Source organism: Peromyscus californicus, unplaced genomic scaffold (assembly GCF_007827085.1).
Source record: "Peromyscus californicus insignis strain IS unplaced genomic scaffold, ASM782708v3 Scaffold_8__1_contigs__length_139910024, whole genome shotgun sequence".
Taxonomy (NCBI): Eukaryota; Metazoa; Chordata; class Mammalia; order Rodentia; family Cricetidae; genus Peromyscus; species Peromyscus californicus.
Window position 1 is genome coordinate 96,993,593 of NW_026294606.1, and position 259,595 is coordinate 97,253,187.

General features: G+C 42.6%; 1 protein-coding gene across 2 annotated transcripts; it reads left to right on the top strand.

The window, feature by feature from the left end:
• The first annotated feature begins 78,220 nt into the window (after positions 1-78,220).
• Positions 78,221-227,926, top strand: Adamts18 (ADAM metallopeptidase with thrombospondin type 1 motif 18). Of its 2 annotated transcripts, XM_052728758.1 has the most exons (23): positions 78,221-80,330; positions 80,421-80,508; positions 83,710-84,023; positions 145,204-145,486; positions 147,558-147,751; positions 147,972-148,055; positions 149,873-150,032; positions 151,837-151,942; positions 156,226-156,363; positions 159,016-159,169; positions 168,949-169,044; positions 172,022-172,170; positions 178,893-179,065; positions 184,431-184,561; positions 185,749-185,872; positions 186,430-186,674; positions 210,292-210,433; positions 211,528-211,654; positions 214,782-214,986; positions 217,711-217,893; positions 219,094-219,297; positions 220,991-221,138; positions 225,980-227,926. In XM_052728758.1, the coding sequence occupies exons 1-23, from the start codon at positions 80,241-80,243 to the stop codon at positions 226,093-226,095; spliced, it is 3,654 nt and encodes a 1,217-aa protein (XP_052584718.1). In that variant the 5' UTR covers positions 78,221-80,240; the 3' UTR covers positions 226,096-227,926. The 2 variants fall into 2 exon arrangements, with proteins under 2 accessions (XP_052584718.1, XP_052584719.1); XM_052728759.1 differs by lacking the exons at positions 78,221-80,330; positions 80,421-80,508 and having other exon boundaries at positions 83,910-84,023; positions 145,204-145,490.
• The last annotated feature ends 31,669 nt before the right edge of the window (positions 227,927-259,595 follow it).

A 259,595-nucleotide genomic window follows, 5' to 3' on the forward strand; every position in this document is an offset into this window, starting at 1 on the left:
GATTTATTTATTTATTATGTACACAGAAGAGGGTGCCTGATCTCATTACAGATGGTTGTGAGCCAACATGTGGGTGCTGGGATTTGAACTCAGGACCTCTGGAAGAGCAGTCAGTGCTCTTAACCTCTGAGCCATCTCTCCAGCCCTGGAAATAACAACTTCTAGTCTTTTGTTTTTCTCTTTTTATCCCAGAAGTGCTTTTTCTAGACTGGGTTTTTCTGAACTTCATACCACGGACATTGTGGATTAGATAATTTTTTGTTGTAAGGAACTGTCTGGACACTATAGAATGCTTAACAACATCCCAGGCCTCTACTCACTAGATAACAGTAGCATCCATCTCATCCATCTCTGAATTGTGAAACCAAGATGTCCTTAGACAGCCCCACACATCCCCACAAATCCAGAATCACCCTTGACTGGGAACTGCTGCTTTAAGCTCTTATTTCCTTGCTATTTTGAGTTGGCAGAGACATCATCAGAACCCCATTTGTTTGAATTCTTGGCAAGCTGAACTTTTATATTTAGAGTTTATGAATGAATTCTCTTTCTCTGGCATTTGCCCAGGAAAGGGAAGGCAATACACTCCAGAAATGGAAAGTGCATCTGCCCTATCACCTGAGAGCCCCCAGCCTATAGGCTTCTAGTATGTCCTTGGCAGGTGAGGTTATTGCTGACTCATTTGGTTGATTTTTTTTTTTTTTAATCACAATGACTGGCTTGTATACATGTGTGGTACAAGTGAGAAGCAATACTCTGACTTTTTACATATTTTTTTTTTTTTAGTGAGCCAGAATTTTTTTCTTTTGCAATTTAATTCAGTTCTACATATCAGCCACAGATTCCTTTGTTCTCCCCCCTCTGGCCCCCCTCACCTTCCCCCCAGCCCACCCCCCATTCCCACCTCCTCCAGGGCAAAGCCTCCCCCTCGGACTGAGATCAACCTGGTAGACTCAGTCCCAGTAGGTCCAGTCCCCTCCTCCCAGGCCGAGCCAAGTGATCCTGCATAGGCCCCAGGTTTCAAACAGCCAACTCATGCAATGAGCACAGGACCCGGTCCCACTGCCTGGATGCCTCCCAAACATTTGTAAAAACCACAGCAGTTCTCCTGACCTTTCAGGAACTGTATTTCTTTTCCTATAGCTCAGGGATAAAACACACATCTTCGATATGTCTGGCTCAAGGCCTGTTGTACATGTAGACAAGGCATATGAAAGCTACACAAACTCTAAGGCATTTCACTAATGATCTCTTGTCTTGTGTTGTGGAATAATCTTTCTGTACACTGTAAAGATGTGTTGCTCTCATTGGTTTAATAAAAAGCTAAATGTCCAATATCTAGGAAGGAAGAGGTTAGGTGGAACTTGTAGACAGGGAGAGAGTGCTGGGATGAAGGAGAGTGGAGTCATGAGGAGATTTGGGGAGAAGGAAGATGAACATGCCATGTTGAAGAAGGGTACTAGGCCACATGATAGAATGTAGATAAGAAATATGGATTAATTTAAGTTGTAATAGCTAGTTAGTAACAAGCCTAAACTATGACTGAGCATTTATAATTAATAATGTGGTTATTTGGGAGCTGGCTGGCAGGACAAAAAATTATGCCCACAAATGGCACCCAACGTCTGGCCATGTACATACACATAAGCCCTGAAAAAGCTTTTTGAAAGTTTGGAACACAGAGGCAAATGCAGCTTTCTGGTGATCAAGGTCTCTTGGATAGCCTCAGCATACAGAGACTGTCTGTGGACTGGAGCAGCCACCAGATCCATGTGTCAGTGCCATGTGATAAGCTGAACCACACTGGCAGCTGACATAGCAGTTTAAGATTCATCTCATGTGATCAGAGAACATTACAGATGCTCAGTAAAGACAGATCCAGATAGATTAAAACCTCTTACAGTATGTTTAAAAATGCACATAGGCTTAAGAGAGAGGGTATAGACAGTCACAGAAAAAATGGTTTAAAATAGAGTCTTTAAAGAGAGAAGTGAAAAAATAATAAAAAAGAATAAGTCACATAGAGATGAGAAATACACAAGGAGTCTGGATCTTGTATGGTGTTGTATTGACTTTAAATTTTTTGATTGTGGATGAACAAAAAATAGCTGCTGAGAGACACTAGATTATAGAAACTGCTAGACTAAACCAGCCTATATATTTTTAAAATGTCTTAACTTCAAAATGTAAGTCAAAATGCATTACATTTGGGGAGAGGTTATGCTTTTATTTCCACAGACAACAAAAGACTGTGTATTCATTCGAGGAAAAGAGGATCAGGTTTGATCAGGGAAGACCCCCTGCAAATCTTGGCTACAGATGTAAAGAAATAAACCTAGAAAAAATACAAGACACATGATAGATATTTTACCTGCTCAAACATAAAACAACAACAAAAAAATCATCTTTGTCTGACTTGTGTACAATGCACAATCTATACTTGTATTAATGCAAATCTGTGTATTACCTTTGAAAGTTTATGTGTTTCCAGAGCCAGGGGACCAGACACCAATAAAAATGAATGGTCCAGGTGATCCAGCATTTCAGAACACTTCTGTTGCAGTTTCCTCAGAGTTCTGAATCCAGAACAGCTTCAAGACTACTGGCTGAGATGATTCAGCCTCATAGACTACTCCAGTCAGGACTTGAACATTATCCTGATTTTCTCAGGGTCCCCCAAAGATGCCTGCACCACCAGACAGCAGGAAGCAGTCTAGAAAAAACAGCACTCCCATTCCCAAGAGATGGGGTGGTGATTTTTTGTCATTTGATGGTTTATGGATATTTGTCATCATTTGGGAGGGTTGGTTAAAGGTTGTTATTGGTCATGGTCAGAATAAAAAGCTAAATAAAGGAGTTAGATTTAAAGATCTCCTTTTGAAAGAAAAAAGAGGGATGGATATAGTATAAAAATGATGAGACAAAAGGATAGATTATTGAATCTACTTTAATCCAAAAAGCAACTATTAATCTCAAAATATTTTACATTGGTATGGATTTTGGTTTATTGATACAAATTTAAAGTTTTTTTTATACTGTATGTATGTTTCTACTCTTGTTTGGGGTGTTGTACTTATGCAACTCATTTAAAAATGTAATTTATAATTAAGAAAAGCAGCTTAGTAGTTAGTCATCTATAATAAAACTTCTAATCATATTAGATATGTTTTCAAGGTTAGACAGATATATATATATGGTCTTCAAACACTTTGAAGACCTACAGAATATAACATTTTAAAATGTTTTTTATAAAATAAGACTTTTCACAACAGTGAGACACATCTATTTCCAACAGCACCAATTAACTTCCAAAAAAAAAAAAAAAAAAGGATGGCCAGGAAGTGGTGGCACATGTCTTTAATTCCAGCACTTGGGAGGCAGATCCAGGCAGATCTTTGTGAGTTCAAGACCAGCCTGGTCTACAGAGTGAGATACAGGACAGGCACCAAAACTACACAGAGAAACCCTGTCTCGAAAAAAATGATGGGCATCAAAAAACCTGTGTATGGAGTTTATTTTCTTTGTTGCAAAAGCTGTCAATTTGGGCAAGAAACTGCCCTCGCCTCAACTGTTGACATAATACTGTTTAAACTGGACAAACAGAACATTAAAGAAAATGATTGCAGAACTTTGCCAAGACAAGACAGGACAGTCCTTCAAATCAGATACACTAGGCCTGTAGGCCAGAGATGGATGCCCCAATGTTGCAGAGGAACTCTGAGTGACTGTTCAGGCAGCCAGATGTCCCTGTCATTAGATAATATTACATCCTTCTGGGGTCTTTGAAGCAGTTAAAGACTAAGTAGTTAGTCTTTACTTAGTAATGATAAAAAGCAAATTAGGTATAAAACTTTAGACTCACAAAGGTAAGGTAGATAATAGAGTATTTTCTATAAATTTGTCAAATACAAATGGATTAAATATTGTAACTGTAATTCTTACTTGATAACTGTTTTTGTTGTGTATAGTTTTACAGTGTTGAAATTAAAATCTTCCTTTTTAATTAGACAAAAAGGGGGAAATGTTGTGGAGTAATCTTTTTGTACACTGTGAAGATGTGTCGCTCTTATTGGTTTAATAAAAAGCTAAATGTCCAATAGCTAGGAAGGAAAAGGTTAGGTGGAACTTGCAGACAGAGAGAGAGTGCTGGGATGAAGGAGAGTAGAGTCACGAGGAGACACAGAGAAAAGGAAGATGAACATGCCATGTTAAAGAAAGGTACTGAGCCATGTGGTAAAATGTAGATAAGAAATGTGGGTTAAGTTGTAAGGACCAGTTAGTAACAAGCCTAAGATATTAGCTGAGCATTTATAATTAATAATATGACTCTGTGTGATTTTTTGGGAGCTGGCTAGTGGAACAGAAAATTATGCCTACAGTCTTGCATTATAAAATTAGGCTGTTAAAGTCAAAGGCATAATGACAAAGAACTCATCAATGTTTTTTAGCACTTTTCACAAGGCCACAAAGAAACTGTCCGTGTGCCAAAATGGATCCTATACTTTCACTGCTGTGGCTCAGAAATGAACATGCTAACCTGCACATCTAAGATTGATAAAGACAGAACTTGTATGACAATGTTGAAACATAGGGGGAAAAATGGTAAAACCAGTATTGATGAGGCACTCCTATAACCCCACAGTTTAAAAGGATGAGGCAGGAGGATTATAACTTTGAGGTGAGCCAGGAGGATTGTGACTTTGAGGTCATCCAGGAAGATTGTGACTTTGAGGTCAGCCAGGAAGATTGTGACTTTGAGGTCAGCCTAGACACTTTAGTGTATTCAAGTCAGATGGGCTACAGAGTAGGACCCTGTCTCTAAATAAAAGGAGTAAAACCTGAATCTGGATGTGAAAACTCAGCACCAGGGATCTATATATAACTTTTATAAGACTTTAAGTGAGTAAATTGGCTGGGAGGGTCTTATTCCAGCCCTCAGTATTAGAAAAATACATTTGGCATGTCACCTGAGAGCCCCCAGTCAGCCCCCTATGGGCTTCCAGTACATCCTTGGTAGGTGAAGTCATTGCTAATTTATTTTTTTGATTTTCCTTACAAAGACCAGCTCGTGTGCATGTGTGGTGCATGTACTTGAGTGTTCATAGATGGGGGGCAGGGTGTCTTCCTCTGTTGTTCTTCTATCCACCTTCCTTTGAAACAGGGTCTCTCATTGCATCATTTCAGCTAGGCTAACCTGTCTCTACCCCCAGTGCTGAGATTACAGATCAGGGATTTGAACTCAGGTCCTCATGCTTGCATAGCAAGTTCTCTTCCTATGGAGCTATTGCCTCAGTCCAATGACCAGCATTTAAAAGACTATATAAGGGATATCACCATCACTTGAAAGGTTACAAAAGGGCAAATGGCATGAAACTTGGGGTATGTGCAATTGAGACTTAATATCTAGGTTTATCACCCCCAAATATGGTCTTCATTATGTACTCTTAAAATAATTAAAGGTAAATTAGATCAATTTTCCATTTATCAATTTGTTTATATCTTACTATTTTGAATTGGAGGGTAGTAAGTCCTTGAAAAATCAGTTGGCAGAGAGCTGAGAGCCCACAAATAAAACCATGAAATAATTAATAAATATAGAAGAGGACCACAGTGAACCTTTTTTCCAACTGATTTTAGAAAATTGAAGTAAATTGGTCAAAGCTAACTGTGGGAAGATTCGCCACGTAACTTGGAAGAAGTTTAAGAAGTTGGCTCAGAGGAAGCACGTCATTTTCAGGTTCGTGTGCCTTTAAGAGAACTGGTCAGCCAAACTCAAAGCAACAAGGATGCTAATTAACTCTGATTAGAGAATTTACTTCCAGGACTTTGTAGAGGTTTAGATAATTATAATGTTGTAGAGAACAAATTACTTATTATCTCTTTGAGGCATTCTCTCTTGGCAAGATCCCTTTGATCATGGGGACATACACACATAGGCGATCGTGTATTAGTTTTACATATGAAAGTCTTGAGTTCCTTTAATCCTTATGGGACAGCAAGATTTATCAGTGGAAAACAGATCTGAACTCTCCTGACCTTCCCTCAACACAAAAATCTTTAATTCGGGTATAACGACAGGCTGGAAAGAGCAAATGCTTTTAACTAACGTCAACACGCTCTGGCAGTCTTTGTAATTAATCAGGGCAGAAAATTCGCAGACAAGGGAGTAACATAGGCTGTTGCAAGTCATATTCCTGTGGACTCAGCAATAGCATACACTTTTTCTTCACTCCACTTGGCGTTTGAAAAGGACCATCATTTGAAAATGACAACTGCAATTGTTGGAAATCACTGGAAACTTACTCAGCCTTTGAAGACCCAGCAACGCGTATTGTCACAAGCAAGGAATGGTAATGTGCTTGGGCTTCTGTTAGTTATCCTGAATCATTCCACTCCTAGAAACCACAAAGTCTAGCCATCTCACGGTGGCAGAGCCTGTCTCCATTAAATCTATGTATTATTTTATAACAAGGGAGTAGAAAAGGATGAATATAAATTGAAAATGCAAGTGTGGGAGGTGGAACCTAAGCGTGTATAATTTTATGAATGCATCATGGTGGAGGTGACTTCATAGTCCCAGCACGTGAGACAAAACTCCCCATTGTAGTGAGAAGCCGTTAGGATATTATTGGTTAGAAGAGTCTGGGTACTTGTATAATTTTGTCAGGAATGGGTAAATGCATTACAAGCAACATCTTGGAAATAAAAAGTGGATGGCATGCTAAAATGATTGGGAACAGGTAAGAATAAATCTCCTAGTTGTAATAAGGAATTTGTTTTTAAATACCTTTCATTACACCAAACGGGAAAGATGACGATGATACATGGCGAGGCATTAGCTGAAAGGGGTCCAGATACTGAACTGGGGGAAGTTATTCAGGCATTCAGAGCCTCTGGCTCTTTCTTCCTTTGTAAAACATCATTTCTAGACCCCAAAGCCTGCCCAGCAGGTTTATTTAGGGATTATATGAAATCGTTCTCATAAAGAGTCAGACTATGGCAGGTACTTAATAAATGCTGGAGGCGGTGAAGTTATTTTACAGCTAGAGGAAGCACACAGATGTGAGACAAGGGAGGAGGAGATGAGCTGGAAATTCTCAGAAGTGACTCTCAGGAAAGGAAACGTCTCTAAGTTTCTATAGAAAGTGGTGACATTTAAGACATTTAAGACAAATGGTCAGGCATGGCCACAAACCAACATGGATAAAAGTCACATCCCTGAGTTTGAAAGTCAGATGCAACTGTGCCAGGCTTTAACCCTCTGATTGCTGGACATGTGGAAGCATTGTTGGATATAGCTGGGGCTGCTAGAGGCTTCGAAGGACAAGAGAAAACTTTAGGAGCAGGGACTTTTTGTTTGTTTGTTTGTTTTTAGGAAGCCATTTGTTTTCCATCACAAAAGAAACACTTCAGTACTTAAATAAGGATAGCAATACTTAAGCCTATCAATCATATCAGGAGAGAATATACTGGTGAAAATACTGCTGCTCAGCTGCTGGGATCATGAGATGTGTTGGGTTAGCATGCATTGGGTCCTGACAAAGCCTGAACTCCGTACAGAAAACATCACTGTCTACTCCAGTGGAACTGTTTGGGTTTCTGTAATTGTGTGGACTGAATACAGATAAAGAAATGCAGCCCAGAAAAGGTCTGACTTGGTAATGAAGCAGGTCATAACAGAGTCAGATCTGACTTCCATCTAGCAGGAGCATCACCTATAAGGATTATAGTTCATCATATGCAAACATTGCAAGAATCAGGTGAGGATGCTGATGGGCATTCAGGTAGTTGTACCAGAGTGATGAAGGGCATCCATCCCTCACAGTATGAACCACAGCAGTGAGAAGGAAATCAAAGTACATTGACTATAGTGATTAGGAGCATCTAATCTAGGAACACAGACAACAATGATGACAGACAACCAGGAACATGGACCACAGTGATCAGGGGATTCAAGATACACAGACCACAGTGATAAGGATTAACAGTTCAGTGTAAGAGTATACGGGAAACTTTTAGAACAAAGCAATGCTCCACGCCATGATTAAAGAGACACTTAATAGCATGAATGAGGTCATCTAACCCTGCTGTTTGCTGTGTATGAAGTGTGCTGTATGAGGGAATTTGTGGTGGTATTGTGTTCCCCAAAATATTGTGTATCCTAATAAACTTATCTGGGGTCAGAGAACAGAAAAGCCACAATATTAAACATAGAGGTTAGGCAGTGGTAGCACACGCCTTTAATCCTAGCATTCCAGAGACAAAAATCCCTCTGGATCTCTGTGAGTTCAAGGCCGCATTGGAAACAACCAGGCATGGTGACTCACGCCTTTAATCCCAGAAAGCAGCCTTTAATCCCAGGGAGTGGTGGTAGAAAGCAGAAAGGTTTATAAGGCGTTGAGGACCAGAAACTAGAAGCATTTGCCTGGTTAAGCATTTGGCTGGTTAAGCTTTCAGGCTTTCTAGCAGCAGTTCAGCTGAGATTCACTCTGGATGAGGACTCAGAGGCTTCCAGTCTGAGGAAACAGGACCAGCTGAGGAACTGGCAAGGTGAGATAGCTGTGGCTTGTTCTGTCTCTCTGATCTACCAGCATTGGCCCCAATACCTAACTCGGGTTTGATCTTATTAATAAGAACTGTTAAGATTCATACTACAGAATTCATCTAAAATACAGGAATACTGAATGAGGAACTTGGAGAGTCACATTATAAAGGACAGAGTGTGTGCTACACAGAGAGTGCTCAGAGAATATGGACTGCCCAATTCATTATCCAAGCTCTCAAAGAATTGCAGAATTTGGAGCACTTGATGATTTTGTTTTTTATTAGTGATCAATTAGAAAAGTCTGTGCAATTATTTGCAAGTCTGGAAAAATTCCAAATCCTCAACATTTCTGATTCCAAACGTTTTGGATAAGGGATGCTTAATCTATAATAGTGTTCACAATGTTTATTTTCTCCCCTCGTCTATGCCCTCTCTGCCTCTTTCTTTCTTCTCCTTTCTTTCTTCCTCTATCCCAGCCATGTCATTTTCTACTTGACAATTCTTTGCTGGTCTCCTGGTTTACCAGTGCTAATCATAGCTATTGTGTAAGTGGCCATTGTATGTCAACGTGTCTAGTCTCTGGGGTCTCTTAGTGAGGGACCCTTGAGATGGTCTGTCCTTTGACTTTGTGAAGGATTGGTCTCTGGGGACAGAATTTTCCTATACAGTAGACTTTGAAAGAAAGCTGTTATTAATTAGCCCAATGTATTCTTGGCTGGAGAAATGTTATAACCATTTATTTAGTAGAAAAACAAACATAAATCTCCAGATAGGCACTCAGTATTAATCAGACAAGTGGAATTTCAAGCTTTCTTCTCCATGTTTAGTCTTTGTTGCTGCGGGAGGCTGGGCAGCGTTTGTGGAAAGAGCATCACCTTTTGGGGGAAGCAGACACTGGTTTGAATAATAACACTACTTGTGAGCTGTGTGGCAGGGAGCTGTTAACCTTAAATTCTTGGGACAGTCTGATGTTTGGAAATGAGGCATTCAAGAGGGATGCGACATAGCCTCAAAGGAGTTCTCATTCTGGAATAAATTGAGATGTTTCGATCCCCTGGTAAGGTCAGAATTTTATCTTGGGCTCCAACTAATCAGGAAATATGTGACACTGGAAATCTGTTTTCATTTTTGTCTATCTTATTATTTAGCAAATAGAGGAATACAAGGGACAGTCCTTGGGTAACTGCTTGGCTAGTTGGTCAGTGCATGGTATTCTAGACATGTTTTAGAAATATGTTCTAGATATAATCCTGTTGCTGTGGCAAAATATAATAACCAAAAGCCACTTAGAGGAGAATGGAGTTTATTTCAGCTCATAATTACAGGTGCATCATCATGGTGAAATCAAGGCAGTGACTTAAAACAGCTAGTCTCATCATATCCACAGTCAAAGAGAGAGAGAAGTTAATACATTCATGCTCACTTAGCTGCTTTGTGTGTTCAGCTCAATTTCCCCGCTCTTACACAGCTCAGGACCCCATGTGTAGGGAAGCCCGCTTACAGGGGCCTCAGTGTTTCCATATCAATTAACTCAATTAAAAAACTTTCCCAGAGACATGCCACAGACTACCAAATGTGGACAGTTCCTCATGGGGACTCTCTTTTCAGGTGGCTAGAACTAAAAAATCCAGAAAATCTTCCCTGTTGGGATCAAAGGATACCATTCATCTGTGTTTTCAAGGCGTGGATACCTAGATGTGTTCAATGGCTATCGAGATTCAGAGCTGAACCAGCTCTGGTGGTGGTACAGACCTGTCACCCTAGTTTCTTAGAAGCTGAGGCAAGATTACAATGTCAAGGCCTGCCTGGGCTACAAAGTAAGTTCAAGGCTAGTCTGGGCAACTTAGCAAGACTCTGACTCGAAATGAGAGGGCTAGAGCTGTAGCTCATGGTTAGAGTGAGTTTTCTAACCTATAGGAGGCCCTAGGCAGGTTTCATCTCTAACATCACAAATCCGTTATCTGCTTACTGGAAAGGGATGGCCCTGGATTTTATCTTCCCTTACCATTGGAGAATATCTTTTTCCTGAAACATGTGATAGTTAGGACCATTTTTTTTGCCTTGTGGGTGGGGTTGAACATTTATATACCTGAGTCATGCATGAGACTCAGGTCATCTTAGCTCTCAGATGCAAAAGCCTCTTTGCAGCAGGCACACAGCAGTGCCTCATGGCAGCAGCCTGGCTCATGGAACAGGGCATGGAGCTTAGACTTAGATAGACCTAGGTCAATGTCTCTGGTATAATGCTATATATTTGGATACCCTTTGCAGGCTTTTTATTATCAAGTCTTCACAACATTTAAAGTGAGTTTCTGTGAGAAAGGAAGTAACATGTAATTCCTAGCCTGTGTTAACCATATACAAATGATGACTCATTCCACTCCCCTCTTCCTTTATATACTAGCTGGGGTTCTCTAGAGGAACAGAACCAACAGAATGGTCTGGTTAGTTCAACAATAGCTATTTTTACACTGGAGATTCCAAGAACCTCATAGCTGTGCAGTCTGGGGGGCTAGATGCCTCTGTAGCTCCAGACTGGCATGGCAGGCTTGGAAGATTCCTGAAGAATTGCTTGTCTTCAATCTACATCTGAAACCACAAAGAAACTGGGTTCTCATATTGGTGAAGGAATGCTGCAGCAGCAGAGGCAACAACAGTATAGATGAACTCGCCAATAAGAATTAATGCCAACAGGCAAAAGCAAAAGTTCTTTCGTGAACCTCCTTTGACCAGGTGTCACTGGAGGGCATAGCCCACACTGTTGGAGAGTCTTCCCACTACAGATAACTTACTCAAGAAAATCCCTTATACTTCTGCCTAGTGGCTTACCATTTAGTTAATTCCAGATATGGTCAAGTTGATAGCCAGGATTAAACATGGTGACTGTCTTAGTTAGAGTTGTTATTGCTGTGATGAAACACAATGACCAAAGCAACTTAGGAAAGAAAGGGTTCATCTGGCTTATACTTCTATATCACTGTTCATCATCAAAGCAAGTCAGGACAGGAACATCTACAGGGCAGTAACCTAGAGGCAGGAGCTGATGTCGAGGCCATAGAGGAGTTCTGCCTACTTTCTTGCTCCTTATGGTATAGCCTGCTGTCTTATAGAACCCAGAACTACCAGTCCATGGTTAGTGTCTTAGCTAGGGTTTTTATTTCTGTGAAGAGACACTATGACCATGGCAACTCTTATAAAGAAAAATATTTAATTGGGATGCCTCACTTACAGTTTCAGAGGTTCAGTCCACTTATCATCATGGTAGGGAGCACGGTGGCAGGCAGGGAGAAGTGGTGCTGGAGCTGAGAATCCTTACATCTTCATAGACAGGCAACAGGAAGTCAATTGACTGTCACACTGAGTGAAACGAGAAAAAGACCTCAAAGTCTGCCCCCAGAATGACACACTTCCTCCAACAAGGCCACACCTCCTAATAGTGCCACTCCCTTTGGGAGCTGTTTTCTTTCAGACCACCACAGTTGCTCTGGGCCCTTCCACCTCAATCATTAATTAAGAAAATGCCCTAAGAGCTTGCCTGCAGCCAGATCTTATGGAGGTATTTTCTCATTTGAGGCTCCCACCTCTCTGATGACTCTAGCTTGTGTCAGGTTAACAAAAAACTAGCCAGCACAATGATCTTCTTATTCAATTCTGTCCAGACTCATCAGAAGGGAAGGAGAGTCAATAGACAGAATGATGAAGTCAACAAGGACCTGCTCCTGCATTCTGTGTTGCTGGTTTTCAGGTGATTCTTGTAGTTAATTTTTACTTTTCACTTTTTAGTAGACAGTAGACAGAGAGAATGGAACACAGAAAGGGGGCAGGGCAAGATACAGTCCGAAGAACACATTGCCAGTGACGTGCATCCTCCAAAGACCCCACCTTCTACTCAGCATCTCCCAATGTTGCTATCAGATTTTGAATCCGTCAAGGGATTGATATACTAATCAGGTCAAAGTCTTCCTGGTGTAATTGTCTCTAGAAATGTCCCAAATGGACATACCCCAAGATTTGCTTTATTGATTTCTCAGGCTGCTCTCAATCCAATCAAACTTACAATGAAATTAGCCCTGACAGCCAGTTCCCAGAAAAGTACTACATTAGGGAGGGAACCTCATGGAGCCAATACTAGATTTCTAGTTTTCTTTGTGGATTTAAGTACAATATGAAAGTCAAAACCTTTGGCCATAGAACTTAATGAAGAAAACTGAGGTTGAGCAATATAAATTCTTAGAGTATCACCATATAATGTGTGAGTATTTTTTAATTTTTCATTTAGTTAAAAATCAATGTGTACCTACTTACTTGAACACTCTACTTAACTACCAGGGTGGTTGTGCATTTAAGGTGCAAGATGCCTTAAATAGTTCTCAAAAGAAAATACAGAACAATTTAAGATGTTTATCTTAGCCTAATTAGGGGAAAGCCAAGAAATACTGTGGAAATCAGCAGCCCTTGCTTTAGAATCTGAGTTTCTATACCTTTTGTACCACCAAAATTTACTTCATGGAGAGAATAGAAGAATCTAATGGAATCATAGGATTCATGAACTTTCCATCATCTCAGCATCCCCATCCCTGAGTGTCAGGACATGTTAGTCCAAGCCTCTGGCTCTCAGGATAGTATCCAAGTGTATAACCATTCTATTACATCCCTTATCTGTCCTCCATCACTCTTCATCCTCTTGCTCTCTCAAGACAGTGTGTCAATGCTGTTGTCTGACAAATGATTCGTTATTTATATGGTAACTTTAAAACCTTACCCTTCTAGCAGGGAATGGTGGCACACACCTATGATCACAGAAAGGAAGTGGCTGAGGCAGAGGCAGAAGGACAGCAAGTTCCAGGCCAGTATAGGCTACATAATGAGACTCTGTCTCTAAAATGCTTGATTAATAGAGGACCAGGGAGATGGTATAGTGAGTAAAGGCCCAAAGGATGTACTTTTAAGGAATGAGGCACTGAAAGTCACATCCTTAGCTGTTTGGACCCTTCCTGCTTTCCACATCATCTCTCATGTCTCCTCTATTTGTCCTTTCAGCTACACCCACTGGAAAATTCTAGTATGTTCTTTCTCAGTACTAGGACTCTGCACCTGTGTTAACTTTGTCTGGGTGCCTGCTTCTTCCAGATTATCTTTGGCTTACTCCAATTTGTCCTTAATGATTTTCTCAATTCATTTTGGTTTAAAAGCTTTCTGGAGCCTTCCATATGGGATGAATATTTCTCCTCCAGGCTCTGTTAACATGTTGTTTCTACCACTATGTAAAATTGATTCAACACACTTGAGGGAAATTGTTTATTTTTCTTTGTAAATTCCATGAATGGGACTCTGTCCTCAGAACAGAACCCTGGGAATTCTTATTGGATAAGATACTAAAAAATATCGTGTTATATAACTCTAGAGTTTAGACTTCATAGACACATGATCTTTGACAAATTATTCAATGTCTATAAAGCTGCTTCTTTGCTTTGAAACTAGTGATGGTATTACCATATCTATGAGTGTATTGTGCAGAATAAGAAAAGGTCATTGACATAAGAAACTGACAGTCACTACTCATAAATATTGAAGACATGAAGTGGGCAGTAACCATTTTAAAGGTAGTCTGTCTCATTCTCTACAAGGAAACAAAACAAGATCCTCAAAGGTGAGTACTATAGAAGCTAAACAACAGCCCTATGAAAAATAAGTTCCCGCTTATTACACTTGTTAATTCTCACAGTGACTTTGCACAATTCCAGTTAATATCCATATTCTATACATGATTAGAATTGTGGTAATGTGTGCCAGTCCCAGGCTCACCAACACTGTAGACTAAGAATTTGAATTTGATTGACTAGTTTACTATCTTACAATCGAGTAATTGTCATTCCTCCGAAGAGCTTTTCTCTTCGCCTGTAAATTCACATGATGATATACCCTATGAAAAATGATGGGGTAGCACTATCCCTGTAGACACTTATACATTGACTGAACTAACTGGAACTCTGGCTTGCTTGTGTTCTAATGGTCCACAGCCAGGAATCATGCCAAGAGTTGGGAGGAGAAGGAATACAGGCTTCCACTTCTTGCTTCATATAGTATCTGGTTGTACTTGGTAAAGTTATTGGTCTCCCAGGATTCATTGTCCACATCTGCAAAGTGAGGATATGAAAGTCTATCTCATTCAGATGTTTCATGTTTGTAGAGTATAGCACGTTGCAAGCATTTAACACCACCATTGAAAGAAAATTCTCTTGGAATGTGCTGATGTGCTTCACACTCTCCCTGAGAGTGACAGAAACCCTGAAGCCCCTGAACCACCATCCCCCTTTCCCACTCACCTTCAGCAGGTCAGTGGGAGCTTTTGGAGTCCACAACAGCAGCCTTCCCACCCCAGCGCTCTTCCACAGCATGGTGACAAATGAAGCTTCACTTGGGTATTGCTCTCTTACATGTGCTTTCCCGCATGCCCTCCCACCACATTCTCTCCAGCTATGGAGTAGAAATAGTTTGGGTTTCTGTGGAGCACAGTGGGACCCCCGTGGGAGAAAGGATGCTGAGCATATTTGGCCTCTCTGGTCTCCTATATCTCTCCATTCTTCTTGTAGATATTGGATATTGAACTGAACAATGTACCCTCTACATATCAAAAACTTTGCTAAGCATTTCATGTGTTTCATTTATCAGGGTCTCCAAACAAGCATTTATCAAAGTTTTGTATGTGGATGTTCACTCAATAGTTGTATGAAGTAAAAGAGCACAGTTATATCATATTGTGTTTCAGAGAGGCTAAGAGACATGATGAAAGTACAACGAATTGTGAAGAAACACTCCCTGGGCGCCTATCTTTGTACACTCTTAACAAAGATGGCATATGAATGCACAGTATCTAGGGATGACATAGACCAACCAGAGTGTGTGGGTGTCAAGAGTCATTCTACAAGTGTGTCTCATGTTGGCTCCTGAAAATGTCCTCTGCATATATGCTCACTTGCTTATCAGGTACATATTGAACTTCTGTATGCTCAGGTCCTGTGCTTATCTGTACAATAGTAACCAACACAGACTGTTTCATGTCAACACACAAGTTGAATATGAGTGATGAAGTACAATATGCACATGCTAGGTGTTACTGAGATGAGTGGGAATAACTGTATGGGAAAGCCTTGAGAAGAGATGACATTTATACATAGACTCTGAAGGACAAAGATGTAACCATGTAAAGAACCAGTCTGTGGGGCTAGGAACCAAGGGCTGTAAAGCTAGAAAGATCTGGCTTTGAGGGAGTACAAGGAGGCCATATGCCTGAGTGCAGTGAATGAAGGAGAGGATATGCATGAAGATGGTGTTGCTGTCTTGAGACGTGGTCTCACTCTGTAGCTTCACTTAGCCTGGAACTTCCTTTGTAGCTCACACTGAACTACATCTGTGATTCCTCTGCTTCAGTTTCCCAAGGGCTGAGATTACAGATGTGTATCACATCTGGCTTTAACTCTTATTTTACTATAGTAGTTGCAGGATAATTTTGTCACAAGTTTTATGTTGTATCATCAGTGAAGCTTATAGTTTGAATTTTATCCCTTCCCCAAAGATGTGACCAAACCATAACCCTTGTAAGGTACCTGTGGATGTGATCTTTTTGGGGAAAGGGTTTCTGAAGATATAGTGCAGATGGCATCTGAAGTGAGGTGATTCCTACCCTGAATCCAATGAGACTGATATTACAAAAAGAAGAGAAGTCACATAGATGGACAGGTGCGAGGAAGACCACGTGAAGACACAGCAGAGGAGAGCCAAGTGTGATGGGGTGGCAGAGAAACTAGGATGGGCATGGTCCTGTCAACACCTCATTTTAACTTCCGGCCTCCGGGATGGGAAGAGTTTCCATTTGTTTTAAGTCACCTCCTCTTTTGTAGGGTGTCAGGACTGTCCTGGGAAGTAACCATGATAAATCATTATTTGCATTTGTGATAAACATTCACAACTGGTCGTGATCTATCCACTGTTCTAGGATTTTATGTTAGCTTTTTTGTTGCTGTGATGGTTTGAAAGAAAATGATCCCCAAAGGGAGTGGCACTATTAGGAGGTGTGGCCTTGTTAGAGAAAGTGTGTCACTGTAGGGGCAGGCTTTGAGGTCTCTTTTCTCAGGTTTCATTCAGTGTGACAGTCAGTTGACTTCCTGTTGCCTCTGAGTCAAGATGTAGGACTCTCAAATCCAGTACCACATCTGCCTGCACACCACCATGCTCCCCTCCATGACTATAATGGACTGAACCTCTGAAACTGTAAGTGAACCATCCCCATGAAATGTTTTCTTTATGAGTTGCCACGGCTGTGGTGTTTCCTCAGAGCAATAGAAACCCTAACTAAGACAGTTGCTGTGACAAGTTTCTGAGAGAAAAAAAAATTAAGACCAAAGATTCCATTTGACTCATGGCTACAGAGGTCTCTATGTATATTTTCAGCTGTCTCCATTGCCAGGAGCCTATGGTGAGGCTGACCATTGTGGAGGCAGGAGTATGTCATATGTCATAGAGGATGGTCATATTACCTCATGGCAGCTGGAAAGACAAGAGAGAGGGAAAGAGAGGGAGAGAGAGAGAGAGAGAGAGAGAGAGAGAGAGAGAGAGAGAGAGAGAGAGAGAGAGAGAGAGAGAGAAGAGAATAAGAAGGATGACAGGATGAGACAAGATGTATCTTTTGATGTCATGTTCCTAAGGGAGAAACCTCCATGAACTACATCCTATAGCCTAATGATGCTATTGAATTAGGAATCAATTAATGGATTTCTCTGTTGAATCACTGAGTCACAGTTCTCATGATTCAGTCTCACTCAGAGTACCACTTCTGAATGCTGCTCCATTGGTAATGAAGCCTTCATTCAACATGTGAGCATTTGAAGAAGAGATATTCTTTATACCTAAACCATAATAGGACTCATGGTAAATTTCCTCAAAGTGTATTTATCAGAAAGCATAACTCCTGGAAGAATGAAGCCATGCTACCCTAGTAGCTACATAAGCAATGAGCAGGCCTATATTTTCAGCCTGGCCTTAATCCCCAAAGTAGCATGAACTGAGGAATCTGTGAGATCACCTTGATACAGTGCAAAGTATTCCCACTACCCAGACTGACTAGTGCCACGTCTCCCTTCGTTCCAGAGGAACGAGTGACCTGGGTCACTCAAGGGTCCAAGGGGGAAATAGATTCCCTCAGACTTCATCCTCTCTGTGGGAAGATTTGGATTACTCCAGCATGGAGTTCACATAATTAAGGGAAAAACATTTCATTTGCCCCTGAGTACTCCATTGCTTGAACAAGTGTTCCTTGTTAACTAAACAAGGGTATTTCCCCCCTCTCTTCACCCCGAGTGGTAATTGCCTCTTCTTACTAACACAAAGTTTTCTGCTTAAGGAGCTGAAAGGGGATGTGTTTTGAGAACAGTGATGAATTCTCCGGTGGCAGGAGACAGATGGACTCTCCCAGGAGTAGCCGTGATGGAAATAGGTTCAGACCCACTTGGGTCCCAGTTCTGTGACCTGCATGAGTGTATTCCATTCCCTGGAATTGATGAGAGCATTAATTCCTCCATCGTAGAGCTGTTGTCAACTTTTCGTGACATAATGTGGGTACAGCTCTCAAAAGTACCTACTGTTCTGAAGCCAAATAGTATCCCTCAAGTGTAGGGCCAGCTATGGGCTTGTCTCAGTGTGACAAAGGATCTGGCAGAGCCGTTTAAGGGGAGGGGGTTGATTTGGTTTCAGGGGTTTGAAGGGTGTAGTCCACCATGGCAAAGAAATGGCTGGAACTGCTTTGTTGCTAGTGGTGGGAGCTTGATGCATAGCTTCCTTACATCCTGGAGAATCAGAAAGCAGAGAGAATGGGGCTAGGAGCAGGGATAGGCTAGTACCCTCAGAGGCCTCTTCTGAGTGACTCATACTACCAGCTAGACCCCACTGACTCCAAAAACAGAGCACAGAGCACCAGCTGTGGACCAAGTGTTCAAAGAGATGAACCCATGGGGAAACATTGAAATCTAAGCCACAGCCTGAGGAATGATTGTGTGCATGCCGATGAGATTGGCTTGGTAGCCATCCCAGACAGTTCCTACGTGGCACAGCCCAAAGACACACCAGGTGTCTAAACAAGCTTAGTGCACCATATTGGGGTGTCTAGACCATATGTGAGTGCCAGAAGACAGAGGAAGGTATTTTGGGGGGTCTCTTTGTCCATCTCCTACTTACCCAGGAATCCTTCTGTGCTGGGGGATGAGATTTGACTCAGCTTACAAGGTACAAAGTTGTCTCCCAAGGCTTTGTGAATGTCACAAGAGCAACAAAGGACTTGACAGCTCCTGGCACAGGAAGTTAACATGGGCTCAACTGTGTGTCAGCTTCCCTTGCATTCTAGCTCACAGGACAGTGCAAAGTGGTCGATCTGTCATAGACAGAGGAAAATACTATGTCTTTTCCCTAAATCCTGTTATTAGCTTATTTTTTTAACTTGAATTTAATCTTTTTTTGTGCAAAACTGTATCTATTTATTCCTTGTCTTATTTATTTTATTTATTTATTTATTTTTCTATTAGCTTGATAGAGTATAAATTCTTATCCTAATAGTGAAGTGTTTCATTGAGGCTTGCCCAGTAATTGAGTAAAGCCAAAAATTATTATAAGACACAGTCATCCTAGGGTCCCCCCTGCTATATAGCCTCCCTGGTTCTGTGGGTTGCAGTCTGATTGTTCTTTGCTTTATATCTAGAATCCACTTATGAGTGAGTACATACCATGTTTGTCCTTCTGGGTTTGGGTTACCTCACTCAGGATGATATTTTCTAGTTCCATCCATTTGCCTGTAAATTTCATGCTGTCATTGTTTTTCTCTGCTGAGTAGTACTCCATTGTGTATATATACCACATTTTCTTAATCCATTCTTCAGTTGATGGGCATCTAGGTTGTTTCCGGGTTCTAGCTATTACAAATAGTGCTGCTATGAACATAGTTGAGCATATATCTTTGTGGTATGATTGAGCATTCTTTGAGTTTATGCCCAAGAGTGGTATGGCTGGGTCTTGAGGTAGATTGATTCCCAATTTTCTGAGAAACCGTCATACTGATTTCCACAGTGGTTGTACCAGTTGGCATCCCCACCAACAGTGGAGGAGTGTTCCCTTTGCTCCGCATCCTCTCCAACATTGACTGTCATTAGTGTTTTTATCTTAGCCATTCTGACAAGTGTAAGGTGGTATCTCAGAGTCATTTTGATTTGCATTTCTCTGATGATTGAGGATGTTGAGCATTTCTTTAAATGTCTTTCAGCCATTTGAGATTCTTCTTTTGAGAATTCTCTGTTTAGCTCTTTAGCCCATTTTTTAAATTGTATTGTTCAGTATTTTGATGTCTAGTTTCTTGAGTTCTTTATAAACTTTGGACATCAGTCCTCTGTCAGATGTGGGGTTGGTGAAGGTCTTTTCCCATTCTGTAGGCTGTCTTTTTGTCTTTTTGACCGTGTCTTTTGCCCTACAAAAGCTTCTCAGTTTCAAGAGTTACCATTTATTAATTGTTGTGCCCAGTGTCTGTGCTACTGGTGTTATATTTAGGAAGTGATCTCCTGTGCCAATGCATTAAAAAATGGCAATCTTACCAAAAGCAATCTACAGATTCAGTGCAATCCCCATTACAATCCCAACACAATTCTTCACAGACGTGGAAAGAAAAATACTCAACTTCATATGGAAAAACAAAAGACCCAGTATAGCTAAAAGAATCCTGTATAATAAAGCAACCTCTGGAGGCATCACCATCCCTGACATCAAGCTCTACTATAGAGCTATAGTAATAAAAACAGCTTGGTACTGGTATAAAAACTGACATAGAGACCAATGGAATCGAATTGAAGACCCTGACATTAATCCACGCACATATGAACATCTGATTTTTGACAAAGAAGCCAAAACTATACAATGGAAAAAAGAAAGTATCTTCAACAAATGGTGCTGGTATAACTGGATGTCAATATGTAAAAGATTACAAATATATCCATATCTGTCACCATGCACAAAACTCAAGTCCAAGTGGATCAAAGACCTTAACATAAATCCAGTTACACTAAACTTAATAGAAGAGAAAGCAGAAAGTACTCTTGAACTCATTGGATTTAATTCTTTAGCACATTTATTTATCTATATGTGTGGTAGAGGGTGTGCATTTTTGGTCAGAGGACATCTGTGGAAGTCAGTGCTTCTCCCTTTACCGTGTATGTTGCAGGGATAAAACTGAGATTGACAGACTTGTTGACAAGCATCCTCATCTACTGGGCCATATTGCCAGTCCTTATTAACATGTATCAATTATATATATTACTGGAATTTAGCATGATATTTCAGTATATTCATATAGAGTGGATCACATCTCATCTCTACCCATCTCTGTTCCCCACCGTATTCAGCTCAACATTTCTTAATCATCTTTGTTTAGTTGATGTTTGAGACAGGCCCTCACTTTATAGCCCTGGCTGTCCTGGAACTCACTATTTAGAGCAGACCAACCTTGAGCTCACAGAGATTCACTTTCCTCTGCTTCCTGAGCACTGAGATTAAAGATATGCACTACTGTGTCTGGCCAGATCAATATTTCTGAACTTCCACACATGAAAGATAGCATACAGCAGCAGTATTTCTGTAGATGGCATATTTCGCTTAACATAATGTCCTCCATTTCCACTCATTTGTTAGCAATGACAAGATCTCATTCTTCTTTATCACTGAATAATATTCCACTACATGCATGTTCTACTGTTTTGATTTTTTTTTATTTTCCATCCCTGCCACAGTGTCCCCTCCCTCCTCTCCTCCCAGTCCTTCCTTCCACTCTCCTTCTGTTCTCACCCCCCAATTCACCCCCCCTCTGTTTCTGTTCAAGAAAGGGCAGGTCTCCTATGGATATCAACAAAACATGGCATATCAAGTTGCAGTAAGACTAAGCACCTTCCCATGTATTAAGGCTGGACAAGGCAACCCAGAATGAGAAGTAGGTTCCCAAAAGTCACTAAAAGACTTGGAGACAGCCTCTGTTGCCATTGTTAGGACTCCCACAAGAGGACCAAGCCACACAACTGTAACATATATTCAGATGCCTAGGTCTCAGGCAGGCTCCCTGGTTGTTGGTTCAGTCTCTGTAAGCCCCTATGAGCCCAGTGGGTTTTTTTTGTGGTGTTCTTGACTCTCTGACTCCTACAATTCTTTCTCCCCCCTCTTCTGAAGGATTCTCAGAACTCTGCCTAATGTTTGGCTGTGGGTCTGCATCTGTTTCCATCAGTTGCTGCATGAAGCCTCTTTGATGACAGTTGGGCTAGGTATCAATCTATGGGTATAGCAGAGTATCGTTAGGCATCATTACATTGATATTTTTCCCTCCAGTCGTGTTTGGTTCTATTCTAGGTCTCTGGGCCATTCTTTTCTTAAATCTGTTCATACACTGATGAGCACTGACATTTAGTAGATTTTGTAAATGGCACCTTGTAGACGTAGGCATATAGACACCTCCTTGGTAAGGTTTCTCTTAGTTTGCATATATATTCAGAACTTGGGTAGCTGTATTGAGTGGTAGATGTGTTTTTAGCTGATTTTTACTTTTGCTTTTTGAGAGTCCTGCCCACAATAATTCACAGTGGCTGTACTAATTCACACTGCCACCAACAGTGTCATGACAGTTCTTTTGGGGAGGTGCTACGTCTACCTAAGAGCCCAGAACAAAAGGAACCCATGCCTGTGCTCTCAAGACATGCAGAAATGAGTAAGACCATGAAAAACCATCTCCACAAAGCTACTGATGTCTGTTTCTTGTTAAAATTAAAGTGGTAGCAGTCACTTAGAAGGCACTCCGTGTTGCTTTTCTCTCCCCTCCCCTTTCCCTGTTCTCTTCTGCTTTTAATTCAGAGACAAGGCTCTGGTAGAAAGAACACAGCCTTGGAACTTGGTCCAGCTAACATGTCTGCTAGCTTAGCCTTGGACTACTTATAATTTGTTTAGAAATGTTGGGCAAATGACTTCGTATCCTTGAGCCGAAACTTTCTCATTCATGAAACAGGGATACAGCTACATGCATCACAGTGGGGCAATGAGTTTGGCATGTGTAATGGTTATGTTTCTCCTAGCTGTGGCCACATCTCCAAAAAGAAGCAACTTAAGGCAGAAAAGGGTTATGCTAATTCCAGCTTCAGGGAATAGAGGCCATCGTAGTGGGAATGGCATGGTGGAGGGTGGCACCATCCGGGACAGTGAAAGCTTGTGCCAGGACTTGCTCGCATACTGATGGATGAGGGAATGGAGATGAAGCTTGGGCTGGATGAAAGGGTCCTGGCTATAACCCAAGGCCCACTCCCCAGTGGTCAACTTCTGCCAGGTCTCACCTCTTAAGGGTTCAACAACCTCCACAAAGAGTGCCACCCTCTGTGGCACTTAAGCATTCCAATGTGAGCCTACAGGGTGCATTTCACATTCAAACCATAACAACACATAGCAGGTCTCAAGACTGGTGTCGATGTTTATAATGGTCACACGACTGTGTTCTTGCCCACATTGGTCAAGAGAGGAGCATCCATGTCTCCACAGAGATTGTGTGAGGGTAGAAGCTAGGCCAAAGGTAAGGGACAGGTTTTGAGCAAGGTGGCCGAGTCAGGACTCTGCTCTCCCAAACTTTCCCTCCAGGTTTCCTCAAGAAAGAGTTGCCTAATAGACTGGCCACCTAGGCACGAGCCTATTCCTCTTGAGCTGGAAGAAGGCCATTTCTTTGACTTTGCTGTAGACCTTGTATCCTACAGCTTGTGTATATTCCTTTGTGCTTCCCACTCACACCTCCACTAATCTAATGTGCAATGCCCTCCACGCTCCTGGCTCCTCCTCCCTGGCCCACTTTCTGCATCGTCTTTCCTTCCCAGGGCCGGCATCTCAGGGTTTCTTCCATAGCTGCTGCCTTTCTGGTATGTGAAGCCATCATTCACTGTCCACACCTTCTCTTCTACCCTCCTTCCCAGCAAGTCTTGGTCTTTCCTCACTTCACTTCCAAGTGGGCCTCGGCCAGCTTTGGAGAAGGACAATCAGACTTACTCTTTCACGCTTCGTGTTCAGAACAGGGTTGCTGAATTCCTCCCCTGGGTCTCGCTTCTGCTTTGTTCCTGCCTATTAAAGTTCTCAGGCAGGAAGAGCATTACTAAGCCTTGGCTCCTGGAAGAGTCCAAAGTCAAGAGGAGCTGGAAAGCTGATGACTGCCCAGGGCTCCAGTTCCACCTATTGTGATGAACAGACCTGTCCCTTGTGTATAATAACATCTGTTTCCTTAGATTCCATACCAATATCTAGGTCAGGGGATGAGTTTGGAGAAAACGATGTAGCACCTTGGGTTGCAATCTCTGTTCTCATATTGGGCTATTGTATAGAGTTGTGTTTCTTTTTACGATGGCTTCTGAGGACTCATTGTAATAGAGACAGAAAGTGCTGTTTCACCCAAACAAAGCTAAGTATCATTTATCTTGACTGTATACCCATCCACCCACCTAAATATCTCTTGTAGCTATTCATTTACCAGTTTATCCTTTATTTATCCTGTTTGTCAGTCTATTTTATATTGCAACAAAATATTTGAGGTTTTCTACTTTACAAAGAAAAGAGGATCCTTCAATTTACAGTTCTCTAGCTCCAGGAACATGATGCCCGGGCTCTGGGAGAAAATGCACTTGATGCCAAGTCTCACAACTTGAGTTCAATCCCTGGAAGGGAAGAACTAACCCCTTCACATTGGCCTCTGATTCCACATCCATGTTGCGACATACGTGCACATGCACACACACTCACACATTAAAAGATTATTTAAAAAATATCCTGATGCCAGAATCCTGGAGAGGGTCTCCTGACTTGTTTTTAAATGGAAGAAAAACAGAAAGAAAACCAGAAGCATGCAGAAGCACGTGAGTTATACCAGCAACATGCAGAAGTGCATGTGTGCCTCATTTTCAAACAACCTGCCTGACCAAGACTTATTTTTTTCTGTCATCTAATTACTTCCCATGAAACCCAACCTCTGAAGGTTCCACCCCACCCAACAGTACCATGTTGGAGGCCCAGCTTCCAGAGCAAGATCTCTTGGAGGGCACACTCAACTCACATCTAAACCATATTACCTTTTTTTCCTTCTTACTCTCTCATCTCTCTCTATCTCCCCTTCTTTCTTCTCCCTTTCCATATCCCTGCTCTCTCCCACTCTCTCACTGCCCTGTTCTCTCTATCACCTCTCTCCCTGCTTCTGTCCACCCCTCCTTCTTTTGCTATATTAGGCATTCCCCTCTTTATATTAGGTGTTGGATTTCAGACTACCTAAATATTGTCAATTAAATCTGTAAGTTTCAGAATGAACGTTTTTATATTCTGTTTTGAGTTTTCTTTCTTTCTTTTGACAGATTGTATGGTCCAAAGTTGTATGGATATTAACTCGTTTCCAGCTTCTAAACAATTTTGGTATCCGTGGCAGCTGCTCTTCTGTTACTTGTGTGGAGAGTCTGCCTGTGGGTTTCAGAGCATTACTCATTGACTATCCATCCAGGGTAGAAAAAGTCACACTTAGAACCTCCATCATTCATTGACTATCCATCCAGGGTAGAAAAAGTTGCAACTCTTAGGACTGGGAGCTTTTATTTTCCACTCAAGGAGGAAAGTTTATTTTTTAAATTAATTTTAAGAAAGGAAAACGCACAGAGAGCTTAGGAGCCAGGTGTTTACCCGCTCTTGTCAATGAATGTTTGGACAAAGGATGGACTTCATGTCATCTGTGTTCCGAGCAGAAGGGGGAGGCACAAAGAAAGATGAGCAGGGACAGCAGACATGCAGCAATGAATGCAAGATCTCACTGCAAAAAGAGCACAAGAGGGCCGGAGGTGGCTCAGCGGTCAAAAGCACATGCTGCCCTTGCCGAGGACCAAGTTCTGTCCCTAGCACCCAGCTCAGGCAGTTCACAAGTGCCTGTAACTCCAGGGGATCTGATTCCCTCTTCTGCACCCCATGGGCACCAGCACTCACACATGTATACACACACACACACACACACACACACACACACACACACACACGCACACACACCCATAATTTTAAAAATAATTATTTTTCTTTTAAGGACAAATAGAGAAAACAGGAGGTTTGTATGCTGCTGCTCCCACTGTAACAGAATGCCTGACAGAAGGAGGTTTAGACAGGGAAGGTTTACTTTGACTCATCTTTTCAGTCCATCACAAGGAAGTCACAAGGCTACAACTGTTAAACTTTGGCATGTCAGAAAACAGAGAGAACCAGAAGTAGAGTAGGCTGTAACAGTGAAAGCTTACCTCTGTGGCCCACCTGTGTGTACCATGCTTCCTGTTCAAAGGTTCCAGGGTCTCCCAAAATAGCATCACCGTCTGGGGACCTGGTGTTCAGGCACATGCGTCAGTGGCAGGCATTCCATATTCAAACTGTAACAACCATGCTCGTAGGCCTGAAGGGGTCACATATGGCAGAGCAGGGCCAGATAGCATTCTAGGTCTTTGGGCAAGGCAGAGAGTTTGTATTCTGAGAAGGGCCTCTTGGCAGGTTCAGAGCATCAACGCTGAACTGTAGGCTGATTGAGTCTTCTCTCTGGTGGCTCTGGCATGCTCTATCTTGGTGTGGACTTGAGTGAAGCAGTTACACAGGAGGACAATGAATGTCAGAGTCATACTGGGGGACTTCCTGAGGTGCTGCTAGCTGTCACGTAACTGTATGTGTTCATTCTTTATTATCGACGGACAGAACAAATACATAGTTTTCTTTGCCCGCAAATATGAAAGCAATGTGCTTTGGTCATTCTTTGAAATGTTTCTAGAAATTCTCCATTGGAGTTGCTGAAGGATGTTTGTTCAGGTTGGCCATTTTACCTTATCCCATACAAAGGGCAGATCTACCAAGGGATGAACTAATGAACAATAAAAGAGAAATACATTTGAATTAAGGTCTCACTCTGTAACCCAGGCTGAACTTGAACATGTGGCAATCCTTCTGTCTCAGCCTTTTAAGTGCTGTACTTATGAATGTGAGTCACCACACCTGGCATACAGGAGAACTGGTTATGGTCAGTCTTCATTCCAACCTACAGCATCGTCTGGGTGGTTTCTTCTAAAATTTTGGTGTGTGTGTGTGTGTGTGTGTGTGTGTGTGTGTGTACATGCACACGCGTGCATTAGATCCCCTGGAGCTGGAGTTACAGTTGGTTGTGAGCTGCCCAACATGGGTGCTGGGAACTGAACTCAGGTCCCCAGAAGGGCAGCAGGCAATCTTTGACCCATCTCTCCAGTCCCATCTGGGTGTCTTTCTGGAGAAGAGAGATTGTCTCTCTTGCTCTTTAGTCGTCCTGAGTTCTTATTTTGACCCTCTAGTCATTCTCCATTCTTTTATCATCCCTTTTAAAAATTGAAATCTATCTTTAGAGAGAAACTGTTGTTGGTACTTGCATTCTCGTGTAAATGTTAGTTACTGATTCTGCGGTCTTAGGCACCTTGATTGTATTGGTCATTGAGGATCAGAAAGCTTCATTCCCAAGGAATGTATGGGAGTGTGGGAAGGGTGGTCTTCAACCAGCTAGGAATGAAGGTCCTTTACTGGCTCTCCAAATTCACCTTCTCTGCCCTCTAGCGCTTCTTTGAGGCCAAGTTTTCTAACTTTCGAAACACACCAAAACTTTGAAGAACAAAATGAAAGAAACAGCATGACAGTATCAGTATTAAAAACCGAGAGCAAACTTCTTGCCCCAAGTGGTAACTATTTTTGGTGATACCCTTAATATAGCATACTACATTGGGACAGAAGGCATCATAGACAGAGACTCTCAAAAACAGCAAATTTTATTTTAAAGCCGTGAAAGGATACGTCTCTTTAAAATTCGTATTTATTTATTTTGTGTTGGGAAAGTTCATGTGCATGCCATGCTACACATGTGGAGGTCAGAGAATGATTTAAAAGAGTCAGTTCTCTCCTGCCATTGTAGGTTCTGGGGATTGAACTCAGATCATCAGGTTTGCCCGCAAGTGCCTTTACCCACCAACCTATGTCACCATCCCCAGCATATGTCTTCACTAACATAAATACAGCTGCAATAGCATGCAAAATAAGATCTGATCAAGTTAGTGAGTCATTGGTCACAGAGGCCCTTGCCATCCAACAGTTTATCCGAAAAGACTGGGTATGTAGCCTGAGTGACAGTGTGGACCTGACAGATTCCCCTTTTAAGAATCTGCCTTCTGCACATGAAGACAATGCCCACCCCCACCCACTGTCATGTTGGAACTTAAGTTCTTTTGAAGACAGATGTATCCAATTCAGACTGGCGTTCAAAGACTGTCAAATTCTCTGAAGAGTCAGGGGACCAGGTTTTTAATTCCTGGGTGGGCATGTTGGAGCTTCTCACCAGCTATGGGATGGCTGAGGACGGCAAACATTCCTGCTGTGGTTCCTGTAGTCATAAGTTCAGGGGGCATTTTAAGAGATGAAAGGAAAGATCAAGGTGGGGGGAGGAGCCCAGGAGACTCCAAGAAGGGTGCCCCTGCTCCCAGGAGCTCTGTGGGCTCAAAGATACTTCACTGATGATACTGAGAAACTGTTGGTCACAGCTGTCCTGAGGAGACAATGGCGAGTAAGGTATATTCTGCCGTTAAGTGGCTTGAAACTTAATCAAAGAGTCACATTCTAAACTCTGAATAGCGTGGAATACTCAAGCAGTAAAATGGTGGTTACAGAAGCAATGCGCAGGCAGTTGGTTTCTTGCTGGAAATACCCTCCTTGTCCTTTGAACTCTAACCTATCCTTGAAAGACACTTCAAGAGTCACAGAGGTGGGCATGGGTATGTGGCTCAGTCAGTAAAAAGCTTGCCTGTCATACACAAAGACCCCAAACCCACATAAAAATGCCAGGTATGGTGGCCTGTGCTTATCGTCGTACTACTGGAGAGGTAGCACGTGTGAGGAGCAATGTGTGGGATTTGAGGATTGCCTAGAGAGATGGCTAAAAGGGTAAAAAATACCTGCCACCAAGTGTGACAATCTGAGATGGATTCCCCAGGCCTCACATGGTAGAAGGAGAGAACAGAGTTTTCCTTTGATCTCCACATATGCACTGTGACACACACCACACACACACACACACACACACACACACACACACACACACACACACACACACACAGAAGGGGGATAAAAAAATGAAGTCACAGTTGGGTTGGTAAGATGGCTGAGAGCAGTGGTTCTCAACCTTCCTAATTCTGCAACCCTTTAATACAGTTCCTCATAGTGTAATAACCCCCAACTACAAAATTATTTGTGTTGCTACTTCATAACTGTAATTTTGCTACTGTTATGAATTATAATGTAAATATCCTATATGCAGGATATCTGATATGCAACCCAGGGGATCATGACCCATAGGTTGAGAACCACTGGGTAAATGCATTTGTTGTTGAACATGATAACGTGAGTTCAATCTCCAAGACTTACATGGAGACAAAGAATTCCTACAATTTGTCCTCTGACCTCCACACTCATGCTATGGCCCACTTTGGCACATACAAATTATAGATATAGATAGATAGATAGATAGATAGATAGATAGATAGATAGATAGATGATAGACAGACAGACAGACAGATAGATGGATAGATAGATATAATAAAAGGTCATAGTTGTTTTTACATATGTTTATGAAGGTGCACGTGTGTATGGAGGCTGGAGGAAACCCTCAGGAGCCACCTCTTAAGAAGTTCATCTACTTCCCTTAAGACTGTCTCTCATTGGCCTGAAGTTCATCAAGTAGGCTCCAATAGTTGCCCAGCAAGTCCAAGGAATCCTTGAGTAGTGGGGTGGTAAACACAGGCCACTCTGAGTCTTGAGTATTGAACTCAGGTCCTTGTACTTGAAAGGCAAGTTTTTTTACTGACTGAGCCACATGCCCATCCCTACCTCTATGGCTCTTGAAATTTTTTTTAACACAGGTGAAGTCCAACATTTAGCTCTAGGCACAAAAACCATTGACTCAAGGTTTTAGCCCTCTTTCCTCTCACCTTATAATCTAATCACATGAAGTTTTGGTGCAGCTTGTACTGTGGTTACTCACATGTTGCTTGTCACATGTGCTGTTCTTTCTGCTGAAAATACTCTCCTTGTCCATTAAGTATGAATGCCTTTATTGGACATGCATGTGTGTGTCGTTCTCTGCTTCAGATAAATCCTTGACAGTTGACAGTGGGTGTGGGAAGTAAACTTGGAGAAGGTCCCATGGTTTCTACACCCGGACACCAACACCCTTGTGTAATCTACCAGTCAGTGTGGGCATAACCTGTGACCTGCTTCCTGATGAAGGCTATGACAAAGGTGAGGGGGCTCTCCCCGAGATGAGGTTATAAAGGGCTCTGACAGCTGTCTGGCATCCTCTCTTTCCCTGATTCTTCTGGACTTCCCACCATGAAGAAGCAAGCCACCTGCTGGGTTTTGAGTTGCCAAAAAGCAACACAGTTAGTCTTCCTCTGACTCCAGGAATTCAACAATGCCAACAATCGCATGGCTCATGGGAAGTTTCAGAGGCAACCCCAGCTTTAGCCTATGCCTTCATTGGAGCCTTGTGAGAGACCCTGAAGCAAGGGGTCTAGTCCATCTGAGCCTGGATTCCTGATCCATGGAGGCTCTCTGATAATAAGTGTGTATGACCATTTGTTATGTAGCCATTGAGAACTAATATGTATGATGAGGAGGGAAGTTTCATTGTGGTTGAGGCAGGCCAACTGCTTCCTGGAGTGTTAGGTAAATTTTGAAGTATAGCCCTACTGTGATACTGGCACAGATTTGCTGCAGACAACTCGTTTTGTGGGACATGGGAAAGAAGTTTCTAGAAGGCAAAACTGAATCCAAATCTTTGTTCCAACCCTTACAATCCTCAATAGAAACGTTGTATGGAATCTTCTGGGATCAAAATAAAATGGAATCACCCACTTATTTTCCAGTAATGATTTCAAAGAACAACTGTTGTCCACATTGGCCAAGAGAGTCGAAACAAGGACTTGGCAAGCCAGAGACAAGATGTTCAGGAGGAGTGTCATAGAATTCATGAAGAAAAAGCTCTGTTTTCCACTAAGTGTGTTTTGGGGTCTGAAAAATATGAAGATAAATGAAGCAATTACTGGTGGCCTCTTCTCTTTCCGCTCTGGTTTGTGTCTGATATTTAGCCCAAGGGATCAATCACAAAGGGCTCCACTTGCTGGATCACATGCATCTGGCTTTAAAGGAAACCACAGCCTAGTGGATACTAAATATTTTCTTCCTTAATGTACTTTGGAACTTCCAGAACATATTGAGATTATTTCTGCAAATCATGTTTAACTAATATTTTAACATTATAATTAAGATTTATATAGACTGCTGGTGTTTGAATTTGCCTCCAAGTGATGCATCAGAGTCTAAAGTTGTGTTTTATAGACCCTGCAAACGCCGTGAGGGTTCTTCCAGCTGTGTGTGTGCTGCTCTTGTCTGTTTTGTATATTAGGGTTCTGGATAAGATTATATTTGAGAAGCATAAAATGAGGTAGCATGAAAAAATAATGATAGGGGCTAGGGAGATGGCTTAACAGGTCAGAGTACTTGCTGCACATGGATGAAGACCTGAGTTCAAATCCCCAGAACCCATGTGAAAATCTAGACCTGTGGGGAGATGGATACATGGGAATTTCTGTGGCTTGCTGGTCACCAGACAAGCTCCAGATACCATGAGAAACCTTGTCTCAAAAATTGATAGAACAACCCAGTCATCTTCAAAGAGGCTCCCACAGGAAGCTGATGCAGAAACACACAGCCAAACATTAGGCAGAAAGAGAGAGACAGAGACAGAGACAGACAGACAGACAGACAGACAGAGAGGGAGAGCCCAAATTGGAGATTTTTGTCAGGTCTCTTACCTTAGAGCCCCAGGAACCCCGTGGAAGAGGGGGAGGAAGAAATGTAGGGACCAGACAGGTTAAGGATACCAAGAGAACAAAGGAGAACACAGGGCTCATGGATGCTAACAGAGACTGAAGCAGCAATCGTGGAGCCTTCGTGGATCTGTGCTACATCCTCTGGATACATGTTATGGTTATTAGCTTGGTGTTCTTGTGGGACCCCTAACAGTGGGAGTGGGGGTGTCTCTGACTCTTTTGTCTGTTCTTGGGACCCTTTTCCTCCTACTGGGGTGCCTCACTCAGCCTTTATATGAGGGTTTGTGCCTAGTCTTACTGTATCTTGTTATGCCATGCTTTGTGGATAATCCTAGGAGGTCTGCTCTTTCCTAAAGGGAAATGGAGGAGGAGTGGATCTAGGGGAGAGAGGAAGTGGGGTGTGAGTGAATGGGAGAAATGGAAGGAGGGGAAACTGCAGTTGGGATGCATTGGGAAAAAAACATGAGAAAAAAAAGAAGAGCAGTAGAGCATGGAGATGGGAAGGTAGCTCCATGATTAAGAGCTCTTGCAGAGGACCTAAGTTCAGTTCCCAGCACCCACATGGGGGCTCACAACTGCCTGTAACTCCAGCTCCAGGAGACACAAAGACTCTGTCCCATGTGGGCACCTGAACTGATGTACACCTACTCACACACAGACACATAATGAAAAAAATCTAAGAAAATAAGAGTCTTAAGGCAGGATACTCAATGCCCTCCTCTGGCCTTTAAATGTTCATCTGCACATACATGTGTGCATATGCCACACACATCCAGAAGTGAAGGAAGAGGAAAGAATAAGAGAGGAGGAAGAGGAAGAAGATAAAAATTCAAGACATCTCCCAAAACACTGGCATGAAACACTGCCAAGGCTGTTGATCATCTAAATAAGCCATGTCACATTCAGCTCACTTCCCTATGTTAAAGTGTGTTTGTTGATCTAACTTCCCAGGTGCTTACCTTTTGCCAGGTATGCTGGTGGATTGATTTCAAACATCATTGTCATTTTCTCAATACAAATATATTCCCGGCTCCCAGCAGAGATGACTAAGACATCTTCATCCCTGTGCTGAAGGATCTGGGGATGGAGTGGGCAAGGTATAGTGATCACCATGCATGTTAAGGGACACTGTGGCAGGAACTTGCCCTGTCATATAAACCTTGAAAATCCTGTTGCTTTCAGAAGAGCCCAATCTGGAAGATGTGCAATCTACCTTAGCTAAGACAGATAGGCTGAAAGTCCTATGTTTAAAAAAAGCAAAAACCAAATACATTTTGTTAAAAATTGATCACAATTTTACTTGCACTTAATGTCAACAGAATTTGCGCATTAACATGCGTCTGTTTAATTTACATCTTGGTAGCTGAGATCTGTTATAGAGATACTCTGTGCTATAAATTATTGATGGCTTTATAATTCTCCTGACCATTATGTAAAAGTAGTTTTGTTCTTATACAGGTCAAGGGAAAACAGGCCTTGGTTGACTCACTTCTTCTGTCTGGGATACTTTCCCAGTTGCCATGGATCATATTCACCCATTGCAAAGCATAAATATCTGTTTTCCTATATGGATACTGTGACTGCTGAGGATTTCTAGGGAGGGAACCTACCACCCACACTGCACTTTCTTTCACTTCTCATCCCTCTAAGGGACAGTAGTGAATCAGAGAAGAGCTATATGGAAATCAGAGCTGAGATAGCCTATAAATCACACTGTCATCGTCTCTCCGAACTGTCGTTGATTTATGATACACTCTCATGCCTCATGTCCATGGCCACACCATTCTCATGATATGAAATCACATCCTCAAATCATGAGGGGCCACTTAAAGATCATATACAGGGAGAAATAGAAACAATACCAAATCAAAATTGGAGAATGCCGAGACATGTATGGGATGGAAATCCATCACCGGAAAATCTAGGTGTAGGGGATAAAAAGCAAAAGAGACAGACTTGTTTAGTTCATAGTAGATTTTCCAATTGAGTGGAGAAGGCAGGACAATTAAAGATGACATAATTGAATGCTCATCTTCAGAAGCACAGGTGCTCCCATGATCTCACTCTCATTCACTCTGAGCTGATTATTTCTAAGCAAAAGAAAGACTGAGGTTAGCTTCCATCAAAGCTGGGTGAAGGTTCCTCAGACATGTGGTAGAAAAGCATGGTCGGGGAAGGGATGAAGAGCATGATGAGGGAAGGGCGATGGAGGAAGTGGGGCTGACTAATGGTTCCTTCCCATTGCTAATGAGCTAGACATCAAAGTTCCGGGATGAATCTTGGCTTCTCACCCCAACTCCATGTCCATCCCAATTGAAGTTATAGAGCTGAGAGCCAACTACCACTATCCATTGACATACCCTGAGGACGTACTTCTCTAGTGAGGCAATATTTAAGCTCACTGAAATGGAGTGTCCATTTTAAAAGTCTACATGCCTTATATGTTCCATAAATCTGCCTGGAGTTATTTTCTAAAATATTTCCACATGTACACCATGATAAGAGCAGTTGACGTGACACAGAACTGTCCTTTTAGACAGTGAATTTTCTCTCCCTCCATGGCACTTCCAGATGAAAGCCCATTGAAGCTATATGGGGAGCAGGGTTGGCTTCCAGCAGCCTGTCTTCTCCAGCTTTGGCTGATCTCCGTGGTGATGGTTATTGGGAGATGATCCCTTGCTTCTGGTCCTCTCCCTCTTCATGTTCCACCACTTAACCAGTTCCATTTTCTCTAGTTACTTGTCATCACTTTGGTCTCAGAGAACAATTGCTGGGTCAGTCAGAGGTGAGCTCTGGTCTTAGTTTTGTCTCTTATGGAGTGATAACCGTACAGTCTCCTGTCTCAACACCAGCCTGGATCCCATTGTTACACCATCTGGGACTCAAGCAACAATCTTTGGATGTTATTTGTTGTCTGATTGACGGACAGGAAAAAAACAAACACTGAGCCATCACACATCTTTATTTTTAAAATTCACCCATGTTCTTTTGTAAAGGCAGCTTAGCAGCATCCTCAGGACTATATGCACTTTGGTGACATTAGCACAGATTATAGCCTGAGACATAGTGAGAAAGCCAAAACTAGTGGATGAGAATCCACAGGCAGACTGGAGGAGCAAGAACAGAGGCTCATACACACCCATAACTGATGTTCATCCTGGTCAGTGGTTCCACTCCTGACCAGAGGCATCTTTCCTGGATTCCTGCAATTGCATGGTTCACTCCTGAAATAGTTCATTCGCCACCATATGAGTTTATAATAAAGGTAGAGTACTGATATTAAAAACAGGTTAAATTCCACTCCATTCTTAGAAACATAGAGCATGTTTTGATTAAGAATAGAAACAACTGTGGCTCCAGGTAATTACTATCCTGGCAATTAGAAGAATGTCTTCTGCTGTTAGGTCACATATTTTCTAATACTGTGTCACCATAGGTTAACAGTGTGACTCTGTGAAAGATATTAAGCATCTCTCAGAGCGTGCTTTCTTTGCACAAATGGAAATAACTATAGTATCAAAAATGGGAGTCCTGTATAATAGTTCCAGAAGCTTAAATACAGGGGCTGGGAAGACAGCTCAGTGGATAAAGGGTTTGCTGTACAAGCCTAATGGCCTGAATTCAGGATCTAGAACCTGCATATATGTAGAAAGACAGAACTGACTCCACAGAGTTTTTACACACACACACACACACACACACACACACACACACACACACACACTCACACACACACACACGGGGTAGGGTATTAAATGAGACAGTAAATATAAAATGCTGAGCATAGTGAAGAGCACTGGCTACTCTTCCAGATGACTTCAGTTTACAGCACCCATATGCTGATTCACAACTGTCTATAACTCTACTTCCAGGGAATCCAATGCCCTCTCTTGGTTTCTGTGTGTATCAGGCACATACATGTAGGCAAAACACCCATACACATTAAAAAAACGCTGAGCACAATGATTGGCACAACCTGATAATACTTGTTGACCACTTAATATATTTAAACATGACTTCTGCTGTTCACAAGGCTCCCTGCCCTGTGTTTAGCGGAGAGGTCAACCCATAGACTTGTAGCCACTGAGTATGTACCTATCAAGGACAGTGGGTTGAGTTTGAAAGTAGAATAACTGGTTTCAGATCTCAGGTCCACCACTTCCACCAGCTGGCTTGCCTGTGCACAGTACCCGGTGTACAGATGCCTGCTACCTGCCTGCAATGAGAAGTAGGTGTTATATCCACATTTCCCCATCATCAGCCAAAATGGCTCAATCTCACCAATTTTCTAATTAGATGAAATTGCATGGATGGCATTAAACCCAAGTGGTAAGACAATGTTTCTAAATCATTCTAAATATATGAATGAACTTCCCTTTGAGACACAGTCATGGGATCTTCCTACTTTTATGTATACACATCAAGTAAAAATCTTTGTCCAACAGGGTGCCTGCTTTCTCTCTTTGTCTGAGTATAAGTTCACATTGCTGAGTAAAAACAGCCAGTGGGAGTGAAAACTCACAAATTATTGTAGATGTTTGTTCACCTGTCAGAAATTAGAAAATATGCTGCATGAAGATAGTAATGTAATGGCTCATAAGCTCTTTCAATAGTCTATATAAGCATTAAGTGACAGTCAGTGGAATGTAAGCACGGTGGCTCAGCGTTTGTATCCATTCCCTTAAAGTCTTGTGCGCCCACCGAACTATGGTGTATCCATGTTATCTACTCCACAAAGAGTTGGAAAATCATTAAGCTCACAAAAATTGCATTTGTCTCTTGTGTCTACACCCTTTCCTCCTTCTCCAACCTTGGCTCAACCATTCTTATCAGATCTTGTCTCATACCTCTGCCCGTCTCAGATTGGATGCAAGAAGGAGATTTGCAAATATATAAACAGTTGTGCCAGGTGACTTCTCACCTCAGGCTCCCCCGAAGCTGCCTCTATGCCCCACATTTCCTTGGCTTCCACTAAGTGCTGCAAAGGAAACAATGGTTGTCAGTCTCAGCCAAGCCAGGTCTTTCTGAGACACAGCTGAACAATCAATTACTGGGTGAGTATATCTGAATGTCCCTGGCTGCCTTCCACATGCCTGAAGACATCAAAGCTGCCCCGCCCTTCTCTCAGGCTGTTTCATCCTCTTGCCATTCAACTGGAGTCTCTGAAGGGAGCTCCTATCCTCGCCAGCCCCCAGTGGCTTCCTCCAGACTTCCCACAAGGACTCTGGAAAGAAAAGCAATTGTTCCCTTTTAAACCTGATCTGTGAAAGGGAAAGTACAGATAACTGTACTTGGCAACTTCGTGGCTGAAGGCAAGGGATGGGGAGATAGGAGACAGTCGGTTAAGTCATGGAAGTTATCACTTTGGGTACAAGAAGTGAGAAGCGGCTGTGTTAAGATACAGCACACAGGGCTAGGGACATAGCTCAACTGGTGGAGCGCTCCCCAGACAAGCATGAGGACTGGTCCCCAACAAAAAGTGAGGCAAGCAGGGCGATGCTGTGCTCATAACCCCAGCGTAGAAGTGTCCCTGGGGCTCACTGGCTAGCTAACCCAGCCCATTCGGTGAGTTCCCAGTCACTGTGAGAGACCTTTTACCAAAAAGTACAGTGATGTCTCCAGAGAAACAACACCTGAGATCCACCCCTCTGGCCTCTACCTACACCTGCATACACATGGACATGCAATTCTCTCTCTCTCTCTCTCTCTCTCTCTCTCTCTCTCTCTCTCTCTCTCTCTCTCTCTCTGTGTCTGTCTGTCTGTCTCTCTGTCTGTTTCTGTCTCTCTGTCTGTCCCCTCCCCTCTCTCTCCAGCAAACACACCTCAACTACTAGGACTGGACCTCCTACACAGACTCAGAAAACCAGACCCCCAAGCATACTCCTGTTACCATGGACCACACGTCCCCTCAGCTACAAAAGGCAAAAGTGCCAGTGGGTTAGAGATTTTATGGTAAGAAAAGTCAGGCTATCATCAGCAGAGGCAGTGTGCTGGCTCTGACAGCAAGCTGGGAAATAGCTTAAGAAACTGAAAAATTCTTGTCTGTGAAGATGTCCAGTTCTTTGGAGTGCTGGTTTGGATATTTATGTCCTCTTGAGAACCTGATGGCACAGTCTCAATGCCTGATAGGAAGGTGGTTGGCGGGCAGATCAGACAGTCGGTTGTAATGCTTCAGTTTTCAGTATTGTTTCTGAAGCAAATAGAGCCTCGGGGCTCAGAGATGCCCCGTGAAGACAGTATTTCCTAAAAGACAGGGATTTGCATGGCTGAAACTGAACACTGGGGCAGACCTGTATATAGAACTTATGAGGACAGCCCTCAAATCAAAGGTCCCTGTGCAATAAGGGAGCCAAACTAGAAAGTTCGCGTCTATAGAATAAGAAGTACAGTTGGACCTTAGATGTCCTCAGTGGAGGCTAAATGAAAAATTTCTACTTGTTAAATCCTGCAACAGTGTGTGTGTGTGTGTGTGTGGGGGGGGGGTTATTGTATTATTTTATTCTGGGCTCCAAGGAAATGTGATAATAACCACTATGGAGCAAGGTGCATCTAGAAGAATCTCAGTGACGTGGGTTTCTAACCTTGAGATTGTCTGATAACAGCTTGCAGAGATGACGTTTCTCTATGTGGACAAAATATTCTAAAATTCGATTTTTATAATGCTGGCAAAATCCTGCAAATCCATGCAGAGAAATATGGAATTGTATATTTAATTGTGTTGAATGACTTGTGGATTGTGTGTTAATAAAAGAATATACCAAAGCAGCCTATTAAAGGTGGGAGGAAGAATGGGAGAGAAGGAGGGAATCTTGGTGTGGGGATAAACCAGGGAACTTGGTCCCTGCCCTCAGGGAACTAAGTTTTGCAGGTAGCCATGTGTTTTTTTTTTTTCTTTTCTAAGTGGTCAAATAAAGAGAAGATTGGATGGAGAACCCATGGCAATAGGTCACTGTGGCAGACACTGGTAATCACTCCACTGTACAGATGTCTTTTTCTTCTCACAGTGCCCTGAGGTCAGAGGTTGTGCTTACAGCCAACTTTCCAACAGGTTTGGTCCTGTTCTGGCTAATGGGGTATGAGCTGAGGTAATGTGTACTTTCCAAGCCACATGTGTTACAAGAAACAGTTTTCTTTTCTACCACATTATGGACTGAAAAGTCAACTTCAATCTCATGAAGGGGCTATTACCTTGTAAATGGTTCTGTTATTGGCTAAATATGTGTGTTCTCTTCTAGCTTTGAGTCACCAGTGCAGTGGCATTGGGAGATGGGGCCTTTGACAGGTGAGTAGATCATGATGGTTTGAATACTCAAGAATGGAATTAGTGAGAACACAACAAAAAAGGTCTAAGCGCCAGGAAGCAGGTCCTCCCGAGACTTTGAATAACTCTTTGTTATCCACTGTGAGTCTATTTGTTGATTAATGGGTATAGTACTACAAATGTTCTTAGGATGTCTCCACATTGTAGAGAATTTTCTTGGAAACATTTTAAGCATTCTGGGTATCTTTGTTCATGTGATTTCTTAGGTGGGTCTGGGGTAGTTCTCAGTTTAGGGTTAATTATTCCCTACCGTTGGGGCAAGAGTTCTCTAGGGGTACTACCAAACACCCTATGAAGTATGGAAAAGTGTGAGTACCAGATACCATTCTCTTTGATCCTTTCGAATGGCTCTCTCTTATCTGTGATAGTTTTCTTACATGCATGCAGGAGGCATGACTAAAGTTCCACTAAGTAGGGCCGCCTGCTGACCTTTGAAGCTCCCTCTATACACAGCTCTTTCCTCTCTGGGATTCCACCCCACATACTGTAGTCACTCAGGTCACCTCAGATGTGGATGTTCAACTCTTCATTCAGTTTCCTAGGGTTACCTGTGTTCCTGACTGCCTTACATTCTGCAAATCCACCTGAAAAAGCAAACTGGGGTATAGTGGTGTTGTCATCTTCCTAACATCTCACTCATAATTTTATGTACAAAATCTTCGAAACCACTTTTTCCATATAGTTTGTCTCATTTTATTTGTTGACTTCTTTCAGACGACGACGACGATGATGATGATGATGATGATGATGATGATGGTGATGATGATGATGAGTATCTGTCTGTCTGTCTGTCTTGCTCATCTATTTTGTCTGCAGGAGACACTCTCCCTTCCTACCATCCTATTGAATTTTATCAATAGTCTTTGCAATAGTAAGCCATTCTCTATTTTACAGTAAAGAAGAAGTAAAGACTCAGACAGGCAACATGGTTCTCTGATCTCATGTAGTTTGTAGTGGTAGAGCTCAGATCCTACCTTACATGTTGTCTCTAGCAAGTACAAGAATGTCAGCGAGCCATGCCTGTGTGATTTCCTCAGCTCCATATTCCCTTAACTTAAATGATGTAGCAGGGAAGTAGGAGATGGAGGGAGATTAGAGTGGGAAACAGGACCAGTAATCAATCTTTGAAGCCATTGCAAGCAAGTTCCCTTGGTATGTAAAAATTAAGAAAGGCTAGAAATATAAACATATGTTCCAGATATCAGGACCACACCAGTAAGAGTCATTCATTCTTTTTTTTTCTTAGCAATCACTGTGCCAAATTGGAAGCATCGTTAAGACTCTTGTGTCTCTGCCAGTCTCAAAAACAAGCAAGCAAACAAAAACTGTTCAGCGGGAAGGATATATAAAGTTTTCAGTTACAAAGCATAAAATATTTTTTTAAAATAGAGAAAGGACTGCAGAGAAATGTACTCTGTTACTTTCTATTGATTCAGGGATGTGCTTCTGATAGGAATATTGATGTCTAGGCATGGATTCTCCACCACAGAGAAATCCATTCTCTGAAAGTCCATAACTATCCTTTTAGCTTTCATGTTCACTTTTCTTCTATAGATATACTCCATTCAATGCAGGGTGACTGGTAAGGTACAGAATATAGACCCTGGCATTAGAATCATAGTTTCCAAATCAGGCAATTGGTCCAGCTTTCAGTTCTGTATCCCAAGATGGATCATCTAAAAATCTTCTTGAGGTCCTCTTTAATGCAGAGCTAAAATTAAAAGATATTCTGTATTTGGGGACACAGAATTGAAAGGCAAGAATCAACATTATCTATGAGCATGAAAGCCCTGGGAAAGAGACACCTGCCAATAGGAAAGAGTGAGACAAGACACAGTAGAAACACCTGGCCAATAGGAAAGAGTGAGACAAGACACAGTAGAAACACCTGGCTAATAGGAAAGAGGCACAGTAGAAACACTACCAAGAATAAAGGGTAGGCTAAGGATGAAAGCCTAGCCCCCAAAAGGAAGGAGGTCTTCAGAGTTTAGTCATCTAGAATCCCCAGATCTGAGTCTTAGATTTTTTTTAATCAGAAGCCAGTATCTGAACCTCTCAAAAGCATAATCCAGTAAATCTTGGTTTGTGTTTAAATGGATATGACCTGAGGGTCTGTCACTTGTAACCAGAAGTACCTGATAAATACACAGAGAGTAAGCTGCCCAGTGTAAAGACCCTAAGTTAGTGGGGGAGCCAAGATAAGAATTCTCCTCATTGCATTTCAAGTCCCCAGGCAGGGAGAGAATTTAGGACTCTATCTCCAACTTGAAATGAGAAAAGACATCTCCATTTACAAAACACACCACTAACTATTATTATTTTCACAAATATCAAAATCATAATAGCTTAGTGCCAGGTGAAGAAAGTATTATTACAATCATTTAATATATTAATTTTTTTTAAATTTTGCTTCTACTTGGGAAGATGGAGTCATTATGCAGTCTAAGTTTACCTTAAACTCACTGTGCGACCCAGGCTGGCCTAAAAGTCATGGTAAAACCCCTGCCTAAGTCTCCAGAGTGCTAGGGTTACAGGTGTGAGCCACAGTGCCCTACTTAAAGGAATGGAGGCTTGGAGAAGGTGAGCAAGCCATATGAAACTCAGAACTGGTTTATATTGGGGGTTGAATGACTCTTTCACAGGTGTCACCTGAGACTCTTGGGAAACATTATGATACATCAACAGTAGTAAAACTACAGTTATGAAGTAGCAACAAAAACAATTTTATGGTTGGGGGTCACCACAACTAGAGAAACTGTATTAAGGGGTCACAGCATTAGGAAAGTTGAGAACCACTGTTCTATAAAATAGTAGGTGCCATTTACACACAGCTCTTGCTGGACCAGGAAATCACTCCATTGAGTGTAAACTAAATCCATGAGCATTTGTTTCAAACACACTTGACTTGACAGAATTCCAGTTACCATGAATAGAAAGTGTGGGGAGGGGGCCCAAAGGGTATGCATTTGGTGCAGTGCAAGCTTTGGTATCTGAATGGGTACCGCATCTACATGCCACCATATGGGACAGATTCCTGTTTGAACAAATGAAGTAATTTCCCTATGATGATTTTCTTCATTTGAATTTAAAAATCTTTTTTTTTTTTTTGCTGTTGTTCAAAAGTTAGTTGACCTTCAATTATCAGTGGGACCAGATCCAATAAACAAAATGACACAGACACTTCTGGCATTTGGTTCAGTGGCTTTTGGGTTTTCCCAGCAGTAGGGTTGAGCGCAGTGTTCCTAGGATGACTGAGGACTACTTGGTAGGGACTGCATGTTTAGACAGGGTGGGTCTGGGAAGTATTCACACAAGGCCCACCCTGGGGCTGGCCTGTGGGAACAGTAAACACAGGGAAGTCTCCTATGTCATAGGAAGGAAGAGGCTATCTTCCAGCTCTGTGGAAGAACAGAACTGTGTGGTCTCTAGTGGCTTGAGGCTGGTGTCATCTCATCCCTGAGGTCATTATCACACAGGTCTTTCTCACACAACAGATGGTCTCTGCCTTGGAATTGGCAAGCAGAGGCTTCTCTTGTCCCACTTGGCAAATACCTACAGGCTAGAGCTGATGGGATGAGAGTATGGTTGGAACTGGGAAAGAGTAGAACACTGCCTCCAACCTGCTTGGGCAGAGTCAGCAGTGGGAGAGCAGAGAGTAATGGATCCTTGCACTAGTTTTGCTACTTGCCAGACCTGCTCGTTGGGGAAGATCCTGTTTCTTCTCCGAGCTCCTAATATAGCAGCTACAGCTCACATAGACCTTAGGAATTATCAAATTAAGTCAAGCTATGACTCCCAATATGAAAGAGGCTGTCCAAGGAAGGAACCATTGTTTTGTGTCATAAAATTTTGGGGAGATTTGAGACACTCCATACTTCTTGACTTCAGGAAGGAAAAACATAAAAACAAGGCTATAGGATGAAGTTAGGTCATTTGTAAGAAATGGATTCAATGAGAGATTTTCATATTAAATCAATTAAGTCCATCTCAGGAAGACAAATATTTCATCTTCACTTGTAGGTCCTAGTGTTTACAGACACCAGTCACACTTGCATGGGTGATATAAATAGAAGTGAATACATTCAGGGGAACAAATAGGACAAACGGAAGGGTTGGATGTGGGAGAGGGCATATGGGGGATGTGCTCAAAGGACATTTAATACATTTGTTTGAAAATTGCCATATATAACCCTATCTAATAAAATAAAAATCATATAAAATAAAATGACACACAGAGCAAAGTAGGTCATAGGACGGGCACAACCATTGACACAAACATCAGAGTTCCCCAGCACTCTCCAGCCAGCTGGTGACCTGACAGCCCTTGGCTCTTCATTTTTAAGTCAGCTCACTGCCCCCCCCCCCCCCCGCCCTGATACAAATGCACAAAAGGAAATCTTTATATATCATTTGCCCCAGTAAGACTTTTTAAGTACTATATTATTTTCACTGCTTTATTTTTTCTTAATCACTGTCTAATTAGATACTTCTGCCTGCCAAAGGTTCTTGCCTGAAGCCTGCTCTTTCCCTAATGCTTGATAATCTCCCCTTTGAAAGAGAAAGAGGTAAAAGACACGCTTGGGCCGAGCCCCAACAGAACTTCCCCTGGATGGAATTAGCCAGTGAGAAAGTGAGTCTCTTCTGGACCATGTTCACTGCCTGAGATGGCATTGTTCTCTTGTTGGGACAGGGAAGGCCATCTCCAGAAACTGCTGGTGGTACTTGATCCTCATTTCCTGAGTAGGGATGGAGAGATGCAGACTTTCTCCCACCTAGCCAGGTACTAGGTTTTCTCCTGGATAGGCTGAAATCCAGCCTGTGGATTGAGGAGATGTCCTGGTAAGGGACAGGACCATGTGTTTTTATCACTGCTGGCCTCAGTATGACCTTCAAATGTTCTCTATGAAAATGAACTCCTCTCTAATCCATACTGGTCCTACTCTGCAGCTTTTGGAGAAACACAGAGGAGAATACTCAGATGCTAGATAGACAACTCAGTGAAGTGCTTGCCTCACAAACACAAGGTTCTACATTCAACCACCAGGACCCTCATCAATAAGGCAGGTGTGGTGGCAGATGTTCAGAATCCTAGCACTGGAAAATAGAGGCAGGCTTGCTGATTAGACAACCAAGTCTCCTTGGCTAGCTTTGGGTCATTGACAGACCGTGCCTCCAAAACTGGTGCTTAGGACCTGGATGCCCACCCCTCATACACGCACATGCATTGACATGTGTACCTTCTCATACATAAACACCTACTAAGGAAAGTAGGACTGAGCATAATACACTTACTCCTTGGGGTTTGGGTTGTATTTTGGTCCTGGGGCTTGAACCCAGAGGTTTTACATGCTGAGCAAGCATTGAACACCCCACCAGTGAGCCACATGCTCTGCTCTGTTTTTTACTGTTTGAGACAGAGTCACACTGAGTGGAGAGGCTGGCTTTGAGCTTATTCTGTAGCCCCTGATGGTCTATAAGTTGAGACCCATGCAGCTGGAATGACAGATGTGGGTCATCAGGCTATCAGATTATCTAGGCTTATCAACTGTTTCTGGAAGGCCAAACTTGTTATAAAGGGGTAAGGTTTACATTCATCTGTGACTACAGAAACCAAGTTGTTTCTGACCACACAAAGTATCCTTGAACAAGTCTCCATGGAAGAAGAAAAGGGGCATGTGAAAGAGATGTCGGGGAGAAAAGAAGAGCGAAGAAGCCACCGTCCCCAAATGAGGCACCACAGTAAGATCAAAGGCTTGGTAGGAAAATCTCTGTATTTTCTTTTTTAAAGTCGAGTTTAATATTCAGGGTTTGGTGGGCACCAAGGAGAGGCAGGTGGCTGTTAACAGTCACACAGCTGGAAGTGCCTGTCTTGTGAACAACAAGGAGCACTTGACCCCTTGGGGAGGAGCATGTGGCCCTTGGGGATGTGTCTTGTTTATCCTATAGGACTGTTGTTGCTGCCACACGGGTCATCCTTCAGATCTGAGAGTTTGAGGATCCTGATTACAGGGAACTGTCCTCCTCACTGCCACCATATCCTTTATCCTAGAGGAAATGGCAAGGGGCGGGAATTACCTAATTAACCACCAAACTGTGAGTGACATTTCCTCTAACCCTTGCTGTGATCAAAGGACACAGGTCAACTGAGCAAATCATCAGTGCTGCTACAAGTAAGACTCTGAGGCTCAAGGAGAGGGGGATAACCAGATTAGACTAAGTGGCTCCTGAGACAGTGAGCTCAGCCATCACCAGCCCTTCCTCCTCCTTTGGGCCCTTTGGATCTGTAGTTTCCATTTACCCTAAGAGTAATTCTGCCTTCCCTGCTTCTGTTATGGTCTCATCATCTGCCTTGGTTCCAGGGAACATCCAACTGCGTCAAGCTCATTGCTGAAAATATGCTTTCTAAAGATTCTCTCTCTCTCTCTCTCTCTCTCTCTCTCTCTCTCTCTCTCTCTCTCTCTCTTTTTCTCTTACTCTCTCGTGTATGTGTGTGTGTGTCCGTGTGTCTCTCTTTCCCTCTCTCTATGCTTGAACTATGTATATTTGGGGGGAAATGTGTTTGCTGGGGTTCCTGAATGGAACTTTGAATACGTTGTATGCATGTGGGATTCTCCCTGCCTGCCCTCCGCCCCCCCAACTCAAAAAACCCACATTATTTTGCAGAAGATACTGATTTTTGCATACTTCATTTATGGTGAGAATGCCTTCAGAAGATGGGAAAGAAGAGGTATACTCCAATTTGCCAAGTTAACCTGGGAGTCTGCTGTTCTGTGTGAAATTAAAATATTATAGTCAGTGGTGATATGCTGGAAGACTTGGGATGCTACAGTTTTTGTGCCCACTCCTTGTGTCCTCTGACTTGTGTTTATTGACAACCTACTGAGTGCCTCATCATATGCTAGGGATACCCATGGGAGTGGGCATCATGCAGAAGCCACAGGCTGTAATGGTCACCTTGGTTGGGATCTTAACCTGCACCAGAGAAGAATCCCCAGGTGACATGACTTTCAAGTTTGCTGCCAAGGACAAAGATGTACAGAGTCAGAGATTTCTGATGGACAGACATCTTTTCCAACAGCCATTTTAGGAGTTTATGTTTTTATTCCATAAGGGAAAAATTCGAGCAATTAATTCTCTATACTAAAAGCACCTTAGTATCTTTTTGCCTCTGGCCTATAGCAATTGAGAAATGCTTACTGTTAGGCTTGTGTGATGCATCCTTGCTAATGTGGTAGTCACGCTGTCATTCATTCCTCCACACTGACATTATATAGGAATTTTATCCAACCAGACTTGGTATCACAGGTCTGTAATCCCACAGCCACTTGTGAACCTAAGGCAGAAGGATCACAAATTCAAGGCCAGTCTAGGCTACTGAGTAAGTTCAAAGCCAGCCTGGAAAACACAGTGAGGCCATGTGTCAAAATAAAATGTTAAGAAAGCTAGGGTACTTGACTAGCATGCAAGATGAGGCTCTAGGTCCAGGTCCCAGCACTTCAAAAAAAATTTCATATTTAAATCTCTCTAAAGCATGTTACAGATGAGGTATAAGCAGATAAAAAAGTACTTGTAACAAATATTTATAATAAAAATATCACATGGGAAATGATAAAGGGCTATCAACATAAACCATTTCTTCATTTAAATTCTGAATTTTTGTGGTAAAAATACACATAAAGCATAAATTTTATCATTTTATGCTTTTAAAATATTCAGTTCAGTGTCATTAATTACATGTAAGCATAACTACCATCTATTTCTGCTTTTTCTTAAGGTTTCTTGTATTTTACACTTATTTATTTATTTTTTTAGTGAGAGGTAGAGAGAGAGGAGGTCAGCAGTTCATTTGTGGAAATCACTTCCCTCCTTCCACCACGTGGGTTTCAGGCATAGGACTTATGACATCATGCTTTTGTGTAAGCACCACTACCCATTAGCTCGCCACCATTTCTGAGACTTAGAAAAAAAAAAAAAAACCATCCAGAAACTCTAACAATTAAGCCCTTCACTTCCTGGGTCCTCTTAATATTCTTTTCCATTGCTTTATTTGTGGTAGAGATTCTATGTTAGTGGAGTCATGTAGTATTATCCTTTTGTTTCTAATTTACTTCTTCATGTCATAATATATTATAACTTCTTATTTTATGACTGAATGATGTAGTGTAGTATGGCTGTCACATCTTATTTACCTTTCTGTCTGTTAACAGATACTGGAGTGTTTCCATCTTTTTTCTCCTGTGAATAATGTTGCAAAAAGAGGTGTCCAGATTGCTCCTTTAGCTCCTGTTTGCAAGTCTTTTGTGCATGTACCTAGGTGTGGAAATGCTGATGATTAGATGATGAAATTTTGGGGGAACCTCTAGAATATTTTCCACAGCAGCTGTACCAACCAATATCACAGCCAGCAAAGTTTCAGTGTCTCCACACCCTCACCAACATTACTCCACTTTTAAAAATGTAGCCATCCTCGGAGATATGAGATGGTATATCTCACCATGCCTGGATTTGTATCTCTCTAGTGACTAACAATTTATGTGGCTATTAGCTATTTGTACATCTTAGTAGGAAGACTACCTATTTAAATCTTTTACCCAATTTTTGGAGGTCTAGGCAGTATCAATTTTATTCATCTATTTATTTTTACTTTTTAAGCATATATTAATTGTACAAAGTCATGGGCTTTATTATGATGTTTTCAATACATTATATATTGTATATCCCATTTTTGAATTGTATCATCTATCTTTTTGTTATTGATTTTCAATTTTATATATTTTTACCCAACATATCATTTGAAATATTTCTTTTCATTATGTTGGGTGCCCTTTCTTTTTCTAGAAAATATCTTTTTTATTTTTAAAAGAATTATTTATTTTATTTAATGTGTATGAGTATTTTACCTGCACATATGTCTGTGCACCATGAGCATTCAGTGCCCAAGGAGCCGTAAAAGGGTGTTGGATTGCTGGAATGTCCTGGAACTGGTGTTAGAGATGGTTGTGAACCACCATGTGACTATTGCGAATTGAACTAGGGTCCTTTGCAACAACAGCCAGTGCTTTTAACCACTGAACCACCAGTCTACCCTCTGGAAAATAGCTTTTGATGGATGAACAGTTTGAATATGGATGAAGTACTGTCTGTCTATTATTTTTCATGTTGCTGTAGCTTGAGCATTTGAGGTCACACCAAGAGCCTCTTTCTAAATCTCACTCATTTACCCTCACCCTCAGCAGGTATTTATTGTCTATGAATGTGTCAGGGAATGAAGAGAGTAAGGCAGAAAAAGCTTTTGTCCATGTGGAGTCTATTCTCTTGTTAAAAGAAGCAAGTAAAGGGCAGTGTCTATCATGAAAAGCACAGTCTCAGAATATAGTGTGATAAAGAATTACTAGGTTTAAAAATGGGGGAGGGGTGCCTTTCTTCAGAAGACCCCTTGAGAAATTGCTTATTTCAACTGGTAGCTGAGTGATGTCAAGGGTTAGTATTTTAAGGATGTAGAAGATTGTCATTGCCCAGGAAGCCATATGCCTCAAGCACTCTGATGGGACCAATGTGTGTACCCTCATCTCTTTTGTCTCTCTTGTATTTCATGATTAATCAGCAACATGGAATGGCTTAATGGCTGAACACCAGTGGGAGGAAAGGGAGAAGGGGGAAAAGAGATGTTATTTATATTCTTTATGTGTCAAAGTTATGGACTCTTTGGCCACGAAGAAGGGGTAATCAAGTGACATATTAATTTGACCAGTATTTTGACAAGCTGCCCTGGAATGTAGGCTCCCAGAGTTACTCAAGATCAATAAACACTGTTCCTCAAGGGGGAAGGCAGCAGGCACCCAAACAGCTATTCTAGAAAGGAATGCACAATATACATTCCTTTCCCCAGACCCAGGACTGGCTGCTGCAGTGGGATTTCTGGGTGGTAGAGAGGAAAGGAGAAGCCAATGCTTGGTCTTCGGGGGACTTGCCTGATAAATATCAGAATGACAAATTGTCTTTCACAATCCCTAGTGCTAGATGGCAAGGCACAGCAGAGGCTCAGAGTAGAAGTCACATTCCAGGATTGCGAGATGAGGGGAACCAAGCCCAATTCCCAGAGTCCTTCTGGACCCCAGACCAAACTTTCCTTCTTGGGAAAATACAACCCGAAAGCAAACACACCCCAAACACAAGGCAGTCTCCCTCAGAACAGCTCCCAGACAGTTGTGATTCTCAGAACAATCTCAGCTTCGAACAAACAAAGCATAGAGAAGACCTTTCCCTAGGGAGCAGAAATCATGTCTGTTTCCCTAGGAATTAGCCTTATTTGGCATGATTTTCTAATTGGAGCAGCACACAAAATATGTCTATTTGTGAGTTTAATAAGCCTTCATCTTTCTTAACATTATCACTCCATCTTGTCCCAAGGAGGGAGTTAAAAGTTCCATATTCCCTTCTTCAGCTCCTAAATGTCAATAGTGAGGTTGTGTTCCACAAGCAGGCTTCTATTTTGGTAGGGACTGATTGCTTGCTTGCTTGAACTACCGTTTCATTGGAGGTAGGGTCTTATTCCAAGGCTGGCTTGAAATTTGCTATGCAGAAAGACTGAACCTTGCTGTTTTATTTTAATTTGTTAAAAATTTTCTTTGTGACCCTCGGCCTCAGTGGTTAAACATTTTTGAATATTCTCACTCATTTCTGCTTTGTGATACCATCCATCAGACTTGGCACAGGTGGAAGTGTAAATAATTATTTTGTGATAGAAATATGTGATGAAGATTGAAAACTGTCCCATGTTGCACGTATGTTCACAAAAATTGAAGCTACTGACAGTGATATAATAAAGTTAATGTTACAATCAATCCTTTGATAAATGTATTAGGTGGCTACAACATCATAAAGAAAGAAAAAGGGAAAGGAAAATTGCCAGGTGCTACACTCCACTCGGGCCATTTCAGTAGGATGGATAAAATTAACAAACTAATTCACAGAATAATTTTTAAATTTAAATGAGAAAGTTAATAGAGCAAATGTTACAATTTAAGTATTGTCTAAATAGATACCAGTCACAAATGGAAGCTTGGTGAGATTAAAATAAAACCTTTCTTCAGAAGAAGCATATGTAAGATTATATGCATGCATATACAATACATGTAGTACATAATGCATAATGATGTATGGTGTGTTAATTAGCACATTTGTACATGCATACATAATAAATATTTTGAATGTACAATAAGAAGACTGAAAATATTCCTTTTTATCCAAGTCCAGCTTTCACTCAGAGAAATTAGTGCTAAGAAAATAATTCAAATAGATAACAATCATTTTTTTCCAAATTAAAAATTGTAATCTTTTTACAAAAATTAAAAATCATAAATTTATTAAACTTTCAGTGTGTGTGATGGTTTGAAAGAAATAGCCCTCAAAGGGGGTGGCACTATTAGGAGATGTGGCCTTGTTGGAGTAGGTGTGATCTTGTTGGAGGAAGTGTGTCACTGTGGAGGTAGGCCTGGAAATCTCATATATGCTAAAGCCACGCCCAGTGTCTCAGACTACTTCTTGTTGCTTGCACAAGATGTAGAACTCTTGGCTACCTCTACAGTCTGCCTGCATGCCACCATTCTGAACCATGATGATAATGGACTAACCCTCTGAAAATGTAAGCCACCCCAATTAATAGAGTTGCTGTGGTCATGGTGTCTCTTCACAGCAATAGAAACCCTAACACAGCAATAGAAACCCTAACTAAGACAGTGTGTTAAGCTTAGACAGCTGATACATTATACTTGTCTTAAATCTTGTGCTAAAACATACAGCAATACAGCCAGGCAACATTTCAATCCCAGGTTAAAATTTAAAAATATGCATGATCAAAGCAGGTAAAAGGTGAATGTCTTTAAACAATGCTGATTTGGATTTAGCCCTGAGTTTCATGAAGTATATATAAATCCAAAGACAGGAAGGTAAGTTTCCTTCTAAAATACAATAAATGAATTGGAAATGACCTAAGGAAGGGAAATGGAGAAGACAAAGGAAGGCCCCACTCAGGCGCTGTCCATTGTTTTCTTGGTCTGTTGTGAAGAGAATCCTGTGCTGTCTGCAGAGGCAGCAAGAAGATCAAATGAGCTTTTGAAGAGCAGAAACCACTCCTCTAGAAAGGGAAGAAGACTGTAACCATGTATCAAAGCAAAACTAGTCCTCCAGGGCTTGTGAAAACAGTTGTTGAAATCCGAAGATTCATTAGGGAAATTTTCTAGAACTTCGAATCTTGTTAGAAAAGAGGATGGATGCTGTTGGCTCAGCCACACTCCTGTGTCCTAAACATAGTGTGTTTTGTCAAGTCACTTGGGCCGCCCAAGTGGCTTCTTTCTTTGGAAACTTATCTCTGAAGAGCTGGGTGTTTACTTCATCAGAGACTATGTATGAAAGGGAGTTGATATTAACGAGGTTTGTGTCAAAATAACTTCACATCCTGTATTGATGGTGTCACTACGAGTCTGGTAGACCAGAGGCCAAATGCCTTTTAGTTTCAGAGAAGCATTTGATAATGTTTCTCTGATAGCCACACGAGCAGGATTATGACATGGGAACTAGATGGTGGGAAGACTGGATACAATCATAAATGTCTGAGGAACTCCGCCCAGCTATGCCTGATTAATGATGCCTTGTCTACTCAGTGGGAGGTCCCTAGCCATTGACATGGAGATCTTTCCCTGGCCCCATTCTGTTTGTCTTTTTTTTTTTTTTTTTAAATCAAGTCCTTCGGTTGAAAGTATGTATATCACATCTTCAGCGGCCATAAAGTGGAGGGGCATCGTTGATGCATAGTTGACAGAGCTTAGACACAATGGGACAAACAGGCAGGAACAAGGGACTGAAACTAGAGATCAGTCTTTTCTAGACAGAAGGTAGTTTTACTCGGGGGAGAGGGCTGCTAATAATAACTTCCAATCATTGCAACATGGGAGATATGAGACTCATTAAAAGAAAAAGAACAAAAGACCTGATTTTTTTAAAAAACACTATTTCCAGAATAAATATGCATTTTTGGAATGAGGAAGACCCTGAATTAAAAATCAGAGAGTACCTATCATAGGGTTGACAGTCCTGTGCCCCTTGACCTACAAGGACATCTAGAGTATTATGTCCTGATTCAAGCCTCACATATCAAGAGATTCTCTAAAATACTAGAGAGCAAGCAAATGAGGATTGATATAACCTTGAAGAAAAGAAAACCTATATTAAGCTGATTGAATCGGCCTCAGAAAGACAAATATCACATAGCCTCTCCTGTAGGGGCCTATGTGTTATAGATATATGTCAGATATGTACTGATAATGTAAAATCAGAAGCAAGGCTGTTTGGGGGAACACCGGAGACCAGTGGGAGTTGGGAAGGGTAAGGGTTATGTGGTTTTGCAGGAATTGTGTTCAAAGTATATTATACATACACATGAAATTGTCCTTATATAGCCATGTATATATTTTTAAAGAAGAAAAAGAAAAAGAAAGGAAATTATAAAAGAAAAGAAAAAATAGAACCAATGTCCAATGTATTCCCTAGCACCAAGCCACACTAGAAAGTTGACATTTGTTTCCATGAACCCAGAGGTATGGGTGCCATATGCATCCTTTTGTAAATGACAAGACTAAGGTTCAGCATTTAAGGAACTTGCCCCAAACTAAATGGCTAGACAAGGTCCAAATGACTGTAGGACTGTAAGTTCCTAAACTCAAGATCTACTCTGTCTTTCAGAGAAAGCCATCCAGATGTATTGTAGAGATACACATTGTCTTCACGTATTTCCAACACCACGTTATCCTATAGAATATTTAACTATGTGGGACTTGATAAATAAGAACTAAAGTCTTTGTGCAATTTTACAGGACCACCCATTTTTGCCTGATGTAAGGGAAGTGTGTAATGAGTCATAGCACAGAAATTTGCTCACATACATTATGGGTTCCCTTTCTCTGGAGCAGTTGAAGCAGAGGGGAGAAGAGCACTCATCCATGTCAAAGATTCAGCTTAAAGACCTGTGCCATCCCTGACATGAAGGAAAATAGAAATCTCTGAGTCTACAAATCAGGCCAACATGAAATTCAAGTGCATTGAGAAAGTGCTAATCTGCCAGCTTTGCAGCTTCCTCATTCTTGAGTCCTGCTGTTTAACTCCATGTCACATTCCAGATTGCTGGATCCCATTTCTGGCTTTGCTACTTGCTAGCTCTGTGATTCCCTGGATCTAACACCCAAACTCAGCAACACCATCTGTCCCTTGAGCAAAACAGGAGCAGAAAGAGTGCCTCACTGAGTGGCTGTGTCAGCATTAAATGCAGCATCCATTGAGACCACATTAAGCTCAGTTCCAAGCCTACAACCAAATTCTAATCAATGCGAATGGCTGGTAGTAATGCTATCATGGTCATACTCATGATAAACGGAAACACCCTTGTCTTCCATTCTTCAGTGTGTTGAGAAGGAATTGAGGCTGCTGCTCCCTGAGGAAATTTGAGCCTCAGACAGGCCAAGATTTCTGAGCAGTAGCCAATCACAAATTACCCTAGAATTCAGGAAGTCCATAACAGAATGACCAGCTGCTTTAGAGCAAAATGACACAGATTTGGGTTCCCCTTAATGTCCCTCAGGTCAAGGTATAAATCAAGGAGCAAAGAATCCATTCTTTTTCTTTTCTTTTCTTTCTTTCTTTTTTTTTTTTTTTGTCTTCTTATCGACCTTATGCTTCAATGTCATTTTACTCTTGGACTGAAGTAAGAGGTGTGTTCATTTTAGCCCATCATATTGCAAGTGTGTAACATGGAAACTGAGAGACCTCCTTACCCCTTTGTACTGACCCCCAAAGCACACCCCTTCCTCCTCTTAGTTAAAGGAACTTGGCTGAGTCATATGTAACCCTTCATGATGTTTTTATTTTCTGAACCACAGAAAATGTGTATTTCACTCTTTCGTATACTGAACACTTGTGTCGGGCGTTACTAGACACTGAGGTCAGGTAGGTAGACGCCAAGCTGCTGTCGTGGCTTGGACCTTGCTGTCTAAATAGATTCGCTCTTTTTGATTTCTTTAATCAATTAATTTATTTCTATTTTCTGTGCATGGGTGTTTACCTTCATGCATGTGGTGCCAGAAGAGAGAGTTGGGTCCCCCTGGAGTGGGAGTTATAGGGGACTGTGAGTCATCTGATGCAAGTTCCGGGGACCAAATTCAGGTTCAGGTTTTCTTGAAGAGCCGCAGGAGCTCTTAACTGCTGAGCCATCTCTCTAGCCCTTAACTCCGTCGATTCTCATCCTTGAGACTATTTGGACTAGCCTGAATTATGGCATAAGGAATCATGGAAAGGACTATGAGATCAAAATTGAGTGTATCTAGTTAGATCTTACATCACAGAGAGAACATGTCGTCGTGGCCTACTAGGAAGCATGTGACCCACATCTGCACCACCCAGGGACGCCACAGCATTGGCTTTAACATGGAGGGCACAGCAAATAACACTCCCAGAGTTTTTTTTTAAACACAATTTCTTTATTGATTCTTTGGGAATTTCACATCATGCACCCTATTTCTGCTCACCTCCAAGTCCCCCATATCCTCCCCTCACCTCTGCAGTGCCTCCCAAAAAAGAAAGCAAACAAACAAAAAACAAAGCAAAACAAAAACCCCTTTGATCCTCTTCCTTTGTCCTGGAGTCATTGGGAGCTACAGTGTGTCATACAGTGTACCCTTCTGTCCAATCAGCTGTAGTATGAATCTTAAAGAGTCTTATTAATAAAATCAAACCTGAGGCCAATTATTGGGGTGAATACCGGAAGATCAGAGAAGCAGAACAAGCCGCAGCTACCTCACCTCGCCATTTCCTCAGCTGATCCTGTTTCCTCAGACTGGATGCCTCTGAGTCCTCATCCAGAATGAATCTCAGCTGAACTGTGCTGCTCAAAAGCCTAAAAGCTTAACCAGCTAAAAGCTGCTAGTTTCTGGTCCTCACACTTTATATATCTTTCTGCTTTCTGCCCTCACTTCCTGAGATTAAAGGCTCACTTTCTGGGATTAAAGGCATGTGTCACCATGCCTGGCTGTTTCCAATGTGGCCTTGAACTCACAGAAATCCAGAGGGATTTCTGCCTCTGGCATGCTAGGATTAAAGGTGTGAGTGCCACCATTTTCTAACCTCTGTATCTAGTGACTGTTCTGTTCTCTGACCCCAGATAAGTTTATTAGTGTACACAATATTTTGGGGAACACAATACCACCCCAATCAGATTTACTTGCAAATGCTCCTTGTAATGAGTCATTGATCCGGTCAAGGCCTCTGCTTCTGGCACACCATCATCACCAGACTCCTCTTGGATATCCCTCAGCCACCCCAAGTCATGGAGATCCTTGGGGTGTTGTTCCACAGGACCAGTCCCTTCACAAGGTCCAGCAGGTAGATGTTAGGGTGGGCCAATCCAAGGCCCAGCTGTGGTCCTGGGTTAGCTGAGCTGGTTGGTAGGGCCCATTAGGCCACCCCCCGTCTGGCAAGGGGCAGAGCCAGCCCCCCTATACCCATGCCATCAGGGTCAGTTTTCCCTTGCCCATGGTGAGGGGTAGGGCTATCTCTCCCTAGTGTGTGTGTGGGAGGGGGCAGCTCTCCCATGAGGGTCAGAGCCAGCTCTCTTGCTGCATTGTCCAGCGGGGGACAGGACCAGCTTCCCCAGAGCCAATGAAGGGCGGGGCCAGCTCAGCATGGCCCTCTGATTTCATCACACATGGTTCCTATGGTCTCCTGAGGTGACACTGGCTACAGACATCAACCCAGACCTCATCTGCAGCAGGACTACAGACCAAGACATGGCCTTCAGCAGCAGCTCAGGCCTGGATGACATTCTGGATCCAAGTAGACGCACAGGCCACTCAAATCAGGGTGGCCCCTGGACACCAACAAGGCCACAGGTTTCAACCCCAACCCTGGGATTCTGTGTAACCTTTTGGCAATACAGGTGTCGGACTTCAGCATAGACCCCAGCTGCGGTAGGATCACAGACCTAGACGTGGTCCTCTGCTGCAGTTGAATCTGGATGTCACCCGTGTGCCAAGTGTCATTGCAGGCCACTCAGCTCAGCATAGCTCCAGCGGCAGCATGGTCCTTGGACACTAACATGGCCCCAGACCTTGGGCATCTGCACAGCCCTCGATTGTAGCAGGAGCCTCAGACATAACACAGACCTTCAGCTGCAGTAGGGCCATGGAGCCCAGATGTCACCATCGCATTGGGTAACAGCTCAGCCCTCTCAGATCTGTATGGCCCCCAGCTGCAGCATGGCCCTAGAACACCAACATGGACTCAGGTGGCTGAACTAACCCTGGGTATCCACACAGCCCTCAGTGGCAACAGGAGTCATGGGCGTTAACCCAGACCCTGGATGCTGTAGGGCTACAGACCCAGACATGGTCCTCAGCAGCAGTCTGGGTGTGCATGTCACCATGGCCCTAGGTGGCAACACAGGCCACCCAAATTGATATGGCCACAGTAGCAGTAGTGTGCCCTCAGACGCCAACACAGCCCCAAGTGGAACCCTAGATCCTGGGAACCTGCATAGCCTTCAGTGGCAACAGGAGCCATGAACAACAACTCAGCCCCTGGCTACAGTAGGGCCACAGACCCAGACATGGCCTTCAGCAGCCCAGGCCTGAATGACACCATCGCCCCAGGGTGGCAGCACAAGCCACCCAGACCAATGTGGCTCCAGTGGCCGCCCTCAAACACCAACAAGGCCACAGATTGCAGCCCGGACCCCGGGCTTCCGTGTGGCCTTTGACAGCAACATGGGCCATGGATGTCCACACAGACCCTGACTGTGTTAGGACCATGAACCCAGACATGGTCCTTAGCAGCAGCCTGGACCTGGATGTTGCTGTGGATATCGCTCTGTATAAATAAAATGCTGATTGGCCAGTAGCCAGGCAGAAAGTATAGGCGGGACAAGGAGAGAGGAGAATGCTGGGAACAGGAAGTCTGAGTCAGGAGATGCTGCTAGCCGCCGCCATAAGTACCAACATTGTAAGATACTGGTAAGCCACGAGCCACATGGCAAGGTATAGATTTATAGAAATGGGTTAATTTAAGATATAAGAACAGTTAGCAATAACCCTGCCACAGCCATACAGTTTGTAAATAATATAAGTCTCTGTGTGTTTGTTTACTTGGTTGGGTCTGAGCGGCTGCGGGACTGGCGGGTGAGAGAGATTTGTCCTGACCCTGGGCCAGGCAGGACTGGAGAAAACTTCAGCTACAGGATGTCATTATAGGCTCAGGTGGCAAGCAGGCTTCCCACATCAGCCTACTTCTCACCACCTTCATTTCTTCCATTCTGCCTCTTCCCACACTGCATGAACCATTCCGCTTCTCTTTCTCATTTCTCCACCACATATTTGCTCATCATAATGGGACCCATTGGCTGACCTGGGTGGTCTATGGGTGGCTAGCACCTGCCTGAGTGGAATTGCACCAGAGAGGTCATGGTTGTCTTCCTGCCAGCACAGGCCTTGGACTACTCTTAGATTTTTAAGAGGCAATTTACATATTTTGGTATTATGTCTAGAATTGATGGATTTGATCAATTTTCATTGTCTCTAGCAAATTTAATCTTTTCCTAGCATCAGATCATAGGAATAATTCAAAAACATTTCAATTAGGGGAGGAAAACGTCTCTCATAATGTTTGTCTTTTAGGAGTTATATATTTAATAATCAGAATCAGGCTTTTTTTTTCCAGACTAGACAAGTGGCTACCAGTTTGAAATCTTTTCTGAGTTGATTAATTGGACAGCAGAGGTCACTACCATGGGGACAGACTTGACTAGATATTTCCATTTAGGAGAAGCTAAACATTTGGTCTTGGCTGTAACGTGTTTCTTTTTCCCCTTACGTATGTTGAATCCACTATAGAATCCACATCCATTTTGTGAGTCTTTCCCTTCTTGCTAAGTAACTTCTTGCTTTTTTTTTAGATCCATAGCCCATGGATATGCAGGCCTGGGAGGACATGGTAAGGACAGGTGCTTGGTGTGACTCAGCAGCCTTTCAATATATCGCAGGATAGCATGTGGTCTGCCCATATAGACCAGAGTTTCCCAGGCAACTGAGTACTGCCTCATGGGACTTCCTTGGGACGTTGAAAGAAGACATTGAAGTGAGCATCTTGGAGCATGCTGTCTCCCAGCCATTGTTCTCTCCTTTGTGTTCTTCTCTGCAAGCTCCACTACTCCAACCCAAGGCTGCCAGATAAGGGAAATGAATTCCGTGTCAGCACTCCAGAGGGTTCCTGGGGGCACGGAGAACTTTTTAAAGTTTCAACAGCTCAGTGTTTTAGCTACTAACGCAGTCTCTTACAATAACAACACTTTAGTTCATGGAGTGAATCGAGTTACATACGTAAAGAATTCAAGTGCACCCAGATTTGTTAAAAGACACAAACATGCTCAGCTTGGGCATGCTCACATTGGATCCACACATTCTCTCATCCTGGTTTTTCCATTTATATTGTTTCTCTTATTCCTTAACCACAGTAAGAGTAATGATATTCAACACTTTGTTTTCTTTCAAATTTGGATCTTTGTATCTATTTTTTAACTCTATTTTTAGACAAAGAAGAGTGGTTGGCTAGAGAGAGATTTATAAAACTGCTTTTCATTTATGTTAAGAGAACAGACTAGAACCAGATAATATCTCTCTCTCTCTGTCTCTGTCTCTCTCTATCTCTGTCTCTGTCTCTCCTCTCTCTCTCTGTCTCTGTCTCTGTCTCTCTCTCTCTCTGTCTCTCTCTCTGTCTCTCTCTCTCGTGTGTGTGTGTGTGTGTGTGTGTGTGTGTGTGTGTGTGTGTGTGTGTGTGTGTGCTTGTTTGGACCTAGCGTGTTGTACATGCTAGGCAAGCATTCTGCTACTAAATTATACCAGCCCCAGACAGGTTTTTCTGTTAATCTCAGCTTCATCATCCACGATTCATGTGGCCTTGCCTAAGTGGTCTTGAGTTAGCTGATTTCTCCCTATACTTCAATTTACTTCTCTGTAAAATGGAGAGAACAACACAGTGAGGATTGAATGGCTAAAACACAAAATGTAAATGAGTTCCCAGCACAAAATAAGAACCTGTCTAATTCTAGCTGTTACTTATTCTTCTGTCCCTATGATGTTCAAAATTTCACTGTTCCTTCTTACTTCACAGAGCTAAAATGTCAGCAGCAGCATGTTTCAGAACAATGGTGTTTGATCTCTCAACAGCAAGATTTCTGGGCTATTCTTTGCTATTTAAGACTACAGAAGACATTTATTGTTTCTGTGACTTTTCCCAAGTCCAACTATTGGTTGTTAGGTGGGGACAACATTGGTGTTAATCTTCTTGTCATTCTTCATGATGTGAACTTTATAACAAGCTTAGTCTCTGCTCTTGGATGGTCAAGAAAAGTGGAATTCTTTGAATTAATCTTTAAAATTTACTTATTCCTATCCAAACATCTAATAAGGGCACCACTTACTTTTAAGTTTATTTTCTGATAGTAACCCTGACTCTTTTTCTTTCCTTTAAATTTTTTAAACTTTTTTTTCTTACTGAAGGGCTCTGTGTTGACAAAATGTTGATTAGGTTAAATTGAAAAAAATTAAACTTATTCTTTGGTAATTTCATACATGAATACAACATGTTAGGTCATGCCTACCTCCACTCCATCACCTGCTTTTCTTCTTCAGATCATCTAGGACTCTCTCCATATTCCCCTCCCATCTTTGTATTAGGAGGTGTGGCCTTGTTGGAGTAGGTGTGGCCATGTGGAGGAAGTATGTCACTGTGGTGGTGGGCTTTGAGGTCTCAAATGCTCAAGCTACACTCAGTGTCACCCACAGTCTCTTTCTACTGCCTGTGGATCAAGATATAGAACCCTTAGCTCCTTCTCTGCCTTCATGCTGCCATGGTTCTCGCCATGATGATAATGGACTAAACTCTGAAACTGTAAGTAAACCAGCTGCAGTTAAATGTTTTCCTTTGTAAGAGTTCCCATGGTCATGGTGTCTCTTCATAGCAATAGAAATCCAAACTAAGACAGCACTCTCAATTCATTTCCATGACTGGCTATGTTTTAATCCATACAGCTCTTTCAAGCTAATTTAATCAATGTTAATGCAAAGAGAAGGCTGCTTAGGCTGATGTCTTCATTGAGAGGTTTTTCTATAGCAGGAGGGGAGAGACTGTAAAGAGCTCTATAGAGATCAACAAAGAAAGAGGCCAATTGGCAGAGAAAGACTGGAAGCACTTTCTCACCTGGGCTTCATCTATGGAAGAGAGTGTGCTCCATCACTGTGTAACCATCTTATAGAAGGCCTTGAGCTTCCCTCACTAGCCCACTCCTAATTCTTGGGAGTGCTTTTCCTTGCTTAATCAGCTTTCTCTAATTCTATGCCAGACTTCATGCTGGACCACAAGAGCCTGGAATAGGGTACTGAACTCAGATCTGCAGTTCAGCACTAAGCATATTCTTCCTTTGCCTTTTCTCTCTTTCAGACACTGGCCAGAAGCCTAAACATGCTCTGAAACTCTGAGTCTCCTCCCTCGTTCTCTGCAGCCCCCTCCCCTCCCACAACACAGTGGCTTGCAGATCTCATTGATGAACATGCCCGCTTTCTCAGGCCCTGACTCTAATAGCTTCCTCTCTCCTTCATCTCCCCTCTTAGCAGCTACTAGGATTTACAGCTCGCCTGTCCTGTTTTCTTTCCTCTTTCTTCTGAGTCCATCTTTAAATTCTTTTATTGATGAGACTAAAAGCACAAAAGGGAATCCCAGGTTTTTACTTTTTCTTTTTGCAGTTTAGGGTTGCTCCCAGACTTTTAGAGATAGTTCCATTTCTTTGTCTCTTAAAACTGCTGGTGCTTTTCTTTAAAGTTTATTGTAAAAGTGCTCATGAGGTGGTAGTTCTGAGAGAGATGAGGCTCCTAAGGGACTGCAGACTTCTAAAAATGATGAGGTCAAACAGGGTGAGAAGCGCCAGATGGAGTAGCTGGCATATTTGATGCATGCAGTATTGGGTCATATAGGGTTACTCTCATGTTTCCTTGAGAATATGAAAACAACAAAGACCATTTACTCTGTCATTTCAAAACACATGCTATGTTTAAATCTTACCTCACTATTTCCCACTTTAGTGGACTGGAAGCTCAACACAAATGCACAAGCTTAACGGAAGACAGGCAGAGCTCAAGGCACCCCTCTCCTCCACCTCTGATGCCTAAGAAAAATTGAATTTCAGAAAAAAAATATCAGAAACGTAAGTTGATCTTGTGTATTCAACCAGTGATTTATTCAGTCACAATTCCCTTAGTGCCTACTATGATATGTAAGCACAGGATTATATGAGTGGCCCTGAGGAAAAGGCATGTCATTACCCATACGGTCAATACAGGAAGATATGGACCAATTATAGACGGAGGATAAAAAGTATGTTCAGAAGGCACAGCCGTATTTTGAACCCACATTCTGTTCTCCTCTTTTTTCTGTCTATTCCCTTCATCATCTTTCCTTTCGGTGTCTTTACACAGACTTCAGCCACGCTCCTGCTGTGCCACACTCACACAGGATGGAGCCCGTCCTGGCTGGACTCTGAGACCCAGCATCTTCTCTCTCTTCATTCCCATTGAAGCCTTCACTTCTGAGACTCGGAAGCTTGAGTCAGGCACATTTTAATATCTTCGGTCTGAAGTTGGAGTCTGAGAGCTTCCTCTAGATTTATTTCCCAAGTCTCAAGGGAGATTAGCGATCAACTTTCAAAAAGATTAGTTCTTGAGGCTTAACTACCCATCCTACCCCAAACCTCAGGCTTTTTTGGGACATTACCTCATTGAAGAGTATCCTGTTCCTCTAGCTGTGCTAGCTAGGTGATGGACTCATTCTCAACATGTTTGTCTCCATCCTCTGGACTTTCAGTAGAATCTTCTCAGTCCTTTCCATGTCTCTCTCTTTTTTTTAATTTTTATTTTTATTTTGCAATACAATTCAGTTCTACATATCAGCCACGGATTCCCTTGTTCTCCCCCTCCAGCCCCCCTCACCTTCCCCCCAGCCCCCCCCCCCCCATTCCCACCTCCTCCAGGGCAAAGCCTCCCCCGCAGACTGAGATCAACCTGGTAGACTCAGTCCAGGTAGGTCCTGTCCCCTCCTCCCAGGCCAAGCCAAGCGATCCTGCATAGGCCCCAAGTTTCAAACAGCCAAATCATGCAATGAGCACAGGACCCAGTCCCACTGCCTGGATGCCTCCCAAACAGATCAAGCCAATCAACTGTCTCACCCATTCGGAGGGCCTGATCCAGTTGGTGACCCCTCAGCCATTGGTTCATAGTTCATGTGTTTCCATTCGTTTGGCTATTTGTCCCTGTGCATTATCCAACCTTGGTCTCAACAATTCTCGCTCATATAAACCCTCCTCATTCTCGCTAATTGGACTCCCAGAGATCTACCCGGGCCTTTCCATGTCTCTTAATCTCCATGAACTTCGCCATCTTGGTCTCCTTGAACTCATTGCCTGTGACTGGGACACCTGTGATTCCTTGTTGTACCCTGTCCTTGCTTTTTAATCTTTTCCCTACTCTGCACTCATTGTGGGATTTTTTTCAAATGTTAATCTTCTCACCTTGTCCTAGCCCTTCTTCTGAGCATATTTCAATGGATGCTCAAAGATCTTATTACAAAGACAAGTCTTTTAAAACTAACTCCAAGTATTTACTGTTTATTTTGTCTCTTAGTTCACCATCCTTTAATGCCTGCATCTGGCTACGCCAGTCATTTTTTTTTTGAATGAACCAACTCTAGCCCAAAGCAGGGCCTTAATGTATGCTCCCTTTTCTTTGTCTAAAATGTCTCTATCCAAAGTTCTTCGTTGTAACTCCTCCACCAATTTATATCCCAACTCAGACATCATTTAGTTCATAAGAGTTCATCTTCCGTTTGCTATTATGTAAGAAACTTTGTTTGATTCAAAGGATTGTATTAATCAGTGCTTGTGCAGTTAGTCATTCATTTATTGAAATAATATCAGTTGTTTTTACTAGAAGGCAAGCTCCTGAGATGAAGTCTCTTTCTATTTGCTACGATGTTCTCCATTGCCTACTGTATAGCCTAGTATGTAGGAGTCATTCAGTAAATATTTGAAGGGATGCACCATGACAAGGCATTATAGGATCATTCCATACAGAAGCACACTTACGTTCCAGCTATTTGTGCTCATAAAACCCAATCTTTGTCTCTATATTATAACAGGGAAAATGGTGGCTGTGGTTGCCACTCCTCTTTCAGCCTCTTTACACAATACTGGGGCCACTGTCATAACCGAGGCCTTGGTAAGTGGCATATCAAAACTGCATTTCTGATGAGTTTCCTGTGGTGCTGCTGCTGGTGGGCAGACCACACTTTATGAGCTACTGTACCAGCCCATCTGTGCTTTAGGAAGACAGTTCCTAGTTTCACGTTCCCAGCCTTTTCAAGAAATCGTCCTTCCCTCCTTTTTCACAAAGACTGGCTTTGGGTGTGATGGGACTCGAACAGTTTTGTCTTTCCTGAAAGGACCATGGAAAGATTCTCTGTTTCGGCGCTGAGCAGTGCTTGGGGATTTAGTTTCCCCAAGTGATTGGCTGACTGGCAAGACTCTCCTCAGTTTCAACATGGACAAGTGCCTGCAACTGCAAATGAGAAGGAGAGGGAGGCTCAGGAGGCTTAGGTTTCAGACGTCTTTCAGTGCGGAATTAATTTTAAGGAGTCACACAACAATAAAGCATAAAATGAGTCCAGACACCATCATTCAGGGCAAGCTTACCCTCTGAAACTGGCATCATGCCAGCTTAGAGCCAGGTGCCTCTCTTGGATCTGAGTCAATTGCCCTGCGGCCACCTACAGAGCACTCAGGTAAGATCCTAAAGCCCATCACCTCTGTCTACCCTGCTTGATTACTATTTCAGGTCCCACCTAAGGACTCCCAGCTGGCTGGCCATGGGCCAGCATCTCAGGCACAACCTTACCATTATCCCCTGGGCTGTCCCAAGGATAGGTAGGACCATGGGGTGAATGAGGTCCGTTTGCCAAACTCCTTGGCTTAGGCTTCCCTTTGAAAGAGGTATTGTTGACCTGTGACTACAGAGTTTATAGTTTGAGATCCTAGGACCAGTGGTCACAGAAAGAAATAGGAATGCCAGAGAAGCAAAACTAAGATTTTAATACAAAAACAGGGGGCGGGGGTGGAGGGGAAATGGGGTGGAGTGGGAGAAGAGCCGGTGTACAGAGTGAGAGGCATTTGCAGCATGTCCCAGAAGAAGATGAGTTCTGTGGCTTTAGTACCACAATATGATGAACAGGTGGTAGCTGTTTGCCCTAAAGGATGTGTGTTTGAGTTAAACTAAAACATAGGGTTTGCGCTTGTCTTAGGAAACATATAAATATTTTTGCACTTATTTATTCATTTTGCATGTGTGGGTGCATGCCTGCCAGCCATAGTATGTGCATGGAGGTCAGAGAGCGGCTTGGAGGAGTCAGTTGTCTCTTTCAACCATGTGTACCCCCAGGACTGAACCCAGATCATCAGGTTTGGCAAGAGTGCAGCTCTTTAGTCCTAGTAAAGCATTTCTTATAACTTGTTTTTATTGTATCATCCGTGGTCCATAGCAACAGGTTTCATAACGATGCTTTCTTGTCATTATGAATATATGTCATCTACTTTGATCCTCTTCACTCCCTATCTTGTCTTCTTTCTTCTCCCTTCCCCCGCCCACCCGTCCTTTTCCTCTTCCTGCTTTTGCTTTCTCCTATCCCTACGTGAGGGAAAGAGCGATATTTGCCTTTTGGTGTTGGACTTATTTAACATGATGATCTCCACAACTGCATCCATTTTCTGGGAAGCAGCATCAGTTTGTTCTTCTTTTCTCTTTGTCCATTCATCTGTTGATGGACAGCTAGGCTGATACCTTAACTTGGCTATTGTGAACAGCGCTGCAGTCAGAGTAGATGTGCAGGTATCTCTGTGATTCATTGAGTTAGCAAATACTCACCAGTGGTTGAGCTGAGTCATGAGGACCTTTCATTTATAGTTTCATGAGGAACCTCCGTTTAGGTGTCCACAGTGGTTGGACAAATTTCTGGTTTTCTTTCTTTTTTTTTTTTTTTTTTTTTTTTTTTTTTTTTTGGTTTTTCGAGACAGGGTTTCTCTGTGTAGCTTTGCACCTTTCCTGGAACTCGCTTTGGAGACCAGGCTGGCCTTGAACTCACAGAGATCCACCTGCCTCTGTGGACAAATTTCTATTCCTGCCAATGGTATATGAGCGTTCTCTCCCTCCACACACCCTTGCTACTATTTATTATGTTTTCTTATTGTTGTCTTCAATGTTTAAAGGTACCTAAAGTGGGACCTAAACACTCAACTACAAGAAAGGCAATTGACCAGTTGTGTAGAGGCCCTTCCCACATCGGTGGCCTGGTCCAATCCCAGCAGACTGATCCCAGCCAAAGATTAAGTCCAGCCAACATACTAAGCAGAGCTTGTTCCTCAGAGATGCAAAGATCCCCAATGGCCACTGTTGGCATTGAGGCTTCTTCAGCGGTTTCCAGAACCTTCCTTTGACTGGAGAGTAGTCTTAAGTTGAGTCTTTGTGGGTCTGTTCAACAGCCCTCTTTCCTTCCTTCTCTTGGAGTCAACTTGCATCACAATCAAATGGGTTCTCTGTTTTCCTAATTCCCTCCCCATTTTTCTTGTATATAGCTCCCCTATGAGGTCCCCGAGGATTTGATCTAGCTCATAGGATTCTAGTAAAACTAGAAGCACTTCTGCATGCAGATATAGAAATGCTGGTGGGAAGGGGTGTGTGAACAGAATGAGCCTCTCTCTTCTGTCTCTCATTTGCAAAATCCACCAGAATTCTTTCCTCTTCTTTCTCAGAGCCCCTTCCTCCTCAACACCCTCTCCTTTTCCTCTTCTTTTTTGTCCTCCCCTCCTTCTTCTTCTTCTTCCTCCTCTCTTTCCTCTTCCTCTATTGCTGAAGATTTTCAGGAAGCCATCATTCTCCTGGAATAACTAGGCATCCTAGACCCCTATAATCATGGCCTCTGTATGTTTCCTGATTCTCTCCCACCTCAAGTGACAGCCATATATCTCTAAAACTGTTGACAACAGAGAAGCTAGTAGCCTACTATATTGATGGAGTCATTAATTGCAAAGAAAACAAAAGCTTGGAAATCTTTTCAGCAATGCTTTGATCAGATATTAAGATTACCAATTGCTTTTTTTTTTATTTTTTAGCTGCAGACAACTGTGTATGGAGATTTTGAATCAGAAGCATTAAGTCAGATGCTGTGCTGCCTTAGGAAGATTACTCAGTCTCTCTGAACTTCCATTCTATCCTATCTTTAAAAAAGGAAAGGTGAGGAAGAGAAGGTAAGTATGTTACAGAGCTACTGAAAATATCATAACAATAATGTTATATGCCAAAGGAGGAAACTGTTCACCTGCTTATCCTTGCTATTATTAGCACAAAAATAGTGGTAAGGAAGAAGGTGCAGTTCCAACTCTTAGCATAAGGTAAAACACACAAAAAGTAGTTCATAAATAGTTGCCAAGTGAGAAACTTTTAACTGGACTGAATACCTCTTAGGCATGGGCTTCTGCCCTGTGCAGTGTGGGATGCCAAGCATCTAACTGACCTCCTCACACTGGTCATTGTCCTGTATCCTCCATTTGAGAATTGCCTCCAGGTAAGAACCACCATTAAAAATGAAGTAGACACAGTTCTGGAGCTCAAGCTCTCAAAATTCAGTAAGACAGTCTTCCCACTTCACTTTTTTGGGTTTTTTTAAAAGATTATCTTATTTTCAAATGTGTGTGTGTGTGTGTGTGTGTGTGTGTGTGTGTGTGTGTGTGTATGTATGAGTGTAGGTACCTATGGAGGTCAGAAGATGTCACGAGATCCCCTGGAGGTGGAGTTACAGGCAGTTCCAAGCCACTGAACGTGGGTGCTGGGAATCCAACTCAAGCCATCTACGGAGAAGTTCACACTTAAGCACGGAGCCACTCTCTGCCCTGTTTTGATGGTTTTTGCTTGTTTGTTTGTTTGGTTTGGTTTAGTTGTCTACTTGTTATGGCAGAGAAAGGATGTCGATCCATGGGTGGTTTGAATATGTTCACATGGGAAAATTTGAACTCAGACTGATGCCAACCCAAGCTCTTCTCCAATCATTGACCTCGACAAATTTCTTTTGTAAATAGACTCTCTAGGTCAGCCAGAACCAGAGGTGAGAAACTGAGGCTTGGCACCCCCCAGCTCCACAGAAGAAAGAAGCCCTTTCACAATGACAACACTGAGGTGTGGTTTTGAGCCTAAGTGGGCATGATTTTTGCTTTCCATGAGGACACTAATGTCTTCTGAATGGCTTTCACTGGTAGAAACTGGGTAAGCAGAAAGAACATTGAGGCCCCTCAGTTGATTCTTCTGCTTTGCTGAGGAGTGAGGTGAGGAATGAACCATCTTTCAGACCTTCAGAGCATTTTAACAAGCCATTTGATTTACTCAGAGAGTCCTGGGTCAGAACAAAAGTGGAGCTAAATTGTTCTGCATAAAACGCAAAAGAGGAGCGGGAGGGGGCAATCATCTGGGCTTGAAAACCTTAAGGCACATGGTGGGTGGCCAAAGGACTTGAAAGGATATCTGATATTCCCTTTAAATCACTTCCCACCTGTGTGATATAAAACTTGTTCCATGGCAGCGATGGTTGTATGTGGCCTAGTGAATGCACTTAACGCCACCAAACTGGATGCTCTCAAATGGTTGGAATGGCAAGTTTTATGAGTTGTGTATTTTAGCACAATCATATAAAACCAGTTGGGGCCTCCCAACTTTAGTACAACTTCTACCCATACACATGCCTCCCTTGAGTGGTTTGGAGCAAAGAAAGCTGGCTCCATTGCAGATCTGGGTTGATGCAGTCAGAGGAGAGGTATTGTTAAAGGCTCAGTAGAAGCCAAGGGAAACATGGGAGTAAATCCTAGGAAGTCACCAGTCCTGGAGAGGATATTGGACTTGCTTTATAGGATATGTAGGACTTAGGGATAGTGTTGTGTTGACATTTGGAGGAACAATATGAGCTCAGCTGTCACCTGGCTGTTGTACAAGGAGTAAGATAGAATCAGAAGATGATGTTCTAGGCTCTAGATTACAATCTATGGGACGTCATCTGTATCTCCTACCTCTTTGTGGAGGTGATTTGTTAGCACTCAGTTACCCCTCTCCCATCTGTAACATGGATTATTTTTGCTCACAGCTTTGGGGGTTCAGTCTATCACAGTGGAAAAGGCATGGTGGCAGGAGTGGTTCCTGGCTGTATCCGTGGAAACTTGCTCATATCTTGGTGGAACAGGAAGCAGAGAAAGGATAGGAGGTGGGGCCTCAAGGCTTACTTCCAGTAGCCACTTCCTGTACCTAGGCCTCACCTTCCAAAAGCTCACTCACCTCAAAAATCAGTCCCACCTCCTAGGGATCTTGTGAACTGTGGGTGGGTGTAGAGTGTCTCAGTCTCTCTTGTTGGGATAAAGCACTCTGACAAAAACAGCTTAAGGGAGAATACAGTTATTTGGCTCATGACTCCAGGTTGCAGTGTGTAGTGGTTGGAATGGGAAATGTGCCTCCACCCCAATAGGTTCAGGTCTTTCAACACTTGGCATCCATAGTTGGTTGTGTCTTTGGGGAAGTGGTACAACCTTGTTGAATTACTTGACTTACACACTTACATGAAGTATTTGGAGGGTTTATCTGATGAGGTATTCTCAACATCAACTGAGGTAATAAAGACAGTCCCCTACAGGTATGTTCCACAGGCCTATCTAATCTAGCTAAACCCTCACAAAATCCTGTCCCAGGTGACTCCTCTACATTGAGTCCAGTCAACAATCAGATCTCAGCATTGCACTGAGCTGTTCTCCTTCCCTCTAGATCTTTCTATATTTTCAAAGGTTGCAAGAAGAACTTATGTTTGCTTTATCACCCTAAAAACAAATATATTTAAGTTAGATCATTACCATAGTCCCTCCACCTCAAACCGGCCTGCTTCATAGTATATGTAGCCATTTATCTGATTTGATTGTGAGGATTTTTTTTTTATTTTTGTGTATTTTTTTGTCTTCTTTATATGCTTTCAAACCAAGTAACAACTGTTTCGTAATTAAAAGCACTGTGCTCTGGGTTGTAAGTTTGTAAGATCTGTCATTTACCATGCAGTTAAGCCACTGAGCAGAGAGATATTTAGGCAGCTCTGAAGAAGTGTGTGTATTTTTTAGGTCGGGGGGCAGGGATAGGCACTTCAATTGTAATGATTTTCCTCTGTGTCATTTAGTAGGTTTCCAAGGCTTTTTCATTATGGTAAGGCTGGGCCATTTGACGTACCTGCTCTCTAATCAGCCCTGGCTGACTTCCAGTCAGCCTAGGCGGAAACTCACTGGGCACCGTGTTTAATTGGGGCCACCCACTGAGGAAATGCTCCCCCCCCTCTTTGTCCAGAGAAATGGAAGCTCCTCATGTCATATACATAAAAATCTCCCAGCACTGCAAGGCCCAGATAACTAGGCTCTGAAAGGCTGAGGCTTTCGTGTCGTAGTTCAGGGTTAGCTTTCTACACTTTTCCTTGATACTCTCAAAATGAGACACTCCAACCAACTGCAGGGGAAGATGGGTCTGGCAGTGGGGGAAGCAATGTTAAGGATTTGACTGCTGTCTGGAACCTTGAACTCCTTAAACTAATTCCTCATATAAGCTGTGTGGGCGCTAACCATCAGCTCTAAATATCTGGTTCTTGAAATGGGCCCTGCAGCCCTGTAGAATAGTCAGCCTTTAGTTAGTAACCACATAACCTTTAGAAAGAAAAGGTCTGGATAATGGATAGTAGTTCCCACACAATATGCTCTGCAAGATGGACACACCAAGTAGTTGGGTGGACAGGGTCTCAGAGAAGCCAGATCATAGGGAGAAACTGGGAATGCAGATGAGTCAATGGAACCTTTATCGTCGGCATGCTTAAGATTGGAAATGTCTGACTTGGATAGGAATCTGGGCTCTAGAAGCCTCCTCTCGTTGGCTGTACTTCTCAGGGTATAAATACAGCATTCTGGGAATAAAAGCTCCCTGTTCCACAGTGCCACTATGGTGGGCAGAGGAACGATGGAGGAGAGGGGGAAAAAAAGATAGTAGCAAGGCTACCACCTCGTAAGTACCTAACCTGACAACAAACTTACTGGTTGTGGTTGTATTAATCAGTTTAGTTGTCAACGAAGAGTAAACAACACAAAAGCTGATCCCTTTTGCTCTTTTATCTGTGTGAGACATTACTATTTATATTTTCACCATCTTGTAGATATGGACACAGACACTCATTGAGTTGTCCTTTCCATCTATTCTCCAACTAGTAGTCAAGGTCCTGTCTGTTTGACTCTAGAATGGTGGTGCTCACCCTGTGGATTCAAATGGCCTGTTCACAGGGGTTGCATATCAGATATTTACAATTAGTAACAGTAGCAAAATTAGAGTTATGAAGTAGCAATGAAAATAATTTTATGGTTGGGGTCACCACAACATGAGGAACTGTATTAGAGGGTCACAGCACTGAGAAGGTTGAGAAGCACTGCTCTAGAATGTCTGTGCATTCACTGGGAATCTAGAACTAATGCAAGTGGGGCAGCAGCAAGGTGGGTGGGGCCTGGGATTCTGTGTTTCCTTCTTGTACCAAGGGGATGCTAATGTTGCCAATGTCAGGACCACATAATGGAGATGCTGGACAATGATTGGTTCTCAACTGGCTACTCTTTAGGTTCAACTGAAGCCAGGGGTCCTTAAAAATAATCCCACTGTGTATTATAGTCATTAACTCATACCTCTGGGAGAGGCACTTGGCCAGGGTGCACCTAAGATGTGAACATCTGTTGTGGGGGTAGCTAAAGAAAGTCAGAGTTGGTCTCAAGGTATTCATAATAACACAGTTCACCTAGGAAGGGAAGGAAATAAAGACAAGTGTGTTTTAGAGAGTAGGGGAGGGAACAAAAATGAGGAAAATTTGGGGAATGAAGGAGGGAGTTAAAACAAATGAAGCAGTTGGATATGGCTCACAGGCAGGTGTGGAACCCATTGAGCTATGGAAATGGTCTTTTCAAGGGAGCCATAGCTGATGTTCTATTGTGCTTTCAGATGCTGTGATAAACACCATGATCAAAAGCAACTTGGGAAGGGAAGAGTTTATTTCATCTTACAGCTTAAGTCCACTATGGGGAACCAAGGCAGAGCTCAAGCAGGAACCTGGAGGCAGGAATTGAAGCAGAGGTCATGGAGGAATGATGATTATTGGCTTGTCCCCCTCACACACACCCCAGTGTATCTTGTAAAGCTCAGGCCCAACTGCTTAGGGATAGCACTACCTACAGTGGATTGGGCCCTCTTTCATCAATTAGCAATTTAAAAAATCCCTCACAGATGTGGCTACAGGCTAATCTGATGGAGGCAATTCCTCCATAGAGGTTCCTTCCTTCTTCCCAGGTGGTTTTGGTTGCGTCTCGTTGTGGCTGCAGCTAACTACAACAGTGGGTTGATTGGTTCTGTGCTGGATTCAGTGGGCTGGGTGCTTTCTCCTTCTGGTTTCCATGCAGTATATTATCAAGGCATGTACATACTTATCCTATTCTTGATGCTAGGAACAGAGATATCTGCTTTTAACACCTCGCAGCAGAGTTGAGCGGAGCCTGTGACTTCTCTTGCATTGTCTTGGTGACCTGACAGAGGTCATGCAGGAACTGATGACTGTGGGTACAGTCTTTCATCCAGCCTAGTCCAGTCAAAACAATCAGGGTAGTCTGCCTAGATGAGGCACCTCCACTGTTGAGTCCTACAGGATACCGACAAAAATGGCCAGTAATAAGATAACTATGATTACATGCAGAGAGACTTAGGCTGAGTTACTTAGAAGACAGATTTGGGGATTAATTGATCCCCTCCTTCATTTTACCTCCTGTACCCTAGAGTCTGGGATCCTGGGAAGTTTGGACATAGATGGAACATGCTTGATAGTGTGTACTCAGTGCCTGCAAAGTTTCAGGCACTTCAGATACATCAGTAATAAAAATGTCCTCAAAATGTCTGGAAATTTGTGTCTAGAGCACAGGAGAAATTTGAGCTGGGATAACAAGTCTGGGAGTTACCAGTTCAGGGGTGGTGTTACCAAAATTCCTTCTCTAGGAGAGACTTAAAATCTCCCCAAAACCTTCACTAAGGACCCAATGATAAACTGAGATGCAGTCCATCAAAGTTCACTGTGAGGAACCAGTAAGATTATTGGGTTTACAGAGCAGTGAGTAAGTGGTCACAGGCAGGAACAGAAGTGATCTAACAACAGACACACTGGAAGGTCTACACCCAGCATGAGTGATGGATTTCCCATGGCCATGTAGATGGGACCTCCTCCTTGGTCCTTCCTCACCTATATCCTCTAACCCTACTCCAAGATCCAGAGACCATGTGCAATTATGCCAGATTACACATATCTGGTTGGATGGGTGGCTGGATACTCAGGTGAGGGTCCCATGACCTTAACTGCTCCATTACTATGAGAGAATATCAACAGTCAACACGCCCAGCTATATGTTTGGAAATTAAGCCCAGGGAACTCCTGAAGGTGGCAGCAGTAGTGTGTCTCTTGGGATGGAGATTATCTTATGAAAAAAGAGAAGAGAATCGAGAAAGACACAAATCTATGGGCATCAATGTTTAAAAGACATAAAAGCAAAGAATTGATGAATACACATTAAATGTAACAAGAATAAAAAGAGGACAGTGCACTGGGCAACTGAGGATGGAACACTCTGAGGGGGGAGTAAGCAGTTTTTAGTTTCAAATGCTATACCTCTATTTTTCAATTATTTCACTTTTATATGTGGTGTGTGTGTGTGTGTGTGTGTGTGTGTGTGTGTGTGTGTGTGTGTGTGTGTGTGTATGTACTTACAACATCCTGTAGTTCCAGTTCCAAGGGATCTTCTGCACATACCAGTTGGAAGATCTCCTGGAAATGGAACTACAGGATGTTGTAAGCTGTGACCATTGTTGCTAAAAGTGGAACTAGGATCCTCTGAAAAAGGAACAAGTGTTTGTTGTTGGTTGTTTCTATTTATTGTCTCTTTTGCTCTTTGGGGGGCCCACCACCCAGCTCCCAATTAAATCACACACGGAGGCTAATTATTACTTATAAATGCTCAGCCTTAGCTTGGCTTGTTTCTTGCCAGCTTTTCTTAACCTAAATTAGCCCATTTACCTTTTCCTTTGGGCTTTTACCTTTCTCTATTTCTGTATACCTTTTCTTTCCATCTTACTCAGTGGCTTGCTGTGTAGCTGGGTGGCTGGGTGGCTGGGTGGCTGGCCTCTGAAGTCCTCCTCCTTCCTTTCTCGCTCTTTGATCTTTCTTCTTTTCCTCCCAGATTTCTCCTTCTATTTATTCTTTCTCCCGCCAGCCCCACTTATCCTTTCTCCTGCCTTGCTATTGGTCATTCAGCTCTATATTAGACCATCAGGTGTTTTAGACAGGCAAAGTAACACAGCTTCACAGAGTTAAACAAATGCAACATAAAAGAATGCAACACATCTTTGCATCATTAAACAAATGTACTACAGCATAAACAAATGTAACACATCTTAAAATAATATTCTACAACAAGTGTTGTTAGTCACTGTGCCCCGCTCCAGCACCTTCAAATGCTATTCCTCTTTAAAGAAGATAAATTGTACCAGGGGCTGGCTCACCCTCGCTATTTTATCTGACTCCATCTGTCTAGAATTTTTAATGGTTGCATTTGAACACTTTCTATTTCTCTATATTTATTCATTAATTTTAGGTTCTATTGCACTTTTATTTTAAGGAAATGTGACTGTGACTAGGAGCTCATTGCAGGTAGGAAAGAAGTGAAAGGTAGTACCTGTCTGCCTTGCCCAACCTTTCCAATGAGCCCTGAGGTAGTAGACACACATAAAAAGGATGCTGGTTATCCATCAAGATGGTTCAGTGGATAAAGGGGCTTGTCAACAAGTCTGGTGACCTGAGTTCAATCTCCATGATTCACATAGTGATTAGAGGGAGCAGATTCCTGCAAGTTGTCCTCTGATCTCCATACACATGTCCAACAGCCCCACCACTACCACTCAGTAAATGAATAAGTATAAAATTGGGTAGATCAATACCAGTGAAAGATTATATATAGCAGCTCTTCCCTGAGTCTACCTTTTGGGCCAATGATTTTTGTCCAACATGAAAGTATTACTATATATAGATAATTAAGTACTTTAATTATGATAAAAACAATGGGTTTCATTGTGACATTTTTATACATATTCACTGACCCATTTGCCCTCTCTTATTCCTCCTTGCTTGTCCCCTGAAAGTTCCACTTAAGCATTTAGTGTCATGTGTATGTGTGTGTGTATAAACTTAGATTCTAAATAAGAGACAAAATGTGTGATGTTTATCTCTCTCCCCAAAATACAATTTTCATGTCATATAGATTTAGTATGCATCCCATATAGATTAAACTAAAAGAAAGGAAATAATTAATTAATTAATTTGAGAGTATGAATCACTCTCTCCAAACCCGAAATCAAATCAAACAAACCGCAGGTATCACTCCTTACCACTCATCATATCACATTGTGCTACAGCAAGAATTCTGTTCCATTTTCCCATATTCTTCAGTGCTAGCCTTTCTCTGCATGTGTAAACAGAAAAGGGGGAATCCGGAAGCTTTAAATCCTATACAGTAGGAAGTGGCGCTGGCATCCAAACAGAAGTGGAAGTACAGTGGGTCCCAATTACTGTTTTGTAATATATTTAGTTACATCGGAAACCCAGACACACTTAATTGGACTATTCACAGTGATGCCAAGAATGTATAGTTACAACATTGTTCCAGGTGATTCTGATTAATGGTGGTTGCCAGTCCCCACTGCTCCAGGCCTGAGGCTCCGGGGGAGTTGATGTCTAAACTCCCCCTGGTGCATGATGGGTAAGAAGGAGAGAATGGTGCCTATACACAGAAGTTATTTGTCCTTCCTAGGTGGCTTGATATTTTCCAGAGCTTTTGAAAAGTACGTATTCTACTCTTCCACAAGCTCGGAACTTGGCCTTGAATTTATTTGTGGAAATAAGCAGCCCCGTTTTAATATTACCTCTTTAGCCTCTGGCAAACAAGGAACTTTCAATGGTAGAGCTTGGGAAAGGCCTAAAAATACAAGTAGGGAAGGAAGCATACCGCACGCAGAGTAAGACCCACAGCAACAAAAAAGGGAGCGGGGTGGGGTGGGGGAACTTTCTATACAGGTAACTGGAGAACCCTGGTTCAATGTCTGTATACTAAGAAAATAAAATGTAATGCCAAATTGAAGGTGAGCAAGATGCACTGGGAATCCCTAAGTCATGAGCATGAGTTGACTGGAGAGTAGGACCTAGCAGAAGACAGACCCCATGGCATCACTCATGGAAGGCAAGTGGTCTACCACCAAGTCACACCCTCTACCTTCTTCTTACTGTTTGAGATCAGGTCTTACTAAATTGCCCAGGCTGGCCTTGAACTTGCAACCCCTCAAATCAGCCTCCTAAGTAGCTGGGATTACAGGCCTACATGCCGAGGCCTGACTCCCTGAATTGTGTTGGATAACCCCTCGTTAGAAAATTAGTTGTTAGACCCTGAGGTTCTATCTCCCATACTGTTACTAATAGTTATTGTAAAAGGCTGCTGTAATCGGCTTGAATTGCATCCTTTATTTTGTGCTCCTTATCTTTCAGGATGATTTGATTATAGAGGAGGCAGAATCAGAAACTCTCTTCCCTCCCCACTGATTTTGAAGACAACTTTCCTACCTGTGCCCCATTTCTGAGATGTTGAATGGGAAGTAATCCTACCTCCCAGGTCTCCAAGGGAGTGTATCCATATCAGGGTGGAATGTTTTTTTTATGGGAGAGGGAAGAATTGTTATGTGTATACTCACATGTAGTGGTATGCTCATTGGTATGGGTGCATGTATGTACGGCACACATAAATGTTAGACAATCCCAGATGTCCTCCAGCTCTTTCCATTCTTCCCACCTTCTGTTTGGGATGGGGTTTCTCAATGGCCTGGAACTGTGGCACATCTTCTAGGCTAGCCGTCTAGTGTGCTTTGAGAGATCCTCCTGTCTCTACCTCCAATCTTCGAGTACACTATTACAAACATTCTATTACTTCACCTAGTATTTTATAGCGTTTGTGGGGATCTGAAATCAGGCCCCCACTCAAGTGCTCTACTAAACATCTGCCTAGTCTCCCATGTCCGGGTTTTCTTCTTCCTTTGTCTATTGGGCTGAAATACGTCTTGTTTTCACTTATCCTTTATCCTTTCCATTACTCGGAGATGGTGAGATTTTCCTCAAGAGATGAAAGTACAGGAAACGTGAGATACACAACTGCTCACTAAAACCTAACAAAGTGTTCGATGCAGCTTTTCAGAGGCTGGGGAGCAGTGTCCCTCACTGTGCCTGTGGGAGAGAACAAAATCAAGAGATGGCCAGCTCAGAAAGCTAACCATGATGAGAATGTTTCACTCTGTGGGAAGGATAATGCATCTTTATGGATCAGGGACAGCGACAAGTATAAGGAGAGAACAGAGTTTGCCTCATATTCCTTGACCCGGACAGCAGACGGTATATTACCAAAAAAATATTGCTTTGCAGGATAAGAAGGTTAAATTTATGTCACTAGAAATAAAACCAACTTTTTTTTAACCATTGATTTTAAAGCAAGGGTAATGAGAAAGAAATTAAATCTTTTTTTCTTTATGTCAAATGTTCCTGTTTCCCATTTCCTTGTCTCTAGCTCTTCCCCGTTTTCTTCTTCCACATATGAGGACCATCTGCGTGCCATGTTCTGGGCTAAGATTGAAAAAAAATCTGTTGGTTCATTATGAACTTTAATAGTTATTACAGTGTTTTAGATTTCAGTTTTAAAATAAGCTAAAAATTCCAAAGTCTTTTCAAATGACTTAGAAGTGCTCCAAAATATCCCTAGCTTCAAGGCTGAATCCTGGGCTGATGACCCTCTGTCACCATCTAGAGGTAGTGCGAACATATTGCAGGCCCAGTTCTTAGGAAATTGAATGTATAAAGTCATTCCAGAAGTTAAGGCTTTGCAAATGTTTGTATATCAACCCTGCAGGAGAGATTGGACACTATCATATGTAAATTAATACAATAGGAATTTTGATTGCTATATCTGCAGTGATATATGAAATAAGTCTCGGAAACTGAACTAAAATGTAGAAGACTGAGATCTATTGGATTGTAAGAACTGGAAAGACACTGAGGGAGATGAACCACCCCATTCGGTTCATAAGGAGGTTGAGGGCCTCAATGGATGAGCATTTAATGACTCCATGTTGATGGAGAGAAGACTAAGATTAGGAACTACACTGTTCATTCATGTGCTCACAGGGGCAAGCCCTCCCTCACCCTCAGTCTGAGAACATCTGCAAGTTTGACCTGTCTCTCCCTCCCTTCCTGCCCCCCCCCCCCCCCGCCGCCCCATGTTAGTTAAGATTGCCTGATGATTTGACAGGATCTAGAATAACCTGATAGATAAACCTCTGGGCATGTCTGTGTGGCAGTTAGCAATCTAGAGGATGGGCTAATAACTGAGGTGAAAAGACTCACTTTAAATGAGGTTGGCACCCATCCATGGGTTGAATCTGAGACTGAATAAAAAAGAGATAATGAGTTGAACACCAACATTCATCTCTTTGCTTCCTGACTGGACACAATGTAACCTGTTGCCTACCTTTCATGAAAGGATGAACTATATTCCCTCTAGCTATGAGCCTTGGATTCTAGCCTTGAACTTAACCACAAAAAGAGGTGGCCTGAAAGGATGTGAGTAACTTCTTGCAAACTCGTCAGAGTCTGCGGAAGAACACTCGCCAGGGGCACAGTTATTACCAGGTGATTGGGGACAGGCCAAGTGTCCGTCCAGTTTCCTTTGGTGCTCACTTGGTGCTGTTACTTACAACATTGTTGACCTCAGTCTCCCGTTTTGTTCAGTCTAATGGTTAGTGACATGGTGGGTGGGGTGATTGTTTACTGCATGCCTTTAATGTCTAATTTCTTTTAGTGTCCAGTTCTTTGGTGAAGTCACCTAATGCATTAAGTCACCCCTGTCACAGTCTGCTGGATGCACACCTCTGGGTCCTATACCTAATGGATCCTGGCTCAGCGTCATAGGCAGTTTTGATACATATGTAAGTTTTACATAACATATTATACAAAGTAATGGAAATATTCTGTTCTTTTAAATCGTAATTATGAAATGCTTAGAAAAATATACTAAGTTCTTAGGATACCCTTTAGATATAACATGATGATTCCTGTTTAACATATTTTAAGACAGGGGCCCTAGGAAACCCCTAGTGATTGCGGAACCCTGATTCTTCTCACTTTGAAACCATGCTTCATCCTTCCAGCAGATATGTGCACATTTGCCTCTACAGTCCAAGTTTATCATTTGCTGTTGCATTCAATGAACTAGACTATGCATATTGACCTATCACCTTTTCTCAGATGGACAAGGACCTCTTTTAAATGGTATTCAGGGGACTGAGCAGGGCTGTCTCCTTTTGCTACCATCCCTGGTCTAAGTTCTATCATTTTGCAGTCTGATGCTGGCGACAGTAACCTAGCTCTCTTCCCTCTACTTGCCTGGGTACCTCTGGTCTGTCTGCATGCTCAGCAGGCTTCCTATTGGCTGATATTTGGAACTAACATTGCCTACTACCTTCACACAACACACAGTCACAGAAATCTAATGCTTCCTGCATCCTGCACACGTGCATGCTTTACACATCTTCTGCCAACACTACAGGACCCTTCTCATCCAGCTTCCTGATGGTTTTGTCTCTGGTTTGTTTAATGCTTCCACCATGGCAAACACCTTTTCTGCTTCAAAAGCGCTTCATGTGTGCTGTAGCCTTTCTCTTAGAGGGTAAATCCTAGTCCTCTCTTTCTTGTAAAACTGACTTACTGCTTGGGGCTTCCCCCCAACCCCGTGGCATCTCTTAGAGATGTCTCATGTCTGACAAGTCCCCCATACCCCAACTAGAGTCTGTCTTGCTTAAGATCCTGTTCATACACTTTCATGGTATTTGTGATCACACGCTTCTATTATTGTTTTGCTGTAGCTGAGCTACCCAATTAAGATCTTTCTCACTGGCCTGTTAAAAAGTTTTTTTTTTTTCCTCACTGCAGACTGTAGCGATCAAAAGAATCAAATAAATGCATTGAGTAAATGAATAGCCATACAGAATAGGAGGCACCTCATGTCCATGGCAAGCTCTGTTTCTTAGGGCCAATATAGAGAGGTTTGGGTGTCTGGGGACAAGATTCAATTTGTAGAAGAGAAAGCCTGGAGAAGGCCACCTCAGAACAGGGGTTGGGGATTGTTTCAGATACTGGGGACAGTGACTAGCTATTCACTACAGTGAATTCAAGCTGTCCTAGATATCATGGTTACTGGTGGGATTCTGGGCAGTTGGGTGATCTAGAGTGCATCCAAGCTTCAGGTTGCACATCTCTTTATCAAAGGTTCAGGATTCCCACCTGGTCAGGGTAGGGCCGGGGATGCGGCAAAAGAGAAAACTGCAGAAAGTTTCCAGCGAACCCTGGGTTTCTTCGCCATCACCGAAAGACTTGTCCAGAAGTCACACCCCTTACCTGAACCTCCAGCTTCTCAGCTCATCTCTATGCCCCTAAGCTAGTATCTCAAGGCGGACCCTGAGCGCTGCCCTCCCTCTCCTAGCTGTGCGTCGGTCCCTCCCTTCCCCTGACTCCCACCCGGCCTCCCCGCCCCCTCCTTCCCCTCCCTCGGAGCCCAGGCCCAGGAATCCCACGCCCTTTGCAGTACAGGAGCTTGGACGAGCCCAGGGAAGCCTCGGGTCGCCAATCACCGAGCGGAGGAGAGGCGGGCGCTAGGCTCGGGCGCGCTGGGGGAGCCAGCTGGCGCTGCTCTGCGCGAGCCGCAGACAATCACCCCGACACCGACACGCGCGCAGCAGACCCGCGGGCATCACCGACAGAGCTTCCCTACCACGGGCGCTGCAGACCCGGCTCTGGGAGACCCCTGTACCCCGAAGCGTCGCAGGCTCTCGCGGTCGGATCAGGGAGGAGGCTCACAGGCTCCAGCGCTGCCATGTGAGCCGCAGCGGCGACTCGCACCTGGCGCCGCACCTGGGGCTCGGCGGCCCTCGGGGACAATGCGCGCCTCCAGCAGTCACCGCGTCCGCACCTGACCATGGAGTGCGCCCTCCTGTTCGCGTGCGCCCTCCGGGCCGCCGGTCCCGGGCCGCCATGGGGCCCCGCGGGACTACGGCGTCTGGCCAAGGCAGGTGCCACCACCGAGGGGCGCGCCGCACAGCCGGGATCTGGGAGCCGCGCTGTTCACACACGGGTGTCACCTTTTTCTCTCTTGCAGGCGCTCCAGCTGTGCTGCCTCTGCTGTGCTTCGGTGGCCGTCGCCTTAGCCAGTGACAGCAGCAGCGGTGGCAGCGGATTAAATGATGGTTCGTATTTGCGCTCGCTCTCTCTCTCTCTCTCTCTCTCTCTCTCTCTCTCTCTCTCTCTCTCTCTCTCTCTCTCTCTCTCTCTCTCTCTCCCTCTCTCTCTCCCACCATCCCTCAAGGGCTTCCCCCGCCCCTCACACTCTGTCCCCTTTGTGTTCAAGAGAAAGAAATGTTAGAAAAGGTGCACCTCCTAACCTGGCAGGTGTGTGCTGTCTGAAAAAAAAAAAAAAAAAGTTCCCTGGTTGGAGAGGGGAAACGTGGCAAGGTCTGTGAAGTTATCAGAAAAATCAATGCCGCGAGTCACATAGATGAGAAAACAATTTCCCTCCTTCACAGATGGCTTGTTAAGAAAAATAATCCACACTTAAGTAAGAAATTAGAAAGGAAGTGGGCACCGAGTAGGGAATTGATAAAAAGGCTCCTTCGTTTCCTTCCTCCCCTGAGAAAGCCACAGAAACTAACTCTAGTTGAGGCTGAGAGGGGGTGACCCCCGCCCCGTTTCCCCTCCTGCCGCTTTCCCATCGTCCTTCCCCTCTTTCTTCACTGACATTGTACCATGGACACCCAAAGATGCCTTTTGGTGGAAAGCGCTAGTACAAGGTGTTTTAAGTCCTTTTTTCTGTCTCTTAAGTCCCCCGGCTTCAAAGGTCCAGAGTACACTCGACCTTTTCTCATTTATTAACTTTGCGATACTCCCAGAGGGGGAAACCCTTGTTTCCAGCGTTTCCCACCAGCTGCAGAAGAACAATTCATGTTTGCTCCGGGCTCTTTAGCAAGACTTTACTGGCCAACATGGCTTTCTCTGGATTCTAAATTGTCATCTTTGTAGGCTTGAGTCCTCTTGTCCAGATGCAAGGAGGCATTCTGGGACTGGAAGGTGCGAGAATTAGGGACAAAGGCTTGCAGAGAATGAATGGGTAGTGAGAGGACAAGAGACCCAGCAGCACACTCTTGTGAAATTTACCTTTTGTCCACTCAGAGTCAGTCAGAAGTTTCTAAAACTTCTCTCCTATTCACCAGGATCTAATGGCCAGCACGCCCTTCTCTTCCAAGCATGGCCTATAAGGACTTATTTGTTTTGTTTTTGGAGACAGGTCTTATGTAGTCTAGCTACAGAGAAGATGACCTTGACCTTAGGATCCTCCTTCCCCCACCTCCCTAATGCTGGTTTCACAGGAATGTCCAACACACCTGGTTTATATAGTAATGAGGATTGAACCCAGAGCCTCAAGCATGTTTGTCAAGAACTCCACCCACTCAGCTACATTTCCCAGCCCCTGTTAGCACCTGAACTGACACAGCACATCATTCTTTACAAGGGACCTCTCACTGCCCCCTTTCCCAAACAGGACTGAATGTAACCAACAACCTTTATGCTCCTCTTTTGGAAACAAGCTTATAGCAGGTGTCTGGGGTGGGTAGGGGATAAGGGGTTGGGATGGCTGGCTAACACTCCCTGGTAAGTGCAGGTGGAGTTTCAGATGGCTGTGCACGAGGAGGTAAGAAACACTAACTGTAGAAACTGTCTGGAACATATGTCGGAAATGGCTATTATGTAGTCAGCTCTGACTCTGGTAGATGGAGAAAATAAGTTTTCTCTTTAAAAAAAGAAAGCAAGAAAGGCTGGCTTTAATCAAAGGCTACATACCTGCAGAGCAACATATCAGGAATTTTTGAGAACTAAAACGTGTCCTGCTCAATTTTAAGGGAAACACATTTTTCCTTTCATTTTCTGAAAAATATGGCAATGATAGGGTATTTCTAGTTTAAAAGAGAGAGAGTGAAAAGAGCCATAAAGAGTTGGTTACGCCTTAAAAAGTCACAAGTGGTCCAGAAAGAAACAGGGCACATTATTGTAAGATTGGGGTTTCTTTGCTAATGTCAGCCTAATTAGAATATTGCGTATTGATCCCTATACACTGTAAGACTTCCTGATTCCTTAGCGTCTCCTAAATGATGTTTCATTTCATTATTGTTGACTGTTCAGTGAAGGGAAATTTCTTCCTTTTTTTTTTTCTCTCTCTCTCTCTTTTTTTTTTCCTTTTCTCCTCTGGGAGCCAAGGACCCAAGTGACTCAAACATGCCTCTTAGTTGTTCGGAATCTTTCTAAACACTTTCCAAATTAGTTTCCCATTCTGTGCCTCGAAAGTGGAAACCCAGAACTTTTTTTTTTTTTTAAATGTGCACAGGGCATGCTCCACATCATCTTCTGGGACGATGCTTTTCAATTCCAATGTTTTGTGAAAGAAAGCAGTGTACTGACTTTGCTCTTTCCCACAGCAAATTATTTCCTAGCTGTCCAGCCCCCCACACACCCACCCCCAGATCATACAGCAATTAGTGCTGCTCAGGGGAGCCAGGGGGAAGGCATTTTTAAACATGCCTTTCCAGGTGTCCCTGATCCGCCACACCCCCTCCAACATGTCTGAGCAGTTTAAAACATCAGCCTCTATCTAGGATGCTTCTGAGGTTTGGAGGCGGGTTTCTGCCTAGGTTGTATTTTAGGCCTCAGATTAAACAGGAGAGTCCCCAGTGGAAGCTGCTTGAAACAGTAAAGGAGATCCAAGTGTTGGCATCCTGTTCTCATGTGTAGTAGCACTGGAAGAGAGAGTTGACTGCCCCTTGTTAATGAGCCCAGGAATCATCAGAAGCTGCACACTTTGTGAGTTATTTGCAGTTTGAACTCTGCCAGAAAAGTTTCCATCCCCAGTTCAACCTAAACAAAACTAACAATCTCCCAGAAGAAAAATTCCCACTTACTAACCTTTGTGGCTATATATTGATTAAATTTTGTCAATGATAATAGAAATAGTAAGAATAATAAACAATTACATACAGCTGCTCCATGGCTAATACATGAAGAGTCCCTGTATTTCTTTTCAGACAGAATATTGACCTTTCACCCAAATATCTTTGAAATTGATCAAAATTGCACTTAGCTTACAGGTTTGGGAGGGTTTTCTTAAATGCTAGACAAGGGCTTCACCACCGAGTCCCCTCCACAGCTGTAGCTGTATAGGAGTTTAGGTTGGCAGAGCCCGGTGGCACAGAATGCAGTGCACACGAGCCTCTCTGAATTTTCTTCGCTGTTAGGTGCATGGAACAAGGATTTTTTTTTGTGGGCTTTGGGGCAGCCTGCTGGAAATTGACCCTTTGGCATCGTGGGCCCTGGGTGCTGACAGCCTAATTTTTCCATTACAGATTACGTCTTTGTCACGCCAGTAGAAGTGGACTCGGGCGGGTCATATATCTCACACGACATTTTGCACAACAGGAAAAGGCGTTCGGCACCCGGTGCCAGCAGCTGCCTGCATTACCGCTTTTCAGCATTTGGACAGGATCTACACTTAGAGCTTACGCCCTCGGCGATCTTGGGCAGTCACTTTATAGTCCAGGTACTTGGAAAGGACGGTGCTTCAGAGACTCGGGAGCCTGAGGTGCAGCAGTGTTTGTATCAGGGATTTATCAGAAATGACAGTTCGTCCTCTGTTGCCGTGTCTACGTGTGCCGGCTTGGTAAGTCTGCCTCAGTCTAATGGAGCTCATGCTTTTCGTGTTTTGTGTAACTTGAATGAACAGATGTCTGCAGCATTAAGCTCTCTTCCAGCCAATTCCACACATTCACACTGTCAGCTTTGATACATATAATATTCTCAATTGAATTAATCTAATCTGCTCTCTGAAAAAAAAAAAAGAAAATATAATAGAACTTTAATGAGCATTTAGAGCATTCTTTTGATGTTTAATGGCCTGGACCCTTTCATTCTCCATGTTTGAGACGATCCCCAAGGAAATTAATTTGATGGATGCCATTCGCTTTGCAAAGTCTTGGGAGACCAGGAATTCTATAAATCTAACAGGCTACATGCGTCTCCATTGCTTCGAAAGGGGAAAACTGCATTTCAATCTAAAATTGCACTCAGTAGCCAGAGTTAACCTACCTTCAACTTGATGGAATGGGGGGGGGGTCTTTTGTTTTTCTTCTAAAAATCTCTTGGTGGTGCACTGCTTACAGAAGGCATCCTCCTAGAATATGGGGCGGTGTGTGTGGACTAGCAGGATAAATGCGGTACCCGGGGAGGCAGGCCTTTTTAAAGCACTTGGGACAAGCATGATTTCCTTTTTGTATAATCTTTCTATGTCAAACACCAGGCCAAGAATATCCATGTAAACGATACTCAGAATCCAATCAAATATACAAGGCAGTAAATGGCATCCTAGGTTTCATTTCATGTCACATTGAAAAAATATCTTCAGACTGACAGCAGAGTTGGTATTAGAGACACATGGTGATCATGCTGTGGCATGGCCAGAAGAAGGAACATGTGAGAAAACCCAATTGGGAGTTTTTTTGGGATGTACATGTGGGATGCAGCTTGGCTAAGCAAGAGGTGTGGTTTGGGGTGTGGACTGGGAGTGAATGAGGGCTCCCCTATTCTTCACTGGTTAAGATTTTTCAGTTACAACTTTTTACATAGTGTTGTCCTGAAATCCAGCCAAAACCATAACCACAGTCACTATATTCTTTAGTGTGTTTAAATTACAAAATAAAACAATGAGTTAGCAATTCCCAACTAATCTCGATTCATTTGAATGATGACTGGCTCATCAGTTTCCTACGCGTTATGACATGGTTACACACATACATGTGTGCTCACACATGCATGGACACATAGTTTTTGTTTTATTGTAATGAGTCTTCTACTGTTTTTGCACAGTTTCCTTGTGTTTCCCTCTCTCTGCCTGTTCCAGTTTCTGAAAGTCTTCAAAGATTACTCATTCCACCACAGAGCCTTAGACTATCTCATTCCAAACACTCATACAATTAACAGCAGTAAGCTCAGATTCCCATTGTCAAACCAGCACCAACTAGTAGGGTTCTCCTCGTACCTGAGTTTCCTCATCTCTAAAACGGGGACTATGGCCTATGAGTTGGCTCAGTAGGTAAAGAGGCTTGCCACCAAGCCTCGTCACCTGAGTTCAATCCCTGGGACACACTTAATGGAAGAAGAGAACCAACTCCTCTGACCTCTGCATGCCTACTGTGCCACACACAAACCCACACACATACACCATCTATACAAAATAAGTAAAAACTGAAAATGTAATAAAAATAGTAATAACTGGAGAGATTTTTACCCCAGGCCTATTGAGAGGAAATGATTCATGTGTGAAGTGCTCCTTTAGTCTCTAGTTTTTCTCATTTTTACAAAATGTAGCCTCCACATTCAGTACTCGGAATTCTGCTCTTTCTGGGTGGTCAGGATTCAGATCAGTTATCTCATGAATAGACATCAGGTGATCTTTCGGGAACAAATTATCATCTAAGGCAGGAGAATGAAATGGGTTAAAGTTTTCCCCCCTTCACAAGTGTGAAAGAAGCAACTGACATTGAGGTCTGTCCTGTGGAAGGCGCAGGTTGTCCTTACTTTTCAACAAGTCAGGTGTATGGACTTAGTTACCTTGACATCATTGGACCTTGGTTGGCTCTCATCAGCTAAGTGAGATGACTTCTGAGATCATTACAATCTCCAGGCATCAGATTCTGATGATCTAATTTATTGACCCTGGTAGAGCCTCTTAGGTAAGAGGCGGGGAACAATCAAATTTATTTATCCGAAGTTTGCTACCATCCCTTTCCCATTCCCCCACCAAACACCTGTGCAATTCTTAAACTCCACACAGTAAGAAACAAGATGAGAGAGGATGGAATGCTCACTGGCAAGTGGTGACTCTGATCCATATTAATTTTGTAACCTGTGTTGAATGGTAATATCTGCATAGAAATGTTAGAATGTACATATAGAAAAACACAAAGACTAAAGTTATAACTTGATTAACATTCACAAAGTTTATATCCATATTTGTGAGCCTAGATCAAACAGGACATTGTTAGTGCCCCAAGAAGGTCCTCAGTTGTTCCTGCCTTCTTTACTGTCCGCATGAGGTGACCATTTTGTCCTAACAAATTATGTGATTTATTTATGCTTATTGAAAATTGTTCCTTAAATAGAATCATAATGTACTTCCAGGTATGAGGATCCCATAATGGTTTGTTTGTTTGTTTGCTTGTTTTTGTTGTTGTTGTTCTCGTTCTGTGGGGCAGATACCTAAGAGTAAAGTTGCTGTATCCAGGTAGGCATAGGTGAAGCTTTAACAGGTGTTGTGAATCAGCTTTTCGAGATTGGCTGTGCCAATCTACACTTAATAATATGTGGGGAAGTTCTAGATGCTTCCTGTTCCCGCCAATACTTGACACTATCTGCCTTTTCCATCTTAGCCATTTTGCAGGTGTGAATCAGATGCCACATTGTAATTTACATCTTTCTGATGGTTAACGAGTGAAGCACCACCTTTAGGTGTATTGGCTATTTATATGTTTTCTTTAATGTTCTCTTTGCTGTATATAGACAAGATATAGAATACATGTTTTCAACTTAAATAGTGATGTGTGTTCCTTTCTCAGTGGATAGAAACAAGGGTTCTAAGCAGAACACCCTTACTAGCTCAGTACCCTCCTTACTGTGGCTATCAAATTCTGATATCATCTCTTTGGTTTTGAAAAAGCAAGTTATGTGAAATCCTTTAAAGGTACCACATTGAGAGGGCAGTGAGAGATGAGCATAAAGAGAATGGCCATGTCTTCCCTCTTCTAGCTACCTACAGATACTATGGAGTATTTTTGGTCAAGAGAGAGGCTCATAACTCCCCTAAGATTAATTGACAGCAGCAGTGATGGATTCTGACCCTTGTAGGTGATCCAAGGGTTCAGCAGATGGACTTGTGTCTCATAGGCTTGTTGGAGTGACTGGTCAGAAAGTTACCATGCCAGAGGATATGCCCATTCTTCATCAATTGATCCAGACACCGATAGGAGGTGAATGACACTGTGAAATGTGAAGCTTCATGGCAAGCTTCTGTCTGGGTTTTCTTTAAGACTAGATCTAGACTGTTGGCTTCGGGATCCCTTTAGATGGGTAGCCATATCCCAGTGTGCTTGCAGAATGTAATAGGAAAGTAATCAGTCACCTTTAAATGATCTGGCAAAGTGCCAGCAGGAAAGCGAGCTTCTACCTAGACTGTTAAGGAAACCTCAGAAGAAAACATGAAAGGTAGTAAGATTATAGTAGTAAAATACATATAGTCCTCTTGTAGGCAGGAAGGTAGGCATACACACTCCAGCTGGAATTTTTCTAGCAGGGGATTTCCCCGAATAATTCAAAATTACCCAGTGCTTAAAAGATTTCTAATACTTTCTTGGAATGTACAGCTACCATGCCAAGCCAACAGAATTCACTTTAAGGAGTTCATGGGGGTTGTTCCCTTACTTTCAATAATTCACAAAGCAGGAACAAGTGAATCTTGCCTGCCATTAAGTCTGCATGTGATTCTTGGATTTTAATCCTGAATGTTTGTTCTGGGTCACGCCTGCCCGTTCCACCTGGTGACGTTAAACTCGGTGAGTGTATTTTGGACTTGCAGCCTTTGTCCCAGACTCACGGGCTCACATATTAACCTAGTCCTCAGCTCCTTCTTCCACATATGTCCTTTCTACTCCCTGAAGGCCCCTGCCTCTACCCATTGCAGTGACGAGAAAGGTCGTGACAATGGCCAAGGCTGTTCACCTTGCTGTGAAACTGACCAACTCTGCACGTTCACTGTGTTCTTTAATTCCATTTTCTGTTAGATCGTATCTTTCTTCAAAGATTTTACTGTTTTAAAACATTCTACTTTAGGGCTCTTTTTAGTTTTAAAAAAAAGTTTTGGGGGGAGGCTGGAGAGGTGGGAGGAGGGAAGAAGGGGATCTGTGATTGGTATGTAAAATGAATAAAAAATTTTCTTAATTAAAAAAAGAAAAAAGTGACTTGGTAGAGTATGATGAGCTTTGTCTGACATGCTAAAATTTTGGATCCCTTTTTTTCCAACTCGAATTTGGCCCCAGAAATGTATAATTTTCTGAATGATTTTGGTGTATTTAGTATTTGAGAACTAGCTACTGTGAACACTTGTGTTTGGGGCTGTATGGGAAAGCTACATGAACTCATTGATTCTGTCATGGTAGACACCGTTCTGATCACAGACGGTAAAGCTGTGAATGAGGAGAACACACACACACCATTAACACACTGACAGAAGTGTCTAACCTTTTATTTAAAAACAAGATTTATGTTTATTTTATGTGTATTGAGTTTGAACCTGCACACACGTATGTACATGTGTGCATGCAGTGCCCAAAGAGGACAGAAGATCATGTCGGCTCCCCTAGAACAGGAGTTACAGGCAGTTGTGAGCCTCAATGTGGTGTTGGGAACCAAGCCCAGGTCTTCCGAAATAGTAGCAAGTATTCTTAACAGTTATCTATTGCTGAGCCATCTCTCCAGGCTAGTGTCTAATGTTTTTGACACTGTAATAGGACATTGTCATCTACAAAGTCCATGGTTGACATGTATCCAGTTTCTCTCTCTCTCTCTCTCTCTCTCTCTCTCTCTCTCTCCACAAACACACATACACACACACACACACACACACACACACACACACACACATACATACACACACACACACACACACACACACACACACACACACACACACACCAACCTAATATGTTAAGTAAGTTTAGGATTCATAGTTATGCTTGCTATAAATAGCCCATGGGCTGTGGATTAGACACACCTGCAAGAGAAACAGCACTAGGACTCTTAGACCTAAAAATTCCCATCTTAATCTGAACTAAGCTGTGGCTCAGCACAGTTCAGGAGCAAAGAGCCCACAAGCTAGAGCTTCAGGAAAGGGAGAGGCTGGGCAAGGTAGGCCCAGACACCACCCCTGAGCACTACCGCGTGCATGAGCACGTCAGTGAGTCAGAAAGTCCTACATCACCTGTAACTCTTTAATTCCCTTTAAACTTAGACTTTTTCCAGCATGTTTGGTCATGGTTTTTTTTCCCCCTTTTGAAGAACATCTCTGCGTAGGTTCATGGTGACAAGACCATAGTGCTATCCTCAATTCTGTATTGTATCCGAAGTGTGAAGAAAACCTCTAGGGTTAAGAGTTTCACCGCCACTAGGCTTAAAGAAAGTTAAGCACGCAGGCTTCCACAAATTTATTATGTAGCTGAGGATGACCTTGAACTTTTGATCCTTTTGCCCCCACTTCCTGAGTGCTGGAATACCAGAAGACACCATCATGTCTGGTTTTATGTAATGTTAGGGATTAAGCTCAGGGCCTTGTGCATGCTAGGCAGGTAGGTACTCTATCAATTGAGTGCTATATCCAGAGCCAATTCACCTCTCTTCACATGAACCCCGTGTGTGCCTGAGTGTGTGTGTGTGTGTGTGTGTGTGTGTGTGTGTGTGTGAGAGAGAGAGAGAGAGAGAGAGAGAGAGAGAGAGAGAGAGAGAGAGAGAGAGTGTCTCATGTGGCCCAGGCTGTGTGTAACTGTTACATCCTATGTAACTGACCATTTCATATCTTTTAATACACTAGCATGTATTTTCTATCTCTAAAAGAAGGAGTCAATACTGGCCTGACCAATCTAAACTGTTTTAAAACTGTACTTCTGGTTGATATCTTATACCAAGATTCCCTGTTTTGGTGTAAAGAATAACTGCTGGGCCTAAGGTCATTTTGCACTTATTGGTACCCGACCTCTCAGATAACCATGGTTTGTTCTGCCTAGAGAAATACACTTTTGCTTAATAAACTCAATCTAGACCAAGCTCTGTTCTTCACATGGCTACCAAGTGGAAACATAACCCACACACAAGCAGTCACTGACCTTGCGGGTCTGCTCAGCTCTATAGTGCATGGGTCTGCTGACTTGTGATAATCTCTGCAAAGACCAGCTGACCACAGGGAAGGCTGATTTGCTGTTGCCACTAAATCTTCTGTCTGGTGTTGGCTCATTGTCCTGGCTCCTCACTCTATCCGAGGCTCCCGGCACAGTGGGTACCACAGCCAGGGCGGGCTGAAGAATCCCTTCTAGCCTGGATTCCTGGTGCACCATCCAACTTTGTCGCTTGCTTTCCTTCCCTTTCTCTTTCCTTTGTCTGCTCCGTGGCTTGCTGCCCCGATGTCCCATTGTGTCTTTTCTTCAGTGGTGGCCTTTGCAGCCTGTGATTGCTGTGGTGACCATTCTCAGGAGAGCCTGGGTCCCTGCGAGGAGCTTTCGAAGCCATTGGATTTGAATAGGCGGTAGGGAGCTTTGATGTCTCCTTTTCAAAAGTATTTTATAACTCGGGAAGCTGTCACTGAGTTGTCTGTCGCTGGTCACTGCCTGCCGCCACGTCATCTTTAGAAAGCCAATTTCCATTCATAAAAGGCCTGAAGTTAAATGCCCTTAGCCTCTGGCTCTGCTGCTTTGTGGGGCCTTGTTAGCTAGCAGGCGTTGTTGAATTACATCTACCCCCTTGGAACGTCATGGTCACTTGAGAGGATCATGTGAAATTACAGATTAGGCTGGATTGTATTTACATGTTTTTTAATATAGGCTGGCTCAAATCAAAGATGTTTTCTTAGGCTATTATTCAATTCATCAAGGGTAAAAGGACCCTTTTATTTTCTTGGCTTCTCTCCTCTGTGCTCTCCTAAGACATGATTTGTGAAGAGAATTATTTGCTTTTAACAACGCTTTGAGCAAAAGGCCAAGCTAAATTAAAAAAAATTTTTCCAAAGATTAAAGTTCTTGCCAGAGAGTTGGACTCCAAAGTAGCCAAGGCAAGCCTGAAGGGTCTCTCAGGAAAGCTGGAAGGGCCCAGCCTTCCTCTCTGCTACCTGCCTTTCATAATATGGCCACTAAGTACCATTCCTTCTGGATCATTCTGTTGGCCGTATTTGACTCCAGGGTCCTTGGCTGGGCATCCTGGGTATCCCAGCATCCTGAGCTTGCTTCCTGAGGCCGCAGGTTTTTCATGTGTTCAGTGGAAATGGCCGCTGGCAGAGGGTGAGGGAGACTGGGGCTAAGTACTGAATTTGTCACACAGTAGCTGTTCCCTGCTTGATTGTTGACTTTGAACTAGGAGGTGGTCTGGGCAGGAAATGGCTATTGAACTCTTTTCCCCCTGTCCTGAAGCCTTTCCAGGCAGGCCTGTAAGAACAGGAAAAGACTTTCTTTGGTATTGGCAATCTTCTTGTGAAGGTTTAGGATTTTGTAGGGAAAGAAAACATTTTGTCAAGTAAGAAAATAATAGAAGAAAGAAGGCTGAGATGGGGGTTAGGAGGAGGAAGGGGATCAACACGTAGATCACAGGTTTCTCTCTTCAGACTCTGAGGAGCCGGCTCTTCCCTCCACTACCTGCACAGCCAGGTACATCACTCACCCACTGTGGGCTTGACTTCCTCACTGTAAGTTGAGGGTGTGGATAGGACCTCACTTGTGGGGCTTACAAATATTTGGTCACAAGAAACATCCTGTATGGATGTCCATGACAGTTCCCCCTGGATGATCAAGTTCCCTAACCTAAAAATCAGTTCTGTTAAGATCCTAAAATTTCTGAGTGCCATCATGATGTCACACTTCAGTACAAAAGTTGAAAGTTACCAGTCAGCACCCATTGGGGCCAATTTTGAGACTGTCTGCTTTATTCAACGTGAACACCCAGGTTATATACAGAGTCAGCAGGTTATTCAGAAGTAGGACCTGAACCATTGTATTTACTATTCCATGTCATTTTTAAGTGCCTGGTTAAAAGAGAGAGAGGGGAGGGGGAGGGGGGGGAAGGAGGAAGGGAGGGAGGGAGGGAGGGAGGGAGAGAGAGAGAGAGAGAGAGAGAGAGAGAGAGAGAGAGAGAGAGAAATTGTCACTTTAGATCTTAAATGCTAGTGTGTTGACTGGCACCTAAATATAGAAGCCTACTGCTTGCTGTGTCTTCCTTTCAACAGCCTGAGTGCAAGTGCTTTTCCGAATGAAATGTTTGCAATAATAATCATTATTATACAGCAATTATTAGAACAAGTGGTGTATGCTTTATCTGAACTGCTTGGGACTGCAGTGTTTAGGACATTTTGTCTCAAACTACATATATTGATATATATGATATACTATACTATATATATATATGTATATATGTATATATAAATTCTGTGTGTGTGTGTGTGTGTGTGTGTAGTATTAGTTACTTTTCTACTGCTGTGATAAAATTACCATAATCAACTCCACTTATAGGAGGAAAGGTTTTTTTGGACTCATGGTTCCAGAGAGACAAGCGCCTATCATAACAGAGAACCATGGCAGCAGGCACCACACACGGCAGCTGGAGCAGCTAAGAGCTCACATCTTGAACTGCAAGCAGAAAGGCTGAACTGGCCGGGCGGTGGTGGCGCACGCCTTTAATCCCAGCACTCGGGAGGCAGAGCCAGGCGGATCTCTGTGAGTTCGAGGCCAGCCTGGTCTCCAAAGCGAGTTCCAGGAAAGGCGCAAAGCTACACAGAGAAACCCTGTCTCGAAAAAGCAAAAAAAAAAAAAAAAAAAAAAAAAGAAAGGCTGAACTGGGAATGGCTTGAGGCTTTGAAAGTTCAAAGCCCACCCCCAGTGATGTGCTCCCTCCAGCTGGACCACACCTCCTAAACCTACCCAATAGCACCACCAATGGGGACTAAGTGTGCCCGAGACTATGAGGGATATCTCATTCAAACTACCATATATACATTTATACAATTACATGCGCTCTCGACACATATGTATAGACACATGTGTATGTGTATGCTTATGTATATAAATGTGCGTGTTTCTGGAATGGTTCAAATCCATCCTTTCTGTCCTTTTCCCGTTCATTTTTTTTCCCTAGCTTGCTTTCTTTTCCTCCATCCTTCCCCATCTCCATTCTCTCTTCCCATTTTTTCCCTCTTTTTCTATCTCCCTCCCTCTCTCCTTCTTTCCCACTAGAATTGCTAGCATTCAGCAAAGCTGAGCCTGAACCATCCAGCGATGTAATCACATCCTCCTCCATTATTCTCTCAACCAAACTTTCCTCTTCTTGGCTTCCTTCTGCAAACAGGGCCTCCTGAGTCCCAGGTGATTCAGATATTTCCTTGGGTTTCCTAACTTAGTCATTTCATCTGACTTATCCATCCCTAATGCCACAGATGTGTCATGGCTAAGAACAAGTGTGTGGGGTTCTAGGCTTTATTTGCCTTCACCTGTCTGTAAGACTTGAGGCGTCATTGAATTAATGGCTCTGCTCATCAGAACAAGAACAGAACAAAACTCCTCTTTTTTCTTGATATGTTCATGGGTGGATTAATGCAAAGAGGATCTAGGATGGTGCAGAGTGAACTAAGGACTTGACAGGTACCAGTTTTAAACTCTACATCGACTCTGTGTATTTGTACCCTGTATGTGCTATAAATTTATTGTGGGGGGGAGCGTTGTATTCATTGGCACTTGTATTGGGATATCCTTGTCATGGTAGTCACAGTTAGATTTTAAAAAAATGCCCGCCTTTGGAGTTTTGTTTTTTTTTTTTTTTGGTCATTTTCACCCCTCCCCAACTCCTCCAAGATCCACCTCTACTTCCTTCCCACCCGACCTAGTGTCCTCTTACATAGGCAGCAATCCAGGCCAATTTGTACTACCTCAATACTCTTAGGTGTGGGGCCATCCCTTGAATGTGAGCCAGCTACCGTGGATCACATACTTTGCAGCTCTCAGTTCTCCATCACCTGGCAGTTATCAGTTGCCAATAGCTTCTCAGCTAGAGGTTGGACTTCATGTTGACCTCTCTCCTCCACCTGGGTGTTTTGTCTGGCTTGAGCTTGCACAGGTCATGTTCATGCTGTCACAACTGTTGTGGGTTCATATATGTAACTGTCCTGTTGTGTCCAGAAAGCATCATTTCATTCCTCTGGCTCTTTCTACACTCTTCTTTGGAGATGATCCCCAAGCCCTGGTTAATATGCTTATATCTGTTCTGATTTTTTTGTCTTATTTTGTTTTTTGCTGTTGCTATAAAATATGCATGTATCAGCAAGTCTCTCAGTTGCATGCAGAACTGTATTTTAATTGAGAGGGGGGGGGGGGTAGGGCAGAAAGCTCCCTTCCTTGTGAAACGCTGTCCTATCAGATACAGGATATTAGTTATGGCCAGGGATTTATATTCTTTTATCGGCATGTGTCCCCAAGTGTCACTGTCACTGTCACCTTAATTGTCCAAGCTGCAAAGCTGCCGAGAACTCACTTCCTCTGGTTTTGCATGGGTCCAAGACAGTGGCTTCAAAGAGCTCCCACCAGCAGAACATATGTGCTGGAAAATTGCATGGTTTCCCACCATAGGCAATAAACAATTCAAGAGAAAATGGCGCTGATTAAATCTTGAAGTCCAAATATAAACAGGCCTAATGATAGTAGTACACATTAAGGCTTTCATGACCAAAAATATTTGTTTGGAGTTCATACACAACACTGTCTACAAACCCAGGAGTTTGGTTACATCAAGTTACTCCCAGGAAAGCTTGTTCCCACGGTTTTCTTAGCCTGTTGTAGAGCAGAATATACTCAAATGCTCTAATAGAGGTCTGGTGAGTGTTCTGCCTGGATAGTGTGGTCACCTCTCCTGAAGGGATGCCTTTGAAGTATCTAAGGATTTTACTTTCAGTAGAATTCCTTTGATTGCTTATTCATGCTACTCAACTTTGAAATATTTGATCTGCCCCTTTTACCAGTGTCAGTCAAGGGGGCATGTCTTCTAATATAAATTAGATGTGGACATCACTAATTTATGAGGAGCCAGCTATGTGTACACCCTCCTTTGAGGGACGGCACTTGAAAGAGATTGAGATAATACATGCATCTGCAAACCTTTTATTGCTCGATAGGAAGCTGAGACTGGAGAATTCCTGGAAGTTTGAGGGACAGATAACCTGGTGTAGGCAGCAATAAAAAACAAACAAACAAACAAACAAAAAACCAAGAGATCCTGTTTCAAGGTGGAAACTGAAGTCCAACATTTGAGGTTTTCCTCCGATGCTCACATTTTCAGGGCAAGGCCTTTCTCCTCAACATCTTTAACACAAAATAAAAACTTTAAAAGTCAAATGTTATCCAAAACAATCATTTCCTCAAAATCGCATTACCAGTGAGTGAGAGATCAAGCCGGGCTTCTAAATCTTCCAGCATTTTAACATGTCCTTCCGCCATCCTAAGCTGTTATACAAGCTATTTCTGAGATGCTGGCATGTCTGAAGGCTGTGGGATTTACCTAGACCAGAGATTTTCAGACTTGACTTTGCTTCAAGACTACCTGTGGAATCCGTAAAAAATACTCATGTCTTGGCCCCATCGTCAAACCTTCTGTTTCTGTGGGTCTGGATGGGTATCTGAACAGGAGCATCCATGATTTTCGAGCTGTCTGTACTAAAATCCACTGACTGGTCTGGGCTTCTTTTGTTAGTTATAAAAGGTAGTGGTACACGTGTCGTGTTGAACACCAGTTGGTTCGTATTTGTCTTACACACAAAAGGAAGTCGTTTACAAGAAGTGAATTCATCCTATGCCAATGAGTTTTACTGCAAAGCAATGGTTGCAAAACCCAGACCTCCTAAGAAGCTGCAGAGATGGGTATTCACATACTACAACATGAGAGGGCATGTAAGCAATATTTAACTTCAATCCTATCTTTGGCATGCATAAAACAGACCCCCAGACTTATCCACAATACAAAGAATGTGTGGTCATATCTGCTCACAGAGAAATCAACGTTGAGTTACTCTGCCTCCTGGAAATGGTAAAGTAAAATACAAAATGTGGATGAAGAACTGCAGGATCACGGGATGACCTTAGGACACTGCCCGCTCTGTTATAGAACCTGGCAAGCTGGCAGACACAAACCCCAGTTCTGGGGATCTGAACTCAAGTCTTTATGTTTTACACACTGAGCCATCTCCCAGCCCTGACATTTGATTTTAAAACAGACTCACAGGAACTTGCAGAAATATTGCATGGAGATGCTGTGGGGGAAAACTGGACAACCTGGGAATAGGAATATAGTTTACTTGTCTGTAAAGTGGCAACTTTGAAGAAAAAGAGGACTGTTATATTAAAGGGCAAAAGTCAGGAAGAACCCCCATATTCTTTTTTTTTTTTTTTTTTTTTTGGTTTTTCGAGACAGGGTTTCTCTGTGTAGCTTTGCACCTTTCCTGGAACTCACTTGGTAGCCCAGGCTGGCCTCGAACTCACAGAGATCCGCCTGGCTCTGCCTCCCGAGTGCTGGGATTAAAGGCGTGCGCCACCACCGCCCGGCTGAACCCCCATATTCTTGGCCTCTGTTGTACATGTTTCCTCTCCCAGTGGTGTGTTCTGTCACTGGATCTAGATGCTACAAGTATGAGCTTTTACAGATGTAAGGTTCCAAATCAGTTGAACTTTACTTGGGAGCATTCCAGGAAGGTCAAACGTTATCAAATAAGCCCTTGAAATCTGGGTCTAGTTGTGGGCAGACATCACTGGGGCTCAGAGAAAGAGGGGCCTAACACATGAGAGATTCTCACTTGCAGTTTCTGGGTATGAAAGGGGCCGTGTCACACGCAGAGTCAGCCTCCAGGATGAGTGTGGTCTTTGACTGATAAATGGCAAGCAAATAGAGGCTCATTTCTGTTCCCCAAAGGAGCTGAGTTCTGCCTACAGTCTGAAGAGCCCAGAAGTGGATTTCTTTACAGAACAAAAGAATGTAGGTGGGACCTCCTGCACTTGGACTGGTAGAACCTTGAGTTGGTGATAGGGTGTCTATAAGCTGCTTCTTTGCTATAATTTTTTGAGCAACAGTAGAATATAAATACAGAAGTCTCTGGGGCTTATTCTGGGGCAGGTGTTCAGGCACAAAGGAAATCCCTTCCCTTCTCAGGTTCATGGTCATCTTGGACCATCTGCCACCAAACTTGTGTAGCAGGTGAGATAGCACATATGATGGTTAGTCTAGAATGATTATCAGCCTGATGAAATTTAGGATCACCTAGAAAACAAACCTCTGGGTGTGCTGAGAGGGAGTTTCCAGACAGGATCAACTGAGAAGGGAAGACCCACCATCAAAGTGAGTGGCATCATCCATTGATGACCTAGAAACAAAAATTCTGGGGGGAAAACTGTGTGTCTGCCTGTGTTCTCCATCCTCCATCAATAGCAGACAGTCTAGCTTGATCAACCTTCTAACATGGACCCAAAATCAGTGACTCGCCAGTGATGTTTCTGGCTTTCAGTGCAGATTCAGGGCTGTGGAAGAGCCTGGCTTCACTGAGCAAGTTCTGAATTCTGTTTCTGTAATAAGTAGGTAACTATTGTTGGACTACTCAGTCCCTATAGTGTAAGGCAACCTAATGGTCCATTTTTATCATGTGTGCGTACATATGCACACATACTGTTGGTTCTGTTCCTTTAGAGAACTCCACTTAATACCATGGATCTAAAAGAAGCAGACTTATTTAAATTACCTGGGGGAACTGTGATAGTATAGATTCTCAATGGAATACTATTGGTGTTAGGATGGCTAATGCTTTCTTTAGAAAGGAATATCTATGCTTCATAGGGCACCCAGGGGCATTCCAGGTAATGGTGCTTTACCTATTAAGCACCATTACCAACCCCAATTGTGCCACCCTGAGTATCTCATAGCCAAGAAGCTCCTGTGGGTCATAGTTTGATACAACACTAACACACAATGGCTTTGTTAAGAAAATACAAATTTGTGTGGAATTGTATTTTTGGAGTGTGCATGCTATTAATTTCAGCAAGATTAATGTTTTCATGCAGTTTGAAAATCCATCACCCAAGATACTTGATACCAGAAATGTCTCTGATTTTGTAGGGTTTTTTATTTTTTATTTTTATTTTTTAGAATACTTGCATTGGCTTTACTGGCTAAGCACCTCTAGCCTGCAAATCCAAAACGCAAATTTGGCACATGTTTGAGCATCATGACCATGCTTTAAAAGTTTGGTTATGAAACCAGTACCAGGTCTGTGAATAGTGCAGTGCAATGGGGGTTAGGTTACTGCTGATACTGCTGACTACATAGATAATGCAGGGGATCTGCTGAGGATGTGTGGATAGTACAGGAAGATGAGGGAACTGATGAGATATGTGTATGGATAGCACAGGGAGGTAGGGAGTGGTGGATTGGTTGGCAGCAGAAAAAAAATCTGGGAAATTTTAATTGATGTGTATTTGTTTGTAAATTTCACATGATACCCCAGACTCCTGAAAACAATCAGGTCTTTAAAGTAACAGAAGGGTATTTATAATAAAAGTTATCTTTGTCTTCTTATGGGGAAGGGAGCCTAATCATATGAATGTAAATTTAAAATGTGGATTCTATTTATATATTGGTAGTTTTTCCAATATAAAATTAAACGTCCTCTGTATCCTCTTGACCAATGAGAATAGGACTTTGGGCAGTTCTAGAAATGGCACAGGAATAGTCTCCTTGTTCCTTGAGTGTGTTCCTCCCTGATATCCTTGTGAGGCTGAATTATAACTTTCTATCTATTGCATGTAAGTGGTACTTGTACGCAGTTGTTTCTTTTGAGATATCTGTGGGACTCGGTGGGACTCAGAGCTCTGCTTTAGCTGGAGTGCAGAAGATATGGAACCCAGTTCATGCTTGTGCAGACACACCTGCTGACTTAATTTTTAAAGCTGTATCATCCCATCCTTGCCAATGGTGATATGCCGATGCTTATGTAACTCACAGCATAGTCCAGTGGTGATATACTGACACTTATGTAACTCATAGCATAGTCCAGTGGTGATACACTGATGTTTATGTAACTCACAGCATAGTCTGAATTACTTCACTACTTTATAACTATACCGGGTAAGAAAAGTCAAGTTCTCTTTGACATTTCATTCCTGGTGGTCAATAGCTGACATTTCTCCCCCTACCCCTAGCACTTCCTTTATCCCATCCATCCATCCATCCATCCATCCATCCATCCATCCATCCATCTATCCATCCATCTCTAACCCAAAACATTAAATTGTAGCCATTATGTATTTAATAGATAGTAGGTAATCCTTGGAATTTCCCTTCATATTAAGATATGGGCTTATAAAATTATGTTATTCCTAAGTTCTACAGCATTTTAAATAAAGGTAGAGTAGTGGTGTCATGAATTTAAACTCAACAGGAGTGCAAAAAAGAATATTAAAATAAATAAAATGTCATAAGAAAAAGTAGGGCAGATGAAACGGCCTAGTAGGCAAAGGAGTCTGCAGCCAAGCCTGGTAACCTGAGTTTAATACCTGGGACCCATAGGGCAGAAGAGAATAATGGACTCCTACACATTGTCTTATGACCTCCACACTTCCTCTGTGGCATGTGCACACCTGCACACACACGTTGGGTGGAGGTGACATTTCCCACAGTGACCTGTCAGGTCAGATATTCTTGACTATAATGATTGGTTTGCAGAAACCAATGAAAACAGGATCTGAGGTGATAAAATGAAACTCTGGGACAACCTGTGGCAGCAAAGAGGAGAGAATGTAAACCCACAATTGCTGCAGCCATCTTGCTGCCCAAAAATAGGATCATCACAGTCCTAATGTCTGGTGATGCCTGACGTTAAAATACTTTGATTTTTTTTTCAATGTTAACTATAAGCTCATTTTTGTTGTGACTCTAGATCAAGTTTCTTTTCTAGTCCTTTGAAATAAAAATTAAAACTGTGATAGAGATGAAAGGGCTTTGGGTATTTCCTACAAAGAGCTTGTCGTCTCACAGAGGACATATAGACAAGCATAATGTACCAAGCTCATTGAGCCTAGAGCTGCTGTTAAGACAGAGGGAAGTAACTGACACACTTCATGAGTCAAAATGTATTGGGTGTAACACCCACAGCACAGAACATGACAGCATGCAGCTTTGTCAATATTTGCTCCTGGTCGTGCATCTTGGATCTATTATCGGTCTTGTTGATGCATTGCTTTCCACATCTGATGTATGATTGCTGCACGTCTTGTGCTGCCCGCCCACAGTAACATCAGCTGGTTTCAAAAGCAGGAAGTAGAAGTGAGTGCATTCTCTGCCTGTCAAGGAGCAGTTGCTGGAGGTGGAGACTTCATGGTTGGCTTAGAGGATGATTTCACATGCTGTAACTGCTTTTAATTGATTTCTTTGATTTGCTTGGATGATGACATGTGAGGTAACGTTGTAAACCAAGTATGCTTATCGGTGGATTACGCTGCTCAGCATTCATCTGCAGTTCATGTGTGTCTTTGAAGATGTTTATTTTAGTGAATCTAATTTTAGTGTGCAGTAGTCTTTTATTTTTGAATCGTGACAACAGACATCTTTTTTTTTTAACCCATGGAGTCTTCTATTTCCTTTTTGCATTGCACAGAACTGTTCCTCTCCTTTGTTCTGAGTGTAGTCTCTCCCTATGGAAGGAGAATGTAAGTCAAAACATGTAATTTTAGATCTCTCAAAACAAAGAAATGGATGAAAATTATGTTGCTATTATGTTTTATTTAACCCAAACATGAAAAACATAATTGTGTCAAGATATTATAGATGCATAAGTTATTAGTGAGACGCTTTGGAGTTTTACACCAGTTGATAAAGACCAGCATGTAACTTGCACTGTGTGCACATTCAGTTCACAGCAGCCATAACTAAACAGCCTAGAAATAGTCCTTGTATTGGGAAGTCCAGGTTCTAAAGTTCATTAACATAAACAGTGAAGAGTCCTCCTCATAGACTCACTTGTTCAATTGCTTCTCTTCCACAAAGATTTTCAGAACCTCTGCAGCTCTGCTATGGAATGGGTTGCTGGTCTTGGTTTGGAAGCAGTAGGTCATTATTCAATTACATAGGAAATTGCCCAATTCGTTGATGAAAGTCAGACTTAGGGATACTGAATTAAGTATTTCCCTTGAAGATAAATGAAAGAGATGATGTTTTGAAATTTTTCAGAATTTGTATGTAGACTTTCTTCTAATTATATTTGGTTTAAAACTTGCAGTTTAATTAACGCTAGCTTTTTTTCTTCAGATGGAAAATTCTTTATTAGTTCTTGGCTTTATGATTTGTTTTCATAGTGACTTTCCTAGTTATACTAAATAACATATTTAGGGAGCAAAACAAAAATCTTGATTTAAGAAGATCTCTGCTTAGGAAATTAAAAGCTAATGTCAGGGTATTATAAATTTTCTTCCCTGATAGATTCCATGACAAAAACAATCTAGTATAGTGGGCCACCAGACATGTACAGTGTGTTACGTTGTTTTCTTGTTGTTGTGAGAAATAACTAACGAGAAGCCACTTAAGGGAGGGAGGATTTATTTTTATTTTCTATTTTCCTATTAGAGTGTATTAGTTATATGTAGTAATAGGTTTCATTATGGCATTTGCATACATGGCATACATTTGCATACATTTGATCATACCCCCACTTTTTTGCTTTGAGGCAGTATCTCACTATGTAACCCTGGATTCCTTGAAGCTCACTATGTAGACAAAGATGGCCTCAAACTCCTCAGAGATCCACTTGATTCTGCCTCCCAAGTGCTAGAATTGAAGCTGTGCACCACCACAGATGGCTAATCATACCTCCAATAGTACCCTTGCCCCATTCCTATTGATACCCTTCTTCTCCCAGCCAATCATCCAAGATGAGTTTGTCTTGGCTTACAGTTGGAAGGGCTACAGTACACACGGTGAAGGGAGCATGGCAGGAGGAGGGGAAGAGAAGCTCATGGTCTCTAGTCAAATTACATCCACTGTCTGGGAGCAGGGAGTGAACAGGAAGTAGGACCCCACTTCCTCCAATGACTCACTTCCATCAAGACTCAATTTCCTGAAATTCCTACTGCTTTCCAAACAGTGCCACCAGAGGACCCAATGTTCAGACACAAGAAACTCATAGGGACATTTCACACACAACATATTGCACACTGACCATATCAGAAATTTTAGTTATCTTCTGTTTCTACCCCATGAGTAATTGTACAAATTTCCTACCCGCATGAAATGCCAACCAGAGCAGGCAGGTGAAGTTTATCCGTTGGTAGGATCTCTGTGTGTTCTGCCTGAAAATAGCCTTTTCCACAGCTGAAGAGTCAGCACCAACTGAACTTCTACTGTTTTATCTACTTGTTGAGTCCTGATTCCTTAAACCCAAAAAGTAGAAAAGAATTGTCTTGACGTAAAGAGCGGGTGACATTTCTTTTGCTCCAAGGATTCCCAATCCAGGCAAACAGCAGTGGGTGGTTTTCACTTAGGCCTCCTTCCTCTTTCTGGTCTTTCTGGTAGGTTGGGCATGAATAGACCTGTATTAAATGGGATTTCTCAGAGAAACGAAACCTACAGTTCTTTTTATATACATGTGTGTATAGAGAGATTTATTACAAGGAATTAGCTCATTCGTTTTGGAAACGGAGAAGTCCCAAGATCTGTTGTTGGTTAGCTGTAGGCCCTGGAGAGAGCCGATGTATCGGGTCCATTCTGACTCAGAAGACTGGGAATGACAGATGTGCCAATTCGAAGGCAGCACAGACAGTGACTTCTAACTCACCCAACCCTCCTGTTCTGTGTAGGCCTTCAGTGGCTTGGATGAGGCTCACCCACACTGGGCATGGCCATGGGTTTAATCAGTTTAATCAATTCACTGTTAATTTCATCCAGAAATACCTTCAAAGACACACCCAGAATAACCCTTTAAGTATCTGGACACTGTGTAGTCCCATCGAGTAGATGTGCAAACCATCCGAGGGGGTTTGGTTAAGTCATCTTTGCACAGCATCTCTTCTTCATATATTCAGCTTGTACATTTACATTTAGTAATGTGATTATTCAGCAATAGCAGCTGTCACCTGCATCAAGTAATCAGTGCCATGAGGGAACAAGCTTCGAAGTAATGATAGCGTTCTATCTGCTTCTCTGTTGCTGTGATAAAATCTTAACCAAAACCAAATTGTAGGAGGAAAGAGCTTCTCTCATCTTACACTTTACAGACCATCACTAAGGGAAGCCAAGGCAGGACCTCAAGGCAGGAACTGAAGCAGAAACCATGAAGGAACACAGCATACTGGCTTGTTCTCCATTGCTCACTAAGCTAATTCTCTTACACAATCCCCATGACCACTTACCTGCTCAGGGATAGCACTAGCCATAGGGGGCTGGGCCTGCCCACATCAGTCATGAATCAAGAAAATTCCCCACAGGCATGCCACAGGCCAATCTGATGGAGGCACTTCCTCAATTGACACCCCCCTTTGTCAAACTGACAAAAACTAACTAGAGCAATATGTATAATTCATTGTGTTGAATGTAAAAATATGTAGATAAGTTTACCTATTCACTATATGTATTTTGAGTATCATCTACTACCCCTTCTCCAAAAGTATTCTGGGAGTAGTAGCACTGGATGGCCTTAATGAAGGACATTAGCATGAGGCTGCTTCCATCATAGTCTTTCCTATCAAGGTGATTTCACTAGTGAATTGACACTTAAGTAGAGACAGAAGACAGATGCTAGGGAGCCAGTACTGTGGTTAGGTTGAAAGACAGATGAGAGACAGGGAGTGGAAATGACTGATGTAACCCAGGAGCTCAAAGCTTCAATTCTTCACTATTCATTGAGCATCAGCCACCAACATTGAATCACTGCAGCTCATTCTCTCTTCAGCCCATCACCAGAGACAAGCAGCCAATGGCCTCTCGTGTTCTGTTGGCTCTTTACAGGCAAATAAGGGCCTATTGGGATAGTTGAACCAGTTTGAAATGAGGCGCTTGCTGTGTTATGTGGAACACTGCCTCCTTGCAGAACTGCTAGATGAATCCATCTGAGAGGCCTGCCTATTCTATTGCTTGCTGCACCATAAGACTTGGTGATGCAAGTGAAGGTTTTGAAAACATGTGCTGAATGTGTTCTGTTGGCATTCAGGCTGAAGGAAGGAGGCGTTTCCAACCCTGACCTCAGTCCTGGATCTGGACCAGGACTAAGGAGAAATCCTCAGCGCTATTAATGGTTCTTCACTTCTCTCACGTGACTTTATTGTTTGGGTAGCGTCCCTCTCTCAACAGGAGCTAAAACAAGAGGGAATGGTGTAGCAGGAATCTTAAAGAGTCTTATTAATAAAATCAAACCTGTGGCCAGTTATTGGGGTGGATTCTGGAAGATCAGAGAGACAGAACAAACCACAGCCCACCTCACCTAGCCAACTTCTCAGCTGGTCTTGTTTCCTCAGACTGGATGCTTCTGTGTCCTCACCCAATGGCTCTCAGCTGAACTGCTGCTCGAAAGCCTGAAGCTTAACCAGCTAAAAGCTTAACCAGTCAAATGCTTCTTGTTTCTGGTCCTCACGCCTTATATACCTTTCTGCTTTCTACCACCACTCCCTGGGATTAAAGGCTCGCTTTCTGGGATTAAAGGCATGTTCACCATGCTTGGCCGTTTCCAATGTGGCCTTGAACTCACAGAGATCCAGAGGGATATCTACCTCTGGAGTGCTAGGATTAAAGGTGTGAGTGCCACCATTTTCTAGCCTTTGTATCTAGTGGCTGTTCTGTCTCTGACCCCAGATAAGTTTATTAGGGTGTACAATATTTTGGGGAACACAATACCACCACAGAATGGCCCTTGGCAGCCTGCCAAGTTAGCCCAGGAATGAGACTGAAGACCAGGGCTTCATCCCTCTGTTCTGCCTAAAGGTCATGTCTAGGCACAAATGGTTTCTCTTCCCCAAGCCTCAATTTCCTCTCATGTAAATAAAGGGATGTGCCACGCATTTTTTTGTTTTAAGAATTTTTTATTTTATTTTTATTGCATGTGACTGGGTGTGTTGGCTGCATATATGTCTCTGCACCATGCACATCATGTGAATGCCTTGTGTTCACAGAAGCCAGAAGAGGGTACTGAAACCCATGGAACTAGTTATAGATGGTTGTGTGCTGCCTTGTAGGTTTAGGGAATTGAACCTGGATCCTCAAGAAGAGCAGCCAGTGCTCCTAACCACTGAGCAATTTCTTCAACCCCCCTGATACATTTTCTAAAGTGTCCATTTCAGGGTATCTCTATAAGCATTATTTAAATGCCTGTTAAAAATTCATATTCCTAAGCCACTTTCCAGATCTGTTCAGTCATAATTCCTGGGAGTGGGACTCTAAAAGACTCCTAGACTCAGAAATTTTTGAAAATTATTTGACAGGGAGAATAAAAGGTAGTCTGTATCACATACTTAAACCTATTTTAATTGATATAGACAATTTTTCAGTTGGAGGTTACAAATCAGTTAGTGGTTCAAAAATCAATGTCACTCATTATGATTGACAGAAAGAAGAAATGAAACATTAGAAAAGACCAGGTGAGAGTGCTGGCCCCCAAAGCAAGAGGACTGGAGTCTGATCTCCGTCTTAGTTAAGGTTACTATGGGCATGATGAGACACCATGACCAAAAGCAACGTGGGGGGTGAGGGAGGGTTTGTTTTGGCTCGCACTTCTGTATCCCTATTCATTATTGAAGGAAGTCAGACAGAAACTCAAAACAGGCCAGAATCTGGAGGGAAGAGCTGATGCATAGGCCATGAAGGAGTTCTGCTTACCAGCTTGCTCATCATGGCTTGCTCAGCCTGCTGTCCTAGAGAACCCAGGACCACCAGCTACAATGGGCTGAGCCCTCCCCAATCAATCACTAAATAAGAAAAGGCCCTACAGGCTTGCCCACAGACCAATTTTATGGATGCATCTTCTTATGTGAGATTCTCTCCTTTCAGATGACTTTAGTGTGTGCCAAGTTGACATAAAACTGTCCAGCACAATCTCCCAGAACACACTAAATCAAAAGCCAGACAAGGTGCATGTGCCTGTAACCCCAGCACTGAGGAGACTTGAGACAGGATGATCCCTGGAACTCACTGGCCAGCAAGTCTAGCCTCATCAAGTGAGCTCCAGGTTTGGTGAGAGACTGTCTCAAAAGATAAGGTAGAAAGCAACTGAGAAAGACACCTAACATGGACATCTAGCTTCTGTGCATACCTGCACACACAGAGAATACCTGCAAATACACAGCACACTCATACAAAGTAGAGTCAACTAGACAATAACTGGTTACCTAACACTAGAGAGAGCGAGTATACATCATGGGGTTTGCAGTAGACTCTTGCATGTTTCCATGGAGCCATATTATAAATATAACATAGTATTGGGTTTATAAGCAATGGCTTTTTTTTATCAAAGATGCTTTTAGAAACACAAGCATAAAGCATCCATATTTCATGGATACATAGAATAGAATATATTTGTATATCAGGAAGTAGCATTGCTGGGCTGGAGAGATGGCTCAGCAGTTAAAAGCCTGACTGCCCTCGCAAAGGATGAAAATTAGGTTCCCAGCAGCTAGGTAGGGTGGCTCATAATGACCTGTAACTCAGCTCCAGGGGATTTGACACCCCCTTCTAGACTGTGGGCACCTGTATACAAGTGCACAGCCTCCCACATACATATTATTTAAAAAAATAAACTCTTTTCTTAAAAGAGTTGTATTGTGTGGGGTACTTAAGTAGGACCTGAAAACTCCCAAGCTCCTGTGGTGAGAACAGCAAGAGGCATTGGATAAATAAATCTGCCCTGGCACTGGTGAGTCTTAATGGTTACGAACCTCTCTACCCTCTGTGTATGTGTCTACAGTTTTCTCTACCCCTGAAGCACAAGAAAGATTCCCTTTATTTGCACAGAAGTAGGGCACTTTTCACTCCCATGTTAGCAAATGCCCAGCTTTGATAGCCCAGCTTTTAGCTGAGCTCAGACTCAAGACAAGGCTTGTTGATAAAGCAGACTTGTCAGAAAGCGTCACCATAAACGCCATGGAGCTGTTGATTTAAGGGTTTCGGGGTGTACTGCAGGCCATCAAGCCCCAAACATAGCACATGGTTGTCTATCTGCGGATTCGGCTCTCCGTTGTAAATCTGTCAGCATTGGCTGTTGAGTCAGCTACTGAGAGCAGAGTGTCTGAGGTCCTGTTTATCCTGTCATATCAGCTTAGGAGAACAGTTTTTTTGTAGCTCTGCAGAATAAGCCAGTCCCCCTGTTAAATGCTGTGTTTGCCTAATGCAGTTTCTTATCTCTATTTTCATTACTGTCTGCTTCTGTGGAACAGGCTTCAGGCAATGTAGTTTCAGCGTTTTCTGACTGAAGGTGCCACTCTGTTTATGAGGTGTTCGTGAGGTCCTGCATGCTGCTGCACTCCTCATAAGGAAGCCTTTCGTTTCTTCTATAAAGGGAATAAAAATAAGGAGCTAAAATGGCATCTAGTGGGAAAGGTGCCACTCTTGCTTCATTAATTTACAAAGTGGCCATGTTCCTGTAATCAACCAGATGAGACTATATACAGCCACCAGCCCCGGGAACGTTTCTCAGAACCTCTCTCCAGTTCCTCACTTAAACACAGCCACTATGGAGTCTTGCCTCTGAGCTTTAGATTTGCCTGTTTCTGAACCTGCTATACACATAAGCATCAGGAGGTTGCTATTTGATCCCCTTCTCTTTTTGTTGATGATATGCTTGTGACACCCATCTATAATAGTAAAACTCTCACCCCCATTTGTCTAAAGCATCCTGCTGCAGAGTTTACTTCCCATTCCCTTGTTGATGAAGATTTGGGCTGCCTCTGATCAGTTTGGGGTGATTACAGGTAACACCCTGTTGAGTATTCTCTTTGGGGTTGGGTGTATTTAGAGGTGGGATTTCTGCATTCTAATATGACTTTTATTGAAAATGCCAGGTACTTGTCCTAACTGTTTCTCTATGTGTGTGCTTATATGTCTATACATACCCATCTCTGTATGAGTTTCCTTTGTGTTGTAGTCAGTGTTCTCTTGCTGTGAAGAGATACCATGACCATGACAACATTTATAAAGGAAAGCATATAATTGGGGCGGCTGACTCACAGTTTCAGACAACACACAAGCAGACATGGTGCTGGAGAAGGAAATGAGAAGGAACTGAGAGTTCTATATCTGGGTGGGCAGGCAGCAGGGAAAAAAGAGAGAGAGAGAGAGAGAGAGAGAGAGAGAGAGAGAGAGAGAGAGAGAGAGAGAGAGAGAGACTGGGCCTGGTTTGAGCATTTGAAACCCCAAAAGTCTACCCCCAGGGACATATTTCCTCTAACAAGGCCACATCTCCTAACAGTGCCACTCCCTGTGAGCCTATGGAGGCCTTTTTCATCCAAACCACCACACCTTGTTTCTTTCGATGACCAATAGTTGACATATTTTTGTTTGATTTTATCTTATGTGGAGTGGCCTTCATGTGTCACATGCCTGTGTGTGTCTCAGAAGCTGAACATCTCTCACCTGTTTGTTAGACCTTTAGATCCTCTTCTCAAAAATCTAAGTTGAGTTTGTTTGCCTTTTTTTTCTAGTAGATAGCCTGAATATGGGATGTTTGTGGATCAATGTGTTCTATTCACTGGTGTGTCTCTTCACCCACCTGAAGATTTTTGTGATGTAGCCCTGTCTGGCCTGGAACTCACTATATAGACCAAGCTGGCCTCAAACTCACAGAGATCTACCTGGCTTTGCTTCCTGAGTTGTTGTGGAATATTATTTTAAGATATGTATTATTTGTGTATACCGTGTATATTTGTGTATGCCGTGGAACATTTATTTAATGATGCAAAGATGTGTTGCATTCTTTTATGTTACATTTGTTTAACTCTGTGAGGTTGTGTTATTTTGCCTGTCTAAAACACCTGATGGTCTAATAACAAGCTGAACAGCAACAGCGAGGCAGGAGAAAGGATAGGAGGGGTTGGCAGACAGAAAGAATAAATAGGAGGAGAAATCTGGGAGGAAAAAAAAGAAGGAGCAGGAGAGAGAGGAGGACGCAAGGAGCCAGCCACCCAGCTACACAACCAGCAACAGAGTAAGAGAGATAGATATACAGAAACAGAAAAAGGTAAAAGCCCAGAGGCAAAAAGTAGATGGGCTAAGTTAAGAAAAAAGGACAAGAAACAAGCTAAGCTAAGGCCGGGCATTTATAAGTAAGAATAAGCCTCCGTGTGTGATTTATTTGGGAGCTGGGTGGCGGGCCCCCAAAGAGAAAAAACAACACTGAGTGCTGGGATAAAAAGCATACACCATCAGGTCCAACTTGAATGTTTTCGTTAGATAATGTTATTTTAATATCTCCCAAATTGTCAGTCTTAGGCAACTTATAGTAAATCTCTTTCTACATCAGGGCCATTAAAATACTTTCTGATGTTAAATTCTAGAAATCCTATCTACTCTCACAGCTAGTCTACCTAGAATTGACTTTTTAGGAATAGAGTGACCCAAATTGGATATTGTTGAGTGACAGACTTCCTGAGGAGACCCAAGAGACTTGCATCTATTCACCCCAGAAAGTGAATCCACAAGAGACCAAGGTAAAGATTGTAGCAAAGGCCAAGTTGGGGAGCCAGTGAGGTTTTACTTTGGTTACAAACAGGAGTAGAGGTAAGAGTTCACTGTGGGAACAAGAATGACTCGGAAGCAGTGGCATCATGGGAAAGCCCACTCCAACACAGGTGATGACTCGGGAAAGCTGTGGCCCTGGACTCTCTGCATATTAGCTCAAAGGCCTGAGAAGCTCTTCTCTGCAGCCGAACTGGTCAGAGTCTCCTCCTCCAGCAGCTGTTTATTCCATCTATAAAGCTGAGGAGGAACCTTCTAGAATCTTCCAAGTTTTCTCTTTCAGACATAGGGTATTTCGTTTGCCTCCCAAGTCTCATGAGCCCCCTACACTTCTACTGATTTCCTGCTGCTGACATCACTCTTTATTAGCTATGGATTTTGTGGGGAGGGGACTTGAGGGACAGTCCAGTTTCTTGCTCTTACACTGTTTCCTTATCTGTAAGCAAAACTACTAGTAGGATCTTGTAAGCTGTCCCGAGAACTCAAGGACTATAAGGTAAGAAGCAATCAATGAAAGTAATCCAACTTTCTGTTGCCTATGGTGCTGCAGGCTCCGCCAGTCTGCAGTCAGCACCTCACCCCTATGGTTGGGTCCTTCAGAGAAACAGAAATGCAATTCGGAAAGATCTGTGCCTTGAGGAATTGGCTCCTGTCATTCTGGAGCCAGTGTGTGTCCTCATCTGTCATCTGCAAGCTGGAATCTGAGGAAAGCCCATGCAGCAGTTTCCAGTCCAAGCCTGAAGGCCTGAGAAACAGAGGTGTCCACGGTACCCAGGGACAAGAGAAGATGGTTGGCTCAGCTTGAGTGAGAGCAAATTTTCTTCAGGCTCCCATATACTAGGTGATGCTCATCTGCATTAGTGAGGGACTTCCTTTCTCTAGCTCCAGGCTTTTTAAAGGTAGATAACTTCTATTTGATTGATAATGTCACCTTTTGTTAGTATTTTTTAAAGATCTTACTTTTTTACATTTAATTGTGTGTGTGTGTGTGTGTGTGTGTGTGTGTGTGTGTGTGTGTGTGTGTGTGTGGTGTGTGTGTGTGTGTGTTTCCGGGGAAGGTGGGGGGGGGGAGGGGGCTATATGCATGTGAGAACAAGTGCCATGGAGCCCAGAAGAGGGTTTCAGATCCCCTGCAGCCAGAGTTACAGGCAGTTGTAAGCCTTCCGAAGTTGGTGCTGGGAACCAAACCTAGGTCCTCTGTAAGAGCAGTGTATGTTTTCAACTGCTGAGCTCTCTCTCCAGCCACTTGTTAATAGTTAGGTTTTGTTTTGTTTGAACAGTTTTTACCTGTTTGCATATATTATTGATATGATTATTTCACTGTTTATTTTGTAAATGCACATTAGTCTACGATCACCTCTGTGGATTAAATCTGACTTAGTCAAGATACAGTGTCCCTTTTGGTCAGTTCTGGATCTGATTTGTAAATATTTGCTGAGGTTTTCCCATGTTTCTTTTTGAGAAATGTTTGTTTACCAGTTTGTTCTCTTGCTGCATCCTTGTTTGGTTTGGGTACTGAAGTCTAGCTGTTCTCATAGAATGATCCGGAAAATGCAGAGATTTTTTTTTTATTGCCTTCCGTATGTTTAGCTGCACATTCCTTTCTCTTTGAAAACAAAAGATTCTAAGATCCTTACTTTTTCAGCCCTTCCTTCTTTTCTAATACATGCTTTAGTAGCATGTCACACATTTGAGCCTGTCAACTCCGTTGCCATAGAAAATATTTTATAGTTTTCCTTTGACTTTCCCTTTCAACTCACAGATTAGTTAGAAGGAAATGCTTCGCTTTCAGACCTTTGGGGATATCAAATAGCCAGTCATATTTTTGTGCTTTATTTCTAGTTTCACAATGGTGAAATAATATCTATCTTCTACATGTTTTTAGCCCTTCAAAGTTTAAGTCTTATATTTTGGAACTCCAAAAGCAGCCCCAGCTGGCCTTGGAGTTTTGGGGTCCTCTTTCCTTATCTTCCCATGGGTTAGGATCAGAGGTTTGTGCCACTGTGTCCAGCTGGAGTCCAGACTTTGTAAATTCTGCTCTATTTCAAGTCTCCCTTCACATCTAGGTCATACTTATTCATGTGTTTTCCTCCTCCTCCCTCCTCCTCCTCTTCCTTTTCAATGCTTAGAGTTCAGGTTTTTTATTCCCTTATAAAACTGCCAGTACTGTGGGTTAGTTAATTTGTTAATTCCAGCTCCCTGAGCCACCATCCTATTCTACAGAAAATTCCTCACAGCTGAGCCTCCATGGTCACTGGACTCGCATCTTTGCACTTCTCTCCTCTGCAGGATGCTGGAACTTCAAGTCTCAGATACGTTAGTAGCCTCAAACATAAGGTCCCACTTCCCTTGTTTCTTGACTTGATGGTAAACTTTTCTTGACTCAGCAGAAAATAGTCCTTGGTTTTCCTTCTCTGTACACTTATTTTAACCTAAACCTTTCAATCCTTATCACTGAGTACTTTAAGAAAAAAAAATGATGTAGAACGTTATATCACTTCCTTTTGTTTATCTTTTTATGGGGATCTCTTCTTTGATCCTGGATACCTTGAGAGCTATTTCATGAGCTCTCAATGTAGGTTGGGAGGGATGTTTGTGATGCTTACCTAGTTACTTTCTGTCCAGATGATGGACTGTGACCTGGAAATGAAAGATAAGCAAATCCTTGTCTCCCCTAAGTTGCTTTTAGTCACAGCAACTGAAAGGAAACCATGCAGCAAGGGTGTTTGCTGTATCACTCACAGGTTCATGTTCAGCTAGCTTTCTTATACATCCCAGACCTACATGCCCAGAGAATGGTGCTACCCACCATGGGCTGGGCCCTCCAATATCAGTTAACAATTAAGATAGTCCCTCACAGACTTGCACACAAGCAATCTGATTGCGGGGGAGGGCGTACAAGATCTCAGCTGAGACTCTTCTCTCAGGTAACTCTCTAGGCTGCATCAAGTTGACAGTAAAAACTAACTAGAACAGCATATAGTGATAATTTTTATTTTAAGATGAAGAATTGTATAATAATAGCTTCACATAGTGAGGGAATGAAAGAGCATATTTTCTTGTCATAATTCCTTCCACATACATCTAGTGACTTTAACAATATTTTTCTTAATTTACATCTTAAGATTTTAAACTCGTTTATTTGTTTTTATGTGTGTGTGGATATTTTGCTTGCATTTATGTGTGTGCACCACGTGCATGCAGTGCCCTTGGAGGCCAGAAGAGGGCATTAGATTCCCTGGAACTGGAGTTATAGGCAATTACGAGCCACCATTTGGATTCTGGCATTATACCTGTGTCCTCTGCAAAAGCAGCAAATGTTCTTAATTGCTGTGGCATCTCTCTAACCCCATTTTAAGATTTTTTTTAATCCTAGTTTTGATCTACTTTTTTAAGTAGATCAAAGTATTTTTTGAGGTTCCTTTGTTACCTACTTAACTCTTATAGCAGCAGTATGCCTTTTCTCTTCTCACCACTTTTCTATTGAAGAAAGTAAGAAGCAGAGACATGTAATAGACTGAATGCTTGTGTCCCCTCCATCCCCACATGTAATTGTTTTTGGAGAAAGGTCCTGTGAGGAGCTAATAAAGGTTACATTAGGGCATAAGAAGAATTCCCTAATCTGATGGGACTGGTGCCCTTTAAGAGAGATACCATGGACAACTTCCTCCACCATGTGAGGATACAGTGAGAAGGTGGCCACCTAAAACTAGAAAGGAACTAACTGCATGGTCGGTCACCTTGATTCTGGCCACGTGGCCCCTGAAACTGAGAGAAAACACTCTTTTTCTTGTGCCACCCAGTCTGTGGTTTTGTGGCACACGGTCCCTGGCAAACTACCACAAGAGCTAAATCTCTCAAGATCTCTCATGTAGCAAGACAAAGGACTAACTAACCTCCATAGGTGAAATACTCTCTTCTTATTTATGAAAACGGTGCACTTCAGAACACAGCTGAAACAGTCCTTTCCTATGTTGCCTTTATTCAGCAATAAACGGAACTGAAGCCTGCCGGCACCATGTGCTCATTTAGAGCCCTGCAGAAGGTCTGCTGTGCCCTGGAAGTCAGCGCGATGTTGGCCTCTGGCTTAGTGTGAGGCGCTCTGCCAAGAGTAATGGAGGAGGCGCTCGAGACATTGACAGGAATTCCATTGTTTCCGTTTGATTTTTCATTCAGGGCTTGCAAAGTTTTTGGATGCATTTGACCACAGGCTTCTTGTCTGGACATGAATTTGAGTCCACTTAGCTATCAAAATGCCACTGAGAAGTCCAGATTTGCTCTCTGAGCCTCACACGGAGTGGCCAAATGCTGCTGCAAGACAATCCCTCCCTTTGTCTCCGTTTTCCTGTCACTCTTCGTCAGAGCCTAATCTGCCTAAAATCACTCTGCATTTTTTTCCTCACCAGTGGCTAAGGTAATTAACAGCAGTGCTAAAGCATTTGTGCCCATGCTCCGCTATGCACCCCTACCCCCAGCCTCTGGTCTTCCTCTCTCATGAAAGCACTGTTCAGATATCTTCCTCCTTTTCAGGCTGTCTGCTCTGCTACTTCAAAAGCTGAGATAAAACTTTCTATGGCTATTGCCACACATCAGACAGATAACTCCTATAGGAGAAACTGACTCCAATAATCTTTGCCTCTTCAGACCCTGGCATGGATCCTTCACATTGATGTGAAGGGTCATAGCACAGGCTCTGTGCAAAATGCGTCTCAACAAGCAGATAGGATGGCCTTGGTTGGCCTTTGGAAAATGAGAAACTCTCATGACATAAATAGGAAATAAAAAAAAAACCAAAAAAACAAAGACTCCAATCTTACTAACTCCACAGTCATCATGGATTTGATGTTATATTTTTAAAGTTTGTATTGGCGTGTGTGTGTGTGTGTGTGTGTGTGTGTGTGTGTGTGTGTGTGTATGCACATGTGTGTGTGCCACACACACCATGTGAATGCAGGTAACTGATAAGGCCAGAAGAAGGAGTTAGATGCCTTGGAGCTAGAGTTAAAGGCAGCTGTGAGCCACTCCACATGGGTGCTAGGAAGAGAACTTGGGTCCCCTGAAAGAGCAGCAAGTGCTCTTAACTGCTGAACTGTCTCTCCAGCTCCTCCAGGTTGTGTTTGAAACAATATTTAGCCACACAGTCTACATTAAGTTTTCTATTTTATTTTATCTTTCCTTAAAACTATATTCCTGTCATTAGTTCTTTATTAACTTATAGGAAAAGGTAGTCGTTGGTCCATGTGGTAAGAGATATGATGTAATTTAATGTCACACTCAAAATGCATTTCTCCCAAACTAGATTTTTCCGTGGCCCCGAGAAGTTATCCCCCCAGATCCATTTTCTTGGTGTCCTGAGAAGGTCCACTTTCCCTTTGGTTTCAAGCATTTGTTGTCCCATGGAGTTTTGTGATTGCTTTAGCAGGAATGCAGAACTCAGGCTCTTGATCCATTCACTCACATCTCTCTACTCCCCCTCTTCCAATAGGAAACAAGTGCCTATTTAAAAGCCAAAGCTTTGGATTGCAAGTGCCAGTGTATGGGTTTGCAACTGTGTCTGTTTGCAGAGTTGCCTAACTTGCAAGAAGCCCTGTGATCATCCTTAGCACTCCATAAAAGCAGGCCTCATGAAGAGCTCCTGTAATCCCAGCAAGGGATTGAGAAGCAAGGAGATGAGGAAATCAAAGCCAGTCTCAGCCACAGGGGTTGAGTCCAGATGAACTATGTCGGACATTGTATCAAATGAAAAAGCAACAGCCGGTGTCAATAGAATTTTCAGAGGCTGCACATACTCTAAAGAAAGTGTCGTCCAAATGTAGTGGTTCTAAGGTCCCTCTTTTAAAACCTTTTCTTTTTCAATCCAGCCATCTCCCCAAACTTAAATTCCTTTAAGTCCCTTTGTTTTTCTTTTAAAATTTTTATTTATGTGCAAAACATATGAGAGAGAGACACAGGGGCGGGGTGTAGGGCATGTGGGTGGGTGCCTGCAGAGAGGCCATGAGAGGGCCTCAGATGCCCTGGAGTGCCAGGTGGTTGTGAGCAGCCCGATGTGGTCCTCTGAAGGACAGCAGGTGCTCTTCACCAGTTGTCCATTCCCCAGGTCCCTCTGTATTTGCTTTCACAGCATCAAGACCCTTCCTCCTAGGTATGCACCTCACACTTGATTGTGGAGCCCTCTGGTTGCTGTCAGTCTGTCCTCCCAGACTGCACATACTGTGTGATTCAGGGCTGCACCTGACTTTTCTCGGTAGCTCGGATGTATACAAGGGCTCCTGTATGTTAAATAAGGAAGGGGTGGCTCCGTTTCCATTAATAGAAAAGAAACTGGCTGAGACACGCAGGCTATTTAGATGTATTTCAGAGGCTCTGACTCACATGCTATCAGGCTATGTTCCAAAAAGAACCCAAATATCCCTAAGCCTTGTATCTCCCTTTCCCAGCCTCATGTATCCAGCATTAGTGTTGTGGCCTGGCTTGGAAGCATGGACTCTGAAGACTGGCAGTCTTGAATTTAAGCCTTGGCTCTCCCACTTCATAGAATTATATTATTGGCATTTTTTTTCTTTTCCCAGGTAGTGTGTGTGTGTGTGTGTGTGTGTGTGTGTGTGTGTGTGTGTGTGTGTTGCATGCATGTATATGTATGTTTGGAGGGGGCATAGGTGTGTGTGTCTGTGTGTTTGTGTGTATGCGTGCACAGGAATATCCATGTGGCAGTCCAAGATTGATGTTAGGAATCATTCTCAATCACCTTTCTGCCTTGTCCATTGAGGCAAGGTCTCTCATCAAATCCACTACTTACCAATATTTCTAGTCTTGCTAGCCTTCTTACTCTGGCGATCCCCAGCCTCCTGCTTCAAGGCTTAAGGACCAAATACTTCAACTACTGAGCTATCTCCTCATCCCTAAGGAAATTGTTTAACCCTTTATGCGGCCCCCTATCTAAACATGTGTGTTAAATGAGATGGCTCAAAGCATGCTGCTCGGATGCTGGTTGTCATTAATAATAGCTAGCTTGGGAATTTAAAACATATCTCTTGACTAGATTTATCAATCTGCCTCTTAATGGTGCCAATACCCTTTCTGTAAGGTTTATTTTTTATTTTGTGTGTCAGCATTTGCTGGCATGAATGTATGTGCAACATATGTATATAGTGCCCATAGAGGTCAGAAAAGGACATCAGATCTCTGGGAACTGGAGTTATATACAGCTGTGAGCCACCATATTGGGTGCTGAAAATGAATCTGGTCCTCTGGAAGAGCAGAAAGTGTTCTTAACTGTTGAGCTATCTCTGCAGCCCTGTTCACACTCTCTTAATGATAAGATCTTGTCCTTTCTGTCACCATCTATATGCCTTTAGATAAACAGATTGATCTCTTTGGGCATTGCTTGCCTTAACTATGATGTTAGCAGTATTATGATCTATCTCACAGTTATTGTGACTATGGAATTGAATTGTGTGTATAAAACTTAAACTACATTTGGCACATAATAAACAGCTCATATAGAAGCTATTATATATGATAACTTAATGATGATGATCATTATTAATAACATACCAAGTGATTGTTGTCCCAGGATTTGCTTCATGTTTGTTTGATGGGTACCCTAGATCTATGTTGTGGGTGTTTCTCATGAGGAATCAGGTTGCAGATGTGAAAAATTCACAGCATCTCACATCTTAATTAGGGTTTCTATTGCTGTGATAAAGCCCACTGTAACAAAAGCAATTTGGAGAGCAAAGAGTTTATTTCAGCTTACATAACCAGATCACAGTCTAGCATGAACGAAGACAGGGAAGGAACTAATGCAGAGACCATGGATGAGTGATGCTTACTGGCTTGCTTCCCATGGCTTGCTCAGCCGTTTCTTATACAACTCAGAGTCATCTGCCTGGGAGTAGCATCATTCACAGTAAGCTGGGTCCTCCCGTATTAGTCACTAATCATGAAAATGCCACACAAACTTGCCTACAGGTCAGTCTGAGAGAGGGATTTTCCTTAATTGATGTTTCTCTAGCTTGATGACTATAGCTGGTGGCAGGTTGACAAAAAACCAAGCAGGACATCATTACAGCTAGAGTTCTTGGTCTCAAGGCACTCATAAAAGTACAGAGATAGAGGACAAAGGACTGGAAAGCTAAAATTTGGGGGGTGTGCAGCAAAGAGTGCTAATCCAGCCATATTCTTGTTTATTTTCCAAAACGGTTATTCTCTACTGTTAGTCTTTAGATTGATTATCCATGTTGATCAAATATGGGTTTGGATATTAAGGGAGGGGAAATCATGTAAATAACTTCTATACAAAGCTGATTTTTAAAGTTACTTATGTTATGCTTTGATCTAGAACTTAAACTTTGCTGTCAAAGTTGTAATCCTGGCTGTCCTCAGCCCTCACTGGAAAGTGGACTCAGCTCTCTGCCTCCCATGCTCTAGTGGGCCTAGTCACACTTAGATTTGTGTTAGAATATCTGTGTAAAGGGGTACTCCCAGGACTGCCGGGATATTGATGAACGGGAGGACCAGAGCAATCAGAGGTAGAGGGGGTGAACACCAACCAGTGGACTATTCCTTCCTTCAGGTAGGAAGCAAACTGGGTGGGATTTTGAAGCAAGGAACTTAAGAACTTGAAAATCTCATTACATAACTAAATTCTTTCTATTCCTGTGTCTTTGTAACTGTTGTAGAGGGAGACAGAGCATGTCAGTCAGGACTCTCCAAACAAACAAAACAGTCGACTAGGTGGACAGGTAGAGAGGTTGACAGTCATAATGATGCTGGGACCAACTGCCTGGTGTAAACGTCTTAAAGGAAGAAGTATCTGTTTTGACTCATGGCTTCAGAGGTTTCCAATGGTGGCCACTTTGTTCACATATTCCAGTACAGTACCCATAGTGGTGGAAACATGTCATGAAGGTTATGCCAGAAGGAGGTGTGGTAGTGGGTAGTGACACATGCACACACATGCACATACTTGTGCATGCACATGAGCACAAATACACACGACAGAGACAGAGAGAGTCATACAGTGTCATCATTGTATGCTTTTTCTTTTTTTTTTCCATCTCATTGTATCTGAGCCTCCAGCCCATTGGATGATTCTACCCACAGTCAAAGCAGGTCATTCTCCCTCATTTTCTCTAGAAACATCCTTATAGATACACTCAGGAGAGAGTTTTAATAATCTCCTAGGTACTTATCAATCTAATCAAGTAGAATATCAACATTTACCGTCATAGATAGATAGATAGATGATTGATTGATAGATAGATAGATAGATAGTAGATGATAAGATAGGTGATAGGTAAAAAGATGATAAAAAGAGATGACAGAAAGATGGGTAAATAGATGATAGATAGATGGTAGATGATAGATAGTAAATAGACAAAAAGATAGACAGATGATAGAAAGGGTGGATGATAGAGATAATGATAAGTGTTAGTAAATAGATGATAGAAAGATAGTAGATATATATGTAAATGAATGGTAGATAGATGATAGGTGATACACAGAGAGAGATGATAGCTATAGAACTTGATAGATAGCTTATTATGGGGATTGAATTACATAATTATGGAGGCCAAGTGGTCCTACAATGTGCCCACAACAAACTGGAGAAACAGAAATCTGACATCATTTACTGATCTTGAAGACCATATAAGTCAAGAATTAGGCATCATCACTCTAGGTCAAGCCTGAAGGCCTGAGAACTTGGGATGCTGTTGATGTCAGTCCCTCGCTCCAAAGGTCTGAGAATCTGGAATTCTGATGTCTGACAACAGAAGATGGATGTCCCAGATCCAGAAAGGAGAGAATAAGTCACCTCTTTCCTCTACCTTTTTCTTCTACCTGGGCCCTCTGTGGGTTGGATGGTACCTACCACAAAGCTGAGGATGGGCCTTTTTTATTCAGTCTACTGACCTACATCCTAATCCCTCCCAGAAGCACTCTGTCAGTCACATACACACAGCCAGCTCTGTGGACAGCACTAACCAGCCAAACAGATGGACAAAACTCATGAACCCCAGACCTATAAACTCCACTATGAAAACAAGGGCAGAACACCACAATGACTAAAGCTTTAGAACCAGTTACATCCAAGTTGTATCCCCCACCCCCATTCACAGGGATAGAATGTCAAGCATGCAGGGCCTGAGATCCCAATCTTTAATCCTACCATTTGGGAGATCTGGCTGTGGGCACTGATTCATGCTAAATAGTTTCACACCAAGTACTTCTCTGCACTAGAAATATTTTTGCTTGTTTTAAATAAAGAGGTCCCAGACCAGATGTTGAGATAAGTCACTCTCATATTTAAGGTGGATCCATATAGAATTCTAGGTTACAGAGAGCAAATCTATCTGAAATTACAGAGGATAATTAATGAAGGACAGTCCAGTTGTAGTTCTAATGGTTATCATTGCTCTTATTACTAATGATGGCCACTGTGGCCGTCACCACGTCACCTTGTACACTGAGTCACACCAATGGGCATATGTTGAGTGCTAGGTTAAAAGCCAGGCACTATACCTGACACCTGAGCCTTGTCCTGCCTTCAGATCCAGATGGAGTTTTGAGTGTGTGGTATTTTCTTCTCCATTCCATGGTTGGAATGATTGGAAATCAGAGAGATTGAGCAAACGCCCTAGTTTAATTTCTGCAACTGTAACAAAGTATCCCGAGAAAAAGCAGCTGAGGGGACCAAGGGCTTATTTAACTTACTGTTCCCAATTAGAGCCATCACTTCAGGGAAATCATAATGGCAGTAGCCTGAAGCAGCTACACAACTACAGTCAGGAACAGAGAGCAATGAACACATTTATGCTTAGTACCCAGCTAACATTCCCAACTTTTTTTATAGTCTGGAATACCTAAACCATAACATGATGCCTCTGACTTCCAGGGTGATTCTGGATGCAGTGTGAGCTGAGCATGGTCTGTAGTGGGTACATGTTAAAATTCTGCAGTGCACTGACAGCCCCCACCACAAAGACTTGTGGGAATAGAGGCTACGGAACTGTCACCCAGTTCATTACCTCCAGAAAGCTGTTGCTGAAGTTAGCGCCTCCTCGCTAGTGCAAAGCTGGCAGGCTGCTGCTCTCAGCCTTTGGGTTTTCTGTCTTGTCACAGTCTTGACTGCTGCCTTCTGGAAGCCCTGAGTCTCCTTGGAATGTGCGATTGCCCCTGGGTTTCCTGCTATCCTCAGAACTTCTGGCTATCCTGGCTTCTTCTTGTCATTTCTATTGAGAATCCTAAATTCAAATCCTAAGAGCAGGCAAGATGTAAAAACAAGGCTATCTGGATGCGTATAGGGAGGCTCAGAAGAGCCCTGGGAAATGGCCAGGTTTTCTTTCTGTCTCAGGAGGAAGCCATTCGCTCCCTTAAGTTCCTCAGGAGAAAGGTTTAGATTTTTTTCTTTTCTTTTCTTTTTTTTTTGAGATGAGTTCTCATGTAGCCCAGTCTGGCCTTGAGCTCACTATGCATCAGAAGCTGATTTTGAGCTCCTCATTCTACTGACTCCCCTTCTCAAGTGCAGACAGTACAGGCATGCACCGCTCTGCCTGTCTCAGCAAGGTCTAGTTTGGGCAGCTTGAGGTTTTTAAACCAGGCATATGGCTGTGTATCATATGGTATCAGTCAATGATTAACATGAGTAACTTGCTTTTGTTTTTGTTTTTTCAAGATGTGTGTGTGGATTTGGGAAAAAAAATTTCTGTTATTTTGCAGCCATTTCTACCTCAAATATCATTATTTTCTGGTTTATTTTTTTAAGTGCTCTATATAGCAGACAGTTGTACTCTATTCTCAGGATAGACTAACATCAGTATGCTAATAAATTCAAATTATGCAGTGTCTACATATCTAGTCAATTAAGACGCCATCAAGCATGCTTCAGGAAAGAGTATTGTTCTTCGAATGGCATTAATCGTTCCCTGGAGAGTATCTTCTAGAAGACGGTGATGAGGAAATCACAGAGGAGGCATTCACGTGTTTATTCAGCAGCACCACACATGGGAAGCCTGGAGTCCTATTAGAGCTTGTTCTTAGAAAAGTTAAAACCTGGAGGACTCTCAGCTCTTCTCATGACCACATTTCCCTTCCATGGGGACCAGTAAACACACAAGACTTTTCCTCTGCACGTAGCTGATTTTTCCTCTTTCCCATGTCTAAATCAGACCCCCAAACTATTTTTCATACTTACTCTCCATGTGGCAATAACAGTGTTGAATGTAGAATCTGAGTCTCTCTAAACGTAGTGTAGATTGGCACGTTTGGTGAACAGAACCGGCAGAGTCCATAACATGCCAGGCTATGAAAACAATAATGTTTTTGGCATCCACCTGGTTTCTGACTTTAGTTTACAAAATAAACCAATCCCCATTTCTTGCACGCGTTCTTGGACCCTTGATTTCCCCTGTGTGCTGGAATTGAGAACTTCCTTTTCACAGTTTGGTCTTGAACCGATTGTTTTTGCCTTCAACATTTGTTTTTTTGATTAAGTTATTATTATTTTCTTTTAACCTTTGAAAATTTCTTGTGGTTTTGGTCTAAAATGATTTTTTTCAACCTTGTATTTCTGATAACAGCTTTCTTTAACATTTATTCCAATCATGTGAAACTGGTTCATAACCTGCATGGCGTCTGGAAATAGTTATTTTTAAATGACTTTATGCTGAAGTGCAGTCATATTTTTGTAGGGAGGCTGTGATCTGTTTTTAATTTACAACAGTTTGAAGCCATATTGATTTTTTTCTGCTGATAATCAACATTTCCCTTTTATGGCAAACACAGGCTGTTGATTAACCTCTTGGCTTCCCTTGCCATTGAGTGCCAATGGCTTTATTTACCCAAATGGAATGTCGGGAGATGAGTCAGCTTTAATTCCAGGGAAAAGTAGAGCATGGTAGAGAGCTATAAATTATTGCGGTTCCATGCTAGAATTTAGTAGTCAATGGCTAGTGAAAATTCTGGCTTTGTCATGCTAGCTGGGTGGCCTTGGGCGCATTACTTATCTTTCTCTGTCTCTGTCTCTGTCTCTGTCTCTGTCTCTGTCTCTCTCTCTCTCTTCCCACATGGTTTCTCAACTACCGAGTCTTACTCGTACTGCACTGCCCACCTGTAGGGTGCTATTAGAAGAACTACTCAGCATTGCCAGCATACTGTAAATGTGAAGCTACCAACACCATCATGGCTTCTTATAGTGGTTGTCATAACAACATACCTATGGCCTTTCTACAGAGTCATAGGGTGCCAAAAGTTCTTCCTAATCCAAGAATCTCCACAATCTTGTTAACATCATCAATTCTATCCTTTCATTACTTTTCCCCATTGTTCAGTGACATAGACTTCAGTAGGTTGATTGGCTGTTTGAAAGGTGGGATCCTTGCCCTTCTAGAATGTGTAACTTCCAATCTTGTGGGTGTGGCTCTTCCATTAAAGGATTCTGGAGGTGTGCAGTTGGAGCTGGTGTGTGCACCAAAACAAGAAGGGTGTACAGTGGTATGAAGTCATGCTTCCTGGAAATAAGAGGCAGCTCTGAGGATGGCTCAACTGAGAAGGGGGGGGGTGGAGCATCTTACCCAGGTGGAGAGAAGATCTCAAAAACCTAAGGTGGAGGCAATGGCTAATGTGGATGTCCTGTAGGCTGACTCCAGGGAAAATGGCACAGCCATGGTTGGTCCTTGGGGAACCTGCAGGAGTCACAGACTGCAAGGATCAGAGCCCTCTGCTTTATTGTCCCTCCAGAAAATATTGTCTCCCCCATAGATACTTTATCCACTTTCAACCCCATCTCAAACCACATGTGCTAACTGATGACTCTGAAAGACCTGATGTTCCCTCTGGTGTTCCTAGAGGTATGCCCTGGGTCTCCTCTGGTACCCTGGCTCACTGTGCCTTCCCCCAGATCTCTCAGGGCCGGAAATGAAGAAAGCAGGAGGGAAAACCATCCAAACATTCAGTTGCACCAGCAGATGTATTTTACATGCATATGATTTTCCATGCATCAAGGGCGGACAGAAGTGGTACATCAGATGGGAATTTGCAACCTGTGTGCAGTTGATTGTGTTGTCTTGGAGTTTAGCTGCTGGCCTTAGATACCTGTGGCACATGTGCTAAAAGGACCTTACCAGACCTGAAGAGTTGTTGATGTCCTGTAAAAATAGAACAATAAATACATGCATTTCATTCTTGAATGGATGGGCACCTGCATGCATGTGTACATACACATGCATATACTAATGTGGCTGTGTGGACTCCATTCTTTCTTACCTTTTGTTGATGAAATGTCCTGGTATTTTATTGATGATGTTGCTAGGCAATGGAATTTGCAATTTTTTTTTTAGGAAGACAACAATTCTGTGTTAATGTTAATCGTAGTTTTTATTTTCAGAACTCGTAATTCCAATAATCAAAAATTTCCTGTTATCTTTCTATATATAATAACTATTATTATTATTACAGACTTCATTACACAAACTACCCCCACAGTCCCTTCTTATCTACCTAGCACTATCAGTTTTAATGAAAGCAATTCTATGGGACACAGCTTTTAATTTATGAGCTATAACAACTTGGAATGTTAGTATCGATCCACTTAAACATACCCTATTGAAATGAATGTAATGGGGGTACATATTTATACATTTTTAGGAACAGAGTTGTAATTGCAAGACATGACATCAAATACACATAAGTAAATTGTAGCAACAAGACTGAAGGGAAAAATAATGATTTAAAAATAAATTCAAAATACATCATGAAAAATCAGCACTATTATCTTTTTTTAATTAAGGAATTTTTTATTCATTTTACATACCAGCCATGGATTACCCTCTCTTCCCTCCTTCTACCCCTCCAGCCTCCCCCCTCCCCACAACTCACCCTCCATTCCCTCCTCCAACAAGGTAAGGCCTCTCATGGGGATAAGCAAAGTCTGGTACATTCAGTAGAGGCAGGTCCAAGCCCCTCCCCATGCATCAAGGCTGTGCAAGGTGTCCCATCATAGGTAGTTGGCTCCAAAAAGCCAGCTCATGCTCCAGGGATAGATCCCGATCCTACTGCCAGGGGGCCCCCTGAAGCAGATCAAGCTACACAACTGTCTCGCTTATGCAGAGGGCCTAGTCCAGTCCCATGGAGGCTCCACAGCTGTTGGTCTAAAGTTCTTGAGTTCCCACTAGTTTGGTTTGATTGTCTCTGTAGGTTTCCCCATCATGATCTTGATGCCCCTTGCTCATAGAATCCCTCTTCCCTCTCTTTGACTGGACTCCTAGAGCTTGGCCTGGTACTTGGCTGTGGATCTCTGCATCTGTTTCCATCAGTTACTGGATGAAGGATCTATGATGACAGTTAGGGTAGTCACTGATCTGATTACTAGGGTAAACCAGTTCAGGCATTCTCTCCACTATTGCTAGTAATCTAAAGTGGGGTCATCCTTGTGGATTCCTGGGAACTTCCCTAGCACCCAGTTTCTCCCTATCCCCATGATGTCTCCCTCTATCATGGTATCTCTTTCATTGCTCTCCCACTCCATCCCTCTTCCAGCTCGACCATCCCGTTCTCTTATGTTCTCATCCCCCATCCCCTACCCTCCATTGCCTACCTTCATCTCCAGTTCACTCATGGATATCTCATCTATTTCCCCTTCTCAGGATGATCCATGCGTCCCTCTTAGGGTCCTCCTTGTTAGCTAGCTTCTCTGGAACTGTGGGTTGTAGTCTGGTTATCCTTTGCTTTACATCTAGTATCCACTTTGAGTGAGTAAATACCATGTTTGTCTTTCTGAATCTGGGTTATCTTACTCAGGATGATATTTTCTAGTTCCATCCATTTGCCTGCAAACCTCATGATGTCATTGTTTTTCTCTGCTGAGGAGTACTCCGTGGTGTATATATACCACATTTTCTTTATCCATTCTTCAGTTGATGGGCATCTAGGTTGTTTCCAGGTTCTGGCTATTACAAATAATACAGCTATGAACATAGTTGAGCATGTGTCTTTTGTGATATGATTGAGCATTCCTTGGGTATATGCCCAAGAGTGGTATAGCTGGGTCTTGAGGAAGATTGATTCCCAATTTTCTGAGAAAACGACATACTGATTTCCAAAGTGGCTGTACAAATTTGTACTCCCACCAACAGTGGAGGAGTGTTCCCTTTGCTCCACATCCTCTCCAACATAAGCTGTCTTCAGTGTTTTTGATCTTAACCATTCTGACAGGTTAAGGATGGTCTATTATCTTTTTTTAATGCTAGGAATTCTCTTTTAAAATGTCCTTGAAATATCACACTTTGAGGGGGGAATTGTTATTTCATTGTTAGTCACTGGGGCAATTTCCAGTGCAGTTTATATAACTCTGTAACGGATTTTCTTTCTCTTTTTTCCCCTCCACATGATTTCTTTTGATACAAATTTCTGATGAGAACATTATATTTTATCTCCTCCCCCTATTTTTTGTTCAGTGACTTAGGTAATATTTGTTTGTGTACTGTTATCAAACAAATACCCAGTCCTTGAAGCAGCCCACAAATAAAGCTAAAGCTGCTTTTGTGTGTGTGTGCGTGTGTGTGTGTGTGTGTATGTGTGTGTGTGTGTGTGTGTGTGTGTGTGTGTGTGTGTGTGTGTGTGTGTATTTGGAGGTCAGAGGCTAAACTCAGGTGTGGTTTCTTAGGCATTATCCATCTTGCTTTCTGAGGATCTTTCATCAGGATGGAATTCTTAGTTTAGATTCGGCTGGCTGGCCCCAGGGATCTGTCTCTACCTTTGCGTAGTAGAAATACAAGCACGTACCACCATACCTCAGTTTTTAACTGTGAGATCTGGGAACCAAACTTGGGTCCTCATGCCTACAAGGCAAGCAAGCACCTTACAGACTGAGCTATCTCTCCAGGTCCAAGCTAGTCTTTTTGTATAATATTTTAGATGAAACCATTGAAGTGTAGAGAGGTTAAGCAACCTCAGAGTTGTCACTGAGACAGTGTTAAGAGAGTGGGTGTACCCCTTACCTGCTGTGTGACCTCGCCTATTTCTGCTCTCTACCTACAAAGCGATGTACTCAACAAACGATTGCATTTCAGTGCCAGGAGGACCCAGAGTTGCTAGGGAAGCATCCTTGGTAGTAAAACCATTTATTTCCTACCAAACAGCAGCTGAATTTGTGTGTGTGTGTGTGTGTGTGTGTGTGTGTGTGTGTGTGTGTGTGTGTGTGCTCTGATATCAAGTTCAATAGATTCTTATAATGAAGTTCTTGGTCTCAAAAACAAAATGATCATAAATCATATGAAGTCCTGGTAACCTGAACCCAATGTCCCAGCAGCAATAGTTTCATTAATCATGTGATGATTCACGGTCAGGGACAAACAAAAATGGGGCAAGTGGAGACTAAGTGAGTCTTGTTGGAGGATTATGATAACCCAAGCCTCTTACATCTGTCAAGAGGTATCTGAGATTTATCTACTTTTGTTTTTGTTTTATACTGTGTATATGAGTATTTGGTCTACATACACACACACACACACACACACACACACACCACATGTGTGTCTGGTGCCTGTGGAGGCCAGGAGACGGCATCAGATCTTGTGGAACTGGAGTTAACAGGCAGTTGTGAGCCTCCCTATCTCTGTTCTGGGAACTGAACTCAGACCCTCTGTAAAAAAGCAGCAAGTACTCTTAACTTCCCTACCATCTCTTTAGCCCAGCAGTCACACTTTAAAATCCCAGCGGTGTCTACACTGTTCTCACACTGAAGCTTAGTGCCCTTTTAAAGTCTAAGGAATCTCACAGTTTGGGGAGCTTCACCGCCACTTATAGAATTCCTCTGCTGCTTCTGGGGCCTACTTCTATTTCAGCTGAATACAAGGGTTTGCTAACAACGTTATTTTATTTTAAATTATACACGAATATACACAACACTTTTAATAGGGCTTCTAGAAAATTCTCTTGTTTTTCTATTCCCAGTAGCAGATACGTGCCAGTGCACATACCCATTCTATGCTTGACAGATCAAATAGCTACAGGCCACTGAGCCTTTCTGACTTTCACCTCTGCTCCCTCACCTGCAGCTCCTAGTCCCCTTCCCCACTCCTGGTTCACCTGGCTCACTCTAGCCTCAGTAAAGGCTGTTTGGATACACACACCCTCTTTGTAAGAAACCCTCTCAAGAATTTGTCAGGGTCCCTTCTTTGGCCTTACAAGTTTGTGGGTGGTGGCAGGGTAGGCAGAAAGGGGCTGTTGGGGAATTTCTGCTTAACTGTTTGTCTCCCTGCTCAGAATCCCCACACCCTGAGGCCAATGGCCAGCCCGAGCCAGGTTTCATTCCTTAAAGCCAGCGCCTCACTCAGGGCTTAATCCATCACAAATACTCAGTATTTGTTCCACAAATGAATCTGACAGTCGAGCACTGTCATGGAGGGAGTTTGCTAACTCCAGTTCCTCAGCAAATAAAGAAAACCAGAACAAACAAGATAAAAAGCAAACCTTGAATAAGCAACAATCTTGCACACTTTTTATGGGACAGACAGTGTAAACTTTGGGCTACTTAGTATTCACTGTTAAATTCCATCCCCGGACTTTCTACCTAAGGGTAATTTCATTTAGTTGGCTGATAACAACTTCATTAGAAGCTGTCGTTTATCAGAAGCACCTATTTACTGAGAATCTGTTACTCATCAGACACTTCTTGGTGCTGGGATGTTGCAGATGAAAAAACTGGGCTAGAATTTGCCTGGCGACCTCTCTGCTCCTTTCTGCTCCCCATTCAATCAAGAATCACAGTACTGGGCCAGTGATTCTGCTGCAGAAGACGAGAGCCCTCTGACTGAGGCCTCACTCCAATAACCACTGAGGTCCCTCCTTCCACAGCCCGTCCATGGCATGTGCCTGTTACCCGCTACACTGATCGTGAAGCCACAGACCACACACCCTTCCTGATGAATACCCTGCTGTCACTCAGCTGTTTCAGTCTCAGGGCTGGTGGCCGGATTTGAGTCTGTGTTGACTTGTGATATTTATTTACTGTATAAATATAACTTATCATTTGTATCATGGAAAAAAAGAGTCACAACATTACTGTCCTTTCCTGGAGTAGGACTGTAAACTGAGCTACTGGGGAACCTGAGGCAGGAGGATTACAAGTTCAAAACCAGCATGGGTGTCTTTGGGAGACTTTGTCTCAAAATCAAATGTAACAAGAAGGCTAGGAATGTTAACTCGTGGTGGAGGGCATGTCTAGGGTCAGTGAAGTTATAGGTTTTAGCCATAGTATGGGAGGGGGTGGAGGGAAAGAGAGACAAAAATGAACGGGGTGGGGGAGAAATGAATACCATAGTGTTTTCAGACAATGAAACAACACAGAGGGCAGGTACTGGCTGTGCAGAAGGTGCTTGTCTGTGCGCTTTAGATATTTTAATATTACTCTTCAATGTCTACAACACACTGACACCCTCCATTGGCATGCATGTTGAAGGACAGGCCCAAACAGTAACTCCCCCAAGGTCACAGTTCTTCCAAGCAGGACCGTTACAATTTGACTCCCAGACATTTGGTTCAAGTTTGTGGCATGGCTGCTGCGCTGTCTGAAGTTATTCATGTTTCTGATTAGCTGATCCGGGAAGAGCCTTCTGCATAGCCAAACCTAGCCTTGAGGTGCTCCTGTGGGAGAAAGCCAGAAACAAACCCGTTCAGCCAAGAGCCTCAGAAAGGCTGTCCTGCCTGGAAAGTGGTAAAGAAAGGGGTGGGTATCCTGGTGAGGGAAGAGGACAGGAAGAAGACGAGAGCAGGCACGCGGTACTTACCATTCAAGCTCTGTAGGTGTCTAAAGGAGAGTAACTTTCATTGGCTAAATAAACAAGCTACTGGATAGAAAGGTCCAGTTGGGTTCACAGCCTGCACACTGATGGACAAATAAGATATTGGTTGTCATCTCAGGTCATGGTTATCTTAGTGATGGCTAGAGAATCAAATAAAACCTTGTTTGGAACAGATGTTAAAGAACTCAGCATCCTGATGCTAATTTCCTTAATATGGCCATAGTAAGCCACTGATGGGCATCCTGTAACTGTCCCTTAAAGGAATGGTGTGACAAGCAGAAGCAATCCCCTTTATGATATTTTACGTCAAAATATAAGAATGGGCATTTCTGAGAAGGTGACTTAGTCTGTAAAGTGCTTGTCATACAAGCAGGAGGAGCTGAGTTTAGATCCTTAGCATCTACATCACAGACTGAGTGTGGCAGTGTGCACCTAAAACCCCAGCACAAAGGAGATAGAGACAAGAGGGTCTCTGGGCTGTGATGGCCAGCTAATCCTGCAGAGCCAGTGAGCGCCAGCTTCAGTGAGACCCTGCCTCACAAAACAAGGAGGGAAGCAATAGAGGAAGACATCTAATATCCTCCCCCAGACTCTACATGTGTATACACACATGCGCACCTGCACACCCACGTGCACATGCACACGCTGCCCTTGTGCATATGCCAAGATGCTCTTGGATAATGGCGTATTTTGAGATTGCTTCCAAGAGGCTGGCTGCCCATTTTCTTTGACAATCTAGAAGCCTACAAGTATTGGGTGTGTCAAGATACAATGCGTCCCATGACCAGGGTGACCTGAACCACTTTATATGTGGAAAAAAAGAAAATCATGTAAACTGATCCATGACAGCTTGATATATAACTATATGACAGGAGATGGATGTGAGCCAAAGCTTAGCAATATAGCCACCCCTCCCCTCATCCTCCACTACTCTGTGCTTGTCACCTGAAGAGAATCCACCTGACAGCTGAGTGAGAATGTCTTTTCCAGGGGGAGGACAAGCCTGCAAATCCCTCTCCACCATCGGTGCTTCCCTCGGTTGTGTTAGTGAGTTCTCATCTCATGAGTCCCCCTACCATCTCCTATTCAGTTCTTTCTAAACAGGAACCTGGGTGGAGGATACTGTTTTAATTTAATACCCGTGGCCCTTTCTGGTTTTGCTGCCAAGTCCCCTCCTTCCCAGCCTCTGCCGAGAGCAACAATTTGGAAGCTCTAGTAATGAGCAGAAGTCACCAAATAGAAACACTCATGGCTTAGCGGCTGCTGTCCTTTGTTTCTGCATGGGAGCCCCATGGTATTTGACACACACCGACTCCATAAGGTTAAATAAACTCTGCTTCTGTCCCAACCTTTTAGAAAGCTCTGTTTATCTGCTTGCTCCTGTTTATAGTGACCACTGGTCCATTTCATAACGCCAGGCCCATCTCCAAGCAGTGAGCCTTTTGAGAGGCAGCCGGTGTAAATCCTGAGGAGTATTGAAAGAAGCAGGGTATCCAAGTGGTACAGGGTGGCAGAGCATGCTTAGGAGCAGAGTCAAAACTTGAATCTAGATCCGACGCAAAACCTCATCTCCTTTTCCCTTCCTTAGTATCTGTTCCTTGTACATATGCCAAGGTGTTTTAGGAGTTACATTTATATGTGGCGTACCCACGGTGTTAGCTTTCTGCCACGTGGTCTGGCAGATGCCAGAGACAGAAAAGGAAATGCCTCTGCCTTGCCTCAGCAAGCAAGGCATTTCTTAAACATAAGAGATTCAGTGTAGGGTTGAATGAGGACAAAGGTCATGGAGTTAAAAGTCTGCAGACAGCAGGCTAGTAATGCTCTGAGGAGGGTGGGGGAGGGGAACTTGGAATGGGGAGCTCCCTGCCTTATTCATAAAGTTAATTTTGCTCAACGTGTCACTTGCCTATGCTCCTGAGGGAAGAAAACACTAGAATTTAGCACGGAGGTGAGCCTTTTAGTCAAGCCCAACTTTTCTACTAAATAGACAAGAAATGGAATGCTAGGCAGCAAGGTTCTATCAAATTGCCAATCAGTTTTTAACGCTTTGGGCCTTTCTTTATTCTCCCTCTATCCTGTTCCCTGCCTCTGTGAAGTTAGGGGAATGGGCTACACAAGTTGCAAACACCCCTTAAGCCTGCGATTATTTTCCTTGGATTTACCTTAAGGCAGGGGACACAGAGGGGCAGGAGATAAATAACTGATGAAAATTAAAGCCAGCCATCTCCAACATGGTGGTCATCTCAGGTGCTTCCATGCCACCCAGGGGGAGCTTGGGAGTCCAGTCAATCACACAGCCATTTGGTGCAGCTACCCAGTGAGTCGACGCCACGTGGTGTACTTCCTCCCACATCTAACAGCTGGTTACTGGCCGTGTTTCCAACTCTTAGCTGTCTGTTTAACAAATGAATGCTGTCAGTTCCAAGGGAAGCAGGGCAGGGCGGGACAGAGAGCTTGACATAACCCATCACCACTACAGAAACAAGTGAAAACATATGTCTTCCCAATAGTGCATCAGCAAGCAGCTGCCTTGGGAACAGGGAGCATCATTTGTTCCTAAAACGATTCTCCACTATCTTGCAAACATAGCTGATGCTATTTACAGAGTTCCAGCTGAGGTGTCTGGTGTGCATCCACTGTTCCTTCTTGAAGAGTAACTGTTTTCTGGCAGCTCATATTGACTGTCAACCGTGTGAATTTCCTTATTGTCCAAACGTAGACATGGAGTAATAATAAATGCAATTTAAATAGCGAGTGATGCCAACAATCAGTTGCTTATTGTCAGGTGATAAGGAGTTAGAGTTTGTTATATCCGTGGCTGCCAGTCTTCTGTGAGAGTATTCATCTGAACTAATGTGCTATGGATAGTATAAGCTTCAATCATCAAACACCTGTGTTTGCATGTGTACGATTCAAAGAAGAAATTTGATGCATGGATGGTGTCCTAGTAAGACTTGGCAAACTGGTCGGTGGGTAATGTGTGCTCATTATATAAATTCTTAACGTATAAATTTCTGTCACTTCATGATCGTGTCTCAAGGAATATGAAGTGTTACATTGGCATGCTCTTTATTGTTCTAGGGGTCAGAGGAGCCCAGCAATGTGAGTACCTGCCAGGGGTTTCTCTAACATTGCTACTTGCAGCTTTTCAAACTCCTTGCTCTTCCACATGGTTCAGGAGTTCAGACCCTTAGAGGTTTCTGTCCTAAGTTCATAAATTCTATATATGCCATCATCCATTCTGCAAAATTTGAGCATCATGCCTAAGCTCTGCCAAATGCCAAGGCACAAAATCAAGTACATTATCTCTGCCTTGCCAGGTATTTGCATTACAAGGATTAGGGAGAAACTGGAGAAATACTTGCTCTCCCCCCTATTAGTGCAGGTTGACTGGGTGGCCTGTGGGAGGGATCTGTAAATCAGCAAGATGAAACTAGGAAGTGGATGCATTTGGTTTTAGCTAGTAGCACAGCTCCTTAAATGTAGATATCACTGTCTTTAGTTTTTTGCCTCTTGTCCTAACTTCGTTTCTGTTGCTATGGTAAAATACTCTGACAGCAGTTGAGGGTGGGGGTTGCTTATTTCAGCTCATTGTTCCAGGTTATAGCCCATCACCATGGGGTAAGTCACAATTGTGAGAACTTTTAACAACTGCTACATCACATCCACTGGCTGGCACTCACCTTGATTTCTCTACTCTGATACAGCCCTGAACCACCTGCCCGGAACATGGTGCTGCCTGCAGTGGGCTGACCCCTCTTAATCAATTAACAGTTGTTTCCCACAGACATGCCCACAAACCACTCTGGTTTACACAATACCTCAGTTGGGACACCCTTCTCAGATGACTTTAGGCTCTGTCAAGTTGACAGTTAAACCTGACTAGGACACTTGGCCAGTAGCTAAGGGGCTGGGTATGTATAGTTTGTCCTCCTTACTATACCCTGTGCTTAATTCTTTCAAAAAGGACTCACAGGGTATGGTGTGGCTGTCATCAAGCAGAGTAGTCCCCATTTCTTCTCTGAAAGTATTTAGATTATACTAATAAGCAGTTATATGAGAGTGGTGCTAGGTTGAATGAAAAGTAGATCAGTAATGATCATCTAGGCTGTATCCTGGAGAACCAGTGAGCCAATCATCTCTGGATCCACGGAGAACCTTACTCAATGTCACCTCAAGCACCTGCCATTCTTTCTTCCTACCTCTTGATGTGAAATTGGCAACAAGAGAGGAAAGGGCAGCCCTCCGGTTTTAACACCTCTTGACCTCACCCTTCATTGCTGACACGGACTGTACTTATTCGTATCTTTAAGTCTTCCTGGTGTGTTGGAAGTGACAAAAAGAAAGCCAAGTAGCTAGGACTCTGGCTGTACAATGTGCCGGTCCAGACATGGTTTGTTTATGACAGTCTGATACTTCACTGGCTGTCTCTTCCCCACAGTCACATCTTCCAGAATCCTAATAGGACACATGTTTAAGAGTAAGGGAGACTGTGTAGTTACACAGCATCCATATATAGCAAATACTCTGGCATCATGGGGTTTGAGCTGTTACAGCCATGAACTGTTTATTCCAGTAGAAAAACAAAATTAGCTAAAACAGTGAGTTTACTAGTATGTATTAAGGGCATCTAGAATGACCTAGCCTTCACCAGTCAGATAGCTACAGCCCTAGTGCTTTGGGAAAAGGGCTGGAATCTGTTCCCCTTTCTGTTGGGATGTGAGTGTTCCATGTGGTCAAAGTCATGTTGGTTAATTTTGATTTGGAGCTGATTTTGGCTAGTGTAATGTACCACAGAAGAATAATGAATTCTGTGATGCAGTTGAGCATCCTTAGGGAAAAGAAGGAAGACAAACATTTGGAAGAGACCTGCAGGAGGACTTAGGTGCCTTTTTTTCCCCTTTTTTTGTTTTTCTTGTCATTGTCAGTATGGAGACTTGACCTGACCTACACTGCAGAGGTCAGGGGTTACATAGAGAAGTCAGTTTTGTCTAGGGTTGCACCTGAGTAAACTACAGGCCGAGTGCTCCATGAGCATATGTGTGGTGGCTCAACTCACCAGGTATTCCATGGAAGGAGCAGGTCTTTGCCTGCTTCATCCAAAGAAATGGCCAACATGGGACTTAGGGCTCCAGTCCATAGTCATGATCCACACCCATATTCTCCAGAAAGCCTATGGTACTCTGTTACCCTAGCAATGACTCTAAACTCACCTGTTCAGAATGATCAACAGCATCCCTTTCTCCGTGATGCCAGTCAAACTGAACTCGGGCATGCCATCTCCTTCCCGTGAAGAAGGCGCACAAGACATCAGGTCTTCATAATGTGCCAAGGCTGTGTCTACACAGCTGAGCTCCTGTACACTGGGGATATGAAGTTAAGGGCTGCACTGCCCAAACAGGAGGAGGAGCTGAATAAACTCCTTCCCACCCACAACTGGCCTTCTCTATTCCCACTCAAACCAGCCAACCCTCTGTGAATGCTCCAAGATCCAATATAAATTAAGAAATTCTCCAAAGTAGAACATTCAGGACCTTTCTTTCTTTAAGAATCTTCAGTTACATCTTGAAGACTTTAACTAATCCTTTTCTTTTCAGGTCTCAAAGTCTTGCCTCATCCCTGCATCGTTTTTCTCTATATATAAACAGAAAGAATGTTTATACCACTCTCCAGAAATTCAGGTCTAATTGGAGAGGAAAATCATAAGATTAATAGTTGGGAAAAGGCCTGGCTGGCAGGTGTGCTGGGGCAGTCCTGTAATGCAAACACTCGGGGCAGAGGCAGGAGGAGCACCATACATTTGAGGCCAGATTTCTCCATAGAGAAGTCCTGTCAAAGGAAATCACACACAGCCACAGTTAGAAAAGGCCTGGCTTGAATTCTCTGTTTTGTTCCCATGCTATCAAAGATAGTAATTATAAGAATAATAGATAAACACTGTCAGGCACCATATATAATACTTTACTGGTCTTAATGCATTCAATCCTCTAAAGAAAAGGCTATTGTTATTCTCATTTTACAGACCAGGGACTAGAGTGTCCAAGGGGTTTGGGAACATCCCTCAGGGGTAAGGGAAGGGATAGAAGAAGCATTTGAGCACTGAAAAATCAAGACAATTGTGGCTCTCACTACCTTTGCTTTGCTAAGAACACTTGGGGAATATTGGCAGTGTCTATTTAAACTTAATGGAAGCACCTGACAGCTGTTGGCAGGACTTTAGTGTCTGTAGAACCATATTTGATGTCCTATCTTGATCTTGAAGTAGAACAGCTGTTGTGAACTGTGGACTAACTTGGTCCACGTCATAGTGTGGAAATGGACAGAGCAATATCACAAACAAAGAGGTCTGTGGGGAGGCTGTTGATAACACCTTTTTAGAAGGAATGTAGAGAGTTGGTCTAAGAATCTCACCTGAGATTCTAGTCACCTGTTCCTCCTGCCCTAGATGGACATAGTCTCAAGATGCTACAGTTTACAGAAAGTGGCAAGTTGAATGGGTGTTGGGTTTTTCTGGTCCTATAGCTGCCAGTGACTCACCCATGATCCTGCAAGCTAATTTCAATAAACTCATATTAGCAAGAGGCTTCTTAAAATCACCCAACCACATACAAACCGGGAAAGTGTATGTGTGTGTACACACATGCATGAGCATAGCTTTCCACTCTGTTAGGGTCAGGGTCTCTTGGTGGCCTCTCCATAGCCAGGCTAGCTGACCTGTGAACCTCTAGGACTCTGGAGTCTTTGCCATAGGGGAACTGGGATTCCAGATGCACACTACCATGCACAGCTTGACGTGGGTTTCAGGGATCTGAACTCTCGTCCTCACACTGAAGCAGCAAGCATTTCATTCATGAAGACTTTTCTCTAGTCCCAAATCTGGAAATTCTAAATCTGTAGCTAGAGTTTTCCTGCCTGGCCCAAAGTCAGGACAAATCTCTCTCACCCGCCAGTCCCAAGCCGCTCAAACCCGATCAAGTAAACACAGACACTTATATTGGTTTCAAACTGTATGGCCGTGGCAGGCTTCTTGCTAACTGTTCTTACAGCTTAAATCAATCCATTTCTATTAATCTATACCTTGCCACGTGGCTTGTGGCTTACCGGTACTTTACATCTTCCTTGTCCTGATGGCGGCTGGCAGTGTCTCCCCACTCAGCCTTCCACTTCCCAGCTCTATTCTCCTCCTTCTCCCGCCTATACTTCCTGCCTGGCCACGGGCCAATCAGTGATTTATTTATTGACCAATCAGCAACACATTTGACATACAGACCATCCCACAGTATAAATCTCTTCCTAAATATCGTTGTGAATCCCATGAATACTGAGATAAAGGAATGGATGGGAAATGCTAGTATTTTGTTAAAAAAATGCATTGCCCCTGCCTACCCCAAAAGTACAGGAGATGTTTTTTCCTTTGACAGTAACAGGGAACCTTGGGCATCTCTTCTCTCTTGGAGATCACATGTACACTTGAGGGTCTGTCCAGGTCATCTACTTCATCGTCTTTGCATGTGCAGATGACAGGAATTTCTGTTTAGATCTCCCAGAATTAAGTACTTTATAGAAAATGGAGTAAGCTACCGGTCATCTCAGGGTACATCAGCAGATGTCCTCTTCTTGGCCTGAGCATGTTCCAGAAGAGCCCACTTGTTCTCACCTGGGATTTAATAAACAGTTTTTGATGAATCATTTCATCATCTCCTTGGTTTTTCTGTTCAGGAGCCATCAATGCTCGTGTGTGTGTGTGTGTGTGTGTGTGTGTGTGTGTGTGTGTGTGTGTGTGTGTGTGTGTTAACATTTACTGAGAAACTCATGACAATGTGGCTAAAGATTGGCTTATTTCACCCAGGGAAGCCCTGAGTTCTAATACTGTTTAGGAGATGAAATAACGAGAAAGCAACAGACATTTAGAGCATTCGAGCCCATCTCAGGAGTGGCGACACTTAATGCTTCACCTTTCAAGTCTGTTACTCTCTTCATCGTTTTCCTTGACTACTTATCTTTGTGTCACTCCACCCAATTTCCCTCAGTAAATTTTGTTGCTTCTGGACAAAAATCCATAAACATCCTCAGACCACAGGCTGTATTCCATCAAAGACTGCCGTAGCTTTTTCTCCGCAGACCTGAATTTCTCTCCTTGGTTTCCCTGGGCCCTTGCCTCCAAATCATAGATTTTTGTTTCCTACTGACCACCTTTTTTTAAACCTTTTGTTTATTCTGACTTGGGACCTTGCCTTTAGAATGTCATCATATGGGTTGGGCACCAGAATCAGTTGTCTATTCTTTACTGTGACGGTTTGGATAAAAGCTTATATCTTTAAAAAGAATGGCAATATAGGGTGCTGGGAAGTTACCCCAGGGGTTAAAAGCCCTTGTGAGTCATGCAAGGGATCCAACTTCCGTCCCTGGCACCCTTATGACCGCTCACAACCATTTGTAATTGCAATCTAGGGGATCTGATGCCCTCTACTGGCCTCCACAGGAACCACATGCACACATGGTACACATACATACATGCAGGCAAAACACCCGTACATATAAAATAAAATCTTTTACAAAGTTAAATGAATGGCAATCTTGGGTTAAAGTCACAGCATTTGAAAAAAGTACTGTGGCTAGAATAAAAACTAAAAAACAAAAACTAATTTGCTATCAATGACTACAAATGTAGATGATAGGTCTTTGCCAATATTTTCCCAGACAGTCTTCTGGGGGTGGGCTGGTTGTACCTGTCAGTTAGACTTCAGTAAAAACTAAAGTAGAATGATACTACCCATGGGGCTATTTTCACTACCATTTCAAGAGATTTGCTTAAGGTCTGCATAATCATTTCATCCGAAGTGGTGCTTCAGTTGTAGCACATGTTATTAGTCTGTTTAGGTGTTTTAGGTTTGCAAGGTGTGTAGGTATTTAAAGGCCCTGGGATACAAATCACTGAAGGAGTTTATAAATTTCTAATTTTCATTGATCGTTAAGGCTCTTCCCACTGAGCTCTTAAAAATGAGTTATGCACCCAATCACCACTAACTTTATCAGGAGTCTTCCATTTCTTCTTACTTTTAAAGCTTCTAAGAGAGTTAAAATCTGATCATTAGGGAAAGAAATATGTATTTTCCCTGAAGATTTTATGTGTGTGTGTGTGTGCATAAAAATATACAAAAAGTATACATAAAAATATATATGTAGTATGTATGTATATATAATATACATGCATACACATGTGTACATATCTTAGACAGCTGGCCTTATTGATTAAAGGTTTGATTAAAAACATGAGCACCACTTAAAAGAGCTATTAATGTATTTTATTATTTTAACCACCAGTTTTTAAATTGCCTTTCTTTTTAATTTTACTTTTAAATTTTTTTCTTGAATGCAGAATTATTTTATATTCATTTTGTCCAGCCTAGTACTCAAAGTTTTCAAAATTTTTTATGCGCTTATATTAATTATTTAAAGTAGGAAGAGTAAAGTATCAAAATAGTATATTGGCCTGTGGTTAATATGCACTTTCTTTTTAAATTTAGTGCTTGAGTCTGTCATTAAAGATGCAATACTACTAATACAATCCTTGCATGCTGACCTTTCTGCAGAGTCCAGTAGGGGGCGCCACACCTAGGTCATCATCTGTGCCTCCCTTGGTGGAGGGAAGAGAGAGTTGGTTATTGATCTTTCTTTCTCCATTCATCTAATTTTGTTTTGTTTATCTCTTTGTTATTTTGACAAATTGTTCAGCCTTCAGTAGTTGATAACATCACCAGCTTAGTGTACTGGAGTCCTCTCCTGTCCTCTATGTCCAGGGACACCTAAGGCTGTCTTTCTTATCTGCATTGCAGACCACAAGGGTCTCAGCCTTCTTCCTGCTTGCCCCTACTTTTTCCACTTCTTAGATCTGTGATCTCATTCTCTCATTCCATCCAGTGTTTCTCTGCCTGGATCAGGAAAAATCTTCAGGTCTCAATGAGCTTCACTTCCTTAGAAAGCTTGCTATAACACACACACACACTTTCTGTTATTTCCAATAGAGTTCCCCAGCTCCATTCTGCATACTAATGAATATTTTATTTTCATCTGTGATTTTTACTAGCTTCATCTGATTTTTTTTCTGTTGAATTAGAAGTCACAAGAGACCACAGTCCATCTTATTCACCATATTTAGGCAGAATGTTGCACTCATTTAGTAATTAAAAAAGGCTTTACACACCCCACGCATAGATGGTTCTGTTTGGCTGTGCTGGGCCTATATCTTTAAGCCATAGTTTGTTTCTTTGGTTAGATTACATTGCTTTTCATCATATTCCAGAGAAAGAATATTCTCTTTATTATCTAACACCGTTCAATTCTTGTTTTGTTATAGAGAATTATTTTAGACACTTGTCCTTTGCACTGAGCTGAAGTGTATAGGTCTGATGTGTTTGCCGCAATATAGGCCCATCAGCTGAAGTGGGCGTCAGCTGAAGACACAGCTCCATGCTGCCTCCTGTAGTAGCTGAAAGGATCTTTGCAGAGATGTCCACTCAAGAGAAGCTAGAGTCTTGACTTAGCCATAGAAAAGAATTTCAAGATGATCCAATAGGAAACACAGCTGAGATTTATTAGGAGAATATTTTAACATAGAGTTAAGCATGGGGATTGATATAAAGAGAAGTAATCAGGGAAAAAGTAAAACCCACTCATGTGTGGGTGGGCATTTTAAGGGTGAGTCCCATTTGAGTGTCTGAGTAGCACCCACAAACTCAATGTGGGTGTCTTTTAAGTTACTTATCAAAGGATTGCTAAGAATCCCCCTCTTTCTTGATAACTGAGATTAGAGATTGGCTTCAGGGGTGCCTTTGATGGGATTAAATCTGATAAGATAAAGCCATAGCCCTTAAGGGGCATCATGCATTTCTTTTAGTGTAAATGGGGTTTGTGAGGCTCCTGGAAAATTGAAGCCAGGGAAGGATAGGAGCCTTCAGCATGAATCCTTGCTATTTTAACTCCCTTATTTACAACATCTCTCCATAAAAACAACATTGCTCCATGGCAAATGATGTAATCTGTGCTGGTGATGGTTACTTCTCAACAAGCAAGAAGTTTTAAGCAGACTTCAGGGAGAGGGACTGCTTTCCCTCACCACATCCACTGAATTATCCATATCTTTCTGCCCTGCCTCAGGATGACTATTTTATTGATGTCTCAACACAGAAACATCCCCTCTGCCTTTGAGCAGCCTAGAGTCTTTGTGGTGTGGGGGAAAAAGAGAAAACTTGCAAACTGGTCCGTCCAGTCAGGGCACTTAAGTGACTTAAAGGATATTAGTTGAACCAAGTGAGGAAGTAGAGAAAGCTGGAGGGCTTTTGAGGCATTTTTTTTCCTTCAGCTAATGCCTCTGTCTGGGGAGGGCTGTAAATAGTGCCTTTTGTCTGCGTGTCGTTTAGAAGAGGGGCCAGTATGATTTGGAGGAGAGGGCTCTGCACAGGAAATGGAGACCCCGGATTCCACCTGGGTTTGCACCTGGATTTCCCTTCACTTCCCAAGCCTGATTCCTTCCTGTTTCCTGATGGCCTGCTCCCCACCTAGTCTCCACTCTGACACTTGCTTGTTGACTAAGAAACAAATATTTGTTGTCCGTTAGCGTGAGAATTGCCCTGGGGATTCCTGTGTGGTCCACGTGGTCACAGATATGTTGTATTAGGTGTGGGAAGACCTGGATTTTATTTCTCTCATTGGAGAGAGCTAGGGAGACTACTGACCGTGGCTTGTGATCCTTTGGAAAGGGGACAGGGTAGTTTCCAGCTTCTCTGAGGACATGGCACAGTAGCAGGGACGCCAGTGACTAGCATTTACAAAAGGAACACAGGCTCATCGTTTGTTTGTGCATTCCACTGACCACCTAGATGGCTAAGAGAGAAAAAGGCAAAGGAAGCTGTGACAGTGTGTGGTGTGTGTGTGTGTGTGTGTGTGTGTGTGTGTGTGTGTGTGTGTCTGAGATACCTACCGGTAGTCGAAGAAGTTACTAGAAAATTTCAAAGGAAGAAAATAAATCTGAAACAGCCAGTTGGTGAGAAGAAGAGTTCAAAGTGTGAAATAAAGCATTCTGTTTTAGAACGGGGTGGAGAGGGACAGAGGACAGATGAAGCCCCCAGGGACCATTTGGGAATCTGTGGAGCTGGCAAGAAGAGGGATGGCAGAGAGTGCTGTATGTGTGATTTGTCTTTGATGAGAATTCTGGCTGGTGCCAGGGACTAGGCAGAAAGTGTCAAAATTAAAGATGGAAGTTTCTGGTAGCATTGCCTGAACTAGAAGTGGGGGGGGGGGGGGGCAAGGGGCACACCGCTGATGCATGTCTTGGATGGCGGGATTTTGCTTTTTTCAGTTTGTATGCATTTGTGTGTTCCTGTGTGAGTGGACACATATATACACACACGTATATGTACATGCGTGTGAGGGCAGAGGACAACCTCAGGTGGCCTTCTTCAGGAGTCATCATCTTGTTTCTTGAGACAGGGTATGCCACTGGCCTGGAACTCACTAAGCAGGCTGGCCAATGAATCCTAGGGATCCTCCTGTCTCTGCTTCTCCAGCACCGGGATTCCAGGGGTGTGCTGCCATGCCTACTGATTGCGGAGGAGAATTCTGGGGCTCAAACTCAGGTCTTTGTGCTTACATGGCCACCGCTTTAATGACTGAGTTATCTCCCCAGCCCAATATCGCTTTTTAATATGATCGATCCTCTTCTCTCACAATCTCCATGAGGACACGAATGTAATGTCCTTTCTATTTACTGTGTGTTCCTTTCGTACATGCCAGTGCCTAGAAAGGATCAGGACTTAGGTGCCCAATGTGCCTGGTGAATGAAGCCATTTTTTTTTCTTTTTGGCCCCCATGATCTAAATATGTCAATACCCATAAGACACTTTCTCAGAAATCAGCAGACTTTTGAGGGGGCAGAAAAAACCAAGACCAAATAATATATTCTGGGGCTTCTTTTAGGGAACTCGGGTAGGGTTAAACTCTGATACCCGTCATCCACTCTGCCCCAGTGCATCCTAGAGCCTGGGAGAGGTGCTGACTTCGTATTCCTGTGTAAGCTGCCTTTGATCCAACACAGCCACATTCCCAGACAGCTAACCACATGCTTTGAAATCCCCCTGCACTGTTGTATGGCGTGTCCTGCCTATTGTGTGGCACATGGCAGATGCTCAATGAGCATGTGTTGGTTCAGTGAGTCATTGTTATCAGCATCTGAATTGCTGCAGCCTAAAAGATTCAAAGGACTTCTGCCATGCTTGTTCTGCCTCTCCTTGTAAGGTGGTCAAGGCAGGTCAAAATCTCCCTCATTGCACGTGAAGGAAAGGCCTCAAACATGGCTTCATAACTTGTTTGTACATTCCATTAATCACCTGATGGTTAAAAAAAAAAAAAAAAGACAGAGGTACCAGTGACATAGTGTGCATGTGTCTGAGATTCCTGCTGGTGCTAATGAGCAGCACATCTGAAGGCCTCAATCAGTGCTTCCTAAACTCTAGTGGGCATGCGTATTCAGAACTCAGGATGTGCTCATAGTAGACGAAGTCCTGAGTAAATGTATTGTTGACATGGACAAGGCCATGTCAAAGACTCAGTACCTCAGACCCGTAGGAATGGCAAAGGGATCCCTGAACAGGTCAGACTTGGATTTGCCAAAGCCTTTCTCTGGTCTAAGTACAAGTGTTGACTGTGTGTGTGTCAGTATGAGTGTTTACAAATGACTGAGCAGTGTGTGCAAAACTTAGCAACTAAACCTTCCTCCTCAAAGCTGACTGCAGCTTGAGACTGCTCTCCTGTAGACCCTCTACTGAGACTAGCTAACCCCTCTGTCTTTGCTGTACTTAATAAAAGGTCTGAGGCTCTGGGTTGTTGCATAGTTGGTAATCGTCCATCAGAACTTTTCTGTACCTGTGTCTCTAAGTCTGTCCTCTGTTCGTTCCTTCACTACCACAGGCCTGTTTCTCAGACCTCATCATGAAGGATGCAGTGCATTCGAATCATCTGGTGGTCTTAATAAGAAATACAAATCCAGATTCAAATGACCTGGGGAGAGACCATAAGACTTGTCTCTACTCACAAGCTCAAGAGCAAAACTGAAGCTACTAGTTCATTTCCCACAGTTCCCACAGGAGGCCTGGGTACCCTGGCTGTGAACCTTGTGCTGCAAGCCAAGGGCAAGTCATGGCCACCTGTTTGGTACAACAGTACATCATGGATTATGTCAGGAGCTTGGAAGATGTAATTGTGACTGTGGGGTTATCAGTGAGTGTCCTTTCTTCATTTCACAAACACATCTCTTTATGATAATACAACTCATTGGAGTGACTACATCTCCACTTAGAGAGGCCATTGCATGTTCCTTCCTCAGCCATCCTCGCAAGTCCTTCCACAACTTTAGCACTTACAACATCAGTATGGGAGGCCTTGTTCTTACTACACAAGCCATGAACTGTTTTTCTATTCACCACTCCATCTAGGTTTCATCAGGGTCTATCAGTCGAAGCCATTTAAGCAGGACACCCCTTAGCTCAGTCGTTCAAAAACACTTATTAACATTGTCAGTCTAGGGCCTGGGGAGATGGCTCAGTGGATAAGAGTGCTTGCTCTAGAAGCGTGAAGGCCTAAGTTCAAAGCCCAGCACCCATATGAAAATCTGGATAAGGCTTTATGTACCTGCAATCTCAGCACTGTAGAGGTGCAGACAGGAGGATTGCTGGGGCTTACTGGCTGCAAGCCTTGCTCCAGGTTCAGTAAGAGACCCTATCTCAAGGGAATAAAGCAGAGTAATAGAGCAGGATGCCCAACATCCTCCTCCTCATTGGCTTTCAGATACATACATGGAGCATACACACATAAACACACACAAATACATACATGCACAAGCATGTACACAAATATATTAATTAAAACATAAAATATTGGCAGCCTAGTCAGATAGCCTAGGGGTCCATGATGTATTTAGCATGTGTAGGGCCCTGGGTTTGATCCCTCTACTACTATAAATACCTATGGGATACCTATGGTTAATGTTGGTTTAGGAAATAGAGTGCCAGCCACTTAGTCTTTTATTGCCCCCTTTGTAAAACTGGAGTTATAATAGCAGCATGTGATGACACAGATAAAAATGACACGACAGAGCCAGTAAGATGGTTCAGCAGGCACAGGTGCTTGACACCAAGTCTGATGATATGACAGAAGGAGAGAATGGCCTACTATAAATTGTCCTCTGACCTCCACATAGAGGAATGCACGGATCACGTACACACACACACACACACACACACACACACACACACACACACACACACATACACATACACACACACACAGTGTGTGTATGTGTATGTGTGTGTGTGTGTAATTTTAAAAAGGCAAACAGATATCAAGCATTTTGCACAGTGCCCCTTCACAGGAAGTAATCCATGCAAAGATGCCAAGAATCAACCCAGAAAAAGACAACGCATGGAGTCATGAGTGTGCTCTTGTGTTTGGCTTTTTTAGTCAGGTCTGATAAGGACACGAGACAATGAATTCCTCATCTCACCGCTACCTCAGCTGCTGGCCCAGGAACACAACTACAGCTCGCCTGCAGGCCACCATCCTCACGTCCTGTACAAAAGGACAGCAGAGAAGAGGGTCCAGCGGTACCAAGACTACCCTGGCTCCCACCGGATTTATCCTGGTCACTCCCCAAGTCACACTCCCCCTGCCTCCCAGAGCCAAGAGACAGAGTACCGCCATCGAAGGTGGCAAAGGCAGCATTTCTGTGGACGACGCAAGAAATGTATGTAAGGAGACTTTCCTTGTCTGTTCTGAAGAGGTCCTCGATGGGTAGTCCTGGGGGCCGCTGGGTTCACTAACGTGGCAGGTCAGTGAGGCTGCACTGAATTTGTTCTCAGATGCTGCCTTATAGAAGAACTGGTGAAATCTCATGCTGAAGGAACGGCTCTCCTAGGTTCAACTAGGAAAGATGCAGATGCGGGCCCTTTTTGGCTTTTTTAGCATCTCCCAGTTTTAACCAAAGGTTATCTTAGTTTCTGTGGTCTTAGGGAGAGTACCCAGCTTTCTATAGTGAGAAACAAGAATCAGAGAAAAATGCCTTGACTGAGCATTCCTTCTAGAGACACAGAGACTTCTCAGGAAACCTCCAGGAATGTCAGCTCCTTCTGAAGGGGAGCTGACAGAGAGCAGGGGAACTCTCAGGCATGCCCTATGAGCCAGTAGTAGATACCTATAATACCAGCACTTGGAAGGCTGAAGCAGGAGAATTATGAGGTCAAACCTAGCTTGACATGTGTAATGAGCCCCTTTTTTTGACAAAAACCATTCTGTTTCCCCCTCCCCCAGTTCTGGGGTCAAGCTCAGGGCCTTACCTATAGGCAGCAAAACTCTGAACCAGCCAAGCTGTATTTCCAGTCTCTTTTGTTCTTTTCTAGACCAGCAATGTCCAGTAGATAAGAACCAAATGTAAGTTTGCATTTCCTAACAACTATGTTCAAAACCAGTTCAAGGCAAACATAGTGATGTATACTTGTAATTCCAGCACTCGGGAGCTGAAGGCAAGAGAATCAGGAGTTCAAAGCCATCCTTGGCTATATAGAGATTTAAGTCCACTCTGGGCTACATGAGATTCTGTCATTAAAAACAAAATCAAAAGTAAGAGCTGAAGAGATGGCTCAATGTAATGAGGCACTTGCTGCACAGGCATGAGAGGCAGGATTCGGATCCCCAGCACCCATGTGAATGCCAGGTTCCCCTCCCCCACTAATACCCTGTAATCTTTGCACATTAGGAAGGTGGAAACAGGATCTACTGGACAAACTGCAACTAGACTGGCTGAATTGACAAGCTCTGGGTGCAGCTGAGAGACCCTGCCTCAAAGATAGAGATTGGTGGAGGAAGACATCCATTGTCAACCTCTGACCTCACACACACACACACACACACACACACACACACACAGCACACAAAAACACCACATACTCACTCATACATCTGTTAACAAAACTCCCAAATCATAAAAGTTTAAAAACAAATTACTTTCAGTAGCATTCTTATCTAACTCAGAACATACAAAATATTGTCATCTCAAATTATAAACGATGTAGCAAACTTCTAGGGAAAAATTGAATTTTCTCTTTCCTATTGTATTCTGGAAATGTACTTAATTTACTCTTATGACTCAGTGTTGATTCTAATAAACAAATTTCCATTGGAAATGTTTAATCTGCGTGTAGATCTCATAAGACTCAATGCTGAAAAGGTAGATTTTAGATACTTCATTGTTTCGAAGATGTTTGTATTTTCCAGGGGCCAAGTTAAATATCTTACCCTTTTTTATTTGATAAAATACCTGATCTTCGTGTTTGCCAGCCACATTCCACTAACTTGGTAGCCACAGACGGCAACCAGGTCCCACACTACTCAGCACAGACAGGTGAGGGTTCCTCACACAAATTGGAGCTGTCAGAGTTGGATATAAGATAGTGTTTCTGCCATCTCCCTTGGCTGTTGGCATTACAGAGTCAATGTATTCCCAAAGTGATTTTTTTTTCTCTTTCCATCACTGACATTTGTTGACCTGCTTGTCTGCCAACTAGAATTGTAGCTTGTTTTCTTTAACTTACCTCTGAGCATTTTTAACATTTCTGGATCTACCCGTCTGTCCACCTGTCCATCAGCTCACCCATCCATGCATCTAAGCATCTGTTGAACGAATCTCAGGTGCAAAGCCCCAGGGCATGTGGCAACCGAGATGCCCAGTGTCACCTCCCCGCTGTCTTGGCTCTTTCGGCCTACGTCATCCAGAATTCTTCTGATGATCTTCCTTCCAAATGCTCTTCTGTCTACTGCAGATGCCCCCAAGCCTCCTGCAGAGGACACCTATCTATGCTTTGATGAATATGGGGGCACAGGGCGGCCCAGAAGATCAGCTGGAAAGTCACAAAAGGGTCTCAATGTAGAAACCCTCGTGGTGGCAGATGCAAAGATGGTGGAAAAACACGGCAAGGGTGATGTTACCACGTACATTCTCACAGTCATGAATATGGTAAGGAGCATCATCAAGAACCCTTGTGTGGGTGGAATGGCACACACTTAACCACAATTTTTTTAATTGTAAAATTGGAATGTTAAGAAAATCACTCTTGTAGATCCATGTATGTATCTGATAAAATCGAAGCGACACCCTTATCAATTTGTCTGATTGATTCTTTCCATGCAGGATTGTGTCTTTAAAAGATGCTATGTGGCTTTAATTGTCCCAACAGGTTTCTAGCTTGTTCAAAGATGGGACCATTGGAAGTGATATAAATATTGTGGTTGTGAGCCTAATCCTTTTGGAGCAAGAACCTGTAAGTGGCAAACTTCATTTATTCATTTGTTCTGCGGTAGAGGATGCATTTATTAAATACCTACTGTATACCAATGCATGAATCTCATATTTGAAAGTCTGCTAACCATCTCGTCAGGGCAAGGGCATTCTAATAAGGGTCACTGAGCTAAGTTACCACAAAACAATCCTTTATATACCAATCTAGATAATATATTCATAGATGTATCAACAGTTATATGTAAATATTAAATACATATATAACATTGTCAATATACAAAATGTAAATACTCGGTATAAATATGTAGTCCTTATGATAAAGGTGAATTTGGTCGTAGCTTTTTAGGGTTAGAAGGACTTCATAGGTCAAATACACTAACTAATACTAAGGTGGGCACATAAGTATATTTTGAGAATTTACCAGACAGAATCCATCATCAAATTCTTGTAGTAAGTCTATGGTCTCCCAAGCACCAATTTAGAAACAACAAAGAATAAACAAAGGGCCTTCAGCTGCCTTGAGTTGATTACGGTGAGGTGCATGACAGAGGAATTGGGGAAAGTGCAAAAAAAGAACATATCATAATGTGCTCAGTTGCACAGTACTCCCTGCTCTGCAGGGTTCTCATCTGTGAGCTCTATTTTCCTTTATGATCTCACCAATCAGACAGACAATTTTTCAAAGCCCCTGGGGCTTTTCCTCTTCAACTCTAACCCCAATAAAGAATGTGAAAAAAGAGAGCCAGAGACAAGGAAAGGAAAATGGATCTAATTACCCAGGTGTGTAGAGTTACAAAGGTTTGTGCTGTGTGAAGTTATCCTGGAATTTTAGAAAGATAGGGTGTGTGTTGTTTGGGAAACACTTGGACTGGTGTGCTAGTCACACACTGCTCAAGGATACTGAAGCCAGCAGCACCCTGATTCACTGACAGAATTATCATCTAAACATTTGACTTGACCTAAGTCATTGGTTTAGCCTAAACAAACCATTTTGATAAATGGTTATTTTAAGAATAGTTTCTGCCTTTCTTCTTCTTCTTATTTTTGTTTTTTTTTGGTTTTTTCGAGACAGGGTTTCTCTGTGTAGCTTTGCGCCTCTCCTGGCACTCACTTGGTAGCCCAGGCTGGCCTCGAACTCACAGAGATCCGCCTGGCTCTGCCTCCCGAGTGCTGGGATTAAAGACGTGAGCCACCACCACCCGGCCCTTTCTTCTTCTTTTATTTAATGTGTGGGTGTTTTGCTTGCATGTATATATCTGCATCATGGCACGAATGTACTGGTACCCACAGAGGCCAGGAAAGTGTGTTGGATCCTGCAGAATTGGGGTTATAGACAGTTGTGAGTCATGCCATGATAGGAATTGAACATGGGTCCTCTGGAAAAGCAGCCAGAGCTCCTAACATCTGAGCCATCTCTCCAGGCCTAATCTCTAGTAAATGGTTCTCCATTCAGTAAACTCACATTGTGTTATTGATTACTTGTAGCCTCTTAAGTACCAAACTTCACAGAGAAGTAAACTATGGATGCTATCTTTGTTATGCTTTATTGAAGAAATTATTGAACTTCCATATGAATAAATTTATCAAGATCAAAAATGCTTTTGATTCTAAAAATGTAGTTAGGTAGAAAGTGCATACTGAAAATTCAAGTTTACTTTAAAATTTATATTAACCTAAACCAGATTTTTTTTTTGGTAGCTCTTGGCTCAGTGGCTTTCTTCTACCGATAATTTCCCCTAGAAAGATGGTGCTTCTGCATTTGCTGTCACAGCCACAATGATTCAACCTTCTTCACTCTGGCAAAATCATCACTCTCTAATCTCTGTACCTTTCTCATAGGGAGGATTGCTGATCAACCACCACGCAGACCAGTCTCTAAATAGCTTCTGCCAGTGGCAGTCTGCGCTCGTGGGAAAGAATGGCAAGAGGCATGACCACGCCATCCTCCTTACGGGATTTGACATTTGTTCCTGGAAGAATGAACCATGTGACACACTAGGTATGGTATGCTGAGATGGCTGTGACATTACTAGACACTATTTTCCCCATGAGACCACTGTTACATAAACACACAACTATTGCCTGAGGTCATCATGTGGCACCTGGATATATTTAAGTCTTTAAATTGTGGAATGCTTCCTTGTACCATGGTGAATGTGTCCTGATTTATTGAATTCATTGTGGTATGGAGAGTCTGTATATCAATCAATTGGTGATTTTTCTTTATTGCCCCAATTGATGACCAATGAAGTAAGAGAAGTCATTTGATTAAACACAGTTTAGGGCATTCTCTTAGCACCATGACCATGTAACTGCAAAGCTGAAGAAATACTGTTGAATGGCATCATACTTCACTGTGTCATTGGTTATCAGTGTCTTCTTTAGCAAGTTCTTTGACTTGGAAGGACTCTGTTCTCCCATTTTTGCACAAGACATTCAGCACAAGAACAGTATCTTTTACATGCTTGCTGTATTTCCAAGCTGATTCAGTTGCTTATAGCAGGAACTGGACCTTTGGTTTTGGATGAATTGGGTTATTTGGGTCAAAGTCTGCCAACTTTTGCTGTAGAGGGTCCTGTAGTAAATATACTATGCTCTGCAGAGTGGGAACTACTAACATCTGCTGTGTTAGTGGGAAACCAGTCACAGACAGGCATAAACCAATGAGTGAGGCTCTGTCTAATGAAGTTATACTAAGGAGACAACCGCAGACAAAAGCATAAACAAAGGCTTGAAAACAGCAAACATGCCACCAGGAATCAATCCCTGATCTGCTCCATAGGTCACTCTCTTTAAGAATCATGTTGTACAGGCTTAAACACTCACATATGCCTTGTGAATATCCAAGTCCAGGACTATGCTGCCTAAAGCAAATGATTCACCTTCCTGAGTCTCATATACCTAATTTAAAACTTATACACACACAAAGGGAAATATTACATATACAGTGCAATTTAGGGTATTGAGAAAACACCATATATCAGAAAACATAGACCTTACATGTCCAGATCTTAAATAGGTAAGACTGAGAGCAAGGCTGGAAATAGACAGCTAGACACCTAAAGATCAAGTCAGCTTCACTGACAGCCGCACAATAACCAAGTACCCCTCCCTTATCTAGCATCTCTGTGAACTCTTATCACCTAGCCTACGTGCTTGCTCCCTTACCTCTGTCATGTGGCATAACTAAAACATTAGTTAAGTAATGATGTTTCCATGACACATATGTGCCTGCATATTAGACTTCCTGGATGATCTCATGGCTTGACATGGAGGTGGGTGCAGCCAGTTCACAAGTATGTATTTAACTCTATATGGCTACCAACCCTTGTTCTAATGGTTGTTAGATCTCCAAGTTGGGAAGAAGAAATTCTTCTGCTATAAGGTTGATCAACATAGAACCAAGAAATGATGGGAATGATTGTGTAACTGTTCTTACAGGGAGGTAACTTTGGAGAATGGGACACTTGTCACATTGTGAATGTGAGAAAGTGAATTTGATCTGTACATGTTACCTGGGCATGCTTATGTTTTTTGCTTCAGAGAAAGATCAGAAAAGAATTGGAAAGTATATTCCACACTTAGACTGTAAGGCCACTCTTAAGTTAACATTATACATTGGTGTAACTGTCAGTATATTAAATTTCTCTGACTCTAATCATAAGCTTAGTCAAGTCATATAAATTTCTGTGACAATAAAAACATTCAATATTCTTCTGCAAAAACCTTAAATGTGTTAATCCATTAAACTGTATATGTATATACCAAATTACTGTTAATATTTAAAATTGATCTTTTAATAGGATTTGCCCCAATCAGTGGAATGTGCAGTAAGTACCGAAGCTGTACCATCAATGAAGACACAGGACTTGGCCTTGCCTTCACCATTGCTCATGAGTCAGGGCACAAGTGAGTGGCTTCCCAATTCACTACTTTCTATGGAAACTGGCTAAGTAATTCTTTGGCCTTCGGTCTTAGTTAGGTTTCTATTGCTGTGTAGAGACACCATGACCACAGCAACTTTTATAAAGGAAACATTTCGTTGTGGTAGCTTGCTTACAGTTCAGAGGTTCAGTCCATCATGGCACGGAGCATGGTGGCATGCAGGCAGATGTAGGGCTGGAGCTGAGTGCTTATATCTTGATTCAAAGGTGCCCGGAAGTCAACTGACTCACTGGGTGATATCCTGAGCATAAGAAACCTCAAAACCTACCCTCACAGTGACACACTTCCTCTAACAAGGCTATACCCACTCCAGCAAAGCCACACCTTTTTATAGTGCCACTCCCTACTGGATTATGGGGGCCAAATACATTCAAACTACCACACTTCCTCTAATGGTTATTATTGATCTAATCAAACACATAGAATTCATTTTGTATAAAGCTTCAAATTGTGGATTCCAAAATGGCTTGGGGATGAGGAGATGGCTCAGTTGCTAAACTTTTTGCCACACAAGCAAAAGGACATGTGTTTGATCCAAATAACACACACAAATTAAAAGCCAAGTATGATGGGGCATGCTTGTAATCCAAGTGTCTTAGTCACTGTTCTATTGCTGTGAAGATGCCACAGCCAACGCAACTATAAAGGAAAGTATTTAGTTGGGGGCTTGCTTACAGAGGCTAAGTCCATGATCACTATGGTAGGGAGCATGGTAGCAGGCAGACATGGCCCAGGAGCAGTAGCTGAGAGCTTAGATTCTGATAAGCAAGCTAAAGTCAGAGGGAGAACAAGACTGGGTTGTGGCCTTTTGAAATTTCAAAGCCCAGTGACAAACCTCCTCCAAAAGGCCACACCTCTTAATCCTTCCCAAATAGTTCCACAAATTGGGCACCAAACATTCAAATATATGAGCCCATGGGGGCATTTCTCATTCAAACTACCATACCCAGTAATATGGAGACATTTTCCTAACCCTAATGCTAACCCTAACCTTAACCCTAACCAGCATCTCCTTGGCAGTCACTGACTAGACATCCTAGCCTCCTTAGCAAATTCTAGGACAGTGATAGATATTGCCTCAAAGAAAAAAATAAAATAAAACAAATTTAAAAAAATGTGAACAGTGCCTGAAAACAGTGATACTGGAGGTTGTCTTCTGACCTCCTTCATATGTGCATACACACACACACACACACACACACACACACACACACACACACACACCAGTTCAGTAAGCACTAGTCATTGATGTCTGTCTTTTCATGTTATATATTACATCTTTTAAGATTTCAGGTTTGCACATGGGCTGCCCATTACTTCCCTGGTTCTCTTGACTTCTGGTGTTGATTTTCATTTGGGTTTTGCTTTGGTTAAGATACTTTAAGCTCATTCTGCTTTTTCCCTTTGTGTAGTGAGCACATTCACTGCCACTGAATCATATCCTTCCCCTCATTTTTAACTTTCATTATGTGGCAACAATCTCTCAGTACATTTCCCTGGCTGGCCTTGAACTTGTGACCTTCCTGCCTTAGCCTCCCAAGTAGTGGGATTCCAGGCCTATGCTACCCACCATCCAGAACCGCTCATTCTTCATACAAAACAAACTGATCATGGTAACATGTGAATCCACCTGCCTAGGGCAGTGATATACTGAATTCAGTTTTCAAACTACAGGCTATGAAAACTTTAAACAGTCTTGCTTATGAGTAAAAGTTATCTGAAACCAAAATCCAACATCTTGGTTGAGGAAAACAAGTCATAGTCTTTAGATAGGGTGGGAGAGAGGTATCTGGTAAGAGAAGAATGAACGTTGGGATTGGTGAGATAGCTTAGTAAGGCTTTTGCTGTGCAAGCTTGAAGATCTGAGTTCAATCCCCTAGGTGTGGGAGTGCATGCTGGTAATACTAGGGCCGAGGGAGGCAGAAGCGAGAAGATCGCTGAGGCTCTGTGACTGCCGAGGCCAGTTCTTGAGTTGTAGGCCACTGAGAGACTCCACCTCAAAAACCAAAGGTGACTAGCACCTGAGGAGCCATAACAGAGATGAACTTCTGGGTTTCACATGTATGTGCACACAAACGTGTGTGTGCCTATATGAACACACACAATGAAGAGATGTGAAATGCATTCTCAAGATGAGACCTTGGTATGTGGTCCTTTTGACATGAAACTGCTGAAGCAGATGGCTGCTGAGATTTGGGGAGGACTTTTGAAATGTGCAGGGGAAAAAAAAATATCTTCCAAAAGCCTACTAAATAAAAGTACTTTTGAAAATGTAAAAATTTGAAATTCAAAATTGAGTTCAAATTGAGTTTTCTTTTGCTCTAAAAAATTTCTAAGGAGGCTCTAGTTAAGCATCTCTCCCTCCTTGCACAATAGCTTTAATCTCTCTGTAACTCACTGGCTCTTCTGGAACTCTTGCTTTTGTTCAAGGGGCTTTAGCGTGTTTAAAAGAATGCCTCCCAACCAAACTCCCTCAGCTCCCTGCTTAGGCAGAAAGAGCTGAATTTGGCAAAGCTGAGAATACAAAAGTGCTTTTGCCAAGTGTCTTAAGATTGATAATTTTGCTTTTGTTAGCAGTCACCTGTAAATTCCAACAAGTTCACTGATAACCATTGGGTATACAGCCACCCTCCACTTGCTTGATAAGCTGGAAAGAATGATAGAAAAGAAATGGCTAGATTGTAGGCACAGCTCACAGCAACACCCTATCTATGGGCATAACAACCTCATTTGTTAGAGCCTGCCTTCAAAAGATAGCTATATAATATGATACTTCCCCCATAGAAACCATACCTGCTTATACAAATGTATTCTTTTTTTTTGTTTGTTTTTTGTTTTTTGTTTTTTGTTTTTTGAGACAGGGTTTCTCTGTGTAGCTTTGCGCCTTTCCTGGATCTCACTTTGTAGACCAGGCTGGCCTCGAACTCACAGAGATCCGCCTGCCTCTGCCTCCCGAGTGCTTGGATTAAAGGCGTGCGCCACCACTATTCTTAAGAGGCAGATTTTATTTCTTTAAATAATCAGATTGGGAACAATTTAAATTCATGATAAATTCATATAAACATCTCTTTCTGCCTTGCCTCTTCTGTAAGAAAGTCACAAAACATGCTTTGTTTCCCGAATCTTTTCCAAAGATGATCACAGAAGCGTACCGTACCTGTTTCTATGACCATTTGAGATGGCGTGTTTGTGCTGCATGCTAAGAGATGGCAGATTATCTAGGAAGAGTGTACATGATCGTCAGGGAATTGGAAAGAGGGCAAGAAAGTTACAGGCCGTTGTGAGCTCCCTCATGACAGGAGTGTGGAGAAACACACTTGAGTCCTCTGCAAGAGCAGCAAGCGTTCCTAAACACTTAGCTATCTTTCCAGCCCAACACACAATGCGTTTAAAAGAGATCATCACTGCTTATCTTCCTTCTGCAAAGGAATTGTTCTAATGTCGTAGAAAGAACGGTGTCCAGAAATTGTGAAGTCCTGTTTTCCTTCCATGTGTTCTGAACAGAGTTTTCATCATTCCCTTGTGAAGATCTTTATTTTTATGAGGGTATTCAATTATCAACTGAATTGATGAGTTTAGCTAATTGTCTGGTCATCACTGGAAGGAAGATTTATATCATGTTAGCTTTATAAATAAATATCAATGTAGGGCTTATAATTACCTTCAGTCTGTCTCTACCTCCTCCTCATTCTCAACTTCTGTGCCATAGCTCCAGGATTAGTGACAGGAAAATAAATCAGCTATTTTGAATTTTTAAAAGTTGGCTATCTAAGATTTAGGTTAGTTAAGAAATCTTTTAAACATTTATTATTTGTTTGTTTGTTTGTTATCGTGTGTGTGTGTGTGTGTGTGTGTGTGTGTGTGTGTGTGTGTGTGTGTTTTCTAGCAGTCAGTTCCTTCCTTCCATCATGTACATTCTAGGGATTGAACTCAAGCAGACAAGTTTGGCCTCAAGTGTTTTTAACTCCTGAGCCACCTTACTGACATAACCAAAGAAATCTTGATCAAGATTTCCTAGCCTTTTTGTATAGAGCACATACACCATTTTTTGATTTTGTAACTAATAACAATGTCTTTAGCATTCTTCAAGTTTTTCTGCAGAAAACTTGCAGTAGTTTATAGTAACTCATTCTTGTCACTGATTCTTTCCCCACCTGGCTCTGCTGAGTCTCCGTGCATTTTTCACATTTTTCTGGTGGTAACCCGGAAGATGAGTTCTCAGAAGGTGGTTTTCCTTTCTGTTTCAGCTTTGGCATGGTTCATGATGGCGAAGGCAACCCCTGTAGGAAGGCGGAAGGCAACATCATGTCACCCACACTGACTGGAAACAATGGGGTGTTTTCATGGTCTTCCTGCAGCCGACAGTATCTCAAGAAATTCCTCAGGTAAATGGATAAAATCCCAGGGGTTGTGCCCAGCTCCCATCTCAGTGTTCAGTAGGTGTGAAAACAGATGTTCAAGGCAGACCTGGTGGGATGGATTAGTCATTGTGACTATTTGGGAGGCTGAGATAGAATGATTGAAAGGTAGTGGTCTACCTGGACTACAGAGTAAGTTCAGGGCCAGCCTGAAAAATAAAAAGTAAAAAGGAAGCCTACAGATACCACTCATCAGTAGAGCGCTTGCCTAGCATACATGAAGCACCAGGTTTAACCTCTAGTACCAAACAATCAAATGAACCAAACATCAAATAATTCATGGGCATGTCTTTTGGTATCTCAATAAAGAGAAAGACTAAAAATTCCTATTATGATGACATTGATAATGATAATGATATGGTTGTTGAAAATCTACTGAAGACCTATTACTGTGCTAGATCTCCTCCACATGTTGCCTTCCTGAGCTGGTAAGATAGCCCAGTAGGTGAAGGCACCTGTGATCAAGCATGACTACTTGAACTCCAGCCTGGGGACCCCCAAGAGACCACGGATTCTGCAAGTTGTCCTCTGACCTGCACACTCACATTGTGACCTCCGAGTGCTTGCACGCATGTACATGCGTACACACAGGCACACACAAATAAATTTTAAATGTATTAAAAATTAAATATGTGTATCCTGTCCTCTGAGCAATCCTATTTCTATCTGCAGTCTAGAGTTGAAATTGAGTCTCTGAGGGGTAGCTGTGATGTTTAAAGTATGATAGCTGCAGAGTTGTAGGCATAAGATTCACACTTAGATCCATTCTGACCCCGAGATCTAAAATTCACAACTTATCTCTCTTTTTTTTTTTTAACTTCTAAGATTCCTGGATGTATAGCCTTTTTACTATGACTACTTACTTTAATCTAATCCACCAGTTTTTAGGACTTAGGAGAGCCCAGTATTTGATTTATATTTTAAAAATGAACCCAGGGCTGGAGACATGGCTCAGCAATTAATAGTGATTGCTACTCTCGCTGAGGACCTGAGTTTGGTTCTCGGCACCCATGTTGGATGGCTCACAAATACCTGTTGCTCCAGCTCTTGGGACCTGACATCTTTTTCTGACTCATGCAAGTACCCACACACAGAGACACACACACTTGAGTGAAAAATAATAGTAAGTCTTTATAAAAGAACTCAATGCTTAATGGCATGCATGTATCTATATCACTTTAGTCCATGTTACTCACATGGACACTTGGGTTCTGATTTCTCCCTTTGACCAGATATTAGTGAAGTTTCATTACAAATTGATGTTCCAGATATGTTCACACCTATGCTACAGTATATTAGTTGGAAATATTCACAGGATTATCAAGATACGTCAACAAGAAAGATTAAATGTGCGCATGTGTAGCTGACTGATGCCTAAAACATAGTAAAAAAAACCTGATAGATGTTTGCTAATTTATCATAAGCCATGCCCCCATATATTTTCATATTAATTTTAAATTCATTGTTTGGGGATTGACATTGCCCTTTCTACTTCTTGTAAGGAAGTAATCAATAAATACTATAAATTGAGACCTCCATGTGGATTGAATTTCCATCATGAAGTTGCTATAGTTCAGGGCTTTGGGTGGTAATGGTAGCTATAGAAGAATTGGCATTACCTTCTCTGCTATGGTAAGTACATTACATCTTCTTATTTGAGCCAAATAACAATCCTTATGGGAGTCATCATAATTAAAGAGGTTTATGAGAGTTATAAAAGTCATTATGGATGCATGGTTGATAGTACCTCCATGTCTGACTCCAAAGTTGCGTTTAATATCACATACTAACTAACCTCTTAATGGCAGCATAATTTGATTATATAAGTAAATGGGGATAAGGTGATTTTTTAAAAAATACCCATACCATGTTCTCAACACATCTCACTCAGGTATCCCTCAGGGAAGCTTTTATGCCTTATGCCCCTGATTCTAAAGTTCATTTTATGGGGTGGTTTTATTTTTACACAAGGCCTCCTGTGTGTGCCTAGGCTGGCGTTGAACATCTCACGTAGTAGAAGATGACTGTGAACTCCTGAGGCTCTTGCTTCTACTTCCTAAGTGCTAGGGTTCTTCTAGGCCTGAAACAGTACACCTAGAACCTCATGATTCTTTGGATATAACTTTGTTTATAAAGTTTATTTGCGACAAAGTACATCTTTATTTCTTCTTGATCCTATCTTTAAGAAGCACGGTATCATTTAAACCCCATGAGGACAGATATCCTCTGTACATGAGCCATTTTGTGCTTTAGTGTCTTAAGCTGATGCCTGCCCCACAGTAGGCTCTCAGTAAAAATGTCCAATGTTGTTGAATGGGACTGTAGAAGAGAGATTTTACTTATATTTACACTTCCTGTCTCCTACCCAATTCTAATGCACATTGGTTAGATGGCCAGAACTTCCAGCTCCCTATAAAACCCTTTATGACTGTATGCATTCCAGCCTTTTAGATGGGACTCAGTCTTTGCAATAAAATGTACTTTTTAACTCTAAACACATGCCTGTTTCTCTAAGCACATTCTATGTTTCTTTGCATGACTGCACTCGCAGAGGTACAGTTTTAAATGGAAAGGTCACAGATGAACAGGGCTGTTAATAAGGATGTGTTATCAATGTAGTACACCACAGGCTGGCTGTCTGGTGGATGAGCCCAAGCAAACAGGACAGTATAAATATCCGGACAAACTCCCAGGACAGATTTATGATGCCGACACACAGTGTAAGTGGCAATTTGGAGCGAAAGCCAAGCTGTGCAGCCTTGGGGTTATGAAGGTATGTTTCCTCATGATTTCTAACTTGCATTAAGGATGTGCCATGTGCCTGTGTACCTACCAAAAGGATAAACATTTGGTTTGCTGAGGCCAAAGGTTAGCATCTGGGTTATCTCTAAAATGTCATTTGTTTGGCATGATAATTAAGTGGTAATTTTCCTGTCAATGAATTATCCAGGCTTATCCCCCTTAGACTATGCATGCCTGGTTTAAATACCAGTTGTCTGCGTCCTTGGAAGAAAATTCCCCACTTCTTACATGCGGGCTTTATTCCTTGAAGCAAAGCTGAGAATGATCATTCGGGCTAATCATGGATTCGTTGTCTTCATGTGCTTTTAAAGTGATGTGCTTAAAATCACCATTACATTAATTAACACCACGTGCCTTTCATCATGCAAGAAAACTATTACAGCAGACACTCTCCTTGATACCAGAAAGTTGACAGTCTCTAATATTCCTAGCATGCTTTTTGCATTGACTCCTGGAAGCAAGATTACAGCAAAGATCAGTGAGAAAATACATCTCAGTGTGTAGAAATAAGAGAGGCCTTGTGCTCTGTCGAAAAAATGCATTCCTGACAACATTGCAGTCCCAACACAAATAAAATGTCCCATACTTTTAAAGTTAGTTTATTCCCAGTGTCCAGTGGAAATGTTGAAGTCTTGGGTACTTGGACTCATGAGAAATAGGAAAGTTGGGAGCTTCTCCTTTCCCTCACTACTTCCATCTCTCCCCCCTCCTCCCCCAATTGCTCCTTCTTCATCACCACCAGCAGCAACACACGTCGGCAGCAATGCTTCCGTCCTGATTACCGCCACCATCATTCCCAGCAGTTTTGCATGACCCTCTGTCCTACATGAGACATTCCACTGAAAGATTTATTGTATTTGACCTCCATCTTCAAAAACACTTTGAAGTAAAAGTTATTGCCCCCCTTCACCTACATCCCAGAGAAGGTATCCAGCTTGCCCAAAGCCACAGAACTCTTAAATGATGAAATCTAAACAAAGCAAATCACCCACATGGAAGTTAAGCCTCTGCCTCCCCTTTGTTGGATACCAGTTTCCCTTAATCTAACAGTCCAACAGCCACTGTCGTGACTTGTGTGGTATCTCTGTAGTTTTAAGCACATACTGCTTTTCATTAAGTCAGCTCACCTACAAAATAGAAGTCCATTCTGGAGAAATGATATCTATCTAGTCACTGGCTCAATATGGAGCTATATAAGTTAATGTAACTTAAAAGCATTACTACTAAAAAGCCAATCCACAGCTTTATCCTTTGGGCATATCCTTCATGACACATGGATGTTATATTATGTATTATAGGTTTTTTAAAGTGAGCAAATTTGCCTATTAAACCACAGCAGTAGGTAGAATAACCCGTTCACTGAGGAGAATCTCCTAAGCATGCCCTTTGCTCACTTTATTCCGACATCACTAGCTGTCTCAATCATCGAATATGTGCACATTGTAAGCACAGAGCGCATAATAAGTATGGTTTCCTTTAGAAATACAAAGGAGTTCCTGAATGAGTCCATTCCACAGGGATCATGCCTGGTCTGTGTCAGGCAGTGAGCAGGGCGTCAGTACCCTGCCGTAATCATTTTCTGGTGCCACATCATATTTTTAAAAGATGGTATCTCAGCCTTAGTTGACCCTGGAAAGCATAGTGAAGGGAACTGAAAATTCTAAATGAAAAGAACTGAAATGATGAACAGCTCAGGGATGTCTGGGTGTCTGGGAGGGGAGCTAGGGAGTCTGGACTAACAGAGAGATGGTTTAAGATGCCAGTGGATGGAGAAGGTGAGATTGATTGATGGCTCCTGAGTGTGGGCTTGTTTTTCCTTTGAACTAGCTTTTGGTATTTTTCTAATATTGTTTACAACCTAAATCATGGACATATCAAAATAAAAGATATTTTCTGAACAATGGAATCCCATTTTTAATTTTTTTATTTATCTTTCAGGCCTTTATTGTGCTGTCATTATTTTCCTTTTCTGCCTTTTCCCTTCAGTTTTCATTAACTTCTCTCCCTGTCATTCCTCCTAGAAAGTCAGGCTTACCTGGTAGTTAAAAGCATGCATGCAGGGCTGGAGAGATGGTTCAGGGGTTAAGAGTGTGTCCTGCTTTTCCAGAGGACCCAAGTTCAATTCCCGAACCTGCACTGGGCTCCTTATAACTTCCTGTAACTCTAGCTCCACAGAATCTGACAGCCTCTCTGGCCTCTGGAAGAACATACACTCATATACCAACACACACTTGCATGCACACATGCACACTCTGTGCCTTTAGGAGTTAGGCAGACCTGGTTAGAGTCTTATTCCAACTTTGCCTAGATTCTTGATGATTGGGCCTCCCTTGACCTATGTGTCCACACCCATAAGGAGAAGGTATTAGTTCTTCCCTGGCTAATTTGTGAGGATTGTTCTCTGGGTCCAGTAGCATCCTTCTGCATATGAGAGTTCCTCTTGACCTCTTCCTTACACGTTCAGCATCACTGCCACCAGAACTGGACTTCTTCACAGAGGCAGAGGTGTCTGAGATGATTTTTTTTTTTATGTGTGCCCACTCTCCTTCTTCTCCCAGCCTCAAATTTCACTTGCATAGCAAATAACACTGTTCTCTGTTCCTTCCCACAGTATTTGTATGGTCAGTCTGAGGGCTGTAACGAAAATTCTGAAGCAAAGCTGCATATGGAAAAAAGAGGTTGCTTTAGGCAACAGTTTAGGAGGTTATTCATGGGTGTTGCACTGATGTTGACTAGCTCTAGTGAGGGTTTTCCTAACTGTGTCACAATGTGGATGATGTCCATGGCTAGAGCATACATGAACGAAAATAATCTCACTGCAAGTGTTAAGCTGGAAAAAGAGATAGTGGAGCCATGCCCCCAGGGTGGTTTTATCCTGTCCCTACTCAGATGAGAACTAACCAGAGTTGACAGGTGAAATACCTTAATCCTTGTTGTATGAAATTTCCTGGGGAGACATAAACACATTTCTCTGCCCCCCTCCCTCAGATAGGACACTAACAACGGATCAAGGAGACCATGCACTCAAGTCCAGCTTAGTGAACCATTGAGTTTTTTAGGTTTCCTTACAGGCACATGAATGATTCAGAAACAGGGGTATCACACAACTGCCCACCTAGCATGAGTGTTCACTTGAGAAAGCTTCATCCCATCCCTAGAGCTCTCTGAGTACCTTGGAGGCAGCTTGGACAGTTGAAGAATCTCAATTGGTTATTGCTTGTGTAACCTTGGAAAAGGGCCTATGGATCTCCCAGAAAAGTATGAGTTTCCTGTAGTTCCTGACTCTTAAGAGCCTCCCTCCAGGAGAGAGTGTTTCCATCAGAAGGAAAGAGCAGCATAGTAACCCCTGTCAAGGACACTCCTTCACTCGCCTAGAATCTTCCCACTAGACCCCATTTGATAACGATGCCGCTGCCCGACATTAACACACTGAAGACTAAGTTCCCAACATATGGGTGCTGGAGGTTCAAATCACACCCAGGGCAGAGCAGTGTTCGTGAAAATGCGTTAGTAATCTGACTTAGGGTTCCATGCCATTTAGATAGACCTAAAAGAGAGTTACCTCGCTAGCAACTGATGAGAAAAACATTCATTCAATGACTATACACTTAAAAATAAATAGTTCCTGCCTAACCAACCTAATTTGATGATGTTTGTTGGGAGATCTGAAGCATGGCACAGGAGCCAATTGATGTTTGTATGCTGGTACCTTTCCTGTATTGAACATGAGTAGGACAAAGGGGATAGATACCTCAGAGTTGATTTCAGCTCAGTATCCCCCATTACCGTCACATAGCTGGGGCTCAGGCATCCATGTTGATTGGCCCATTGAGAGAATTTGAAGCCAAATAGAAATTTGGGGGAAGATATTTGAATACTAGTGAATGTTTTAGTGCCCATCATTTCAGAGAGCATTTCTCCCAGAAGGCGTTAGGATATGGGTGTATTTTTCTCTACGGATTTGACATTGGACTTAAAGAAGAGAGAATAAATAGAAAGCTTCTAGAAGCTTCTCTGTAATATATCACATCATCTTTCAATTTTTATTACCTTTCCCCAAAAGTCTACATCCCAGTTATATCATGCCCTTATACAGCTTCAAATATTCTATTTAATATTTACTTTCTTGCATGTACAAGCCCTTGTCTATGGATTTCCCATTCTAAAATACTGCATAGCCTTCTGTATGACAAACATGTAATCATTCTGTACTGTTAAAGATGTGGCCCGAGAGTTACCTCTCTTTCCCCCCAAGGACATTTAAACAGTCCTTCCTCTGGGTTCCATCTTATGTATCATTAAGGACTTGTGATTAGAAAATTTCTTAATAAAGAGAAATGAAAAAAAAAGAAATATTTAGGAAACATCTCCTTTAAAAAAAAAGAATTTGTGATTCCACATTGTGACTATCTATGCATATTTCTTGGCCCAGTTCATGTAAAATCTGCTTAACTATTTGTCTGACATAACAGTATATCCTTTGTAGTTAATTATTGGCCTTGTAACAATGGCTTCTGTTCAGTGTTTTAGGCATTCCCATTTTCGTAAAGTAGATTTTGCCCTCCTCCTCCCTCTCATCCTTCCCTTGGGGAATCATGGGTGATTTATGTGATAGGGCACCTCAGGCTGGAGAGATGGCTCAGTGGATAAAGTTTGAGAACCAGACTTGGATCCTCAGCACCCACTTAAAATCCAGGTTGTTGAGCATGGCAGCTAGCTTGTAATCCCACAGCTCAGAAGGCAGGACAGGGGATCTTTGGGTAAGCCGGTAGAACCAGTGGACCTTGTCTCAATTAATAAGTGGATTGGGGAAGATGCCCAACATGGACCTTTGGCCTCTAAATGCATATGCACACACATGCCCCTCCACATTTAAACATGCATACACACTTATGCATATCAGACACACATGTGCATGCAAAAAGAGATGCCATCTGGGTGTGCACACCACATTATATTCCCAGCATGGCCTGTCTTTGTGCTGTTTGACTAAAGGACCCACATTTCTCTAACAATCTTCTAAAGATACCTTGCCTCCAATAGAGACTATGGCTTTCCCCTCTATCTGCAAAAGGGGAGGCGCAGTTAGTGTAATACTGTACAGACTGTGTTAGCAGAACACTTGGGCCACAGATTCAGCCATAGCCCAATTCTTCTTTGTATGTAATTTTGTTTTTTTCTGGGTCTCTCTTTGTCTGACTCCAGTGTCCCGTTAAGCTACTGGTGAAAAATACATGACCTTATTGATTGTTTCCTTTGAACTCAACAGTAAGGAAATAGGAGTTAAATAATCTAAAATCACATATAGAGCACTAATAGAAAAGAAAACAGTAAGGCCCAGGCTTCTGAGTCAACATGGATTGAATTCTTGATTGTATATTTTTGAATGAACTCTTTGAACACGGAGGAAAGATACCATTGATTTATGTAGAAATGACTATATATCTTCATACACATATTTTTACCCTTGAATTCAGTAAATCCTCTCCAAGTGTTCTGTCTGACAGAAATCATAGAGATAGTTAGGACAAAAATGACTTATTCAGTAGTGTTCTTAGCTAAAGCTTGGTTGACAAGAGTTAAAGACTAGAGGCAACCTTCAGAATGATCTTTAGACAATGACAAGACAAAATAAAACAGTGTATTTATTTCATTAAAAAATAACTATACGTGAAAACATGGAGAACTAAAAGCTACATGTTGAAAAATGCCATGAGTCCATTTGATACAATCCCACTGTCCAAATGTAAGGAAAAGCATGAAAGGTGGCAGATGTCAGAATGATTGCCTCCAAGATCGGTATTTCAGAGGGTGACACTAACGTCCTGTTTTGATTGTGGTGGTGTCTACAGTGGTGTATATATTTTGTCAGAGCTTTGAGAACCATATGCTTACAATGGGTGCATATTATTGCAAATTACACCTCAGCAAACCTGATTCTTAAAGTGATGCCAATGACATGGTCTGGTGGTTGTTGCTTTTTAATTACTGCTTCCACTTAAAAGCTTGGGCAGTGAGATTAAACACAAGGTGTTTCAGCTCTAACCTAGGAGAGATTTACTGCTGAGAGCACTTGAGTATTCATCCGACATTCCCTGAGTCTCATTTTTCCCATTGCACATTAAAGAGAACAATTGTGGAGTCAATCAAATAATGGTAATGAGGGAAAACTCTTAGCGAGGGAGTAGGATTTTTGTTTCTTTTTTCTTTTCTTTTCTTTTCTTTTCAATACTGGATTGAATCTAGAGCCTCTTCATGCTTGATAAGAGCTCTCCCTTGGAAGTGTATCCCAGCAGTGCCCCTTTTCATTATGTTTTTTAGACTATTTTGTCAGAGTCTCATGCATTTTTGGAGATAGAGTCTCACTATATGGACTAGGGGGTCCTAAAACTAGGTAGGCCAGGCTGACCTCAAACTCACAGAGCTCTACCTGCCTCTGCCTCTTGAGTGCTAGGATTAGTGTGTCTTAGTTGAAGACTCCTCTTAAGAATTGCAGACTACTTACTACTAGTGAGGATGTTATCTAATTATAAAGTCAGTCATTTTAATTCATATATTGACTTGTAAAAAAATATTTATTAAAGTGTGCCTGATACCCTGCCCTTGTAGCAGTGACACTGTGTTAGGAAGGAGGATGATACATGGAAAATATTTTAAACAAACATTATTGGCGAAATGACTTTGGGATAAATAGGTTAAAGGTTGATTGCACGGTAGCTAATTAAATTTTAATTAGTAATGCTGGCATGTTGCTAAGTGGTAGAGCATTTGTCTAGCATGTGTGAAGCCCTGACATACACATACCAACACAAACTCACATACATGCATACACACACACACACACACACACACACACACACACACACACACACACACACACACGAGTTCTCAAAGGGAACTTTCGGAAATAAAAAATGAGTCACTGTTAGGTATCCAGGTCGCTGGAGATATAGATAGAACAAGATGTGCAAAGGCTTGTGTTTGGAGCAACCTGGAGGTGCTTTCAGAGGGCTGCACCAGTGTGGATAGAGCAGCTGTAAGCAGGTGTGTGGTTAGTTTTAACTCTCAACTTGATACAACCTAGAATCATCTGGGGAAGGGAGTCTTAATAAGGAATTATCTAGATCTGATTAACCTGTGGGAATGTCTATGGAGTATTATCTTGATTGTTAATTGATATAGGAAAACAGCCCACTGTGGGGAGCACCATTCCCGAGTTGGGGTCTGATCAGTATAAGAGAGGAGAAAGCCAGCTTGAGGGTAAGCAAACAATTATCCATTCATTGATTATTTCCATGATCTGACCATGGATGTGATATGACTAGCTGCTTCAAGGTCTTGATATGCTAGGGTGAACTGTAACCTGGAATTGTTATTTGCAATTCAGCTTTCCTCCTCTAAGTTAGGAGTTTTATCACAGTCAAGGAAATAAAACCATAATAGCAAGAGTTAACCTGTAAGAGATGAGAGCAGAGGGATAAAAAGGATTCAGTGACTGGCTTGGAAGGGGCCAAGAAGGACCCTGGATTTACCCTGAGCCAAGTGAGACAGCATCACGTGGTTTGAACAGAGAAGTAACATGAACTGAACTGACTGACATGGAAGAATCCCTCTAGCTCATAATGCTGGCCAGCATAACTTTCTATAATGATGGGACTGTCCTCTGCTTTTCAATATGATTGCCACATACCATATCTGACTCTTGAAGGCATGAGATGTGACCAGGGAAAAAGTCATATACAGCTACGGGCCATTGTATCAGGTAGTGCCCTGTTGAGAATTCGCTGGGTAGGGATGGATCAAAACACAATGGCTAGGCTTGTGATAAAGGGTATGACATTAAGGCACATGCAAAGTAGATGGGAACAGGGTGGTAACAATGGTATGGGAAGCATTTAGATTCAGGAGATATTTTGAAGGTAAAGTCAACATGATGGTATAGCTTTAGAAGTCCTGATGAGAGCCTGAGTATGTATACACTCTCTAGAACTTGAGTTTTCAGATGCTTTTAACATTTTCAACATGTCATATTTTACTAGAAGGAACTTGTCTTGTGGAATATAACCAGAGAACATGGGTCAGCAAATGACAGGACCCAGTACAGCCAGCGTTGCTTAAATATGTGGTCTTGTTGAGGTGGGGGGGATCATATCCAGGCAACATGAGACCTTAGGGGTCTCTGTGGTTATTTCTCTTTCTCTTAAATTATGACTTAAGTCCAGGTAATTATAGATAAGACAAAGTGGGATATGCTGAAGGGGGAAAAAGAGGGAGGTACCAGCAAAAGAGTGCAAGCTCCCCTTTTTGTTTACTTTGAAAGGGAGTTTTCTCAGAGGGTTTTTGTGGTCGTTAAAGCATGTCGTCGGCTATAATTACATTTGACTTCTGCACTTCACCACAGGGGAAATAACATGTCCGTACAGCCTGTCTCACTTCTCTCTGGAATCCCTGTGTTTTGCCTGCTCTTCTCTAGCTGCGCCTTGTCTCAGCCCTGTGGCTTGGCTTTGGCTGTGGTGTCTAGACCACCATCCCCCAACTCCTTTTTCTATTTTCTTAAGTTCTCCCCCCTTTTTTGCTCTGTGCTGGGATCATTTTGATGGCTGCTATAGGCATGGGTCGTGGCTCTCCAATGGCTGTAGGAAAGAAAGGTATTTGGTCTTCCAAGTTATGGCTTGAACTGACACTAGGATTGCAGAAGCTCACTAGCAAAATGACCTTTGTTCTGAATGGATGGAAGATGCCTCTGGCCCTTCCATAAGATTGGCACATTTTCTTGGACTGTTGCCTTGGAGACCTCTTGCTCCTCCAGTCTGACCTACTCTCCTCACATCTCTTGCTCAATAACTGCCTTCAACTCTAGAATACCTTGATATGGAAGCCCATATAGACAACAGCCCGGGTTCTGTGTGTTGAGAGGCTGTCTCCCAATCCTTTAAAATTACCTCATAGGCCTGGTGTCAGAAATAAGTTGCCATAGTACTGGCACGAGGTTAAGAAAGTGGTGACGGTGGTGAGAATCATAACGAAGACATTAGGAACTGTGTGTGACAGGCTGGATGGTCCCTGTCATTTATCCTTGAGAACATCTCTCAGAGGCAGGGAGGTCAGGCGATAGTTTTACAACTTTCAGAGCAGCAACTAGAGGAGGGGGAAAGGAACCTGTAGCTTCTGGAGTTCTAAAACATGCTGGGGACACGGACTGAGTCTGAGTTGCTTTATTCCTCTTGATCTGTTCTGTTACCCAGGCTATTGTCACTGTCGTCAGAAAACAGATCTCTTGGGCCCAGTGAGATGGTTAGGGTAAAGGTGCTTGCTTCTAAGTCTGATGACCTGAGTTTGATGATTGCCAGGACTCATGTAGTGGAAGGAGAGAACTGACTCTCACAAGTTGTTCTTTGACTTCCACATGTGTGCATTGCGCATGCGCGCGCACACACACACACACACACACACACACACACACACACCCCTACCACTTAGGGCCAAACTGTCAGTGCTCTGGACATTAACTAGTGCCACCCCCATCACTAAATACACATGAACATGCAGGGGGCACAGAGACTTCCTGTTTATCGCCTTAGTACAACAGCTTGCTCTACTGCCACCAACTTGACTTGCCTGTACTTCGAGGGGTTGGTCTGATTGCATCCATCCCCAAATAAAATACAGCACCCCAAAAGCTTTGACTGTTTGCATTTTTTGTGTATTATCAGTCTTACTCCCCACCTTTTTTTTTCCCCTTCCTTTCAGGATATTTGCAAATCACTCTGGTGCCACCGCGTGGGCCACAGATGTGAAACCAAGTTCATGCCTGCAGCAGAAGGGACCGTTTGTGGCTTGAGTATGGTAACTGTGCACTTGTTAGTCTGTAGCTCTAGAATGGTGTGGAGGTCATAGAACTGTGACTCTAGAATGGCACATATTCTTGGCTACATTTTTTTTTCTGTCTTCTCTTAAAAGTAATCAGTATTAGCAAGCAAAAATTATAAAACAGAATTATAATATGTAGACCAGTTCATTCATTTTTTTATATAGATATTTTATTTGTGTTTCTCTTTTATAGATGGGGCCTTGATTCTTAAGTATCTCTATGTCACTGAACTAATAGGCTTCATTGCATGCCATTTGTGGGTTAAACTTCATGTCCTATGAAAGAGCCCCAGGGGGCAGGTGTTCCCATTAGTAACAGAAATGTCTATCGATAAAACTTTTCATATTCATTTCTGTTGTCTTTCCTTTTCCTAGTAGGGTCTGACAGGAAAGGTACCCTTGGCATAACAATAAATGAAGCATATTTAGCAAGTCCATTTGACATACCACACTAGAATTTTGACACATAATGAGATGGTACAGGTTTGCCGATCTCTGTCATTTGCTTTCTCCAAACACTCTTAACCTGGATAGAAGAATTGGTCATTTAAAGTGATTTCAGTTCCTTAGTGACTAGTGACTACCAGTATCGGGATGAGTCTCTGAAGATACAGGGATGAGACAAACTGAAAAGTCAGTCCTGTTCTTCCAAGAACCCATAGCAGAAGCTGCTGACAACTTTCACTGTTCTTCCAACATCTCTGTCACCCGAAAGAAAAAGAATGTTGGTTGGGATTCAGTATGCACGTCCAATGAATGGTATTAAGAGTGTATACCGAGTGGACACCGGATCTTGCATTGAAGAGACTCGAGCGAGTATAGAAACCGAGGTAGAATGCAGACACATGAAACTAAAATGGGTGAAAGCCAAGTCCTTCCATCTCAAGATGTGTGTGCAAGAAAGAGGAATGTCTATGCTGTTGTACCCTGAATGAAAGGGCTTTGAGGCAGGACACTGGGGCTCACTCTGTAATTCCAGCATTCAAAAGACTGAGACGGGAGAATTGCCATGAGTTTGAGGTCAGCCTAGTTTATGTAGCAAGTTCCATGACAGCCTCTGCCAGGTAGTGAGATCCTGCCTAATAATGTCAATAATACATTTTAAAATGTGCAATGTCAATAATACATTTTAAACAGTGCAAGTCATGGCAAGTCGGCCACGTTGAATATTTGAGAAACACTAGGGATATATATGATAGATAAGATTTTATGTTATCTATTTAATATGTACATCTTATGTATAGAATTTTGTGTATGTATTGTTACTTAATCTATATATAGATTTCTATAAAGTCCCATTTGTTACACAGATTGCAAAGCCAGAGGAAGGCAGTCTGCTAGCAGCTTGACCTAGGACCAGGATGAATATTGAGATCATGGCAGCTTAGTTGTTCATTCAATGATTGAAACAGATGTAAAGAAACACTTTTTCAACAAAGAAATTAGATTAAAATTAAGGCACCTCAGGCAGTAATTTGTTTATAAGAAGCAGAATGAGCCTTGTGTAGGTGTGAAATCTAGACTCTTCTATGTGTGTTGTACTTGTGTCCCTATGAGACTGAGCAAGTCAGAATTTCCCTAAGAAGTTCTCATATGCAAAGTAGTCTTCAATTCCCAAATGCTTGAAAGGGTACTAGAAGACCCAGTACATACAGGTCTTCCCACTGTTCTCAGACATCAGAGCAACTTGGTTTTCTGTTGGCTGCTGATGCTAGTGAGACCATAGGCTATTGCTTTTTGTCCAGTGTCAGCCCAGTAGAGGCTCCATGATTCCTAGTGGGAAAGATGTGTGGTGGCAGCAGCCAAAACCCTCAGATGACTGATTGGTTCCCCACAGCATTATGTAATTTCAAACTCTGAAATGGCAATTAACCCAAGCAAAGGAAAAGCTTAAAACAGAGGGATTGACCTGCTCGTAGCAAGAATTTGAAGAAAGGAAGAAATATAACCAAGACAAAACTCACTGTCAACAAAGCTACACCATGAACAGCCACACAGCCAAATGCACCATGGGGGTAGGTAGGGGTGGTAGAGAACTAAAAGTCAAACAGTCTCCCTGTAATTCTGTAACTGAACCCCACTTCTCAGTAAAACCTGGCATCCCCTAAAGCCCAACCCTTTGGATCAAAGTGAGGAGGTTTTCAGGAAAGTGTGTGGTTCTACTAAGTCTTGCAGGACTTGCTCAAAGTGAAAACACAGCAAGAAAAAAAGCAATACTACCAGAGAACTCAACCCCTAGAGAAGAAGAAGAAATGGGGAGGGGACTAGAAAAATGTGACTTCACTGCAAAGAAGAACTAACATGGGAGGCTAACAGAGAAAACAATCCTTAGCCACCTTGTGTGAATCGCAGCCAAATGAAAGACTCAGAACAAACCACCTAAGGTGCTGAAGATCGCCAGCCATCAGCGGGTCTGCAATGGGCACCTTCTACGAATGCAATTCGTTCAGACAGAAAGTCACTAATTTCATATGAGATTAGTGTGGGGTGGTTAAATGAGACAAATCACACATGCAGTTAGCTGTGTCTCACATCTGCTTTGATAGTGAAATAATCGCAATGATCAACTCCTGAATGCATTAGAATTGTCCCATAGGTAGTACTGCCTCCAAGCAACAAGGAGGCATCCTTGTGATTCTGACTACTTGGGCCATTGCGTAGAACCTTATCTGTGTGTTTCCCCTACACAGACAGTTCACACAGCATGTACTTCTCAGAATGAGGATGGGAAACACCACTTCTCTCTACAGGCAGACTTGAAAACACAGGCAGCAGCCATGCAACCACTGAGCATTCATAAAACACAGCAAATGAGGGCTCTGCCAGTGTCACACATTGTCCCTCCTCCCTTCCCAGACCCCCTTTTCCTTTTTTTATTGTGCAGACATTTGCCTCTCCCTGCACTTTCCCAGGTGGCCTCTGATGGGAACCCTGTTGCGTGTTCTTTCTGCAGTGGTGTCGACAGGGCCAGTGTGTAAAGCTTGGAGAGCTCGGGCCCCGGCCCATCCATGGCCAGTGGTCTGCCTGGTCGAAGTGGTCAGAATGTTCGCGCACTTGTGGTGGAGGAGTCAAGTACCAGGAGAGGCACTGTAGTAACCCCAAGTAAGGCTCCAGGAAGACTTGACTTTTGAGTGGGATTTTCTTCCTTTGGGTTAAAAGCAGCCAGCCAAGGTTTTCCTGTTTACACATGAAGGCTGTGTGTACTGGGAAATGGGACAGGAAGAAGCATGGTGGGTGGACTTCAGAACACAACAGAAGAGCCCCTCTGTGTGTAAATATGATGCTTAAAGACTCCAGTCATCTCCTAACTTACTTCTTAACCTGAGCAAAGCTCTGCAGTTCTACACTTGAGCTGTTGTTCAGCCAGGACGCTTGGGGAGTGGGAAGGGTGTCTCCCACAGATGAACTGAGGTGTGTCATGATTTGTACCTTGCAGGAATAGGCTTCAATCCCTGTTGGTAGACCTGTCTGACTTTTCAAAAGATACCAGATACAAAAACACATGTGGCATTGCTAAATATTGATGATGAATTTTAATTTTCTTTAAAATTAAAACAAAAAGCCACTATGAGAACTAAAAGCATTACAGTCACATGTTGAAATTGGCCTGTGGTCACCTTTAGGGATTCTGTAGTCCCATCATTATGGAGCCTGAGTCTAGAAAAATACAAGGGCATTTAAGTAACTTTAAAAGACTCTGATTCACATGTGAGGTGAATACTTCCTTTTTGTCCTGGTAAAAAGGTCCGAGGTACTGGAGGTACAAAAACCCCAGAGAACTCACCTGCCCTTTCTTAATGCGTGACTTTGGGAAAATCACTTGAACTCTAAACTCAACGTTTCTATACAAAATGGGATGTTTGATCCATCTCACAAGACTTGGAGGAATTAGGAATAGTATCTGTAAAATTCCTCAGTGCCTGGAGAGGAGGCATACACCTATAATCTCAGCACTTGGGCTAAGCCAGAAAGATTAAGGCTAATCTGGGCTACATGGTTAGATCTTATACTGTGAGAGAGAGAGAGAGAGACAGAGAGAGAGAGAGAGAGACAGAGAGAGAGAGAGACAGAGACAGAGACAGAGAGACAGAGAGACAGAGAGAGACAGAGACAGAGACGGACAGACATTTGGATACCAACTGATCTGAAAGACAAGAAACATCAAATAGACACTCAGCAAAACATTCTGAGGGTCATGTGCTCTCATAGTCCTCATTTCAACCTCTCCAGGAGAACGGGGTCACCCAGTGTCACCCTAGAGACCTATGAAGGAAGTGGTAGCTGCTGTGTCATAACACTACCAGTGACCTATAGAGAGTATGACGGGCTGAGAAGAGTGTGGTGAGACCCTGAAAACCAGGGTTAACTTTACCACCCATCCGGGGGATGGCAGCCCATGGAGGCCAAGCACACAAGCTGTGGAGCCCAGCACCCTGCCCCTGCCCTAACCCTGCAGTACCAGCTGTGAAGCCACAAGCACTCGGTTCTCCCTTTCCCCCGGAGTCCTCGTTTATAAACACAGGGTCAGGATGGTACAAACACCAGCCATGCTGAAAGCTGTAAAGTGCTCTCTGCAAGAGGGCCCGGCATACCATAAGTACTGCAGGAACACTTGGTGAGCTGAGAATCCAAACGTAATGAAATCAGAGTAAAAAAGAAACTTTCAGAAGAGACAAATGGTACTTCATCTGAGTCAGCCATCTGAGTGCTATAAAAAGCTTTTCAATTTCTCTTTTCCAAAATACAAGGAGCAGGTTGGAGATAATTGATTAGATGGCGTGAGCCAGGCGCTTCTTCGGCTATCTTACGCTGCTCTGGAGCCAGGCTTCTCTTCACCCTTCCTGAAGATTGACTCTGGGCCTTTGCACACAGTAATGAAGTACCCCAGCCCTGAGCTAGCTCCCTTTGCAGACCCCTTTTAACTTTTTATTTAGAGACAAAGTCCTGGCTGACCATGAGCTCGTTATCTACCCCAGGCTGGCCTTGAATTTGCAGTCCTGTTCCCTCAGCCTCATAAAGAGCCGGGATTACAACCTACAGCAATGGCGGTAGTCCCAATAACCCAGAGCTTTTCAGATCTAGACTTATTGATGTAAAAGGCTGCAAAGTTCTTGTGAGTTTATCTCTTAAAATTTATTTTGCTATTTTATGTCTCGTGTGTGTGTGTGGGGGAGTGTGTGTATGTGTGTGTGGGGGGGATAGTGTGTGTGTGTGCGTGTGTGTGTGTGTGTGTGTGTGTGTGTGTGTGTGTGTGTGTGTGTGCACATGCTCATGCATGTTTGTGCAGAGGCCAGAAGGCATTTGATTTCAGGAGTTAGAGTTACAGGAGGCTGTGAGCTGCCATATGTGAGTGTTGGGTGTGGAACTCCTCTGGTCATCAGCAAGAGCAGAGTATTCTTAATTGCTCAGCATCTCCCCAGTCCCGGGGCTTCTTTTTGACAACTCAGGATCAGCATGTATGACATCTCCCACTTGATGCTAATGGGATTACTTTCTATCTCTTTACCCTCACATTACAGCAAACAACAATTTCTTCAGGCATTGTCACATATCAGTCCTAAGTGGAGCAAAACATACATTTTCCTAGGACTCCTTAGACCCAGTACCTGAATATAATAGGAGGAAGGCTTGGGATCCATTCCTGATTTATAGCAGATTATGAAAACCACATGCCTATACTTCACTATAGACAACGTCCTGGACAGTGCTCTTCAAAATCAGTGCTACTTTAGGTTTTGCAGCATGTTTCCTGGGTCTGGTTTTCATGCATGACCACATTTTATAATATTTTTATAATCTCAATATTTTCCCGAGAAAGAAACATTACCTAACTTAACAGCTCTGCCAGTAGAGTGCAGGAAAGAGACCCTTGGGATTTGAGTGAAAACCTTTCTCATGTCTATGGGATTGAGAACTCACCTTATGATAGATAACTGCTTGTGGAAATAGTGTGTCTCACTTTTCGAGATTCCTCATGAAGAATTAATCACTTAACTGTTTCTACTCGGTGGAGTTTTGTCGTGTTAAACAAGCTCGAAGATAATTGGAATACTGTCTACTTTACCTCAGGGTGAAGCCACAAATAAAACAAGTAGATGGTCAGTTAATCCCCACATGGTTGAATTAATTGTCCTAACCAGCTCTTAATTCTACTCATTGGAGCAAAGCTGCCTTGATTCTCACCCTTTCAATTCCAAGTTACTGGGTTTTTTTTCTTCCAGCTAAGTTCTGCCATTTGGTTCTGTTGGTAGCTCTCAGCTTAAACATTTTTATTTTCTCACTGGAGAAGCAGTGTAAGGTTCCCATTTCATCTACTGAGGTTCTTCCAAGGATGTGTTTTGTTTCATAAAAGAATCAAGTATGCAAGGCTGATGTGTAGACTTACCAACGTGTTTAGCCTGACAAGGGGTTAAAGGTCATCTGATTCCAGGACAGCCAACATCAAGCGTGTGTGACTGTTTCTCCTATCTGTAGTAGGTGAGTTTATTGCTTCGACATCCTGTTTTCTGTGGAGTTCCACTACACTTTAAGAGCCTTTCAAAATACGTCTCCAGGAACTTTCTCCCAGACACATTGAAACCACCCCATCAGTTCCAACCCCATGTCATCCCATTATTTCACAGATGGGCAACCAAGGGAGAAAAGAGATTCCACTCACAGCATCAGCACCTGCTTGGGTACCACACTGACAATGGCAGATTTAAAGCCAGGTGCATAGTCTTAACTCTTTGACCTTTCTCCTGGTTCCCTATCTATCAAATTATCACACTGTAACAGAGCTGTATTCCAAAAATTAACAGTGACATCCTGAGATACTCTAGAACATCCCTAAAACACAAGTCTATTCAGCAAAAAATTATAGACTATTCACTCTAGTGCCACCTAGCCAGTGGAGTTTGGGAGGAAGCTGGAGCTTCACAACAGTCATTGAACTGACTCTGGGGCCCATTTTTCTAACCAATAATTCCCAGGCTCAATTATCAAAATCAGCAGGGTCCTCTAAAAGGTGCACCAATTTCTTTGGAAGACATACAACCACACTGTGTGTTCTTATTGAAAGAGTCTGTGGATGTAAGCTCAGTTGGTAGAGTGCTTGCTTGTATGTGTGAGAATGTCCGTGGTCAGTTCCCAACACTGTGTAATCCAGGCTTAGACTACCTGAAATCATATCATTCAGGAGGTAGATTCAGGAAGACCTGCAATTCAAGTTCATCCTTGATTGTGCAGCAAGTTTGAGGTCAGAATGAGATACACGAGACCCTGTCTGAGGGAGGGAGGGGAGGAGACAGACAGACAAAGAGAATAGATGAGCATGTAAGTGAGAATGTAGAGGAAATCTTGCTATATACACATGTATCCATATGTACATTAACAGCATTCCTGCAGTGATTCTAATAGTTTTATAATAAACTGATACTACAAGCACCTGTGGTCAGGTTGACCGATGCAAAAACAAATACAGTTCTACTTTATAATGCAGTATTGTGTGCTGAGACTTTGCTTTCTGCCTCTATTTTTGTTTCTAATCCTAGAGCTCTTGCCACTCTGCAGGATGTTATGGGAAAGTTTTCTATTCACTTATCCAACCTTTCATGCTTAACACCATAAAAATCCAGGTGTGGCCGTGCAGCCCTGCAATCCATCATTCAGAGGGCACAGACAGGAAGATTCTGAGTTCAAACTCAGCTTGGAACTCCTTTTGAGACTCAGTCCCAGACAGAATAAAAGGCTGCAGGAAAATGTCCTTGAGTTGGAACATTTGGAATTATTGGAGGTCATTGCTTCGACCACTCTGACTTTATCCCATAATGAAACATGAAATCTGAGCATTCTGAACACAGAGAGCATAGTGTGGCTTGTAATTTGAGAGCATGAACAATTTAAAATATTTATAGTCTAAGTCATCTATAAAGTCAAGGACAGTAAACCAGTGCATGAACCTAAATGCACATCTACCTCGCTGTTGAAGACAGGCTGCCTAGCCACTCTGCTTACTGGATCTTTCTCTCAGTTCCCACGTGCTTCAGCAATGCCTGTCTTGCTTGGATAAATGCAGTCCTAGGTGATGAGGAAGAAAGTCTGGGACAGAGTCCAAAGATCTGAGGCTCAACTCCACTGTCCCCATGAGCTGTGTGACCTTCACTGACGTGCCGTCTGTGCCCCACCTGCCCTTTCTTCACTTCCTCTATCCGAAGAGTGGAAAGCCCTGTGAGTTCAGAGCCCTTTTCCAAGCTGCAGCTATGTAGGTTGAAAAAGTCACACACTGTGGATGGTCATTAAGCTGACTAGTAACGGGCAGTCCACATGCAGCCTATGTTTAAAATTTCAGAGAGAAAGCCTGAAGCTGAGAATTTGCCTTAATATGCTTTGTAAAGAGTATTGAGGCTGTGATAACACAATTTAGGGTTTGCTGAATGCCTTGTAAATGACCATTTGAGAAGTCTTAGGGGATCTGATTGGGTGCTACTCTACCGCATGTTTAGCCATTTGCTCCGGAATGTTTTGAAAAGGCAGGAAGATCTCATTCTGACCATGCAACTCTTTTTGTGTCTGTGAAGTTCCTCTGTGGGATCTCAGGAAGGCTTGCTAGAAGATGCTGTAGTGGATCCAGCAGTATTCTGTGACAAGCCTGGACTTCTCATGGAAACAAGGAATTTTAATCACATCCACTTATTAGCCTTGAGTCCCCTTTCAGCTTACCTGTTGGTATCAGATTTTATATGAAGCAATCCTCATTTGAGTTTTAGCTCTGGAGAAAGCTGTGGGTAGGGAGAGCATAAGGAAGGGCTTTGTGCTGAGGAGGCTTGTTGAGTGGTTAGTGTTTGGAGCAGGGTAGGCTGGGTGAGTGGTTAGTGTTTGGTGCAGGGTAGGATGAGTGAATGACACTAATTTTCAATACAATTGACTTTTTCTTCACTTTTCCTCCTGGCTTTTGAAAATCTGAATTTGCCCACTAAGACGTCTGAAGAGCTTGCTATTGAGATTATAATTATTTATATTTTTGTGAGATTCTCAGCTCTGGGAATCATTCTCTACTTCTCTTTGTGCTTGGCAGGAAAGCAGCAAGTTGCCAAAGTTAAAAAGTGGTCATGGTGGTGAAAAAGAGGCAGTGTCTCCCCTCAGAGTGCAGAGTCAATTGGAGTAAAACACCCCAGAATAGGAAAATAGCCAGAGTGCTAGCTCCAGGGCTGACAGAGCTGGCCTGGAGAACGTGGATCTTCCATTCTTTTTTCCACATGCCATGGTCTTCATGGTAGCAGGTGCACCGGAAGTGCAGGAAGATGTTTAGACTATAATGACATGGGGGTAGGGAGCCTGGAGATATAGGTTAGATCTGCATTTACAGCTTTTGAGACCAGTGCAGAAAGGTGTGTATAGATGGCACACATCTGTGGCAGAGAACATCTTACCATGTTTACAGAATCCCTGACACATGAAGTATCAAGAATACTTTTGTCATTGGTTGTTAAAGAAAGTTCTAGAATATAAAAATTAGATCAGAAACAGGAAATGAGTTTGATTTTATGTGCCACTTATAATTCGGCATAGCAGCAGCTGCCTGAAAGTATGATAAATATGATATTACAATTTTGAGGCCATATTAAGTTTCTGTGAAAACAAAAAGAGCTCTGTGATTGATTAATTGTGTCTGTATGGAAACAAGAAGGGAGTAGGCAAATTGCAGGGCATCTATTTCCAATTATGAAATAAACTAGATACGACTGCCCATAGTACAATACTTCCCTCAATTGTCCCTTCTTGCATTATTGTATGTGGCTGAGAGTGAGGTGTTTGGTTCTAAAATTCCTGAATTCTGTTTTTAGGCCTCAGTATGGTGGCAAGTTCTGTCCAGGATCTAGCCGTATCTACAAACTGTGCAACATTAACCCTTGTAGTGAAAACAGCTTGGACTTCCGCGCCCAGCAGTGTGCAGAGTATAACAATAAGCCCTTCCGGGGATGGTTGTACCGGTGGAGACCCTATACCAAAGTCGAAGGTAACTCAGTCACTATGATACTCCGGCATCTCTCTGTAGATAATATGTAAACTCACAACACAGGAAGAGATCTCTGCCCATGTTAAAGAGTTTTCATGTTTATTTTCTATTCTCCAGACTTGTCCTGGTTCAGTGTTTCATCAACTTTCATAGGTGTTTATTTTTGCAGTCTTTTTTTTTTCTTCCCAGAAGACACCTCTTGTCTGTGAGTGAAAGGACCTGTGTGTTTGGAATGGACTTATATTTCTAAATGTACCATTGACAGCTTGGTGATTTTTGTTTCCCAGAGATGTTAATTGAAATTGGTATGAGTTGTCCAGACTGAAAACTTGTGAAACCATATATGCCCCATAGAGACAGCATATTTAGGAAGGGACATGTCAAATGATTGCAAGTACAGGAAGATTTTTTTTTTTGTAGAAAGAACATATGTCTGTGCACAGAGAGAAAGGGGGGGGGCGAGAACAAAAAATTATACTGGTCTCTTCATATTTATTATAACAAAGTTATAGCTTACATTTAACTTTTTAAACAATAACTGTAAATAGAGATAAGAGGGTGGTGCTTTGAGACAATGTATCATTCTTTAGCTCAAACTAATTTGGAATTTACTATGTATTTCAGGCAGGACTATCCAGCTGCTTTAGACTTTTTAAAATTAATTTGTTTTTCTCTTGGCAAAATAACTAAACATTTATTTTAGTTGCCATGGAAAAGTTGGTATACTTTCTGTCACCCATGCTGGATGATCTGTCACTAGTCTAACTGTGTCTTGGCAATTATTGTATTGTCCTGGCTTATCACTTTCTTGGTTGTGCCTCTTGGTTGCATACATGTGGAAGGAGACACGTGGTGTTTTTGACAATTGATGGACTATTCTAAAAATGAAACTGTGTTGCCAGTTTCCATCAGGAGAGTTTCTGTAATTTAAGAACTATAGGGACCAGCCTCACCTGATGTTAACAGCAGGTAGCATAGCTTTAAACAAAACCTGCCTGGATGTTCCAGGAGTGCTGACTCTGTACTCAGGACTGTCTGTCAAAAGCAAAGGCAAATGAGAATGTTTAGAAAGGTGTGTCTCAGGAGAAAACAATGGGAGGCCTGTGACTGTTGACTATAAAAAAAAAAGAATGTAAGTTTTAAAACATTGAAATCAAGGTGTGTTAGATTTTCTTGAAATTGCTTCAAAGAATACATCTGTTGTTGTTATTTTAACTCTTTTTACTCTTTGGGGGCCTACCACCCAGCTCCCAAAGAAATACATGGAGACTTACTCTTTCTTATGAATGCCCGGCCTTAGCTTGGCTTATTTCTAGCCAGTTTTTCTTATCTTAAATTATCCTGTCTACCTTTTGCCTCTGGGCTGTTATCTTTCTCTATTCTATATATGTTTTTTTATTTCTTACTCCGGGGCTTACTGTGTAGCTGGGTGGCTGGCCCGTGGTATCCTCCTCTAATCCTTCTTTTCTCACTCCTCCATCATCTCTTCCCAGGTTTCTCCTTCTATTTATTCTCTCTGCCAGCTCCACCTATCCTTTCTCCTGCCTTGCTATTGGCCGTTCAGCTCTTTATTAGACCAATCAGGTGTTTTCAGCAGGCAAAGTAGCACAGCTTCACAGAGTTAAACAAATGCAACATAAAAGAATGCAGCATATCTTTTCATCATTAAACATAGGTTCCACAGCATAAACAAGTGTAACACATCCTCAACTACTATTCCACAATACACATCTATGTAAGATCTCAGAATGTCCAAGGACCTCAGCTTCTCAGAGAAGCCTAGCCAACACATTCTTTTGTCACTTTTATTCTCTAAAGCCTTTGTCCTGCTTTAATCTTAGCATGAGTTTACTTTTAAATTTTTATTTTTTATTTTTATCCTGTGTATAAATATTTTACCTGCCTGTATGTTTATGGACAGATCCCTTGGAACTGGACTTACAGACAATTGTGAGCCACCATGTAGATGCTGAGAATTGAACTCTGGTCCTTTCCACTTACTGCTCTTAATGACTGAGCCATCTTTCCAATCTCAAGTTTACTTTATTTGTTTGTTTGTTATCTTCACAAGAACTTCAGGTCCACAAGGGCCAAGCCTTGGTACATCTTCAGTGGGTTTTGTGTCCATAGCATCTAAGCAGGCTACTTAGTCTATACTTAAGGACTAGTTTGGGGAATTTGTTGTTGCCTTTTTTTAAAGGATACAGAGTATCACTCTGTAGCCCAGACTAATCTATAATTCTCAATCCTCCTACTTTAGTCTCTTGAGTCCTTGGATGACAGATGTGTTACCATACCTGGCTTTAATAGCTGTAATTTTTTTTAATGGATGCGTCAAAGGGACATATGATCCCCGTATAAGTGATAAGTTCTCTATCAGTACAGGCGTTCAACTGGGGGTGAGTAATGAACAGAGAAGGACACTACCCAACAGGTTCCAGCAGACAGCAGATGGGATAGGCCACACTGCTATTTCTAACATCCAAAACTGCATTTTCTCTTGTGTGTGCACTCCTGCAACCTCAAGTTTCCCATCTATACTTCTTTCTCTGAGACTGTGTCCTTCTCTTTGCTGTCTTCCTGTCCTCTGGATTCTTGGGTGTTCCTTGGCCTTCACGTGTGACTCATTATCTGTAGCACTAATGCATTCTGTTCTGTTGTTACCCACTAAGCAGGTTCTGTGTTGGAATGCAATGGGAATGTTAGGAAAGTCTGTAGCTGGGAAAATGCTTTGGGCTTCAGTGTAGCTTCACTATTGCATGGCAGACTTTGGTAACAAGAGAGTGTGCGGTTTTAGTCACTCACTCTGTGAGAATTTGCTGCCTCAGGAGCTCCTGTCTGCCCATAGTGAGACAGCACAGTTAGGGCTTTTGTTCTCACCTCCCTCTCCAGAAGAAACTTAGAACCAGAGGAGACTGACCACTATTTGAAAGTCTGGCACATTCCTACCATTTAAGACCAGGCGAAGGCCAGGTGGAACAGCACACACGTGTAATTTCAGCACTCGGGAGGCTGAGGCAGATAAGATGCCCTCGCTTGCTTTTTATTACTGTGATAACCATCCTGAATGAATGAAAGAAACTTGGCTGAGAGGAGGGTTTGTTTCATCTTATACTTCCAGATCCCAGCCCATCCTCTAGAGCAGTCAGGGCAGGACCTTAAGCAGAAACCCTGGAGGAGCACTTTTTACTGGCTCTCTCTAGCTCATGCTTAGCTGGCTTTCTTATATTGCCCAGACCTACCTGCCTGGGGAATGGTGCTGCCCACAGTAGGCTAGGCCCTTCCATATCAATCTCCAATCAAGACAGTCTCTGGAAGACATGCCTATGGGCCAATCTGATCTGAGCAATTCTTCAGTTGAGGTTTCCTCCTTCCAGATGACTCTAGGTCATATCGATTTCATGCTTAAAAGTAAGCAACACAGAGGGTATGGGTCAGAAGCCAGCTTGGGCTACTGGAGTGAGACTCTCTCAAAAACAAAGCAAAACCAAAAGACCAGGGGAAGGCTTTGTCATAAATGGAGATCATCTCCCCCTCAGCGGTGAACTTCTCTTTTATCTTTTTCATTCTGTTTTTGAAGGGCAAGGTCATGTCTGGAAATCTGTACTAGACAAAAAAAAAAAAAACTTTTATTAGAAGTTTTCAAATCCTGGGACTGGTAAAGAAGAGAAAAGACACATACATACATACACACACGTGCACACACACAAGCACACACCCATGCACACACACCATCCAACTCCTTAATCTCATTTATAAGAATTAGAAGATATTAAATAAAGTTGTTATTTGAAAAATAAAAACATTGTGGTTGAGAGAAAAACATTTTATCCACCCACACAGCTACATATTTTGACCACAGTAATATTTTTCTCTCATGGTTAAGTTTTAGTTTTGCCTTCTATTGAAGGGTTTTGTGAAGCAGGACTGTTTGCGAACTGTTTACACATCTGGGTGAAACTGTTGTTAGGGATATCACTCAGTGTCGCCTACGGAAGGTCCCATGTGAAAAACGTCATCTGGAGCTGCTGGCCAAGGACTGCTGTCTCCATCGAAGGAATTGGCTGTCTTACTCCTTCCAGATAACGAGAGCTCTATAACTACATTGTTTTTTCTTTTTCCTATGATACTAGAAATTTCTCAGGAGATTAATGAACAACACAAAATACTTTTTTTAGCCTCTAGAATTAGCTTATTTGCCCTTTCTATTAGTGACATTTTAATCTGATTTTTTTTTTTATAAACATGGTTGACTACATGCTTTTGTTTTCGAGGTGTATCAACTTGACCTTTTCACAGGCTGTATAAATATCTATAGGGATCCAGTCCCAAACCAAAATCATCAGACTATATAACCTAAACTGTTGGTAAAAATTAAAGTTTCATTAGAACACAAAGATACTCTTCCATGTATCTGCTGTTATTCATTAACTTCAGAGACCACAAAGTCGATAATACTTAGAGTCCCGGGAGGCTGGCTGCTCAACCCAGCAATCCTGTACATGGTGATGATTCCTAAAGATTAGGAATACAAAATTCTTAGGTATCAAGCCAAGCATGGTGACACACACCTTTCATCTCAGTACCTGGGAGGCAGAGGCAGGTTGATGCCTGTGAGTTCAAAGTTATCCAGGTCTACATTAGACAGCTCTAGGCCAGCCAGGGCTGCCCAGGGAGACTCTCCCTCAAACAAAACAAAACACAGCCCACAATTTTTTGGTATCTGCTGTGGATGTCCTTCTGTGTGCTATGAATATGTGTTGCTCTGATTGGTTGATAAATAAAATGCTGATTGGCCAGTAGCCAGGCAGGAAGTGTAGGTGGAGTAAACAGACAAGGAGAATTCTGGGAACAGAAAGACTGAGTCAGCAGATGCCAGCCTGCCATCCAGGGAGCAGCATGTAATGGCACACAGGTAAAGCCAAGGAATACATGGCAACATATAGATTAACAGAAATGGGCTGAGTTTAAATGTAAGAACTACTCAGTAGTAGGCCTGAGCTAATGGCTGAGCAGTTTTAATTAATATAATCTTCTGAGTGATTATTTTTAAGTGGCTACGGGGTCCATGGGGCTGGGCAGGACCAAAGAAAACTTCAGCTACAGGTATCAATATTTAATTGGCTTTTTATAGACTACCAAATGGAATTTGTCTTTTAAAAGATACATACATGTGGTCTTCTGCACACACACACACACACACACATCACACACACACAGGCACACTCACAAACAAAATTATATAGAATGTTACCTTTGCTCCTAATAGCTTTCCAAGCCAATTTCATTGCTCTGTCTGGTGGCCATACTGCTTTGCACACGGGCTAGTCTTGACTGAGCCCTCCTTTTATCTCCCTGCCTCTAGAGGAAGATCGATGTAAGCTCTACTGCAAGGCTGAGAACTTCGAGTTCTTTTTCGCCATGTCCGGCAAGGTGAAAGACGGGACACCCTGTTCCCCACACAGAAACGATGTCTGCATCGACGGGATTTGTGAAGTAAGAGGACATGTCTGCTCCAGGCTGTGCAGTCAGGCTTGGTCTCCCATGTGCTGTGAAGATGGCTGAGAAAGTTCCTGTAGTATACACTGGGAAGATGGACCAAGTGTCCAGCTGCCATGCGTACCTCTGAGGTCCTCTTTCGAATGACCCCTTTGTTTCCTGCTTCAGCCACTTCCCAGCCTAGGGGGATGGTGTGCAGGTTGCAGCCAACTTTGCATTGCTATAAAAACACTGACGGAAATAATGATGTCTCAGCACCTGTTTACCAAGCACATTCCCCACATAGCAGAACCTCAGAAGTGCAATGGGGACAGAGCTGTCCTCTCTTTACAGTTCTCTCTTTCCGGACTCACTGTCCCTTGCACTTAAACTTCACTGTGAACACTTCATCCTTTTCCACGGTATGCGTGTGTATGCTTATACATGCTCGGGTATGTGCATGTGTATTTATATGTGCTTATGTGTGTTTGTGTGTACATGTGTGTCTGTGCTTATTTGTATGCATAGGGATGTTTGTGGGGGTGTGTGTATAGGTGTGCACATGTGTGGGTTCATGCCTGTGTGTGTTTGTGTGTGTATATGTGTATATGTGCATGTGTATGCATACATATATGTGTGTGGAGGGAGTCTGAATGTATATCGCTCAGCGTTTTTATGCTTCATCCATACAGTTGGCCTATCTGGTAATAGCCTGTGACTCTTCACTCTAGTTTCAGAGAGGTGGAGTCTAAGCCTTAGATCAACTGTGCAATGTGATCAACTATGCATTTGCTTGAAGAGTAAGAGCCACTTTTCTTAGAGGGAAGTTGGCCACCAGTAGATTGCCCAGGGTCCCGGGAGTTGACCCCCCCACACACCTGTGTGCATATAAACAGCACTCATTAGAGTCAGCAGGTTAAAACAATAATAGCATACTGAGAAAAAGGCATAAAGTTAAGAGTGAGATGTATGAGGGACTTCCAGGAGAACTGGAGGGGACAGGGATATACAGAATCAAAATACAGTGTACACATGAATGACATTTTTCGAAGAATAAAGTATTATTTACAAAGAACGGAAAACTTTGAGTCCCGGTCTGACTTAACGGTCCAGCTCCCCACTTAGCAGAGCTGCCTGCCTCCTGTGAGTCTTCATCGCTGGCTTTGCTCATCTTCGATTTCTTCCCTTGCTTTTGTTCGCCACAGCCAGTGGGATGCGACCATGAACTTGGCTCGAAGGCAGTTTCAGATGCATGTGGTGTTTGCAAAGGTGACAATTCGACTTGCAAGTTCTATAAAGGGCTGTACCTCAGTCAGCACAAAGCGAACGGTAAGAGCCGCTGCTGTTCCTCATCTCATCCGTCTCTGAACGGGGAGGGGACCGTGGTAATCTCATCCTAGCTCACCTGACACCAGTGATAGCTTTTGCCACATGGCAAGTTTCTTAGGGTGAGCAGTTTCATCTATGCATTGTACTTCAGAAGTATGTTGAGTGCACCACAAAATGGCTCAGCAGAGGAAGGCACTTGCCACCAAGCCTGATGACCTGAATTCCATCCCCAGAACCCAAGGGGAAAGGGAAGAACTGACTCTCAAAAGTTGTCCTCTGGCTTCCTCATGCATGCCATGCCGACACATGGGTACCTACACACACGTGCACTCGTACATGCATGTGCATTCATGCACACACAGACACACACACACAGAGAATAAATCTTCAAAACAAGAAAATGAAATTATTGATCTTTTTACTTAATAAAATAGGGGTGAATAATCTCAAAGCCTCCATCAAAATGGGCACTGCACACCTCTGGGCATTTCTAGTCACTGTTCATTCTCCAGTCTACCGTGTATTAAACTCAAAGAGATTCTTCTCTTTCCATTCAGAATATTATCCTGTGGTCACCATCCCACCTGGGGCCCGCAGCATTGAGATCCAGGAGCTGCAGCTTTCTTCCAGCTATCTTGCTGTTCGAAGCCTCAGTCAAAAGTATTACCTCACCGGGGGCTGGAACATCGACTGGCCTGGGGACTTCACCTTCGCGGGGACCACGTTTGAATACCAGCGTTCCTTTAACCACCCGGAACGCCTGTTTGCACCAGGACCCACAAACGAGACGCTAGTCATTGAAGTAAGCTTGATTCTGATGCTGATGCCCCCTGTGGCTTTGAAAGCAATGGCTACAACTTGGGCAAACTCAGAGGACTCCCTTTCAGCTCATTGCCGAACAGGAGACCATTCTGAGTGCAAGGAGGGAAGGGCAGTCAGCAACTCTATTTTGAGGAACTGGAGACAGAAGTCAGATGTGCCTCCAAAAGGCTTCCATGTTTACATTCGCTAGCCTGGGAGTACCCAGGAATAGAAAGGGAATACTCATTAGACAATTCTATGCTGTGTCTGCCATGCGGAGAGTCCATTGCAGCTATTCCCAGCATCTGTCAGCTAGCTGGCCCAGGAGAAGGCTTTTTAGTAGAGAAAATGCTGACTTGAGTATCAGCAGGAGTTTAGTCATAATTTTGTAGGTTGTAGCTTCCCCAGAGATTTAAAAAGGAAAGAAAGCAAAACATATGAATGGGCAATAGAAGCAATAAACACAGCCAGCATTTCTCTAAATAAGTATGCAAGATTGTTATCATACGCACATTTCCTTGAGTCCTCTGGGTCTGCTCTCTTCCTGTTTGCAAAAGGGAGCTGATGGTTTGCTCTGGAAGGACTGTGATTTATTTCGGTATGTGTACAAGTGACAATGCTTACCATTTAACAAACACTCGCATAACCAGGTGTTCCTGTTAGTCATTTTTCACTGCAGTTTATTACCCACACAATTAGAGTAGAAAGCTTACTATCGTTCAGATTTCTGTGACTGTCACTAAATACCTGAAGTAATCAACTTACACACAGAAAAAGTTCGTTTTGACTCGGAGATTTGAAAGTGCCAGACTGTGCTCTGTTGGCCCTGTTGCTCTCGCTGTGTTCGAGGCAACATCGGGAGTATTTTGTGGAAGAAGATGGCAACCAGGAAGTGAAAGAGAAAGGAGAAGGGTGAGGCCAGAAAATCCCACCAAGGATTCTTCTCCCCCAGTGACGTAACAGCTTCTGACCATGGTCTACCACTTTCAGGTTTTGCACACACCACCACCACCACCCAGCAGTGTCACAGGCTAGTGACCAAGTCTCCAACACATGTAAAGATAGGGGCTTGAGCATGAGAAACAGTTAATAGCTTCCATACCCTGCATAGCCAGAAGAAAACAGAGGCCAACTTGAGTCCACATCTTCTCCATCCAGGAGCATGAACTCTTTGCCACAGTCCAGCTCCACTGCTCGTCTCTGCTCAAAGAAAGCAGATCATATGACGGAGCTGCTTCTAACACTGTTCTTAAGGCTGCTGTGGACTCTGTCTTCCTGTGGTTAGGCACTGTGCTAATAAGTTCTGTGAATTAGTTTCTCTTTTGGATTTTGAGGGAGACGATGTATATGTGTGTGTGTGTGGGGGGGGGGGGTTGATGCATGTTAAGCCAGTGTCTGTACATGACACATGTGAGAGCATGCATGAGGTGACCACAGGTCAACCTCAGGTGTTCTTTCTCGAGTGTCATCCATCTTTTTTTTGAGACAGGCTCTCTCACTGGCCTGAACGTTGTGAATTAGGTTAGGTTGGATAGCCAGCAAACTACAAGGACCCATTGCTCTGCCTCTTCTGCTCAGGATCACAAGTGTGTGGCACCATGCCCAGCTTTGTTTATGTAGGCTCTGGAGATGGAACTCATGTCTCCATGCTTGCCTGGCAGACACTCTACCAACTGAGCTATAGCCACAGCCCTTTATCATCTGGTTTCTTGAATGTCCACAGCACCTCATAAAGTAGGAGGGGTTTTGAGACCCCTTCTACAGATGAGAACACTGAGCCTCCCGGAACTTGTGTAACATAGAAGTGGTGGGACTGAGAATGGAGCTTGGGTCTTTCTAACTCTGCTGCACATGGCCTTACCCCACACCAAAGATGCTTGAAAGGCCTGGCCACTCGTGCGGTAAAGTTTTCTCAAGGCAAATCTGTACCACTTGATCTAGAAGTTTCAGAAGCTCTGGAGAGGTGGGGAGCTGTGGCAGTAGATAGCTGAGCTGCTAAGAGACAGTTGCTACCCAGATTTTTTATTTTATTTTATTTTATTTTATTTTATTTTGGTTTTTCGAGACAGGGTTTCTCTGTGTAGCTTTGCGCCTTTCCTGGAACTCACTTCGTAGCCCAGGCTGGCCTCGAACTCACAGAGATCCGCCTGGTTCTGCCTCCCGAGTGCTGGGATTAAAGGCGTGTGCCACCACCGCCCGGCTCAGATTATTTTTAAAACATTTAAAATGAACTCAGGGCCTTGCGTGTGCCAGGCATGTACTTTACCTCTGTGCCACAGCCATGGCCACCTTGTCCACACTTGAATCCACACGATCATTGCAATATACCCAACAGCCATAAACCAGTCGTAACTAGAAGGCCGCTATGAAAGCTTGACTGATGGTTTTTGCCTAGGATCCTTATTTCATTCTCTCTGCCTGGTAGGTATTTAATCTATTTGCATTATTGTATCCTTGGCATGCTTGGGAAACCACTCTACACTTACTTCTGCAGGCTTCAGGATACTGAGTCCCCCATCCTCTTAGGGTACTTTGGTCAACTTTGTGACTGGCAAAGCTGTTTCCAGAGGCAGATTCTTCCTCTATAAACTGAAACTGCCCATTCATTTTCCTCATTCCAGGCTCAGCAGGATGAGATCATACTGCTGTGGGATGTGGGTGGTGACCGTGTGCAGCTTCTGATGGTTCCATGGTGAAAGCAGTGAGGACGGATTCCCCTTGCCCTGAGTGGGAGTTTGGATGCCATGTGTGATGAGTTATTCTGAGTGAATTTACATGACATCTTGATGTTTCCCTAATGGATTCTTAGACTTGGCAGAACTGTAGAAGGCTGAAACGTGAAAATACCCAGTGTGTTAAGCAGCTGTTACTTCCTCTGTATTCTACACCCTGAGCATAGACTTGGTTCCTCACTTGACTGTAGACTAGATGCAAGTATACAGCTGGGGGTAAAATGATAAAAAAGATGAAGAGAAAGAAAGAAAAAAGGAAAGGAAGGAAGGAAGGAAGAGAAAGAGAGGGAAGGAAAGAAAGGAAGGAATGGAAGAAATAAAAGAAAAGAAAAGAAGAAAAGAAAATAGAAGAGAAGAACCAGCAACCCTCCCTGGTATTATAAAACTTAGCATACTGCAAAGTATAGAGCAGTGTTGTATTATCAGCGAACACTGACTTTGGCAAGCTCCCTGAAGGAAAATAAATCTAAAGGAAGCAAATAGAGGCTGTCTCTAGCTTTAGGGGTTGGTAGAGAAGAGCCGTCTAATGTGATAACTGAAGCAGGTGAATGACCAGCCAAGTGCACAGGAACTTCAAGACAGGAATTAGTTAAGAATGATCTTAATGCCGGACAGTGGTGGCACACGCCTTTCATCCCAGCACTTGGGGGGCAGAGGCAGGTGGATCTCTGTGAGTTCGAGGCCAGCTTGGTCTACAGAGTGAGTTGCAGGACAGGCTCCAAAGCTACACAGAGAAACCCTGTCTCAAAAAAAAAAAAATGAACTTAATGCTTCAGACTGAGAAGTTGTTAACTCCTAATTCCCATCTAGCCAGAGTATAGTTAGGAAAAGAATGTCCTGAGGTGTGAGTGGGTACAGCAGGGAAGCAGAGAACAGAGAGACATAACCCACAGTGAGGAACATGGAATTCCTGCTAAGTCAGTGTCCAGATCTTACTGAGGTGGATGTGTTAAAAACTCACTCCAGCTGCTGTGTAGAAATATGATTTGAGGGTCACAAAGTGAACAAAGGAAGGAAATGAATTCTTCTCAAATTCCAGATAAGAAATTCTAAAAACTGAAACAGAGAGGATGAGCATGAAAGAAGTGGACCTGCTTGTAAAATATCAGAAATTTAGATAGAAAGTGTGAAGGGAGGTTCTGGAGATATATGGGATATGGACTTCGAGGGAAAACACAATATTGAGAATGAACCTCAGCTTCTTCCTTGAGCCTTTGGTGGGTGTTTTTATTACTGTAGCTATCTTGATGATACCTTGAAGTGGGGCTAGGGGTAGGGGGATGCTTCCATTTCTAGCCTCCTCTTATTCAAGATACATCTTCAGTACTGAAGAAGCAGCTATGAACAGGCAGTGGGGGGTGCAGCCAAACAGTATTGGAATGAATGTGTATCAGATCCTGCAAACCCTGGAAGTGATACCTTAACCGTCGGTCAACAAATCACAGGGTAGAGGTCCCAGTTTTCTCTGATGAGCTGCCTCTTGGGACAAGCTAAACCATTGCCTTATCAAGACTATGCTTCACAAAGGTATTATAGAACAGCAGGTGACACCACAAATGAGCTGACACAAAAGGTGTGTGTTCGCCTAGACCTTGACTCAAAGTTGTCACTGGATTTTGTATGTAAATCCTCTTCTATTGTTATGCTGGAACCTTGTCCTGTGCTTTGGCTCTGTACCTGCCTGGACAAGAGTGGAGATTTCCACAATAGGGATGACAGCATTCTAGCTACTCTTTCTCTGACTGCTCCAAGTTGTGTGTGTGTGTGTGTGCACGCGCGCGTGCACTTTTTTCTGGATTCTAAGGTATTTAAAATCTGTACATGAATCCCACACTCCAAATCTCTCTGTGTTCATTTTGGAGCAGAGTAGCCATCCCAGATATTCCCTTGTTTCTGCAGGCTGCCAGAGAATACTGTTTGCCATGTGTCCGTTTTGTAGTTTCAAGACCATGCAATCGGTTTGAGGTTCAGGATCTCAGCATCCCCTACAGTTATTGAAGTCTATTTGTCTATTCTGGGCACCTTTTGAATCATGGTGGTGCAGAATAAAGGTGCAGCCTCCACACACCCTAGTCTCACTTTTGTTACTGTGATAAAACACCCCGAAAAGAGCGACTTGTGGGAAAGGGGTATTTGTCTTCCAATTCCATGTCATAGTCCATCATTGGGAAGAGGTCAAGGCAGGAACTAAGCAGATGGTCATCACATTCAAGAGCAGAGAGAGAATAAAGTAATGAATAAAATAAGAATAAAATACTCAGCTTACTTTCTCTACTCTTTAAACAGTCCAGGGCCCAAGCCTGAAGAAAGGTACTGCCCACAGTGGATTGGATCTTCTCATGTCAGTGAGTCCAATTAAGAAAATCTGTCAGTTGGGCGGTGGTGGCGCACACCGTTCCCTAGAACTCTAGAGGCAGGGGCAGGTGGATCTCTTGAGTTTGAAGCCAGCCAGGTCTACAGAGTGAGTTCCAGGATAGCTAGGGCTAAAAAGAGAAACACTGTCTCAAAAAAAGAAAGAAAGAACGAGAGGGGGGGGGTGAAAGGGAAGGGAAGGGAAGGGAAGGGAAGGGAAGGGAAGGGAAGGGAAGGGAAGGGAAGGGAAGGAAAGGAAAGGAAAGGAAAGGAAAGGAAAGGAAAGGAAAGGAAAGGAAAGGAAAGGAAAGAAAAAAATTCGTTATAAAAATGCCCACGGGAAAATCTGTGTAGACAGTCCCTCGTTGAGACCCCCTTCCCAGGTAATTCTAGGTTGTGTGAGTTGAAAACTAATGCTAACACTCACGCCATATGGAATCTGCTATGTGACCCCTTGGACATTTACTGGCGGGCTAAGAAGACGGTTCTAAAGCTAACCATCTACAACTTGACGTCTGAAGGTTAAAATGCAGGCCTGACTTGCTGATGGAACTAGGGGAAGTTTCTGTGTCCCATAATGTACCCATTTGTAAAATGGGCAAATCATGCTTGCTGCTGTGGCTCTTGTAAGAATTATTTGACATAGTTTGGTGCCCACTTCATCACTTTTTGACTTTGCATGTATGACACACATATTTCAAGAAACTAACCCTACACTTCACACCATGTGAGCAAACTGGTGGCCGGAGGCCAGATCCATTTCCCATCTCACATAGCAGTAAAACATAATGGAACAATGCCTTAATATCATGTGACTTCTTATAAAAATGTGGATTTTAAAATCTGTTTTAAGAAACTTCTGGCCCTGGCAGACACTTGAGTTTGCAAGATTAGCCACAGAACTTGGTCATTAGTTGGCCTCCCGACATCTCCTACACCAAGGGTTCTTAAACTTTTTGCACTTTTGATTCTATTTCACCTGAGAAAATTTTAAGTAACCCTAGGTATATAGGTATATAAAATAGGTGTGCCAGTCACACATTTATAGATAATAAATCATAACATTATTTTAAAATAGCTCTTTGCTATGTAAATAATTTTACCATTTATTAAAGGTAAAAATAAATTTGCTTGCTGTCATAGTTAGGTTTTTATCAGCTTGATTTGGCATACCTCAGCTGAGAAATTGCCTCCATCAGATCATCCTGTGGGCATATATGTGGGGCATTTTCTTCATGAAGAATTAATGTGGGAGGGCATAGCCTGGGCAGTACCATTCCTCGGGAAGTGGTCCTGTTCTGGATTGTATAAGAAAGATAGCGGAGCAAGCCAGAGGAAACAAGCCAATAACCAATGTTCCTCTGTGATTTCTGCTTCAGCTCCTGCCTCCAGGTACCTGCCTTGGCTTCACTTGATGATGGATTGTAACCTGCAAAATGAAAATAAAACTCTTCCTTCCCCGAGTTGTTTTGATCATAGTGTTTATCACAACAACAGAAAGCAAACTAAGACACATACTCATGAAATGAATATCCTTATTTTTTTTTCATTCTTTTAAAAAAAATATTAATTTTTTGAGAATTCTATGCAATGTATTTTGACCAGTCCCACCCTTAACAGCTTCCAGATCAACCCTACTTCCTCCTTCTAAATTTAGGGTTCTTTTTTTAAAAATAATCCACTGTGCTGGGTTTTTACTGCACATATATCATAATTTCATTTATTTTAATTTTTTGTTTTGAGATTATAATTTAATTTCAACATTTCTCCCTTCCTTTTCCTCCCTCTAAACCCTCCCATATATCCCCTTGCTCTCCTTCAAATTCATAGCCTCTTTTTCACTAATTGTTACTGCATGCATTTATATTCCTAAATATAACCTGTTCAGTCTGTATAATGCTACATATATATATGTTTTCAGGGATGATTGTTTGGCATTAGATAACCCATTGGTATGTTCTTCCCTGGGGAAGAACACCTCTCCCTTTCCCACCTTTCAGTTGACTATATAGTTCTTTGTGTAGGATTGAGGCCTCATGGGCTTTTTTCCATTGACTTTGGCATGTCCATTGGTGTCATCCTTGATCAGTTAGCATTTGGGAAGTCATGTTGGTAAGAACTTATGGATATAGCTTCTGACATTTCTAGGAGACACAATCTCACAGCAAATACCCTGATCCCCTGGCTCTTACATTCTCTCCACCCCCTCTTCCACCATGTTTCCAGAGCCTTAGGTCTAGTAGTGTTTTGTAGATGCACCCATTGGGACTGGGCTTCACAATCTTCCATTTTGATTGGTTGTGGTTTTCTCACATGGCCTCTGTCTGTTGCAAAGAGAAGTATTCTTGATGAGGGGTGAAAACTGCATTTATTTGTAGGTATAAGGACAAATGTATATCTGCCATTGGAAATTATGCTGGTTTAGTAAATTAGTGGTTGTAGATCCTCCTCCAGTAAACATTGCTTCATATAAAGAACTATAGTTTGGTGGACTATTTGGTAGTACAAGGTCTAGACAATCTTCAATATTGTTCAGAGAGTTGATCAATATTTTGACTTTATAATCATCAAGGCTGAAAACACTGCTTCACATAAATATGTGGCACAAAATTTCAGAAGCATAATTAGAGCCAGTTAAGAAACTGTTGGAAACTGGCCTAATCACGCTAAAATTAATGTAAGACATAGTACCTTGAGCTATCCTTCTCTGGAGCAACCAGAGAAGGATATCACTAAGCAAATTTATTACTAGGCAAATTTTCACAGGCAAAATTGTGTTGAATAAAAACAAAAACAAAAAACAAACAAAGAAAAGAAAGGAAACCAAGCTAAACGGCTCTCAGGGCTTCTTCCATGGGCAGCCGAAAGCAAGAACAAGTCATTTCCTGATGAGAAATGGTCTTTTTACTACTTCAAGACATACAATGTTTTGAATTTCATTTCCCTCTGCAGTTTAGTTCATGAACACAAAACCGTCCCAGTTTTTCACAGTTCTGTTTGTAATTAAAGCTTCACTATTAAACAGATCTGCTCTGTAGAAAAGCCACAACAGAGACATACGACAAGAAACAGCAGGTAGTGTGAGAGGTGGTGTGACTGCGTTGAGCCATCCTGTCATCTGTAAAGCCTGAAGGTCCCATTGTGTGCACTGATCAAATTAAGCAGACTCTGATGTGCTGTTGCTAAGCATTACACCAGCCTGAGCTGTGCCTCTTTCTTATGCTTTGTCTGATCTCAGCACAGCTCCATAGCTCAGTCAGCTGTGGGACTTAATCCTGACAAAAACTACTCATCATTTGGCTTCTTCCATGGGTACAAGATTTTAACCAGTGTCTAAAAAGGATTTTTAAAATGTGCTCTTATGAATATGAATGTTTTATCTGCATGCGTGTCTGTGTACCATGTGAATGCCTGGTGCCTGAAAAGGCCAGAAGAGGGCATCAGATCCCCTGAAACTGGAATTACAAATGGTTGTGAACTGCCATGTGGGTGCTGAGACTCAAACCCAGGTCCTCTGTAAGAACAGCCAGTGCTCTTAACAGATAAGCCATCTCTCCAGTCCTTTAAAAGTAATTTTGAAGAAGTAAAGATGGAGTTTTCTAAAACTGATCAGATTCATCCATCTGTATGTTCCTAATACAGATAGCTTCTTAAACAGTAACAGCCATCTTATCAGGAGAATGTTGAATAGAGTAGATCTAAATAAAGTCATATAAATATGTGCTATATGTTCAGTTGACTGTGCCATGTTCTTAAAAGTAATGTTTAAATGCGTGTGTGTGTGTGTGTGTGTGTGTGTGTGTGTGTGTGTGTGTGTGTATGCCTGTGTATACCACAGTGCATGTATAGAAGTAAGAGGACAACTTTCAGGAGTCAGTCCCCTCTTTTTGGTTCATGGGTTCTGAGTATTGAACTCAGGTCCTCAGGCTTAGTGGCAAGCGCCTTTACCCACTGAGCCATTTCACCCACCCCTTAAAAATAATTCTTACTACACATAAAGAGAATATAAACTATAGTAATACTTGTAGTCATACAATGTTGTAGAGTCACCAGCATGAAGAAAAATTACACTTTCTTGGCTATTCGTTTCCAAAGTCTTACCTTATGATCCTATTTTACTACTAGATTCAATGAAGTGTAAATAAATAGACTAAAATTATAACCTGACAGACAAACCACCTCCATGGAAACTTCAATGACCAAATAGACATACTTTAATTTTTAAAGCAGCTACAGATTTGTATTAAATTTACAAATATCTATGAAGCTTAAAAATAAATATGATAACGTAATATTTTATTTGTTTTATCTTTTTAAATAGATCTCGTTCATTTGAGTTTTGTTGTTCTCGAAGAGCATTGTCAAATTTCTGGTTAGTTCTTTGTCTGTTTTTTAAGATTTATTGATTTATGTATTTTATATATCTGAATGCTCTGACTGCATGTATGCCTGCATGCCAATAGAGGGCTTCAGATCCCATTATAAATGATTATAAGCCAATACGTGGGTCCTGGGAATTGAACTCAAGACCTCTGGAAGAGTAGCCAGTGCTCTTAACCCCTGAGCCATCTCACCAGCCCAATACTTCTGGTTAGTTTTAATCACATTTAATTCTTTCAAAAATGAATGGCTTGAGGTTATTTTTTTTAACTTAAAGTTATAATACATCAGGCTGAGGAGATGGCTTAGTAGGTAAAGTGTTTGTTGTGAGGACCTAATTTCAGGTCACCTGAACTGTCAGGAAGCTGAATGCAATGATGAGTGTCTGTAACTCCAAGGCTCCTACAGCCAGATGTGAGGCAGAGACAGGAGAATTCCCAGAAGCTCATAGACCAGCCACCTTGGTGTGTGCAGGGGTAAACAAGAGACTGTCTCAGTAAGGGGGAAGGCAAAGACCAACAGCCGTGGTTGTCGTCGGACCTCCACATAGAATCATGGCTCCAGCATAACTGTACCTACACAAACATGCAACACACACACACACACACACACACACACACACACACACACACACACACATACTCGGGGCGGGGGGGGAGAGAGAGAGAGAGAGAGACTATAGTAAGTAATAAATTATATTTTCCCTAAACTAAACTTTATCTTAATGTCCAAGTGATCCATGGCATTATTCTTTAAAGGAAGTTAAATAAAGTTCACTTTCTTTTCCATATAATATGATGAGTTGAACCAAAATGAATACTTTGGGAGCCAAAAATATGTTCACTCCAATATAAAAATGTTGAATATGTTTTACAATCCTGTGGGATGCTGAAATCAGAATGTGGGAATGCACCAAAAAGAAAAATGCTATTCCATCCACAGAAAGAAGTCTATGAACAAAAATCCTCTTCTGGCGGATTAAAACCATGGCATGTTCCTAAGTCCTTGTTACAGTGTAAACTTCAACAGAAAGCCCTGGTTGCCAGATACCCAGGGCAGCACTGTGAGGATGATACCACTGTTTCTCACTTGTGTGTATTGCATCATAACCTGCCAAGATTCTAGCAATGCCCCATCTCCAACCAGCCTGGGATGCATTAGCTCCCATGACTATCATCAACAGGACTTGTTCCTCTCTATCTCCTCTTGCTGTCTGGTTTTAAAAACGTTAAACACATGTTGACACCTATTCACTACCCAAGTCTATCTTAGATACTGAAGATGCACTAGGGATTAAAATGCAAATTATATTGCCCAATCTTTATAATCTCAAATCTTTTAAAATATTTTTATTATTTGACAGTTTCTAAAACATGTATGATATATCTTGATCCTATCCCCAACCCAAAATATTCCCTACCACTCCTCCTGGAACCCACACCAAAAACTATGCCCTTCTACCTTGGTGTCCTCTTTTTTTTTTTTTTTTTCATTATAACCCACTATAGATTTAAGTCTTTCAAAAGCAATACCTTTATTTATTCTTTGAAAATTTCATTCATACATTTCTATAATACCATTTCATCAGATCTACCCATCATTACATACATTCCTTCAGCTTGCCCAATGCTCCCATCCTATCTTTATCACAATTTCATGTCTTGCTTTTTCTGTAGTTATTAATCCCTAGTCCAATCAGTGATGCTCATATGTACATGGATGGGGGGCCACCCACTGGGACATAGGCAACCTGCCAGTGGGCATGTACCCAAAGCTGAGTGACTCTCTCTCCCTCAGCAACTATCAGCTGTGGAAAAAAATACAAGGAACAGAACTTTGGTACATGGATCCTATACCTTTGCAAAGTTTCATGGGCAAGACAGAAAACAGCTGAAGAGGTACTTGGCAATCAGGCTTAATGATTCCTATGTGATATTAATTGTATAGCTTAGATTTTCTGGGTCCCAGTTTGTCCAGGAAGTCCTTTCAGTACCCAAAACCCTGCTTTATCACCTAGTGACTTATTTCTCTTTGTAGCTTTCCACCACTGACATAGTATTCATAATATTCTAGAATATGAGGAGAAAATTCTTAAAGCATGGAGCAAATGACATTTCATGTTCAAACTTGTTGGTTTTCTGTTGCTGTTTTTGATATTATAATTTTATTACAACATTTATCCCTTCCCTTTACTCCCTCCAACCCTCCAACACACCCTTCCCCACTCTCCTTCAAATCCTCCAGTATGTGTTATCACCATGGTTTTTGATGATCCCTAAGAACCAGCCTGAGAACCATACAGAGTAAAATAATGACAGTGAATAACATTTAAATTCATGCACTTCTTTGCTTTTAAATATGCTTATTTATGTGTGTAAGTATGTATGTGAGAATGTGCATATGTGTGTGGATGCCTGAGGAGGCCAAAATAGGGTATCAGATCCTCTGGAGCTGGAGTTACAGACAGTTAAGGGTGACCAACATGGGTGCTGGAGATAGAATGCCAGTCTTCTTTGTAGCCCTGGCTGGCCTGGAACTTACAAGACAGAACAGTCTGGCCTCAACTCACATAAATCCACCTACTTTTGCCCCCGGAGTCCTGAGGTTAAAGACAAGCGCCACCAAGCCCACATGGCCAGCAGACACTCCTAAACACTGAGCCATCGCTCCAGCCCCAGTCACACACTTGATTCCTAAAATGCCCTTGAGGATTCATAGGCTTGTGTTAGCCCCTGTGAGTATGAGTGATATGCATATAAGATGTTGTGGACCAACAAGGTCACAGAAAGCTTCCTGCAGTAAAGGAAACAATGTTGCTTCCCCAGCATGGTGTATTCACCAGATCTTTCCACATATCTCTGGGTGTTTTTTAGTAGGATGAGGAGTAATACAATCCTGGGAGTAATTGACTGCTGTCAGTTAGCCCTGAGAAATAAGTGCATGGCTTGACACCAAATAAAGGTACCTCCTGCTTTTGGTTATTTTTATATGTCAAAATTTTATAGGATGTCTTCATAGGCAATTTCATAGTTTAAACTAACTGGAAACAGACTTTGACTGTATCACAAAGTCTCAAGACAGTCCCATTTTGAAATGCAGTCTCTGTTACACCCTTGCCCTCTCTCCACATCCTTGACACTATCTGGATTCACCATTTACAACAGGTGGGTGTCACTCCTTCATAGGTCTCCTCAGTGGCCAAGGGACACTGCTGAGGCTGATCCTGTTCTGTAGGACTGTCTCAAGCCTTCAGTAATTTTAGGCATTATTTAAATCCATCCATCATGTTCCCGCTTCTACCTGCAGAATCAGACACATACAAACAACTCACATTTCTGCGTTGCTTAGAGCAGAGGCCAGTCCTGTGCACGCAAGCCCTAGCCCCCAAAGAAATCAATACAGACTTGGCAGGGGTCTGCTTTCTGAGATCACAGCAGATATAGTTTTTATGAAACCAGACAGTTTCCATCTATTTCAACTCATTCTCTACAGCATAAGTCTGGCAGAAAGACTGAAAAATCTCTTATTAAACTTATGAACTTGTCGGTTATCTGGAAAGCTTAAAGAGAGCTTGTGTTTCAATAGTGTTGAGGGTATTGTATGTGGTTGATGGTGTTATGTGATTGGGTTTGCCTGTAATAATTCTGCATCCCCAAATACTTTAGTGTGTGTGGCTTGGGATATAAGAATTATATATTGAAGGGATAGGAATAAAAAATAATTGATAATCAGGGTCAAAATTTATGCATAGCTTCTTTGAACAAAATGGGTTTTATCGGAAGTAGACAGATGTATGTATGCTGGTTTTTATTCTATTTTGTTTTGTCCTTTGAAAATGTATATATGTATATGGTGTGTTTGGATCCTACCCACCACCTCATTACCCTTTCTTATCCCCTCCCACACCCACTGAACCCCTTCTTTCCGATAAATCCCCCTCATCCTGCTTTTATGTCTGTATGTGTGTGTCCCACTGAGTTAACTACAGTTGTTTTCATGAGCAAGGGTATGAGGTAATTTGCTGGAACAATGGCTCCATCACCTCCCCAAGCAACCACTAAAAGCAAGGGTATACCTCAGAGATATACCCCTCCCCTCTCCGTGGTGGAATGCTGATGGGCTCAATCTTGTGCAGGTCTTCTGTACATAACCATGGCTGATGTGAGGTCATGAGCAGGAGTCAGGTCATGTCCAGAAGACAGCACTCCCCAGTGCTCCAGCCCTTACGATCCTTCTGCCCCCTTTGCTGTTAGGTTCTCTACGCCTTGGAGGACTTAACACAGATATCCCATTTAGGGCTAAGCATTTGGCAGTCACTCTCAGCCCTGTGACCAGTTGTGAGTCTTTGCATTTATTGCTACTGCTGAGCTTTGGGGGTAAGGATGAAAACTTATTTTTTTCCCCATTTTGAGATTTAGATATAGATTACTAAAGGTCAGTGGCTTGGGTCTTTGTTTAAGTACTGTGGGAAAGACATGCTTAATAGAGAGTGTTAGGAAGACTTGGCAGTAAGGATTAAAACATGAATTCTTTCCTTTACTGATTAACTGTTTGTGGTGCAGCAGATCCATCTCAGGGCTTTGTGCTTTGGACCACCTCCCTACCATTGAGCTGTATCCCAGCCTATGCTGTGTCTGGCTAAGGATAAGGTTCTTGCTAGTTCTCTTCCTTCTTTATCCCCCAGGCTGTCTATCTCTGTGTCTCTCTCACACACAAGCACAGGCACACAGCAGAAAAAGAGCCATCCTCTAGCAAGCCTTGCTGCAGGTGGAGGGGGATTCCTCGGGAGTGTTTCCTTGTGGAGTGATGTCATCCCTATCTCCTGAACAGAGTGGTCCGGGATGGCATGATAGCCAAGCTGCGAGTCTTTAACTGAAATCTGATCTCTCAGATTCTTGCCGCATTCCTCTTTTAGAAAAACTTAACATATAAAAGACTTTCCTTTAGGTTAAAGAATTTCCCCTCCCCCTCAGCAGTGTTAGGCTGCAGAAAAGGCACATTCAACTCTTTGCAAGCCCATTAGTGTTTGATAGAATGCCAAAGCTAAACATACAGCAGCTTTGGGAGTTAGCCACAGTAAGTGAGAAACAGGCCGACCTCAGGCTAGTTTCAAGGCTGGAAAAGATATGTATACAAAATTATCATGGGCTGAACACAGCGGTGCACACCTTTAATCAGAGCATTTGGGAGGCAGAAGCAAAGTTGATCTCTGTGAGTTTGAGGCCAGCCTGGTCTGCATAGTGAGTTTCAGGCCAGCCAGGGCAACACAGTGAGAGCCTGTCTGACAGAAAGATGAAGGTATAGGGAGAGAGAATATGAATGAGAATGAATTACTATAGTAAATAACTTCCCTCTGCACTCTCTGGCTGTAGAGTAAGGAACCAGGTGGACAGGCACCTTGATTAGCAAGATGACTGTGTATAAGTACCATCAATAAGCTATGTTTTTTCCATCTAGCTCCATGAGTCTAGCTAAATCCTCCCCTATGTATAACAGCTGTAATTAATGTAATGGAGAGAACTGTTTCTTGAGATGAGTCAGTATAGGTGAAATAGGAGTAGTCACACAGCGTGCGTTAAGTGGCGATACAGAACACAGGAGACAAGGGAGAAATGGACAATGGATTCAGGAGAGCTGATGTAGGGTGCAGGTGAGAGACAACCATTCCCCAGGACCGCCAGCATATAACAATCCGTTTTTCTCAGCTGCCATAGTCTGTTTGAAGCTGGAGCCTCAGGTTAATTCAGGGCGCATACTTCTGTGATGGATCAGCCAGCACTCTTTCTTTGTTAGAGTCAGACGAATGTCCGCTGATTGACTTAGAGGCCTCACGGAGCTTCGGTGTGTCAGCCCACACCTTTGAAGCTGCTCTACAGGTGACTGCCCAAGTTGCCTCACTGAGGCTTGTCTAGCCCTACTTCTCCACACCCGAGAAGGTGAAGAAAGCTAGATGGATTTGTAACATACTGTGGGGTTTCAGAAACCACATAAATTTACAAAAAAAAAAAAAAATGCCATGGAACTCTCTCCTTCTCCAAGACCTATGACATATGATGCTGTTTGTATTTTATCAAGGAAGGAGGAATCTGTCGGTTTATGGCTGTTTCGGTGGTTCAGACGGCACTGAAGACATTTAAACAGGCACACAGGGAAGTGAAGCAGACAGACTGAGTAACATGCTCAAAACACACAGCTGGCAGCTTCAGCTCAGCACAACAGCTTGGGCTGTGGTTATTTGGGGGTGAGGTTATTCTATAAAAATTTCACACACATATATATATACTGTAGTTTGGTCATTTCCAACCCTCTACCCCCACCCCCAACTCTCCTCAAGTCCTCTACGTCTCTCTCCTGACTTCATGTCCTCTTTATACATTTTCTTTATACCCCACCAAATCCAATTAGTGCTGCCCATATTCAAATGGCTGTGAGGTTATAGGCAACCTACAAGTGGCCACTTCCTGAAGAAAAGTGACTCAGCCGTCAACTACTAATAGTTCCCTAAGCAGGGGTGCTTTATGCGGGAATTTTTTAACTGGTGTGATCCTGGTGAGTCTCGTTCAGGTAAGCACAGCTATAGTCAGTTCATTAGTGCAAGAATCAAAAGGCCCACACTGTTAAAAAGGCTGGAAATAGCTATTTTAGCATGCTACTGAGTCTTAATAGTGTGTGTAAATGTGTGTGTGCAGGAGCGCACGCGTGTGTTTTGCTGAGGATTAAACCCATGGTCTCATGCATGCTAGAGAAGTGTGTTCTACCACTAAGCTATATCTCCAACCTTTTTTTTGTAACATATTTAACCTTTGTAAGTTTTTTAACTTGGTGACAGGGTCTCAATAAGTTGCCTAGCTAGCCGTGAACTTGTCTCAGCCACCGGAGTATCTGGGATTATAGGCCTGTGCCACTTACTCAAGCTAAAACTTTGTATTAGATTCCTAGACATTGTATCAGAGCATGAGAAAGAATGTCCTGAGAGATGAGGTTGAGTATTACAACTAGACAATACCCTATATTCCATCCTTTGCCAGCTATGGTACCTGATATTAGAATATTCATCTGCAAACTGATGGCTGATACATCTTTGTATATTATTGATATCAACTTTAAAGTAAAGAACACATTTGGAAACCTTTGCCTGGCATACAAGAACTATTCAAGAAGCATTGCTCTCGTTATGTTTAAAGCAACCAAGTTCATTATGGGGCTATGGAAAGAGCTCCATTGATAAAAAGCTTGCTGCACAGTGTGATGACCTGAGTTCAATCCCCAGGACTCACAGCACTAGGAAGGTGGAGCTGAGGACTCTGGGCTCACTGGCCAGTCAGTTTATCCTATCTGACTCGACAAGCTCCAGAGAGATGAAAGGACCCTATCTTGAAGAAGAAGGTGGATAGCACCTGAGGAACAGCACCCAAGGTTTAATTCTGGCCTCCACAGACACTTTCACAAATACCCACAGTCAGGAACACACACAGTCAAATACACAACAGAAGAGAGAAACATGTCCCCTTGCATATAGTAAAAGCCAGTCTTTAAAACCTATCTCTAACTTGGATTCTCATGAAGAGATTAGGAAAACTTACACATTTTGAAACGGGCTTTCAATAATAAAACCAATACAAACCTCATAGAAGAAATCTGTAAATTTCAACAGAAATCAAAAAGTAGAAGTAAAAGAAAAAAAAAAGCCAGTTATCTATCTACCCAAGAGTGCATTGGGTGCCATTGGCAGGAGCTGCTCCCCCCACTTTAGCGGGCAGTTGGTAGGTTCCAGCCTTGTCTGTGTTAAGGACTCCCCCCACTTTAGCGGGCGGTTGGTAGGTTCCATCCTTGTCCGTGGCTTTCCAGCTTAAGGAACTGTGAATTTTATAACCATGCACCCTGCGGTCAAAGCTGCCGAGTGCTGTGTCTGAAGGCAGGTGGTTCGTGTGTTAAAGGTAGACATTAAACAGTTCTATTAAGGACCTGGAAGTATTTAAGGGGGTCGCTTGCCAGCTATAAATTAGAGACCCAGTCCCAGTTGGCTGGAAAGTTCTCTGGACTAAGTCCAGTTAAGTAGACTGAATCACTGGCGGTCTTTCCAAATTTGCACATTTAACAGCTTGGCTGTTCAGCCTGCAGTGCAGCACCGGGCGGTTCAGAAGTGGCATCGCTGTCACGCTGTGCCGTGGAGGCAAGGATGTGATGCCTGTGGCATTGGGAGGGTGTCCCTGTCACCCACCCCCACCCGATGCGGAGAAAATCAACCTACTGCTGTGGACAGAGTCACCCCAAGCAGGTTTTTAGATATCTGTGAATGACAGATATTGTCCTTTTCAGGCTATGAAATCATTGTTGGAGGCTATCCCCCAGCATTCAGAAAGGAAGTGGGCCTGTGTACTTCTCTCCAAGGTCCCTGCACTTCACAGTAGCTATCTGCAGTTAAGAGAATTAGGATGGTCACATCAGGTACCTGGTGTCCTAGACAAGGTCACCTAACTGTCGAACTGGCTTCGTGTCCGTGGGACCTAAACGTGAGCAGAAAGCCTTGTGCTCAAAGGCACTCTATATTTGACCTAAAGGGGTGCTGAATTCTTAATTATTTATATCAAGGGGCCTTGGATTTTCCTTTTGTGCTGTGATCATAGATTCTGAAATGTGGAATTGATTTCTTCACCAAACTCAGGTTTTTTGAAAATACGAAAAATTCACAGAGATTACCCTAGGCAAAGTGGACGGTCCATTTCCAGAGAACTGTTTGAAGCACAGGGGGATTCCTTCTGTGTTCCATCTTCAGCCACTCTCCTCCTCCACACGGGGTAAAGACCAGGGCAGAGAGTGCCTCACTGTTGAGAAGCAAAAGCCACAGCCTTCCTGTTACTGTGTGCTTGTCTTTTATGTGCTTTGCCCTGCGGAGGATAGAAGTCGGTCCTTCTTTCAAAAGGCTTTTAAGGGCTTATGTTGAAGTCTCGGGCCAGCCCTCTACTGGTTTATGTATTTGCTTCTAACATACATGGCTGCTCACATAACTGCATGTGGATTTATAACTATGCAGACAGCAAGGTTGAGCCTTGAGTCCTTAGAGTTGGGGTGCTTTTAAGCTGCTTAATGTCTTTGTAAAACACATTCACATGTTTCACAAATAAATAGGAAGACTGTGTCTTATGTGTCAGTGTCTGGAAAACTAATAGAACGTACAGAGAGTCACTATGGGTGTCTGTGACTTACTGATTTAAAGGTGCATGTCTCCTGTGAAAACTGTTAACACATTGTAATACAGTGTGCCTTTTTTCATCTTTCTTTTTTTCTATTGCTTGTCTGGGTAATGTGGAGTATATTCATTCCCTATAGCTTTTAAATAGTCTACTCAGTGTTCTTGCTCTTATCTCAAATATTTTATTTTTCTAAGTATCTTTTCATATTTTCTATTCAGTGATGAGGAAAGGGAGGTGGGCAATGTCTTATTTGTCTCTTCATGAGGATTAGAAAGACACAGGAAGTTTCCCTTTGTTCGCTTTGACACATGGCTCAGGTCCTTTCCGAGATACTCCGTTAATAAGTCTAGGCATAGTGGTACCCACCTGGATTCCCAGCAATCAGAAGGCAGAGGCAGGAGAATCACAAATTCAGATCAGAGAATGCTATGTTGTAGAGCTCCAGTTCTCAAAAACAAAACAACCTTAGTACTCAAGAGACAAAGACAGGTGGATCAGAGTTCAAGTCCAGCCTTGGTTGCCTAATGAGCCCAATGCCAGGGTAGGCTACTTGAAAGTGTACTTCAATAACTAAATAAGTAAATAAACTGAACATGAAACATGGTAAGACCCAGAATTTTTGATAACACTGAATAATAGCAGCTAAGCTGCTTTAAGTGGTCATGTGATTTTAGATAGGCAAGTGATTGAGGCAATCATGTGATTTTAGATATTCTTTCAATTACCCTTAAGTTTCACATATATGTGTGATTTCCCTCTGCGGGTTTTAAAGCCCTTGGCTTTTGATTTATTGGGTGACTGTGGCAGAATTACTTTTAAATGTGTATCTGCCTCACCTTCTCTTCTGGAGAAGATCACTTCTCTCTTCCCTGTCCATGGAAGTCAGACATGATACAGTGGTGCTTAGCCCAGGATAGTGTCAGTAACATGAGAGGTAGTGGGACAGAAGGCACACAAAATGTAAAGACTATGCCATGACCTGGCCTGTTGCATGTGAGTTGTGAGAATAAGAATAGTCTATGGGGGCCCCATGATCCTGTGCTGGCCTGTAGACCTAGAAGGATGGGTGGACACCTCATGCAGAGGAGAAAGCTGAGGGAAAACTAGCCTTTCTGAATACAGGGAAAGAGATTGTAGCTAATGTTGGACTTGAATGTATCTCCCAAATATTCAGATTCAGAGGTTGAGTCAACAGTGGAATAGACAAATGTGGAGGTCAGGGGTTGGGATTTCATAGAGAATGACAACCACTGTTGACATGTGTCAGGTTGAAACACATTGGGCTGACTTAAGTTTGAGGTTACTAATGACCTGGGCTGTATACAAAAGCCAGTGAGTAAGTCAGTAGCAACGTTCCTTCATGGTTCCTACTCCAGTTCCCTCTTAATCTCCTGCCCTGACTCCCGTCAGTGATGGACATCTGGAAGTATGAGCCAAATAAACCCTTTCCTCCTCCCCAAGTTGCTTTTGGTCATGACGTTTATCAGAGCAGCAGAAAAAACAAACTGGAACGTGATGGAAGAGGTCTCAGGCAGCAGCCAGGCAGAACATCATAGAAATGACAGGGAGGGCTGGCTGCAGAGACAGGAGCAGGCTTATGGGGGGACATGGTGTAAGTCTCTTCCTGTCGGCAGTGTTGATGATGTAGAATAATTGGCTGAGATGGCAGTCTGGGAAATGTGGGCATCTTGGTTGCTTTCTCCTGAGTGTGGTGGGAGCTTTTCTGTTCAGCCTAATTTTACAGTGTTGCAGTCAAGCCATATGCTAATGTTGGTTCCTAAAGTATAGCCAAAAAGTGAAGGCAATAGGAACTATGTATGCTCAATGAAAATTTGTTAAACCATTTTTTTTCCTTGTGGATTGACTGGTGGTGGTGGTGGTGGTGGTGGTGGGGTGCGGATAGATCTCTTGTATCCCATGGTGGCTTCAGTCTCACTCCGTAGCCAAGGGTGACCTTGAACTTGCTGATTCCCCTACTTTGAGCTCCCGAGTGCTGGTATTATAGTCATGGGCCTTGTTTATGTGGTGCTGGGGCTTGAACCCCAGGTTTTGTGCACGTTAGACTCTAGCACCTCTTTTGCGTCCCTGGCTCCTCGTTTGCTTGCTTGCTTGCTTTCCCAGTGCTGCAGAGCAAACTCAGGGCTCTGTGCTTGCTTGGCAAGTACTCCCTACCAGGGATTTAAATCCCAGACCCTTGTTATACCACTCAGATCACCAAAGTGTTCACCCTTGTGGCTAAAAAAAAAAAGGCAAGAACTAACATTATTTTATATTTCTGTTTTCTTCACATTTTCATAGAAGTCTATTCCCCTGTAGCCGTAGAAATCAGCAACTAGTTTGGATGAAGGAAGGAATAGGTGCACTAAAGAATGGCAAGAAGTCAGCACATCTCTTTCTCCCTAGCATACAAGATGTGCCTCTGCTGTGAGCAGCTGAGTGTGACTCTACCGAGCTGTGGCATCACCCTGCTAAGACCTCCCTTGGCTTGCTGTAACTCTTTTGCATCTCCTATGTCCTTTTATTGCCACTCATGGACTTGTGCTATCCTACATTATTCCCCCTCCAAGATCTCTCTCTTCCTTTCTGTCGCACGGAGACAGTGGTAGCCAAGAGTGCTAAGGTTTGTCATATCACTTTAACAGAAGGAGCAAGTGAGACGAAATACCAATAAGCAGAAAGATCACCTTCTGTCCTTGTTATGTCTCTGCTGCTGTGATAAATACCTCGAGAAAAAGCAACTTGGGGGAAAGAGTTTGTTTTAGATCATAGTTTGAGATTACAGTCCATTCTTGGTGAAACTCAAGACAGGAACCTGAAGCAACTAGTCACTCGGCCACAGTCAAGAGCAGAGAATAAATGCATCATGCTTAGTGCTCAGCTAGCTTTTTCTATACTCAAGAACCAAGCTCCCCACTTTTTTTTTGGTTTTTCGAGACAGAGTTTTTCTGTGTAGTTTTGGTGCCTGTCCTGGAACTCGCTCTGTAGCCCAGGCTGGCCTCGAACTCACAGAGATCTGCCTGCCTCTGCCTCCTGAGTTCTAGGATTAAAAGTGTGCACCACCACCACCCGGCTCAAGCTCCCCACTTTTAAGCTGGGTCTTCCTGCCATATCAATTAAGGCACTCAAGACCATCCCCCAAATACACACACATACACAGGGAGAGAGAGAGAGAGAGAGAGAGAGAGAGAGAGAGAGAGAGAGAGAGAGAGAGAGAGAGGGAGAGGGAGAGAAAGGGGGAGAGAGAGAGAGAGAGAGAGAGAGAGGGAGAGAGGGAGAGAGAGAGAGAGAGAGAGAGAGAGAGAGAGAGAGAGAGGGAGGGAGGGAGGGAGGGAGGGAGGGAGGGAGGGAGGGAGGGAGGGAGAGAAAGGGGAGAGAGAGATACACACAGGCCAGCCTAGTCTAGACAATCCCTCACTGAGACTCTCTTCCTGGGTGATTCTGGGTTGTGTCGAGCAGACAAAATGAAACCACCACAGTTTCTGAATACTGATCTGCTCTTCCAATTCCAGTCTGACTGTGAGTTGCCTGTATTTACTTAATCTGGCACCAGCAAATTAGCAGAAACACAGTAGAAAGGCCAAGCAAGGGGAGCAGAACATTTTTGTTGGTAACTGGTGAGAATCCAGTGCTTGTTCATCCTAATGCTTCTGCCTGTTGTGTTGTGTAATAGTTTCATTTCCGATAAAGTGGGGGCAACTTAGATCTATCCGTTAACATGACTCTGTCTGGAAGACTCTGCTATTCCCTTGGTTATACTACCAAGTGATGTTCATGTCATGATCCCTTCGGTGGCAGACACAATACTTCTGGAGGCATTTAAGCTAATAGCAACATGAAACCCATGTGGTAGCATCCTAAAGAGCAGTGTGGTGCAGTGGTACAGTGCCACCCAGCCAACTTTAATTGGGGTGGGATGCCAACAGACAGAGAGGATGGGTGCCTATTTTTAACTAGCTGTAGGCTTTGCCTCTGGAGCATGCATGCCCAGTTCTGGTGGTGAAGAATTTTCCACAAAACTCATGGGGTGGAAGAAAACCAGTTATTTATATTCATGAATTGAGCTTGAGAGAGAGAGAAAAAAAGGGAATGGTTTGAAAGAGAGGACACCCAGAGAGTGTTTGCCCACATCAAAAAGGCTATGGATGGCATTGGAAAAGCACACACTTTTTTTGCAGATTGATTTAAATTCATTCTCTAGTCATTGAACGATCTTGTACACATTCTTTTTATGAACAAATAAAAGCATTGTAGAGTTATTGAAGGAACACTTTGAGATAATGTACAGACAAAGGCTGGCCGATCGTCTAATAACCAAAGGAGGCCCATAGCCCCGCTGCTCATCAGGAGTCATACCATATGGGATCAGTTTCGTCCTGAGTCCCAGGCTTTTTTAAGTTGAATCCCTTACACTACATATATTGACTCTATTATGATTTATTTTATTTTCAACTGTGTGTGTGTGTAGGTGTGTGTGCACGCGCGCGTGCGTGTGTGCACATGCAAACATGTCCTCTCTCATTGGGCATGGATGGGGGAGGCCCAAAAGACAACTTTGTGGATTCTGCTGTCTCCTTCTACCATCACGTGTCTTCTGGGGATTGCATTTAGGTCATCAGGCTTGCACAAGTGCCTGTGACCACTGACTCACCTTGCTGGGCCTCTTGTCTTCGTCTTAATGGCTCGTTTACTTTGTTGATGGTGATACCTTTCCTTGAGTTCTGCATGATTGCAGAAAACATCAAATTAGGTTTTTCCAGCATCCGTCTACTCCAGTTTTGATCCTAGGAAGGCAAATGCTTTCAAGTGTCATAGGAAACCTTTTGATTTCAACATTTAACATTCTTGAGAACAAGAAATGATCTGATTTTAAGACCAAAATGACTTGCAAATGTCTTTAAAATATTCAACAAGATGTCTGGATGGTACACTGATCTCTCAAGTCTTATCCCACCCTATCCAGATTCTGACACAAGGCAAGAATCCGGGGATCACATGGAAGTATGCACTTCCCAAGGTCATGAACATAACTCAGCCAACCACAAAGAGGTACCAGTACACCTGGCGCACGGTGCAGTCTGACTGCTCAGTCTCCTGTGGGGGAGGTAAGCGATTTCCTACCTCTGCCTCCCAGCTCATCTCAGCTTACAGATTTTATCCAGTCTGTAGAGGGACACTGTGAACTCTGGGGAACCCCAATGCAGTTTAGATCTGTGTCTCCGGAAAACAAACTTTTGTTAGCTGAGGAGAGCAGCTGACTGCCAATCATTAAAGCGAGGGTGACATTTGAATCATGTCTCAAATGCTGTTTGAAGGAAAGTCATATAAATGAAAAACAAAGAACAATTCCAAGACAAGGTGGCATTTTCTGTCTGAGGAGCTAAACATGAGTATTTACAGAACATTTTGTGCCTCTGATGGGAAGTGTTGAACACTTGGAACCAGGCTGTACAGTTCTGCTAAAACAAATGTTTACATAAACCAGGGTCCTAGCCGGTAGGTGTAAATGAATATTCAGAGTTTAACTTGTTGCCTATACAGGCATCACTTGGGTATAGAAACAGAAGATGCTTCATGGTAAAGTAGAATATTAGGGTTTTCACATATAATTCACTAGTGGCTTAATTATTTTTATGTACAAGTGTTTGCCTATCTGTTTGCATGTATATCACATATGTGCAGTACCCACAGAGGGCAAAAAGGGACATCAGAACTCCCTGGAACTGGCATTGCAGATGGCTGTGAGCTGTTGAATGGATGCCTGAAATCTAACCCTGATCCTCTAGACTAGAGGCAAGAGCAGCAAGTGATCTTAACTGCTGAGCATCTCTTCAGCCCCCTCCCTAGTGGTTTATGGATAGAAATGTTTTCCATTAGATCTGTACAATTTATGTTAAAGCTTCCTGGGGTGTTTCATTTCATAGTTACTCTGTTTTGAATAGTATTTATCGCTTGATGGATCTAGAATCCACTTGAAAATGAAAAACATATATGAAAATTACTGAAGTATAAAAATCTATTATCTTGGGGATAAATGATTTGAATTTAAGTGGGTTGTAACTGTGTCCCAAGGAACTATTTCACAAAAATACTTGGATGCAGTGTCTTCAATAGGATACCAGAACACTGATCAATCCCAAACTAAGTATTAAGTGGGTTATCTGCATTTCTCACTGTGTAACCTCTGGCCTCTCACTAGGTTACATCAGCATCAAGGCCATTTGCTTACGAGATCCAAACACTCAAGTCAACTCCTCGTTCTGCAGTGTCAGAACCAAGCCAGCAACAGAACCCAAGACATGCAATGCTTTCTCCTGCCCAGCCTAGTAAGTCATCTGCAAATGTCTCCTTGTTTGTACATGTGCCCAACATCTTTGTCACTGTTGGGCAACAGTGAAAAGCCCCTGTTCGTATGTCTGATGGGAAGGGATTAAAAAGTAAACACAATGTTTAATATAAAAATAGGGAAAAGAAAATGATTGAAATTGAATCATAGGACCTAAAAATATGTATTTGCCTTAGACACTCTCATTTTGCTATAGAGGCTTGAGATGTAACAATGTCTTTTTTTTTTTTTCTAGCAGTAGTAAGACTTGAATCTAGGGCCTCATGCTTGCTAAGCAAGTGCTCTATCACCCAGCAAGCACCACAGCCCCGCCCCACCCCCTTTTTAACTTTTGAAGAAACCACCCTCTTTTCAGAATGGAATCAAACAGATATTTAAATGACACTCAATCTTATATTAGTTAAATTTCAATGTGGCTGTATGCTTAACTTTTACATCGGTCATCCAAGAATGTAAGGATAATAATAATGCAGACCGTGAAACCTCAAATGCAAATTGCATAGTAGTAAGATACCAACTAGAGACGTGAAAGCCAAGTGGTGACGCCCCCACTGATGACTGTCGCTCTGGGCACTCAGTGGGTTTGTTCTCAGACTCATTTTAGCCACGCCACTGTAGGAAGATGAGTCTAAGCAAGTTCCCTGGCCAACTGGAGTCGGCTCTTGGTGATTTATCTTAGGCCAAATGTATTTATATAAAGCAGTAGTGAAGTCACCAGGGTTCAGGTCATTTTAATAAGTAGTACTGACTTTGTGGTAACACAGTTGTGTGTGTGTGTGTGTGTGTGTGTGTGCGCTCGCGTGTGGGTGCATGAATGAACTAAGAGATATTTAAGCGTATAAACTAATATTTCATTTTCTCATAATTGTTTGGGGTTTCAGATACCCACTAGTCCTGTCTGTCCAGTTTCTTTCTGAGATTCTGAAGCTAACTGAACCATGATACAAAGAGAAGAAAGAAATAGGGCATGGGGGGGGGGGGGGACTTCTGTGGATTTTCCTCTTTTTCCATGAAATGAACAGTTCTAAGAATTACCTCAGTGGCCTTAGGATGCAATGAACAGAAAGTGTTCTTGATTCTCATAGGCTTGTCTGATCTTTAGGTAATAGCTATGTGTAGTAATCTTCAGGTAGTAGTATGTGTACTAATGTGTACACACAGTATCACAACACTTGATTGGCAAGGTGACAGTTTCTGATTTCAGGACTTTTTCCTATCACTGGTTAAACCACCCAGCACAAGACAGGGACTCTTTCATTTGTACACCTGTGTAAGAGCATACTGAGGTCATCCACAACTTCTAGATTCCCCTGAGGACTGTGTGCAGGGCTGACTGATGTTTTATGAAGAATAAGTTTATCTGGGATCAGAACGGCCCCTTGCAGGGTCTGCAGAGTGAAGCTGGTGTCCTGGGTGGGCTCTTCTGCTTTATCCCTTTGTTCTCCACCCTCACTCAGTGTCTGCATATTCAATTCAGAGAACGGACACTCTCAAGGACTGTTCTTCCCCAAGGATAGACTAGAAAGAAGAATCTCAACTGAGAACCATAAGGACAAAGGAATTACCAGATCTATCTAACTCTTTACTTCCACGTGTATCCACCCTGTCCTAAGGACTCACTGTTTGTCAGGCTCTGAGCTGAGAAGTGCAATGTGGAAGTGACAGCATGTGGTCCCATCATTCCTTGCATGGCGGAATGGAAATGATGGATAAGCACAGAAGGACTGAGATGCAAAGCCTGGTGCTATAAAATATCAGGTATTAAAAATCAGTAAGGGATCAGATGGACCACCTGGGGTCCGAACTTCTCAAGAAGTGGATGACAAGAGAGCCAGGTAGAAATGTAGCCTGGGAATCAAATGTGGAAGGCCAGGAGTGCCACCCCCAAGTGTCCGTGTGATGCTCTTTCTAGTACACGTACCAACTTGTCATATTTGTCACATTAGGAGAGAAACTTGAATTTGATAGAAAAACACAATTTGGGGAGTAGAGGCAAATGATGAAACTAGTAATTTCAAAGTATGTTTTCTAAAATCTTGTAAGGTGTAAAAAATGTATAAATATGAGAAATTATTTGATAGATTGTCTTTGACTGAAAATAGGATGGTCTGGATTTTGTGGTATTTTTTAGAACACATATAATCTAACACTCTTGTGTTAATTCTATAGACTTAAGGGCTTTAATTTCACACACAAAGCTTATGGCAGAAACCAGAGAAAGGGGAGAAATAAGATTAAGCAAGGTGATGAAATTCTTGAGGTCTAACCAGAACACTAGGCTACTTTGCTCTTATTTTCTAAAATAATCAATACTTAGCATATTTATATTCAAGGTAATTGTAGACATCATTGCTGTGAGTCAAATGTGTAGCAGCTATACCTGGAGGCCTTTATTTTAATGTTATATCTGTAAGTCATACAATTTCAATCAGTCAGAAATAATTCTTGCAAAGGATTCATAGTTCTGGAAAACTGTGTCTGGTGATCTTTAGATAAATGGCATGAAGTTAGATCTCTGACCTATCAGTAAATTGTAAGACCAACTAGAGAAGGAGTGTGGGGAACTGCCACTTAGAAATAGTCTCTCCTGCAAGTCTCCTCTGGGCACTGTCCCTCTCCTATGGAGACACCTGCCTTCCCATGCTACTCACTCTTCCACTAGCCTTGTGGTTATGTCACAGTACTTATCAGAAAACCTTGTCTTGATTCACATACCCACAGTTTCAGTGTGTCATAGGCTTCCTTATGGCAAGAATGTGGTCTTATTCATCTTTCCAACTGGGTCCCTGACACATAGTTAAAAGCTCAGTAAATTTGTTTGGATGAATTGCTCAGAAAGTAAAATACATTTCTTTCCATGTAGAAGGCTAGAATGTATTTTTACCAGAACCTGTGGTGATTAAATGTGTCTCCTTATAGCTGCCCCCACCAATGGATGTGTATGTGATTCAACATTCATAAAAGAACAGTTGGTGGGAGTTGCCCTGGTTGGTTATAAAATGAATCAGAGGGTTTTCCTGAGTAGTTAATCTTTCTCAGTAGCTGCTTGAGAAGTAGTACTACAAAGCTTTGATTCCACAGGAAGTAATTTTGGGTCTCCCTGAAAGTTGGTTGCCAGGTGAATGGAGTGTATGTAGCAAGTCCTGTGCCGGGGGCCAGCAAAGCAGGAAGATACGGTGCGTGCAGAAGAAGCCCTTCCAGAAGGAGGAAGCTGTGCTGCATTCTCTCTGTCCAGTGAGCACACCCACTCAGGTTCAAGTATGCAACAGCCATGCCTGCCCTCCAGAGTGGAGCCCTGGGCCCTGGTCTCAGGTAACTAGCACCGCTTTGGAAGTCCAAGTACTAGTCTTGGACTGCATGAAAAACCAAGGTGGTGGAAATACAGGTGACTTGGCCTCCTGAGAGGTGCTCAGCTATGTTCATCTTCATAGTGAATTAATGAGGCGGTGCCTGGGAATCATCATTTCAGCAAGTACCTTTTTAATGGTTCTTATGTGACCTGAAGTTTTGAACCTCTTATACCAGAGCTTGGACTCTTCCTTAGTGGCCCAGAAATAAGCATGGAGACCATTTAGGAGAGTCTATAAATGTAGCTAGAAAGGGATTGGAACATGGTCCTGACTACGGAGAGATGGATCTAAGGGTACAGGCACTTGTCACCAGGCACAACCACCTGAGATCAAGCCCTGGGACCCACACAATTCCAGCAAGTCATCTGCTGACCGCTACACCCAGAGAATAAATAAATAAATAAATAAATAAATAAATAAATAAATAAATAAATAAATAAGATGAAAAGAACAAGATAAAGGGAAAAACTTTAGTGGCAAAGCTATAGTGCTAAAAGAATGCAAAAGAACCGGGCACCAAGTTTGCAGTAGTTGCAAGGCATCATGGGGCCAGAAGAAGCATAGAATAGGAATTTGCATGCTGAGCACAACTCATACATGTCCTGTAACTCATATGGTCTCTTCCGGGAGTATGTTCATCTCAGAGGCATCCTGGAAGTGAAGGGGCCATATTGGCATCTGGAGCACAGAGGCAAATGGCCTCCAGGGCACAAACAGTTCCCCAAAACACAAGTTAAGTGCCAGGGTTTTCCTGCCTTCAGAGTCTTACCTTAGCCTGTGTGGGTGGATAGTATAAGGCATATCGCCTGTACCAGGATGCTATTAGTGGCAAATGGCCCCGTCTGTCATCATTCCCTTAGAGTCTATTCTCTACCAAAGGAAGTCTATCTCTTACTAAGTTTAACAACGCACTACCAAATCCCCAGAAAAGGTGAGGGGAATATTTTTACTCAAATTGAGACTATATTTGTTAGGAAATAAGGGTCCAGGAGTAGGTAGGGATACTTTTAACGTGGTAATGGATATTTGCAAAAAATAAATATATTTGTTTATAGCGGGGGTAAGTCTAAGTCGGATCTGTTGTGGTCAATCTTTCTTTGCAATTGAGAATTGCAAATGGAGAATTCAAAAGGCAGATGAAGCCACATGTGTGTGATGGGCATGGACCAAAGTAAATGGGGACTACAGAGTGTCCAGCACATCTTAAAGTACTCCAAATTTCACATTTTGAAAGTTTTTCTCCTTTTAAAGCTTAATTGTAAAAACCAGATCTATCTTGAGTAGTTTCATGATGAACATGAAAGAAAATTTGTTTCTACAAGCTACTCAGCTCTTAGACATGGGTCACAGCAACTAATCGATTCATTCTGCTGCAATCAATGTACACAGTTTTCTCTTATGAAAAATAATTGCAAACAAAATTAAGATTTTTATTAACTTTTCAGGAATTATATATAAAAGAATGAGGATAGGTTCCATGGTTTATTCCCAAGGTTGGGCATCAGACTCACATACCAGCTCATATTTGTTTCTTAGCAGCTAAGTACTTTGGCCTTAGTTTTTAGATGTTTCTTTTGAATAGGATGATAGCAATGAACTCAGAAGGTTGATGGGCAGTTGTGTGATGCAGACTCCAATTTACAATCTAGTCTATCACATTGAACATATTACAAAGTTCCTGCTGTCCACAATGTGCTGATCATGATATTGTCTCCTTTAAGATTGTGGACACTGATGAATGAGAATTGACAGCGGTCCTATAAATCCATGTAGGACTATGCCCCAGTCTATTGTTTAGGTACTAGTGGCCACATCATTTGATCCTTCTTCTGAGAAGAAAAGAAGACCACAAGTATCAACATGGGGATATAGCCCTCCAAGACAATCCCTGTGTGGAGCCAGAGTTCTCTAAGAAATTTTGACAAGTTTTTAGCTGTTCCTGGGATGATTCTTTGACATCTTATCTAGTTCATAGAATTCTCAGGAAAGCAAAAAAAATAAAAAAAATAAAAAAAGAAAGTTCTTAGAAAAAAGAAAATTGCCCAGAGTAAAGATTTACTCAGACATGTTTGATAAGTGCCGTGTTAGCACCATGCCCAAAGAACATTCTTATGAGGTGAGGATCTCACTCTTTTGATACTGTTGTACATATCCATATTGAGTGTGTACATATTCCTGCTTTGCTCCCTGTGTTGCCCCAGGAATATACCTTAGACCAAGGTTATGGAAGAGAGAGGAAGTCAAGTTTGGATACAACATATCCGGTGTCTGTAAAACCCTTTGCTTCATGATGAGCATAGTTCATCTTCAACCTGGGGGATGAAGCAGCCGCCGCTGGGTATTCAGATGTTTGAAGTGGAAGCTAAAATATCCCACTTCAGCTTCTGAGGAGTGGGGAGTTTGAGCCAAGGAATGAAAATGATTGAGACAGAACCACTTTTGCATGAATAACTGCCTGTCTTTGATTTTACCTGTCTCTTCCTTGGTTAGATCTGCTCTAACACTGTGTTACATTAGAGGGAGAGAGGCATCTGAAAGAGAGCAGACTGTTTTAAACTACTGTGTAATGTATAGGATATTAGTGAAAGGAACGTGTCAGTGCATCAGTTATAAATGTATTCTCCGTGTTTACCCAAACGAAATCCTTCTGAGGTGGATGCAAATGGCGCCTTTTCTTCTTCTCAAGTGTTCCAAGACCTGTGGACGAGGAGTGAGGAGACGTGAGGTCCTTTGTAAAAACTCTGCCTCAGAGACGCTCTCAGAGAACCTGTGTTCTGGCAGCCCCAGACCTGAGACACAGGAGGGCTGTGTGCTGGGACGATGCCCCAAAAACAACCGGCTCCAGTGGATCACCTCTTCATGGAGTGAGGTATGAGTTTAGGGACACAACTGGGGGGTTATTTTCATAAATGCTCCTTCACTCACTGGCACCCACATGGTTCCTTTCTGTACATACATGTGCCAGGTGCCTACTTACTGCTGTTTCTTTATATTGTTTCCATGTTTAGAAAATGGAGAGAGATAAGCATTGGTGCTCCACTTGCCTTTTCTTTTATTTCAGTCCAGGACCCCAACCCATGTGCTAGTAGCACCCACATTTAGAGTGGATCTTCCCATTTCACTTAAACCACCCTGGAAATTTCAGGGGTGTGGTTCCTAGGTTATTTAAATCTGGTAAACCTGAAAATGAGCATCAACTAACCATAACAAGCTTGATGGCCACATATCTGTTCCTTCAATGCACTTCTCTTCTAGGTGAGAAGCACTGGCCCATGTCATGAATGAAATCCAACAGTAGGCCCCTGTCTCCTCTCAATCCTTTTATAAAAGCATTATCACAAAAATAACCAAGTGAAAAACGTGCCCTCCTTGCAATCAGCCATCAATATGTACTGTGAGGGTAATGTTGGGCTAGCATCCCTTTATTCATCTTTACAATGGAGCCAACACATTACCTTCATAGTTTAAAATATTTATACTGATGCACTGACACGTTCATTTCATCAGTACCCCATACATTACACAGTAGTTTCAAGCAGTCTGTTCTCTTTCAGACGCCTCTTTTTCCCTCTAGTGTAGCACAGTGTTAGAGCAGATCTAACCAAGAAAGGTAAAATCAAAGACAGGCAGTTATTCATGCAAAAGTGGTTCTGTCTCAATTATTTTTCACTTCTTGGTTCAAACTCCTTACTCTTCAGAGAGGTCTCAAGTAGTCCTGGTCATTCCAATACTGCCCCAGCTCTGGTCCTTCAGCCAGAAGGATGGAGGATGATGAGAAATCAAGAGTATTTTCAACTATTACTATATAATGCATGGGGCATTGAGAAAGTGAGTAAGTCAGCGGCCTGCATCCCACACATCTATATGGCACCTCATCCCTGATGAACAGGGATTTCTCTTTGTAACTCAGAGAGGAGAAGATCACTTCGATGCTCTGGCCTTTGATTTCCTCGTCTGTAACAGGAGGGACCTGGCTGCTGTATTGTGTAGTTGACACTGAATGAACACACAGCTCAGTAGATTTGACTGTGGAACCCTGCACTCTTATACCTCTTTTCTGGGCTCCTAGTGTTCTGCAACCTGTGGTTTGGGTGTGAGGAAGAGAGAGCTGAAGTGCAGTGAGAAGACCTTGCAGGGGAAACTGATAACATTCCCAGAGCGGAGATGCCGCAACATTAAGAAGCCAAACCTGGAACTGGAAGAAACCTGCAACAGAAGGGCTTGCCCTGTGTACAGTATGGTGGCAGGGTGGTATTCCTCACCATGGCAACAGGTGGGTGCATGCAGATTTAGGAAGCAGATGTTCAAGTGAGATGTAGCACAGGAGCACTGTTCTCAGTCCATCAACAGTTGTCTCACTGTATAGAGTTGGGACGGTTGGCATTGGTCAACCCATTCCACCCTCTATATGAGCTTTGGCAGGTTTCAAGTACAATCTGGCACACAGTTTTTAGGCCTAGAAAATTGGAATAAGTAAAGTATTGAACAGGAAGCCTGTGACATTGTGCTCATATTGGTTGTTGCCACTCTTGAAACTATCATTTTGGGGACACTGCTCTCCATCCCTGACCCCTGGTTGTCAGAGCATGTTTCTGAAGGACACACAAGAACTAAATTTTGCCAACCCCTGCTTGTGTTTTCTGTTAATGCTCTTCATGGATTTTCTCATTTCCTGGCAACTTCAGAGTCAGACAAGTTGATGGCAGTCATACACCTACATTTGAGTGCTTGGATAATTCCTAAATGCATCTTCTGTCTGCCAAAACTTTCTTTTTCCTCCCCAATACGAGGATATACAGTGATCATATTGCACAAAATGGTGTTCTCCTCTGTCTGCTGTCCATTCTAAAGCAAAACATCTATGATCTAGTTAAAGGGTTGCCTTTTCCCCTGACATTTCCATTCTTTTTTTTTTTAACATTATTTTAAGCTGCTTGGCCATTAGCTCAGGCCTATCATTGTCTAGCTCTTACTCTTATATTTAGCCCATTTCTATTAATCTATACTTTGCCATGTGGCTCGTGGTTTACCAGTACCTTACGTATTCCTTGTCCTGGCGGCGACCCCAGGCAGTCTCTCTCTTCCCTTCCTGTTTCCTCAGTTCTCTCTCTGTTAGTCCCACCTATACTTCCTGTCTGGCTATTGGCCAATCAGTGTTTATTTATACAGAGCGATATCCACAGCACTTCCCCTTTTCTTCTTTTTCAAAAAGGAAAGTTTTAACTTTAACATAGTAAAATTACAGATAACAAAACAATTACCAAGCAAGAATTACAGTTATAATATGTAGTCTATTTATAATAACTAGTCTATTTCTGAGACTTGATGGCTCCCAGAGCTGGCGGAAAAAATGTACCACCGCCATGTTGGGAAGCTGAAGTGTGCGGAGCCAGCAGTCACAGCGACATTTCCATTCTTTTGTTAAAGATCCATCTGCCTTTCATGTAGCCCTTGGGGACAAAAAGAAACTTGCAGCCTAGATTCTGCTTAATTGGACAGTGAAATCCCCTGGTTGTTAGGTACTATGCTACCTCAGAATCTAGTTAGGTACCATCCCAAAGTGTCTCTGGTTTGTTCATCCTTTATAGCCCTTGCTTCAAGCTACCCCCATCCATTCTGGCATCTGGCTGAGATTGCCTAGACTTCTTCTCCTCCATCCCTGACCGTGTCTGAATGTGTTTCTGTGGTTTTGAGGCTGCTTCTGGAGCCTACCTCTTTATGGTCCCCTTAACTGGAGATGCACTTTCAGGTGCAATAGCATTTGCCCAAGGCTCTTCTGATAGACCACACAGCTCACACAGAATTGAATAGACTTGGACTGTATGCCTAGACCTAGCTGCAGACTGCGACATCCACAGGCATCTTGGTCATGAGTATCACACTTCCTTCTGTTTGATGCTACTGACCTCCGAGAGGACACTGTCCAGCTGAGCAGGTATAACTCCTTCCTCTCTCCCTCCTTGCAGTGCACGGTAACCTGTGGGGGAGGGGTCCAGACCCGATCTGTCCACTGTGTGCAGCAAGGCCGCCCTTCCTCAAGTTGTTTGCTCCATCAGAAGCCTCCGGTGCTCAGAGCCTGCAATACAAACTTCTGCCCAGCTCCTGAAAAGAGAGGTAAAGGATTCCATGTCCCACCGATTTCACCAGTTTTAGGAGAGCGTTTCCACAGCTCGTTATAATCAGTTGTGCCGCTTCTATGTTACATGACTCTATGGTATCCTGGTCCCATCAGCATCCATGGGACTGTATTCTTAGGCTTGTACAAGGCCAAATCTGAGGCTGTCCCTGTCAATACCGTATTGTTTGCATGATCTGAAGGCAACATTTCATTCAATAAAATTTTTCAGCTATTCATTCCTGGGAAATGGTCATGTAACCATTCTCCCTTTTTAAGACAAAGTATTTGGAGGCTGGAGATGTGGCTCAGTTGGTAGCGTGCTTGCCTAGCATGCATGAATTCCTGGGTTCAATCCCCAGCATGATATAAAACTATGCATAGTTGTGCACACCTGTAACTCTAGCATTTAGGAGGTAAAGTCAGGAGAATTGTAAGTTCAGTCAGAGCCGGGCAGTGGTGGCACATGCCTTTAATCCCAGTACTTGGGAGGCAGAGGCAGGAGGATCTCTTTGAGTTTGAGGCCAGCCTGGTCTACAGAGGGAGTTCCAGGACAGGCTCCAAAGTTACACAGAGAAGCCCTGCCTCAAAAAACCTAAAAATAAATAAATAGTTCAGTCAGTTTTGGCTACATAGTTGAGGTCAGCCTGGGCTACATGAGACCCTCCCTCAAAAATGTGATTTTTGCTAATCAGTGGAAGTATAAAAGTAAATAAACATTGCCCTAGAGGAGCTCACATTTTAATAGGTAAGACACAGAACTTACAACCAATTAAAATGACTCTGCATTGTCCTGTTGTTTTAGTTGGTACAAGCGTAGGACAGTGGGTGCTGATGGGTAATCTAGAATCATGCTTAGAAATCTAGGCAATTTAAAGTAATCTAGCAAACACCAAGAGTATCTCTCAGTCAGATCAGATTTCATCATGCTAAAGAGTCTTTCTCCAGCACCCAGCTGCTGGGGTTTCTATTGTTTTTAATCCAGGCACAGATTTCCCCAAGCCTGCCTAATCTCTCAGCCCACTTTTTCCAATTTGTGGTGAATAATATCTGGCGCTGTTAGTTATCCCCTTTCTCTCCCTTGCCACTCCAACTGCATCACTTCCCATCTGGCTGCATGGTCAGGGCATCGGTTTCTTCCCTATTTTCCTGTGTTATCCTGTGTGACTGTAATGTAGGGATTGCTGAAGCAGGATCATCTCTGATCAACACTGGGTTTCTACATAGAGGATAATTAGTATTTTAAAGTGATGGGGCATATTCTGCCAGACCTCTTCTCCCTCCTGTCCATCTCTATAGCCAGACTACCTTAGTGCTCTGGTCAGTCCCGGGAACATCTCTCAGACAGGCACAGGAGAGAGGAGATCATGTTAGTCTCTGTTTTCCCAGTGTCTGATACTCACCTGGCTCACAATATCTGCTGAGTATGTAGTAGATGGAAGCTGGTGAGTCCAGTGTGGTGAAGCCCTCTCTTTCATTCATATCAAGGTCACTAAGAACTCATCATGTATCCCCAGGGCTCTTGTTTAGGAATAAAAGAATACAACAAAACAGGGTTCTATCCTGAGGCTATAAGGATCTCAGAGCCTTGAGGGACCACAACAAATTCCCACCTTGAGAAAGAGGTGGGGAAATCAGGCCTGACAGAATGGTCAAGCCAGACCCCAGAATGGAAGTAACTTTTGAAAAGGACCTCCAGGAAGTAAGGAAGGTGGATCTCGTATGTGCTCAGCAGAAGAAAGGGCAAATGCAAAGGAACAGCAAGATACTTAGATTAGGAGCACAGTTGACTGCATAAGCACAAACCAAATGTGGTATAGGGGCCTCATTAGTCATCACAGAGACATCAGATTTCAATGGATAAGGTGGAGAAACATGTGAGATCATGACAATGGGTCCCCTGGAGCAGAATGAGAACAGGATCTCCTCATGGAGAGGTGGCAGCTGCATCCAAGGAAAGATGGAAGAGTCTCTTTTACAGGGAGGTAGTAAGGGGAAGGAAGCTGGGCAGATCTGGAAGACTGGGCCAATGGTGCTTGCTGCTTTTTGCAAGCAGAAAGTGAGGCAAAGAGAGCGGGGTCTACAATTAGCCTCCACAGTGTAAGCCACATGCCTGCTTCATATCTCAGATAACCAGCCATCCATAACTGTTCTTACCAGCAAAGAGGGTACCACACACTCATAACATGCTGACCCTCCTCAGCTCTGCCTCTTGGCTTACATGAAGCCCAGGGTCCCTGATGTAAGCTTTTGGTAAAATGCTATTCTATTCATAGGAGAGATGGCTCAGTGCTTAAAAGCACTGGCTGCTCTTCCACAGGATCAGATTCAATTCCCAGCACTCACATGGCAGTTCATAACCATCTGTAACTCCAGTTCCAGGGAATCTGATGCCTTCTGGCCTCTATGGGCATTGCATGCATGTGGTGCATAAATATACATGTAGATAGAGCACCCACACACATAATATATTTTTTTAAATGTTTTAGAGAAGTGAGAGTTGATACAATAGTGAGGTTAGTCAGGGAATGATAGTATATGCCTATAATCACAACACTTAGGAGGCAGAGGCAGAAGCATAACCACAAGTTCAAGGCTACCCTGGGTATATAGCAGGACCTTCTCTCAAAGGACCACAAAAATAAGTGACCTCAAAGTTCCAGTAGTCTATATTATCTTGCAAAACTTCCATTGTACCAACAGAATAATCTAGAATGTCTAGAAATATAAATATAAATAGCATGCCTAAGGTACATGCTAACTGATCGTGGGCATCAGATACTAGATATGTTTATAATGTATGTGCATAAGTGTATTACATACATATAAATTAGGCAAATGGAATGTAGCTAGCTCTTCATCTTAATGTCTGACTTGAATCTTGAACCCAGCATATCTCAAACCAGCTTTCTGGTGCCCAATCTCTGACCTATAGAAGTGCTCATTTCAGGGGATTAAACTCCATCCTTCTGTATACTTGATTTAAAAATACTGTTGTAACTATTATTTCTCTCACATCATTTACCAAGTCTCTGCTGAGGATAACATTTACAAGTTATCTGCACTGCTGTCAGAGAGAGAGAGAGAGAGAGAGAGAGAGAGAGAGAGAGAGAGAGAGAGAGAGAGAGAGAGAGAGAGAGTCTAGAAATCATTGGAAGGAAAACTAGAAATCATTGGAAGGAAAAATAATATCCCACTCATTTTTAAACCTAAGTTCCTATGCTATATGGCTTAATTTTATTATTTTAGCCACTGTGGTTATTTTTTCCAAAAATATTTTCTTTAGCTAGCACATGTCTTTCTGTTGCACTGGTGGACAGGACTTGACCACTTGCATTTCTGTTGTGCTGGTGGACAGGACTTACTAAATGCAAAACTAAACTTTTGCAACCAGGAGCTCATTGTTCAGTGTGCATCTCGATACATGTAAAGAGGAGCATGATGATCAAACCAGTGTGGAGTGATGATAGTGTTCTAAGAGTAAAAATAGTTGATAAGTTTTTAAAAATATTTATCTAGCAACTACTTTGTGTCTGGCACTATTTTAAGTATTGGGAAGAAACCAATGAAGAGTGGAGACCAAGAACCTGCTCTCAAAGATTTTGTACTGTAGAGGACAGAGACTGTGGGAGCCCGTTCTCGGGATCCTCGTGGCTTTACCCAGCATGTCCACATAGAGGATGATTAGGACCACGGGCCTGAGTGCAAGTGTCTGAGATGGTCTGCACTTGGCTGTGCTGGGGGAGGAGGTCTTTTGCTCCACCCCTTGGCGTCTCTATAAAAACCCTGAGGCAGAGACAGTTGGGGCCCATTGGAATAGGTTCCAGGCCCTCTCGAGGCTATCCTTTATTTTCTATCTGTTTATCTCCGCGATATTCTCCGCAATAAATCCTTCTATATAATATTTCCTGCTGCTCGCACTCAAGAAAACTCTGGGGAACTGTGGGGGTGGTTGGGTAAACGCCCCACAAGAGACTAAGCAACCACATGGTATAATGAAGATGGATAAAGCAAGGAAGATAGTGAGGACCCTCCCTGGAAGGCCAAGGAGTAGGCTGGTTTGTTGAGTGGCAGAGGAGAGAAGAAACTAACCTGGAATTTTAGGGAAAGTCTGCCGGGTGGTGAATTGGGAAAATGGTAGACAGAGATCACCAGTGCTTCTGGGATCAGCAAGGGGGCTAGTGTGACTGGGTTGGGGAAGAAAGGAGAAGATGAGGCCAGGAAGTCAGACTTCACATCCTAAAGCTCAGCCTCCACAGGGATCACCATACCTTCGAGTGTGGAGGGATGAGAAGGAAGGCCCTAAGTAAGAGGCATGACAGGAACTGGTTTGTGTCAGAAAAGGATTCCTGGGAATGACTGTGATATATAAAAGGGCATGAAAAGGGGAATTCTGGGTACAAGAACCCAGGACCAAAGAAACTACAGGCAGGTGAGTCACAGAAAGTCCAAGCCAGGGCCCATACAAGAAGAGTCAGGAGAACTGTGGGTCTTTATTGTGCACGCAAAGGCAAGAAGAAAGTAACTAAAAGGAAGATGCTCCTTGGAAAGGTACTGCCCTGGGACCTCATGTTCATGCTAACTGCCAGGCTATATGCAGGCAATCATGATCTCCTACTGGCTATGACTTCTTTTCTAACACTGGTCCCCTATTTAAATTCTGCTAACAGATACAGTCCCTTTCGGAATATTAAGCCTGCCCAAGCAAAGTCCAAATGTATCATGGGCAGAACACACAGAGGGACAAGGAGGTGGGCCTAGATCTCTGTTCCATAGGCCCTCATCTTAGTAAGAAGGCCAAAGTCCTAGCTGATGTACTAAATGCTTTTTGTCCTTTCAGATGACCCATCCTGTGTCGATTTCTTCAGCTGGTGTCATCTGGTCCCTCAGCACGGGGTCTGCAACCACAAATTTTATGGAAAACAGTGTTGTAGGTCATGCACAAAGAAGAGCTAGCTGATCCAGAGACCACGTACCTTCCTCAGACCAGGACCTTACCTGCCCATCTCCAGGTCTTTTGATCAAGACTACAAACCACACAGGAACTGCCACAGGGTTTGAAGAATGGATAGACAGCCACCAGCCTCCTTAGTCGACCCCTAGAAGCACATGGTACTCTGAAGCACTTGACAATGAGAAGTGATGACAAATCCAGCTTTAAAAAACAAAAAAAAAAAAAGCCTTCTCTTTGCACTGTCATTTGAAAGATGAGCTGCATCAGACTGAGACATGACAAGTTTTCATTTTGACCAAGTGAAAATCTTGTTGACTTTGGGATGGGTCTCCTCTCCACATACATACCCTTGAACATCAAAGGAGTCAAGGGCAAAGACATCTATTTTTTAAAAGGCCCTTGAAGGCTTCAGGTCAAAGACTGATACTCAGAGCCATCAAATACATGAATGGAACTCTTTGCCCAGCAGTTGCTTGGAATTTATAGTGTCAAAATCTGATAACAAACGGTGCTCAATGGGTGCTTGCTGCTGGACTGGCAAGCTGTATCTTATGTTTATTTTCTGTGTGTTGTTTATTGGGTTTCAAGTATATTCTGCCTTTAGAGAGTCTCCAAGACTGAAATTAACAACTTGAAACATATTCCCAGTAGCATTCTGGAAGCAGGGTCACATGGGCTATTTAAGATCTTCATGGAATTAAAACTCACACTTGAAGGGAAAAAAAAAACCCTCAAATCTTGATGCCCTTCATCTGACATCAACCTCATAACTTTTGGTGCTTATTGACTGGGAAAGAGGGAGGCTGGTGCCTGCTCTTTGGGAACAAGAACTGGTGACATGTTCATTTTTGGTAAAAATAGGCGCTAACTGGTAAAATAGCATGCTTGAAGGAGGGAAGCCTACCATTTATAATGCTCCATACATATTATCAGAATGCTTAGAAAATTAAAGGCTGCTTGTGGTTTTCGCCCACCAACTGACAAGTTTCAATTCACCCCAGGACTTGGTCAACAAGGAAAAAAATAAATAAAACACAGTGGCCAGAGAAAAATCCATCTGTCTTCTTGCTACATTAATAAATTACAACTCACCAAGACCCTTCCATGAATAACAGTACTTCACCATGTCTCAGATGAGATTTTTGGTCATCAGGAGCCAGCTGTTGATGGGCATTAACAAGCTTAAAATTGTTCTCAATTGGAAAAACACCATTCTGTTTGCCAAAGCCAGAGTAACTTATAAGACTGTGTTCCCCTGTAATTCTTTGAGAAGTGGTTCTACAGGGCATGTTTATATGATACTCCTCCATCTCCCCAGTTTCTTGGATGAATGTACACTCATTTTTACTGCTTCTCAGAGTCTCGGTTCAAACAGGGGTTTGCCAGCTCAGCAGAACCAGCTAGACAGTGGTCTGTTAAATTTAACAGCATTCCTTGTCCCCATCCTAGTGGGAATCATGAGTTCTTGGATGCCATGGAAGTGAAAAGTTGCCATGGAAGTGAAAAGTAACAGCTTGGCCTTCTTGGCTTGGCCCTTTGGTAGCCATTTTTATATGAGGAGAGAGAAAAAAAAATAATACCACACTACCATTCCCTTGCTCTCTGAAAAGTGGGAAGTTATTTGTCTTTATATAATTATCATTTTATTATTTTATGGGAAAGAATTAATTTATTAATAGCCTATTCTTATGTGTTCTCACTCGCTTCTTTGAGTAAGTGATATTCTGAGGGATAATGTTGAATAAAAAAAAACATGGATTATAGAGAAAAGTCAAAATATATGTGTAATATTTAATTATTTTATGTTTTATAATAAAGTATTCTGTTTCTTTATCTTTGAAACTTGTTAAATTCTTGAACAAGTTAGTGTGAAGTCAGTTATTTCCAAGTTAATTTAATTGCCTACCTGTTGATGGAGAACCTAAGCATAACTTCACTAAAGGGGGCAGGGAAGGGGTTAAGAAGGATTCGTCACTTTTGTGCATAAGGAAATAAACTGTCCAATGATGATGCATTTGGGCCAGTCATATGACTCTGCAGGTAAAGGCACTGCTGATGCCAATGCTGATGACCTGAGTTCAATCCCTGAAATCCACACTGTGGAAGGAGAAAATTGATTCCTGAAAATTGTCTTCTGACCTCCACACATGTGTCTTGACACATGCCTGTGTGCAGTTCCGAAAACATAAATAATAAATGTGAAACAAAACTTGAGTATCTCAAGACATGATGCATCTTAAGATAATGTGTTCTGCTGTACCGAGCAGATAAACATTGCATATGAAAATCATTGAAGATAAAGCCATTAAAGCTACTTTCTATTTGAAGGGCATTTTGGGAAAATATTTGTGCCAAAACCAAGGGGAGAGGAGAGGAAGCTGAGTATTTACAGGATGGGAAAGGACAGGGAGAAGGGGGGGGGGGGACCTTATTCAAACAGCATGAACTTTTAGGCTTTCAAAACTTTACCATCAGACTCATGAAGACTTTCTAGATAATGCACATCCAAATAACCTGAATATCTAGCATTTCCATTTATGATCACACACCAGGCATAGCTCTAAAATGTATTTAAGAATATAATGGTATATGAATTATTAATGTGTAGGAAAATAAAAATTATGGTTAAGAATGGAAAGTGAAAGCAAGAAAAAGCTATCTTTGTATCTTTTGGTAATGAAGTATGGTTAGAAGAGATTCATTAGGGTTTAATGGCTGCCAGGTCCTATGCACACTTTTATATACTTTACCTCATTTAATGCACACAACGGCTCAATTAGAGAGATATTAGTCCCTTTCAGGGGAGGCATCTGGGATTCTGAGAGATCACATATTTGGCCCTGAGGCAAATGGCCAGCTTGTGATGGGGTTGAGACTTGAACCCAGACCCCTTGGGGCTCTTCTGTCACAATCCTAGGAGACATAAAGAAAGCAAGGAACATGCAGGCCTTGGAATCATGGTCCCTGAGATGCATGTAAATAAGACTTCAGTGATAAATGACTTTAATGATGATGAACTATGGGCAGAGCTGGGGATTTAAGATGTGGAATCAGGGTGGAAGGTAATAAATTCCCGCTAAGCCCTTCTTTTCATCAGAGGATACTTGAAGACCTGTTGCATAGATATTGTGTAGTTAAAGACTCTATTCCCTACTAACAGCTTCTCTCTGGGATGATAATGTTTCCTGGACAATAGCATCAGAGTGTCTGGAGCCTGCAGCTCCCCAAGATCATCAGGATGGAGAGCAGGCATGCAGGAATGCTCTTGGCATTTACGACAGTGAGTGTGATGCTAAGAGCGGTTTATAGCATTCAGATCATAAAGGCCATTGCTGCAAATATCACAGGGAAATGGTCATTTGCTTGTGGGTTTCATGGCCTTATCTTCCTTAGCTTGAAAAATACAGAAACATGGACTGGAGAAGTTGCTCAGTGGTTAAGAATACATATGCTCTTGCTGAAGATGCAAGTTCAGTTTCTAACTCATGTTGAGCAGCTCAAAACCACTCAGCACTCAACTTGAGTACTCACACATACATACGCAACCACACAATAAAAAATAATACAATAATGCCAGTATGGTGGTCCATGTCTTTAACCTAGCACTCGAGAGGCAGAGGGAGGTAGATCTCTGTCAGTTTGAGAACACCCTGGTTTACATAGTAAGCTCCAGGCTGACCAGGATTATAAGTGAAACTGTGGCTTAATAATAATAATAATAATAATAATAATAATAATAATATCCTTTAAAAACACAAGAAGGGATCCTGTGTTCTGTCTGCTTTACCTTATCTTACCCTAAGCTCTTAATTCTCCAAAACCTTTGGTGGTCTACATTGGTATTAATGTTTCTCTTTGCTGTGACCAAATGCCTGCCAATAAGCAGATTACATGAGGAAAAGATTATTTCTCCTTACAGCTGGAGGGTCATGGTCTACCATGGTCGAGAAAGCATGGAAGCAAGCAGCTCCATGGTGATGGAAGCCTATGGTGGGTGTTTCTCGAAGCTCCTGAGGTTAGCAGAGATGAGACAGGAAGCTGAACCAGGCCATCCACATCAAGGCCCTTACTAGTGACTCACTTCCTTCAGTGAGGCTCCCCCATTCTAACAGTTCCACAGTCTCTCAGAACAGGGCCCCCAGCTGGAGACCAGCTGTTCATACATGAGCCTGGGGGGTAACAGTTCATATCCAAACCACAGCAGCCTCTATGCTCCTTTTCAATCTGTCACCCTTGTCTGCACATGATGGAGACTTCTACAGAGGCTCTGGATATGTTACTATCAAGCCTGTCACCCATAAAGCATCATCCTGAGTACCTCATAATAGCATTATGTATCACTTTACATTTTTTTCTATTTTTAAAGAGATTTTTCTATTTGTTTTACATATCAACCATGGATTCCCCTGTCCTCCCTCCTCCTACCCCCCCCCCCCCCCAGCCTTCTCCCCCAACCATTCCCACCTCCTCCATGGCAAGGTCTCCCCTGGGGAGTCTGCAGAGCCTGGTACATTCAGTTGAGGCAATTTCAAGCCTCTCCTCCCTGCACTAAGGCTGAGAAAAGTGTCTCAGCATAGGCACTAGGTTCCAAAAAGCTGGCTCATGCACTAAGGACAGGTCCTGGTCTCACTGCCTGGGGCCTCCCTAAACAGTTCAAGCTAAACAACTGTCTCACTTATTCAGAGGGCCTAGTCCAGTACCATGGGGACTCCTCAGCTATTGGTTCACAGTTTCACAGTTCATGTGTTTCCACTAGTTTGGCTAGTTGTTTCTGTACGTTTTCCAATCATAGTCTAGATATCTCTTGCTCATAGAATCCCTCCTCTCTCTAGTTGATTGGACTCCTGGAGCTCCGCCTGGGACTAGGCCATGGATCTCTGCATCTGCTTCCATCAGTCACTGGATGAGGGTTCTATCATGACAGTTAGGGTGTTCGGCCATCCAGTCACCAGAGTAGGTCAGCTCAGGCACCCTCTCGACCATTGCCAGTAGTCTATAGTGGAGTCATCTTTGTGGACTCCTGGGGACCTCTAGGACTCTGCTTCTTCTTATTCCCATGGTGTCTTCATTTATCATGGTATCTCTTTCCTTGTTCTCCCACTCTGTTCCTGATCGAGCTAGGACCTCCCGCTCTCCTAAGCTCTCTTTCCCTTGACCCTTGCCCTCCATTACCACCATCCCCCGACCCCCAGTTTGCTCATGTAGATCTCATTCATTTCTCCATCACTGGGCGATCCCTGTGTCTTTCCTAGGGTCCTCTTTACTAGCCAGCCTCCCTAGAGCTGTGAGTTGCAGTCTGGTTATCATTTGTAATAGCCAGAACCTGGAAACAACCTAGATGCCCTTCAACTGAAGAATGGATAAAGAAAATGTGATACATATACACAATGGAGTACTACTCAGCAGAGAAAAACAATGACATCATGAGGTTTGCAGGCAAATGGATGGAATTAGAAAATATCATCCTGAGTGAGGTAACCCAGACTCAGAAAGACAAACATGGTATGTACTCACTCATAAGTAGATACCAGATGTAAATCACTTTATATTTTATCCATTTATATAAAAATTATTTTCTCAGAAGAAAGTGTTTTAAAAGGCAAATATTTTATAACTCCTCCAAATGGAAAATCTATATTACATGGTATAAACAGATACAGCTAGTCAACAACAACAACAAAAAAAAACCTTGGTGGCTAGGGAGATGGCTCAGTGGTTGAAAGCACTTGATGTTCTGTAGTGGGTAGCTGTTCCAGCTTTGACCTTGAAACACTGCCCCTAGAGTGACAGCAGGTAACTGCCACACCTGCCTATGACCTGCCACTGGGGCATGGCTGAGAGGGAGCCCCTTAAGACTCGAGGTGCTTATGGGCTGGGCTCTTCTGGATACCTCATGGTCCTGGAAGCTGGATGAGAGACCAAGCCAGAGTTCTCCGCTGGATGGTACCTCATCTCTCCTGGATCCTGTAACCAACCCCTATTGGCTGTAAGTTACCCCAGAAATAAACTTCTCTTGATTACTAGATGAATTATGTAGAATTGCCAAATTAATCACAGTTACAATGTTCTTCTAGAGAGCCTGAGTTCCGTTCCCAGCATCCACATCTATTGGCTCATAATCTAACTTCAGTTCCAGGGGATCTGATGCCCTCTTCTAGCCTCTATAGGACACCTGAACACATCACACACATACACACACACACACACACACACACACACACACACACACACACGTGTGCACACACAGACAAACACATGTATACACACACACTAAAACAAATATATATATATATATATATATATATATATATATATATATATATATATAAATCCTGATGGGGCTATGGGTGTGGCTTAGCGGCAGAGCTTTTGCCTAGCATGTTTGAGGTTCCATGCCCAGCCCAGAAAAAAATTCCTGATTAATATATATATTTAACATATTATTTAAAAAACATGCCATATAACTGGCTTATAAATTACTATCTGAAAACAAGAACTCCTCAATGAGGATTGAAATGTTCATAGTTCCTAAAAAATGTATGGTTCTGTATCTGTATCATCAATACAGAATAAAGATGAAATATTCTATTGAGATAATACTGAATGCCAATTTCCATTGTACAGAGAAAGGGCAAATGATACCCATATTATTTGTCCTTTGGGGAAGTAGATAATCACGATGAGACTTCTGCCCAATAATTTTTGTGCTGAGAAAGCACTGGGATGTTCTGAATGTGTGCACATATTTTTTAGTTTCTACAAAGTAGTGGCAAGCTGCCTCTCCCCTTCCCTGTACCACCTTCCTGTTTGAACATCATCAAGTTATCACTGCTAGGCATCCCTCAGTGTTTTCCTATTAAATAAGGAACATAGCTGGGTTTATAATCAGGTTATTTAATAATAAGAAGTACTGCAAGTCAGGACTGGAGAGATGGCTCTGTGGTTAAGAGCACTGGCTGCTCTTGCAGAGGACCCAGATTTGAATCCCAACACCCACATGGCAGCTTGTGACCATCTGTACCTCCAGTCCCAGAGGATGTGACATCCTTTTCTGGCCTCTTCAGGTAGCAGGCAAGCATATGGTACACAGACATACAGACAAACACCAATAATTTAAAGAAATAAAGCACTGTACATGATTATCAGCTGTTGCCATAGTCACGTGAAGTCAAGAGCTGCTCTAACAACTTAATGGGGATTAGAAAGAAGTAGCACTGTTCAGAAACAGGCAGCTCTGAGGGTCACTGTCCTCCACTCCTCTTTCTACACCATTTTCATCTCCCTTCTCACATGGCCTTGACCTCACCATCTAGACACCTCTGCCCTCCAGAAGGCAGGATGTCCCTTGACCTCACCATCTAGACACCTCTGTCCTCCAGAAGGCAGGATGTCCCTTGACCTTTTCTGTAGCGCCCGTGCTACTACCCGTTCACCATGTCCAAGTGAGGGGCTAAGGATTAAAACAGAGACAAGACAGCGGGTCATTCGTCTCAATAGAATGCCCTTTATTGAAGGAGGGGGGAGGCCTTAAATACAGGCTTACAGCACAGTGGAAGAACCTGGGAGGGCAGAGGTTCTCTACAGCTGTTTTACATTCTAGCATTACACCAATATGCAGGATACGCAAGCAGGGAACCTCCAGTAAGCTGTTTAGGAGGAATGAAGCCGGCAGGGAGTTAGCATAGGGAGGACGTCTGATCAAGGTCAGCAAGCAAGGCAACAGCTCCCCAAGGACCGGGGTCAGGGCCCAACACTTGCCTAGAACTACATCACAGCACCTACACCATCTTAGCAACTCTCCCTAGATGACAACCTTTAGCGTGCCACAAGCCTGCAACCCCGTGGTTCATAGATCTAGTATGAGAATTAACAAAGAGTGAGCCTTTGCTGGGAAGGAGCTATAGTCCTTACGGAGATGGTCTCTGAAGGTGAACTAGGCTCAGAGGCTATTTCAGGTGAGGAAGAACCTGGATGTTTTTCTCCTCGCTCTCCTTCCCTTTACATGACTAGAGTACAGGAAATGATTGCCAGTTTTAATGCCTTAGCGAGCTCCTAGGGGAGGAGGCGTCCAGAACACTGTTATTCTATGCATTAGGGGTGGGGCGTCTTCTCTTTCTGAAAAGGGATTCCCCTCTCGCCTTTCCTCATGCCCTTTAAAAAGCACATTGGACGAGGCCTCTAGGGATCTGGATGCAGGGATCCATGACTGGGCCCTGGGTGGATCTCTGGGAGTCCAATCAACGAGAGTGAGGAGGGTTTGTATGAGCGAGAATTGTTGAGACCGGGGTTGGATGAAGCGCAGGGACGAATGGCCAGGTGAATGGAAACACATGAACTATGAACCAATGGCTGAGGGGTCCACACTGGATCAGGCCCTCCGAGTGGGTGAGACAGTTGATTGGCTTGATCTGTTTGGGAGGCATCCAGGCAGTGGGACCGGATCTTGTGCTCATTGCATGAGTTGGCTGTTTGAGGCCTGGGGGCCTATGCGGGATTGTTTGGCTTGGCCTGGGAGGAGGGGACTGGACCTACCTGGATTGAGTCTACCAGGTTGACCTCGGTCTGTGGGGAAGGCTTTGCCCTGGAGGAGATGGGAATGGGGGGGGGGGGTGCGTTGGGGGGAGGGTGAGGGGGACGGGAGGGGGGAGAGCAAGGGAATCCGTGACCGATGTGTGGAACTGAATTGTATTGCAAGGTAAATTGGAATAGATTTAAAAAAAAAAAAAAGCACATTGGACCAAGAGCCTCAGAACACTGCTCCCTAACCAACTAGACCCGTCCCCAGCACTTAAGGGTATTAAAATTTCCCAGTCCCTTTCAAGAAATTGGACGTGTTAATCCTGCAGATGGGGCCTGATAATTTATGGTTTAAAAGGCTTTCAAGTTTTTCTAAGAAAAATCGGTTTTGGAACCACTGGTCTAGGGTAATAAAAAGGGACTGTCCTCCCAGTTAGACAAAGGAGCACCCTTGGAACCAGGCCACACAGCACAGCTCTACAGAGGTTATGCCAAATTTGCCTAATAATACAGTGGCCCATAGCCTAGTCTCATCTCCTCCAAGTGTACTTTACCTGCACACAACTGGACAAGGGCAACATTAACCAGCAGAGAGCAGACTCAACATCCTGGTCATTTTTTTTTTCTTCTGACTTTCAGGGGCACTCCAGGTTTGCCAAACCGGGACTAGCAGTATCAAGGACAATTGGCCATTGATCTCAGTCAGGCCCCCACAGGCAAGCGCTACAGTACAGCAGAGAACCCAGTGAAGGGTAACCATGGAAACATGGCTTTGGCAAACTATTCACACAGCCTCAGGTGTGTATTTATGGACAGAGATGCAGCATGAAACCCTGAGATTCAGGATCAAGATAGAACAAAAGGCAGCTGTCCTGCCTGCTGCCTGTCATTATGTGCCAAGGGGTGTGAACCATTTTTATGAATAGTACCAACTCCCTGATATATTGCCAGAAATCACTGGCTTGATTTGAGAGGGAGGGGGTGGGGGTGTCAGTGAGAAGCAGGGGAGAAGAAGAAGATGGACAGAAGTGTGGAAAGGAAGAAAAGAAAGAAGAAGGCAGCCTTAATAGCAGGGAGAAGCCGGCAGAGTGCTTTGGGGCTGAGCTAAAGCATAAACAAGTCCTGGTCTGAGCTACTCTGGGACTCCAATTCTGTCTGATGGCTACATTGATTAATTCACAGCTTTCATGCTTTGTAAAAGCAGATTGGTTCCAGATACTTAAAAATTAACATGTTGTCTATTTACACATCTGCTAAATCCAAAACTAGTAAAGAAGGGAGTGTTACTGTCTTCAACAGCTCTCTTTCTTTGTTAGGATGCCCTTATTGTCCACAGATTTTATTGCTTGTGGCCTGGTCTGCTGAGGGGAAAGACATTTCACATGTTCTTGGAGCATTTATTTGTTCTCAGACTCAAACTCCCTCTGACATGCGCAGTGACACCCGGTCTTTCTTCGTCTGGTCTGCCTCAACTAACATTATTTTTCCCACATGCCTGCTAACTAGCATGCATTTGTTCTTTCAACAAGAGAATTTATTGACTGTCCATGAACAACAACTCCAGTGTGAGATCCAAACAGCAAATAAAAAAGATCTTGTTTCTAGCCCAATGGGACTTGAACATACAGAATACAGCTTTTCTGATCGTACAAGAGTCCTGTCATGCCAGCCATCAGAGAGACTTAAACAGGGGGATTACGACTTCACGGATAGTCTAGGCAAGTTTGGGAACTTAGACATACCTATCCTTTACAGACTTTAAAATAGAAATATTTAAAAAGACTGGGGCCATGGCTCAGTGGCAGAGCCTAGTATGCATACCGTCCAGAGGGGCACAGAGTGCTGATCTATGTCATTAAACATTGTTCCAAGGTCACAGACCTTGTTTCAAGGTGGCATTCATCATTCCAAGGTCATAGACCCATTTATTAAAATCTTTGCTTTTAGGGCTGGAGAGATGGCTCAGAGGTTAAGAGCACTGGCTGCTCTTCCAAAGGTCCTGAGTTCAATTCCCAGCAACCACATGGTGGCTCACAACCATCTAAAATGAGATCTGATGCCCTCTTCTGGACTGCAGGCACACATGCAGGCAGAACATTGTATACATAATAAATAAATAAATCAAAAAAAAAAATCTACATTACCTTTATAGAAGATTTAAAAAAAAAAAAATCTTTGCTTTTAGATTCATCCTAGGCAACAGGTCCTTGTGCATATATATGTTCAGTCTGCTGTTCTCAGAAAACTTTTGGATTTATGCAGAACTATTTTTCAACTCCTTCAAAGACAATGAAATCACAAAGTTATAGCACTAAGCAAAATTATCTACCTGACAATTGATATATAGACATTTAAAACTGAAGGAATTTCAGGGAATTTTTCTCCCATTTCACAGACCTAGAAACTGAGAGCCAAACATTTTAGAGCCTTTCCTAAAATTATCCAGTAAATTGATGAGACCAAGTCAGTTCTAGTGATTTTGGGGATGCTCACATTTTGCTGAAGTCTGAATTATTTATCAATATTTACTTGACAGGAAAACATTTATTAACATTAAGGATGGTTTAGTAAGAAGTGGGGGTCAAACAGAAACCTAGGCAGAAGCACTCCTGAGTCCCTTTAACACATATGACTGACATTAACTCAAGTTGCCCTCCAAAAAGACTTGGATACCATTAAAAAAATCATAAGGATGCTGTCACCTGCCCTCGCGTGGGGAAAAAGACGACCTTGCAGAAGTAGCAATCTAGCCCATTCCCTTTATAAGGGTCTGGGATATCAGGGAGCTGATCTACTGCTTGTCCCTGAGCCACAAGTTAATGCCAATGGTCAATGGTGCAAAACTTTGAATATGCCCAAACCACTCAACTGGATACTTTAAATTGGTGGACTAAGCATATGCATGCTGCAGCTCAATAAAGCTGTTTAAATAAAGAGAATATTCTAGAAACAAGTGTCAGCATACGCATGTGCAGCCTTATTGCATCCCTGTGACCTGAGTGCCATAACATCCTATTCCATTCCTGAAGCCTCAGTGTCATAGTGTCAAGACAACCCCATCACATTCATGTATCCTTGATAGCACAGCCTTATAGCCATACAATCGCCAGTGAAAACGTGTGTTACCTTATTAGGGGGACAAAAGGACAAAAAAAAATTGTAAAGAAACCTAAGTCCTACCACGCTCGGGACTCATCCTTTAAATGTGAATCTGCTGAGCCAGTATAAGCATAGGTAAAGCTGCTTCCTGGCCAAGAGCCTCGATGTTCTGTTTCTCTGTCTGAGGATCCCATTCCAGTGATGTCATTTATACAGCAAAGGAAACAATCAACAGAGTAAAAAGGCAATTTGCAGAATTGGGGGAAATATTTTAGACCATATATCTGATAAGGGGTTAATACTCAAAATTTGTAAGGAATTTATACAAGTTAATAGCAAAAAGAAAAACCTGGATTTAAAAATGGACAAAAGTTGCCGGGCGGTGGTGGCCCATACCTTTAATCCCAACACTCAGGAGGCAGAGCTAGGCAGATCTCTGTGAGTTCGAGGCCAGCCTGGTCTACAGAGCAAGATCCAGGACAGGCACCAAAACTACACAGAGAAACCCTGTCTCAAAACAACAACAACAACAACAAAAAGAATGGACAAAAGGTGGAGATGTTTCTCAGTGGAAGACAAACCAATGGCAACAGATAAATGAAAAGATATTCAACATGACTGATTCCCTCAGGGAAGTGCTAATTAAAAACTTCAATGAGATGCCATCTTACACCTGTCAGAACAGCTATTTGCAAAGGACAAAAGGCAGCAAGTGTTTGAACTATGTGGAGAAAGGAGTCCTCACATGCTGTTAGAAGAAATGTGAACTGGTACAGTCATTATGAGAACAGTGTGTACATCTCTCAAAGAATCAAAAAATAGGACTACTGGATAGATGATCAGCCATGCCAGTCTGGGTATACACCCAAAGGCAATTCATCCAGTATGTTCACTAGAGCATTGTTCACATAGCGATGCCACCGAATCAACTCAGCTGTTGACTGAGAAGTAAATGGGATAGCAAAATTTGGCACACTCACGTGTACACACACACACACATACACACACACACACACACACACACACACACACACACACACACACACACACAGGTGCAAGCACAAGGGAATTGTGTGTGCACCCTACAAATTGACACAAACTGGAGTCATCTAGGAAGACAGCATGTGCACATGTTTGTGGGGCATTTTCTTTATTGACAACTGATGTGGGAGGGCCCAGCCTGCTCTGGGTGGTGCAAGTATCCTTGAGCTGTCTAAGAAAGCAGGCTGAGTGAGCCATAGAGAACAAACCAGTAAGCCACCTTTCCATGGTCTCTGTTCCTACCCTCAGTTCCTGTCCTCGCTCTCCTTGATAATAGCCTCTAACATGTAAGTAGAAATAAACCCTTCCTCCCCTCCATTTGCCTTTGGTCATGGTGTTCATCACAGCAGCAAAAAGGAAACCAGGACAGAAGGACATCCTGACAGTTGCAACAACTTCAGTGAAGCTAGAAGACATTAGCCTGAGTGAAACAAGTCAAATACAGAAACAGAAAGGTTGCATGATCTCAGTACTCAAACTCAATGTCCTGACTGGGGAGTAGAGAAGAACAGATGGGGAGGTGTGGGTCAAAGTTTACCAAGTTTGGGTATAAAATGAGTAACTTCCAGGAGTGAACATACAGCAAGGGGACCATAGTTCATTGACACCATGTACTTAGAATGTGCTAAGAGGGAAGATGGAAAGTATTTCCACAGCCCAGGAGAAAAGAAAGACAGGGCTGCTTGTAAGGTGATAAGTATGCTAATTTGATCACAGTAATCATTGAACAGCACAATTCATCACCCCATTGTGTACATTAAATTCATACAATTCCTATTTGTAGAGCCGAAAAGGAAAAAAAAAAAAAACTTTTCACAGTTTTAAAGCTTGTCAGGAAAGAGGTGCTAAACAGATTCATTCAGGGCCTTGATTTCACGAAGTCCCAGGTCATCTGTACCCCAGCTGCCAGCTTTCTGGCACAGGCGCATGTTTGGCTCCTCACAGGGCTAAGCTGGCAGCCCCAAAGTCACCAGCTGCCAGCCTTCTCCTCGATCCATAGTGGGAGGAAGTTGGTTCCTGTATGACAATTCATTAAGCCCTGAAGGGGTGGGCGCTTTGAATGTCTTTTCCAGGGTCAGTCTTGCGCGCACACTTCCCAACTGAACTGCAGCCAGCCTCAGTGAGGGAACAGGAAACCATCTTTGGCTGGGGCCGGAGCACTTGTTTTCTGTCCAAGAGTAGTCACCCAGGTAGAGGTCTCAGAGGGAGATCAGCCCGCAATTCTCAATAGATCAATTGTTCCCACCCACCTCCCCTCAACAAAGTCCGGAAGACATGAAATAGGATTTGAGGCAAGATTAATGTGCTGCCTTTCTGTACTGTCTATCTAGAAGGCACACTCCTGGTATTGTCTGCAAACACAAAGCACCTTTCAGAGGCACCTTGTAAAGTACCGCTTTCCCAAGGATGCTGATTTAGAGTTAGGTGTCTCACTGTCCCCAGGACAAAGTGGCAGGAAGATTTAGCAGCAACCTAGATAATCTTATCAACCCAGATCATTCAGATTTTGGTTTAACTGCCTCTAAGTGAAGTCCCCAAATAAACTGCCAGCTAGCTTAGTTGCCATCTGAAAAGAAAAGTAGACTGACATTTACTGAGCCCCGGACCCATGCCAAATAGGGTCCAGGGAAGTTTATCTGCACTTTTTCTGATTTTCATATGAATTCTCTTATTGTCCTTTCTTCTCTTTTAAGGGGGTGGGGACTAAGATTCATTAAAGTTAAATAACTATTTAAGATCACACAGCTAAAAAAAAAAATAGTAAGAGATCTAAGTGGATTTAAGACTTGGATTTTCTGTTTTGTTTTGGTTTGGTTTTTGTTTATTTTTTGGTTGTTGTTGTTTTTGTTTTTTGTTTGTATTTTGGTGGGGGTGGTATTGTAATGAACAAAGGACCTTGTATATCCCAGGCAAACGTTGTGCTACTAAGTTTTATCCTCCGCTGTATAGCTTTAATTTTGAGATTTTTAAGTTTTAATTAAGTGTGCGCACCTGTGTCTGTGTGAGGGTTCGGGCCCATGAGTGCAGTGCCTGAAGAGGCCAGAAGACAGTGTCAGATCCTCCATGGCTAGAACTGTAGGAGGTGTTGTGAGCTGCCTAACTGGGGTGCTAGGAACCAAATCTGGGTCTTCTGTAAGTGTAAAACCTGCTCTTAACAGCTGAGCCATCTTCCTGGGCCCTAAGTTGCCCAGACTAGCCTTCAACTCCTGTAGCCTATGAAATCCTTGAACTTGTCATACTTCCTATTGAGTAGCTGGTATTAGAGGCTTGTGCTGCTAAGATTAGCTAAAGGAAAATATTTCTACGTAAGCTGATGGTTTGACTTTTTTCTAAATAGGCCAACATTAAGATATATTTGAAAGCACCCTATGTCATCCACCTGTCATTGGGTGGTAGAAGCTTCCTACAGACCAAATCCTGAACAGACTTTAAACACAAGTTTATCCGAGCAATTGGCTGAAATTTTCTTTGATTTTAAAACTGAACTATGCCGGGCAGTGGTGGCGCATGCCTTTAATCCCAGCACTTGGGAGGCAGAGCCAGGCAGATCTCTATGAGTTCAAAGCCAGTCTGGTCTACAGAGTGAGTTCCAGGAAAGGCACAAAGCTACACAGAGAAACCCTGTCTCAAAAAACAAAAACAAAAGAAAACTAACCTACACATGCAACGATCTCAATGAACTTTAAATAGCATAAACTTGATGGGATCCACAGTTAGACAATCCTGTAAGGGCCATGGCATGTATGTACCCCCACTCAAAATTAATTAATTAATTACATTAATGAAAAGATTTTTAAGTATAAAGGAGAAAAACTATGCAGTCTACAATAAAATTTGACTAAATTTATCATTTACTGAAGATTTTTAGAAGAAATTCTCAGCAAAGAATCCTTCCTTGTAGATGGAATGGTTCTGTACATGACACCCTAAAGACTCCTCTAGAAAATGTTTAGAGCTAATGAACACCTTCAGGAACTGTCAGGGTTACAAAATTAACACACAAAAATCAGTTACCTTCCTATATCCAAATAACAGACATGCTGAGAAAGAAACCAGGAAGATAATCCCATTCACAGCTGCCGCAGAAACAAATTCCTTGGAATACTCCTAACCAAGCAAGGGAAAGACCTCTACAATAAAAATTTAGAGAAGGTTTATTTCCTATCACTGTGATAAAAAAAAAAATCATGACCAAAACGAATTCAGAGAGGAGAGGGTTTATTTCAACTTCAGTCTATCAGGAAGGGAAGTCAGGGCAGAAACTCAAAGCAGGAACCTGAGGCAGAAACTGAAGCAGAGGTCATGGAGGAGTGCTGCACACTGGCTTGTTCTCCATGGCTTGCTCAGCCTGCTTTCTTATACACCTAGAACCATGAGCCCAAGGGTGGTACCGCCCATAGTGATCTGGGCCTTCCCACATTAATCATCAACCAAAAAAATACCCTACAGACTTGCCCACAAGCCAATCTGAGAGAGGCAATTCTTCAATTGGGATTCCTCTTTGTACGTATGTCTAGATCTGTATCAAGTTGATAAAAACTAACACTGACAAGACTGATGAAGGAAATCAAAGAAAACACTAGAAGATGGAAAATGGATTGGAAGAACTAATAGTGTAAAAGTGACTATACTGTCAAAAGAAATCTACATGTTCAATGCAACCTCTATCAAAATTCCAATGTCATTATTCATAGAAATAGAAAAGATATTAAAATTCATACGGAAGCACAGAAGACTCCAGATAGATAAAGCAATTCTGAGCAAAAATAATTCTAAAAATATCACCATACTTCATTTCAAGTTATACTCTAGAGCCATGGTAAGAAAAACAATGTGAAATGAGCACAAATGCATGCATAGATCTATGGAAGAGAAGAGAGGACCCAGGGATACAGTCTTAGAATATGCCACTTGTGTTCTGATAAAGACGCTGGGTACACTGGAGTCCATAGGCAGGAGGAGGAAACTAGACTGCTGCCTCTCCTCCTGTATAAAACCAACTCCGAATGAATCAAAGACCTTAATGGGAGACTTGCAACTTTCCAACTGTTGGGTGAAAAATAAGGAAAACACTTCAAAAATGAGGCACAGGCAAGCACTTCCTGAATAAGACCTCAGTTGCTCAAGAAATGAGACCTCATGAAATTAAAGGGCTTCATAGCAAAGGAAACAATCAAGTGAACAGATAAGCTGTAGAATTAGGGGAAATCTTTGCTAGCTTTACATCTGATAGAGGAACAATATTTAGACTATAAAAACTAAACAAATGCTCAAATAGCCCAATCAATAAATATGCCAATAGAAATGTATACAGTTCTCAAAAGACAACTACAAATGGCCAACATGAAAAAAATATTCATCCCCAGTAGCCATGAGAGAAATACAAAACTATATTTGATGGGGCTGAAGAGATGGCTCAGCAGTTAAGAACACCTGCTGCTCTTTCAGAGGACCTGAGTTCTGTTCCCAGCACTCACACATCCTGTGGCTTACAAGCCCTGTGTAGCAGGCTATCTTTTGGGCCACCAACCAGCTCCCAAATCATGACACTGAGACTTATGATTCATTATGGATGCCTGGCCTTACCTTATGCTTGTCCCACTACTCTCATAGCTTAATTTAACTTGTTTCTCTTCATCTACATTTTGCCTCTGGGCTTTTTGCCTTTCTTTTACTCTGTATGTCCTACTCCATGAGCTGTCTGGCCTCAGCCATCTCTCTCTCTCTCTCTCTCTCTCTCTCTCTCTCTCTCTCTCTCTCTCTCTCCTCTCATTTTCTCTCTCTTCCTCCTACTTACTCTTTCTGCCCACCAACCCTGCCTATCCCTCTACTGCCCAGCTACTGGCCGTTTGGCTTTTTATTAGACCAATCAGGTGCCTTAGGCAGGCAAGGTGAGACAGCAACACATCTTAACATCATTAAACAAATGCAGCATAAAAAAATGTAACACATCTTTACATAAACAAATGCAACATAAACAAATGTAACATATCTTTGCCTAGTTAAAGTAATATTCCATAACACTCCTGTAACTCTAGTTCCAAGGGCTCTGACTCTGTTCTGGCTTCCACAGTCATTGCTCACACATGATGTACATACATGCAGGCAAACATTTATATACATAAATAAATATAAACAAATCTTTTTTAAAAAAAGTTTTTAAAAACTGCATTGAGATTCCATGTCACCTCAGTTAGAATGGCAGTAATTAAGAGAAAAAAAAAGGAGTAACAGGTGCTGGCAAGTATGTGGACAGAAGGTGGTGCTGGTGGAAATGTGAAGTAGTCACTAGAGAACTCAGTATGATTCCTCTGAAAAACTAAAAGTAGCTCTACCGTATGGTTCAACTATACCACTCCTGGTTGTTTATCCAAAAGCCTACAAGTTAACGTCTCCACATAGATGTTACATTATTCACAATTGCCAAGTTATGAAACCAACCCAAGTGTTCATCAAAGGAGAAATGGATAGAGAAAATGTGTTACACATAACAAATAAATAAATTATAGGATGACTTTCAGTTATAAAGAAGAATGAAGTTATGTCATCTGCAGTACATGGATTCAACTAGAGATAATCATATTAAACAAATTAAGTCAGTGTCAGAAACACAAATACTACATTTTCTCTCATTTGTGTTTTCTAGGTTTTCTATAGATACAGAGGGTTATGTATGTATATATTATATGAAAGTAGCAGTGGAATTGTTTAGGAGAATAAGTGGTGTTTAGGGGTGAGAAGGAATAAAAGAAAACAGAGTTGGAGGTGAGGAAGGGAAGCACACTCAAAATAATTTACATATTAATATGAAAATGCTCCAGGAAATATGTTAGGTACTCATACAAAAATGTAACCCAGTACCATTTGTAATGAATAAAAACCAACGAAAACATACATATACTAAAAAAAAGGGGGGAAAACATCCCATTATGCAAATTCACCTTCATCTTTAATAAATTATGTGATTATATGTATACCAAAGGATTGCTTTAAAATAGCTTTCTTTATGATTGTCTTAAATGTTTGATTTATATGCCAGTTTTATAAACCTAAATATTTGGGGTTATGTACAAATTTTCTCAGATAAAAGAGGGTTTTGAATGGAAAAATCTTTCAGAGAACCTAACCAAAACTAAGAAAAGTCGAAGATAACTCAGATAAATGTAATCAGAAATGCAAGTGGAGATATTTTCATTGATAACTACAGAAATACTCAGGAATATACCAGACATTGTTCTATATGCCTGTAATCTCAGCATTTGAGAGACTGAGACAGAGGATCTTGAGTTCAAGGCCGTCCTGAGCTACACACAGAGTTTAATATCAACCTAGGCTACTCAGGGAGACCTTATCTTACAAACCAAGGAGGCAAAAGAGGAAATACGAGAAAATAGAAATGACTATGACAATCCCATGCTAATTGGCATCAGTCAACCATTGAAAAGTGGATAAATTCCTGAATACTCACAAGCTGCCAAGACTGGATTATGGAGACACAGAAAATCTGAACAGACTGATTATTACTAAGTACGTTAAATCAATAATAAAAAAAAATCTCTCGAAGAAAATTTAAGGACTCAACATTTTCAGAGTTGCATCCTGCCAAATATTTAAAAAACTCACACTAGTCCTTCTCAAACTCTTTGCCAAAAAAAAAAAAAGTATGAGAGAATGCTTCTGATCTTATTTTACAAGCTTGGCATGACTTTGATAGCAAAACCATTCAAGGATGTTGCAAGAAAATAAAATTATAGGCCAAGATCCCTGACTAACCTAGACACAAAATTTCCTAAAAAACAACACAACAACAACAAAAATACTGCCACATTGAATTAAACAGTATGTTAAAGGGTTCATTTACAATAGTTTATTCTTGGAGTTTAAGGATGGTTCAATAACCACAAATAGACATAATAATCCCATTCACAGAATCAAAGGACAAAAAAAACCCCTATATCATCTCTCCATGAATGCAGAAAAAGTGTTTTTTAAAAGATTCAACATCTAACTATGGTGCTAAAAGCAAAAAATCAACAAATTAGGTATACAAGAAATATATCTAACCATAGTGAAGTCTACAATAAATCCATTTGTAACATATTCTCCAGTGAAAAGTTGAAGGCTCTTCCTTATGTTCAAATACTAGGAGACCCCCTCTCACCACTTCCATTCAACACAACACAGAATGTCCAAGCCAGAGTAATTAAGTCAAAAAAAATAAGTTAAAAGAAATACAAATAGAAAATAAAGAAGTAATTATGTTTGTTTGCTGATATCATGATCCTGTGTGTGTGTGTGTGTGTGTGTGTGTGTGTGTGTGTGTGTGTGTGTCCCTAAAGAGTCCACTAGAAAACTGTTAAAACAATAACATGATTTTCTATCCATTAAGTACATACAATTTATAGTTGGTCAACTTATAACAAAGGTGAAAATAAAAGAAATGAAGTATTGAGATATCATAAAATATGTGTGACTTTTGAAAATGTTCAAAATGAAAGAATCCAGTCACAGCAGATTATATGTATTTTTCATAAAATGTACATTTTTTCCAGTGTATTTGAGGATCTCAAGGTCATTTGATTAAAAACTTTAAATGAACAAATTGTATGGTACATAAACTATAGTCCAAGGAAGATATTTCATGAGGAAATTTTAAGAAGTCTAATATAAGCCAGCATTAGACATCCTTTGAACAGGATCTTGAAAATGAGTGGGAGTTGGGCGAAGTACTTAGCAATAACTAAGTAACCTAGCATTAACTAAGGCAGGAAACTCTAGATTCAGGATTTGCACTAATTTTCTGCACACATTTTATTTATTCTCATATCCTCTTTGAGCCCTGGATAGCATTAGATTGTTTGACTCTCAACCCTGAATGCACATAAATCTATGCCCAGGTCCCACCCTCACAGGAACTCAGTCCACTGATTTGGGATAGAGCTGTAGATAGGCCATGATATTCTGACATTCAGCAGGACTGGAACCTTTGTGTTTAGTCCCAATAACAATGTGGATGAGCCCAAGCCTTATTTTATTTTATGATTATTTCCACTCTCAATGAATAATCTAAGAATGACTTCAGCCTATTGTGTAAGGGACTAAAACCATTTATTTATCAGCTTTGGGTAGATTTAACAAGCAAAGATTGAAAACATCTGCACAGAGTATTAGTCACCAGGGTAACATGGGACATGGTGAGGACTGGGGGAAGTGGTCTTCAGGGACCTTCTTGTTGTAAATTCAAGCCACTAGGCACATGCCACTGTTTCTATGCTAACATCAAATGCCCTGTCTACCTTAGTGGTAAGTTTGGTACACAAATAAAGGCTTTCCAATATTCTTGTCTTCATGTACAGACAGCCTTATTTCTTCTCCACCTCTCCCAGGAACATCTGAAAATTCATGTTTGTCTTGCTGTATATGTTGACAATATGAACTACTTGAACCAAATTTGTATGACAGAGGTCACAGAGAAATAAAAACAGGGTCCTTAAAAGAACCTTAATCCAAAGAGGGAAGTCATCACTTAAATTCACAACTGAATTTATAAAAGTCAGAGCTTTTTCTCTGTATCCTTTCTAATTCCCTTCACTTCTTCATAATTTTTAAAAATTTTATTCATATATTTGTATTACTGTAGGAGTGGTTGTGTGTGCCATCATGAATGTGTGCAAAACTGAGGGTAAATTGCATGAATCAGTTCTTGCCTTTCATCATAAGGGTCCTGGGGATTGAACTCAGGCTTGGCAGGAAGTGCCCTACCAAACTGAGCCATATTGCTATCCCCCATCTCCCCTTTTCAAAGAAGGTCAGTTTATCATTAAATGTGACCTACAGTATTGCACAAAGCCTCCACCATTGCACTAAATTCTACTTTTCCAGAGAATCCACAGCTGTCTCTGGCATGTGGGATCCTGCATGGAAAACAGAACACTGGCATTCAAGAAGCCAGTAAAGTCTTTGAATTTCCCCATTAATTTTAAAAGAACATTTGTCTACCTATACCTAGGAGATAATACATTCTGAGTGCTTTTTAATGAAGTTATTTTGAGCTTGATACCCTTCTTTCCTTATTACTTTTATTAGATGGTTGTCTTAGTTAAGGTTACTATTGCTATGATGAAACATCATGACCAAAAAGCAAGTTGCAGAGGTGTTGGGAGACTGTGGGAGTGCAGTTCCTACCTTTCCAACCTTCTCTAGGGTTCTTAGGAAGAAGAGAGAGGGATAAGAAAACATCAGATAGAAAGAGAGACCTAGATGATGAGAAGAAAGACAGAAACACAGGATAGCTTCGGAAGGGCCTGGATCAATACCCAACGGCCTTGAAGGTTTATTCAAAAGGCTTTTTATAACATGCCAAGGGGAGAAACAAAAGAACCGCCCCCCTTGCTAGATCAAAACACACTATACAGCCAAGTGTAGACCCTTCCAAACACCTGGTAAACACTCCTGTAATCAAATCATCTCCTTATGCAGCCCTGCTGGGTAAAGCAAGCTCAGATTCTCTGACCCTGAGTAATTTCTCACTAGGTAGCCTCTGTGGGCTCCCACAGGGAGGAAAGGGTTTATTTGGCTTGAAGGAAGTCAGGGCAGGAACTCAAACAGGGCAGGAACCTGGAGGCAGGAGCTGATGCAGTAGCCATGGAGGGGAGCTGCTTACTGGCTTGCTCTACATGGCTTGCTCAACCTGCTTTCTTATAAAACTCAACACCACCAGCCCAGGGATGGCCTCACCCACAATGGGCTGGGCCCTTGCTCATCAATCACTAATTAAGGAAATACCTTACAGGCTTGCCTACAGCCTAATTTTATGAAGGCATTTTTAAAATTGAGGTTCCCTCCTCTCAAATGACTTTAACTTGTGTCAAGATGACATAAAACTACCAGCACAGGTGCTATTGTCCCCCATGGGAGTTTAAGGCAATGAGATTAGAGACTATGAAAGTGACAAAAATAAGGGCAAATTCTACTCAAGCTGTTGAATTCTCCTTTTTAAAAAAGTTAATTGACACTCTGTCATAGCTTGTACTATGAAATAGCATGTTTGAAACATGGTTTCTGTGTTTCTCATTTGTCAGAGGACAGGTTTGGGCAATGTAACCTCTAAGGTTCTGTAGCTTGAGTTTTCCTGCCTGGCCCACAGTCAGGACAAATCTCTCTCACCTGCCAGTCCCACAGCCGTCAGACCCAACCAAGTAAACACAGAGACTTATATTGGTTACAAACTGTATGGCCGTGGCAGGCTTCTTGCTAACTGTTCTTACAGCTTAAATTAATCCATTTCCATTAATCTATACCTTGCCACATGGCTCGTGGCTTACCAGCATCTTCACATGCTGTTTGTCATTGTGGTGGCTGACAGTGTCTCTCTGACTCAGCCTTCTACTTCCCAGCTTTATTTTCCTCCTTGTCCCGCCTACACTTCCTGCCTAGCCAATGGCCAATCAGTGTTTTATTTATTGACTAATCAGCAACACATTTGCCATACAGAACATCCCACCGCAAGGTTCCTTTTTTCCTCTAATGATCGCTAATGTTCATTTTGCCTCAATTTTCTACCAGGAAAACATTCTCTTTTTAAGATCGACTTACTTTTATTTTATGTGTATTTGCTTTGCCTGCATGTACATCTATGCAGCACATGTGTACCTGGTGCTTGTTGAGGCCAGAAGAGGGCATTGGATCTCCTGGAACTAGAGTTACACATGGTTGTGAACTGCCATGAGAGTGCAAGCAACTGAATCTAGGAGAGCAGCTGGTGCTCTTAACTGCTGAGCCATCTCTCCAGCCCCTAGGAGCTGTTTTCTATTAAAAGTTATATATAATGATAGTGTTTTTAAACAGACATTTAAGATGAAAAAAAAAAAAAACACTTGGTAGTCATCTCCTCTTCTCCCTTTTTCTAAGAGCATGATTTGTGCTCTACATTAGTATTAATTTTGACCCTTGAACGAAAGTTAACAATGACAAGATGGAAGGAGATAAAGTTAATTAATTGATGTGTCCCACAAGTACCTGCTGTTTGCCAATGTTTAACTTAGTCTTGGAAGCGCTGGAAATGATGTAGCTGTTGCTCTTCCACATCTCTTGATAGAGACTCTTTCTGTTTTATAATGAGGTGCAAATTCTTATATTACATAATAGCATTGCAAAGTGCTTTGGAAAAGTAGAGAAGGCGATTAATTCTATTATATACATATCCAAGAAAGTTGATGGCATCTATGCTGCTTGGTGTTGTCAACTTGACAAAAACTAGAGTCATTTGGGAAGAGGAACCTCAATTGAGAAAATGCCTTTGTAAGACTGGCCTGTAGGCAAGCCTGTGGGGCATTTTGTTGATTAATAATTGATGTGGGACCCGAACCAAGCTAGTGGGAACTCATGAACTTTAGACCAACAGCTGTGGAACCTGCATGGGACTGGACTAGGCTCTCTGCATAAGTGAGAGAATTGTGTAGCTTGGTCTCTTTAAGGGGCCCCTGGCACTGGGAATAGTATCTATCCCTGGTTCACAAACTTCCTTTTTGGAGCCCGTTACCTATGGTGGGACACTTTGCACAGTCTTGATGCAAGGGGAGGGGTTTGGACCTGCGTCAGCTGAATGTACCAGGCTTTGCTGACTCCCCATGGGAGGTGGGAGGCCTTATGTTTTTGGAGGAGGGGATGGGGGGTAGGCTGGGGGGAAGCTATGGGGGGATCGGGAAGAGGCATGAGAGGGGGATTTGTGGTTGGTATGTAAAATGAATAAAAATGTATTGATAAAAATGTCTAAAAATAATAATCGATGTGAGGGGGCATGTGGGTGGTGCCACCCCTGAGCAGGTGACCCTGGGTTACATAACAAAGCAGACTAAAGCTGGGAATGGTGGCACACGCCGTTAATCCCAGCACTCAGTAGGCAGAGGTGGGTGAATCTCTAAGTTTGAGGCCAGCCTGGTCTACAGAATGAGTTCCAGGACAGCCAAGACTACACAGAGAAACTGTTTCAAAACCAAACAACAGAAAGGAAGAAGGAAGGAAGAAAGGAAGGAAGGAAGGAAGGAAGGAAGAAAGGAAGGAAGGAAAAGAAAAAAAGAAAGCAGGCTGAGCAAGACGTAAGGAGCAAATCAGTAAGCAGCATTTTTCCACGGTGTCTGCTTTAGTTACTGCCTCCAGGTTCCTGCCCTGCTTGAGTTCCAGCCCTGACTCACCTCAATGATTTACTGTTATTTGGAATTGTAAGATGAAATAAACCTTTTCCTCCCAAAGTTTCTTTGGTCATGATGTTTTATCACAGCCAGAGAAACCTACTCAAGACAGAATCTCAGATGAGTCTTCAAGATGGGTGGAAGGTGGCTAGGTAGAGGAAAGACAAAGTGAATCAAGACAAATAGAATATCATGTTGAAATTTAAGGGCATGGTAACTGGCCTCCAAAACAATCCGGCTATTATCTCTGCCTAGTGATGCCTACCCCTTTATGTACTTCCCTCCCCAGAACGGCTAACCTGAACCACCTATAAAATACTGTCAAACTGATTGTGTATGGTTTCCCATGATAGCTTAGGTCATTGCTCTAGTTTGATTTCTTTTTCTGTGATAAAAATTTCCTGACAAAAAGCAAGTGAGAGGAAGAGGGGGTTTATGAGACTTACGATTTCAGGTTACAGTTCATCACTAAGAAGTCTAGGCAGTAACTCAAGCAGCTAGTCACATCACACCCGCAGGCAGGAGGCAAGAGAAAAGGTTCCTCCTCGCTTTGTTCACTTGCTAGCTTTTTTCATTCTTATACATTTCAGGGCCCAGTGAGGGAATGGTGCCACTCACTATCAAAATAATCCTCCATAGATGTTTCCATAAGTGACAACCTGATTAGTCACCATGGCATATTGAAGTCTCACTAAGACTTCCCAACGTCAATTGGACCATATAAGAGAGTCACCTTCGAGCATACTCTTCAGGCCAACCATGGACTCAGGTAATTGCAACCCTGATCCATGCACGTCCCAGGCTAGATCCCCACAACTAGCCACACCTGAATTACTATGAGACAACAAATGCTTAATTGTGAAACCCACATCTTGATGTTTCACAGTGAGAGATAACTTAGGTGGCATCCACGTGCGCATCATGTCCTTGAATGAGAGGAATGGATCTGGAGGGAAATAAAAAGATCAGATTAGAAAGGTTTGGGAGTCTGGACAGGTCACAGAAAACTACGAAGGGAGATTGGTGATGCCTTTGACACTTAAGTGATACAATTAAATTTTGAACTAGAAAGTATGTGTGCAGACTCAACAGCATGATGTGTTTTCAGGCTTGAGTTGTAGGGAGTTATTTCCCATGGCATTCTCTACACCCACCCATATCCAAAGCTGACTTTCGGAGCTACCAAAGAACATCTCCCTTCCCCTCTCAGGACTTGCATCCACCAGATACTTGCTGGAGGACTTCCTGCCACTGCTTGAGTTCCTTCATGGATGAAGAGCTTGTCTCCAGGTGAAGCAACCATCAACCTGTCACTCTGAAGATCTAGATAACTCCTACAGAGCTGACAAGCTCTAGGACTGGAAGTTTTAGGGTCCAGGTGTACTAGGAAACAGATAGGATTCTGTCATCTTTCACCAGTCTTTTTGTTCTCTTGAGATGAGTAGCAGTCTTATCTGTATCCCATCAGTAGTAAATCTTTCAGATCCCCAAGCCCAGAGATTCTTATTCATTCTAATAGGGAACTGAGAAGTTGAGTGGTTGAAATCATCATTTTCAGATCAAGACATAAAATTGAGCATTGGAATCACTGAAAGAAAAGCTAACCCTGCCTCAGCATCCCTACTTGAGCTTCTATTTGCAACTTTTCAAAAGAACTTAGAAAAGCGTATGAAATGTAGCTTGGTTAGTGGAGTGTTTCCTTAGCACATACAAAGCCCTGGGTTTGGTCTCCAGTACCATGCAAACCAGTGAGGTGGTGTAGGCTTGTATCCTTGTGGAGGCACAAGGATCATCTTCATCTTTGTAGGGAGTTTGAGACCAACCAAGGGCAACAAGAGACCCTCTCAGGACAAACCAGAACAACACAAGGCCCCTGATAGATATCCAATTCCAAGTGGTCCCCAAATTCAAATGCATATGAACAACACCAAATCAGAGGTGGAGAGAAAGAAAGAGAGAGAGAGAGAGAGAGAGAGAGAGAGAGAGAGAGAGAGAGAGAGAGACAGAGGCAGAGACAGAGACAGACAGACAGACAGACAGACAGACAGGAGAGAATTAGAAGAGGCTTTGCAATTTTTTTATTGCTTTATAGTTTTATAAATACCCCCAGAGTCTACACTGTGTTGGATCTTATGCCATCCACTTGATGGTACTCAAGTATATGTGGCTTAAAGGCTGAGGTCCCAGGATGTCTAGAATGAAGTCATAGTTAATCAGGACTTGGCACAGAGCAAGCCCTGGTAGAGGAAGCCTGAGAAGCAATCCTGTTTGTATAAATCCCTCGCCTTCCAGCCCAAGGTTACAACACTTGGCAAGCATTCCAGCCTGTTAAGTGACTTGGACGTCTGTATAGTTGCTTAATCAGTAGGCTCAATCATTTGGGGGTTTTAATAACTTTCAATTATTTTTTGCATTATATGATCCCTGTAGGTCCTGCCAAGACAATTCTGAGAAAGGGGAAACAGAGTAATGGGTGCAAGATTGTGAAACAGAAAGTCACCTTGCATCTTTTCATATATATGGCACTAAAATTTAAGGTCCTATTTATATCGATATCATTCTGATCTTAGTAATGATTTTTATCTTTGAAACTTTATTTTGAAATGTGTGCCAGGCTCCTTAAGATCTAGAAATGGTCAGAGTGACCCGTTTTCAAGTCCCGGCTTTATGGAAACATCTTAACTCAAATTTGGCAAGGAGTCCAGGCACCTGAGAATTTTTAGATTTGGTGCTTTGGGTACTTAACGCAGCTTCTGAACATTACAGGGACACTGGAATGGGACACTTTCCACCCAGTATGGGGCATCTGTAATGGATCACTCTTTTCTCCAATGTCCCTGGTGAATCAGCAGATACTCTATCAGATCTGAATCACAGCCTTTGGCTTACTCTGTGCACTCCTGACCTACACTGAAGCCTGAAGGATTTCCCTGCTGAAATTTTCCATCTCCTTTCTATCTTTCAGAAGCATTTCCCCAGTGAACCATCCTCATTACTAACCCCATCTCAGTGCTTGCCTACCAAAGGTTTCATGTAGCACGACTTGTTAGAAGGTCTTATTAATAAAGGTTTTATTAGTAACTGCCACAGTGAGTTACTTAGACACTTTTGAGTTCAGCCCCCTTGCTCTTTCAAATTACATTGCTACCATATATATCATCTGAATCTGGAGAGGTTAAATGAGGTAAAAATATCTAACGTGAATCAGCTCATATAAGAGATTCCTGCACCTCTTTCTGTGTGTGTGTGTGTGTGTGTTTTCCTATGACTCACTGGCAGGAGCTTTTCCTTCTCTCTTCCTTTTTTAACTACTGGTATATTGAAATCAGATATATTTTCAAGCATATTCACTAACTCTGATACAGATACTATATGGGGGAGAAAGTCTAGAAATACACAATCATAATTGTCTCTGCAAGCATCTCGAGAATAGGAACTTTGGATATTCTTTTCTGAAAATACGTAAACACAAGATCTTAGAAGATATCATCTAACTCGGAACGTCAAGAGACACTACCTGAGGAGAAAATACCTGGTTAAGTCTGGAAGGATGACTACAGCAAGTCACCAAGCTGAAGGAGAGACGTTTGTCAGGGAGAATAGAATATACCTGAAACCTCAGGACTCAGAAATCTGAGGCAGGGAGGATCATGATTTCAAACTATCCTGGCCTTAACTAGACTCTGTCTGAGAGAGGATGGGGGAAAGAGACTAAAGGCACCACCAAAGAGCATGGTGAGAAATCAGATAAAATGAAAATTGTCCATACACATTACACAGCAAACAGGGAGAACAAAGAAGTGTGTCCCAGAAGAGCAGGGGTGGGGGTGGGGGTGTATCGTGGGGAAACTTTGACCCATTTTACAGAAAAGAACACTTAGCAAGTCCCTGAGTCTGGCCCAAAGTCAAACAATGGTAAAAAATCTTCGAGATACAACTCATCTTTGAGTCTATTCTACCTGAAAGTGATGGGAGCTTAACCCCGAGGGGTCTGAGTTGATCCACGTAAGGTCCATGAGGTCTTAATTAGAGGACATCCTTGGGAGCAGGAAGGGGATACTGGCAACAACCTCAAAATTCGGTTGCTTAAGGCCTTTTCTGAGAGAGTCTCTCAGAAGTCCATAGTTTAAGGAATGTGCGCACGCTTTGAAAGGAACAGCGGCCAATGTACACATTCACTGCCTTCAATTCCCCTGAATCAATTAGGCTTAAGTGATGTTAAGGGCCTGACAGAGCCACAAAAGAAAGAACAATCTTTAACCTCAGAATCGAAGCTGATCCCTGGTACCCCTAATCTAAGCCATTGTGTCTGGCCTTATTTGCAGGCCGGCAGGTCTGGTTCTCATTGACTTTGTGGATTTAAATAAATCCTTACACAAACTTGAATTAGGGTTTGTGTCAATGACATTTCTTTTATTATAAAATAAAAGAAGAAAGAAAAAAACAGCCAAATCCCTACAATACCAAGCACTGGGTCTGGTGGGCACAGGCTTGTCCCAATAGTTGAAGAGAATGATTACCTAAAAAAAATGAGGGTGACATCATTGTGGGCAATGCCACTCGAGGGGTGAGGTCCAGCTCCATTTACAGAGCCAGATGGGCCTTGAGCTGTTCCCACCCCCTGCTAGTGTTTTGTTGGGATGAAGTCTCTAATGCAAACCACATAGGACCAGGCGGCTACTACTGGGGGCTTGGTGACAAACTTGCGGGACTGCCGTGGAGTCAAAGCAGGGTTTGCATGCCATTTATCTAGAAAGAAACCACATGCCACGCTGGGTGAGAACACCGAAGCTCACGCGGCTCAATGCCTTTACTTTCTAGATGAAGAAATGAATGAGCAAGGTTTGATTGGACAGGTGATTCTCGGCAAATCAAGGTTGAGTTCACAGCACAGGCAGAAATTGAGTCCAGACTTTCTGGTTTCCAGGCATTGCTCTTATTTGGCTCAGCTACTCAGAGGCAATGAAAAGCTTCTGGTCTCAAGTTTTTATTTCCATTTGGGTGAGAAAAAGAGGGATAGGATTCTAAAGAATAGGCTGCCCAGGGAATTGGGGTGGGGAGCAGCACTGGCTGCAATAAAAAAATGCTGAAAGCATGCTTTAGATTTTTACACGGATGTCATCATTGCACACACACTGATACATCGCATATCTTCCTCCTCGTGCGCTCTGGGTAACTATAGATCTGTTGGTTGCCTAGCCCTCCTTATTAGTACTGAAGAGGCAGCTGCTGTTGACGACCTGAAACTTTTCTCACACCTGATGCTGTAGTTAGCTAAGGAAGCAACTAGTACAGGTAATGATGTAGAAAGAAAAACAGCAAAGTTGAAAAGACCCTCAGGAGATCAGCTCGTTTCTGAGGAACAATTCATGGGAAGGAAAGAGAGCTGATGGCCAAGTGGACAAGCATGGTGTAACCCAAATATTAAAGGACCTTGATGCAGAACATCTCAGGGGCTTTACAGACATACTCATGATGTGCATTGAGGATTTTCAAGAGAGAAGAGAAACATGGATTTTCTCAGACTAGGTCGTCTTTCATTCAGAAGGTCAATGACATGACTAATGTTTCTTTAGAACATTTAAATATTGGTCATTTCCAGAATCATGCAAGGAAGATGGTCAGAGCAGTGACATCCTTTAGGTCATAGAACTCATCAGCAATGGACCCAGGACCTCAAACCCAAACCTTCAGTCAAAAGCCACAGAGGCAGATTCCTCTCTCTTGCTGTCAGAGCCATAAAGCTCTGTTTCTAGTGGACTTGTCAATCAGTGGTAAGGCTGGTACTTAAAACAGCTTGTTGTTTTACCTACATTATCTTCTATGGGCTTCTGTAGTCAAAAGCCCAAGCAGACAGTCTTTTACCTGTTTACAGATAAAAAAAAAATGAGGCCCTAATAGAGTAGCACCTTGGTCAAGAGGTAGTGCTAGGATAAAGAATAAATGAAAGAGTTGGAGAGATGGCTCAGCAGTTAAAAGGCATACTGGTCTACCAGAGGACCGGAGTTCAGATGGCAGCACTCACATCTGGAAGCTCACAGATGTATGTTACTACTACGCCAGGGTATCTGATGCCTCCTTCTGGCCTCTGTGGACACCTTCACACATATCTGCATTTACACACACACACACACACACACACACACACACACACACACACACACACACACACAGGAAATCCTTGAAGAAAAAAATTAAGCCAGTCCATCCATCAGGAGACTGAGGCAGGAAGATTTTTGCTTGCTATGGCCACCTGGGTTTTTTTTTTTTTAAGTGTCAGCCCATTCAGTAATACATAGCAAGACCCTAGAACCTGTCTCAAGAACAAAACCATCACCATTACAACAATAAAACAAAACAAAAAAAAACCCTAAAAAAAAAAGTCTAGATCTTTCATTTATTGACTTAAGCAGTTTGGTCACAAGGAATCCTAGTGGATAAAATAGTCCTTTGGAGGTTACATGATGCACCTATGTACTTAAGTGTTAGTGGGTTCTCCTCTGCTGTCAGGAGCCTCTGAGCTAAGGATTATCATCACTATGGGCAAATGGAGTGATGAAATGACATGGGGGGTGTTTTTTCTACTACTGAGATAGATAACTAGTCCCAATGCTTTTCCAAAGAAAGGCTACAGTGACAAAGGAATAGTTAACAGCGCTTTGAGGATTCCTTGTCACCACAGCAGTCATTTCTGCCAAACTGGAGCTGACATAAGACTTCCATTCACATCTCAGATCCAGGAACTCCACAGTTCAGTCCCACAGCCACACAGTGCACACATTAGTAAAGCCAGCCTCTCCCAGAGACTTCCCATCAAAGCCCATCCCCGCCATTCGGAAGGCATTAGCTCAGCCCTCCCACACTTCTATTGTCTTTTAAAAATCTGTCCTGGCACCACAGAAACCCCATCTCTCGGGATTTCAAATTGCTTGCAACCCTTGGCCTTAAATTCTCTCTTCCTGTCTCACAATAGAAACCCCCTTACAAGTTAGAGGACATGGGATTGGACTTTAACTCTGAGCTGCACGTGCTATGAGAGTCTAGGTATTACCATCAGCAACATGGTCATCATGAACATCATCACCACCATTTCTGTGCTTATTGCTGGCTTCAAGCATTGTCAGCTGTGGCAATGACTTATTATCAGTTGGGGCAGCTGTTACAATTGTTGATATTTTATGGATCAGAAAATATGACCCCAGAAAGACTAGCCTAGATCTTTCATCTTTTGACTTGAGCAGATAGGAGTTTGGTCACAAGGAACCCCGATGGATAAAACAGTCCTTTGGAGGTGGCATGATGCACCTATCCCCTTAAGTGTTAGTGAGTTCTCCTCTGCTGTCAGGAGCCTCTGAGCTGAGGATTATCATCCCTATAAGATGAAGGGACCAAATCTCACATCCAGCTGAAAAGAGTGGTAGACATGAGTCTAGAACTAAGACCTGTTTGTCCCCCTAAACCCAAACTGTTTGGGCTCTACTCTGGGCATCTGTCCAGGCCACAGTCTCCTTGTTCACAAATGCAGGTAATAACAATGCTGTTCTCAAACTGACTGCAGTGAAGATCAAAGGGGACTGTGGTCTGTGAAAGATCTCATAAACCAGGTGATGATAACGGTTGCCTGTCTCATCTTGGTCTACGCAAACCTGCTTCGGGAAAGGAGTCGTCTTGGAGGAGTGCCACCTGCTGTCTGGGTTCATGTGCTGGCTGGACAACAGATTCACTCACCTCATTTTTTAGGGTCTTGTAAAAGGTATGAGGTAATTTGTCTTTGTTAGTGAAAGATTTAGTGATGAATTCACCCTGCGGTATAATCAGCCCCAGGCCTGCCTGTCCCAGAGGGGATCCCTTCCTATCTTACCAAAACACAGGCAACCTGAGGCTGAGGGGTATGTCATTCTGTGGAGACCAGGCTAATCTGGCAGAAATGCTTTGAGTCTACAAGTCTTTACTCCTACCATCTCTGAAAGCCTGCACTTCTCCTCAAAGTAAAACAAAAGAGTACCTTGTGCCAGCATTAAGGTTGAGTGAATGACATAAACCCCAACTAATAACTTTGAAGAACTGCTGAATTCTTGATCTGTGTTCTGTGTTGCTTCCTTAGTTTGGGAAGTGGGGGAAGGAATCAAAACAAAACAAAGGGGTGTACTTAGAAAGCAGGAGGCACTTGTCATAGCCATCCTTGTCGAGGGGATGTGCCTCTACTTGATTTTCAAAACAGTCTCATCATAAAGGCTAGGGGGCTGCCAGCTTACCTCAAAAGAAACGGCAGACAGGAGGGTTTGCTTGAGGGAGGCTGTACTTTCCTTTTCAAACCCTGTTTTGTTCCTGACCACAGAGCAACCCAAAGTGGGAGTGAGCCTTTGCTGTCCCACTCCAGCCGCTTAGACCATTTGACTATCAAATGACCTCAGGGCAGCTGACTGACTCCATCCTTGGCTTTGCCAAAATGTTGATTGCTCTGTACATTTTTTTTTCCTCTGGGTTCTTCAGTAGTAAAACATCCTTTGCCCAGTGGTTGAAGATAAATAGGAGAAAATAAAATTCTATGGGAACCTAACATGAGTGGGCTCTGATGGCTTCTACCTTCACATGCTCACGTTCACATAATGAGTTGCATGCTCAAATCTACCGTAATGATCCTTGAAGTCACT

Excerpts from the sequence above, each read along its gene's own strand:
- Adamts18 (XM_052728758.1), top strand. The coding sequence starts at position 80,241 with ATGGAGTGCGCCCTCCTGTTCGCGTGCGCCCTCCGGGCCGCCGGTCCC. Across the intron at positions 172,171-178,892 it reads AGGCACTGTAGTAACCCCAA|GCCTCAGTATGGTGGCAAGT; the intron begins GTAAGGCTCCAG and ends TTCTGTTTTTAG. Across the intron at positions 179,066-184,430 it reads ACCCTATACCAAAGTCGAAG|AGGAAGATCGATGTAAGCTC; the intron begins GTAACTCAGTCA and ends CCCTGCCTCTAG.